Raw genomic sequence first — 288,358 nt, forward strand, 5'->3', positions numbered from 1 at the left:
ACTGGACCACTTGAGTTCCATAATTATAAATGTTTGTTGCTCTCAGCTTTCTATCTATTCATTCAAATTAATGTACCCCCCAAAAAATTAATGTACCCAAGAGTCATTCCACTAGCAGTTTCTAGGATAGCAAAAAAACTAAATTGCTTTATTAGCTAATGCTACAAAGTTCTAAAGCTCCCAAACAACACACACAAATATAATTTCTTTGTAATAACAGCCAAAAATTAAAGAGCTCTAACTTTGTGCCAGGCACTGTCATAGGTTATTTATATGTACTGTTTTCTTTAACCATAGCAATTTATGAAGCAAGGGCTATTTTATTTTATTTTATTTTTATTAAATATTTTTTATTTTATTTATTTGACAGACAGAGATCACAAGTAGGCAGAGAAGCAGGCAGGGAGAGAGGAGGAAGCAGACTCCCTGCTGAGCAGAGAGCCCGATGCGGGGCTGGATCCCAAGACCCTGAGATCATGACCTGAGCCAAAGGCAGAGGCCTAACCCACTGAGCCACCCAAGGGCCCTGCAAGTACTATTTTAAGCATGTTTGTAGATGAGGAAACTGAAACACAGGAAGTTGCCCAAGGCCACATTGCTAATTAATGAGCATATGAGAAAACCAAGCCATAAGAAATTTACTTCAGAAAGTATGAAACTTGTTTTTCACATATCAATAACACAGGTTCTTCAGTGGATCTTTCATATTTACATGTCATTAGTTATTTTGGAAATAACTCTTCTTATTTCTGAGTTTGTCAGTAGAATGTCAATAGGATGATTGCCATTTGTAATAGGGGAAAAAATACTCAATCAAACACTCTTTCTAATTTTAACCACATTTTTATATGTGAATCTATGCTTCTTCACCATAATCCCTAAAAAAAGTCTTTAAGAAATTAAGAAAAATATTGTTAATTAAATCTTAATTAGTATTAATATTATAATCATTTTTAAGCTCTACTTCTATTTATTGAGAATCTTTTGTTTAATCAATGTATATAATTAATTTATTATACTTTAATACATCTTGGAACTTAACTATTTCAAATTTTATAAATGTTAATAGTTATATTATTGTTACATATTATAATATATTTGTGACATACATCTGCAGCCCGGACTTGGTCCCTGGGCTTTCATCCTAAGTCTCCAACTGCCATCTGGTCCTCTCCACAGAACTTTAACAATTACCTAGTTTTTAGTTATTCAAAAACACATTCATTATCTTTTTCCAAATATAGTTCACATCTCAGATGGCTTTCTTTCTATCAGAGATATAATAATTCTCCCAAGGTCCTAGCTTGAAACCTTGGAGTCATGCCTGACTTCATTCTCAATCACTGTCTCTATAGACATTAAATCATCATGCCCTTTCTCTATTGACTTCAATGCCTTCCTTTCCCACTTGACCTACCTTGATCCAGAACCTTTCACAGCAGCAGAGAATATCCTTGGAAATGCACATTGGCCTTCCTGAAAACCGATTTTCACACATCTTTCCTTAAACATTTACAAGGAATATGGCCAATTAAATGATACCCCTTTTCTGTTTGTTTGTTTGCTGTTTAACATCCTTGGCTATTAGCACATTAACCATTTCTTATCTCTCTAAATACGTCCTCATCTGTACTCTCTCAACAATTATTCTTTTGTTCACCCTAAGCACATTTCCAGTTGTTCACTCCCCCCTACCCTTATTTTTGTTGTCTAACGTGTGCCTTTTCTTTATTGCCACACCTTGGGCATCATTTTGTCCTCAGGGCTTATCTCAAGTCCCACCTCCTGCATGAAGCTCTCACCACCATTCTATCACATCTCTTCTCAACTGCTTTCCCACTTCTTTTCCATGTTACTTCTTTGGACACTTAGCACATGTAGCTCTCATATTTATGGCTTTACCTGAATATCTTACCTCCTTCATGGGGCTACAGGTTTTTTAAAAACGTAATTGTTTAGCCTTATATCTTGCATTCCTATACAGAACAACTATGCAACACTGTTTATTGAAACACAGTGTCTGTTTATTGAATGTTATTGAGTGCACATGGCGAGTTTTTCTTTATATAATTATCAAAGTTACTTTTTCCTAAAATGTAAAGTTTGCTCATTTTATATCATGCTTAACCTCAAAAATCTTCAATAACTCTTGATTTTCAGTAGAAAATAGTCCTATTTTGGTATATATTGTCCTAACCGTGATTTCCCTTTATACCTTTAAACATTTGTAGTGGTCGGGTTGAAACACATAATGTGCTGACCCTGGTATACCAGATGCACTTTCATTACTTTTTCTGTTTTTGCCAATGAGAGTCCTTAATCTTAGAATTCTATACTCCTGTGAAATCCAAGTAAACTTTCTATTCTTCACTCAAAATTTACTCTGTTCAAAGAGTTTCCTTCCTCTTTGCTGTCAAAACACTTTGCTCGCCTTTCCATTATAAAATGTCATTCATATTTGTGCTCTAGTCATGCATGCATGCCTATTACTTTTCCTGTACTAAGTCATAAGCCTCTTGAGGTCAGCTGCTGTGTAAAATATGTCTCTTTATCCCTATCGATATTCTATCATTATAGTGTAGCAAGCATGCAATGAATTTATACCAAGTAATTTATTCTTCATAATTTAATATTGGGTTCTATTTTACAATTTGGGTTCTGATACTGAATATCTCGATCTTGTATTCACATAGAAAGGAGACAGGAATAGGTACTATTTTCAACTGAAGCATGCCTCAACGAACGAGCTCATTCTCATGTTGTCTCTCACTAATGGCTTTTTCTAAAGCAATGCAATTAGGTAATGTTTAGTTGGCATTCTGGCGTTTCTCCCTGGCAGTTGGAGGAGAGTCAGCTTGCGAGAATTTTTAAACTTGGTTCTTGGGAGACTTTGTATGCAATTCCATGATACTTTAGGGCCATCAAAGACTATTTCTAAGAGCAATAGGATTCTTCAAGTTTTAATGGGTTTCTATAAGAGGCAGAGGGTTTACATTTACTGCAAGGAATTTGCCATGCTCATTGGGGGTAATTCCATCAGTTTGATAGAGTACAGGTGAACAACATAGCTTTCTTCATGTGCCTTAGCTGAATCATTTAAGAACTCTGTAATCCATCTCTTTGTGGTGAGATGTGCCATCAAATTCAGTCCTGCCATCTTTGTGCTGAAGCACAACGCTGTAGCAAGCAAAAACAAAGAAATAGAAAGTATCTGGAGTAGCAGGGGATTAAGAGACTCACTTACAAAAGTAATTTCTGTGTTTTGGAATCAATTTAGAGACACTTGGCTCTTGATATCAGTCCCTTAAAACTGTTTATAATCACAAATACACAACCCAGTGTATGGGATATAATGTCCAACTAGGACAGAGTTTGCCATGAAATTCTGGGTTCTGTTGAAATTACTGTGTTAGGAGAAGACATCTCCATGGATAAATGGAGGGCCTCAGTAAACTTTATGTCAACATGATCTTTTTATGTTGGAGCATCAAGATTCATGGGCCCCATGCTGATTATGAAAAATCATAAAATTTGATTGAGGACTCTTTGTTGAATTAAAATAAAATTTAAGAAACTCAGATCTATATGAACATAGTAGTTATCTTTGTACTAGCAAAATGCTAGCTTACTATGTATATTTATACCCCATACATTATGATTTCAAATCTACTGTAGCAAAGAATTGCTCCTAATTTTAAAGGTCTGATCTGCCTAGAGTTAGTGTCAGACTCTACAGATTTAAGGACTCAGTCCCACAAGACTGCCCTCCCTTCAGAGGCCAGCAGCAAGTCAAGTACCATATCCCCAAAGTACCCACTTGTATTCAACTTGGCTACAAAGACAGGGTTACCCACTATACCCATTCAATAATTTGATATAATGGCCCATGGAACTCAGAAACATTTTACTTATGTTTGCCAAACTATTATAAAGGATAAAATGGATGACCAGATAAGATGTAGATAAAGTGAGGTCTGCAAGGGTACTGAGAACAAGAGCTTCTTTCCCTTTGATGCTAGGGTATGTCACCCTCCCAGCACATAGATGTGTTCACTAATATGGAAGCTCTCCAAACCACTATTTTAGGTTTTTTATGGAGATTCCATTATGTGGACACAACTGATTAAATTATTGACCATAGGTGATTAAATCAAACCTCAGCTTCTCTCCCATCCCTGGAAGTTAGAGGTGGGGTTGAAAGTTCCAACGCTGAAATCACTTGGTTTGTCCCTCTGGCAACCAGCCCTATCTTCTGAGAGTCACTTCATTAGTACAAACTCAGGTATGGTTGAAAGGAGCTCGTTATGAAAAATAAAAGATGTTCCTCTGACTTCTATTGTTTAGGACATTATAAGGGTTTTAGGAGCTCTGTACCAGGAAAAGAGGATGAAGACCTTCTCAAGTAAGTCAATGATCAAAAAGACCACCAAGAACAATGAAAAAAACAATAAAAGGATGAAGCAGAAAACATGAATATTCTTGCCATGCATGATTTCAAAGTCAAGTCTACTATTAACTGTTCACTTGCCACAGTTTTGTGAAGTTCATACAATTCCCCAGTAGCCTTTTAAAACTTTCTGATTGGGGGTGCCTGGGTGGCTCAGTTGGTTAAGCGTCTGCCTTCAGCTCAGGTCATGATCCCAGGGTCCTGGGTTTGAGTGCCGCATCTGGCTTCTTGCTCAGTGGGGTGCCTGCTTCTCCCTGGGCCTGCTCTGCCTGCCTCTCTCTCTGGTTGTGCTCTCTCTCCTTTTCTCTCTCTGACAACTAAATAAATAAATAAAATCTTTAAAAAAATGAAGTAAAATAAAATTTCTGATTAGGATGGGAAGTCCTTTCTTTAGCGCTTTAAATGGGGTGAAGATTGGGTATTGCCAATTTTTTTCTTCACTGGTATTGACAGAATTTTACTTCAATTTTCTTTTTTTTTTTTTTAAAGATTTTATTTATTTTTTTGACAGACAGAGATCACAAGTAGGCAGAGAGGCAGGCAGAGAGAGAGGCGGAAGCAGGCTCCCTGCTGAGCAGAGAGCCCAATGCGGGGCTCGATCCCAGGACCCTGAGACCATGACTCGAGTTGAAGGCAGAGGCTTTAACCCATTGAGCCACCCAGGCGCCCCTCTTTTGTTATTTAGCACAAGTGAATATTTTCTAAACATTTTTTCACTAAATAATTTTTAGATTTTTATGAACATCTGTTGTTTTCTAACTTTTGTGATATCTTCATAATGATAGTTTTTATAATGCTAATTTCTTTGTTTATTTCTGTCACCTACTCTATTGTTAAAGAAAGTTCAAAGAAAAGTCAAAAAAAAGGTCTTATCTTACAGATACATTTTTTTTACTGTAAATTTTTTTATTCTGCTTCTCTAGGATTGATTTTAAAGGAATTTCATAGTAAAAAAACAAAACAAAACAAAAAAACCCTGAAGATTGATTTGGAAAATAATTGTGAAATATTTTTATTTTGTAGGAAATTATCCTCTTTAATCATTTTCTTATTTTTTCCTATACATATTTTCACATGGCCAACCATCTCAAATAGTATTCTCTGGGCCCCTTAAGTTCCAGATCTTTTAAACTCTTATATGTGGGGTATGAATTATTTTTATTTTTTATTATTTTTATTATTTTTTTCAGTGTAACAGTATTCATTGTTTTTGCACCACACCCAGTGCTCCATGCAATCCGTGCCCTCTCCAATACCCACCACCTGGTTCCCCCAACCTCCCAAGCCCCGCCCCTTCAAAACCCTCAGATTGTTTTTCAGAGTCCATAGTCTCTCATGGTTCACCTCCCCTTCCAATTTCCCTCAACTCCCTTCTCCTCTCCATCTCCCCTTGTCCTCCATGCTATTTGCTATGCTCCACAAATAAGTGAAACCATAATTGACTCTCTCTGCTTGACTTATTTCACTCAGCATAATCTCTTCCAGTCCTGTCCATGTTGCTACAAAAGTTGGGTATTCATCCTTTCTGATGGAGGCATAATACAGATACATTTTTATTGAGCTTTAACCTTATGTCTTATTAAATTCAACAATATATCTCAAAATTTTGAAAATAAGCTTACCAAAAAACTACAAATGGTGATTTTAATACTTTTTATATTATAAATGATCTATTATGTACTAATATAGCAAAGAAATTGACAAAATATTCTGTTAAGTTTCCTCCTTTCTATACATCTTCTTAATTTTTTAATCAAATTCCTATAGAAAAAAGAAAACAATACAAAGTTAGAATTTCTATTGAACAATAGAATCATTTAGATGTTATTATTAGTTTTCATTATTATCAAATACAATGTACCTATCTGGAGTAAAATAATTCATATCTATATTCAAAAAATAAAAGAAAATAAAATAATGAAGAAAATTACACACAAAAAATTTATTTTACTTCTTCTTATATTCTTTTCTTTCCCTAAGTAAGAACAGAAACATGGTGAATACAAGATGGTGAAATTTAAATTTAAATTATTGATTACTATTCTTTTCATCTTCTCCTTTTGCAAAATTTTACTAATTTTTAAATTGTTTTATTTACATTTTTTAGATTTAAATGCCATCAAGTATAACTATTTCAGTTAAATAGTGTTATAATTTATCATTTTCACACTTTAGGAAATTATAACCATAAATTCCCAACATTGAATATAATATGGAATTTCTCAAGTATCAAATTTTTAAAAATCCATATACCAAGGTTTAATAAACATATGCCTCAAATTCTCCAAAATTCTAAATATTTATTCTAGAATATACAGACGTACTTCTAATTTATCTCCCAATTATTAGATAGAGACAACTCTGTATGTGTAATCTCCCAAATCTGGTAGCTAATGATTATACAACACCTCTCCAGTAAAACTCTATTGAGACTGGAATGGTAAAGAATAGTTGAAATATTTTTTTTTTTAAAGATTTTATTTATTTATTTGACAGACAGAGATCACAGGTAGGCAGAGAGGCAGGCAGAGAGAGGAAGGGAAGCAGGCTCCCTGCTGAGCAGAGAGCCTGATGTGGGGCTCAATCCCAGGACCCTGGGATCATGACCTGAGCCGAAGGCAGAGGCTTTAACCCGTTGAGCCACCCAGGCGCCCCTAGTTGAAATATTTTGAAGTCAGTATCATAGCCAGTGACTTGAACCTGGTCAGGTGGCTTTTCAGTGGCTGACTAAGTGGGAGAGAATTAAGAGCAGAGAATGATATCTGGATCTCCAGTGTGGACAATTAAGTAAAAAGTGATATTTCTTTCTGATATAAGGAATAGCAGAATATTTTATGGGGGAGGATAATGAGCTCATCTTTAACATAGGAAACCTGGTACTTATGGGTCACTCAAATGGAAATATCTAGTAGGATGTAAAATATATAGATTTGAGCTAGAGAGAAAAATCAAGAATTAACTTTATCAACATGTGTATATTGTAATTGAAGCCAAGGAAAAGGGTGAGATCACCTAGGGCTAATGGGAAAAGAATAATACAAAACGCTGGAGTCTATCAGAAAGAAAGAACATCTCATTGTAGATTTTGAGAAACTCTTGTTAGAGGAGGGGCAGAGATAAGAAACACTGCTATTGCACAGAAAAAATGAGAGTAATTTGCAGATGATATGATAGAAAGAAAATCCTAAATACTCCACCAAGTACTATTAGAAATAATAGATAAATTCAGTAAAGTTGCAGATACAAAACTAACATAGAGAAATCTGTTGTGTTTCTATACACTAATATCAGAGTGGCAGAAAGAGAAACTAAGAAAGTAATTCCATTTACAATTGCATCAAAAAGAATAAAATACCTCGTAATAAACTTAAACAAAGAGGTGAAAGATCTGTACTCTATATAAACTCTAAAATATTGATCAAAGAAATTTAAGATGATAAAAACAAATGGAAAGATACTCTGTGATCACAAATTAGAAGAGTTAACATTAAAATGTCCATACCACACAGAGTAACCTGCAGATTCAATGCATCCCCTATCAAAATACCAACAGTAATTTTCCCAGAACTAGAACAAATCATACTGAAATTTATGGAACCACAAAAGATCCTAAATAGCCAAGCAATCTTGAGAAAGAGCAAAACGGAGGCGTCACAATCACAAATTTCAAGGTATACTACAAAGCTGTAGTGATTAAAAAAAAAAAGTGTGATATTGGCACAAAATAGACACATAGATCCACAGAACAGAATGGAGACCTCAGACATAAAACCATGTTTTTATGGTCAATTAATCTATGAGAAAACAAGCAAGAATACACAATAGAGATTAGACCGTATCTTCAGTAAATGGTGCTGGGAAACCTAGACAGCTACATGTAAAAGAATGAGTCTGGACTACTTTTTTATACCACACACAAAATAAGCTCAGAATGGATTAAAGACCTAAATGTGAGAGCTGATACCATAAAACTTTTGGAAGAAAACATAGGCAGTAATTTCTTTTAAGGGGACTTAGCAACGTTTTTCTAGATATGTTTCTTGGGCAAGAAAAAGCAAAGCAAAGATAAAGTAGTGGGACTATACGAAAATAAAAAGCTTCTGCACAGTGGAGGAAACTATCCACAAAACAAAAAGGCAAATGATATGTCCAACAAGGGGTTAATATCCAAAATATATGAAGAACTTAGACAAGTCAACATGAAAATAATAATATAATCTGATTTAAAATGGGCAGAGAACCTGAAGAGACATTTTTTCAAAAAAGACATACAAATGCCCAACAGGTACATGAAAAGATGCTCCACATCATTAATCATCAGGGACAAGCAAAGCAAAACTATAATACCACCTTACACCTGTCAGAATAGCTAGAAAAAAAAGGCAAGAAATAATAACTGTTGGTGAGGATGCGGAGAAAAATCCACTCTCATATACTACTGGTGGGAATGCAAATTGGTGTAGCCACTATGGACAACAGTATAGGGATTCCTCAAAAAATTTAAAATATAATGATCATGTGATCCAGTAATTCCACTATGGGATATTTACTGAAAGAAAAAGGAAGCATTTATTTGAAAAGATATATGAGCCCCTATGTTTATTGTAGCATTCTTTCTTTTTTTTTTTTAAAGATTTTATTTATTTTTTTGACAGAGAGATCACAAGCAGGCAGAGAGGCAGGCAGAGAGAGAGGAGGAAGCAGGCTCCCCGCTGAGCAGAGAGCCCGATGAGGGGCTCGATCCCAGGACTCTGAGGTCATGACCCGAGCCGAAGGTAGTGGCTTAACCCACTGAGCCACCCAGGCGCCCCTGCAGCATTATTTCTAATAGCCAAGGTACAGAAGGAACCCAAGTGTCCACTGATAGATGAATGGATAAAGGAGGTATGGTGTACATATACATGGAATATTACTCAGCCATAAAAAGGATGAAATCTTACCATTTGCAATAACCTGGATTAGCCTAGAGGGTATTATGTTAAGTGAAATAAGTTAGAGAAAGAAAAATACCATATAACTTCAGCTGAATATAAAATTAAAACTCATTTGTGGAGCATAACAAATACCATGGAGGACAAGGGGAGTTAGAGAGGAGAAGAGAGTTGGGGGAAATTGGAAGGGGAGGTGAACCATGAGAGACTATGGACTCTGAAAAACAATCTGAGGGGTTTGAAGCGTCAGGGGGTGGGAGGTTGGGGGAACCAGGTGGTGGGTATTGGAGAGGGCACGGATTGCATGGAGCACTGGGTGTGGTGCAAAAACAAGGAATACTGTTATGCTGAAAATAAAAAAAAAATAAAAAAAAATACATGAAAATATATAGAAAAAAAATAAATAAAATATAAACAAAACAAAACAAAAAGCACAAAAAGCCCCATAAATAGAGAATAAAGTGATGGCTGCCCAACAGAAGGAAAGTGGGCAAAATGAGTGATGGAGAATGGAAGATAGAGGCTCCCAGTTACAGAATGAATTAAGTGGCAGGTACATCACAGGGAATATAGTCAACAGGATTATAAATGCACTATATAGTGATAGATGGTCTCTAGTTACACTTGTGGTGAGCATAGAATAACATAAAATTGTGGAATCACTATGTTGAAACCAATGTAATATTGTGTGCCAACAATACTTCAAAAAAATTTTTTTTAATTGGAAAGAAATTTGATCTATATTCAGGAGGCCAGCCACCTGGAGAGAAGGAGGACTCTTGTCCAAAAGCCAACTCCCTACTTTTTGCCTGGCACAGGGTAGTTAATCCGCAAAGGGAGTGTAGTTGGCCCATAATATTTATTTATTTAATTTAATTTTTTAATTATTATGTTCAGTTAGGCAACATACAGTACCTCACTGGTTTTTTGATGTAGTGTTCAAAGATTCACTAGTTGCATATAATGCCCTGTGTTCATCACTGAGCCATCAGAATGGACGGATACCTACCATTTGCATTGACATGGGTGGAACTGGAAGGGATTATGCTGAGTGCAACAGTACTTCAACTGATTTTTTTTTTTTTTAATAACAAGAATAAAGGTGCTTTTCCAATTGCAAAAGACAAAAAGAAAACTTATTTTCATCTCACCTCAAAATTAGATTTTGCATGATGTTCATTTGTCAACTGTGCAAAAAGATTTTTTAGGTCCAAGAAGAAAAGTATTTCAACTCTCCTTCTCAAGTAGTTCTTGCTTTTCACTTTTTTTCCAAGTACATAATTTCTCGACTCTTAGTTGAGATAGTCTACTTTTGGGTGGTTATTTCATCCTCAAAACTTTTACATGCATAATTGAATTAACATGCTCAAAGTCAAAGAAGACATTTAAATTCAGGTGCCTCCAAGGCAGCAAATAATTCATTGGCTTTCAGGTTCCTTTTTATTTTTGGGCCCTGGGGGAATTAGCTTGATTTCTCAAAAGCTAAGCTATACATTTAAAAGGATGTTTGCTGTATATTATCCAGAATTTCTTACTGTTGCAGGATTATGTTAATGGTATCTGCTATATTAGCAGAAGAAGCAGTCTTAATCAGTTGCTCTAATTCTAGCAGTACTTCCTTTTTACTGTATCCTGTGAATTGTATCTCCAAACTGTTCCTGAATTCTAATTTTAACATGGATACATCCAAGTCAGGGTTGAAACAAGTAAATTCTGGAAGGGGAAGGAGGGAATACTATTCTGAACTTCCAAATAGAAGTCTTTTGTCTTGCCTCTGTTGCTTTCTGAGGAAGTCCCACTTCCTTACACTATGCTTTACAGCTCTGTGAGACACACATGGGATGCATGACTCCATTCCTATTTGGACCACATGGTAATCTCGGTTCTCCCTGCTCTTGGATTCCAGCCTTAGCTGTTCTTCAGACTTCTCCCAAGCTTGTGACGTTCCACTTCACTGGGTGAGAGAGGGTGCAAATGGAGTAAATCCTATTTCTAGGACATACACTTTTCCTTTTGGAGTCTGAGCTGAAACTCAATATTCCATTTGAACAGTACTGTGACATTTTCCGTACAATACCACTAGTGTGCATAGTTCTACTCCCCCCTTTCTGCCTCATCATTCTCATCTGTAAATTATCTCTCTTCTCATACTAGATAATAGTGAATTTAACCAAAGCCACGATCATAATCACGTATATCAGCATTCATTACTGCCATGTCATGGGGTCTCTACAACTTAGCAAGAATCCTAGTTTTCAAATTGAGAAAAATGTTTTAATGAAAAAATTGATGTGATAGGCTAAATTATGGCACCCAAAGATGTCTGTGTCCTAATTGCTGTACTCTGTGAACAAAATTGCCTTACATGTTTAAAGTTAGGACTTTGCAGACATGATGATATTAATGATCTGGAGATGAAGAGGTTATCCTGATTATCCCCATATAATCATAAGGGTCCTTATGAGCAGGAAGAAGTAGAATTACAATCAGAGAGAAGGCACTCTGATGACAACAAGAAGCACACATTGGAGGGGCACCTGGGTGGCTCAGTCACTTAGGCATCCAACTCTCGATTTGGGCTACAGTCATCATCTCCATGTTGTGGGACAGAGCCTTGCATTGGGCTCCATGCTCAGTGGGGAGTCTGCCTGGGATTCTCTCTTTCCCTCTCCCTCTGCCCCTCCTCACCCCTGTGCGCTCGCTCTCTCTCTCTCTGTCAAGTAAATAAATAAATCTTCTTTTGTTGTTTGTTTAAAAAAGAAGAAGAAGAAGAAGAAGCACAAGTTGGAATGATGTGGGCACAAGGCAAAGAATGCCACAGTATCCAGAAGCTAGAAGAATCAAGAGCAGATTCTCCCTTGGAGTCTCCAGAAGGAACCAGGCCTGATTTTAGCCTCATGAGCTTCATTTTAGACTTCTGAATTCTAAAGCAGTAAGAGAATAGGTTTGTGTTGTTTTAAGCCACTAAGTTTGTGGTAGTTTATTGTAACAGCCAAAGGACACTAATATGATAGGCAATTTATACATACATAAGAACAAATATTGCCTTGTTTCCAAGAATAATAGTAAGTATAGACAATGTAGTAGCAACAATTGCAGTAGTAGTAGTAGTAATAGCAGTAGTAACTTCCACTTACCAAGATTCCAGTATTTATAAGAAATTCCTCTGGGTGACTTATTTTGTTGTTTGTGAAATAGCACTGCAAAAATTATATTACTATTTTCATTTTGCAGAAACACAACCAGAGAAACCAATTTATCCACTGAATGAGTTGCAGCAGAAGAATCTGAACACAGGACTGTGTGATGTCAATTTGAAAACTGGTACATAGTGTCAACAAAACACAAGTTAATGAAGAGAAGTGAAACAAGACCAAAAGAAGTGTTGAGACCGGCAATAAGCAGTGTTATAAATTGAAATGTCTCCCTCAAAAAAGCTATAATAGAGTCCTAACCCTCAGTCCCTCAGATGTGATCTTATTTGGAGAGAGAATTTTACAGAGGTAATAAAATTAAAATGAGGTCATTAGGGTAGACCCTAATCCACTATGACTGGTGCTCTTAGCAAAAGGGGTAATTTAGTTACAGAGAGAAACTTGAATGTAGGGAAACTCAAAGGCAAAGGCAGAGAAGCTTCTATAAGCCGAGGAACACCAAAGATTGCAGCAAATCTCCAGAAGCAAGGGGAAAGATATGGAACAGACTCTTCCTCACAGAGCTCAGAAGAAGCCAACCCTTTAGACCTCTTATTTTGGATTTCTGGCCTCCAGAACAGCCAGACAATAAATGTCTGCTGTCTAAGCCATCCAGTTGGCAGTACTTTGTTAGGGAGCCCTAGTAGACTAATATGAGCACCAATGATGATGGTGATGATGATGATAATGATGATAAAATCTGTGGCTGTTTTTAAAAATCAACATCCATGCATTATAATTACAAAGTTGAGAGATGTAGTCCTCAGAAATCCTTTTATTAAACATATTAGCCTAGCATATTTTAACAGTCACTTTGGGGGGGAATCTCTGAATAAAAATTGATCACATTTCCAATTTAATCAAACACATACAAACATTATAAACCATATTTATAAAGACAATATTTCCTAGCTCTTTTGTAAATATTTCACTGACTGACTTAAAATCTTCTTAAGTACTTAATAACAACTTCTATAAATTCACTTATAAATATGTTGAATCTTAAAGACTATTAAATGTTCCAACACTGTATATATACATGGTAAGATTTCAACTTAAAACCATTAGGCTAAATCAAGTACTGAGTTAGGTATTTAACTTTATTCTTATGGTTTACATTCTTTTTACCTTTCAAGCCACATAAAATACAAAACTCCTTAACCTAAATATATAAAAGTTATGGGGTAGTATATAACTATACTGAATTCTAAATCTTCCTGAGGTTGAAAGATCCTTATGAGGGAACAGAAACAATTTATTACCTCATACAATTCTGGGGTTACCTTCTCACTTCACTAAAGCTACCTAAAGAAGAGGAGATAGAAGCTGGGGCATGATGTCTATGTGCAGGTAGGAACTCTAAGCCTTATTTGTGGCCTGTAACAAGGACTTGAGGAATAAAAGAGTCTCATGCTCCTTGTGCCTGAGATTTGAGTCAAATTCTTACTTAGTTTTTAAGTCAAAATAAATTCTGTACCCTTACCCATGTGGTTATGCCAATTGAGGATTTTTGCTTTTCTTTAGCTCTTAAAAAGCACTACTATGGGGGCGCCTGGGTGGCTCAGTGGGTTAAGCCGCTGCCTTTGGCTCAGGTCATGATCTCAGGGTCCTGGGATCGAGTCCTGCATCGGGCTCTCTGCTCGGCAGGGAGCCTGCTTCCTCCTCTCTCTCTGCCTGCCTCTCTGTCTACTTGTGATCTCTCTCTGTCAAATCAATAAATAAAATCTTTAAAAAAAAAAAAAACACTACTATGATGCTTATATCTAAGTACTTATATAGTAACTCATCCCAACTGTGACTTGAGACTATGTTCCAGTGGTGGACTCCACATTTCATCAGCATCAACAAATGAGGCATGTCTACTTTGCATAACCAAAATGTCTTGTAGCTGTATGGGCAGGGGTAACAGAGAAAAATCTGCTCAATAATCAAATCTAGGAACAACACATTAGAGTTATTTAGTTTGACTAAATTTAGTTTGACTAGGGTGACAGATCAGTCAGGGAATAACAGGTTTTGGAGACTGTAATTCTATGCTATACCAACTGTGACAACTTAGAGCTCAAGGAGACTTGCTCCCCAAGCTGGGTTGCATTTTATCTATCTACTAACACTTGAAAGTCACTGGAGACTTGGGACCTGTCCCTGATGAGGCCTGGCACAAGACTGACACTCAGTAAGCCTAGGAATAATAAAAACATCCATGACGGCCAGGTAACTAATGGGCTTTCAAGCACATCCAACCTCAAGTTTGAGATACTGTGGCCTTGAATACCTACTCTAAAGTATGGGTGTGTGTTATACTTATTGATTAGAAAGTTTATTCTGAATAGATAAATTAATTTCATAATGAAAAATTTTATAGTAAATATTCAAAATAAGCATAACTGATTTTGAAAGTTTCTCTCTTATAGTGTCCTATTAAACATATAAGCCAGTGAACTGGACATGATTAATTGAATTTATTGTGGAATTCTATCACCATTAAGTTCAACAACATCTTCCATATACCTAGTGATATAATTTTTACAAAACCTCTGGGTTACCAGTTGAGTCTTATGGAAGTTAGTAAGAAGGCTGGTGAATAAGAAGCAAAGCTATGATCCAAACCCAGCGCTGTTTGCATCCCAAACTAGTGCTCTTGGATGTTCCACTGTTCTCCCTGCCCAGAGATTTCAATGGGCTTTTAGCCTCTTGCAACTGGTTTAGGAAGAAGGCCTTTGTTAGATCACTATATTCTGAAATTGTGGATTAAAAGGAAAAGAACCTGAGAACGTTATTAAACCTATTCCTTATTTCAGTTGATGATAAATGACAAAAAATAAAAATGAGAACCTTTTGGAGTTTGTGATGAATAGGAATTAACACATTGGACAACAGAGAAAAAGACAGAGACGGATCCTCACTATATTTTCTTTGGATTGGGAGGGAGGTTTATTTCAGGTGGAAGATAGGATTGGGAGGTATTTCAAATTTGGCATTTCAAGCCATCAAACTTGAAAAATGGCAACATTTCTAATCATTATCTCATAATGGCTACAAATCTTGGTGCAAATCTTTCCATTATTTCTGTGATTTAATACATACAGAACCCAGCAACTTACATTTTAATAAGATGACAATTTATGGCTGGAACTAATTTTGTTTAAGCTATTTTTATTTCTTTTCTCTCTCTTGTTAACCGTTGGAACTACTCCGATCAGCATATTCAGCCCTTTCCTTGTTATGGAAGTGTTACATGCTGCTGTGGTTTGTAGCTTTCTTTTTGTTTAAGGCCAGGGAAAATATTCTGGATAATTCATTTTTATTATTCCCTTCTTCCAAGAGTTTGTGTTCATTTTTAAAGCAGTAAGCTTTATTTTCCTTTCTGCCAGACATCTACAAATTATAAACATACCACAAAAATTCTTGAACATAATGAATCCATACCTTTTGCAAACTAAAACCAAAATTTCAGTTTACAACATTTTTTTCAAAACAGTGATCTCTGTGTTTATTCTTTTTAGTCTGTTTAATTTAAAACATGGTCAGAGTCAACATTTGGCGTATTTCAACACTATCCAGACTTAATTTTCTCCTCCTTGGCAGCCTCTCATCTTGTTCCAATCCTACCTTGAAGCAGGATCAGCATTTGGGTGGATCCTAACTCCATGAGATATTGGACTTTTTACTGGGGACTCCATGGGGAATGAAGACATTTAATAAATTTCCCCAGTCAATGTGTCTGTTTTGTCCCCAAAACCCCTTCCTGACTTCCATTAAACACTTTATCTCCCCTTTCTCAGACTTAATGGGATATGCAAAGAGCACATTAGGTAATTTTTGCAGTAAACAATTTTGAAAGAATTGTTACAACTTTGCTTTTGAAATTATTTAACAAGAATTGACTTACAAAAAAATGATAATGGGCCCTAATTGTACTGTATTAATCATGATAACTCATGGGCTCTTGTAAAGTGAGAAAATGTAACCTAAAATTGTTCTCGTATATCATGACTTCTTTTTAGAATTCAAATTTTAACAATTAATGAAGTTGACATAAGGTTATGCATTTGTAGACATTTAATTAAAATTTAATTAAATATTTATTTTTGACCATGTAGTTTTTTCCCTGTGTTTTGAAACCAATGCTTTTCTCAGGTCTGACATATTTTCAGAGGACCCTGTAGATGCTCAGCATAAAGCCTTCAAGTGCTAGTGGCAAAACATCCATAGCACTGGGAAAAATTCCTGCAACCTTCTCATCCTCTTAGCCTTAGCTCTCTGCTCAGATAATAATAATGCACTCGGCAAAACAAATGCTTGATAATTAGCACTCCTTAGCCCCTCTGAAACATTTATATAGGTTTTGTCCTCCTGCATGCCTTAGCATCATAAGAAAATACAAAGTTGATGAAAGCAAATCATTCACGTGAGAGTATATGAACTTTAAGAATAATGGTTTCCCTCCTATTAAATACCTCCTCCTCAACCAGTGTATATTTGCTACCCTCAGCAAATCTCCATAAGCTGCTTTCCAACTAGATATGGGTCAGACATTGGGCAAGAGTCTCCCTTTGGTGCAGGAGGAAGTGTGGCAGAGGCTGGGCCATCGTAGCCTGCGGTCTCTGCATCAAAAACATAGCCAGAATGGAACCCGCTCTCACCACTTCACCTACTAACACCCTAACACCTTGTCAAAACCACCAAGTCTCCGGCTGTGCTATTTCAGTGACCCCCTAACTGGTCTCCTGCTTTAGTCCTTGGTGGTCTTCAGTCAGTTCTCAACACAGCAGCCCAAGTGGTCTTGTTCAAGGTGTCACCCCATTGTCATTGCCCCATCTCACTACATGTAAAAGCCCAGGTGCTTGTGATGGGTGGCCTCACCACATCTAGGTCCCCTCTGCTTCCTGACCTCTCCTTGTACCAGGCTCTCTCTAGATCACCCTACTGCAGCTGCACTGGCCCCTGTGCTGTTCCTGGAATGTAAAACTTCTTTTGAGGGCCTTCGAACTTGCTCACTATGTTTGGGTCCCTCTTCTCCAGCTGTTGATCCATTTCCCTCCTTTATATAAATTCTTTAGACCACTTCACAGTTTTCTCTTTAGCACTTACCACCATTAAAATACACTCTATACCTGATTCATGGATCTTGTTTTTTTTTCTTTCTTCACCAGACTATTAGTGCCAGGAGGCAGGGATTTTTTTTTTTTCCCTCTGTATTATACAGTGCTGGACTCCTTGTGCCTACAATAGTGCTTAGCTTATTTTATATGATATATTAATATTTGTTCAATGACTGGGTACATAAAATGTTCCTTTCTTAAAGGAGTTAATGAGAAAACAACATGATATTTATGAATAGGATTTAGGTCTCTACCATTTTAAGACTCAAAGACTTCCCATAATCCAACCCTTAATTTCCTTTCCCAGAAGGGTGGTCCAACTCAACTGGGAGAACAATTTTAGGAGAGATTTTTCCATTTGTTTGTTTGTTTTACCTTGCACTGGTGATTTCTACCTGGAGAATATTCACATCTCCTGTCCCTTGCAGGCTCTACCCAGTAAGAGCTAGGTTATATCCGATCCCGTCTCTGTCAGTGAGTTCTATTATGATGAATATACTAGAAATAGGATTCCAAAAGGATGGGATCTAGGAGATGATACTCACTTTCTATCTGGATCTAGCACATTTTAAGACAAGACTAGAGTCTGTTATGAGGCCCATGATCAAATGTATCTGCTTATCTTCTCCATCTGAGATCCTTGCCTTGGAGGACTGAACTTCAAGGGTGACCATCACTTTCCTGCTCGCCATGTAAACCTCCCAACAAACCTGGCTTGTCTTATTCTGTGTAGAAAGCATCAGTTACCTCTTTACCTTCCTCCTCCTACTGTCTCAGAACTGTGACAGCTCAGGAAGTCCTTGGTGACATTTTTCCAGCCGTAGATCCATAGCCCACATAAATTTCTCACTTGGTGATCGAACCCTCAGGTCAGACTTCACAGAGCTCTCATTAGCACTTGCCACCAGTAGAATCCCTATAACACTACAACATTCCCTTATCTCAGAGCCATCCTTTCTCTCCTTCTTATGCCATCTCTGCTGCTCTTTTACAAGGGTGGTTATCCCTGTGGCTCCTCTGGTGAATGATTTAAGCACAACTCAACCATTTCCTCCAGTCCCTAGTATTTCAGTTCCCAACAAATGCTCTGTCTTTCCTGCTTCACTATCTGCATGAGAAAACATGAGCTCCTTCAGTCCTGGCTACTAGTCCAGGTGATACGGGAAACAAAAGCAAAAGACAAATTAAATTTCCTCACTATTTACAACCCTTTCACAAGTACTTGAAACAGGCAGAGTGACATCCTTCTAGGAACTCAGCTGCCTCGATGTTAATACTTTGCTAAAGGCAAAAGTCAATCTTAGCCCAACCCCCAGAATCCAGTTTAGTGTACTTTAACATATAAAAATACCTTTGGGAATTTCCTTTATCTCTACCTCCCAAAATATATGTTGGCAATCATCCCTCAAGCATATGACCCTCTTATATACATCTGAAGGGTGTCATGGCTAAGGTTTTAATGGACAGTACTAAATGACCTTTTCCCAACAATAGCTAGTCCCCTCAAAGTCCTGGAAACCTTGCTTCCAAAATTCCTTAGAGACTTAACGCCATCCCTAACCCTCTCCCAACTTGAGAGTATATAAGGCGCCACTCAATCATGACCCCTGTGCAGCTCTTTCTGCCCCCGGGTCCCGTCCCCATGTTTTAATAAAGCCACCTTTTTGCACCAAAGACATCTCAAGAATTCTTTTTTGCCATCAACTCTGAACCCCAACATCCTTCCTACATTATAGGCACAACCTGGCATACAGGATCTGAATTTCTCAAGATCTTTTTTTGACATGAAGAAAAGTCAAGAATGCCTCAAAATAGTTGCCATACTGTTAGTGGCCATGGAGTGATTGGAATAGAAAAATTGTGTGTGTGTGTGTGTGTGTGTGTGTGTGTGTGTGTATTTTATCTATAATTTGACTACAAAATCATTGATTTAATTAGATTAATTTGTTATAGTAAATGCATCAGAAGTCCCAATAAAAACATGGCATACTTTAAATAGGAACATTTGAGGTAAGTTTATTTGCAAAAAGGCAATTTATTTCAAAAGTGTGAGTGTAGGGGAACTACTAAGTTAGTGGAATAACACAGAGCTGTTGTCAAACTGTTATCACCCTTCAGCCTGAAAGAGGGCAGGGAGAGCAGTTCTAGGAACCTGGGAAGAGTGTAAGTTGGCTACCTTGCCAGGAGCAATGACTTCTGGTCCAATGTTATACGAGAGCCAAGGGGACAAATACCCTGAATACATTTTCCTCTCTTCTACCTTCTACTGGGATTTCCATCAGCCCAATATAACTGGAAGTCTGAGGGTTTAGGGGTCCTCCTATATAGTCCCCTTAGGTGGCCCTCCACCCCAAGAGAGGAAATGGATGCGGAGGAGCATGTACAGTGAGCTTGTCTCAATTCCCTACACTATCGTAATTCTGTGGCAGTTCTTCATTCCTCAGGCATTTGTGTCTCTCAGTGCTGTGCAAGACTCCACCTCAGAAAAGACTTCTTTTAGGCTGCAGGGATTCTCTGCCTTTAGTGCCCAAGGTTCTTGGTTACACTGCTTCGAAGAATAAAGAGATAGACCAGACTTGTTAGGGACCCTGGTCCTGACTACCTAACTGTCCTAACACCTACACTTTTGGCCATTTAATGAGATTTCAAAAAATAAATGGTCATGAGTAAATGGTAGTTATGAAAATATAAGGGAAATTCGAAGAGAACAAATAGAAAACACTCTACTGAACATTTCTTAGACCAAAGAATTAAAAAGATAGAAAATCCTACAGAGACTTTCTGAGGCTGAAATTTTCAAATGCATTAAAACCATCTGGAGGTTGATTTTGAAGTTTATATGTCTGAATTTTTTTTTTTCTTTTAAGACTTCCATTCAGGTTTTCAGATGTTGATGTATTGCCCACAGGGACTACCCTGCAATCCACAAGGAGGTAGGGTGGGCTGAAGAAACTCTGCAGCCTCGGGTTATATTACCAGATATCTAGACTTTGGATTTGTTAAGAGGATTCTTGTGGAGATTCTTACTGAATTATAGCGCTCTCTTTGCATATGGATACGGAGCACATAGGTAACAGATATATATTTTTTTAAGGCTGTACATATTTTTGGTGTGAAACAATATCATATTAAATAAGCTAAACTTATTTTAAAAACAGGAGAATATTTTTTCTCCTAGAACCACTTAGTAGAAACAAAAAAGAAGCACAACCCAGTTAGGATAATGACAGTTTTAACAAAAACTTGATAAGATTAAGGAGTTGTCGGAAATCATACAATGGGCATTTGGGAGGCTATTTTTAAAAGTCATTTCTAATTACTTTTTAATGGGAAGATTTCATATAGTGTGTGTGTGTGTGTGTGTGTGCGTGCGCGTGCGCGTGCATGCCATGTGCCTTAGATTAGCTCAGATGAACACCAACTAAAAAAAGCTGACTGCTTTGTTTTACAGATGCATTTTTAATTTGTCTCTATACAAATAAACAGATCTCTATCTTTAATTTCATAGCATTTCCATTTCATGTTTTGATGAAAAGACTCAATCCTTTGGCTTTCTTATTATCTGAAGTGCTTTTTTGTATTAACCTACTTGGAAAAGAAAAGAAGAAAAGAAAACAGAGTTCATATTCTAGGAAAGAAATTGTCCAGGCCAAACTTGAGAGTGATGCTTTGAGCTTGTAGTGGACAATTTCTATGATAATGTTGCCATTTGAATGCATTTGAGATTTTTCAAATAAATAGTGGCATTTTTCATTTGATTTTGGGTGTAAATTTGCCAAGATATCTTAGTCATATTCCTTTTCTGCTCAATCTGAAATTGTCTTTGGTATCTTCTGCCTATGTCCTATTGGAAGAGATTGCTGTCAGAATGCATTATTTATTTTTGTGGAGAATGCAGTTAATATAGGAAATGATTTGTTTTAACTCTTCCTAATTTTATATTTGCTTTTAATATTAAATTTTAACTTTCGCAATTTAGAATTCAAAGCAGTTATTGTGACACACTTATAATAATTTTCATGATTTAGCAACCAAGTGTTGATTCTATAGTTTGGTGTTATTTTTGTGGAAAAAAAAAATAATGACAATGGCTTAGGGCTTGGGCAGTATTTTTTTAAGATGCCACAAAGGGAAAGACTGATAAATTTTAGTGCATTCAAATTAAAAACTCTATACAATAAAAGACATGGTTAAATTAAAGTTAGGGATCAGTCTGAGGAGATATGTTTTCATCATATATAATATACTAAGAATCACTATCTAGAATATATAAAGTACCCTCAGGAAGCAAAATGAAAACTATCAACAACAAGAAAACAAGCAATGAATATGAGTAATTCAAAAAAGAGAAAACAGATTGGCTAAAAAACATAAAAAATACCAAATTTTAATGACAGTCAAGACAATGCAAATTCAGGGGTGCCTGGGTGGCTCAGTGATTAAGCATCTGCCTTCGGCTCAGGTCATGATCCCAGGGTCCTGGGATCAAGCCCCGCATCGGGCCCCCTGCTCAGCGGGAAGCCTGCTTCTCCCTCTCCCACTCCCCCTGCTTGTGTTCCCTCTCTCGCTGTCTCTGTCATATAAATTAAAAAAAAAAAAAAAGACAATGCAAATTCAAAGATCATGCTTTTCAATTATTGAACTGGCAAAAATAACTGATAATCGTAAGTTTCAGTGAAATTGTGGAGAAGCAGGAACCCTCATTTTCTCCTGCTAAAAATGTATGGTGCTACAGAATGAAGCAGAATCTATCAAAATTATAAATGCTATAGTAGGCAGAATTCCAAGATGGTCTCCATGATCCCTCCCTCCTCCTACTCTGGTATTACGCTGCATATAATTTCCCTTCCTTGACTGTGAGCAGGACCTATCACCTCTGTCTGACCAACAGAATATGGTAAAATGATAGACTTTCACTCTTATGATCAGGTGATAATGTACAGTCAGTCCTTGCTTGCACAGTTCTGAAATAGGCACAAATTTCACTTATTATAGTTTTAGTTCATTTATTATAGTTTATTATAGTTTAGGTAAATGACACTAGACCTTCAACTATACAATCCAAATAGTTTACTGTACATTCATTGTGATTAATTGCAAAAAATATCAAAATTTGCAGCTTGTTCTTCAGTCTACATATCTCTGTGTAAGTAGCAGATGCATTTCATGATCAGTGGCCATCACTGACTTTCTTTCAAAGTCTGTTGGTAATTGGATAGTCATTCCATGCACAGATAGCAAAGCATATAGTTTTATTATCTTCTGCTCCCCCTTCAATAAATCATGTAGCATTTTATAGAAATGGATCATTAATAGAGGGAGTTGACTAACAAAGATGAAAGTATAGTAAACAAATGAAAAGTGAAAACACTGGGAATAAAATTGGATTTGACCAAAATACTTGAATAAAGATGGTAGAATAAAAATAGGACAGAAATTACCCCTGAATGAAGGTACTTTAAAAAAATATATTTATTTATTTGAAATAGAGACAGTGAGAGAGAGCATGAGAGGGGAACGGGTCAGAGGGAGAAGCAGACTTCCTGTGGAGCTGGGAGCCCAATGCGGGACTTAATCCTGGGAGTCTGGGATCATGACCCAACCTGAAGGCAGACACTTAACCAAAAGAGCCACCCAGGTCCCCTGAAGGTACTTTTTCAATGATATGTCATTGACATTGAAAAAGTGCCATGAAAATATTTTTTAAAAGACAAAGTTCTTTCAATATCGTCAGTTAAAATTACACTAGAAATGAGACTGCTTACTTCTTTTTTGGATTAGACTATAATCATAATAGTAACAATCCCATTCAGTTTGTCTGGCATTCAGGCCAAAGTATTGAATTTGGTTGCCTCATTGGAAAGAAGAAGAAGGAGGAGGAGGAGGAGGAGAAGGAGGGGAAGGAGAAGGGGAAGAAGAAGGAGGGGAAAGGGGAGCGGGAGGGGAAGGAGAAAAGGATTACTGAGGCTGAAGGAGTAAGTTTTACTACCAGCAGCGGTTTGTTTCATTGTTTCAGAAGTCAAATACCATGATTAACATTAGCATTGGTGAAGCTCTTAGAGCTGATTAAGAATGCAAATGTAAAATTTGCAACCAGATTCTAAGTATTGGTTAAGGTGATTACAATGATTATCAAATATTTAATGTTGATGAGATGTCATTTTTCGAACACAACCCAATTAAAAACTTTTTTTTTAAGATTTTATTTATTTATTTGACAGAGAGAAATCACAAGTAGGCAGAGAGGCAGGCAGAGAGAGAGGAGGAAGCAGGCTCCCTGCTGAGCAGAAAGCCCGATGTGGGGCTCGAACCCAGGACCTGGGATCATGACCTGAGCCGAAGGCAGCGGCTTAACCCACTGAGCCACCCAGGCGCCCCAAATTAAAAACTTTTTGAAGGAAGATCCAGACTTGCAAAAGGACCATAAAGGAGAGACTCTACATACGCACAGTGAAGAACTTAGTGAAGGTGTACTAATTGACACCAGTGATGGAAGTGGTTGTGATTGAAAGCATGACGAGTTCCAGAAGTAGAGACTGGCAGAACACTTTATATTAAAGGAACTTTTAGAGACACCTCATGATATTGAAGCTACAGAGGTTAAAATTCTGGAAGCTGACTCAAACTTAGAAAAGACTATGACATTTCGCCAAGGTATAGAAAAGGACACTTGTTCCATACAATAGATTATATGATGAGAAGAACACAAGCACTGTTGAAACAACTCTTTTTTTTTTTTTTAAAGATTTTATTTATTATTTATTTGACAGAGAGAGATCACAAGTAGACGGAGAGGAAGGCAGAGAGAGAGAGAGGGAAGCAGGCTTCTTGCTGAGCAGAGAGCCCGACGTGGGACTCGATCCCAGGACCCTGAGATCATGACCTGAGCCGAAGGCAGCGGCTTAACCCACTGAGCCACCCAGGCGCCCCTTGAAACAACTCTTGATAAGTTTTCTTTTTGTTTTACAAAAAAAATCAAGCACTAATTCTGAGTATTTCTACTGTTTGAAATTACAGTTCTAACTATATTTTAGTTTTACTATTTTAAAATATTTTCTCTATATTTTTAATCTATTCTAAGAGAGTTTTTAATGTCTTGAAAAAAGTTTTGACAAAATCTTTAAAGTTATGGAAAAATATTAATGAAAATTGTAATTTATCATTCATAGTTAAGATCACTGCATGGTTTCAGCTTGGACTCTCATTTGTATATTCCTATAATACTGTGCAGAGAGAGGACTGCCTGTGTATATAACACTTAGCCATGAAGACAGACGTGCTGGCCTTGAAGGATTAAGCTGTCTTGTTGTGAACCGCCAGTGGACAGGGCCATGTGGAAGGGAACTGCTGTCCTCTACCCTCTAACTGCAAGGAGCTGAATTCTGCCAACAACTACATCAGCATGAAGAGAATCACAATCTCTAGATGCATCCATTGGCCCTCACTGGCCCCTTGATTACAGCTGGGCTCTGAACAGAGGAAGCACCAGGTTAGCCATGGCTGATTCATCACTCATAGAAATTGTGAGATAATAAATACACATTCTTTCAAGCTAGATTTACGTCAGTAGGTCATTTTAAGCTACATTTATTTTAAATGCATGTTTTTAATTGTATTTTATTTTAAATAAATTTATTTTAAATGCATTGAACTAGAGTTCTCTTTGCCAACATGAATAGATTAAAAATATTTTGACTGCCACAAATACTGGAATGAAATTTGAAATCACTTATATAAATAGGAAAAACACTCTAAATGATATATATTGTATATGAGAATATAGGTATACATAAAGGTAAAGAAAATGAACTAGAGAAGTATTTACAATGCATCCCAAGGAATGGTTGTCTCTTGGGGGATGGGAATGGGGTACTAGGAATGTGACCTGGAATGTCAAACAATAGGAATTTTAACTTTTTTTTTTTTAAGATTTTATTTATTTATTTGACATCGAGAGAGAGACATCAAGAGCAGGAACACAAGCAGGGGGAGTGGGAGAGAGAAAGCAGGCTCTATCCCGGGACCCCGGGATCATGACCAGAGCCAAAGGCCGACACTTAATGACTGAGCCACCCAGGTGCCTCCAGGAATTTTAACTTTAACAGAAAGAATTTTTTGATAAAAAAGAAACCAATCACAAAAATATCAATAACTTGAAGTTAAATGGCAGGTTCACAGGTATTTCTTATTTGCAATTTTCCCATATTTTTAATCACTAAAAAGGAAATGACTATAAATGCTTATCTTGTACACACTTTTAAACCCTCATTTATATCTAGCCACAGAAAGAAGATGATGAGGAATTAGTAAGGATAATGTTCAAAATGTTTTGTTTAGGGCAGAAGAAATTAATTGTTGAGTCCTAGAGAATAAAGCCAAATTAAATAGATTCTTCCTTTCTGGTCCAGAATGTCTGCTCTCTAGGTTTCAGAAAAAAACCTTTTTTCAGTCTCCTGCTAACTGCTTGTACTTATTCCTAGGCAAAAGCGAAACTCAGCTGCCTTCCACTGGGAGGAAGCTCAAAAGCACTTCAGCGTCTCTCTCCAGGTAGTTTGTGATGATGTGTTTCAGAATCGCCTGGAGTGAGTCCTTATTAATGATACAGATGCTTGTGCCCAGAGCACATTTACAGAGTCAAAATTTCTGGGGATTGTGGCTAGGAATGTTCATTTTTACAAACTCTCTGGGAAAGTCTTCTGCACTCTCATTTTTAAAGTAATTATTATTATTTTAAAAGTAAAATGGAGTTCAGGAAAATGACAAAATGTTTGAAAATTTTAATAACTATATACATGAGTAACATTTTATTGAAAACACATCTTTTAGGGAGATGGACAGGAGGCATTTATGGTGCCATGATTAAAAATGTATAATTTTCCCTTTGTTTGACAGACTCCACTCCCACCCTTGGGTAATATACCATAGTAAATTCAGGATGAATGAAAAGTACCTCATTCCTTTGTTCTTTCAATCTTTCTTTGAGCTTTTAGTTTTAAAAAAAATTATAATTGAATTAAAAAGTTGCAAGAATACTTTAATGAACTTCCTTATTTTCCTCACTCATATTCACCTGTTGTTAGCTTTTTTTTCACATTTCCTCTGTGTATATATATACATATTTTTGCTGAAAAATTTCAGAGTAAATTAGATACCATGAATGCTTACCTCTAGATATATCAGTTTGTATGTATTGTTCAAAAAGGACATTCTTTTATATACAGTACTATTATAAAATATTTTATATTGCTAAAATGTTATTATTTAATTTACTGTCCGTATTCAAATTTGGCCCATTGTCCCAATAAAATCCTATATAAAATTTTTCTTCTAATGCAGGCTTCATGTATCTTAAGTCTTATTTATTCTGGGATGATTCATCACCTTTTGTCATTCATGACATTGGCATTTTTTACAAGTTAATAGTCACTAGTTTTATTGAATGTTCCTTAATTTCATTTTTTTCTCAGTGTTGCCTCATGGATAGATGCAGGTTTTCTGTTTCTGTGAGAAATACACGAGCGATTTCTTGTCTGTCTCAGTGTATCACAGCAGGAAACACATGAGGTTAGTTTGTCATTATTTGGTAATGTTAACTTCGGTGATTTTTGGTAAGGTGTTATTTGTCAGGCTTCACTGAAAATTATCTGAATTCACTGAATTCACTGAAAAATTATCATTTTTTAATAATTAACAAATAACCAGTTATAACATACACTGAAACTATAAATATTCTATCCCCCATCACACTTTTCCTTTAAGTTTTAGCATACACTGATGGTTGTTTTTCCTGAATCAATTTATCTCTAGGATTACAAAACAGGATTTTGTGAGGATAATTTCCATTTTATTATAAGGAAAAACTTCCTTTTATTTATTTATTTATTTATTTATTTATTTAGTATCCATAGGGACACATATTTTTTTTCTCTTTTAATACAAAAATTGATTACCATCACTATTTTGATGTTCACACTATTCAAAATTTAGCTATTGAAAGCCCCTTATGTTTCTGACATGTTTCTGTTATTTTTTAAGCACTTTACAACTCTGCAGCACCACAAAATATTCCAGATTAGTTGCACTTTTCCTCTATGACCCTTCAATTCACCATTTCTCCTTGGTTTCTTGATTCTCTTTTGAACGACATATGTTAGAAATGACAATGTGTTCACATATGATCAGAGGTATGGGTGGCTTTCCCTCTCAGCTCTTTAGCCAGAAATACTTATGGCTTTCACTTTGTCCTGCAGGATTTTCCCCTTCTTTTCCCATTCCGTACCCATATCTTCTTTTTTTCATGTTGAGATTTCTGGATCTGAAGTTCACAGGTAATTTGAGAATGAATACAATGGCTCTGAAGGCACTGTGGGTGAATGCAGCACACACACAACCCAATACATGAGCCTTGGGAAGCTAATTGGAATATGTGGTCTCTCTTGGTTCTGAGCTCAGCCACACTGGACAATGCTATCTAATAACTAGAGAATATTCCTAAGACATTTTTCATCTAAACTGGAAAAGGAAATAAGACACCTCTGCCCTATGGATGAAGTATTCTGAACAATCAAGCTGATTTATCTAAGGCTTCTTTTTTAAACCCCAAGGAGTAGTTAGGTGGAGTAAAGACAGGTTGATAACTATACTGTATTCTATATTTGATTGCAATTTTGTAGATTTATATTTGGATGTTTAAATGATACTATATGAGAATAAGCTAAATATTCTTACTGTCTGATAAGATTTTAATAAAAATCAGAAAACAGATAAGAAACAAAAATGAATTCTATTCCATTAATGAAAATCTCCATACACAGTTGAATCAAGGGAACATTAACAGTGAAAGTGGGAAGGCATTGATTCTTTTGGAAAAATATTTCCCTATTTTAATTGCATATCAATAAAAATAATTTTAGATGCAGCTTATACTTTTCTGTTTCTCTTTTAATGTAATAATAATTACTACTATTTATATACTGAGTGGTATAATGAACACATCATATGCCTTATACTTACATCTTGAAACAATTATGGATGGAAGAAATTACTATCTCACTCTATAGACACAGAATTTGGTGTTTGGAGAGGTTGAATGACTTGTCTGTATCCACAATGCTAGTTACTAATCAAATCAATATTTATAAAAGTCCTGTCCAGTTGAAGCCAATACATGTTGATCTAATATACTAACTACTTTTAGACTTTTAGTTACTTTTAGACAACTTAATTCTTTTGAATTCAGTAGTTAAAAAGAGTAAAATACAATTTCCTATCTTTCATTGTCATATCACCATCTAAACTAGAAACATTATATTGCATTGGGTTCAAAGTACTCATCATCATTTGAAAGCATTTAACAAGATTCAAAAATTATTTGAATATAGTGTGTATTCTAGAAGTTCAGCATCAGTGTCAATCTAAAAATAGTTATTACTTAGATTAAATTAAGATATAATTTTCCTCTTTATTGAATTATTACTAAAATATTTCTTGCACTTGTGCTTTAAAGCTTAGTTCTTATATAAAACTATTATTACATATAACTCTTACAAATCCATCAAACTCTTGAATAATTGTTTTTCTAAAGAGCCTATGCTAACTGGAGTAAACTTGCTATTCTTGGTCCTATAGGTCACTTGATTAGTTACCTGGTCAAGAGAAAAGCAACCCTTGTTTATCAGTTTGGGCTGGGAAACAAACTTAGAACTCTTTGTCCAGGTGGTGAAATGATCACTCCGTGATGCTCCGACGATCTGGGGAGTCTTTTCCTCTGTACTTCCTGAGAAAAAAAATTCCTTATGCTCCATTCTAGTTTAAATGTAAAATATCACCTTTAGGAAACTTTCCAAGGCAAATTAAAAGGCTTCACTGTAAATTATCAAAAAAGGAAATGAGTCAGGATCCCTATTCAGTTATTTGGGTTTGTGCTTTACATTCTGTAAAGAGATTAGTACAAAAATGATAATACTTTTACATATTAAATTAGATATGTAGAAACAGTTTCCTTTTCATAAAAAACTATGGGGAACAGGCTCTTTTCTGTAAGAGTAGAAGTATGATAAAAATAGACATTATTTTTAAATTTTTGAATTAGAGATGAGGGAAATTCTTAAAGTGATATAATTTAGAAAATAACCAACACAAATGCTGGAGTCAATTCATATACTTATAAATCATGATGATGATGGTGGTGATAATGATGATGCTTACATAATGCTTATCATTTACATGTATGATTTTTAGCTTTTTACACACACACATATAAAACACTTTATGGGGGAGCCTGGGTGGCTCAGTGGGTTAAGCCTCTGCCTTCGGCTCAGGTCATGATCCCAGGGTCCTGGGATCGAGCCCCACATCGGGCTCTCTGCTCAAGAGGGAGCCTGCTTCCCCCTCTCTCTCTGCCTGCCTCTCTGCCTACTTGTGATCTCTGTCTGTCAAATAAATAAATAAAATCTTAAAAAAAAAAAATAAAACACTTTATGTGTATGTGTACATACATACATTTCCTATAACTACTCTATGAATTAGTACCATGCTTATCTTCATTTAACAGATGGGAAAAATAAGGCACATAGAGGTTTAGTAATACTCCCAATATCACTCATTAGTGAGTACCAACAATGTTAAATACCTAGGTATTTCTACAAGGATTTAATGACAGCTGAAGGAACCCAAACTACTTCAAAACTGGAAACTGGTCTTGGATATGGTAGATGTGAGAATCGTGGAACTTATCTTTATAGAACTAATATGGAAATGGGATTAGAAAAGAGTAGGGTATAATAGCACATGTCAACTCTATTTCAATTAAAGGAGTAGGACAAAGACCAATATGTGGAGAACAGAATTTAATAACTCAATGTAAAAACCTTCTCACATAGCTGGGGTCACTCTTCTGTTTGAAAATTGTTTTATTGTTCCTGAGGCAGGCAGAGAGGACAGTGATAGGACATGGCCTTAGAAGTAGATGGACGTGGGTTTGAAGCTCAGCTTTACAATATTTTTTTCTACCTAAATAACCAGAGACAAGTTACCCTCTTGTCTAACGTTCTGGTTACTCCTTAATGTGCTGTACACACTTCTTAGTGAAATGTGGAAGGATTTTATGAGAATCCTGTGCAACAGAACCTAGCACGAATGGTTGGTTCAACAAGGTTATTTTATTTCAGTTTTCCTTCTGGCACCATTGACTTCTCTTATGCCACATACACTTCCTAAATTTTACTCTCCAGTCCTTTACTCCTTTCCTTCTCACTCTCAGAAAACCATCCTGCCTCCTTCTACATCACAGAGAAGTATGTCAGGTGTAAACTTTATCAGTTTAACTTCCTCTAGTTGGGAGGACTGGCACTAAACTAGCACAGACTCAAATGTTCGTGAATTATAATCATGTATTCACAAGTGGAAGCACAGCTCTGAGGGTGTGTAACCTGTGACTGTTTCGAAGGTACAACACACCACTTGGTTAAGTGAGTCTTCATTTGTGACCCTAGACTACCTTAATCAAACCGAAGTAGTGTGTCGAGTAATACAAAAAATGATTGTTCCCATTCTAGAACTTCTGAATCATTACCTGTGGGGAAAGGACCTGTAAGATGAATTCATAGTAAGTTTCCCAGGTGCTGCTGCTGCTGGTTCTTCTTGTTCTTCTTTTTAAGATTTTATTGATTTATTTGACAGAGAGAGAGAGAGCCAGATAGCACAAGCGGGGGGGAGTGGCAGAGGGAGAAGGAGAAGCAGACTCCTTCTGAGCAGGGAGCCTGATGCGGGACTTGATCTTAGAACACTGGGATCATGACCTGAGCCAAAGGCAGACCCTTAACCCACTGAGCCACCCAGGAAGCCCTTCCCAGGTGCTTCTAATGACCTGAAATTTGAGTGTAACTGCATTTAAAGAGCCAGGATTTGCCAGGGGTTCTCAACCCACATTCCCTGGTTTATTCCTTTCCAAAGAACTTAATAGTTTTGAATATGAAAACTAATGTATTTATTTTTATTACATGTTTCTCCAGACTGGATTATAAACTCCATGATGGCAAGGCTATAGTTGTGTGTGTGTGTGTTTTTTTCCATTACTATAACTTGAATGTCTAGAGCAGTACCTAACATGTAAATGCTCAATAAGTGCTTTTTGACTAACCTAATATGTAAGTTTAATCTTCCATTATTCATCTTTGACATACTATAGAACTCACATAATTCCTTCCTCTTAGAATTTGAATTATTAGATGATAAATATTGTGTTTAATTCTTCAAATTCAGATAAGTCTACATGTAAATCAGAAAGTGTATTTTTGATAACTGTGGCTTACATAAACACCAATGGGGAAACATGATTAAAAATTAAATAGTGTAAACATGAAAACATTGGGACTTAATAGCAATTGAGCCATAAGAGTCGATAATTTCTTTTGTTTTTGTCATCCGCAGAAGAGTGTGCTATCTAAAGCTTGTAGATTTAAAAAAAAATTAAATCAGAAGAATAGCATTGAAGACAATCCTTCCAAAGTTCTTAAGAAATACAAGAAAATTTCCTTAAATGTTCTAATGATAAGAAGATGCTTATTCCTCCTGATAAAGTAGATTTTAATTCAAATATTTTTCAATCACTCAAAATATATGTAAATTTTGAAGAATTAGAAGGTGCGTTAAACTTTTTATTTAGATTTGTGGTAAAATGTTAGGTAATTTCCTCCCCTTGTCTATCCATTCTATTCTTCATTTCTCACTAATCCTCTGCTACCCTTATAGGGCAAACCACCTTCATCTTTCTTCTAAACTGCTTCTACAGATAATATAAACTGCATGTAATACTTCAGAAATTGTTAAAGAGCTTTTCTCTTTTGCCTTTCTGATGATATGATTTTCATCTTAGTGTTCTAGAAGCACTGGTGTCCTCAAGGTCTAGGGAGTGGGCTGTGTAGAAGGAATATATTACAAAATGAAGACTGAAGAATGAAAACTGAGAAATATGCAAAATATGCCCATCTTCCAATCTTCATTGGGGGATCTTGCAAGGAGTCTACCTCTTGGGAAGAAATTTTGTTGAGATAGAGTAACCTGAATTCTTTCATCTCTACTTTATTTTTACAAGAAGCAAGTGATTAGAACTCATTTTACAGTGTTTCTTATTGTTAAAAAAAGTTATCTTTCCACATATGGCACCAAGGGCTGCTTTCTGGTATTAGGAGAATTTTATAGAAGGGAAGTAACATGAAAACCTGGCCCTTTCTGATCTGGAGAATAGAGAGCAGAGAGTAAGGTAGAAGTAAGGATGGAGAAGGCTGGAAAAAGAAGAGAATCTGAAAACCACCAGACTCCCTTCTCCATTTCCTACCCCCATGAGATCACCTGGCTAGCCTGTGCTTTGGAAATATCCAAATGACATCTTTAGGGAGAGAAATGGCGAGTGGGGAGGGAAGCTGGATGGCAGATGTTTTTATCCCAGAGAGATTAAAAATCATAGGAACTGTAACTATCAGGTCTGATTAATCTTTATGCAGAATCAAGAACTTAGGTATGCCCCTCTTTGCTGACCAATGGGTAAGAGATGGGAGGAAGTTAAAGACAAATATGAAAACTTACAGATAAGCAACATAATCCACATATTATGATACACATCTGTAATGTTTTAATTAAGTTCTATTATTAATTAGATTCTGTGATCTAAATCAAATTATCTCAATCCCATGTTTAAAAACCTTAGTGTCTTTCCCTTAGTATAATGTACAGATATTTAATATGTTAGGCCTAAGGTCTATGGAATCTGGTCTTTGCCTATTTAAATAATATTGTCTTGCTCTAGCTTCTCTCTGGGTCACAGGCTCCAACAGATATTTCAGTTCCTTATATGTGCCAAACACTTTCTGCATAGGGTCTCCCTAGAGCATTCCACTTTCCATTTTTCACCTATTATAATGTATCCTCCAGTGCTTTCCTGAAATGTTATTTTCCATGAGTTTTTCTCAACCTATTGTGGTTCCCACATTATTATTATTATTATTATTGTTATTGTTATTGGCATTCTCTCCTTATCTTCCTTGTACAATAATATTCCTCAATTATATACTTATATGTGCATATCTGCATCTGTAATCTCTGTGTTTGGGGACAGCACGCATTTTATGTGTTCACCTCTACCTGTTCAGGGTCTGGCATATAGTAGACATTCCATATTGTTAGAGAATTAAAACTAAATTTTTTCCCATGAGAGGCAGGCATACATTGTTTTCAAGACAACTTTAGTATCTGTTCTATCTAGCTCCTGTAGTCATAACATCAACATTTCAGTTATTTATCTATATTTTTTTAACACCATTAATATGGTATGGTCTAATTTTAACCCAGGTGATTTTACCCTCTAAAAAAGTGTCTTCAGTGTACTGGATTTTTAAATTTGTATAATGTCTTTGGAATGGAAGTTAAAGAAAGAAAAGAAATTATGAACTGAAACTACCTGGGAGCCATGTCCGCTCTCATCCCTGACTCATTTTCTTCATTTAGTTTTTAAACACCAATAAGTTACTGCTTCAGAAGTGTTCTTATATCTCAGGGGGAAAAAAAAAAAAGTTTGTATAGATAAAATGGAGTGTAGTTAGCACTTTTCCCATTATATTAACATGATGATTTGTGTTTGAAGAAATGAAAAATAGTGCATTTTGATGTGTTGGAATATAATTGGTCAACTCTAAGTGTGGACGATTTATTGAGTATGTGATGAGATTACAAGTATAGATTCATGCAAGACTCTGATAGGGACTTTTTGTTTTTAACATAACAATGCTTTGGGTGGCTCTAGACTAGCAATAACATCACCTTGCAAGGTTACAGACATTCCCTGTTTGCCCCACTCCTTCATTAGCTGTGTAAGCTCTGGTAATTTGGTTAATGCTCTGAACTTTGGAGTCATCTGCTGTAAAATAAGGACACTTATAAATGGCCTCTACTAGTGCTAATATATATGAAGCACTAAACACTGGCTCTTCGCATAGTAGGCACTCAAATAATGGCCACAATCTTAAAGCACAGAATTTGGCCACCAACATTGTACAAATAAGAAGCATTAGGAGATCACTTTCTTTTAACTTTTCATGATCTGGAGCATCAAGTAAATAGTGATTTTACTTTTATATCTTCTCCATTGCACAGAATAACAATCAAATTCCTTATGCATTTATAAATGACTATATTTTGGGCACATCTACACAAAATGATAAGGAATTTATGATTGAACTGGGATCAGGCATGGTATTCTGCACACACCAGATGCAATATGTATTTGTTAGTCAGTTAGCTGTCACCTTTTTTAAAACATTTGTTTTTCAGATTTCGGCCTTTTAACATTTCTCTTGGGGTTCTCTGTCTTTCTTTTACACTTTAATATCATTTGTGGTCACTTTTTTTTTTCCCATTTAAAAACTTTGATGGTTTCTGGGGCACCTGGGTGGCTCAGTGGGTTAAAGACTGCCTTCGGCTCAGGTCATGATCCCAGGGTCCTGGGATCAAGCCCCACATCGGGCTCTCTGCTCAGCAGGGAGCCTGCTTCTCCCTCTCTCTCTGCCTACCTCTCTGCCTACTTGTGATCTCTGTCTGTCAAATAAATAAATAAAATCTTAAAAAAAACCCAACTATGATGGTTTCTGATTCAATTCTATTTCAGGATCGTTCCTGTTGTTAAGACTCATATTAAAGATAGTTCAATGTCCTTTCACTCAAATTACACCAAAGAAACAAGTTACAATGACTCTGTATATCAATACATATTAAGTAATCACGTTATATTTGAATAACTGAAGACATACTTAACTAGTTAGTAACTGATATTAAATTCCATTTGGAATTTGCAAAGACTCAGCAGTCTGACCTGGCCAATCACCTCAGCTGAGTTGAGCCATTGTGCACTTATGTGTATGAATGTAATAACATTGCTGACATTGGCACTTTGGAATTTAAAAATACAGACAAAATTTTAATCAAAAACTGTCAGTAATAATGGAAAATTTATATGTGTAACAGAGAAGTATTTGAGCTTTTTTCAATACAACTTTAAAATTTTCATGCTCACTTTTCACTTTATTAACAAGAGCCCTGTATAAAGTTCTGCACACTTACTCTGTTTTTTTGCGTTTTCATTCGGACATTAGAAAATGTTTGATCTCTAACAAATACATAAATTCTCTAGGAAAAAGGATTGTTAAATGGGAAATTTGTGTTAAAGAACCTGCTTTAAATATGGGCTCTCTGAATATGCAAGATACTGAATAAGGAGGAGGCAGAAAGATAGGTAGCTGGCAAGTGTAAACAGCTAGTAATCAGCAGCCAGGAATCATTAAATGTCCTTATCAACTTATGAAAATTATTTTCAGGATGTCCTTATTTTCTTTACTGTTCTCTTCAAGTCTGAATAATAGGTTCATGACATGTCATTTTACATTTATTTAAATTTTCAGTTCTGCTGTGATCCTTATTATTGGTTGTGAAAGTACATTAAATTTTAAAAAGGTAAAAGAAAGAAAGAAGAAAAAGAAAATTACCTCGACATGTGTTTCTTATGTGATATTTGGTAAAACATCAAGATAGACAGTAAACTTCTGCTTTTCCATACTTTCTTGGCTATTGGAAAAAGAAGCTACAAAATGAGACATTGGTAGGGTAAATACATAGACACTCTGCGGATCTTATGTAAACAGCAGATGGGAAGACTATATTGAGATGTTAGTGACATGAGTTTATCACAGATGAGACAGTGGTCATATTTCCCGAAAGCAAACCCTGAGAAATGACTTCTCAAAAATCAATTTAAGGATGAATTTCTGGAAGTATAGATTTCTCCAAGAAATCAAACAAAGCTACAAAGTAGAGGCCTTATGAAAGTCTATTTCAAAGTGAATATTAAGCATTTCCCTCAAATCACCTTGTGAAGTTCTAGGATTATCCTTTATCTTAAGAGGATATCTGAATTGGGAGTGGGGGGCTTACACACAAAGGAGACCCTTTGGAAAAGACTGTGTTATCTATAAGCTCCTGAATGTCTCTATTATGGGGCCTTGCAAGTTTTCATAGAGCTGCCCTAGAATTTCAGAATGTGAGTTCCAAAGTCTAGAGGCCATTTACAGTGGACACAAACAAATGATATTTAAGCACATGCCCGTTTTGACATGTCCATTTCATCAGTGAGATCTGGTTATCAGGCATTTCCAAGCTAATTTATATGATGAACCTCTAACAGTGCTAGTTATCAAAGCTGAGTGGAACAAATATGCAATCAAACTTTATTTATTTCACTCAAATATATGAATTAGTTCCTGCTGTTTTAACAAGTATCCAACTGGCATTCGTTAGAATTAAATGATGATCTCCAAGTGAGAAATATAGTATGTTGGTAATCATTAGCATTTTATTGACCAATTTGGAATCACTGAATAAAACCAAAATCAAACAAATGGCTGTTTGTATAGTAAGTAAGAATAAGAAAAAAAGAAAAGATCTTCCCCCTCTGGCACTATTAACTCTTCTCAAATGATTAAGGAGGAAATATTAACAGGAAGTCAAAAAAATAACCCACCTATCAGATTTAGCATTAGCCCCCAAAGGGCATCGAACATAAACTTAATTATCAAAATTCCTAGAGATTTCCAAGTCCTATTTATACTTGGGAAACAGTGTCCTTAAATTAAAAGAATTGAAATCTGAAATATTTATGATCACTAATAAAACTTGTTTTCACTTTGTTTACATAGCTAATGTTGTAAAATTTTGCATAAATATTTGAGTTATTGTTTTCCCAGGATGTTCACAATGCTTTATTAATACTTTCTATGATGATGTTTTCCCTGTTTGGTGACACAACAAGGACATACAATGGTGTCTCCAGCACTTTTATATTTTTTTTAAAGCAGGGAATGTAGAAGGTTTTGAATTTTTTAAATAAATGAGGAACTATAGTAGAATATTCTATGAAGTTACACTGAGGCAGGTAAAAGAAAAGAGAAGAAAGAAAATAAAGGAAAGGATGGAAAGGGGAGGGTTCAGGAATTCAGAAGGTACTACTTTTACTAGGAACATCACATGTGTCCTTTCGTTTACTCCTTACACTTTGCATGGACAAAAACCAGTGGTTGAATTCTAACAATAAAACAAATGAGGCCCAGATAGTTAAGTAACTAGTTAGACAACTAGCAACTCTAATAGAAGAAGGATTTGAACTCAAGTCTTTCTGAAACTATAGCACATATGTTTTTACCACATCCTGGATGGCCAATATATTTCAAAACTCTAATCAATATTGACCCTGTGTAAACAGGGATAAAGACTGATCGTGAAAGTTGCAGATTTGCAAAACTAAACTGCGCAGTCTCACAAGATCTCTTATAGCAAGTTAAGAGGAGTGTGGTTGGGGAAAAATGGGTCCTACAGATGTGCCTTTGGGTCATTTGGACACAGATCAGGCTGAGAATCTGAACCCTCAAATGCCTGAACATACCTTTGTGATAGAGTAGCCCCTCCCACCATCCTACCTCTCCAACTACTTATTCTTGCCTAAGAGAATCAGTCTTCTCTCACCTTAAGTAAAACCACAACAAAACAAAACTTTAAATGATGTTACCTGGTGCAGCTACTTCCCGAAGAGATGCTGATTCTCTTCAGTATATACTCCCAATGTCCCTCATTGGGACACTCCATGCCCCAAATGAGAATGAAGTCCAAGCATAGCACAGACAGATAAAAGGGCCTGCTCCAGGAGGGAATTGCTACTACACCAGGAGAGGTGTCATCTTGTTGGAAATTTTCTTCACTAAGGCATTCAGGAATACATCACTGGGGGAATCACCAGAATTCATGAGAAGAGGTTGTTCTCTGTAGGCTAGAGAAGACGATGAGCACTGCTGTGATGGAATTAGGGTCCCTAGTGGAAATGATGGGACCCCAGAGTGGTAGAGGTCAGGTGTTGGCAAGTAACCTTTAGAGACAGAGTGGGCACAATTACCATAATTAGCCACAGAGGTCTATAGTGGTGGCTAATTATTCCCAGAGCTCTGGGAACAAAGTTGCTCAGTAGCCTCCTAATTTGCTGTTTGACTTAGATAAGCAGAAAAATGCCAGGTCTGCCTAGCAAAAACAAGACTTGAAGTACTGTAGTGGGGTTCATGGCCTCTTATTCAATTCTAAATTTAAATTATGTCACAGACCAGAATGGCTTAATCGGCAGGGAGGCCAGCCCCTTTTGAGGAAAGACCCTTGAAAAGGGCCTCAACTCTCCATGAGTCTCCTTCCAACTTCTTTCTGGAGGCTTAACCCTTCATAATGTGACTGAAAAAAAGCAAATAACCAGACCATTTGTGATTATTAGATACTGACTCTGAATAGAACCATGGGTCCACTGGTCCAATCAGTCAGATGTTCTGGACATGGTATCTTCACTGGAGCAAATGACTAGATGCCCTTGGACCCTGGTATGCCATTTACCCTAAAAACACTGTCTTTAACTGCCAGCTAATCAGCACAGTCAGAAACCAGGTATCTTCATGTCTCAGGAACAGTAGCACCATTTACCTTTTTTTTTTTTTTTAAGTTATATGACAAATCTTTTGCTGTCTTAATCGAGTATAGCAGAAACTTCATTGTTTACTTGTGGCATTCCATAAACTACATGCTGATTCACAGCATTATGCTAATTGAAACAGGTAAGAAGGAAGTAACAAGCACCATAGTTGCTTTAGTGAGAAACACAACCCATGAAGCCTCTTGGGGTCCCAGGTTGGGTATGTCGGAGGGATACTCTCCTAAAGTGGAAGACAAGTTGCTACATTTTTTATTTCCTACCAAAAAGAAAAAAGGAATGCTTAGTTAACTTCTTTAGAATTTGGAGCAAATACATAAAATATATAAAATATTTGGCCATGTTATTTTAACATATTTTAATATATATTTAAATATATAATATATTATATATATTAAAATATATGTATTTTTATATGTATATAAAATATTTGGGCATGCTATTTTAATATATTTCCCGGGTAGCATTTATGGGTATAGTTTTGAATGGGGCCTAAAGCAAGACACCTACACAGCAGGTCTAGACCTTAGCACAAGTTCTCCTGACGTATGGACCTTATAACCCAACAGGCACAATGGTCCTGAGAGGGACTGTGGTACATATTCTTTGTGAGGTCTCTGCCACATCCAAACATGAGAATTACCTTTTTCACGCCTCCATAAATAGTTCCTTTATTTAACTCCCAGCCAATTATTCCTTTGAAAATTCAATCTCCCCACTGCCCCCCACCCCCAGAATAAATGACAGAACAAAAAGAGGATCCTGGGAAAATATCAGGTCATTTTTGTATTTTGTATTTATGGACTTTTTAGTAAAAGATAACTAAAATTTATCTTTTTTAGTGACATTATTATTTTGGGGTTTTCTATGATAGGCAGCCACACATAATCTTCAATGAAATAGCTCCTCACTTTGGTAACTCCTTCTCCCACTTATCTGAAAAATGCTATTTTTTTGGTCTGATCCCAGCATCTACTGCATCCCATAGATGTCTTTCCTTCCTCTGAGTGTCAACAGACTTGGTGCCTTTAGTGCTTATTTTGGGCTGAGAATATCTCAATATTTCTTTATCTGCCATCCCCGTATCATCCACTGTCCCTTAACCAAAATGTAGAAAACATGCCCTGAACTCAGTACGTAATCAAAGTATGTTGTGGATAAGAATGGTACTTTTCCCTTTTATTTCAGAGGAGTCAAATTTCACAGCCTTCTAAGTGCAGAAGACTGATAGTTTAAGTATTTTCTTCCTGTATTCTTGCCATAAGTCTGTCTTATGACAGCTGTTTTTTTTTGTTTTGTTTTGTTTTCCTGACTGCCGGAAAAGCAATGTGGAAGAATATCATTGGGGTCACTGAGGGATGCTTTAGTGAAGAGAGGAGAAGGGCTGTAACAGAGAGTCAGGCTCTGTTTCATCTGCTTCCTGGTCATGTGCTAGGAAGCCTTTGGAGTCAATGGCTCTCCAAGATCTTCTGCTGGGTCTGGTCCTGTCAATATCTGCTCATTTAACTCCTGTGAAAACTCCTCTTTCTTACCCACACCTATCCCTCCAAAAGCTGTAGATAAGACTGCCAGCCTCTCACAAAAGGGAGACTTCGTCTGCCTGTATCCAAATGGCACATATCTCATGAGATTAGAGGCACTGGAAGGGCAAAGATTTTTTTTCTGCGTTGAGTATTTTTGTATCCTAAGCTGCTAACACATGTCTGACTCATAGTAGAAAGTCAAAGAAGTAATTTCAAACAAAATAGTAAACACATCTCCAAGATCTCACTCAAAATCCAGCATAGACTCCTTTGTAAAACCTTCCTTCCCACTATTTTTTATCACCTTCGAAATGCTATGCCCTGATAGTTAGATTCTACTCCCTCTGTAATTCCATTGTAGCTCCTATATGTTAATCTTCCAGTGTTAGTCATGGTACCTCACAATTACATATGTCTTTCCCACTAGCCAGTGTCATTATCAAGCACAGTGGCTCTACAAATGAGTGTTTAAACCCTTGGGCTCTAAATTCCAACTCTGCTACTTCATACCTATGTCATCTTAAGTGACTTAACTGCTAAGATTCAGTTTCCTTATTTGTAAAATGGATATAATTCATTCATTATGTATTTAGCATTGATGTTTTTCTTATATGCCAGGTGCCAATATAGGTATTGGTGATAAAGAGAAAAGAAAAATAAAAAGGAAAGTAAAAAGGAGGAAAAGCAGATGAACAATGTTTTTGCCTTTATAGACAGTGCATTCTAGCTACAGCTGTATCCATATCTACCCATGCCCATATCTTCAAAATTTCATACATTTACAAGCAATAAAAAAAAAAAAATAGAGCAATGTAAGGGAATAGAACTTGATAAAGCTGGCAGAAAGTCCTAATGCTTGCTAGAGAAGCTGATTTGTGAATTAAAGAAGACCCTCAAATCCTTAGGGCTGTGCATGCATGTTCTGTTTCTTCCCCTTGATGCGTGGATAGGATTACACTTTTTACCATCTCTTGAGTTAGGCATGACCTTGTGACTTGCTTCAGCTCCTGAAAGGTAGACAAGGGATTCCCATGCAGAAGTTTTAAGAAGAGCCAATTAAGATTTAATATATCTTCTTTCTCCTGCTAGAATTATTATGGAAATATTTATTGAGAAGAGGTTTTCTTTAGCTTAGGCCTTCTCGATGACCTGCACTGGACATCAACCTATGATTCTGGAATGGGTTTTCTGTAGCAAAACCTATCCTATCCTTACTGATACATGCCTGATCACAATATATGGCACCTAGGAAGTACTTGGTAAGTTCTTATTATTATTAATTTTATTTTGGTAACATTTGTGTTGTCAATGTTGAAACATACTAGGGAGTCAATATCTTTCCCTTAATAAGCATGAGGTTAAGGCATTAAAGTCCAAGTCTTCTGATCCTAGTTTCACAAATAGAAAAAGTAAAGTCCAAGTAATTCAAATTACATTTCAGAGGGGGCAGAGTGGCAGCACTTAGATCCAAAGAGGTCCCCCTGTGGGGAAAATTAAACTTTATGTTTCTAATGCTATTTTTCTATTGATTAGTAATATAAAACTAGATACACACACTTTTGAAGTTATTTTATTCCATGACATAATAAATCTAATTATAAATTCAGAAAACCTTTAAAAATCAAGTATATAAATAAAAAATGTTAACTCTAGTAAAAGACTATTAGGAATAGTAATTTACTTTGTCTCAAAATGTCAATATAAACTAACAATGGATATTTATTTTGAGCCACAAAAATTAAATTTTAAAAGAAATAACTAAGTAGCTTAACTGGACAGAAATGTCAGTTTGAACTGAAATATAGCTCAGTTTCTTTTAAACCTTTGCAAGGGAGTCACAGAAAAAACACAACGACAGCATAACTTTCATTGGTGGCAGAAATTGCGAACAACACCAGAGTAAATCTGCTGGTTGTGAAACATGTAAGGACAGATCTGAAGAAGGGGAGAGAAATGCAAAACACATCAGATGCAATTTTTCAGTGGATAAAATTAAATCAAAGGAAAAAGCAAGTTTACTGGAACATAAATATAAATGATAAAATGAGAACTACGTTTTCTAAAATAAGAATGTGTCCCTTAAGTAAGTATTTCAGTAGTATCTATAAAATCAACTCCAGGATTTAAAATTCTATAAACAAAATTTTAAATATTCTATTTCTGATGTAGACTAAAAGCTAGTGACTTGATTATATTGTTTCTTTTTAGAGCTCACAACCCACCACAACAATCGCTGCAGCAAAAGAATTAAATTGAATTTGTATTATATCTTAATAACAAATATGGTACAATCACCATAGTAGCTTTAATAGATTTCACTTGAGATAATGTGCTTCAATAAGTTAGATTTGAGGGGTGTCTGGGTGGCTCAGTGGATTAACGCCTCTGCCTTTGGCTCAGGTCATGATCCCAGAGTCCTGGGATCGAGCCCCACATCAGGCTCTCTGCTCAGCGGGGAGCCTGCTTCCTCCTCTCTCTCTTCCTGCCTCTCTGCCTACTTGTGATCTCTGTCTGTCAAATGAATAAATAAAATCTTAAAAAAAAAGTTATATTTGAAAATATGCAGGTAATGCTTTTTCTAAGTCATTGAGATAACCGGTACAACTTTCTTCACTCTGGGAACAAAACAAGAAAAAATTACTCAATAGACTAGGACATAGGTTACATTACAAAAATTACAGTTTTAATTTTCCTGTTGTTTGTCAAGACATATTAACCTAAATAGAAGAGATTTGTAAGATGTGTTCAGGTTAGAATGAAAAATTTCCTTTCACTTTATTTTAGCTTTTTTTTTCTTTTTTATTTATTTATTTTTTTTAAATTTTTTTTTATTTTTTTTTTAAGATTTTATTTATTTATTTGACAGAGAGAGATCACAAGTAGATGGAGAGGCAGGCAGAGAGAGAGAGGGAAGCAGCAGGATCTCCGCCAGGCAGAGAACCCGATGCGGGACTCGATCCCAGGACCCTGAGATCATGACCTGAGCCGAAGGCAGTGGCTTAACCCACTGAGCCACCCAGGCGCCCTTTTTTTCTTTTTATTCCAAGCTCACAGTGCTGATTATGTGACTATCAAAAGAAACCTTAACCTATCAACCAGGTTTCCAGCAAGCAGTTTCTAGGAACTGTACAGTTCAATTTGTGTAGGTATAACAAACAAACAAACAAACAGACCTATACACAAATCACCACAATAATAAAAATGATGTAGTTCTTAAGTTTATATCAATAAAAACTTATTTTAATTGATCTATTTCAGTTGATAAGTAGCTTTGAGATTTGGAAAATTGAATATAAACATCTTTCCAGATAATAAATCATAAAGAAAAACAATTTAAATATATATATATATATATATATACATATATATATTCTATATTAAGTCATAAATATACTGTCCATGACTGAATATGTATAGAGAGACATAGTCTACATATACATATATCTACATATCTATATCTGTATTTGTGTGTACACACACATATATACACATACACAGAGACATATGTTTGTAACTTAAATTCTGTGATTGTGTACCATACTGAAAACAATATGAACAGAATTTGAACTAATTTAAGCAGAAAAAAAAATCATGTTTTCTTTTGTTCTAACTTGAAAATATAAATCCTGTCCTTTTCTTGAGTTCAATGAGTTTGCCTTAAATGGCTTGACACCACTGTGTTAGCAGGGATAGTCAGAACCCCCGGAATTTCTAAAATGTATTAAAATAAAAGACTCTTTCAATAACAAATTCCACTAGAATTATCAATTCTTCACCACTGAAGTTGAGTCATTAGGCAGATGGATGGGTTTTTACTCCTCCTATCATTTTTAATTGTCATGGAATTCCATTTATCCTCCCTAAACCAGTACAATGTATGCTGTTCTTGCTTCAGTTGAAAAGGATGCACCCTAGAAGAGATAAATTATTCCATTATCACCAAAACATTTATTAAGTGTCCATATTTTTAGGAGGCAGGGCTGAATGTTGTAGACAGGAATTAATTACATTCAATTCCTGCCTCATTGGAGGTGAGAGTGTGAGATGTCCAGGCAGCAATGATGCAGACGTCCAAAGACCATGCATCAAACACCGGGAAAGAGATGAGTTGAGTAAGTTGCTATCACGAACATTTGCACCCTTGAGCAAAGTATATCAGCGAACTGGGTGAAAAAGGAGACCCTCTGGATATGCATGTCACAGTGATTCACAACCACTCCACCAATCATGTAGGAAAGACCTCTGCCAAAAGAAATCCCAGGATTTAACTGAGCGCCCGTTAAAATGAGAATGTGATAAGAAAGAGTAGGTGCAGTGGGATTTTTTCCTAAATCTTCCATATCTCATTCCAGAAATTACCAAAGGGAAGGGATTGCCAACTGTATCTGCTGTACATATTTTTAAAATGCCTTTGCGCTGGGAGGAAGAGGGGTCAAATAGGAAATGAGCTGGTTATTGGCAAACGTCATGGACAACTACACTAGAGCAGCAGATACCTTTCATACTGGTTGAGTTTTAAGTGCATTCTTAGAGAATTATTCCCACTTTATACATCACACACCCCTAATACACCAACATACTACTACCTCTTCTTCACTCCCTGGCTCTAAGTGGTTACCGGATCTTACTAATTCTACCACATTTCTCTCAATTCACCTCTCCTTCAACTTTTGCAAAACAATCAAATTAACATAGATTGTTCATCTGTTCTTTCTGAATAATGGTAATAACTGCCTAACAATTTTTTTGATTTGTAGTCTACCTACCGATTCTTTCCATAATAGGTCCACATGGCCTACTAATTTGAGGATTTTTTTTTCAAAAATATACATCATATTATATAACTTTTCACTTTAAAAATTCAAGAATTTTCCATCAATTGGATAATGAACTTGACTCATCAAAATAATACATAAATAACTCTGATATATCATTTTTTTTCTTCAGGAACCTCTCGATCACTGCCTTCCTGTTTCCCCATCTCAGCCACAAGTTTGATGAACTCATTGTGAGTTTTCACGCTTATCTGTATGTATATATATTGTTTCCTCTGCTCGAAATATTGCCTTCTTTCTTCTCCACTTGAATAGCCCTTTCTTTACCACCCATATCAAGTCTAAATGTTGTCTCTCCTATATGGTTTTCTGACGTGTTCAAAGGTACTTCCTACTGTTTCACCCATGACATTTTATGGGTCTGATTCTTCCAGTGTATAAGACCTCTGAAAAGGCAGACACAGGGTCTTGCTCATATATCCTCACTTACCAACACTATCAGTGAGTTAATGTCATCTCATTACATATAAATTACATTTATTTTTATAGTGATTTCAGGCACATTGTTTCATTTTATGCTTTCAAAGATTTTTCAAAGTATTACACCACGGATGTTGTTTCCATATAACAGATGAGGAAATTGAGCATTAAAGCCAACAAATAAATGAGAGTTTTAGTTTTGTTTAAAATATTTGCTTTGTTTTGTTTAACTTATAGCCCATATATCTTTTCAGTATATCATAGCATTTATTATATAAACACTACATTCAATCACATGTGAGTGTGTGTGAGTTTCCCTCTGCTAGGGGGTAAAAAGAAATAATATCCCTTTATATGTACATGACTTTCTTTGAACATTCATTAAGGATCAGGATATTATAAACAATAAAATATCTCTTATCTTTTATTTCTTTCATTTTGACTCTAACCTCATCATGGCATAAACTATGGCTTGACAAATGATCCAACCAAGGTATTATAAAACATTTTTGATAGGTGCTTTAGGATAATGGTTTATGAAATAATAGTTGAGGTCAACTACTATGAACAGAGCATTCCAAAAGTCTTAGCACAAAAGTTCTAATAGATCATATTCTTTGTGCACTTTAGGGGAGGTAACCATAAATTTATTTTGATAATGTTTACATCAGTTGTTATGTTTTATTTTTCTTATATGCAAAACAATGAGTATTAATATAAGTGAAAAGCTGTGATAAATAGGGGCAAATGCAAAAGGAACTAGTTACTGTTGTTCCTACATTCCTATGTTGAAAATAAACCAGATTTAGTTTTCACCATACATGAGAGGAAGGGGGTGGGGAATAATATTAGCCAATATAACCAACTGATTTTTCTTTCCATCAAACAGCAAGATTTAAGTATGTAGATAGGGAAATAATGAGAGGAAGAATATTTAGGCATTTTTAGAACTCTAAAAGGTAAAACAAATGATTAGATGATGGTTTTTGTGGTTTATAATACTGTTGTTTTTCTATAAACAACAAAACAACGCAAGCAGCTTTCAGTGGGGCACATGGCTTCAATTGGTTCTATAGCAGTTGTGATGGTTCATTCACATTGGGTCACCTGATTGATCCCTATTTGTGTGCACAGCCCGGCATTTATAAGCAGATGCTGGGGATCTGTTAAGTGACTTTCTTCTAATGAACTGTATGTGCAAAAAGAGCTCTCTTTATCAGATATTTACAGCAAAATTTGGTAAATCATGTAAGATTCAGGAGAGAAGACATAAATCAAAACTAAAATCTTGATTTCAATGCTTGAACTCTTGCTGTGTGCTTTGTCACTCTCGGGCTTTACTCAAATGGTTAATGACACCCAAATTATTTGAAATGCAAGTCTATGAAATTTAAGTGGAATGCAACCACATTTGAGTACAGAGCTATTAAAATGATGAAATCATTATATCGTATCCAAGGATAAGAGACATTGTAAATATTTAGTCTTTCATGGTCACAAACCACTTAAATGGATGAATACAGTCTAGTCATTGGTTTATGGTTCTAATAACCTCCAGGAAATGTCAAATTCACATGTTGTCCCAGAACACAAGATTTAGCTTTTGGATTTTTAATTTAACTAAAAGATGTGTAAAAGCACACAGTCATCCAGCTCTCTATTGGCTCCACATCTGTGTAGGATTATATGCAAACAATATTTGAGCTAGCACTGGCAGTCACATAGCTTTGCTGGCTTGAATGTAATTAATTGTATTTTTTTTTAAAGATAGACACAAAAAGAATGGAGGAGGACAATTTGGAGAAGCACTGTTTTCAGCAATAATCTTACGTATGAGGTAAGGCTCCAAGTTGCCAAAATGGAATCTGGAAATAGAGATCCATCAGCCTCATGTCTAAAGTAAATCATAATTGTTCTGAAAATGATTAACGCTGGGTGACAGCCAAGGTTCCTTTGATAAAATAGTACTTAGTTTGATTCCATAACTGAACAGACAGGAAATGGCTCACCTTTTGGTAATGAATTAACTCTCTCATAGAGGGCTATAGTAATTCCAAAATATAAGCCCCCCAAATGTCCAGGATGCCAGGAAATTAAACAGAGTTTCCAAGAGTAGCAAACAGTTGCTCTTTTTCTATCATTGTCTTACATTCCTTACTTTTATTTTTATCTGCAGATATTGGTGGACAATGTAACAATTGCTTAAGGAACTTCTTAGAAATTCTCTCTGTGGATCCGGCTGCATCAAAGTAGAAATTAGTAGACAATGGCTTGACAGTACTCCTTGGTGACTTTTTCAGCTTGCAAAAGTTACACAAAGTATTTTTCAATACTTTGTTATAAGGAGAGACACAGAGCAAATTCCCACTTCCCATAATTTGTCAATGTAGTCATAAAATTGTAATAAGATCTTGAAATTTCCTGATCCCTGGAATGAAAAAAAAAAAAAAAAAAAAAAGCAAAACGAACAAAAACCAAAAAAAAAAACAAAAACAACCTCCTTGCCCCACAAACTATTAAGTTGGGTCTCTGTCATCATGTGGTATATCCAAATGCCTCTTTTAGAGACTCATCTCCCCATTCCACAACATAATCCCTATATACAACATTGCCAAGTCCAGGGTCTTCCTTCCCATGGGGATAACTTAAATCCATCTAGAAAATGATTTGATCTGCAGAATGCAGATCATTTTAAACTGGAATGAAGAATAAAGCTTTGGAGACAGCACAGAATGTGGTTATAGTAGTCCACGTTAAAAATGACCAGAGCATCAACATGGGATTTGGCTGCTAGACTAGTGTGGTTATTAATGGACAAATGTTCTTTCCTCAACAGGGGAACTGCTTCTACTCCTTGTGGTTATGGGAATAGGAAATGGAAGGAGACAACACTTTACTGGCAGACACATTACTGACCCTGCAGAGGCAGCAAGAATAATGAGCAGAGAAGACTTTAGAGAAGACTGTCCTGCCAAGCAGAATAATTGCTGCAGGAAGTACAGGATACATTGGACATGATGTTGACTGAGTTGGATCATCTTCTATCAGTGTAGGATGGATCAAGCAAATGGGTTGGTGAATCAAATTATCCTAGAATGTTGAAATCACTGGGTAGGAAGAAAGGGCATCCTAATTCCTGTCCATTTGTGAGTCATGGATATTGAAAGGAACCAACTTTTTACTTCACTTACAGACATGTATGGACAGTTACTTGCTACCCATATGTCCGGGATGGTCCTGAGTTTAGACATTCATTCTAAAATCAGAATATGTTCTGATTTCTTGTTAAATGAATATGACAATCAAATAATGTAGAAATGCAGTTTTAGACTAGCACAAATCTCCAAGTTAATGCTTAAAACAAACAACGAAAAGGGTCAGGATTTTTTTAAATTATAGATTTTAGCAGATATGTTTGGTTAGAAATGAACAAATAATAAATGTTTCTTTATTTGATATTTTGTTTATTTCATGTCTCTAAGTGGTTTACTTATGACAGAATCAAATCCTTATGAAAAACATATTTGGAACTAGAGTCAATATACTCTAATGTATAAAACAGATAAAGGAGAAATAAATAATGAAAGAACATAAATAAATAAAATTAAGTGAGAAAACAAGTCATGTTACTCTAGGCTAAATAATATCTAAACAGGCCCCTCCTTAAAAGCAGATATTCCATTTAGTGTTTTTTTTCTCTTTTTGCTAACACTTTGACTTAGGGAGCTCAGAGAATATCTTCCCCTGGGAACAAAAGCACAATTAAAGGAGTCAAGCAGAGGGACAAACCAGTACTTACCTCTGCTACTTAGAACTTGAGGCGTAAGTGGATAATTGCTGAAGCAAGACGGCTTTTGCAGGACTCTATTTTTGAGATGTTTAAAATTCTTCCACTAACAATGTATTTTTCCACTTGGCGATTTATTATTGAATTTTAGAGCAGGAATTTATCGAGTCTTTGTGGGCCTCTAAAAAACAATTTGTTTAAATGAAACTGCCCCTGGAGAGGGTCAGAACATTATGAGCAGACACTCAGGCCGTTTTCATTATAATCATGTTAGAAAACCTGGCTTGCTGGAAAGGGAAAATAAGATGACCCTCTAAGGAGCTATGGGAAAAGGAAAATGGGTGCCTCTCCTGGAAAGAAATGGAAGTGAAAAGGTATTAAAATGGACTTTCTCTGGATCTCTGCTTTTTCTGCAGTTTGCCCCACTCTGCATACAAAGGGGTCCAGCTCTGGCTGCTCTTCCTGATGATATGCTTGGCAGTCAGCTGAAAGTCTGCCCAGAGAATGCCACAGTCATGGCAGGATTGTTTCTGTATTGAAAAAGCAGAGACCAACTTCTTGGCACTCCATCAGAAGAGATGTGATTTCCTAACGAAAGTGGAATGCTCAATCAGAAGAGTTGGAGCTTTCCCCTCTGCCACGGAACCTGGTGAATGGTTTGAGATTTCCCAAAATTATTTCAAATTTAGCTGCTAGGAGGCTGGGCCGACCGTTCCAATTCTTCTTTCAATTTTGCATTTTGTTGGATGCTTCCCTCAAGTCTTCCAGGATAGTTCAGTCATTAGTCAGAGCTGGAAGGTTTATTATTTATTTTGACAGTCACCAGCCTATTTTGTCAAATAGTACACATTACGGCTCCATTTGACAGGTGTTACTCTGAAAATCCTTCAGTTTCTTTTTCCTCCTTTGAGTGAGGCTTCTATATCTGCTGTCTTGTTTGCCTTCCCAAAGGAAGCACAGTACATTTTCTGGTTGATAAAAGCTTTGCTTTGTTGCTACTTTTCAGTGATAGATTAGGCAGCCATTGGTCAAAAACTTTTTTCTTGATTTAATCTAAATTTTGGTGATGTGCTTAAGCTGGAATCCAATGGGAGATAAAGTAGAAAAATAAAAGAAAGGGTCGCTGGCCCAGTGTAACTAGAGGCAAGAAAGCACTGCCGTTTCACCTACAGGATGCATATTGTGAGGTTAGCCAGGTCAAAATGAGTTTTAAGTTTACTGGTATGAGATTAGGTTAAAGGAAAAAAAGAGCTGCCTCATGTTTTTGATTCTCTTACACAAGAAAATATAGGTGGCTGGGATGACATAGAAGAGAACAGTAGGCCAGATGAGAAAGTTAGGTAGGTCCTTCTGGAGAAGGTGGCTTCTGATTTATATTTATTTATTTATTTATTAAAAGATTTTACTTATGTATTTATTTTTGTTAACATATAATGTATTACTTGCCCCAGGGGTACAGGTCTGTGAATCATTAGTCTTATACAATTCACAGCACTCACCATAGCACATACCCTCCCCAATGTCCACAACCCAGCCACCAATGGTGATACAGACAAAAGTGGGAAGGGCCCTCTATAATGATACAAATATAAGTGGGATGGTGAATTTGATTTTGGATGTGTTGCTTAGAACATATTATCAAACATTTGGGAATTAAGTTTTCTCTGATATTCATGGTCAATCATTGTTATCCATTTCCTTCTCTAACTTCTTTAATCTAGTCGAATGCTGCCTCTTCAGAAAGCCTCTGACTACCCAATGAAGATGTTTCTCTGTCACTTCCTTGAGAGCTCTTTATCCTGTTAAGTCCTGTTTGTTACTTGTTTCTTTCTTTCTTTTTTTTTTTTTTAAGATTTTCTTTTTTAATTTATTTGAGACAGAGGAGGGAGGGGGAACACAAACAGAAGCAGGGGCAGAGGGAGAAGCAGTCTCCCCAATGAGCAGAGAGCCTGACGCAGGGCTCAATCCCAGGATCCTGGGATTAGGACCTGAGCTGAAGGCAGATGCTTAGCCGGCTGAGCCACCCAGGTGCCCCTCCTGTTTTATGTTTCTTAATAGAATGTTTTATTATGTGACAGGAAGAAAAAGCAAGTATTTGTTTAATTACCTATTGTTAGTCTCCTTCTGTGTTTCAGCAGTACCGTGCAGTGTAACATACTCCCTTAACGCTAAGTGGATAAAATGCAACATGTTTATTAATTACAATTCTGTGGTTCAGGAATTTAAGCAGGACCCATCAGAGATGATTAATCTCTGCTCTGTTCTGTCAGCAGGGTTTACTTATTCAGATGGTAGCTGAGTTGGAGGATCAAGAATGGCCTCATTCACTTGTCAGGGACCATACTGCTGGGCTATTGGCTGGGGCTCCTCTCTTCACATAGCTCCTTTCTCCAGATGGACAGCCTGGGCTTCTTTACCAGGAGCCTCAGGATAGCAAAAGAATGCCATATCTCATAAAGCTTACACCCTGAACTAGGACAACATCACTCTACCACATTCTATTGGTCTAATCAAGTCCAAAACCAACCCAGTTTCAAGGGGAGAAGAAATAGTTTCCATTTTTTAACATGAAGAGTTGCATGCATAACATATGGTTGCTCATTTATTACTATTTCTTTCATTATGTCATTGAAACACTGTTGAATACCATACCCACATATCCAATACTGATTTCTTTCCTTAACTAGAATCTTTTATCTCTATGTGCTCCTGGGTATTTCTTCTTATATGACCTAGTATCACTTCAGAAACAATATATTACAAATAAACTCATCTTTCCTCCCATGCCAATTTTTTTTTCTCCTCATAATTCTTCTATTCCATAAATGCTATTATCTCAGGCTTTTATTATCACCAAGGATTTATTTTTTTATTTTTTTTTAAAGATTTTATTTATTTATTTGACATAGAGAGATCACAAGCAGGTAGAGAGGCAGGCAGAGAGACAGGAGGAAGCAGGCTCCCTGCTGAGCAGAGAGCCCGATGCGGGACTCGATCCCAGGACTCCGAGATCATGACCTGAGCTGAAGGCAGCGGCTTAACCCACTGAGACACCCAGGCGCCCGATCACCAAGGATTTAAAACATGGAGGTACCTCTCTCTCTTCTTTTTGCAATCAGATGCAAGCAAAAGCACATTTGAAAATTGTTTTACACAAATTGCTGTACATTACTTTGGTAGTGTGGAATTGAGTGAGTGACTTAACCTTTCTGATCCTATTTATTTATCATTTCAAATTGATATGATACTTTCATCTCAGGGTGATTGTGGAGATTAGTTTTGGGGAAAAAAAAAAAAAAAAACTTTCTAGAGGACCTGAACAGGTTAAGTGCTCACTAAATGCAAATGTATGACTTCAAGAAATCTTTCTATGGTACTCATGTACACAGTATTGATTGGCAACATTTTACATACATACTATATCTTCACAATGACAGAGTAAACTACTTGAAAGCAGTGACTTCCCAAATCCTTGGCATGGGGCCATACACATTTAGAATTAGGAACATGATAAAGCCTGTTGATTAACACATTAATATTACTTTAAAAATATAAGCACTATTTTGAGGGGAAGGAGTAAATGTGAACTCACTGGATTTACTGACATTAAGGTAATGTATATTAGTTTGTTGTTGTTTTGCATTCTACATTACACTGTCTTCTCTATAAAGCTAACTTGAAAGAAATGTGTATAAGAAAATAAGAGGGCTGATGCAAAGAGACCACTGCTTTTGACAGTCAGAGGGTTTTCAAAACCTAATGCCAGATGTTGGGTCAATCTTGGGAATCATAATTCCTTTTAGTTTTACATTAAGAACCTTATATATCCTTTTAAGACATCCAGTAATATTGCAGCAATTACATTTTGAGGAAAAAAGCATTTTAGAGACCAAATGCTTCCCCCCACCTCTGAAATATGATTATTTCAGTTACTAGTAACAACAATTAATCACTAACTGATTCATCAGCCTGCAGCTGGGATTAGAGAGCTGACTTCCTTTCTTTATTCCTATTTTATGTTCTACTGTGCTCAGCAGGGATTGAGTAATAGCAAGCTAATAACCTTTCCCTACCCTCAATACCTTATTCTAATACCAGCAAAGAAGAAAATTTTGAATATTTTCCCAAGTACAACTTTCTTCCATACATTTCTGAAGGGAACTTTAGCATTACAAGTGTTGATCCATTTTGCTGTAAGAATAAGACATTATAGAAGGATATTTCCTTAAGGTTTGACCAACCATTCTTTGCTATGTTTCATTAAACAACTCATGCTAGAGGAATTGTATATGTAACTCATTCCAAATAGGTAATGCTTTTCTATTTCTTGGAATTTATCTGAGTCATATGATTGAGATTTATAATATATTAATATACCCATCTACCCAGCAATAGATCTTCAAACATTCTAGGGTTCTGACTATGAATATGTTGCATTTCTTAGAACTCAATAAGAAGATACCATAATCTATTTCAGTTGTTATGAGAAGGTGCCAGAAGCTTGACCTAGGAGAAGCATACTCATCCTTTACTTCAGAGGAGTAGGTTCTCCTATAGCAAGGATTCTCAATTAAAAATCCATCATAAACTTCTGGGCCACAGGGGTGGCACAGTTGGTTGGGTGTCTGACTTTTGATCCCAGCTCCAATCTTGATCTCAGGGTTGTGAGCTCAAGCCCTGTGTTGAGTTCCATACTAGGTGTGGGACTTCTTTTAAAAAAAGGAAAAAAAAATCCAGACTTCAAACTATCTGCAAACATCCAAGCACAATTTATGTCATTGGGCATTTTCTATATTTTTTATCAGTTTCTCCAAAATATTAAAACCAATCCCCTAAGTTCCTCTTAGGACATACCGAATAACCTTATATATAAAACCACATTAATTTAATCACTTAATTATTTTAAAGTCTAGTGTCCTATGAAAATGTTAGTTATAAGTTCTATAGACTAAAGTCTACTCTCCTTAATATAACTGAAATCATAATTAGTATGCATTAGTAATAGAGATGTCAAGAACTCAGTAAGATCTGAGACTTTACCCTACTAATGTGTCAAGTCAGCTTGCTATAGTTTTGTAGGTGTTGGGGGAAGACATGAGACTCCTGAATCAGAAACAAAAAGTTTACTACTTACAGCAATAGTAGTCATCAGAGTATCAGCATTTTATGCTGGTGTCCCACAAGTCAATGTTAAGTGGGGCAAGTGCCTGCTCACACATCATGATTTGAATTTTAAGAGTAGAATTCCAACTGTAGGAAAAATGAATCTTTTATAATGAACAGTAAACCTGACTAATCTTTGCCCCAAAGAGACAATATCTGAATAGTAAGATCCATGCAGAATTGTCTTCTAACTATATTCATTCCTTGATGCAACACTGTTTTGACTTCTGGAAAAATTTCCTATGAGTACACTACTCTGTCAGGCACATTGATCAATATGACTCATAGAGATTAGGACTAAATCTGTTAAATTTGTCTCATACTACATTTAATTAAGGTTACTATCAATAGGACTCTGAGCATTAGGATGAGGCAATATTCAGTAATAACACCAAGTGTCCTAGACCCAATCAGCTAGGTAAATTTCAACCATCTGGATCCACCTTAGAAATCCAGGTGTATTTCTCCTTAAGTTTCCACACTGACCTTTCTGCTTGGCTCAAGACATTAATCCAGATACAACTGGATATATTAGAGATCACACAGATTCTACCTTGCCCTGCAAGTAGAAAATCTATAGCCAATATCATCTATAACAACCCTGGCCACTGAGTTAAGGCTAACCTGAATGCATTCTAGGACTGAGGTGTTATCTTTGATCACCTCAACTAATATCAAAGACAATATCACCTTTTCTTCATGAATTTGTGTCATCCTTTGCACAGAGGCCACACCAATCTTCTCTGTATCATTCCAATTTTAGTGTATGTGCTCACGAAGCAAGTGCTTGTATCTCTTTTTCTAATAGAATTTTCTAATTCTTATTTTCCCTATAATGACTCATATTGTAGGGAAAACTGACTGTGAAGTTGGCGTTAAGTAGCAAATCAGCTACCCCTCTGGGAACACTCCCCAAACGACTAAGTATAGTTCATTTTGGAGACACAGAATAGTGATTCAAGGGCTACATTATCTACTGGGAGTGTTTCCTTAAAATCTTGGAGATCTCTTAGGATTACTCCTAAGAGGATAATCATCATCTCAGGGGGGGGAGAGAAATGAGCTAATACTTGGCTTCCACCCAAGACCTATAATCCCAAGAGTATACTTGGTATCCCCCAAAAAAGAACTATTTGCAATTATAGAAGCTCCTGGAGTGGAATCTACGTCACCCGGAAGCACAAGTTGATATTGTTCCTTTGTTGTCTCCTAACCATCTGGTAGGTCATAGGTTTCAGTTCAGTTGAATAATTGAGTCTACTCATTGTTTTTGAAGGTAATACTTAAGGACAGTAGTCCAGTCTGTCTGGTCCATGCCATCAACAAGGTAACCTTCATCCAATCCAGGAAATCACTATGCTACAGCAGTGGGAATGTGGATGAAGCAAATAACTAAAGGTGTTTACAGAAATTTACTGGGGAAAAACAGAAATTGCGCTGGGAAGTGTAGGGATGGGGGTTATGTATGACCTTACCTTTTGATAAGCTTTTTGGTAATTTTCAGTTGAATGGCAATCAAATGGTGGCCAGAGCTAGCTTATGGCAGCTTGATAGTTTAGGTGCTTAATAGTTTGGAACAGACACATAAGAGGATTTTTCTTGAGGAATGCTCCAGGTGTGGTCTAAAGGAAAAAAGAAATATTAATGTCCTTTTCCCATCTATGTCTCCCGGGATCTAAAATGATCCTTTCCCAGGCTCCAGCTTGTTGCTCTTCCTTCAGTGCCATAAAACACTTGTGTCTCATTACAGTAGCTTTAACTTTACCTTTTCTTAATCACCCCTGACTCACACTCCCAGTTTTAATACAGGTGCAAAAGTTACAAAAGCAATTTAATTAAACTTATAAAGCTCTGTTATTTTCCTCACTTTGGCCAGTTTGGGCTACTGTAGGGGAACTTAGCAATCAGTGTACTCGACCAGATGGTCACTATCTTTATGATATAACCATACCACTCTTCTAAAAAAATCCAAGTGGTTAAATAAGAATTAAACAAAGATTGTACAAACCAAGCCATCCTGGAGTTGATATTGGGGAAAAATAACAGGTACCATGCTCAGTTAAGATCAAGGCAGAATCCCAAAATTTCAAAGTAGATATCTATATCTATATCTATATCTATATCTATATCTATATCTATATCATCTATCTATCTATATTTACCTATGTCTATATCCATGTCTATATCTATATAAAATTTTATCCTTTTTTCATTTTTATCCTTTTTTATCATTTTATCCTTTTTTCAATAAGTGACTGAAAAGAGATGACCTTTTTCTGGAGAAAGCTTTATTTAGTGGTCAAACTGATTTACTACAGTGTGTAGAAGAGGAAGAGTTGAGGGAATTATAGCCAGAAACCTTTCTGGGTCAATTTTTGAGGTGATTCCAATGTTGTACAATACCAAATGGTTGTAGTCATTATAGGAAGTCCATTGAGTGACTTGATTATTAGCTCATTGTCATGTGACTTTCAGATAAAATATGCACTAGTGTTAGGCTGTACATGCTCCACAAAGCTGAACACATGGCATAGACTCGTTTAAAGAGCCACAGAGGTGTGTTCGACTATGTTGATCAGACAAGGAACAGCAACACTGTAATCTGAAAAATGTCAAGAGCTGTAAGCACTGCTGATCCTCCTGAGAGGGGTCCATAGTTTGGCTTAGTCACTATGCCGTGAGCAGGTGAGTGCAACCCTCAATGTGATGTGGTTTCTCATACCACAGGACAAACATCCACTTATGGTAAGATTCATATGTCTGGTGAGCAGTGGTAGAATGTATGTTATAAACCTATTGTCTTTTACTTTGTGCTTAATCTATGGTGATGGATGTGTTGCCTTATCTGGTGGGCGGTAAGTCTAGACAGGAATAGTGGCAGTCTAGACAGCCTAGAGCAGACAGATTCGACTTCGTTTCATCAAAGAACAGGCCCTCACTGTTCACTGTAAGCATCTCCATGACTGGCCCAGACGGCTCAATAGGCAGTATGATTTGTTTCCCCAGTTGGTAGTCTAAAGAGAGGTGTCGCTAATCTGCCAGGCTCTAGTTTACCAGGTGGCAGAATAAATAGTCTAGACTACTACGGGCAACGGCTCAAGAGGCAGTAAACAAAAAATGAGTTTCATCAAGGAGAGTATTGGTTTACTGAATTGAACAATTATGTCCATGTTGTGTTCTGCATGGCTGGTGTGGTTGCACAGCTGCAGCAGTCCAGTGGACACAGTTAAGTGTCAGTTTAGAGGAAATATCAGGAACCAAGCCTAGGCACTTAGGACAACCTCTGTGAATCAAGGATCTTTTTGTGCCAACAACTTTGCTTTGATTGGTGGAGAGAAAGATAAAGATTTCCCCAAAGAAATGATTACCATTTTTTTTTCTTTTCATGTAAAGGAGGGGCCTTATAGGGGCCTATAGGGGTCAGGTCAGCACCATTCTCTAATACACCATCTCTTCTTGACAAGAGAGGATCATTGAGCCTTTCCTTGTTAACCACTGTTAGTCACTGAATCCAAGTCAACCCAACCCCAGATGGTATTATTAGGCTGAAAAGTTATAGAGCCTTCAAGGTGAGGTATGCTGTTTTGACTAGTGTTTCATAGCAAGCTGATAGCTGATTTTCAAAACGGGTATACCTGGTAACTGTATCACAAAGGCAACAAATCCAAAACCTCTAAGAGCATCACTGAATGTAGGGTGCCTCCCTCTACCAGATACCCAAACAGCAAAATTATCAGTCAGAAAGACTTGCAGCTTAGAGAGGACAGTAGTTTCAAGAGTAGGCAGAGCTCACTGGAGAGCTTCCAAAACACACTTTTGGTCTGGATCCTATTCAAAGGATGCTTATTTGTGGACTAGCCAATATAATGTTCCAAGTAGAATGCCCACTTGTTTTCAATACTCAAAGAGTTCCATAAATTGTTGGATCTCTCTTTGGGGAATAGCAAAGTGACAGTAGTTTTTCTTGACTGCTAGAGGTTTGAGAGTTTTGATATAAACTTACATAGGCCCAAGACAGACTTTGGCTGCAGTCTTCTAAATTATGTTGGGATTTATCAACCACTCTTGATTATAGAAATGTAACAACAGTGCAGTCAAGGCCATTGACATGGAAGCTTCTGACTTGCCAATGTACAAGTCATCTATTTAGTGAAAACTTCAGACATTAGAAGGTAGAGGCATTAGTGTTACCCTGGCTCAACTCCTGGTAGCAAACAACAGGGGAACTGATGTACCACCACTGGGGAAGTACTGCAAATGTATATTAAAGGCCTTAGTATATGAAGCACATTGGTCTTGGTCCTTGGGTGCCAGTGGGACAAAAAAGAAGGTGTTTTCAGTGTTCAACACATCTAGTGTCATCAGTCTGTGAAATGGATTCATTTATAGGACTATAGCAGATAAAGTGGATCCAACTGGCAATAATCTACTGTAAATCCCCAACTTTATAATTTTTCATTGGCCATACCTAGTAGGGTTGGGGTTGTTGTGTTAATATTGCAACCTACTCTTGCTACCTTTAAGATTTAACCAAAGCTGTGATTTTCATTTGTCCTCCTTGGATTATATAATGTTTCTGTTGTACCACTCTGAGTAGGATAGGCAATATCAGATAGGCAGATATATTGGGAAGTGATTTATATATACTACTAGCAATTTCCTATATATTACTCCTCCTGACTGGGAGAATCCATTCTGGATTTCATAAGTATTCACAGCAAAGTATGTGTATAAAACATTAATTTACATTACTATACATTCATCAATAAAAATCACATTACATTGAATCTGTCCACAAAGCCCCATCATGAGGATATCTTAGCTCTCCTTCTCCAATGTGTACCTAGCCCAAATTTTATTACCTGAATCTGGATACCCCTATACTTGCAGAACCAGAGAGGTCTGTGAGTTGGGTACCTTTCTTCAACAGAATTATATAAGCTTTAGTTTCTTTATTATTCCAAATCTGCCAGCTTACTTAGATGGTTGCACATGGCCTTCAGTTTTCTTTGGGGTCAGGGACACCTAGACCTCATTCAAAATCATCTTTCTCAAAATGGCTTAAGTCAGGGCAGTGTATAAAGAGGAATCAGCATAGAGGAATTAGAGGGCAAGGCACACTTGCTTTCAAATTTGAATAGAGTGGTTGCGGAATGCTGCTCAACCTAATGAACCTTTTATGTTTTCAGTCCACCCAAAACCTTGTATGAGCAGACAGACCATTCTGATACCTTATATTTTAGATTTGGGGACCCCTTCATTCAACTGCCATTGTCACATTGCTTTCTGTTTGAGGTTGTGGGATTTACTTCCCTTTGACTTATTTGGATTTGACACACACAGTGGTGCCTTTTTTTTTTTTTTTTTTTCCCCTCTCACAGATTTTACCTTAACCTAGGGCATCTGCAGTCCCATTATCAAAACAGCAACTCTTAAATTCTTGCAGGGTTTCTACATAAGGCCTAAGGGAGTTTCCAAGGTGGTATGGCTTGTTAAACAAGTTTATCCAGATTTCTTTGGGTCCATTTCTCATTCATTAGTGGGTCATTTTCATTAGCATTGTGAAGCTCATCCAGGGCAGTCAGAGCCCCAATACTAGTCAATGCCTCATCTGTGGTTTCTCAAAGGAGTTCTTCTTTCCCATGGAAATCTCCCTTTAAGTTCCCTCATAGTAGCCAGGACTCACTGCAAAATCCTGATGCCATTTATTGTCATCTCTGAAAGGATCTAGGGTTGGCATGCTACACTGTAGAAGGAATTAAGACATAAGCAACCCATCTATGGTCATTCTTCCTTAGCAACTATATGTGCCTAAAGTCAAGCATTATACCCCACAGGTTTCTTCTCCCAAGTCAACTAACAAAAATTCTAATATTTTGCCTGATTTCAGCCCACAGTGGTCATAAATTTCTCTCTATTCTTCCTCAGAATATCTCTTTTGAATGAAAGGCAGGTAAAACTTTCTGCCATCAAACCCCAGGACAAATCTTAGTACCGGATTTTGGAAAGCCACAAAACCTGAGGATGATCACCAGATGGGAGCCCAATTTCACCTCTTACAAGAGAATTAGCAACACCAAGAGTGCCATATAAATAGTTGTCTTTATATTTATGTCCTAGTGCTTTGCCCGAAACCATCTCCTCAATTCCTCTTAATTAAAAGGTAATAGGAGAGGACTCTACTTACCTACTTGACCATACATGAACTTTCTTCTACTTCTATTAATTGGCCAATGAGATCCCAATCTTTCCTCTTGCAGAAAACTCCATCTCCATCATCATTCCATTTCTCAGAAGAAATGGAAAGGCTTGAGATTTCACCTAACAAATTATTCTGCCTCTGTTTCATGGATGCTCACAGAAGACAATAAATCAGCCAATCAATCTCTTAGATAAAAAACAAAGGACTTTATCTCCAGTGACTGTTCTAGCCCAAGTATCACTGTTTATGCTGGTTCCTCAAGTTCCAGTTCCCATAGGGTAACACGAAGAGCTTCACATGGTATCTATATATGTATTGGATTACAATACAAGGGAGAAAACATGAGTTAGAGAAACCAATGCCTTTCTAATAGGTAGAAAGCATGCCTGATTTTTACCCAAAGGGAAAGATATTTTTGATATCTGGACAATAGTATTAATGACAATAACAATAAAAATCAACAAAACCAACCAAGAAACAACAAAGCAAAAACAAACAAAAAAAAACTCCACCACAAAACAAACAACCAAACAACCAAACAAACAAACAACTGCTCTTGCTCCAGAGGAAAGAATTACCTCTAGATTCTGAGACTACTTGCTATGCTAACATACTTGAAATAAGAATCCAGAACAAAGTCCCAAGCCTCTGCTCAGAAGACATCCAGAAATGTCAGAGACCCATGAAGAATTGTCTCCCAACCTTACCTGGAAAATATATATTAAAGTGCATGCTGTCTCTATCTTTGTCTCTGTCTCCATCTCGCTCTCTCTTTTCCACACTCACACATACACAGCAAATGTTAAAGTAGTGTTTTTGAGGTGTCTTACAGCTTTAAAACAACTCCCTGAAATTTTATAATAAAAATATCAGGATGTTCATTTGAGGTTAACCTCAGAATTTCTTTAATAGCTGATATGATAAAAAAAAAACTCTGATTTTTTTTAGTAATAATTAATAAGAAATGGAATGAATTCTAGCCATATTCATAAACTAGATAAGAGGAACAACGGTGGAGAATAAATGGGAGATTGATATGTGGTAATGTTGAAAGTTACAGAATTAGGAGCATTATGTGTAGCTAAGCAGATATCAGGCTGAGGAAATAGACTGGAATGAGAAAGTTTGGCAAATATTTGAAAAAATAAAACAATTCGAGTTAAATTTATAAATGAAAAGAAATCCAGTCAGTTAAGGTGATGGAGGAGGAGTGAGGGTAAAGCAGTCTCGCTTCACTGAGCAAGATAATAGTCCGCTCAGAGTATTCTGGACCCTGGAATTTTAGAGACTAAAGATTTAAGGTGGCTATAAAAGAATGAATTGTAGTAGTTGACATAGGAAGGATGAATAAGGATATCAATTCAAGCCTACTCAATGTAAGAAAAATCTGGCAATGTTTCAGAGATGATGGTAGTCAAAAATATATATATGGAAGAAGAAAAAATTCCTCTCAGAATTTTTCAGTACAGAAGCCATTTAACTCAAATGGTAGTGAAGGTCTTTGGGACAGCCAGCTATTTCACAGGACATAAAGATCTTCTCCAGTGGGAGGTAACAGATATAGCCCTCCCAGCTCCTGTCTGAAGATATACACAGCACAAGTTTAGGAAATGCCTATTATTATATTATTTTTATTGTACCATAAATATTCATAGCATCATACCATGGAGGAAAATTGTGCCGAAGGAGAGATAGATTCCAGCATCAATGAGCTTATGGAGCAATGTAATATGCAGAAGGAACAGAAGGAGAAATGTAATATACTGTCTTTTAATTTTTATTTGAGACTGATGATCATGACTATCTAAAGCCAGGCTCATTAGCAGAGGAGCAAAATAAATTATATTAGTACAGGAGGGAAGCATACTACAAATCCTAAACTCTAGTTTTGACAGACTTATTTATTGCATAAATATGATGAAAATGTAATGATTACCATTTATAATTATGCTTTGCCGCCAGGTTTCATTTTCCCTTTTTAGAAATGCACACATGTAACGTGCAAGATATATTGAATAAAGCTAGTTTTTTTTTCTCAAGAACAAATATCTCTGTATGGTCAAGGGTCTCAAGCAGGGTATACACATAAGAATGGGCACTTCCTTTTTGATATTTTCATCTGGATCTGCTTTGAAACCGAGAACTCAAAGGAACAGTGCAGAAGTTTAATGTTATCAAGACTTAGTCTTCTTAAAATCTCTAGCATAACCCCATACTGAAATAGAGGTCACTTGTGCTTAGCTTTCTCAAAAGCCACCTACCACAATTACCTTGAATCATGCTGCCTGTGTAATTTATCTTGCAACAAAATCTAAGTTTATTTGTATCTGTATTACAGAAGCTAAACACATCTAGAGAGTAGGACTGTGGAAACACATTTGTATAGATATGTGTACATTGTCAAGTACACAACAAAGCAGATTTGTTTTGAATTGCAACTTTGGAATATAGTTCTATCAGTAGCTTTGTGTAAATGTGAGTATATGGAATTGACTTTGAATTCTAGTAATATGGGTCCAGTCTGATTTTAATTGCTACATCTCTAGGGAAACCACTGAAGAAAGTCACACTATCAAATAAATAATAGTTTTATGAGCTAACATTTATTCAGTGTTTTCCATGTATCATGCATAAGATAAACATTTATATGGAATTTTTTATTCAACTCTCACCACAATCCTATGAGGCAGGTACTATTAACTATTATCTCAGTTACATAAATGAGGAAATGCAGGTTTAAAAGTTTATGTAACTTTCCTGAACTCGCAAGCCATTTAAATGATATTATCAGGGCTTAGGCCAACTTCTCTTTGACCTTGGAGTCCAAGATCTTCATCAAGATCTCTGCACGTCCTTGAGAAACACCTAAACACAGTCTAGGATTCTGTAAAGAAATAAATCTAAAATTGATTTGAAAAAGAAAGATGAGGCATGCAATTCAGCTAACTCAATTTGTTAGAACATGTTATTTAAAAATGTTTTCTGTTACACTTTCCCACATTGGAAAGTTATCTTTATCAAGAATCCTGAGTCACAGAGTGCAAATCCAACCTGGGAAACTGTCCTGCAAATACAAGCTGTTTCTTTTGAAAGGGCCCTGCATCATTGTGGGTGGTTTAGCATGAAACATCACCTTTTTCAGAATCTCACATTCAGTCCATTATAATCCCAATGGTAAATTCCATATCTCAACATTTTTTTAAGATTTTATTTGTTTATTTGACAGAGAAAGAGAGGGAGAGCCCAAAAAGGGAGAGTGGCAAGCAGAGGGAGAGGGAGAAGCAGGTTCCCTGCAGAGCAGGGGGAGCTCGATGTGGGACTTGATCCCAGGACCCTGGGATCATGACCTGAGCTGAAGGAAGACACTCACCCAACTGAGTCACCCCGGTGCCCCAAGTATCTTAACTTTATAGCTAAGTCTCTCAATAATAGTTCATTATGAAAAATAATTTTAAAAAGTTAAAGAAATACATTAAAAAGGCTTCAAATTATGGAATCCATGTTTAGATGTATCATTGAGTACAGAGCAGTTATACTTAGCAGTCAATGTACATTGATCAGAAATCATAGTTCATTAATCTTGCAAAATGATTTACTCAATAAAATCTTTAAATGATCTATATAAAAATACAGGTGAAAACTGAACAGTTACATTATTTAATTGTGCTCAATTATTTTACTGTGAAAATAAAATAGACTCTGATTAAAATCTTGATGGAGTAAATTAATCACTACTTTGTATGATCATTAAAATCAAGACTATTAAAAACTATATAGCTGTAATAATTTGTTAATGGATACACAAGGTAAAAAGATGTAAATTATAACATCAAAAACTTTTATATATGTGTTCGGGGATGGGAGGGTTAAAATGTAGAGCTTTATTATGTATTCAAAGTTAAGCTGTTATCAGCTTAAACTAGACTGTTGTAAATACAAGATCTTTAAATACACAGAATGAACTAGTGGTTGCTGAGAGGAGGTAGGTAGAGGGATGGGTGAAATAGGTTGAAGTGGATTAAAAGGTAAAAATTTCCAATTACAAAATAAATAAGACATGGAAGGGTGCTTACATGGCATAGTCTGTTAAGCATTGGACTCTTGATTTTGGCTCAGGTCATGATCTCAGGGTCATGGGTTGGAGTCCCATGTCAGTGCAGAGTCTGCTTAAGATTCTCTCTCTCCCTCTCCCCCACTGTTTGCATGTTTTCTCTCTGTCTCTAAATAAATAAGTAAATCTCAAAAATAAACAAATAACTAAATCATAGGAAATACAGTCAATAATATCATAACTATGGGTGACAAAGAATAACTATACCTATTGTGGTTAACATTTTATAATGTATATAACTGTCAAGTCACTATGTTGTACACTTGAAATTAATACAGTATATGTCAGTTATACTGCAAATTATATTGCAAAAAAAAATAAGTAAAAGTTGTATTCTGTAAGTCTCTCAGTAACTACAAAGCAAAGGCTATGGTAGATTTGCAAAAGATAAACAGAAAGGAATCTAGGCATATGAGTATAGAGAATCAACACATCACAAAGGAAGAGAACAAGAAAAAAGGAAAGGAACAAAGGGATTACAGAACAGGCACAAAATAATTTTTAAAATGACAATAGTAAGTTCGTACTTATCAATAATTGCTTTATTTGACAGACAGAGATCACAAGTAGGCAGAGAGACAGGCAGAGAGAGAGGAGGAAGCAGGCTCCCCGCTGAGCAGAGAGCCAGATGCGGGGCTCGATCCCAAGACCCTGAGATCATGACCTGAGCTGAAGGCAGAGGCTTAACCCTCTGAGCCACCCAGGTGCCCCTTAATAATTGCTTTAAATGTAAATGGACTAGTTTCTCCAATCAAAAGACACAGAAAGGCTGAATGGATAAGTAAAATAACACCCAACTATATGCTGCCTAAAAGAAACCCATTTCAGGGCACCTGGGTGGCTCAGTGGGTTAAGCCGCTGCCTTCGGCTCAGGTCATGATCTCAGGGTCCTGGGATCGAGTCCCGCATCGGGCTCTCTGCTCAGCAGGGAGCCTGCTTCCCTCCCTCTCTCTGCCTGCCTCTCTGTCTACTTGTGATCTCTCTCTGTCAAATAAATAAATAAAATCTTAAAAAAAAAAAAAAAAGAAACCCATTCCAGGTTTATGGATACACAGACTGAAAGTGAAGGGATGAAAAAAGATATTCCATGCAAAAGGAAACTCAAAGAGGGTCGAAGGTGACAATGCTTAGACAAAATAGACTTTAAGATAAAGAGTGTAATAAGAAACAAAGGTCATTATATACTGATAAAGGGGTAAATCCAAGAAGAGGATATAACATTTGTAAATATTTATGCACCCAACATCAGATCACCTGAATATATAAAGCAAATAACAACAGATCTGGGGATAAATAAACAGCAATATAATAATAGTAGGGAACTTTGATATTCCACTTTCTTTTTTTTTTTTAATATTTATTTATTTATTTATTTATTTATTTATTTGAGAGAGAGAGAGAATGGGGGAGAGATACAGAGGGAGATGAGAGAGCATTTCAAGCAGACTCCCTGCTGAGTGTGGAACCTGGTATGGGACTTGATCCCAGGATCCTGTGATCATGACCCCAGCTGAAATCAAGAGTTGGCTTCTCAATGGACTGATCCATCCAGGTGTCCCTGATGTTCCACTTTCAACAACTGGTAGAATAACCAGACAGAAAATCAATAAGGAAACATTAAACTTTGAGCATTAGACCAGATGAACCTAAGACATACACAGAACATTCCTTCCAAAATCAATGAAACACACATTCTTCTCAAATGTGTGGAACATTACCCCGGATAGATCATATGTTGAGCCTTAAAGAGGCCTGGTAACCATGGAGACATGGTCAAGTGGGGCCAAGGAGACTCACCCTGGTTTGTGGAAGAGCAGGAGTTTGGACCAACATGAATATCTGGCACTGGACAGAATGGGCTTTCCCAGCCAGTCCAAGGGGAAGCTCTGTGAGATCCTGGTGGATGTTGTTGTAGAGAATGAAAGAAGCATAGAAGGCAAGTGTTCCAGCAGCTGCCACAAAGGAAAGCCAATTTTCTTCTGTCAGTGGAACACCAAACTTGGCTGGAAAGGTACAATTAAAGAATCTGGTGTGAAGCACAAAGGATAGATTGAAATAGCCAATTTTTCTGAAGAAAATGAAGTAGATGACACTGATGTGAATTTGAGCCAAAAGAAAGGTGATGAAGATGTAGTGAAGGATATTAAAAAACTTTTAGGCTCCACCAAGTCAGGGAAGTCCCTGGAGATTATCTGAAGCCATATTAAGACAGGATTTACAAGGGAAATGGTTTTGCCATTGTGAAAACTTTGGCAACCCAGGAATTGACTGCTAAAAGGGAACTGAGTGAGAATACCTCACAAACCTCATCTCCAGTGGCATTGGGAATAAGGATTCCCACTGTGGCACTACTCATGATGGAACTGTTTGGCACAGCTGTGAAACAGCTGTGCAGAATCTTCAATGGGAAAGATCTGGTGCAAAAATTTTCTGAAAAGGGAGGGAAATTCCAGATGTTTGATTGACACATCACCAGTGAATATATGAAATTGTTAACAAATAAAAAGATCATCATGAAATAGAGATGTAGGAACTAGCTAGAAGAACACTATGCAACAGTTGCACTGAGTTTTGTGTCTGCTTCAGGGCAAATGGAATTACAGTTGAAACATAAAGGAGTTTCTGTCTCTAAAGAAGGAACATGAAATTCTGTTAACAGAAGCCAGCATTTTGAAGAAATAAAAGGTTTGTTGCAGCTGACCACCTTAAACGCCTAATTGGAAGAATTTACAAGGGCATTACCTTGTGTAAGCAGAAAAGGCATCAAGTTTACTTGTTCCCCATTGTTATTTTTTAAAGAGAAAACAAATACAATTAATTTATATTGGATGAAATCCATGAACTTATAGGAAATTAAAAGCATTGTTGCAATCTTTACTGTAACTAGATTCTGCATTGAGTTAAAAGTAAAAAGAAACCTGAAATCAGGTATTAAACTTACCTCCCATAGATGCTCCTCTGGGAACAGGTTGAATCCCCGAGTACAGATAATTGAAGTTTCCCAAGCTAAAGTTTGTCTGAGCCAGTTTACTTTCACCTGTGATTTTGATTCAGGTAATAAATTGTATGGTGATTTTGTTTCTTTATTGAAAAATGACAATATGAAAAATGAAACAAAACAAAAAACTCAAAAACCAAAAATTAAACAAAACAAAAACTCAAGGTGAAAACCTTAAAACATATTTTTCATGGGGTGCCTGGGTGGCTCAGTGGGTTAAAGCCTTTGCCATGGGTCATGGTCTCAGGGTCCTGGGATCAAGCCCCACATTGGGCTCTCTGCTCAGCAGAGGGCCTGCTTTCCCCCCACTCTCGCCTGCCTCTCTGCCTACTTTTGATCTCTCCCTCTGTCAAATAAATAAATTAATTATTTTAAAAAGACACATTTTTCGTGGTTTTCCATTTTAGTAGAGAAGTTCTAATTGGCCTCTCCTTATGTTTTCTTGAAAAGAGCAATGTACCTATTATCTACTCAAATTGTTTTGCTAAAAAGACAGGAAAAAAAGTTAAGCAAAGTATTTACCAAATTATTAATACTTTAGAACTGTAATAGTCATTTTTGTTTACATTTTGAAATTAGACCCACAAAGGAATCAGACCATCCATTATAGAAAATCTTTAAAAGTTCGAACTATAATTTTAAAATAACCACTTCATTCTCCCTATTCTGTTAATACAGGGTGGATATAGATAATATATTAGCTTTGAAAAGGAAAGGATTCAAAAACAACAAAATGGACCAGCCTGGGAAAGGAGAGAGGCCCAAGTCATGCCCCTAGGTTTATTGCTAGTACTAGTGTGGGCTTCACTTGTAAGATCAACAGCAATCACTATCAAACTTCACTCTTGCCTTCCTGCAAGAGTGAAGAACCTTTACAAAAAGCATTTATGTATTTATTTATTTTTTTTACAAAAAGCTATGAAATGAAGCTGTTGGCTGTTCTTCAGAGTTTCAGCATGACCATAAAATCTCAGTCTGTGTAGAGCAGTTCTGGTGCTCCTTTGAGGGTTGGAAATAGTCATAGAAGAACCAGCCTTGGACCCAGTACAGTCAGAAGATTCTGTGTGAAATGAGGTAATGAGGTTTTGTTGAAGTGGGGATCAGTTTAGAATGCTCCCAAGGTCATGAACAAAACCAGATGGTCTCTGAGGTAAACTGCCAAAGTTCCCAGGAGTTCTTGGACTAGGAATAATCCATCCATGACTCTACTATAAACTTCTCTGGTCCCTTAATGAGAATAGTCCTTTCAGAATTTCTTAAATCTCCAAATTTACATCTGTGTAAAAATTCATGACTGGGATATTTTCTATGCTGTTGACTCCTGCCCTCAGATGTAGTCATCCCACACATTGGCACTCATCAGTTACCTCAAATTTATAGAACTCAGAGATCTGTTCTCACATAGGAAGTTCAAACACCCTAGGGGCTAGTGCAAAAGCAGCCAACAGAGAGGGGTTGTGTGTGAAAGAGTTCCATACATTGCCTTATGTCTTGCAACCTTGTTATAATCACTTATTAGCTCCAGGAGGGTTTTGGTTTTGTTTTGTTTGGTTTGGTCAATTCTTTGGATTTCCTACATAGATAATCTTGTCCTCTATGTCATCTATTTCTTCATTTTCAATCTGTATTTTTTTTTTTTTTTTTTAGTTTATCTTCTTTTTCCTGAGAGTTTTATCACAAATGGTTGCTGGATTTTGCCAAATGCTTTTTTTGTTTTTTGGGGGTTTTTTTTATATGATCATGTGATCTTTCTTTTCAGCCTATTGATGTGATGAATTACATCAATTAGTTTTTGAATGTTGGATCAACATTGCATACCTGGTGTAAATCTCACCTGGTCATGTTGCATAATGCTTTTTTGTACATTGTTGAATTCAATTTGCTAATATTTTAGTTGGGGATTTTAGCATCTGTGTTCATGAAAGATACTGATTTTAGTTTTCTTTTCTTGTAACAGCTTTGTTTGGTATTGGTATTAGGATAATAATGGTCTTATAGAATGAGTTAGGTTGTATTCCTTCTGCTTCTGTCTTCTGAAAAGAGTTTTCAAAGAATTGGTATAAATTATTCCTTAAATATTTGGTAGAATTCACTTTCTGTTTTCAGAGATTGTTAATTATTGGTTCAATTTAGTTAATAGATACAGGCATATTCAGATTGTATATTTCTTCTTGTGTGAATTTGGCAGATTATAATTTTTTAAGGAATTGATCCACTTCATCTAGGTTATAAATGTGTAGGCATTGAGTTTTTCATAGTATCTAATCTTACTTTATTATCCTTTTACTGCCCAATCTCTATCTAGTTTATAAGTTGAAAACATAGATTATTGACTTAGATCTCTCCTCTTTTCTAGTACATTTATTTAATAATATATATTTCCCTCTACTTACTGCTTTCACTGCATCTCACAACTTTTGATAAATTGTACTTTCATTTAGTTCAAGATATTTTGAAATGTGTCTTGAGATATTTTCTTTGACCCATGTGTTATTTATTTATTTTTAATTTTTTTAAGACTGTATTTTTTGGAAAGAGAGAGAGAGTAAACAAGAGAGAAAGCATAAGCGGTGAGGAGAGGCAGAGGGACAGCGAGAAGCACACTTCCTGCCATGCAGGGAGCCTGATGTGGGGCTTGATCCCAGAGGGATCCCTGAGATCATGACCTGAGCTAAAGGCAGATGATTACCTGACTGAGCAACCCTAGTACCCCACCCCATGTCTTATTTAGAAGTGGGTTTTGCTTCTGACCTTATTCTAGATTGTCCATTTTTTCCTCAATGATTTTAAAATCATGCTTACAACAAGCAAATTTGTATGCATACACAAATATATTTTATGCTTCTTATTTTGTTTTACGGATATATTTGTCTATTTCTGTGTACTACAGTGTTTTGCTTATTTGGTTCATAGTGCAATTTGATATTTTCCACATCACTAATTCTTAATTTCATGTTGCTTCATATGATTGGGGAATATTTGAAAGATATGGGAATAATTTAGGGTGTCACAATGACTGAAAGGGTGCCTTTGCTTATTTTTGCTTTTACTAAGTGAAGGTGAGAAATGTTAACGTATTCCAATAAATGAGACAGTGCTATTGAACAAAAAATTATTTTAATTAAAATGTCAACAATACCTTATTTGAGAAATCCTGTTCAAGGTAAAACAAAAATAAAACAAAGCAGAAAGCCAACACACAAAAATCAAATAAAAAAAAAAACATTTAGAATCATTTGATAAAGTTTAAATTTAAAAAATAAAGTTGACTGGGGCACCTGGATGGCTCAGTTGGTTAAGCAATTGCCTTCAGCTTAGATCATGATCCCAGGATCCTGGGATCGAGCCCCATGTCAGGCTCCTTACTCTGCAGGGAGCCTGCCTCTCCCTCTCCCTCTGCCTACTACTCCACCTGCTTGTGCTCACTCTCTCTCTGTTAAATAAATTAAAAAAAAAAAAAAAAGCGCTCTCATAAATAAAATTGACTTGGCATTCTTTTAAACCTACTAACTAATTTGGAGAATTAACAGTTAAGGAGAATTAAGAATGAAGATAAACCTGATCATCCAAGAAAACCAATGTATTCAAGAAAGTTTATTTTTTTCCCCTTTTCTTAATTAATTAACTAACAGTAATCCTTGTCAGATTAATCTGTAGGAGCCATATAGGTTTTGCTACTACCATGAATGAAATTTGTCTTCTATTTTGCGTGATATTTTCTATTATATATTTCCATTGGACTTACTAGTAGTTATAGCATATGTGTAAGAATGGAAATGCCATCAAGTTTTTGTTTTTTTTTTCTGATATACTCAATAATTTTTTAGAACTCTTTTGTTAGGGCTAATTTTTAAAATTTAGTTTATTAATTCTCTTATTATTTGGAGATAGACAACCATGTTTTTGCAAGAGAATTTTTTTTCTTACCATTCAAGTACCTCATGTATGTATTATTTTGTGTAATTACATTAACTAGGAGCTCAAATAGTAGTAAATACTGGCACCTTATTTCTCACTTTAATGGAGTGCCAATAATATTTTATCATCAAATATATTGTTGACCATCTTTTTATTAGATATGCTTAACCAATTTTTTATTCCCAGAATAGTAGTTATTTTTATAAATAAACTTTAATCTGAAGACAAATGTATAAATTCTGTTAAAAAAACACTTATTCAATTATTATGATTTAATTGTTCACTATAAGGTGAAAACCGGGAGACACCTAATTGACCAAGTTGTTTCAATGCCAGTTTTAAAATTAACTGTAGTAACAATTCCCCAATTGTTCTCTTCTCTTTGTATTTACATATTTGTTTTATTTTCTTCAAAGTTGAAGTGGCTCTAATATTGTTTTTACCTCAGTATTACTGCTACTAGTTAACTAACACCTGTAAGGTCCATACTATCTGCTGGTTACTATTCTAAGTGTTTTGTATATATTACTCATTTTTCCCTCATGACATCCTCATGCAGATATAATTACTTTCATTGCAGAGATAAAGGACCAATCACAGGAAAGATAAGTGACTCATATAACTGATTATTTACTATAATGGAAGATATTGAATGAAGATTGCATATTAATCAAATGTCTCAGTATTCTTCTCATTTAATCGCAAATATTGAATGCCTTTATTGCATTCCCATGTATCACTACAGAGATGACTTTTTGTTTCTCTTCTGTTTGTTTTGTATTCCTTCTGATACTTACCAGTGATCTGGATTTGGATTTACTTCCTTCAGATTCATAATCTATCATTTTCTGGTGTGTGTAACATTGGTTGTAGCCAGCAGCAGATCTGTACAATGGCACCAGTGATACCTATAGGGCATCCAAACAAGTACATTTCTTCAGCATAATCTTGGCTGTGGTTCCTCCTGCAAAGCTTCTGTTATTTTCTGCCCATTTCTAGCAGGTCTTCCATCCTGCCAGCTAGTTCTGTGAGCTATCCAACAATTTTTCAACAAATTTATTTTCTCTTTTTATTAGCTAGAGCTATTTTTGCTCCCTACAACCAAAATACCTAATTGAGAAAGTATTACCAGGGAATGGGGTGCGTTAGAAACCTGCAAGGAAATGTGGAGACTATCAATCATTTATTTTGCATAGCTGGGTCAGAAACTAGTCAAAATCTTACTTAAATGCCAGTATGGGAATTCAGCAGCAGTAAAAAAGCTAATCAAATCAGTGCCTGTGGTCACATGGCATCAACTGCTCATTGCAGGCATGACTTGTGGGGATTGAGTTGCTCCTACCATACAACAATAGGATGTACATGAAGAATTTATGGACTTAGTAAAGGGGGCAGCTGCTTTAAACATCAATGAGTAGCTTAAAGAAAGAGAATGACAAGTTAAAATCCTTGAATTCTAGGCTCATAGCACTGACTAAAATCCAGGGAGTTTCTAGGACCAAGATAAAACGAATCTCTTATCTTTTGTTGCTTCAGGGACTGAGCTGGGTAAAAAACAAAACGTGGTCTTGGAGATAATAAAATTAGACTTATTGCTTGAATCGAGAGCTTTTTCTTCTCTCTGTTATGTGAAAACTAGAGAATTGGTAGAAAAAGACTATGTTGGTATTCTGAATACTATGAGTGAACTTCCATTCATAGTGCACGGACACTGAAGAACATACTAAAAAACTTCCACATAGTTGTCCCTAATAGCTGCTTACCTAAGTAAAGATTTATTCCCTGGGGAAAGTGGAATACACAAATTTTGGGAGATGCTTATATATAAGCCTTAAGTGTATATTGGCCCATTTTACCTATTGGGAGGATTTTCTTTCTTTCTGACCTACAAGGCCACTTGTGGAGCTAATGGAGCCAAATAATGGCACAAGAAATCCAGTTTTCTCTGGTACTGATATGTAATGTAGAGCTTCACAATTGTTTCACTTTGCCAGAATCTACCAGAATTTATGGGAAGTGGCTACTAAAGTGTGTGAGGATAATTTCCCCAAAATGGTAAAAATGAATCTATAATATTGTGCCATATGTTTTGGGGTCAGCTGATTTTTTTTCCACTAATTTTGTCATGTAGAGTTCCTATAATATGGATTAGATACTCTGGATTTGGATTTAGATTTGATTTCTCCATCCATCATGCCTCAAGTAAGCATTACTATGAATGAGAAACCAGATGCCTTGTTCAACATCATGGTATCTTTCATAATTTCTTCGAAGCAAAGAATCTAACTTTCCATAAAAGAAGAAAGACAATTAGATAATGCCCTCAGGTAACTCTAGTCTTATCATATACCTTATCGAAGAATGAGTCATGGCACCAAATGAAAGGATGCAATTTATGATTTGAAATATTGATTAATGTATGTACCATTTTTTGCAGAATTGGTATGTATGAGTCCAAAAACTGAAGATTAGAGTTGGAATTAACACCTTTCCTAATTATACCTAATCAACCACATTTTTTTTTTCCTACTCCTGAAATTGCAGCAATTACTGGTTTAGAAGTTAGTAATAACCAAGGGAGGAAACACTCTACCAGAGAATTCAGCAACATTACATGGAGGTAACCAATGCCATTTAGACCATTTAGAGTCTGAAGACAATGAGTCAGTAAGTATTGGGGGTGATAGATCCTGGAAATCAAGAGAAAAAAAGGCTTGATTATGTCTCAAGGAGGATGAGTACCCAAATGTTCCCTGGGGAATTTTCATACAAGCTCTAGTTGTGAAAGACTGAGACTCTATGTATAGGCCCAGTAAGAGCTCAGAATCCCTAGGAAGAAAGTGTTGGTGACACTGCTGGCTAAAGATCTCTACAATAGCTCATAACAAAAGAAATATGAGAGAAAAAAAGAACTCACATATATAAAACTTTGTGACTATTGTAAAAATGATTATGGCTCCAATTATATATCTAATCTTCACACATGCACAATCTCTGCAAATCTGTTCATTTAAAATATATACCCATAATTGTAATCTATTTCCCCTTTTCCTTTCCTTTCTGTTCAGTTCCTTTCTTTTCCTTTCCTTTCCATCATTACTATGCTAAGAATAAGTGATAGTGTTATTTATACTTTGGGATATATTTTGCTGAGTATTAAGACAGATTCCAAGAAAACTGGAGTCAGAATGGACATTATTCAAGGATTCTGGTCTTGGAGTTAGACGAAGTGACTAAAGAGACTGTTTTTCTCCTATTTAGACACTGTTGAAAATGGATTTTCCTATGAGAGGAAATTGCATTGTGTTAGGAGGGTTTTTGTTTGTTTGTTTGTTTTTTCTGTCATAATAGGAAGAAGATTTTATATGAATGCTGGATTGCCAAAGGGACAATTTCTAGTGGGCCTATTTGGGGACCATCATACAAATATGCTTGCCTTATTTGGGAATGAAGTCCCCATTATGTGGCTCTTGGAAGGAGTCAGGGTTCAAGATCAAACAAATAGGATCAAATACACTTCTTTCTTTCTCCAGGCACCTGACCTAGGCTCCACCAACTGGATGCCCCAATTTTAGTTTTAAGGGAGGGAAAAAAATAAGAATTTGTTAAAAATTAGTTGACCATAGTTGGTTTCCATGATAGGAGTGCACAGTGAAAGCAGGTCTATTACCGAGGTATCCGGGACAGCAGAGCAAGTGACATATGTGTTCTAACCAGGGAATTCCTCTGATGGAACTTAGCTGTAGTGTTTGATGCTTGACATTCCTGTTTTCCAAAATATGATTCTCTAGCTTCAAGTCAATTCCAATCTCAACATCACCTCCAATGGAACACTCTGTCTGACCCTACATAGCTAATTTAAATGCCACCTCAAAAACTTTGCATTATTATCTCTGTCATTATATGTCTTATATAATTGTTCTATCATATTAACTGTCCAGTTAGAAACAGGACTAAAACTTTCCTGTGGTTAAGACAGTCTAGTCTCACACAAAGCCTGATATAAAGTAGGAACTCTGAAATACCAAAGTGTTTCCAGTAAAGGAATATGGCTGATTTCCTGGCCTTGACCCATTCCAGTTATTAAGTATTGCCTTTCAATCTGAACTCTTTTGTCTAGACTCTGTTCTGTGATGTTAGGGCTGGAAATTTACAAACTATGTTTGCTTTACCAACTGCCTCTCTGTTACTCTTGATCAGTAGAAAGCAGCAGAGGAAGCAGGAAGAAGAGGGACTCCCAGCATCTTTGCTTGCTGATGGCTTCCTATTGGCTTCCTGTGGCTTTCAACATCACCCTGGCCTCATCTCACTTCTTTTCCCTGGCAACAGCAGTTTGTTTCAGTAAAATGTTGAACTGAGTTTTCAGTGTTTTAACACTTGTTGAACCAGCCTTGTTGGGCTGCAGTTGCTCAGTATCCCTCTTTAGATGTCTGGGTCCTGGTCCCATGAGGCTTTTCCTCCAAGCAAAGAGACACCAGCACAGGTCAAGGAACATCCCCTCCTCCCAGGTCTTAGCTTTAGCTCTGTGGGGCCCCTGCTCCAAATTTGTGTATTTGTAACCTCCAGCCCTAGGATGGTAGCTGGAACCTGAAGACACTCCTATATAACTTAATTTTCCTTCTTAATTCCTTAATACCTAATTCTTAACTTTTTAAAGAAGATTTTATTTATTATTATTTGAAAGAGGGAGAGTGAGCACATGATGGTGTGGGGGTGGTGTGGGGAGCAGAAGCATACTCTGTGCTGAGGAGAGCCCAAGGCAAGGCTCAAGCCCAGGACCCGAGATCATGACCTGAACTGAAATCAAGAGTCAGACACTTAGCTCACTGAGCCACCCAGGTGCCCCCCGCATTGTCAAATTTTATATAAAACTGTTCCTGTTGAAATAATTGATTTGATTTTTTTTTTTCTTCTGACTGGACCCTGACTGAGATAAACTGCTTCCCAGGGTAGTGGATGCAAAGCATGCTGTATTGTACCCTGAACATCTGTTCTGGCCTATTTAAATCCTAACTAGCTCTGAAAAGTGCATCTTTCTGTTTGTGTGTCTGCATGCGATATATTGACTCAGAGAACTAAAGAAATCAAGGTGCTTAAGCCAGTTTGAATTGTATTTTCAGTATTCACAATCAAAATATATAATGAGGATGTTCATGTTTTCCTCTATTTTTGTATTGTTTGAATAATTTACAAGAAGAATCATGTATTAATCAAGGTCTTGCAGAAAACAGATTACATATTCAAATCAGGTAATTTGAGATGAATTTAATAAAAACACTATTTATGAAAGCTAGGGTAGGGGATAGGGAAAACAAGAGAGATGATGCAGTACCTCAGGGTGAGTTATATGGACAGACCCGTTACCACGCTTGGATCTGAAAGGACTAAAACACATAGGGAGACCTGTCAGCAAGAATCACCTGTCAGGACCTTTGGCTGAGGTACACAGTCAACTTGCAGCGAAGGAGCTAGGGGAATAAATTCCCCCACCCACGTCTGATCTGCCAGGGATCCCCATTAGCGGAGCTCAACTGGAAACCTGAGGGCAAGGAAATTGCTTCATGCAGTTCACGGAGATCAGTCTCCTGGGGTTCTATTTGGGTGGAGAAGGGGGAACAGAGGATCTAGAGGAGTAAATGAAGGATACCTTGCACAAATGGGTTGTCAGTGTAATTGAAATGCTTTTAATAACAGCAACATGTTTAGGATGAAATTGTTTTTGAATCAAAGAAGAAAATATACTGGGGGCAGTGAGGGAGTGGGGCAGGAAGAGAAGAGGAGCACATTCGCAAAACATTTCTGGAAGCACAGAAGTTAAATATCAAAAAGAAACACTTTATCATCTGAAAACATGAAAGGAATGGGAAACATAACCAATCGAAATAACATTTTTATTTTTAACAATAAATACAGATTTTTTTTAACAAACTTCCATCTTGATTCTAGAAAGCATTTTAGTGCTAAATAGCACAAAAAAACCACACTGGAACAGTTTGACAAATACCTCTACACACATATAACATGTGTATATATGTATGCCTTAACATTTCAAAATATAATATGTGATAAGTTGCAGAGCATTTATAATTAATTAAGTTGTTTTCACAGCCCTCTAGAAGAATTTTTTCCAAGATAGTTGACTGCATAATGTTGTGCATGATTTATTTATAGACTACTAATGAAGACATATCTAATCATCATAATTAATTGATATTTTTGTGCTTTGGGGCCTAATCACAAAATCTTTCATATGCTGGCTCAAAGTAAACCTGGCTATGGGGCAAACATTTAGTACAAACTCTGCCTTTTTTTTCTAATATACAGCTCCATTGTATTGATTTATTTACTCAACATTTCTGGCTGTTATTATATAATGCCAGGGCAAGGAGCCCATTTGGTCAATCCAGTTTTTAAAAGATTTTCTTGAATAAAACAACAAACAAAAAGAAACCAGAGGAGTCATCTATGGCATAGTAGATGAACACTTGAGTTGTTTATATTCCTTATTGTGTTGTGGTATTGTCAGATTATCATACTATTTATAAGAATTTTGATTATCTTGAAGTCAAAGCAGAATTTTGAAGGAGCTTTTACCACTGCAGAATCAAAAAATACATTTTTCCCTTCAGATTTACTTCTTAATTTTTTTCTTTTTTATGTATGTGAAAAATAATTTAAATTCATTGCTATGAAATAGATAGGATTTTTTTCATTCTATTATAATTATTGGCAGTTTCTGAGGAAGACCCTCAGAGTACTCTTTGATGTTTGGATATTGGAATACCAATGAACTACATGAGTAATGATGGATAGGGTCAGGTTTAGGGTGTGGATTATAATTGTAGAATTAGGCTGGTTCTTACCCTCCATCCCTCCAGAGGAAGCCCCATATGGAAGGCCTGTCCTGGGATAAGATAGCAGAACCTATGCTATCTTTGAGCAGCTTCCAAAGAAGAGAAAAGGCAGAGTGGAGCCCCAAATGGCAAGCTTTTCCTACCCAAATTTACAAATTCCTTAAATCACTCCACCTCTGAAAAATAGAATGAGTAAAGAGTTAGAGAAAGGATCAATGTTATGCTGGTTGATATCCTTTCAAAAGAGAGCTGGGGATAAAAGATTTGGTTCTGTGACAAAGAAACAGAAAACAATATTTTGTTTTTGCCAATAGCTTTATTCAATTTTAGTGATTCTTTGAATATTTTAGGATTAAAATATTCTAAGCATTTCATTTTTATATGTCTGCTGGTAATCAAGCAATCTATACCATGGTTGCTGTTCCAAAGGAGACAGTAGGCACTTGGGTATTAAGATTTCCAACCTGTTCTATTCACTCCAGGTAAAATGTGCGATAAAAAGGAATTAGCCATTTTGTGGGTCTAATGGAGCAAGAGTTGTGACCAGAACATGAGTAGATGGCCAGTGTGGTCTTCCATCATGAATCAGTTTCTTCAAAAGTAGCCAGCTGAACTAGGAGGGCTAGATGATTGGGTGTGGACATGGCAGAAAGTAGCCAAGGGCAACCCACCTACTTTAACAGTCAGTATATTGTATTTTTTCAAGATATTTTGACACAGAACATCATTTAGCATGTTCAGAACTTACTTTTATCCACACTGGAATGGTAGTGGGTTCATTTTAAATATCTAGATGTTGAAAAACTGGCATGTGCCAATCTGATCTCACTCAGCTGTAGGGAGTGGGCAGTGAGCAGACATCACCAGCAGTCAGCTCTTTCAGGATCCATCTCAGGTCCAGAGAGCTAACTGACCTTTCCAAAGTAGCCCCCATCCAGTTGCTAAGAGAAGTAAGAGTAAAAAGGCTAGCTCACTCAGGCCCCAAATAGGTCACTTTCACGGGCAACATTGGTGGAAACTCGATCAGGTCTGCTTCATAATCCTACTTTTCTCCCTTCCCAGAGGTGTTAATCCCTAATAAACATCTTGAATCCCAAACTCTACCTTAATGTTTGCTCAGAGAACTCAACCTGTGACAGGTGCCCCCAGCTTTTTTTTTTTTTTTTTTTTTAATGACTGTGAGCATGCTTTCAAAATGAGATATAAATTAAAATGCATTATCAGGCAGTGATCAAATATAACAATAATGGCAAGAAATTAGAATATACTCATATATTTAGCTTCTTATTTAGATTGATACAGTTTTTGACCACTCTTACTTTTTACCTAGAAACACTATTTGTTTGATATCCTGCAAATTATAGTGTATCTTCTGGACATTAATTTCCACTGAATTTTCCAGAATTGAAATAACTTTGATAATTAAATTAGTAAATCAGCTAATTTTTTTTATGATTCTTCTGTGTCTGTGCATTTCATTTAAGTCAACTCTTAATTGTTATTTACTTACTTCTATAAAACTTACATTAAATCATTCCTACCAAACACCTCTTGAGAAACCACTATAATGACCAAAAAACAAAAACAAAAACAAAAAAAGTGAATACTCTATCAGTAAGAAGGAATCAGACTAAAGGAGCAATAGGTTAACATAATTGGTATGAATTAATTGGGCATAATTTAAAAATTTAAGTATTAGGAAAATTTGTGGTAAAAAGAGGGTACATTTCCAAAGCAATGCATTTATGAAGATGTGATTTATCTATTTGTATTAGTCAGCTTGGGCTGTTAGAACACTGCAGACTGTATGACTTAAACAACAGACATTTATGTCTCACAGTTCTGGAAGCTGGAAAGTCCAGGATAAAGGTGACTGCCCATTGAGTTCCTGGTGAAAGCCTACTCCTGGATCACAAATGACCTTCTCTCTGGGTTCTTACACCACAGAGAAAGAATGTAATCTCTCTTTCTCTTCTTATAAAGTCACTAATCTCATCATGAGGACCCCACCCTCATGACTTTCCTTCAAGGCAGATTCTATCCCAAAGTCTTATCTCTCAAAACTGTTGCATTGAAAATTAAGGCTTTGGCATATGAATGTTGAGGGTACACAATTCAGTCTATACCACTATTCACATTTTGAGATGAGCAGAAAAATGAGTTTTCCAGATTGTAGAAAAACATTCAGGGTCCAGCGGGTATTGTTAGGAGAATGCTAAACTGAAAGTCAAGACACCTGCCACTGAGTTCCAATGACTTGGCCCAGGTTAGGAAACATTTAGGACTTTGACCTTCTCTGGGAGTAAGCTGGGGCTAACAAAAGATTTTTCCAAGGGGTTGTTATGTATTTCTAAATTAGATAAGAAATACAGTGTGTCAAAATGGAAATAATGGAAAATTACAGGTAAGGTATCATGGAGATGACTTCATCATTTTAGAGATTGACATGTGAGTTAAGTTTTTAAAGCATCCATGAGACTTAAAAACTGTTTAGAGAAAGAACAAATTGGAAAAAAGAAGAGTTGGTATGTAAGAAAGGTGTTTGGGGAACTCTATTTTTTTTTAAGATTTTATTTATGCATTTGTCAGAAAGAGAGAGGGAGGGAAAGAAAAAGCACAAGCAGGTGGAGTGGGAGGAGAGAAGCGTGCTCTCAGCTGAGCAGGGAGACCAATGCAAGACTCTTTCCTTGGACTCCAGGATTATGACCTGAGCAGGAGGTGGATGCTCAACCAACTAACCCACTCAGGAGTCCCTGGGAAACTCTATTTGAAGCTTTCTACCACTGACTGTCTTATTAACATTTCCATACTCCTTATTGGATGTTCTTCCTAGGAAGTTTTATTTCCTTTCTTTAAAATGGAACCTATCATATTTTAAACTGTATTTTTTGCATTTAGTTGCTCTCATCACTTAAACAGAGTTGAATGTTTCATAAGCAGTGCTGTCGGAACTGATGGGTAATTTGTTAAAAACAAAAAACAAAAACAAAAACAAAAAAAAATGAAACAAGAGAAAAAAAAAAAACCAATGTGAGATTGGGAAGAGAGACAGGGCATATCAAGAGACCCTTGCAACTATGTTAGAGCATTGGGTTATTACTTTCCAGAAGTTAATGACGAGAACTATTGGCTGAAATGTGAGAGTAAGGAAAAGAACACAAAGTCAATAGTTAATTGTTTTTCAAGTGTGAGAAAGTATTTCCTTAGAACATGGCTATCTAATTTTATGGGTACATAGTTAACCTTTAGGGACTGTGACCAACCAGCATTAGATATTAGTAATAGATGTGCTGCAATACCTTTCATTAGTACTACAAAGCAGATATTTTCCAAATGAATGTTTTGTGTAATTTTATTGAATATAATCAATCACACATTCTCTTCTTTCCTCCCAGTCTTCCTCTGCTTGTTAAACATGTGTCACCCATCTTTAAAAATTATGTAGAAGACATGAAAGCCCTTTACAGCTTGAACAATAAATTGTTCATAGGAGATATACAAGTTTAGCTAGCATAGGAACAGAGACCTGCTGTGTTTTATTCTAACTATAAAAATAGAAATGATCTCCGGTGTAGTTTGATAGATAATGATGGAGGTTGCAAAAATTATTGTGACTAATTGTGTTTACCCCTTTTGGTTAAGCTAATTGAAAATCAGAGTGGAATCTCCCTCTAGATAAATTCTGTATTTTATTACATTTATAAAATCATAAAACAGCATGTCATCCTCAATTTTAAAAAAATAATTATATTGTTCTTGAAACTGTCAGAACGTATTTTTTGATGGTGTATTACATAAAAAGGTAAGCAATCTGATATGGTGACCTAAATGTTCCCAGTTTAGCCATTTATAAGACTTGGTTCTCTGGCTTCTGTTTGGAAACAGTGGATCAATTGCATCTTATAACCTGTTTGCCTATGGTAAGGGGTCTATCATGACAGCAGACAAAATACTGGAGCTTTTTGTTCCATAATAGATCTCAGGATCTTAACTTCTTCATTAGGGTTCTACAGTAAACAAACATTGATGAAACTAGTATCTTTTTATCCTCCTAAGATAAAAGGAATAATTTAAATCCATTTTGAGAATCCAGACTTTGGTGGTCAGTTGTTTTCTTTTGTTCTCCAAGTTTGCAATTAATGGGGTTTAAATAAAACTTCAGTCTGGTAGATAAACTGGTTTGGGGTTTTGACTTAATCGATTGGTCAGTTTGAAAATTGTCAATCAATTAGTTTGCTTCTACCCTCCCCTTTCATCACCTCCAAGACCCCAGTTGAGCTGTTGTTTACCTGAGTAACTTATTAGCCTGGTTTTATGTATTAGTATAGTCTCAGGTGAAGAAGCTTATCCAAATGTATTTGTACTTTGATAAAACATTTGTTCAATAGAAAGGGCCATAAAAGTATTTATCATATTTCTGATGTGTATAAGTCAATAAGAAGCAGGATTCACTGAAATCTACCTGGGTGCAGTATTAGATGGGTGTCAGCTCCAACGGGAAAGTAGAGATCCTTTCCTGCTGGTGAGAAAGCTGCATCTACATCCAAGGATGCTGAGAAGCAGGCAGCTGGATGAAATCCTGAATCACCTCACACACAGCTGCTGCTTCACTTTCTGCGAGAGCAGGGTTATGCTGATGAAGCCATGAGTGTCTGAAGAGGTGTTGTTGTTGTTTCTTTTCCTTTTGTCTGGCCATCTGTGACGCATGGACAAAAGGAATGGGTAGCTCTCTCCCTGCAGTACCACGTTACCAATCCAAATACTCCTCTTGCACAAATAATTTTGCCTTGGCCAAACTATTTTTCATTATTTGATCGGGTTTTGCATTTTCTTATACCTTTCATCTTGTGTCTTCTGCCTAAAATAATTTTACTCCAATCTTGATTTATCAAAAGACACCAATGGCCACCTTTTCACCAAAACCTTTGCTTGTACCGTATACTTACAAATACTTTGACTTTACCCACCATTATGGGAGTTTTACACATAGTCTTGCATTTTTCTTTCTTTTTTTCTTCTTTCTTTCTTTCAAGATTTTATTTATTTATTTAACAGAGAGAGAGAGCCCTCAAGCAGAGAGAGGGGCAGGCAGAGAGAGAGGGAGAAGCCAGCTCCCTGTCAACCAAGGAGCCCAATGCAGGGCTCAATTCCAGGATCCTGGGATCCTGACCTGAGCAGAAGGAAGACACTTAACACTAACTGAACCATCCAGGTGCCCAGTCTTGCACGTCTTGCTGTTATTTTAAAGATATGTCCACAAATTCTTTGATACTCCCTGTTACAAAAGATGCAGCTTAATTCAACAGTCTCTTCAGTGGGGGCTGGGCTTGGTGACTCTTCTAGTAAATAGAATTTGGAAGAAGTAATCCAGTAATACTTTCAAGAATACATTATAAAGATCTGGGTTTCTTTCTGGGGTGTTATGTCTTGTTCTCTCCTGAATCACTCTCTCTGGGGGAAACTAATATTATGTGAAGACTCAGACGACCTTCAGAGAGACTCACATGGTGAGGAGGAACAGAAACCTGCCAAAAGCAGGGATCTTAGAAAGGAATCTTTCCTACTGAACCTTGAGATGCCTCCAATTACAGCTAACAGCCTGACTGAAACTTCATGAGAGACCCCAAGGCAGAATCATCCAGCTAAGCCACGTGGAACAAACCTTGATCTTCAGGAGCAGTGAGATAATGTTTGTCATTTATGCTGCTAAATTGGGGTAATTTGCTTTGCAGTAATAGATAACTAATACACTTTTATTTCCTTACTTTCTTTTTTGTTAAAGTATAAACTTTTTATGACTATTGATATATTTTTAATCAAGATAGTACATGCCTATGGCTGTAAAAATGAAATCTCAAAAATTTAATCCAATAAAAGTTTATTATTTACTAACACCAAATCCAATATGGGCATATTTTCTCCAAGTGGTGACTCAGATATTTAGGCTCCTGGTATCATTTAGCTCCATTGTTCACTAGAGTAACCTCAGAGGCATTCATTTCTTTCCCTGTATCTGTATGACTGAGAAACAAAAACAGAGTAAAAGAGGCATGCTGGCTCTTTAATGTCTTGGAATGGAAGAGATCCATTCCATTTTCATTCACATTTCATTCCATTTAGAACTTAACCACGTGGATCCACCTAATAACTTAGGAGGCTAGAAAACTCAGTTTTCTTTCATTCCTGAGGAGGAAGAGAATCAGATATGGGAGGAAACTAGCAATGTCTTCTATAGGTTTCTAACCTTTATAACATTTAAGTCAATGTTCTACAGAATTAGTGCTCTAAAGAATTTGTGGAATGAATGGATGAGTAAATTAATGAGTTATCATAGAATAAAGTATTATTTTAAAATTAGCTGTATAAATGTTATTTTCAATATTAATTCAAGTCAAATATGTATTGAGCAGTTACTATGTGACAGACTATGTGCTAACACATAGCACATAGCAGTAGTGATCAACACAGATAAAATATACTCTTGACACAGTGAGTGTGAGATAATAACAAGCAAATAAGTAAATAAGGTAATTTCCTATAGTAGTGAATGTTCTGAGAATTATAAAATGTTACTTTGACTGAATGACTAAGGAGGGGAAAGTGGAAGACACATTTAGATAGAGTATTTAGAAAGGCCACTAGAAGAAGTTGTTATTAGAACTGAAATCTGAACATGAAAAGGAAGAGTATTCCAGGGCAGCAGATGCCCTGAGGAAAGACTTTCCTCTTTAGCTCGTTGACAGGAAATGATGTCAGAGAGGTAGGAAGCCACCAGATAAAGAAGTATATTGTTGGCAGTAATAAAGAGTTGGAATTCATTGGAGAGTTTTACATAGAAATAACATATTTTTATATAGATTACTGAACTTTTACTATCTTGGGTTGGGTTTTCTAGAAGCAGAGCAGGAGACAATAAGCAGTATCAGGAAGGAAACAAGAATGTGGCCTCAGGAGAGACCAGCTTCTGTCTGATCAAATGAGAAGGCTCTAAAGCAAAAACTGCAGCACAGAGTTAGTCCCTGAGTCAGGAGCCAGTCTTTTTTAATCCCAACTGTCATTCACTGACCATTTTCTATCCTGGAACTATAAGAAGGTATATAGCTTCTGGAAAAGACAGCTCCTATATGATATAAGTCAATACTCCAGAGGAGACCAGGATCAGCTATGTATTATCAGCCAATCCTCACAATAGCTGGAAAAGGAGACCAACATGGGTCTCCAAGAATCGCTACTATAGGCACACTGACTGCTGAGTGGAGAATTGATTGTGGTGGTGGTGGTGGAGTGGAGCAGGTGGAGAGAAGGAAAACCAGTGAGAAGACTACAGTAATATTACAAATGAGAGGAGGGAGTGAATTAAACTGACACTCAACTTAGAAAAGTGGAGTTGAAGAAAAGTAGAGATAGAGGATGTATTCTAGAATAAGAGTAATGAGACTAGATGTGGACTGAGAGAATGGGGCTTTAAGGATGACTTTTTTCTTTCATGTATATGTGACTAGAAACTGCCAGTTACAGAGAAAATTTATGGAGGAATAAATAAGAAATATTACACATCTTTCCAAGATCCCCCAAGATAATTTATTTTTTAGAAAGACTTCATTTTCATATATCACCTGGGGAGTACAGGGGAGAGAGGTTTCAAGGGAGGAATGAAAAGTGGAGAAGGGAGGTACAGGTCCAAAAGGAAAGGGGTGATTAAAGAGATAATAAGATGGGGAAAATAAAGAAAGGAAAAAGAAATAAAACCATGTATGCAAGGGAAAAAGAAAGACCAGGGGTAATGAGTGTCAGGGGTTAAGGAAGAGAGAAGAGTGAAAGTACAAGGAATCTACAGAGCTGTGCTTCTCAAAGAGTGATCCGAGGAGACTTGGAGATCCTGGAGACCATTTTGGAGGTCTGTGAGGACCTTCTTTGCCCCACTTCGTATCTGTTTAAGGTCAGGCTTTCCTCATAAACATATATATGCAATACATTGGATACAGAAGCAAGTATGAGAATCCAGGTATTTTATATCAGCTGGGCACTAAGAAGATGTGAAAATGCAAAACAATGCCACTCATTTTTTTGGAAAACTATAGTTATTTTTTATAAATGTTTTATTTTAAGATGGAATGCATTTCTGTTATTTTTAAAAAGCTATTTTAAAAACTTCCCCCCCAAAAAAATAAAAATAAAAAAATAAAAACTTTCCATTATGTTTTCTGATAAGGAAAATGTCAAGATATAACACACAGAAACAAAAGCTCTTTAGGGTTCTCATTAATTTTGAAGAGAAAAAATGTTCCTGTGACCAAAATGTTTGAGAACCATTGCTATAATGATCATCTAGGTTTTGTGCCAAAACGGAATGAATATACTCTTCTACTGAGCTGCTGTTAACTTGGAAAAAAGTATGTTATCGTCTGGTTATTTAGTAATCATATTTCAGAGGCTCCATTCTGAAACAAATATCTGAAGTTACTAGAAAAGAAGTAAAATACTCTGCATGACAGCAATTTGCTCATAGCTATGTCAACTCAAAAGTCTTTTCACTGAATGGAATCAGGTCAATATCAGAATGGGCCCAACATAACAGAGCATTGTTTCTTCTACTTTTTTGGGGGTCTATCCTACCCAGTGTTCCATGATTAAACATGGTAGACATTTCATAATGTAAATAACAGAGAAATCGAGGCATCCAAAATTCATTAGTAATCCAAGAAATTCTCTGAACTGACAAATTGCTTTAGATGAAGTATGAAACACACTTAAGACATCTTATGCAAAAGAGATTTCAATATAGGTATAGTTGAGACCTAAAAATAGAGCAGTAGCATCACTATGGACAGAAGGCATTCTAGGTACAAGGTAAACACTGACTCTCAATCCTGGTCCATGCTGTTTTTCCTTAATGCCTTCACATTTCTCATTTTTTCTCTTTTCACGGCCTTGTATTTCCCAGGTCCAATTCTATGGAGGGTTACTCTTCAATCATCCCTGCCCTCAGGCAAGGCCTCTACCAGCACTATTGCAGCACTGTGCCCCCTCCCATCCCATCCTTGGCTGCTCCTCTTAAAATTCATCTGCAATTGGCAGCCAGAAAAGTTTCAGTGAGCAGGCAGCACAGGCCACAGAAGACGTATAGTACATGATTTATTTTGTATATCTATATAATAATTTTTAAAAGAAGCTACAACTTTTCAAAAACACAAAATTGCAAGTTATTTTGAAAACTCTCGTGGTTGGCAATCATTTATGCTATGGTCATTGTCGTTATTCAGGCCAAGGTTTTTTTTTTTTTTTTTTTTTTTGGTCTTATTTTGTTTTGTTTTTGTTTTCATTTTATGTTGTCTTAATTTGGACTTTCATACTTTGGCTTAAAATTAGAAGTGGAGAAATCCAAAGTTTTTCTTCCAGATCAACCCTTAAATATGTTAAAATTCTTCCTTTTCTTCAGTTAAAAATGACCTCTATTCATTCTATTAAGGATGATTTTTGAAGAATTAATCAGAGGAAAGAAGACAGATTTAAAAGATGATAGAAAAATCTGAAAGCAAGCAAACAAACAAACCTATTGACATAGATGTTGTCATAGTGTACAGTAGATATCCATCATAGTTGTAACAAGTTACTGAAAAAGTGCCATTTGGTGCTTGAAGGCAGTTTCTATGAAGAAAAATGTTTTGCCATACAATAGGTCCTGTGATAAATTTGGGCAAGAGAATACTTTGCTAGATATGAGAGGGAATCTTAGTCCCATGGTCATTATCACCATGATCCTTAAAAAATAAAAACACAATATATAAAGCATGAAGATACATTCACAGCCCCAAAAACGCGTGACTGATTCAGATTTGCAGAAACAGGCAGCTTCCTGTCCCATTGTACTAATGGGAGTGTTAGATCTCATCCACTGCAGATGTGTGCTGTGAGTGCACAATTAACTTCTACTGAGATCCATAATCAGGGATTGTTTCTAGTTTTAAATTTAGACTGTTTATCAGAAGAGGCTTTTCACAGGCAGCTTTAAGCCAAGAGAACTGATTTTTTTCCCCAGCTTTATTGAGATATAATTGACTTAATATTATGTAAGTATAAGGTGTACAGTAGGAGGACTTGCGAAATGATTAACACAATAAAGTTAGTTAACACATCTATGACTATCATTTTTTGTGTAATGAGAACGTTAAAACTCTACTCTCATAGTAACTTTCAAGTATACAGTACAGTACTTTTACACAGTCACCGTGCTGTATGGTACATCTCCCAGACTTATTCATCTTATAAAGGAAAGTTTATAGCCTTTGATAAAACCTTTCCATCCCGCTCACTTCGGGCCTCTTGCAACCACTAATCTATTCTGTTTCTATAAGTTCAACTTTTCTGAATTTTTTTTAATTTGGCAAAAGATTATTTAGAGATAGATTTTATTTTTACAAAAATTTCATAGACATTGTGATGTTTTGATATGTTCAAATACTTTTGATTTACTTTGGATAAAAATTCATTAATATGGCAAATCAATTATAGGGAGGAAATTTCAATTAGATTTATAAAAAGTTATCCTAATATAAGGATAACACAAATGCTCATGACAATATTCAATGAAAAATTGCTAGGTAAAGGTCTTTTAATCTATATAAGATTAGCTTATCATAAATAATGCATTATCACACCAAAATACATTTTAAAATATATTAAATATCTTCCAGATCTCTTCATTGCTCTATTAGTATTCTTAATGTATTGTTTTTCTCCTCTTTAGTTTCAGGTCTCATTCTATTTAAATTATCATAAATTCTCAATTAGTGAAAATTGCATTGCAAAGATTTTACTGAATTGCTGAGAGTATTGGTCCATTTTAATTTTGAAATTAAATTATAAACTGTTTTGCTACATGATAAAGAGAGCTAATGGAATTGGGACAATAATTAAGTAATTTTAAAATAAATATGTATTCAGTAGTCATTTTATAATTTTCACAATTTTAAATTATAATCTCTCTCTCCCCATCTCTCACATACCACCCCAAATGAGAAAATGTGGAAATAGATTCACATAGGTTAAGTAACAATGCTAAAAATCACAAAACTAATTTCCTTTAAATTCTCCTTGATAGTAAAACAAATTGGGTTTCTCCTTGCTTTGAAAAATTTAGTGAGAAAATGACAATTAGAGACAGACCCTTATACTCTAAGTAGAAGACTTAGTTGTATAGAAGCTATGTGTTTCTTTAAAAAGGAAAAAAAAAAAAAAAACAATCCTGAACCTCTAGCCATTTGGCTTTCTCTTTTGCAAAGCTGGTTAGTATTGTCTACTTTACAAAGGTGTGAGGATTATATTACAAAAGTCCTGTTTTACCCAGGTGTATTTTTCCCTGTGCTTTTTAATTTTTTTTTAATATTTTATTTTTCATTTGAGAGAAAGTGAGCAAGAGAACCTAAGCAGGGGCAGAGGGAGAAGGAGAAGCAGACTTCTCACTGAGCAGGGAGCCTGATGCAGGGCTGGATCCTAGGATCCCCAGGATTATTCTTGAGCCAAAAGCAGGTGCTTAACCAACTGAGGCACCCAGGTGCCCCTTTCCCTGTGCTTTTTAAATGGATTGGGGCATAAAATGAGAAGCCAAAGGGGAAAGACATCCATCTACCATGTTATGCAGGCGAGGAATCAACTGTACTAATGATCAGTTTTGGCTGCAGAAACTCAGCTAGACAGTAAAAGCTAATGTTGTCCCTCATAGGAGTGATCAATGAGGGTTCCATGACAAAGAAAAGGGGTTCCACACACCTGGAATCTATATAGACTACCAAATTTGTTTTCTACTGCTGTGTAACACTTTTCTACATATTTAGTGACAACAACACTTTTCTACATATTTAGTGAGCAACACCATATATTATCTCACAGTTTCTTTAGGCCAGAAGTTCGGCCATGGCGTAACTGAGTCCCTGCTCCAGGTCTCACAAGGTTGAAATCAAGGTGTCACCTGGGGCTGTAAACTTGTCTGAAGCTCAAAATCCACTTTCAAGCTCTGGTTGTTTGTACAATTTATTTTCTTATAGATACAGGCTAGAGGAACTTGGTTCCTTGAGTTCATTCATTGCTCTCTGCCATATAACCCTCTCCACAGCATGGAAATTTGATTTCTTTAAGGTCAACATGAGCACATCTACTGCTGCTCCCTATGTTTTACCTCTAGATCCTCTTTTACATGCTTCACCTGATTAGGAGAGACCACCCGAGGTAAGCTTTTTTGATTAACTAACACAAACTCAACTGAATAGAGATCTTAATTATATCTTCAAATTCCCTTGATCTTTTCCATATACAGTAACCTAATCACAGGAGTGCTCTCAGTGTATTTGTAAACCTTACCCACCCATAACCTAAGGGGAAGGATTATAAAATGGGGTCATGTTACAGTTTCATCATAGTTGATAGATATTACAGTTGTGATCTCATGATCTCCTGGACTAAGCCCTGATTAGAATAAGCAAGTGTTTTTAAACATTTTTAATGCAATTGATGAATGCATAACCATGACGTATTGCAATCTAATGCAGATACACACATATATACATAGGTATAAATCAAAACATCTAGAATTATGATGTATAATTCACTCTGTTATTTTCTAGTCCAGTTTAGCCTATTCCACTACACAGTTAAATGTTAGTTGTACTTTCTTCAGCAAATTGAGATCACAAACCATTTAATGTAAAGGATTTGTAAAGGAAGTAAAAAAAACACTGGACTAGGACAATCATTGTAGTTCTATTCCCTTGTCAGTGACTGTTTTAAGAAAGCTAAGCATTTAACCCCTCAAAATAGGAGGGACTAAAAATTCAGAAGGAATGAGCTCACCAGCAGGATAATTAGTAGGGAAATTGGGGCATTTAAAAGCACAGAATCCATAATACATGAGAATACATGCAGAAATATTTACAAGTATAAATGGAAGACACATTACTAATTAATATTTTGTTATCCCACTATGGCTGTCCTGGGTTTTTAGTAAGCTTTTTTAGTGTTGATGGTGTCCCTATTTGTTCTATATATTCTTCTCAATTGAGTAAGGCAATATTGTGGCTGAAGCTTTGTCTCGTTTCATTTATTTTATGTTCCCATGCTTAGGAATGTAATGGGAGACCTGGAAGCTGGTGTCGTGGTTTTATGCACACAATGGCAGTACCAGCTGTCTGAAATTCAGATTTAGAGGATCAGATTTGCGTACCACGTGAAGACTAATTGTATAAATGTCAATCTTTTGGGGGGCTCATTAAATTATGATACTTAATTAACATCAATGTCAGTTAAAGAAAAAAAAATATCCAAAGCTTTCCTAAAAGCTGTTCATATTCAAATATATGTTGATTGATAGAAGCCTATTGTTTCTCCGTGCCTGGTAATGTTCTTCACTGCATATATTACCTGGAGACTTCACCAAACACTGAGATATTTGGAACTCTAATGAAAAAATAACTTCTGTTGTTAGATAGAAAGTACAATTTTATGACTTAGATTTAGTGACTCTCTCTATCCATCTACCGAGCATGTATCTACAACATGATTGATTTCGACACATTCTTTACTAGCTGGTTATTGGTCACAGAATCCCATGAATAAAAATAAGAATCTATTTATTGGTTGGCATATCAGAACATGTTAGGAGGGCATGGTTTCAATTTATGAAGTATCGTCTTGACTCCATTCCTAGGTAATATGGAATAATAATAGACATGTAACTATGAGATTTCTTACTTTACATGGACTTATCCAATATAATTCAAATTAATTTTGTAAAATACTTAGTACGTTATTACTAAATAATGCAAACAGTTAGTCCAGGAATAAGGTTAGACTCTCAAGAAACCATGCTGCTTTTAAGTAAGAGTGTGAATGGAAACATGAATCTAGTCACATTTACTTGAGCCTTATTATTAACTACATAAAATGTATTAGTTCTATGATATTTGTAAACAAAAAAGTCACTCTAACTTCTTTTGCAGAATAGGAAGAAACATGAAATTATGAAGTTTATTAAACAATCCATATAGTAGGTAATCATGACCAGTTTCAATGCATATTTGTACAATTTGAGATGAATAGGTTATAGTGATCATAGTGATCCTATAGCAGGGTAGAGTATAAAGAACAAAGGGACAAGTTAAATAAAAATCAAATGTATTCATTAGGAAGCATAAAATATATGGCATGTTTTTATTTTGCTTATAAATACAGTGTTTATCAAAGCCTTTAGCATATGGCAAAAATGAATTCTTTCCCTGTACCCTTAAATGTCTTTAAAGTCATCAGAAAAAGAATAATGCAGCATCAGAGAATAGGCCTAGAAATAGAAAAAAGAAGTAGAGAAAAACACAAACAAGTGAATCTATAAACCAGCAATCTAAGTCCTAATGAGAAAGGAAAACTATAAGAATAGATTCAAATAAAAGCTACAGTTATAATATAATATTAACCTCCAAACAGAATGGAATTAAGTGTAGAGGCAAGACCTAGTTCCATAAATAGCTATCCATAATCATATACAATTGGCATGCCATTATTTTCTATTAGAAAAAAAAAGTAAATGAGAATAAAATATAATATTAAATGTCTGATAGAATTGAGCTCTTAATTAAGTCTTCAACTGAATTAAGTAAGCATTTCCTTTCACTTTTTCTTTATGTGTCATGTATAGGCTGTTAAAAATGCTTGGCATAATTACAGTCAAAATAGATGTATTTTTGCCTGTTCTGAACAACATGAAGTTTGGCAGGAAATGAAGCACCCAAACCACAGCCAAATTACTGAATCCTTGAATTTCTCATGCACACAAGAAAAACCTACGGTCTCTTAAGCTGGAAAAATAATTATACTTTTGTGACTTCTCTGTCCAGTACATAGTTTACAACAATAACTTCCTGTCACATCCAAAATAATCCTTTACTGGCATTCAGCTGTAAGCAGTAGTTTAATCTACTGAATATTTATTATAGGATCCTTGTTAATGTTTCCTATATTAATAAATGTTAAAGAAATGTTTAAGTCCTTCACTGTTTGTAAAAGGTGACTTTTTCCTCCAAACTGGTCACATTTCGTTAGACTGTTACACTTTGGCTTTTTAAAATAAACTTGAAATCTCTATATTTCAATTCCTAGAAAGGCTCCATTTTCTGGCTGAGGGAAAACATGAGGAGATATGTAGCCTTTCACCACTAAGTTTTACCTTACAAATCCAGTGTCCTTTGTGAGTAGCCAAGTAAGTATCCTTGCATCTCATGACCATTCTAGAGCTGCTTTGAAAGATTTAGTTGCCTCAATTTAATTTCTAGTGAATATGCTGTATTTATTCTTTCAAACTAAAACCATGCCTGGCTAAGTCTTAGCTAGGTCTACAATTAAATGATTTATCAAGAAATAAGCAGTTCTTTGAGTCTTAGTTGTGTGTGGATATTCTAGTTCATTTGGGAAGTTTTTGCTCTCTTCTTTATTTTCTAAGAACTTTAAAAAGAGACAAAATATTACAACTCAAAATTTTCCATTAATATGTCATGATTATAAAAAAGTCAGAAATTGACTAAGTTATGAAATTTTATAGTAAATTATGTTTTACCTATATTAAAAAACAAAAATATTTAGGACTTCTGATTCTGGCCATGATGAAGTAGCTTGTATTATTGCTATTATAGGAGCTTCTTCTTTTTGTCATAAACAACTATAAATACTGGAAATACATATAAAACAACTTTTTCAGATATTGGGTAGTAGGGTGCCACAATTCTTAAGAAAAGGACAACACATGAAGTGAGCCACACATTCACCTTGACTTTCTCTCAGAAATCATTTTCCAAGCTGTGTAATAAATTAGAGGTTAAGCTGAGAGCAACTTGAATGGGGAAGCAGAGTTTGCTATTCAGGCTTGGTAAATGAGGCTGAGTCAGGGGGCAGTGGATAGAAAAAAAAAAAGGAACCATAAGAGACTCTTAATCTTAGGAAACAAACTGAGGGTTGTTGAAGGGAAGAGAGGTGGGAGGATGGGATAACTGGGTGATGGACATTGGGGCGGGTATGTGTTATAATGAGCAGTGGGTATTATATAAGACTGACAAATCACAGACCCGTACCCCTGAAACAAGTAATACATTATATGTTGATTTAGAAAAAGGTAAAAGGAATAAAACAATGAACAGTCATAATTTTACAACCCTATTTAAGAAATAAAACTTTACCAGTGTAGTTGAAAGAAGAAGAAGAAGAAGAAGAAGAAGAAGAAGAAGAAGAAGAAGAAGAAGAAGAAGAAGAAGAAGAAGAGGAGGAGGAGGAGGAGAAGAAAAGAAGGGAACCACAAAGACTAAATCTCAAAATTCTGCTTTAAAACTCCCAACAGATCCCTGGCTAACTCATAAGTTATGCATACACAAGGCAAGACTTCAGGAGGCATAGCAGAGCTGAATAGAGATTTCAGAAGTTACAAACTACTTTGGATGCATTAGAGTCCAAGCCTGGCCAGAATGGAATGAACCTGATGAATAATCCAGCCATTGAGTCAAGACTTCAAAGGGCCAAACTCTTGTAGTCAGGGCTATACCTAAGAAGTAAGGACAAAATTAAGATAGACCTGCTCCAGAAGAAGATTAAAACCAGGACTTGAAGGGACTCAATTGCCTACTGGAAAATAAAATAACCTTCTTCAGAAGAATGTAACATAATCTAGAACCTCAGCAATAGCCAGCATCCAATACAGACTCACTAGGTATATGACTAAGAAACAAGCGACAGATATTCAAGAGATAAAATAGTCTGTAGTCACAGACCCAAGGAGGAATTAGATGTCAATGTTAACAGCAAAACTTCAAATATGATTAAATGTTAAGCTTTATATTAAGGAATATATAGAAAAAGGTGAATCCAAAGGACTAAAAGATGAAGTAATTAAAAAGAGAATAAGACCATTAAAAAATGATCAAAAGACACTTTAGAATTAAAAAAATACAACATCTGAAATAACTCTTTGATAGCTCTTGGTTTTAATCAGCAGTGTTATTACTGCAATTCAGTGGGGGAAAGGAAAGTACTTTAAATAAAAGGAGCTATAACAAGTGGATAGCTGCATGGTAAAAACATAGACCTTGACTCATTGCATTTAATTAACAAGAATCAAATCTGAAATGAATCAAAAACCGAAATGTGAAAGTTAGAATAATAAACTTCTATAAGCAAACATATGAAAACATCTTCATACTTTGGAGAATGCAAAGATTTTAATAATATACAAAAGGTCCTGACAATAAAAGGAAAAGTAAAAATTTGGCTTTATCAAAATTTGAAATTTTGCTCATTCAAGATACTATTAAAATTGTAAATTCAAGGTAAATACTGGTAGAAAATATCTCTAATATGTCTGACAAAGACTTTTATCCAAAGTATATAAATAACTCTTACCATAAGTTTGAAAAAGACAAACAAGTTTTTCTTTTTTAACACACACAACACTTGAATAAGCATACACACAAAAAATTAGAAGCAAAAAAGAATATGAATGGTCAACCAGATTGTTCCTCAACATCATTCATCATCAGGAAATGAAACTTAAATTTATAAGTTAAAGTATAAACTAAAACATACTTTCCAGATTTGGTCAACTAAGCAGACTGGCAACATCAAAAGTTGGCAATGATAAAGAGCCATACATCACTGGTAGTAGCTTGAAAAGCATAAGCAATTTGTAAAATGTTTGATAGTATTTTAGAAATTGACACAGTAATTCCATGACTAGATATATACCCCAGGGGGAAAAAAAAAGTATATATTTCTAATTCATGACCAGTTTCTTCAGAATAGGCCACTGCTAGAAATAACCAGGCCCAAACTAAAAAAAAAAAAAAAAACAGGAGAATGGATAAATAAATCATAGTACATTCACTCAGTGGAATACTACACAGAAATTTAAAAAAAAGATTAAGATATTGGTACACATAACAACATGGATAACCTTCAAAAAACATTGTTTATTGAAGTTATTGAAACCAGGCAACAAAAACATTGTGCGATTCAATTTATTTTAGGTAAATAAACGGAGAAGAAAAAAAATATATTTATGGAAATAGAAACTATAAAAAATGATTACCTCTCTGAGGAGCAAAGGGAAGGGAGATAATTGACACAAGGAAACATTCTAGGTAATGGAAATAACCATATCTTGATCTGAAGACGGTTACATGAGTATATATGCACATACAAAATTCATTAATCTATATACTTAAGATTTGTACATTTAGTGTATGTCAATTATATTTCAACTTTAAAAATTTATCCTATAGCTGTAACAGTTGTCCAGAAACTGCAAAACAACTGATTTGCGACTTCAAATACTAGCGAATAAGAAAGTATCTAATTTAACCACAAAAAAAAAAAAAAAAAAAGAATGGAAAAACAAAGTGAACACATGTGGGACATCATCAGATGATCTAATATATGCTTAATTGGAGTCTCAGGAGGAGAGTTGAGAGAGAATAGAACATAAGTGATACTTGAGGAAATAATAAGCCAAGAATTTTTTAAAACAAAGAAATTAATCCACAGTCTAAAAAACAACAGTGAACTTTTTCTAACCAGGAAAAAAAGAAATAAAGAAAAATAATTAACAAATATTATGGTCAAAAACTGCTAAAAACCATAAAATAGATTGTTAAAAATATCAAGAGGCTAAAAAGAGACATTACCTTCAGTGGAACAGGAGAAATAAGTCTGAGTTTTCTACAACACGGTGGAAGCCAAAAGACAGTGAATAGGTATCTTTAAAATGGCAAAAAAGGAAAAAAAAAAAAAAAGCTCACTTAGAATTCTATATTTATTTAAAATACTTTTTAAAACATCTTATTTATTTATTTGAGAGAGAAAGCAAGAGAGAGCACAAATGCAGGGGGAAGTGCAGAGGGAGTAGGAGAGTCAGGCTCCTCGATGAGCAGGGAGCCCCATGTGGGGCTCATTCCCAGGACCATGGCTGGGATCATGACCTGAGCTGAAGGCAGATGCTTAATTGACTGAGCCACCAGGCTATATTTTAAAGATAAAATATATCTTTAAAGTAAGGATTATATATAAAGATTTTTTTTAAAAGCTGAGTATCTGTCACCAAAAGACTTGCACTACAAGAAATCTTAAAGTTCTTTAGCCTAAAAAATTATCTCATATGGAAGCATGAAAGTGCAAGAATGAATTAGCAGCATAGAATGAATATATGTGAAAATGTGCAGGAAAATTGTTTAAAACACCATGAATTTTAATGTTTTATGGAGTTTATAATATATGAAGGAATAAAACATATGAGAAAAATAGAATAAAGATATGCATTATAGGTGAAATTAAACACTGGGTGTTGTATGAAAGTGTTGAATGACTATATTATACACCTGAAATTAGCATTACACTATGTGTTAACTACCTGAAATTCAAATAAAATCTTAAAAAATAAAGTAAACTCTTTTGAAGGATTTTACATTGCTTGGAATTTGGCAAGAATAACTATATACAGTAGACAATAAGGTAAGAATGTATGTAATAATTTTAGTGTAATTAGTAAAAAAACTAACAGAAGGTATAAAATGGATTAGTGTGAGATTCTTGATTCACACAAAAAGAAGGCAATAATAGAGAAATAAAATAACAAAAATACCCTTGGCACAAATAGAAAGGAAAATCAGTAGTGCTAAACCTTTTTCGTCAAAAATTACATTAAGCAATACTTAAGAACATCTGACATAAGTGCAAAACATACTTCTAAAGCATAACTGTGTATTGAATATTCAAAAGTCCAGCAGCTACAAATAATTCTTAAAAATTAAAGAAAAAATAGATTTTTAAAAGATTTATTTATTTATTTGAAGGGTGGCACTGGAGAGAATCCCCAAGCAGATTCCATCGAGCCCAATTTGGGGCTTCATCCGCAGCTACCATGACGGACTGGACATGGGGATTGATGGCCCACCCCATGAGATCATGACCCATGAGATCATGACCTGAGCCGAAACCAAGAGTTGGTCACTCAACCAACTAAGCCACCCAGGTGCCCCGAGAAGAGACAGATTTTAAAGTCTAGTTTCCATTCTCATGTTTAACTGTCATGTTCAATTTATTGTGTAAGTATGCTATATTATTATGAATAATAGGTGATATGCTGGATGGATATACTTGAGATCATAGGAAATGCAATCATTCATGGAGTATAAATATGACATAAATCTATGGTACATTAAAAATATTCTATATTTTTCACATTTTGCTTTAACATTTTTATCACAGTTCAACAATTTTGTTAAGTAAGCATTTGTCTATCAGTGAACATTTGTGTATCGGCAAATTGCTACTGATTAAGTGAGTCTGGTATCCCAGAAATATAGTGCCTTAATGTGATATTTATATGAATCAGAGTTCATGAATACAAACAATACTGTGTGAAATCAATTGATGTAGAGTTCCAGTCAATGGCCCTGTTACATTAAACCTATGAAACACACTTGAAAACTCTTCCATAGTCCTTAAGCAAAATGACCTTCATTGTTCAGTCAGTTCAAGCCTCCATCTGCCCAGACTTGATACCTCTCTAGGATTCTATGAATTTTTCTTCCTGATTCTTCTGTATTTTTGGGTAGAAACCTTTTTTCAAATCATCTCAGAAATACAAAGTTACAAAATTTTGATAATTATAAAATTATTGTTGTATAATACAGAACACTTAATTATTAAATTATGAATACAATTATCATTTTTCATCAGTTGAGAGATATTAAGAGAATTGAAAGATAATGTAAGCAAAATGCAAAAAATAAAATAAGGGAAGCAAGATTTTGCAGTGTTTAGAGACTAATTCTTTTATCAGCTTCTAAAATACAAACAGCTTGGTAAAATATGAACAGCTTCTATTCTGATAGTGTATTACTTCTCATTGCTTCAGCAAAACTATTTTTGAATCTACAAAGCTTTTGCCACTATCCTATTCATGGGAAATCTATCACAGTTCTGCAAATCACTCAAATTTTGTAGGAAATTATAATGCTGAAAATGATCACACAAGGCCTCATTTTAGCTTCAGCCTAGTTCTGTTCTTGGATATCAGAATATGATGCAGGTGTTTAATCCTGAAAGGACTCTACAAAATTTAGTTCTTACTACCAATGAGGTAGTCATTCTTTTTCAAAAGTCATCAATTTCATATTAATCATGATTGTATCTTATGCAATTTTTATAGTTACAATATATTAAAAAGTTCATCTTTCCAATTATTTAAAGTCAATATTTTTATATTTACTGCTAATATTTTAATAGCAAAATATTACATTTTGAACATATTCTATCTCTAAATCTGTCTGCCTTGAGGTTGAACGTTGTCACAATTTGCTAGAGAATAAAGTAGAATAAATTTCCTTCCTTCAAAGGAAGGAAAACTCTATTGAATGGAGTTAGGAAGTGGTTCGTAAAAAAAAGTAAATGAACCTGAGAAATGAGAACACACATACTTTGTGCAAGTAACAGCTACTCTTGTTGATCATGGCTTTACATCTAATTTTGTAATTACCTTAAAAAGAAAAGCTTACTTTTTCTGCTGATTGATTGATTGATTGGGAGCCAGTAATGACTTACTTCTATCAAAGTTAAAACTTATTTAAAGGTAACGTTTGTGGGCATGTACTTTTAAATTTTCTTTTCAGCTAAGGCAAATGAAAATTTTAAGATATTAGAAAAATACTTTTCGGGGCACCCGGGTGGCTCAGTGGATTAAGCCACTGCCTTCGGCTCAGGTCATGATCTCAGGGTCCTGGGATCGAGTCCCCAATCGGGCTCTCTGCTCGGCAGGGAGCCTGCTTCCTCCTCTCTTTCTGCCTGCCTCTCTGCCTACTTGTGATCTCTCTGTCAAATAAATAAATAAAATCTTTAAAAAAAAAAAGAAAAATACTTTTCAAATACTGCATGTTCCAATAACTTCATAAGATTGCATTAAAATGAGTAAATTGACCTAGTAGGCCATTAAAGTAAAATTAACAATTGAAAGTTGACATTTGAGATATTAGAAGATATTGAAATAGATTTATTTCATATGGAATATTTGATTCCCAAAATACTAATTAATTTCATGATTGCTATAAAAGTTTTAGATCAACTATGTATTAGAATTAGATTTAAGTCAGAAACTAATTAAGGTTTGTTATAATTATATGCATTCTTATATAGATTCTCACTTATCCACCATGACCAGATTTCTGTTTTTATAATCCAGAGAAAAAATTTGCTAAAATTCCCACATGAGATCAGGATAAAGTCAAGCAAATATAGGAAAACTTTGTTTCTTCCTCCTTCTCACTCTCTCTGTTGTGAAAAACGGACTGCTGAGAGAGTTCAACTTTAAAGAGCACAAAGTCTTGTCATTTTCTAGTAATTCCTGTCATTAGGATGATAATTATCAGGAACAGACCCATTTTGAAGGTCACACCTGTAGTAATTCTTACATTTTAAATTCTTACATTTTATGAATTAATCAACTATAAAAGGCCAAATGTATTTGAGCTATGGTTTCTCACAATTCTAAAATTTCCAACATAGCTACCTCTACTCATAAAGACACATTCAGAAGTGGTCACGTAACATTTTTTGAGAAGAAAATCTCGGTACCGACTTTAGCTGGATACAAGAGTCAAGATAATCCAGCATGTAGAAACAAGTTCTTGAGATCATGTAGGCAAATAGGCAGTATCTGAATTCTTAAAAGATTTTTATCAGGATTGTATAATTCTAAAGGGGGTGGGCTTGACAGTTCGACAATTAGTTCCAGCTGTGCTAGTGGTGGGGCTTACGATAGTTTCATAGTAGCCCAAATTCTTTGTTTTCTCAACATTAAAATGAGTTTATTAATTTAGAAAGGAATTGATTAATTTCAATTTAAAAAACATCATGCAATGAGTAAAAACAAAGAAAGTATGGTGGTACAGGAATATTAAAATAGGCAAATCGTAATACCCTAGGATGAGTAAAGCAATGGAGTCTCAGGACTATTGAGAAACAAGAACTTAGAAAGATATTAGTGATGCACCAAGGATATGGCCAGTGTTACCTGAGGATACAGGGGCTCACACTTGCACTTCTGTCTAGCTCTTCATTCTTTCTGTAGATCTTTTGTTCTGCCTCATCTATACAATGTGGATTTGCATCACTCTCTAAGTCTACCAATAGAAATATAGTATCTTAACAATCTGTAAAATAATTTCAAACTTAACTTAGTAGTTTACTGTCAACAGTGATATGATAATGTAATTTTTCAGCCATTTTATAAATGTCTGAGTCTATAAATGTGTAAGAATAAGTAGATAGATAGGTAAATAGGTAGGTAGGTAGATAGATTTATTATGAGGAATCAGCTTACATGGTTAAGGGAGCTGAGAACCCCCATAATCTGCCATCCTCAAACTGAACAAGCAGGGAAGCTGGTGGTGTTAATTCCACACTGAATCTGAAGGCCTGAGAGCCAGAGGAGCCGATGGTGTAAATTCCAGGTGAAACCCAGAAGACTGATGTCGCAGCTCAACAGGAGGCAGGAAGTAAAATGGCTGAATTCTTTCTTTCTCTTTCTTTCTCTTTCTCTTTTGTTCTACTTAGGCTCTCAAGAGATTGGGTGATGCCTCTAGTTGCTTAAAATCTACAGATTCAAATTCAAATGCTAATCTCATCTAGAATATCCTCCCTCACACAGTGGAAATAAGGTTTAATCCAGCCACCCCCATGCCAATGAAATCAGCACTCAAAACTAAATATCACACTACCACAATGAAGTGATCAGATCTGGCATCATTAATGGTGGGACAACCTAGCAATATGTGCCTTCTGCATAACACAATAAAAATGCATATGGCTTATAAAGTGTAATTTTTCTGCTACAACATGTATCTTCATAAGGCAAATTAACTTATACTTAATTGGTAAATTAGGGAGTAAGGTCAATGGAATATAAAATGTGTGATGGTTCATTTATGATTTTTCTTAGTCAAGAAGAGCAGAGTAGAATTGTTACCTGGCCTAACGTTGCCAAAGAAAATCCTGGCTCATAGAAGAGAAGATCCTCGGAGCTTAAGGCAGAAAGTTCTCAGCATGTATAAAACCAGTCAGGAAAAGTCAGTAACAGGTCCACGTGTATTCAGAGGTGGGCTGAGGAATAAGGATGGGACATTATCTGCAATCATAAATATATTCTCCCTTGATTTCTTCTAATAAAATCTTTATATAAATACTTTCCATATTTAGTACTGCGATTCATATAGAATAAGATTTTGCATATGGTCTGATAGAAATGTCAGTTTGTGATTTTGTAATATACGTATACCATTTAGGTGGCTTCGTTTATTAAAGAGACTGCGCTCTTTCCCTTGCTCTGCAGTGTCTCCTTTGTCATAAACTCTCTCTATTGGTGTGGGTTCATTTCTAAATCCCCTGTTATTTCATTGGCCTATTTTGTCAGTCCTTGTTCCTGGAAGATGTTTTCTTTTTCTTTTTTTTTTTTTTTAAAGATTTTATTTATTTACTTGACAGAGAGATCACAAGCAGGCAGAGAGGCAGGCAGAGAGAGAGGAGGAAGCAGGCTCCCTGCTGAGCAGAGAGCCCGATGCAGGGCTCGATCCCAGAACTCTGAGATCATGACCCGAGCCGAAGGCAGCGGCTTAACCCACTGAGCCACCCAGGCGCCCCTGGAAGATGTTTTCTTTAGTAGTTTAAGATTTCCAATTTGTACTTACTCAAGCTTCTCTTAAGTATTCCTGCCCCTTTACATTTCCAAATAGCACTTAGAATTAGTTTGTTATTTTCTAGGCCCTCCAAAATGAACAACAAAAACCACTAGGATTTTTACTGAGATCATATTACATCTCTGTAAAGTTTGAGAATTGTCTTCTAATCCATTGGACATAGTATAGCCAGTTATTTATAATCTTTCCTCATACCTCTCAATGTTTTGTTGTTTTCTACATATGGTTCCCACATAATCTGCATTGGACTGATGTGATTGTAAATGACATTATTTAAAAAATAACTCTTGTTAGTTGCTGGTATATGTAACAATTGATTTTTATAGTAACTTCATGTCCAGTCCAGTGATATAACTCAATTCACTAATTCTAGTAGTGTGAGTGTGTATTCTTTTGAACTTTCTATGGGAAAATCATGTTGTCTGAACATAGGAAGATTTTTATTTTGGATATCATCATTATCATCATTTTATTACTATTTGGTTTATTGCACTGGGTAGGACTTGCAGGAAAATGTGTAAACAGGTCATAGGAGCCATCCTTGTTTCACTCTAGAACTCAGAATCCTTCATTTTACCACTAAATTTGTTTGCCGTTTTTAAAAAATAGATGCTTTATACCAGAATGAGAAAATTCCATTTTATTTCTAGTTTTCTATTATTTAAAACTGTGAAAGGGTTTTGAGATTATTATTATAATACTTTTTATTATTTTGTGTTAAATTAGAAAATCACATTGATTTGCTTTAACATTTTAATCGATCCTTGAAGTCATGGAATAAATGTAACTTTGTACAAAATAATGTCTTTTTGAGGGGGGATGGAAGGGGCAGAGAGAGAGAGGGAGAGAGAGTATCTTAAGCAGGCTCCATGCCCAGTGCAGAACCTAATGAAGGGCTTGACCTTACAACCCTGAGATCATGACTTGAACTAAAACCAAGAGTCAGATGCTTACTGACATACTGCCTTTTTAATTAATTGATGAACTCCTTTTGATAATACTTTCCAGGATTTTTATATCTATTCAGGAGAGCTACTGGTCTTTCAAGGTTTGGGGTATCAAGCTGTGCTGGGGTCATAAAAAGAGATTGAAATATTCCTACTCTTGAATTTATGTAGGCAGTTTTCTAAGATTGGTATTTTTTATTTATTTGTTTGCTTAAAGATTTTCACTTGGAGTTTTATATAAAATGTTATTTTAATTAAATTCAACTATAAAAAGACTCATTAGATTTTTATGTCCTCTATCAATTTTGAGGAAACTATATTTTTCTAGGAATTTTAAGTTTTCATATTTATTGGCATAAAAGCAACTTACCTTTTTTTTTTTTTTAATTTTTGGCCCCATGATAACTCCATAAAACAAACTACCTTAAAGATTATTGGCTTAAAAAATACATTGCTTTTTGTGCATTAAATATGTATTCAGTGAATGACATATATTCATTAATTTTAGAAGTTTAAATGTAGATTTTTAATTATCTATGTAGAAATAAATCATCTTCAAATAAGAAGAATTTTGTTTCTGCTTCTCCAATCTTACACATCTATTATCTATCATCTCTCTATACTCTATCATCTATCATCTATCTATTTATCTATCTATCTATCTATCTATCTATCATCATCTATGTTGGCTTTGCTCTTTCTACTTCGTCAGCTTGACATAGTTCTTAAATCTAAGCTGTACTTGAAGGGGTCACATGCTTCATGGGCCAGCTGGGGCAGTTTTGATAATTTGGGCTGGATTCCTCTCTGCATATCTTGAGCCTCAGCTCTATCTTTTGGTCTTATTCACCTTTGCTCCACATCGTCTCTCATCTGTTCAGACTAGCTTGGGCTTGTTTATAAGGAGAAGGTGGGGGTTCCTGGGTGGCTTAGTTGGTTAAGCAACTACCAGGGGCTAAGGTCATGATCCTGGAGTTCCCATACCAGACTCCCTGCTGATCAGGGAGTCTGCTTCTCCCTCTGACCTCTTCCCTCTCATTCTCTTTTCTCTCTCTCAAAAAAACAAAACAAAAAAACCCAGAGAAGGTGGGGATCCAATAGAAAGAGAGTTGAATCATAGAAGTCATCCTAAGATCTGGGCTTAGAAGTTACATGGCATCATTTTCCACCACAGTTCATTAATGAAGCAAATTGTAAGACCCAATTCAAAGGATTTTGAAATAGATTCAACCTTTCCATAGGGAGTGCTAAAATGTCACACTGAAGAAAGCAAAGAAAGGCAGAGGGGAAAAATGGAGATAGAAGCCATTTTTGCAATCAATCAACTACACTCTTATTTTCATTGCCTTTATCACTGTAGTGTTTTCACTTTTTTCATTTTTGATATTGATTAATTGTGCCCCTTTTTTTCTGTTTATTGATAAATTTTTATGGGTTTCTTAGTTACTGATCTTTGCAAAAAAGCAAAATTTGACTTTGCTGCTTTTTTTCTTTTTCTTTTTTATTTCACCAATTTCTTCTCATTTCCTTCATTCAGCTTTTTAAGCATTGATTACCTGTTGCAACTTTTTACAGAAATTTTAAATAACTGACTTTTAAATGTTCTTAAATAATTGACTTAAATTTCTCTAATATATATGCATTTCAAATATTTTCTACTTTGCAAAGTGATCTCTTATTTGGAAAGAAAAAGCTACTTACATGAGTTTATTTCAAAATATTTGGGACTTGTTATCAATAAGTTTTTAGCATTTCTTAGTTTTATTCTTATCAATAACAAACTACACATTTTTAATATTGAGATGTTTTTTTTTTTTTTTTTTTTTTTTTTTTTTTGCCCAGCATCTGATTAATTTTTTTTGTTTGTTTCACGAGTACTTGAAAAGCATTTGTAGTTATCATTGTTGGCTACAGTTTCTTATATGTAGCATTAGGTCAAGTTCGTTCATCTTGCTACTCAAATATTCTATACTCATACTGATTTTGTATGCCTTTTTTCTTCTGGAAAAACTATGCTACGATTTCTACCATGATTGTGGATTCAGTTATTTCTCTTTTTTAATTCTTTCCATTTTCTTTTAAGTTGTTTGGTATAAGCAATTTTGAATAAGAACTGGTTATTAGGTGATTTTAGGAGATTATTAATAAGAACTGGATATTACCTGATATTTTTAGGTATGACAATGGCATATTTATGTTGGTTGATATTGTTTTTAGAAGATGTATAATGAATAATTTAGGGAAAAAGGCATCTGACACTGAAACCTATCATCAGTATTTTAGGAAATAAATTTTGCTTTTTATACACATGTATAATTGTGTAGCAAAAATTGATAATTACTGATGCTAGATGTTAGGTATATGTGTGTTATAGTATATAGTATATAGTGTTATAGTATAATTATTTCAATATTTCTATATGTTTAAAATTCTTATAATTAAAAATATTGGATAAATATTCAGTGTTCTGAAGTTGCTTTTTAGATGTCTCATCCCGCTGAATAGAGAGAAAAAAGAATTCTTACAGTAGGATGGGTGTATTTTCTTTTTGTGTGTTAAGTGCCAGCTCTTCAGTGCATATGTTAATCTTTTTCTCAAAATCTTGCCTAATATATTCAGAAGTAATCACCTAATACATTTGTCTCTGTATTACCAATCCATTTAGAATATTCTATGATGGAAAATACCTGGCTCTTGATATCACACCCCTAGTGAACATGTGTTGAGTGACTTCAGACAAAGATCTATGTTTCATAGAATGCTGATTTTCCAATTTAGGGCATTACAATTAGTTCCAATTTTATCCAATAGCAATTCTATGTACTCCACATTTTCTCTAAGGGTCTCACTGTTTGCAATTCCACTCAAGAAATAAATACCAGTATTGAGCCTTGTTTAATTGCAGGAGACATAAGCCTACTTAAGTTTGATCAAGTAAAAAGAGATTTATTATACAGCTATTAATGAAAAAGGGAATGCTGATCAAAGTCTCAGAAAGAGGAAATTTGAGCTGTCATAATTTGTTAATAAGACACTGCTTTTAGCTCCTTATCTGTCTTAGTTTTTTATCTTCTTATATCCTCAATATCTTGTGTCTCAGCTTCATCAGGAGAGATTATCTGATTCAATAAGTCCAAATGATGAATTGTTCTTTGGAGGAAGAGTCTTCCCATTCCATTCAGATGCAGTTAGGTGGGAGGGAGCTCATATGTCCCATATTCTAAATGGGAAAACCATAGGTGTTGGCCAGAAAGATTCTTTCGGAAGAGATTGTGGACTGGGAAATAGTGATCAACATCTTCAAGACATTTTGTCAACTCAAGCATTGTCAAGGTCATTAGCAAACTGAGCCAGTTTTCAGTAATGATTCTAACTTGGAAAAGTAAAAGTATTAGGTCTGCATGTGCATGAATTCAGCTAATATTTTATAATAAATGAGAAGAACATTTTAAGAATCTTATATGTGTCATGATCAGCTTTCTGGAAAAAAGAGACTGCCTTGGATACATTACTTCCTTAGTATTATACTAAATGACTTAGACCTTCATCAACGTGTAACACAATGTTTAGGTAAAATGGCCAACTTGTTGGGGAACCTGGGTGGCTCAGTGGGTTAAGCCTCTGCCTTTGCCTCACGTCATGATCTCAGGGTCCTGGGATCTAGCCCCGCATAAGGTTCTCTGCTCAGCAGGGAGCCTGCTTCCCCTCTCTCTCTGCCTGCCTCTCTACCTACTTGTGATCTCTCTCTCTGTGTCAAAAAAATAAATAAAATCTTAAAAAAAAAGAAAGATAAAATAGCCAACTTGTAATTACAGCACTGATAGAATCTGCTCTGTTATCTGATACATTGGTCTGCCACAAGAAACTTCTTGAATCTATGCAAAAGAGGGGAGAATAGATTTACATTTACATATGTTTTCCTAGAGAAATGTGAAAGAAAGGAATGTCATGCATTTTAAAGAGGTTTCCAATGGATGCCCTGTGGTAGGACCCACCTCTCTCATAGAGGTATTTAATTCAACTTGGTAAACATATATCTATTATAACTTAAGAATACTAAGTTTCATGGGGAAATTAATACAAAGTCAATATCCTTATAGAACTTAAAGCATTTTATGATTATAAAGTACACATTAGTTTGTGAGTAATACTGTTAATATATGATAAAGTGTTAATGTATCTGTTATAAACTATTTGAAAGAGTAGTCTGGAACAAGAGTTAAGACGTTTTCAGGCATGGTGTGTAATGACCTTGACAAATGGGTAAATTCTGGATAAATGGAGATGAAAAGGGAGACACAAGCAGAATGGAGGAATATTACAAATAGAGTGTAATGAATTAAAATCAGGGTACTAAAGACCACAGGCTTAAACCATTTATAATTCTATGAGAAATTTTGAAAGGCAAGGGGAATATAGCCTCTCCACTATGATTTTCTGGAGGGAGTTGTGCTTTGTGGAATTAGGACTGGAAAATTATGCTGAACAAGTCTGGTGAATTTGAAAAAGATGTTTCATTTATTTGTTAACCTAACTCAATATTTAATGATTCAGGAAGATGCAAGTGTCATTTTTGTGATTCAATATTACCTATTTTCACAAATACCTTCCAAATACTGAAACAAACACAAAGACAAACCATGGATTGTCTGCTGTTTCTTGGCAGTAGTATAGTAAATGGTTTTACTAAATTATATGTTGCTTTTCAAATATTGTAATGAAAGTCTGACAAAAATTCTATTAATTTTTTCATTAAAGATACACATTTTTTAGGGGTCTTTTAATTTGAAGTACCAAGAATATTTCAGACTATTTTTCCTGAGATATCTCAAAATCCTGAAAATTCTTTTTCATGTAGATTAAAAGTTCATGTTAAGTAATAAAATGTGTAATTTATTGTTACAGCTTATCACTGCAAAATAATTCTTATCTTTTTCTCCCACTAGTTCTTTAGAACTTGCACATTTGAAAAAAACTGTCTTCCACATTTTTATTTATCATATGTAGTTAGTGATATCTCTCTGTAGGGTTACAGTGGGAATTAAATGAGATACTTGAGTGATTTAAATGTACAAACCTGAGTAGGAGCAGCTATAATAATCTAAGCAATAATCTAACAACAAAGTATATCCATAAAGAGCCATTTTTAACACTATTAAAATCATGTCAAACCTAGCAGCATGTAGTATCACTACATTGTAAACACGCTACCTTTTTACTCCTCTCTTTAGACATTGTTTCAACATTATCCTTTATTTCTTAACCAATATTAATACTTTTCCTTGAAATATCCCTTTTTCTACCAGCCAAACTATTATTCATCAAGAAACACTCCTTCGACATTTAGGATGTGAGTATTTAGATGCCAAGTTTTATATAATTCATAATATACCTGGATTATCTGTTGTGACTTGAAGATGTGAACTGGTCTTGAAGAATTCTAAACAGGGTCGCCTGGGTGGCTCAGTCAGTTAAGTGTCTGCCTTTGGCTCAGGCCATGATCCTAGGTTCCTGGGATTGGGCTTCTCCCTTTCCTTCTGCCCCTCCTCTCTACTCAAGTACTCACTTGCTCTGCTCTTTCTCTCTCTCTTTCAAATAAATAAATAAATAAATAAATAAATAAATAAAATCCTAAAAAAATAAAAGAATTCTGAACAAATTGAGGAGTAAATGCAGCTTCAGAAATGGCCCAAAATACTAACTTCTTTTTTGGATTGGAGGAGAGATAAATCACTCCTGCTACCATGAGGAAGGTTAAAGCTCAAGAGCTAGAGGAAAAGTGGGAATGTTTTATCCATATTCCCCTGTAACAGCTGAGGATATTGAAAGAAATTTCTTTTTCATGGACCAAGGAAAGAAAACAGAAATCAAAAAGACACATCCTTCTACCATGCTACCTATTCAGAGTTGGGAAATAGGACCTATATGCAATTTCTTAGTGATCAAGAGAATATTTATACTAAAGGAGATGTTAACAGATATTACTCTGAGGTTTCAAAATGCATGATTCCCATACCTACTTGTGATAATTCTGCTCTGACTTTCTGTCTCATGCCAATATTAATGTTTTCAGCAAAACTTCAATCTCTATACTATTTTAATAGATTGATGTTTCTGAAATGCTAAGAGACTACTGTTTTAAGGGAATGTATAAATTTGTTCTTTTATTCCAAGACCTGACAATTCTCTCCTTGAGAATAATCTAAGGAGACCCATTACAGCAAAACTTGTTGTGAATGTCCTCGGATCTTACCTAGTAGTCCTTAAATCAGAACACCTTCATGATTAGTTAAACAAAGCTATTCTTTTTATTCAAATTTTTGGGCCTTTTAGCATAGAGGTTTTATTAAGGAATAGGCCTATAATTATTTGAAACCTCTGTGAATACATTCACAAGGCTAATATTTCACAAAATAAATTCCTTCTCTATTCCACTCTCCTACTTTCTAGTTAATGTGACTTAAACATTTTTTTTCTTTAGATATCAATCACTCATCATCCATTTAGGTTTTATTCTTTATACACTGAAGATATAGCTCCTAACAGCATAACATACTTAATTTACTGTTGGTGATTATATCTGATAAAATGACTTCAGCTACATGTCGTGGAAACTGATCCAAAGTGACTTCAAAAATCAAGAAATTTGCTGTCTCATAAATGGTTGTCCAAAGATAAGATAAATTTCAGGGCCAATTGATTTCAGTTTTGTAAGGGCCTCTTTAGCCAGAGTGGCCCCACCTTGGTTGAACAGCCATTTTGTTGTTTATGCAGTAAAACTTAAATTGATCTGCCCCCCCCCCCCAGGGGAACTTATTTAAAAGCAAGTCCGGGAAACCAGTCCCAGGTAACAAAGCCCAAATATAAGGGCGGGTCAGGTCAGGTGGAGATAAGGGCCTGAATGCAGGGATGAGTCGGATCAGATGGAGACATCTAATCAGTGGGGCACGCATACTGTCTCCCTAGCTACCAAGGAGTGTGGGCCCCGCCTTTTAGGTGCCAATTCTGACCAAGGTGATAGACTAGTTCAAATAACTACTATGGGGTGAATTGTAATTCAATTGGCCACCTGTGTGGGACCTAGCATGACCGTGCAGCTTTCTCTGTGTGTTACAATCTCATTGCCCACCTGTGTGTGGCAGGCCCAACCACAAAATGGCCCAAGCGTCAGTTACAGCGTCAGTTACAGGAAAAAAACTGCAGAGTCAAGACGCCTAGTAAGATAGGAGGAACTGGGCCTTGAGACACCGGGTCCAGGCCCTTTATTGGAAATCCCCTAAATTAACACATAAATACCCTGCTGTAACCAGACTCAGGGTCCAAGTCCCTACTCCACTGCGTCGGGTATATTTGGACCCAAGCTTAAACTTGCTGAATAAACCCTTGTGTGATTGCATGGGTGTTGGCTCCTTGGTGGTCTCTTCCGTATGAAACTTGGGCACAACAAGTTTCCCAGTTCCACTTTTGTGCATGTGTGCGTGTGTGTGTGCATCTTAATTGTATGGGGGCTGGGGTGGCTCAGTCAGTTAAGTGTTCGTCTTTGGCTCGGGTCATGTAGAGATCCAGTCCCACATCAGGATGAGTCTGCTTTTCCCTCTGCTTCTTCTCCCTCTGTCTCTGCCCTTCCTCACACTCTCTCTCTTCCTCTCTCTCTCAAGTAAATAAATAAAATATTTAAAAAAATACATCTTAATTGTGTATATTGGATTATACTTCAGGCAGCATTTCTCAAGGTGGCCCCAGTTTTCACACCAGCATCCTTCAACATGCAAAGAAAGGGATGAATGCTTTTGTCCTGATATTGCCAGGAAAATTCTAAGATTCACTATAACTGGAATGTTTAGCTCATATATGTACCCTGATGTTTGTCATAGAAATAGAATACTCTGATTAATTTAATCCAAACTTAGGAATTAGGGATATAATTGGTTATACCCAAGGTCCAGGTATGGCTATCTTAACCAGATTAGGATTTGTATTACTAAATAGAAAGAAGCCGTGTAAATGATCAACCTGCTCACTATAATGATCCTCCTTTGAAACAGAACCTTTTGTCCAGTGTCCTTTTTTCATGATCAAAAGCAGTTTTATTCCACATTGTGCAAAGGATAAGAGTTGCTATGTGTTGGTATAGAGAATTTTTTCCCCTTTATAAATTTTACAAGTACATATTCAGTTAAATATCATGATCCTTAGCATCCCATTTAAACCCTTGGGCTAATTATCTCAAAGGTGATCCATTACATGATTAAGGACAACATTTACATTACTAAGATCTATTGATTATTTGTCTAATTTATTCACAGTGATCGTGTTTCTAATCATTTCAATCAAAATGTGCCATCTACTCATACTTGCTAAAACTTTGTTTTAAAAGTAGCATTTTATAATCATCCTTCAAATATTCTGAGGTTTGCATTCCTGTAAAAATCAGTGTATGTTAAAATTAGGAATATCAGATCCAATGTTTCCGTAGAAACAATTTTATAATGGAAGGCTATGTTACAGACCAAGAGATTGATGCATTTTTAGTTTAGTTTTGTTTTGTTTTAGAAATGGTTACTTACAAATAAACTGCTTTATCAACTCTTAAATTAAATATAAAAAATATATTTGTAACACAAATAGTATATTTTTCAGTGGTTTTATTGAATTGGGCAACATGGTGCTCAAGTACATAAAATGTTATGAATTCTGATAGAATTCTGGAATAATTTTTCTTTACTTTAAGAAATTAGAGGTATAAAAAGCATGAGTCAGGGGGCACCTGGGTGGCTCAGTTGGTTAAGTGGCTGCCTTCAGCTCATGTCATGATCCTCTAGTCCCTGGATGGAGTCCTGCATCAGACTCCTTGCTGGTTAGAGAGTCCTGCTTCTCCCTATGACCCTCTCCCTTGTCATGCTCTCCCTCTCTCTCTCTCTCACAAATAAAAAAATAAGACCTTAAAAAAAATTAAAAAAGCACGAGTCAGGAACATAGAATATAAGTGGCTCCCTTGAAACAATTTTAGTGGGAAAATTTAGGCTATTTTTAGGGATACAGAGAATGACTGCTGGATTTTGTTTGAATATTTATTTAGTTGTCTGTTTTTTGTTGTTGTTTGGAAGTTGGCTCATGAATGCTTATTTTGATAATTTCTATTGATCATTGTAATATTCTTTATAGCAAAAATAAACTTTGAGTCCTCTGTATTTGACATTGTATCTATTTCTTTATGACCAGGTAATATAATTGTGTTATATCTAAATTGTTTCAGATAATGTATATGACCTTAAAGTACAGTGTTAGAACTGTCATTGCCAATCCTTAACGATCTGTTTTTATTTTTCCAGATTTATTTATTTATTTATTTATTTATTTATTTATTTATTGTTTTATTGTTTTATTGCATTTGGAAGAAAGACACTGTAAAAGGAGGGAACACAGATCTTCCTGTCTAAATGTTTATTCATTGGGTATTCCTTTTGGGGGGAGATAGGAATGGAATTCTTTCTACTGCAGGATTATCAGTGTTGTCCATGAGAGATGTTAGGGAGATATTCAGTTCAAGTTAGCTTAGGCCAACACAGGGGTTTTACTCAGCTCACAGAAGAAAGCTGGGAATGGAGCTAGGCTGATCCAACAGCAGACATCAGAAACATTCTCTTTCTGTTCAGATTCTCCTCTAAATATGCTCCCTCTCTGTATTACTGCCAGCTTTAATATTTAAACTGTTTAGCTCCAGATTCCAGATAAAGAGGGTTTTTCTGTCTCCATATATAAAATACCAGGCAGTGAAGTCCAAATAGTCAGACTAGCCTAATGAAATGACCTATCACATCAATACAAGCCAAAGCCCGTGTGTGTTCTCCTGTGTTCAAGGAGAAGTAGAGAGCTGTGATTAGACTCCCTCCATCAAATTTATATGCAGCAGGGGAGAAGTACTTTATGAAATGAGAGTGACCATAACAAGTAGAAATTATGAAAAGATGATGGGCAAATAGAAGCAGTAGGTATCCAAATGTCTCTTTGTAATGGCCCTAAAAGCTAGCCATACATTCCTAATCCTTGGAATGTATGAGTGTTACCTTATGTGACAAAAAAAGGACTTCGCAGATATGATTAAGTTGATAATTTTGACAAAGGGAGATTATCTTGGTGGGCTCTAAATAAAATCTCATATATTCTTTTTTTTTTTTTAAGATTTTATTTATTTATTTGACAGAAAGAGAACAAGCACAAGCAGGGAGGGTAGCAGGCAGAAAGAGTGGGAGAAGCAGACTCCCTGATGAGCAGGAAGCCTGATGCAGGGCTCCATCCCAGGACTCTGGGATCATAACCTGAAATGGAGGCAGATGCTTAACCCACTGAGCCACACAAGCACCCCCAATCTCACGTATTCTTATATGAGGATGCCAGAGAGCAATTTGACACATGACAGAAGTATTTTCACAACGAAGGTAGAGATTAGAGTGATGTGACCACAAGCCAGGGAACACTGACAGCACTTGAACTTGGCAGAGGCAGGGAGTGGATTCTACCCTAGGTCCTCAAGCCTGTACACCTTGATTTGGGGCCAGGGATAGTGATTTAGGATCTGGCCTCCAGAACTGTGTGATAATAATATTGTGTGTGTGTGTTTTCACCACGTTTATGGCAATTATCCCAGCAGCCACAGGAAACTAAGACAATTCCCAGCTGAATGGTATTTGCCTCATTGTAATTGTTCTTTGATGAATCCTGGCTGGATGTCTCAACAACCAAAAATGGTGCATCTGTTTTTCTTTCTCCTTGGTCCTTCTACAAGTTTTTCAGAATAACTCTCATGGATTTTCTTGTTAAGGTTACATGTAGATAGTTTTGTATATTGTATACCCCTCAGCTTCCTTCCACTATACTATATTGTCTCAAATCCTCTTAGGAAGAAAAAATGGATGAGAAGAAAGACCATGCCTATTTTAATGAAGATAAATAGGTACAGTGCTCTTTTCAACCTTCTCAATTATTTGATTTTGTACATATTAACTGACTTCTTTGATGTAAACATCTGCACACATTAACGGCACACTTATATCAGAAATTTGGCATACTGTAGGTACTAAAATACTTTTAGTTACATTATTCAATTCGCCATCACCTTCCTGTCCATACACATGTAGAGATAATCCTTTTTGTAAATGGTCAACATATCTCTTAAAATATTGCATGAAAATCAGTGTAATTATTAACATACTAAACAATATGTAGACAAGTTAGCACATAATTAATTCATATTTCCCATTATCTGGAATACATACACACAAATTTTTGATTACAAAGTATTTCAACTGATCATAAAATAACATTACTGGTACCAGTTGCAAGATTGTGATTTATTAAAATTATACATATTTGGTCAATCAAATGACCAAAATATATTTCTTATATACATTTGTTTTCATCCATGGCTCCTGGCTCATAGCTCCCAAACTCTTGGAATTTTCCTAAGTGTCGAAAGTGATAAAGGTATCTTTTGTCATGTCAGTAAAGTAACTTTTGGAAAGCACCTAAGGATGGAAGCTGGTTGTCAGTGGAGATAAACTGTGATTAGAGGTTTGGAATTTTAGTCCCACTCCTTGGACTTTAGGTAGGGGAGGATGCTGGAAATTAAGTTCAATCACCCACTGTCGCTGATTTAATCAGTCATGAAACCTCCATCAAAAACCAAAAACATGGGGTTCAGAGAACTTCCAGGTTGGTGAACACAGTGGAGGGCCTGGGAGAGTGGTATACCCATGGAGCATGAAAGCTCTGTGCCCTTTCCCTATACCTTGCCCTATTTGTATCTTCCACCTAGCTGTTTCTGAGTTATATTCTTTTATTATAAACCAGTATAATCTAGTAAGTAAAATGTTTCCCTGAGTTCTGTGAACCACTTGAGGAAAATAATTGAACCCAAGGAGGAAACTTTGATTTATAGATAGTTGGTTAGAAGTCCAGGTTAACATCCTAGACTTGTGAGTGACATCTGAATGTCAAGGAGGAGGTCATGGAAACCTCTGATCTACAGCCAGTTGGTCAGAAGTACAGGTAACAACCTGAGTTTGTGACTGGCATCTGAATGTGTGTGTGTGAATCTTGTGGGACTGAACCTTTAACCAGTAGGATCTGATGCTATCTCTGGGAAACAGTGCCAGAATTAAGTTGAATTCTCAGACACCCTGCTGGTGTTTGAGAATTGTCTGTTGGTGTGGGAAGATTACACACACACACACACACACACACACAGACATCGAAATCAGGTCCAGGAAACTTTTTACCAAAATACTCCAAACCATAATAAAACAGATATTAACATTGGTCATTATTGCTTCATGAAAAGAAATAAAATTTGACAGGTTTATTAAAGTCCATCTTCACCACCCCTACTCACTTTCTCAATCTACTCAGGGAAAGACTCACCTAAAATTGGCATATTTCATTCTGATATATGTTTTGGTAACTTGGCAGATACAAATGCATTTATAACCATTGTGTTATTGCTTTCTATGGTTTAAAAATACAAAATAGTGTAATGTATATAGTACCTCATAATTTCCTTTTGCTAAAGATTTATTCATGCTAAATAGCGCAGGATTTGTTCATCTACCTTAATTAGTTTTTATTATTCATCTGTTAAATGTGTATATTAAAATCATTTCATTTATACATTTCCTTGGAATGTGTCGGGAATAGTTATGTTGCTTCCACCTTTGCCTTATTACAAGCAGTTGTGCAATTAACATGCTTGAATATGTCTTCTTGTGCAATGTTGCCTGTGAACCCATGAGTGCAAATTATTAAATAATAAAGGATATGAAAATTTATAATTCTATTACATATTTTCAGATTGTTTTCCAAATGAATTGTATCTCATTGTTCTTCTGATAGTTATGTAAGAGAAATTCTATTTCCCCACAGTTTCATCAACACTTAGTGTTTTCAACTTCCTATTTGTGATCATATCATTTAATAATATCTTATAATTTTGATTTACATTTTCTGGTTTTTAGTGAAATTAAATTGACAATATGCTTAATATTGTCAATTTAATTTTCCTGTTTCCTAAATTTCCTTTTTATAACTTTGCTAATTTTTTTTGATGGGGAGTGTTTTTCTTTCTCACTCAATAGATATATGAGAGTTTCTTATTCCCTAAATTTCGAACTTTTATTAATTAGGTGTGTTGCAAATATTTTCTGCAAGACTTTTCCTTGTTTTTTATTTGGTTGATGGTTGTTTTTGTTTTTAAGATTGTTTATTAAAGTAAAAATTTAAATGTCAATGTTATCAAATTTAGTGACCTTATCTGATGTCATAAAGATATCTTCTTCATTATATTTTAATAACATTCATATTTACATCTTTAACACATTTGGAATTTAATGTATAGGTATGAGTTAGGATCCAATTTAAATGTTTCCATATAGATTGCCAGTTATTCCATTCTTTCTCCAGTGTTTGCTATGTCATTTCCCATATAAATACATATATTTGTCTGTTTCCAGATTCTCTCATTTGTTACGTTGCCTCAGTTTTTTTAATAACATTCTTAAAATTAGTCTAATTTTATTGTGAGTTTTATATGTTGTTGGATAACTCTTCAAAGTTAACTAGGTTGTTCTTGGACCATAAGTCTCACATAGACATTTTAGCACAGCTTTACAAGTTCATAAAATATCATGTTGGGATTTTAATTGAAACTGCTTCATATTTAATTTCATATTTAACTTGGGCATATGACATCTTTATAATTTTGAGTCTTCTGATCCTGAATATGTTATAATCTCTCCATTTATTTGCCCTCTTTTATGCCCTCCAATAAAGTTTTATATTTTTTTCCATAGAGAATTTGCACTAATCTTTGGTTGGATTAATTCCCAGAAATCTTATGATTTGGGTTGATTTCATGAATGTTATATTTATTAAGCTGCATTTCTTAATTATTTTATTGTGGCAAAGTAGTGCTATTGATTTCAGAAATTATTCTCGGATCCATCAAGCATAATTAACTATATAGTCTATCAATTATGAATAATTATAGCTTTTTTTCTCATTCACTTTCAGTTTTTTTATTCTTGTCTTGCACTGAATAGGATCTCTAGTGCAATGTGTATAGATACAAAGATCATGAACTTTCTTTCCTTTCTTCTGATTTTAAAGATAATGCCTCCAGAAAAACAGTAAGAATATTTTCTATATTTTATTTTTAGTTATAAATGCCAGGTTAAAAAGTTTATTCTAGTAGTTTGCTGTGAGTTTTCTTTATAAATGGATGTTATGTTTTTTTCTGAATTTAGTGAAATTATCTCTGGTTTTCTCCTTTAATCTGTTAATATGGTGGCTAATATTAATAGATTATCTAATATTCAATACAAAAATTGAGGAGATAAATCCAGAAGTCTGGAAATGATTCTTAAATCTTCCAAATGCATGGAAATCAGAAGCTAGTTTTTCTTTGTTTCTACTACTGGGCACAGTTTTGCATCATGGGCAGCTAAGCTAACCACCATCCCAGTTTTCCTGGGGCTATCTTGATTTAGTGCCAAAAGTCCTCCATCCTCGGAAACTACTCTCTGGAACTCATGCAGTCCCATTTTTCACTGATACATGTGCAAGTTTGGGAGAAAAGTACAAAAGTCATATAGCAACCAAAAATACGTACTGGAAGCAAATCATTTTTAGTATTAAATGGACACAGCAAGGATGGGTTGCCTTCCATTGTCTGTGTTGCTAGTTTTCCCTGACCGCTGATGTTGGCAGTCATGATTTGTATTTCCTGATAACGGATCATTCAATGTTGCCATCACTTGATTGACACAAGGTAATTGTGTAACTTAAGTGTGCTGTGTTTGTGAATGTTAACAATTTACCTTTTGCCTATGCAATAACTATTGTCCTTGTATCAAGATACCACTAGTTTAGTTTCAAGCATTGTGAATATTGTGACCAGCTTTTCCAAGGGTTTAGATGATGAAAAATGAGAAAAATACAATATTAACATCAGCATTATCTAGAACTCAATGGAAAAGAAGATTAAACAACTGTGTAATTTTAATGACAAATAAAAAAAGACTCAGGAGCTATGTAACCAAACAAATCATATACCATAAAATATGAAGAAAATAATTTGAGGGTTGGCATGGGGGAGAAAGCCCATATGAAAACTGAATCCATAAGTCAAAACCAGCTACGTACTTCTAAGTCAATCATGGCTTTTTTTTTTTTTAAATCTCCCAAAATATCACTACTCAGTCAAAAATTATGGTTGCCGAATTAGTTTGAACAGATCACATGCATAAACATCTATGACCATATCTATCCCTTAACTGCTCAATGGCAATGAGTAATGTTACATTTCCTGATATAGAGATTATAACTAAACTGTGTTGTGTTTAAAACAAATAATAAAATGTCTACTGTTTTTCGTTATCATGTAGAACTGCTTCTGTCAGATCTTACTAATTATCATGCTTTTTTATAGTGTATCAAGTGAATAGGTCAAATCACTGCAACAAAAACAACAATGACAAAACATGTTCCCCTTAGCTTCTACATACTTTAATTTCTGAAATGAAGATTCAAATACTCTAGTTAATTTTATGAAAATTGTAATGAAATCATAGGAACTACAAAAGAATAAATTGCTGATATCTCATCTAAATACAAACCAGTTCATGCTCACCTATCTGCATATTCAGCAGAAAGTGTAAATATAAAATTTAGCAAATTCTATTCATCTATAAAGTTCTTGTCAAGAAAATGAACAACTTTAATATTCTAAAATATCCTGCATATCCTGTATACTAAAAAGAGGTATATAATTTGTTTACCTAAGATATTGATGCTGTTATAATGAGATTTTGTTACTTTTCATTTCATCAAAATATAATGAAATCTCTGACTTGTAGAAGCCTTTATAAAATAGGGGCTCCTGGGTGGCTCAGTGGGTTAAAGCCTCTACCTTTGGCTCAGGTCATTGATCCCAGGGTCCTGGGGTCCAGCCCCTCATCGGGCTCTCTGCTCAGCAGGGAGCCTGCTCCCCGCCCCCTCTGCCTGCCTCTCTGCCTACTTGTGATCTCTGTCAAATAAATAAATAAAATCTTTAAAAAATACATAAAATAAAATAAAATATATATCATTATTGTCTCCCATAGAAATATTTTTATTTTCCTGATGCCGAGTGATGTTGAGCATTTTTTCATGTGTCTGTTGGCCATTTGAATGTCATCTTTGTAGAATTGTCCTTTCATGTCTTCTGCCCATTTCTTGATTGGATTATTTGTTCTTTGGGTGTTGAGTTTGATAAGTTCTTTATAGATTTTGGATACTAGCCCTTTATCTGATAGGTCATTTGCAATTATCTTCTCCTCTGTTGGCTGTCTTTGGTTTTGTTGACTGTTTCCTTTGCTGTGCAAAAGCTTTTGATCTTGATGAAATCCCATTAGTTCATTTTTGCCCTTGCTTCCTTGCCTTTGGCGATGTTTCTAGGAAGAAGTTGCTGCTGCTGAGGGCTGAGGTGGGGGGGTGGGGTTGCTGCCTGTGTTCTCCTCAAGGATTTTCATGGATTCCTGTCTCACTTTGAGGCATCAGGGAAATACAAATCAAAACCACAGTGAGATACCACCTCATACCAGTCAGGATGACAAAATTAACAAGTCAAGAAATGACAGTTGTTGGCAAGGATGTGGAGAAAGAAGAACCCTCCTACACTGTTGGTGGGAATGCAAGCTGGTGCAGCCACTCTGGAAAACAGTATGGAGGTTCCTCAAAAAGTTGAGCTACCCTATGACTCAGAAATTGCACTACTTGGTATTTACCCTAAAGATACAAATGTAATGATCTGAAGGGGCACATGCACCTGAATGTTTATAGCAGCAATGTCTACAATAACCAAACTATGGAAAGAGCCAAGATGTCCATCAACAGATGAATGGATAAAGAAGATGTGAGATAGATCTATCTATCTATCTATCTATCTATCCCATGAAGGAAAAATGAAGGGAAAAATGAAATATATATATATATATATATATATATATATATATATATATATGTAAAATTTGTTTTTCCCTTCATTTTTCCCTCCCTTCTCCTAATATCCTCCATGCTATTCCTTACATTCCACAAATAAGTGAAACCGTCTGGTGATCGACTTTCTCTGCTTGATTTATTTAGCATAATCTTCTCCAATGTCTTCCATGTTGATGCAAAAGCTGGGTATTCATCCTTTCTGATGGAGGTGTAATATTCCATTGTATATATGGACCACATCTTATATATTCATCATCTGTTGAAGGGCATCTCTGCTTTTTCCACAGTTTGGGTATTGTGGACATTGCACCCAATAAACACTGGGGTGCATGTAGTCCTTCTTTTCACTACATCTGTATCTTTGGGGTAAATACTCAGTAGTGCAATTGCTGGGTCATAGCGTAGCTCTATTTTTAATTTTTTGAGGAACTTCCACACTGTTTTCCCAAGTGGCTGTACCAACTTGCATTTATTCAGTTTTATCCTCTAAAAGAAAAGGATAATGTCCTAAAGGCAGTTCAGGGAAGAATTATTGGAAAAATAAACTGAAGGATAAAAACACACTACTGAAGGAAATATGTCATTATTATTTCATATAAGTAAGATATGTTAATTAGTCCTATTGTATTATGTTTTTATTTTAAAGGTATTACATTTATAAATTTTAAACACAGCATATTTTATATAATTTAATGACCAATAAAAGTAAAAAAGAAAATAACTTACTGTATCAGAACACAGAAACAAAAGTTCAAGTGAGTACTAACTCTTCATATTTTTTAAAAGAATAACAGGTAAGTGTATAACTATTCTATAGTATCTACTCTAACTTATTATTGTTGTTGTCATTACTATTATTGTCTGGTGTGGCTGTGTCTTCAGTTTACTCTGTAAAATATTGACTATCCAGGGTTCCTGGGTGGCTCAGTTGGTTAAATGTCTCTTCTGGGATGGAGCCCCACAGCAGGTTCCCTGATCAGCAGAAAGTCTGGTTTTCCCTCTCCCTCAGCCCCCTCCACCCCACTTGTGCTCTCTCTGTCGTTCTCTCTCTCTCAAACAAATAAATAAGTCTTTAAAAAATAAAAATAAAATATTGACTATGCTAGGTGCAGTCTACATTATGTGATCTTTGATATTTGTTGTTTTGTTGTTTAATACATGCTTAATTTTTGCTTGAAAAGAATATAATGATTAGAGGTGCCTGGGTGGTTCAGTCCTTAAACATCTGCCTTCCACTTGGGTTGCGATCTCAGGGTCTTGGGATAGAGCCCCACATCAGCCTCCTTGCTCAGTGAGGAGCCTGCTTCTCACTCTCCCACTCCCCCAGCTTGTGTTCCCTCTCTCTGTCAAATAAATAAAAATAAAATCTTTAAAAAAAAGGAATATAATAATTAATTGTAAGGGTTAAGAGTTTAACGTACATTTCAATGTATAGAGATTAATACTTGTTTGTTTAAATCATTTATATTCTTACACTTGTTCCGATTGATCAATTAGTTTCTGGTGGGAGGGGGAAGTATTATTGTCCACCACACTAACTAAAGATATGTCCAGGTTTTCCTCACAATATGGACAGATTTTGAATTATTTATTTTGAAAATGTTTTAAGCTCATACCTGTTTTGAATTATAGCATCTAGTCAAATTATTACTTCAATCATTGTGTAGAGTAATGACTTTATCTCCAATAATCATTCTGCCTTAAATTCAAACCTATCTGATTAGTATCATTATATCAGCTTAGCTCTCCTTAGTATTTGCCTATGTCATTTCATATCTTTTCACATGACATCTTTTTCTGTTATTTTGTTTTACGTGTGCTACTTGTGTACATAACATAAGAGATTTCTTTTTAAATACATTTTAAGAATTTCTGTCAACTAATGATATTGACATGTCAATTTATTGTGATTACTGATATATTTGGATTTATTTCTGCTATCATATTTTGTACTTTCTATTTACCATGCTTTTAGGTTTTTTTTCCTTCCTTTTTAGAAATTTTTTAAATTGTATTTTTAGAGCAGTTTTAGATTCACAGCAAAATTGAGTGCAAAGTGCAAAGAGTTCCCATCTACCCCCACTTCCAACACATGCACAACCTTCTCCACTATCAATATTCCCACAGTAGCACATTTGTTACAACTGATGGACCTATATTGACACATGATTATCACTCATAGTTTACATTAGGTGACATAGTCCCTTCAGGCTTCTATAATAGAATGTCATAAACTGAGGGGCTTATAAACAACAGAAATTCATTTCTCCTACTTCTGTAGTTTGCAAAATCCAAGAAAAAGTTCTGGAAAATTCAGTGTCTGGTGAGAGCCAGCTTCCTGGTTCATAGATGGCTGTCTTCTTGTTGTATTCTCATAAAGTGGAAGGGGTAAAGGATCTCTCTAGGGCCTTTTTATAAGGGAGCTAATTCCATTCATGAGGGTATCACAGTTATGATTTAATCACCCTCTACAGGCCCTATCTCCAAATGTTATTACATTAGGAAGTTCAACATATGAATTTTGAGGGGACATAAACTTTCAGTCTATAGCATTAAGGTTCAGATCTGGTGTTATACATTTTTTGATTTGGACAAATGTATAAAAGTATTCGTTCATGGGGCCCCTGGGTGGCTCAGTGGGTTAAAGCCTCTGCCTTTGGCTCAGGTCATGATCCCAGGGTCCTGGGATCGAGCCCCGCATCGGGCTCCCTGCTCAGCGGGGAGCCTGCTTCCTCCTCTCTCTCTGCCTGCCTCTCTGCCTACTTGTGATCTCTGTCTGTCAAATAAATAAACAAAAAATTAAAAAAAAAAAAGTATTCGTTCACCATTATGGTATCATACAAAATAGTTTCACTGCCTGAAAATCCTCTGTGCTTTGATTCATCTCTCCTTCTCCCCAACCACTGGCAACCACTGATTATTTTTACTGTCTCCATGGTTTTGTCTTTACCGAAATGTTAAATAGTTGGAATCCTGTAGTCTGTAGCTGTTTCAGATTGCCTTAGTAATATGCATTTAAGTCTCCCCTACCCCTTGTCCTTTCAAAGCTTGATAGCCCATTTCTTTTTAGCAGTGTATAATATTCTATTGTCTGGATATACTACAGTTTAATTATCCATTCACCTACTGAAAAAGTAGGAAAAGTAACTTGGTTACTTCCAAGTTTTTTCAATTATAAATAAACTTGCAGTTTTTGTGTGGGTATGTTTTCAGTTCATTTAGGTAAATGCCAAAGAGTATGATAGCAGGATCATATGGTAAGAGTACTTTTAGTTTATAAGAACTAACAAACTGCCTTCTGAACTTGCTGCCCCATTTTGCGTTTTCACCAGTAATGAATGGGAATTCCTGTTGCTGTTGCTCTACATTGCAACCAGCCTTTGGTATTTTTAGCATTTTGGATTTTGGCTATTCTGATAGGTGTGTAATGGTATCTCATTGTTGTCTTAATTTGCAATTCCCTAATGATATATGATGTTGAACATTTTTTCATATGGTTATTTACCATCTGTTTATATTCTTTGCTGAGGTGTCTGTTAAGATCTTTGGTTCATTTTTTAAACTGGGGTTTTGTTGTTGTTGTTGTTGAGTTTTAGGAATTCTTTGTATATTTTGGGTAACCGTCTTTCATCAGATGTCTTTTACAAATATTTTTTCCTGGTAGAGGCTTTTCTTCTAATTTTATTGGAAGAGTCTTTCTCAGTGCAGAAGTTTTTAATTTTTATGAGTCCAGATTATCAATTATTTCTTACACAGATCATGCCTGTGGTGTTGAACCCAAAAAGATTTCACCATAGCCAAGATAATTTATGGTTTCTTCTATGTTATGTACTAGGAGTTTTGTAGCTTTGCATTCTACAGTTAGGTTTATAATCCATTTTGAGTTAATTTTTGTAAAGAGATTAACTTTTTTCATGTGGATGTTCAATTGTTCCCGCATCATTTTGTTAAAAAGACTATCTTTTCGGGTATGTGCTATGGTGAGTGTTGTGAAGTGTGTAAACCTGGCGATTCGCAGACCTGTACCCCTGGGGATAAAAATATATGTTTATAAAGCTGTAAAAAAAAAAAAGAAAGAAAGAAAGGATGAATACCCAAGTTTTGTAGCAACATGGACGGGACTGGAAGAGATTATGCTGAGTGAAATAAGTCAAGCAGAGAGAGTCAATTATCATATGGTTTCACTTATTTGTGGAGCATAACAAATAGCATGGAGGACAAGGGGAGATGGAGAGGAGAGGGGAGTTGAGGGAAATTGGAAGGGGAGGTGAACCATGAGAGACTATGGACTCTGAAAAACGATCTGGGAATTTTGAAGGGGTGGGGGGTGGGAGGTTGGGGGCACCAGGTGGTGGGTATTGTGGAGGGCACAGATTGCATGGAGCACTGGGTGTGGTGCAAAAATAATGAATACTGTTATGCTGAAAAAATAAAAATTAAAAAAAAAAAAGTAAAAAAAAAAAAAGACTATCTTTTCTCTGTCACATTGTCTTTGTTCCTCTCAAAAGTCAGCTATATTAATGGGGATCAATTTCTGGCCTCTCAGTTCTGTTCCATTGATCTATTTGTCTGTTCTTTCACCAATACCACAATGGCTATTACTACTTTATGGTAAATCTTGAAGTTGTATAGTATCAGTATTCTGTTCTTCTTCAATATTGGGATGATTATTCTGAGTTTTTGGCTTATCCATACGTACTTTAGAATCAGTTTGTTGATATTCACAAAATAACTTAACTGGGATTTTGATTAGGATTGTGTTGAATCTATAGGTCATTAGGAAGAACTGTTATTCTTATAATATTGAGTCTTTTGTCCATGAATATGGACTATGTCTTCATATATTTAATTCTTCTTTGATTTCATTTATCAAGGTTTTGTAGCTTCCCTCATATAGTAGGTCTTGCACTCATTTTGTGAGATTTATATCTAAGTATTTCAGGCTTTTTGCAAACGTAAATGGTATTGTGATCTAGATATAGTTATAGTTATACATAATTTCAAGTTCTACTGCTTTATTGCTAATTTGTAGGAAAACAATTAACTTTTTACATACTAACCTTGTATCCTGCAATCTTGCTATAATTGTTAATTAGTTCCAGGAGTTTTTGTCTAATCTTTTGAATTTCCTAAATAGATGATTATGTCATCTGCGAACAAAGACAGTTTTAGTTCTTTCTTCCTAATCTATAATATGGGATGTTTGGGATCTTCAATGTATTTCCCACTATCTGGAGGAATGCAATGGGTGAGGAGAAAAGCTGATATACAGGGAAGAGTTCATAAAAGTGGCAGAAAGTTTCCTGGAATGATTTTGAGTGCCTGGTAGTTTTTGAGGCTGAGCAAGAACACCCCTCCTTTCAGAACTGGAAGGTTAAAATTCCCTTCATTTTTTTTTTTTTAATGTAAGCTACTATCTTTTCAACAATAGCTTTTTCCCCCAACCCAGTTTGAATTGCTTTTTCGTCAATTAGATACAAATATGTCTTGATATAATCACATTAGAATGTTAGGATTAAAAAACTGGAAATAGAACTGAATTTATATATAAAAGGATAACAACAACCTAAAATATGGCAATATTTTTAATTGTACAAAAATCAGAATTCTTTAATTCATTCACTTAAAAATATTATCGAGCACATACTCTCTATTAGCCATGTCTTTTTAGGTCCTGGGGTTACAAGTAATTTTTGTCTTTTGATGTTTGGATTACTGTTAAATTTATTTCTTGTTTTTCTTTTCACAATGTTATAAAATAAACTGGTAATTTTAAAGAAAACATAGGAAGTGTAGAGGGGAAAAAATATATATATTTTTTTACTATCAAAGCAATTAGAGACAAAGACTAGTTGTAACAAGTGTGCTGAGATTATATTGTTAAAATGATAAAAAATGGAGATAGCAAACATTATTCTTACTTATCAAAGTTTACTAACCTGTGTGCTGAGGAACATAGTATGCTTACAAATAGGCTAGAGAGGTGCTGATTTATGATCTTAGTTTTCCTTGGAGCTGAGCGGAGGCTGGGGTGGCCAGGTCCCTAGGTTGGTTTCCACAAGCCAAAAGAAGACTTGCGCAGTCTACTTCTATTATTACTTTCTAAGTGGACCATAACAGAGGTTTGGAGACATTGTTTTAGGTGATCACTTATGTGATGTCTATGAATTTTGAATGTAACATTCAGTTCCATTAAGATGACAGAGGAACAACATATAAAACCCTTCTGCCACAAATAGCTAAAAATCTTTGAAACAAAATAATTAATCAAGATAACATGAATGCACATATGAGATCCTAAAAAATGGAAATGAAATCTGAAATTTCTAAAATTGGAGTGAAAGGCAAAAAAATAAATATCTGATAAAGTTATCACATGAGGATGGCTCTCTGGACCTCCATTTTGACCTGAATTCCCTGCCTGCCTTTCCTGGCTGCTAGAGCCATGTAGGGCTGCTTACAGGTGCAAAATGAAAAAAAAAAAAAAAAAAAAAAAATATATATATATATATATATATATATATATATATATATGTATATATATATTCTGGAGTGCCTGGGTGGCTCAGTCAGTTACATGTCTGACTCCTGGTCTCTCAGGTTTTGATATCAAGGTTGTGAGTTCAAGCCCCATATAGAGCCTACTTTAAAAAAAATGTGGTGTGTATATATACCAGATTCATAGTTCAGTCCCAGGCAAACTGTTAAGGGCTGGGTTAGAGAGAATCTGTGTGGCTGCTTTGATCTGTTCAGAAGTCCATGCCTTCATTTGTTCTCCCATAATCCTACCCCATGCTAATATGCTGTGTAGCTCCCAAGACTGAAAGTAAGGGGAAGAGTGAAGGGATGTGAGGAGAACAAGAAATCCCTCCACTTCCAGGAATTTGTCATGCTCCCCCAATCTTATCAGAGGCCCATATACCTTTTGAACTGGCTTTTGTTTCTGTTTTTTTGTCAATTAACATTTTTTAAAGGTTTTATTTATTCATTATTTTAAAAGGATAGATTTTTTTTAAGATTTTATTTATTTATTTGACAGACAGAGATCACAAGTAGGCAGAGAGGCAGGCAGGGAGAGAGGTGGGGGAAACAGGCTCCAGTTGAGCAGAGAACCTGATGCGGATATCAATTCCAGAACCCCAAGATCATGACTGAGCCACCCAGGGGCCCCAAGATTTTATATATTCATTTGAGAGAGAGAGAGAGAGAGAGACTGAGCACACAAGTAGAGGGAGAGGAAGAAGCAGACTCCACGCTAAGCAGGGAGCCCCATGTGGGACTCCATCCCAGGACTCTGGAATCACTACCTGAGCTGAAGGCAGATGCTTAACTGACTGAGCCTCACAGACACCCCTGTCATTTAACATTCTTGTTAGTCTTTGGTTTATAACATAAATGTTAAGAGTCCTTCAACGTGATGAGCTTTAGCTTTTAACACTCATCAATATCATCTTCAATCTGTTGTTGGGACCAAGAGGTCCAAAAACCTAATTTTAATTTCAAGGCTGGGAATTTTTTGTTTTCTTTTCTAATGTGACCACCTTTTCTTGCAGCCCCAGATGAATCTGCTCACATCTAATTTAAGGAGAGAGTCCACAGATTAATAAGGGAATTACAGTAAAAAAAAAAAAAAAAAGAATACAAGTACATGATCTGATATCACAAAAGGTTATTCTGTCAGTTTTTTATAGCTTTACTCTCCTCTCTCCTGTGGAGCCGGCCCACCTTCCTGGGTCATTGCCTGTACAAGAGGATCCAAGAGAAGCAAAAGACTGACCACAAGGCTGAAGTCTGGTCAACCCAGACAGGGCTCCAAGGCCACAGACTTCCAGTTTTTCTGAAATCAATGGTTGCCTTCTATAGCGGAAATGCCTGGAGAGTAGAACAGATTAGGCCATGAGGAATTTGACCATGGGCTTAATTAGAGTCAGCAGAAAGATCAACAAAAGATTTTATTTGCCCCATTTTTCCGTGAGACAAAACTCAAACTTTACATACGGAACTCACTGACATTATGGCAATGACAGACAAGCATCCTATTTCATTAATTTTCTGTTACTGCCTTTATAAATTACTCCATATTTAGTGTTTTAAAAACAGTACGTATTTTCTTTTTTAATTGTTATCATTTATTATCTTATAGTTTCTACAGGTTGGAAATCCAGGTAGGCTGAGCTAGGTACTCAGCATGGTATCTAACAGGGCATAAACCAAGGTGAAAGTCTGCTGAGTGCTTAGCTAATGACTCTAAGATGCATTTACAAGTTTATTTAGGTTTTATGGTATAATTTGGTTCTTTGTGGTTATGGTACTGATGTCTCATTTCTTTGACATGATGTCCCCACCATCTTCAAGGCAGAAACACTGCTTCAAGTATTTCTAGTCCTTTAAATCTCTCTGACTTCTGTCAAATCTCTCCGATGTCCTCCTGTGCTTTAAAGGGCCCACATGATTACACTGGGCCCTCCAGATAATTCAGAATAATCTCACTATCTTGAGGTCAACAGATGTCACTTTAATTATATTTATAATGTCTCTTTGTCATGTAACATAATAAATTCACAGGTGTTACATAAGGGGACAAAGACCATGGGGGCCAAAGTTCTGCCTATCGCACATATATGCAATATAACAATTTTAAAGATGACACAGATTAACATAGAGCATAGTTAGGTTCTACATTTTCAACATTCATGCACAAGAAGCATGCCCTGCACCTGTTATCTGACCACTTACAGAAGCAGAAGAGCCTCTTGTAGCCTTTGCTTAGACAGTATATCACTTGAGATCCGTCACTAACTTCTCTGTGCATCTGTATTTTTATCTTAATACGTATTACCACACCTAACCTGAACTGATGTAAGCATCACAAGAAAGAAGTAAATCATGTTAAACACAGTATTTTAAGAATTTAATGCCTATTTCTTATTCTCATCACTGAGACTAGACCATCAGTAGAACCACTGCCTTTGGTGTAAAAAGAAAAAAAAAAAAGGAAATAAGAAAAGTCAACGTTTAGAAGAACATATATTTAGTATTATTTAACTCTAATGAGCTTTGAAAATCCTATGGAAAAATCCATATGGTATGTATAAGTGCAAATAGAAAGAAAAAAATCAGATGAGAAATCTATTTCTTTTCATGTTTCATTTTGCCAAGAGATAATGCAATCCTTGCTCTGGAAACTCATCTGTCACACTGTGCTCTATAAAGTGACAGGACACGATGTGACATGTTGATGAGACCCATCGTGACACAGAGCATGGTTTGTGGTCTGTGTTGGCATAGATAATTAGGAAAACCCTGGAAACGGGTAGTTTGAGAAGGATTTAATGAAGAACCGTATGACAGATAAATAAAAGGTAAGAATGAGCATACCTTTTTAAATAAAATAAAACATGCAGAATATTAGGTGGTCTTCCCCTGACCCCCAAATTTTATAATCATCTGTTTGGCATTTAACCTTCTTATGTGATTAAGATAGCAAACCTCATACCACAGCATTCCCCTGTAAGAGGAGAATATAGTGATATGAGGTAATTGAATTTTGTTCTGACCCTCTTTGGCCTCTGTGCAGAAGCAATTTGTGAATTATTTAGGAAAAAAAGGAAAAGGGTATTTGCCTCAAGAGAGAAATGCTGGGTGCAAGGAAGAATTTAGTTCAGCAGCACTGTCTCTTAGAATACATCTGCTTTCCCAGCTTGAAATGAAAATCGAAATGGAAATTTCTATTCATCCTTATGCATTAACAAGATCCCTTCCTTTCACTGCCATGCTTCATATGTCCTAAACTAGACCAATGGCACATCTAAAACTTTACAAATCATGCTGAAGCCTTTGTTATTAAAATGACAATCTATGACTGAACCAATAAAAGAAAGTAACCCCATTGTAAATAAATACGGCATGAACATTTTAGCTTCTAAAGCCAAAACTAAGAGCAGTGTGGATGTCATTTGTAGCATTTCTGTTCCATTATACCTCTTTATATTTATATACTTTAAAAAAAGAATTGCAGCTTATAGGCAAAAGAATTGGGGTGAAATGAATCAAAAATTCTTTTTTTCTTATCCCTTTCTTCAGTGTTAAAGTACTTTTTTTAGGTTGTGATTACATAACTTTCCATCTGAAAGAATTAAAAAAATGTCAATATTATCATCGAGCTTTAAAATAAATCACAAATATATCTCAAGAACACCGTTCTCCAGAGATTACGGATACACTCTTTTTATAGCCATCGACAGTATTGGCAGGTATGTGACAGCAAAGGGGGCAGAATGAACATGATTTAATAAAGAAATTCCAAACTAACACACAAAAAATGAAATTGCAACCCGACTGTCAGAGCCTTAGAGGGTCGAGAGGCCAGTATGAAACATTTTGTTTTATTTCTAAAGCTTTGATTGGCCTGCCAACATGCATTTGGGCTGTCGCTCTGAGGACACTTCTAGGAGCACTGAGTGGCAGGAAGCTCTTGATTGATGAGTGTTTGCATCCATTTTATTATTTGTTGCGTATTTCTTCCCTGATGTATTTAACTAGAACAAAAATTCATACGAGAACTTTTACAACCTGCACCAGAATTCCATTTCACTGTGGTTCTCAAACTGCAGCAAAGACACTCCCGCAAACACACGTTTCTCAGAGATAAGGACTAGGATATCAGTTCCATAACGTTACGAATAGATTCCTGTTGAAGAAAGGAGGAACAAAGAATCTCATACCAAAAAGAAAATGTTGTAAAGAAATCAGACGTGGCTAAGAACTTCCTACAGTTGTTTCAAACAATTTCTTGGCTACCTTGCTGCTTTTTCATTGCAATTTTTTTTTCAAATGCTAAAAAAAAACCCTCAAGATTGAGACTTTAAATTACAGCATCTGATTGTCTAAATATTAGCAAACAGTGTTTAGAGACTACAGTGGCCTTGTAATTGAGGACTTAGCATTCTCATTTCATAAGCTTCTGTGGGTTCGTGTTAGTGCGGGAAGCCGGAGGTTGGCTCAGGGTGCAGGTTGGAGCACACATACTGGCTTCTACTTGGTCTTTTATTGTGCTACCTGGCTGCATAAAATGCGTGCAAAATATATTCTCCTCTTGATTATTCTCCCCTTGATTTCTCTTCGCTATTATAATGGAGTAGTTTGTGTGTGTTAGGGCTTTTTATGTTTTGGTTAAAAAGAAAGTAACTTAAACTGGCTTAAAGGATACGTAATAGGGGGTGGGTTTTGCTTGTTTGTTCTGACTTTTACCACTAGAGGATCCGGGGCTGGGCATCAATCAGGATTGACTCAATTTAGCTGCTCAGGGCATTGCCACTCTGCATGCCTTGTTCAGGGGCAGTCACATCTTGGGACCAGCTTCTCTCCGAGCTGCAAAATGATTGCCAAGGATTTAGGTCTCGCGCTCACCCGCCTCGCAGTCAGGAGTGAGAAACCAGGCTAGCTTCGTAGAATCCGCAGAAAGCTCCATTGTCCGAGTCTAGTTAGAGGTTCTTTCCTTAGCCAATATAAAAAGCTTGGTGGGATAATCCAAATATCAAATCCAAATACCAAACACAAAACAAAATGAAGAGAATTTTAAGGCTCATGAGTTAAGGATTAATGTGTTGATGGATGTGGTGAAGAAATTTTTGTGGAAGTTGAATTAATTAATATGAAAAGTTTACCTGAAAGAAATTATAATTTTAAGAGAGACCAGAAATACAGGAAATAAGTGTGATGAACTGGGGGAGGGGTGTGTGTGTACTCACTACTTCAATACCTGTGTTTAAGCATGTGTGATGCACTTAAAAACAGCTTCCTTATCAAGCACTATTGTAAGCAGTATGCTAAGCTCTTTATAAATATTATTTCATACCATATAGTCACTCTACTTAGAATTAAATATTATTATCTTTATTTTGCAGATGAAGAGACTGGATTTCAGAGAGATTAAATAACTTTTCCAAGATCATTGATAAAAAGTGATGGAGGATAATTTGAATTCGTATCTTCCTTAATTTTTTTTTTTTGAGTATAGTTGACACATAATGTTACATTAGTTTCAGATGTAGGAAATAGTGATTCAGCATCTCTCTACATTATGCAATGTTCACCACAAGTGTAGCTACCATCTGTTAGCATACAATGCTATTGCAATACCATTGACCCCTAGTCCTTATGTTGTACCTTTTATTCCCTGAATTCATCCCATAACCGGGAACCTGTATCTCCCACTCCCCTTCACCCATTTACCCACATTCCACCTGCTCCCCTCTAGCGACCATCAACTTGAGCTCTATATTTATAGGTCTATTTTTTGTTCCTTTGCTTATTCATTTGTTTTGTTTTTAAATTCCAACTGTGAGTGAAATCAAATGGTATTGTCTTTCTCAGTCTGACTTATTTCACTTAGCATAATACCATTCAAGTCCATCCTTGTTGCTGCAAATGGCAAGAGCTCATCCTTTCTTGTGGCTGAGTAATATTTCATTGTGCATGCATGCAGGAAAGTTTCTGTGTATATACATATATACATATACCACGTCTTCCTTATCCACTCATCTGTTGATGGGTATTTAGGTTGTTTCCATAGTTCGGCTGTTGTAAATAATGCTGCAATAAACATAGGGGTGCATATATCTTTATGAATTAGTGTTTTCATTTTTTTTTATAAATATCTAGTAGTAGAATTATTGGATCATATGGTATTTCTATTTTTATCTTGGAATTTCAAAGTTCATGATCATAACTACTACATTATTGTTATACCTTTTTTTATTTTTTTCTGGTTTATAGGTCAATCTCTTACTATGTGAGAATGTCCTAAGGGCAGGGATTTTTTTTTTTTTCTACTTCATTCACTACCATATCTTCAGTCCCTAAAATCAAGCCTGACTTTTAGTAGATGGTTAGTTAACCTTTAAACATTGTTGAATAAAGGACTGATTATATCTCTTTGGCTAGAAAAAAAATGATATTTAATGATTGGTTTTGGGGCAATCCTGAAGTTCATTTCTCTATAAGACTGAAGGGATAGAATTTACCATAGGAAACGAAAATAACTACGATGTCTAAAATGTCTATGGATAATCCTTGAGAAAAAATTCTGGATTTGAAATCTGGCACCAGTTTCTATTAGGTTACATAACTTAAATATAATTTTCTGTGCCTCTGTTTCCTCATTTTAAGAATTATGGTAATTTACAATATACATAACGTTGTTTTATTGTGTGTTACTGAAATGATTAGAGAAAGTTACATATTAAGAGAGTCATCATGCTTTCTACTAAAAGTAAGCACTCACTGACTATTAAATAGTATTTTTATTATTATTACCCTCTTCTCCTAATTCAACATCCTCCTCATCATCATCTTTATCACCATCATCATCAGGTCTCAAAGTGGCTTATTTATATATATCCTGAGGGATGCCATCTTTATAATCTGTTTTACAGTGTAAGATGGTCCTTAATCATATCAAAAAATCTGTTTCAATTGGATAAGTATGTCTGAGAAGAATATTTGGACTTATTTGTCCTAAATCAGAAACTCCCTAGAGACTGTCCTCATCAGAAGTCATTTAAAATTCTATCTAATGAGGGCTTTGCCAGTAGCAACACAAAGAACTTAAAGGATACCTTTGATATTGAAACAGAATATTTTTAATTCTGACTTGGTAGACCCAGGTAGCTGAAATAAATTACCCAATTTTTCAGTTTCTGGAAAGGTAGAATTTAGGAATTCTGTAAAATACATTTGGTTCTGAAAACTTAATTAAATTTTATTCCTACTCTGTAAGACTGATCTTAAATTCACCTCTACTTTAGAAAACTGTTTTTAATCATTTTTTATCCACTGAAATGTTAATGCTCACACCTGACATTTGTAGCTATTTATCACATAGAATCTGACAGTATTAGTTGTTGTTTAATGTGTGTTAGACTTGCTTTTCTTAAAGTTTTTGATCATAACATATTCTCATGGTGACAGCATCTTCCAACCCAAAAAACTCACAATATAATTAATATGTATACACACACATACACACAGAGTACTTAGGAATTCTTTTATAATGCCAACCACCTATAACATAGTTAGAGCAAGTCATTTTATTTTGTCATTGAGAAAAGTCTAAATTTCAGAACATTAAATCATTTATTCAAGGTCACTCATCTAGTAGGTGACAGACCCCAGATTTCCACTCAGGTAGGTCTTTACATTTCAAATCTGGTATCTTGGGCTCATCTCTAATATAAATATTGCTGCTGCATGTGTATATTCTTGTATTAGATTGGCAGATTTATGAAAGCAGGTACTTTTTCTGGATTTCTTTATACTTTTCAGAATGTCCAATGTATTTCTCAGAATACACAAAGTGACTATAAAAAATTATGCTTAATTGGTAAGATGGGAAAGCAGAAGCATGTATAGAGGCTATATGTTGGAAAGATCTAGTCCTATCTTCTGTGGATGCTTTCAGGTAATAGCTTTAAACAAGATTGAAATGCAGCTTCTTAGTTCATAAAACAGTAAAAAATTTGTAAATCAAAGTTGGATAACTTGGTCCCAGTTTATTTAAAAACACAGTGACCACAATAATGTGTGGGGTGAACGAGAACTGCGAGGAATAGTGTAGGAATCTGGGGGTTGTCTCCATCCTTAGGCTTGAAGAACCTGGAAAGAGAAAAAGTCTGTAAAGTAGAGCCCCAACCAACTGGAGGCAACCTTATAAGAGGGAATTATGGAAAGAAGGAATCTGACTCCACTCTCCTTCCTTTCTTCCACCAATCTTCCGACATGGCAGAGCATTCTATTTTTATGGTATATAGAGGCTGGTCTAGAGGAGTAGAGCAGGGGAGTGGGAGGGGTGCAAGGCAGATCTGAAGGTACAATAAAGGTATTGAAAACACGCTGATCTTTCTATATACTTGTGAGAAATAATAAAATCATGTGCATACATGTGCCTGGTAAACTGAAAAGGATAAAAATATTCTTTATTTTATGTCATTTAAGGGTTTATTAAATAATTGTTAGTTAATTGAATTACAGTATAATTCTTTTTGTTAAAAAATACGGCTCTAGAACTTGTCCAGGTAAAGAACAAAATTTTAGTTCTAATTCTATTACATTTTCTAGGGAAATATGGCGGTTCAGAATATCTCAACTATTTTTTCTTAATTGCTGAGTGAACTAGCCTTATAGCTAATAAAAAAAAATCACAAAAAAATCAAAAATTGCACTTGGGCTGCAAATGTCAGCAACTCTTTCTGTCTTCAAGTCTATCACATATACTTTAACAATCCTTTGAGCAAACTCATTCCTCTAAAACTCAAATAAATAAGAAAAGTAAGTTAAATTACTCAGAATTTTACACTTAGAAGAAAAATCAAAGATGACTAGCCCTCCATTTTCTATCTACACATGATGGAAATAAAGCTCAGAAGCATAAAGTAACTTGTCCAGGGTCATGGAACTCTCAGATGGGATTGACTATGAAGACTGACTTCCTGCATGGAGCTCTTTGCATTACTCTATCCTCACTTACCTATACCCACTGAAGTGTGCTAATTTTTTTAGGCAATCTCTGTTTGTTGTTGCTGTTGTATTTTGTTTTATTTTGTTTTATTAACTTTTACCCCAGTGTTTTTATTTTCTGAACACTTATTATAACCTACATATAGAATATGAGAGCAGTGTGTCACTACAGTGACCCTCAGAACTGGTTCAACTTCTTTGACAGTATAAATAGGGGTTCTGCTTTCTCCTATACTCCTACAATCCTTTCTAATATTGTATCCTCAGACAAAGATGACAGTTCCATAGAGATGAGGATGCAGAACTTGCTAGACCCTCTAAATAACTAAATATTATTTAACCAACAGCTTATCAAACATCCATCCATCTCTTTATTTGTTTATTCATTTAATAAATGTTTATTCAACTCCTATTGGATCAGTGGGGATATAACAATGAATAAGATAAAGTCTTTGACCTCAAGAGGTTTATAGCCTAGTGTATAGTGCCAAGAAGGACATGATAAAAACACAAGGATACATTTGATCTTTGGCATAACCATTGGGTGTATTACATACCAGTCTTTGTTCTAAATAGTTCACATGTATTGGCTCAATTAATATTCACACATATTTGAGAGGTATTATTTACTTCATCATACAGACAATATAATAGAGGCACAAATAAATTAAGTAAATTTCTCAAGGTGGTGATAATTACAGAGTGACAAAAAGAAGGCTTAAAACTACACCGTCGGACTGAAAAATTCAAGTTCCATACTACTTCCTTGCAATCCAAGTACTTTGTGGATACCACTACGTCACTCAGAAGATTCTACACTATATGCTTGTTGGTGTGCCTGTGCCATTTTTCCTGCTAGATTTTTAGCCCCTCAGAGAAAGAAACTATATTTCATGTATCTGGGACTTATCCACAGTATCTATCATCATGTTTTGGAAAAAATTACTTTAGAAACAAATTAAGGAGTATATGACCTTTTCTTTGCCTAAATTTGTGATTAAAGAAAGTATACGAGTAATATCAAATATATGGAATGAGCCAAATACACGGAGTAAAATTTGCAAATACATTCTGTATTAGCAAAATGTAGGCTCTTATAGTGATGCACGATGAGCTTCATGCTCAAAGAATAATCCTGTTCTATTGTTAAATCAAATAGGACGTCTAATTAGCTAAGCATAGATTTTTCTTTCTTTTTTCCTCCCCCAGAAACCCATTCAATTTTTAAAATATTCAAAATTCCTAAACGAAACAATTTTAATCATCTATCTGTAAGTTGGTAGCACTATAGGAAATTGACAGCCTGGCATCAGAGTTAAACACCCTTTTAATTCTTCTTGCTCCTAATTTGTATCATTAGCGTATCTTAGTCTGTCAAAGTAATCAAAGCCATCAGTGGGGGAGAAAAGGTGACTTGTACGTACGGATATCATGTATTTATTAATATGATTATTTAAATCATTAAGTTGGAGAGAGCTTATTTGTAATGAGTACAGTTGCTGACCATGTATTTATTAGCGTCTTTCCACAATGGCAAAGGTCCTATCCACAAGTAAGCAAGCTGTGACTAGCATCAAGGATTGGTAATACAGCTCTGAGTAATGTGTGCTCATGCACCTATGAGAGCATACACGTGTGGCCTTTGTGTAAGGCACAAGCAAACCGGTAAAATCAAATTAAAGTCATCTGGGATAACATCTCTTATTTCATTACTCTCCAATTAGAATAATATGAGATCTTGTGGGCATGTTATGTGATATAAAACACCAAATCACACCCTGCGTGTTCACACATGGTGCACCTTAATTGCTGACAAGAAATGTGTCTCTCTTGTCCAATAAGTGTCTTTCTCAGCCCGTTACCTGCGAGGAGCTGCTATGTGGGGCTGCAGAAGAGCTTTCCCTGGAGTTTCAGGTGGATAATTGGGAAGGTCTACCTGCCCTACTCTTCCTGGCTTCTCACAGCCCACGTGTGATCTTATGCGACAACGGTACATCTTCTGACACACCGGACTGAGTTCGGTTGGGGCCAGCCACTAGACTTACTAGCTCCATCTGAGGAAACTAATATTTGCTTTTGGTCTTCAGTATGGACTCCTGACCATTGCCTGATCCTCAGCAAAAGAAAATACACAGGAGCAAGCATGTGTGCATGAGCTCTACGTATGAAAATATATAGTCGAATTCGTAGATGAGAAACACACACTTACTCATTCAGAATTCCCTAGGAGGAAGAGCATAACTTAATAGAATGCAGTGTTTTATTTTTAGTTTTGAGAAAGTATTCATTAAGGGTAAAACAGGAAAGACGATCAAAGCACATGAAAGAGAAACTGCATTCTTTGTACTTTCCTTGTTGTCTTGACTGAAATTTAGTACTCTTCACCTCTTGCCCCACTGGATTCACTAACCTCCAGTTTTCTTCTCCCTATTGTGTTAAACTCAAAAAAGTGCCTAGAAACCAAAGAATAAGGTTGCCTGTGACTTATGTATGTTTGGAATAGGCAATTACCATACCTAAGCTTTCTCAGATACTTTTGAATTATTTTTACCCCCTCAAGGAAATAGAATCCTTTTTTTTTTTTTTTTTCCTTGTTTCTTCCCTGTCCCACTCTCACCTGCCTTTGCGGGTTTCGAGGCTGTCTAAAACAGGCACTGTGGAAACACTGGGTGGCAGTCCCTCTCCCTTCCAGCCACCAACACCGGAACAGACTGTCATCCCCAGTGCTCCAGCTATCCAGCACTGGATTATTTCCCTGTGTTTGCTGGCTGCACTGAAACTCTAAATCCTGCCGAAACAGAGTTCAGTAGAAACAGGGCAGTGCAGAGCAGCAGAAATAACAGCTTTTCCGAAAAGCGTGTGTCACAAAGCAAAACCATGAGATTTCCTAGGTCAGCCAAAACACGAAAACTGGAAGTGAAAAATGTCCTGCTCACTGATCCAGTCAATGGGATTAAATCACAAAAATCCCAACAGTTGTTTTCAGTAATCTCACCCGTGATGTTCTGAGTACAGATGCATATCTCATGATTGGTATCCTTTTCTGCTTTCCACGTCTATTCTGTGAACTGTCATCATTTATATGAGTTTCCTGTAATGAAAGCATCTGTAAGCTCTAGCATCTGGAGTCTTCTGCCATAGTCTGTTTCTTTCTTTTTACTCTCTAAACACTCGCTCCCCTCACCCCATCCAAGACATGAATTTGTGTCACGGAACTCCAAAGCACGCACAGGACAGCTTGCCCGCTGGGACTTGGGTCATCCCTGCACAGGACTCACCAGTCAGCTTCTTCTGAACAACTGAGCGCTGCTGGATGGAAAATGATTTTTTTTTCCGATTAACTTTTAAGATTTATAAATATGACAATGCAAGACATTCAGAAAGTAATTGCATATTGTGTGACGGTATAAAAATTGTAAGCAAAAAAATTCCCATATGGCATATCTGATATAAGATATTTAACTAAAATGACCAAAACCACTTAAAGATTCTGAGCTTCCATGAGGAAGAAGTAGATGGTTTAACCAAATGTCATGACAATCAGACCTAAATGGAAGTTATCAGTATCTGTATCTTTATCTACATGGAGTCTTTGTTATTGTTGATACTCTGCCTCTAATAATCTAAAACTCAAAATAAGTAAACAAACAGATAAACAAAGCAAATAAATACATTAAAAAACGCAAAGGCAAATTTGGGCAACACATTCACCACAAAGTGTTCCATGTCCCTTAAAAGCACTTGTTCTTTATTATCAACTGCCCATGAACAGTTAATAGGAGTAAGATTTCATCAATGTTAATTATTGCCCAGTTAAATAAAACAAGTTAATTAGTAAGTTAAGGTATAGCCTTCAAAATCATGCCTAACAGTCAGAAAATGGTGGTAATAATTTATTATTAAAGTAATTTTTCATACAGTAAGAGTTTATTAATAATTCCTTCTTTTAACAAATACTGCTTGAGTTTCTTCTATGTGGTAGAATTTGCTGTGGGTTCTGGAGCTTTAGCAGTGCACAAAATAGATGAAGCCATGCTCATAGGGCATAGCATATACTTCATATCAAGCATCTGTCTCCAATGCTACATTAAAAGGTGATGTAACCATTTCTTATAGATCAATAAATTACCTAGTACCTTACCTTAGTCATTGGAACTGCTCAAATTTTGTTTTAAAAGTAAATTAACTACTATTGCCTTTGAGAATGGGATGCTTGCTTGTAAAAAGCAGTGTGCCTGCATGGAAAATGATCAGCCAGAAGATTTTTTTTTAAATGCATACTTAATTATAAAGAAAATTATATTAAAGTCTGTATTGTGATGTTAATTATAATGTGTAGCATTTTGATAGCACATTTCTAGAGGCATGAATGCTTTGCTTATTCCACTGCCTACAATTTAATTTAAGTATTTATAATAATATACGCAGAAATGGTAACATTTTACTTTTATCAGAAACTCAATATTGAAGTTCTTATATATAAAGTGGAAAATCTTGCCCATGTGACTCATGCACTGTGCCTGTGACTTTAATGCCTTTAACAAGACAGCCTAATGGCCCATTATTGTTTTTAACATGCCACCTTAAAATAACCTTTCGGCAAATTTTCTGACATATTTTATCTTAGCCTCCATTTATTTCATTTATATTGACCCTGGTCCCTTTAAAATAGCTGGTTTTTGAGAAACATTGGAGTAAGCACAGCATTTCTGCAAAGACTTTCGGATTCTTCCAGTAATTCCACGTTGACGTTGCTTGGTTTTATGGGTAGCAATCTGCTCTTCTTTGGGAATCTGTCAGGATCAGAAAAACACACATTAATCATTTACTATAGGAGCCCGTACAGCTCCAAATGTCCCCTATTTCAAGATGACAATTGGACACTTATCAGGAATTACCCACATCCTTACAAGTGAGTAGTTGGCTGCGCAGCGCAAACCGTGGACTGCAACTCCTCATCAGATGGTATTTGTAGAGACCCTAGGATGGACCTCTATAGATTGTCATGTGAATTAAGGGCTGCCATAAAAATGTTCTTTGTTTACGGATGTACTATATTTATTGATGTACTATCGTGACTGTTTCACTTCCAAACTGAATCTGAACCTTGATGCAGCTCCAAAGGAGCAAGGCAGCTTTTAAAGGACTTTTGGGTCAGGAGCCACACCACCTGCAAAAACCTTCTTCAGATTGGAGCCGGGCCTAATCGTAGAGGAGGCCAGGAAGATCATGCTTCTAAACTGGACAAGCAGTTTGGGAATTGTTGTGGGAATTCAGGGAAAGATTTTGTTAGTTTCTCCCTCAAAGATGTGAAAACACGTCTTTGACTGTTTGACATTGTGTGAAGATGTGTGGTCCCCAGAAATCATTAAACAAAAGCCTTGTAGGATAATTTTCACCAACGGAATGTCTTCACATTTTTGTTATCTTTGAGATTCTTACCTTCTCTAACATTCGGCCTAAGTTCATAGCCTTTTAATTATTTTTCCCATCTCTAGCAGGTAGTATGCTCAGTCAGGGGTTGGGGGCAACCCTCCCAGGTAGCTTTTGGAAATGCAAAACCCAGAGTCAGCTAGAATGCAAATATTACTTTCCAAAATACATGATAACTGAATCACTCTTTTTTAGCATTTAAGCTGGACAAAGCACTCAAGAGAAATACATATGTTATTTCTTACTTAATTCTAGATCATTCTGTCTCTGAACATATACAGTTTTTTATTCTTCATATTTTGACTCTCATTATCTCCAAGATTACTAGGTCATTTATAGCGTAACTCTTACCCACATGTCCAGACATATTTTCAGTTTGAAAGAGAGAGAAAAAAGAGATTTCATACATCTATTCATTTCTTTGTATCTTACACATTTTATTCACATCTATTTAATTCTATTCAATATCAAGAGTTTAAAACTGGAAAGTGAAAATTTAACATGTAGTTAAATATAAATTACAATATGAGTGGAAATCAAGTGTTGGATTAAAATATTAAATTAAAAAATTTCAAACACATGAATGTTTTTGTAATGCAAATTCAATATTGTCAGATATGCACATAGATAAGGTGTGAAAGATAAAATGAAAAAAGGTTATGAAAGACATTAGAACTTGTGTCTTTAAAAATTTCTTTGGATAATTTTCACATAACCTTTTCAATAAAAATGATCAAAGAGTGGTTTAAATGTTATAGCCAATGAATATATATAATTCCAATATACTCTAGCTCCCCCTATTCGATTTTGTTGAATAAATGAATGAATGGGTGAGTGAGTGAGTCAATGAATGAATGAATAAATACATACATACATATAGGAATAGTTCAAGAAAGGTTGCTGGATTTCATGAAAAATCACATCTGGTCCTTGAATGACAGAAATCTGAAAAATAGATAGGAAGGGCAGGGTGCTATATTAACATTCAGCATGTGGAGCTGAGAATACGGAAGGCATCTTTAGCTACTGAGGTTAGAAAAAGAGGGGAACATTTTTCAAAAATTATGTAAGTAATATATTGAAAGAGATTTTCAGGGAAGATTAATATGGCAAAGTAGGAATACAAATTAGTAGAAACTTTCTACCAAATGACTTGATAAAACATATTAAAAACCCCTTTATGTGAATGTTTAGTATTTATCTGGCCATCCATATTTAAAAATTTATCTTGAGATAACTGAAGATATATAAGAGTGTATGAGGGGTGCCTGGGTGACTCAGTTGGTTAAGAGACTGCCTTCAGGTTAGGTCATGATCCTGGGGTCCTGGTATCGAGATACACATTGGGCTCCCCCTACACTGTGGGGAGCCTGCTTTTCTCTCTCCCTCTGCCTGCTACTCCCCCTGCTTGTGTGCACGCTCTCTCTCTCTCTCAAAAAAATAAATAAAATCTTAAAAAAAATAAAAGTATGTGAGTATAGAGGTGCCTGTCTGGCTCAGTCAGTAGAGCATGTGACTCTTGGTCATTAGTTGAAGCCCCATGTTGGGCATAGAGCTTGCTTGCTTTAAAAAAAAAAAAAAAAGAGTACATGATTATAGAAACTCATTTTAGTATTGGTTTTAATGATAAAAGAAAGAGACAGAAAATGGAACAAACCAAACAGCTAAAACAGACTTATAGGTTAAATAAATTAATCTATAAAGTGTGTGAATGATTTCTGATGTGGAGAAAGTGGCCAAACTATACTTACTGAAGAAAAAATAAGTTATGAAAGGATTTTCTTATATAATCCATATATTAAAAATACATATTTCTGCGTTTGTTTTTCTGAATCCTTTTATAATATGCAATATGACTTTTTATGGCATTCCATGGTTTCTTTGCTTTGAACATACATTTTTAAGATTCTTTCTCTCATCAGTGTGTATCTATGTGTATATATCCATCTAAATTTGCCTATTAATTCCAGTTAAGAAGAACTTGTACTTAAATACAGATTTCTCAGGACACCTAGATAGCTCAGTTGGTTAAGCATCTGACTCCTGATTATGGCTAAGATCATCATCTCAGGCTCTGTGTGAAGCCTGCTTGGGATTCACTTTCTTCCTCGCCCTCTACCCCTCCCTACTATGCGTGCTCTCTCTCTCTCAAAAAACAAAAAACAAAAAGCAAAACAAAACAAAAAAGCAAACAAACAAACAAAAAACAAATTTCTCTTTCTTGATTTGGCAATGTTGCTCTTTTGCCTTGGTTATGATGACCTACTCACTATGATCTATCTGTCAAGATACTGTTAAAGCCATCCTTGATGTTCCAGAACACACATTACATCTCAAAACTTCCAAGGCACTTTGACCATAAGAAAATCCTGATGTCCACATCAGTAACACATGAATTTGATTCTCAATCCCCTTCCTTATTAGCTAAGGAATTAAATTATCCTATCTGAACCCCAAGTTCTTCATCCTTAAAATGGGACCATGAAGTGTGAATTCACAAGACTGTTGTTTAGATGACATGTATAAAGTCCCTGGAAGAGTGTGCCCAGCTCAGGTGAAGGGCATGAGACACGTGAGTTCTTCTTCTAGGCTTTCTGTTTATATGATATTTCTCTAACTATACTGAATAGCGTTTAAGGGTAAATAAATTGAAATCCGTTTGTCCCTGGTAATATGATAGAGCACCAGGTATCTAGCCATTGTTCAATAAATATTTGTTGACGGTGTGAATATAAATTCACCATAATGGAAATTTGAAACAACTTTTTAAAATATCTTTTTGGGAGACATACATAAAACGGACATATTTCCAAGAATATACACTGTTTTCTCTTTCCAGATATCTTTACCTCTAGGAGAAAAGTGCTAATTCAATGGGAAACACAAAGCAGTAATCTTGGTAAAGTGTACATGCATGATTTTCTAGTTGGTCACCTACTCACTTGGTCAGGTGATAGTAAGAACCATGAAAGTGGTGGAAACAAACTCAGAAAATATGACAGAACTCAGCAAGGGAGGTTATGGAGTTTATCAAAATTATAAAAATATCTTACTTTTTTTATAAATGTGATTCTTTAAAAGGAAGGTTTTTTTTTTTTTTCTTATTAATGAACTGTGTTGGCTTTGTTAATTTGCTAAAAACTACCTTCTTGTCATGGCAAGATATTGTTGGGGAAGTTACCATGGAGGCTTTTTTTGGCTCAGGTATTTCCTTTAAGGCAACCAAGCAGTCAAAGGAGCAAACAAAAAAATCCCTGAGAGAAAGCAAGATTTGTCTAGTGAATTTCCTATTAATTACGCCAGAGAGAGGGACATTTTAGATCAAAGCAGACAACTGTAACCTTGTAAATTTATTTTTTTAGATTAAGAGTCAATATGGTGTAATACTCTGATCACCTCCAAGTAAAAAATACTGTTACTTGTTTTAGGCATTTACTTGGCATAATCAAAGACACTTACCTGGCTAAAATGGGCTAACAGGTTTAGAGAATAGAACATGTTTTGTTGAAATAAATATAAGCATATTCAAAATTTTTTTTTTGCTCAAGTCATTTGAGAAAAACACTACAAACCAAATTGGAAAATAATTGCAAGGCCTGGCTTCCACATTTAATCAGGTGGCAGCTACTGGGCTCTCAGCTAACAGACTATAAATGAATTCTGTAACATTATTAGTAATTGTAGCATCACATTTCACAAAACAAGCTAAAAATAATAGCAATGTGTAAATTTCATTGCCATAAGGCCCCCACTGCTGAGGCATTTATTTTGCATCATATCCTCACCAAAAGGGAAAAAAAAAAAAGATCAATAGAACTGTCACTGAGTCATCGACACTTCTTAACTTTGTTCCCTACCAACAGATGCAGCACCTGCTGTATGTAGTTCCTGGTTTTGCACTCCCGCTTGCCAGGAGAGTGATGGTCTTTACTAGCAATCATAGGAACCGAGCTGGTTCGACTCAATGTCACAGAGGCCAATGTATCATGCCCCCTGTAGGTAAGGAGAACTGCCAACAACATGTTCTTAGTTCACAATGGACAGATTGTGAAATTGAAACACGAACACAGAAGCTGTGTAGGATGGGGAGGAAGAAGAAATGAGAAGTAGGAGAAAGTGGCGGATGTAAATTTGTTTTGTTTTTCCCAGAGGTACTGGGTCCTAATAAAAGACTAATGATTAGAGCATCTTAGCCATGCTTTTTAAAAGATGATGTTTAAAGACCCATCTCTGACTAGAAGGTTGAAAGAGACTGCTTTAAATTCTGAAATAAGGAAGGTGTCATTATTTTCCACCTGTCTTTTTTCTTTTTCCCACTCTGTCCCTCCGATTTTCCTTCCCCCCAATCTCCTACCCTCCTTCCTTCCTTTTTTCAAAGTTTATAATTACTGAAACAACTTTTAGCTAAATATTTCTGAAGGAAGAGAATGTTTCAGTGTGAGTATGTGTGTGTGTGTGTGTGTGTAAGGGTGCCATTAAAGTAACATGTGCTAAACTGTGTCTTTGCATATTTTAAATCCTTTCCCTGTTTTTTTTTTATCAGAAATGTATTTGTTTTGCTTTACTTAGATAAAATAATTTAAATTCTCAAAACTTAAGTGACCACATCAGCTTACAGTACATTTTTATCTTACTACAAGATATTTAACTCAAATGTTCTTATATACAACTAGAAAAAAATGAAAATAGTGACTACACCAACTCTTTCTTGGAATAATTAAAATAACTTGAATTCAGTGGAAATAGCACAAATTTAGCTTTTTAACAATGGGAGAGAAATTGCTCCACCCTTATTTTACTAAAGCAAAATCATGTTACAACATACCATTTGTAAAATAACAGCAAAGCCTGAATCTCTAATATAAATTCTGGCAAAAATTGTTTTGTTTCTTGGGTCTGGATTACATAAATCTAAATTATAAAATGATTTGATGCATAAAATATTTAGCAAGTTATTGTGCCTTGGAAAGAAATAATCTAAAGTAGTGCTATTTTCAAATAATCTTTCAGTCTATAATATATCAAGGATGTGAAAATTACTTTATGTGTTAGAAAATTGGCCTTTAACGAGAAAAAATATTAGACAATTTTAAGTGCAAAGCTATTAACTGGCTGATTTCTGATCCCTGACACAGGATGTCATCCTCAACCCAGTGCCTGGCTGCTCAGCATCCTGTGGGAACCACAGGCTTCCGAAGATTTCTCTTTACAAATAACAATCAGTTCAGATAGAGGAGACACAAGGAGAGCCAGTTAAATCTTTCACATCATTACCAGCCTCATTGTTTTGCAAATCAGTAGCATAAAGTAGAATACGTGCATGAATCCTCTTATGGGTTCCTGAATGTTAGGGATTTCAAATATGTGAATCCTGTTGATTAGCAATAAACAAGTACGCTGCATCATAAATCATTACCCTTATAGGCTAGGTAGGTAGTTTAAAGATTACAGGTTATAGTTTGAATTCATCAAGACTTGTCCATCTGCAATGATGAGGCTTTCCCCTATTCATATGTCAGTCCATCATTATTGTGAAGTCTGCCACATCTGATCACTAGCTCACTTGAAGAGCTCAAAACAGCATTTTGGAAGCCTCCTATTTATAGTAGAGATATGTAGAGTAATCCAAAACACTGTCTGCTTTAACATGCTAACCCTCTCTTGGCAAGAAATTCTTCTCAGGAGACTCCAATTTCTGAAATGATCAGGTCCCAAAGCTAAGTGCCACAATAATGGGATAAAAAGTGATATATCTGTATTTTAACTGGTTGCCCCTCCACCATAGTAATTTGCTTTTACAAATGCAATTATTCATTTTCTTCAGTAGGTGACTAAGTTGATCATATTGCACTTATAGGTATTTAATATTCATTTTCTTGTAATGATTTTTCAGTACTATTTCCCACAAATGTCAAAATCCCGAGTTGTTTATTTGAATCCTACTTTATCGCTCTAACAATGAGAAGCTCTAATTACAGAGTGCAGTGAACTAGGCAGTGGAGAGAGCTTGCATCCCAAATACTACTGCTAATATCGAGACATATGATGAATACTAGTAATTTCTTTACAATACATTCACTACTTTCTGGTGTTTGGACACAGACTGTTGTCTTACTTTTAGAGGGGTAGTGGCAAGCTCTGGAGTCAGAAACTCCTTAACCTTGTTTGTACTCTCTATTCAAATTGAACTTCATCTCCTGAAGCAGAGAACTCACCTAAAGCTTATTGCCCTGGAGTGCTTGAAGACAACACCTTCTCTTACTCAACTAAAATAGCAACATAGAAAACAGACTTGGCATCGGTCCTCATCCTCAATCATTCATGTGGGTGGTACAATGCCACTCCACTCTCAAACACTTGTTTGTTACACATATCTAAATAATATTGGTTATAGGGAGCACACAAGGAAAAAAAAAAAAAAGTTTTCCCCTCCTACTCCCCATCTGTTGTAGAAAACACACAGGTTTTTCCACCACAGGTTTAGAACAACCTCATGTCCTTGGAGCACAGACTCAGACTGCGTTGCAATAACAGTGTGAACCTTCCTCCCACTCCTCAACCCACAAACCAATTTTTAAGGCTGCATTCTGAGAATAGCCTTCACCATGATGCTGTTGGAACATAAGCTACCATGTTAAACAGCAGTGGCATGAGACTGACTAATCTTGATGAAATGACCAGCTGGCTCACTAGCTCCTCTGTAGAGTGGTAGTAACTACAAGCCTTGCCCTGCATCTATGTGCTGAAATACCTTCACTGTTCTCTCAAACGTAAATGGTACAAAACCACTCTTCATCAAGGCAAAGCCCAATTTTATTATTTTTTTATTTAACACATGTAACGTCTTCACAAAATATTTGCAGATATTTTATTAAAAAAATTAAATGCAATTTCTACATCAGTTGTTGACTTACTGCCTCATCCGTGAACTCAATGATCAGAAAATACACATGAGGGATAAAAATGACTTAAAAGATGCAGAGATAACAAAGGAAGAACATTGAGGAAGTAGCTGATTCAGCAATAAAGCTGAATTCAATCTCAGAATAACTCTCTCTTCTGAATAGCACAAGTGATTTAAACACAATGTGCCATGGAAGACCAATTAGATGGGGGCATCTGATTACAGAGCTAGGAATCCAAAGTTCTACATTCTATTCTTGTCTTCATCACAGGTTATTGGTAGAATCTTTCCCAGATTACTTTTAACCATGTCTCCATATTAAAAAAGACTCAACATTAATTTATCTGCCCTTCTTCTAATTAAAAAAAAAAGATTTATTAGCAACCGACTCTCTGGAAAGTTCCAGAAAACAAGATGCCTATAGTCTTTATAGATTTTATAACTAATTTTGTTTTAAGGCACTTTTAGTATCACTCAAGAATTAAAAAAAAAAAAAAAATGCCTGAACTAAAACAAGGGAACCTAAGGTATAATAGCCAGTAATGTGTAGCTTGTGTTATTATCAATAATTTTACCTCAAAACTTAATTAATAATAATTTTTAGATAGTCAAAAGTGATAAGGGACGCCTGGGTGGCTCAGTTGGTTAAGCAGCTGCCTTCGGCTCAGGTCATGATCCCAGCATCCTGGGATCGAGTCCCACATCGGGCTCCTTGCTTGGCGGGGAGCCTGCTTCTCCCTCTGCCTCTGCCTGCCATTCTGTCTGCCTGTGCTCGCTCGCTCTCCTCTCTCTCTGACAAAATCTTTTAAAAAAAAAAAAGTGATAAGATTCTACATATAATGTTTTTTACAGTTAACTTTTTAAGATTTTAATTATTTATTTGAGAGAGAAACAGAGAGGACATGAGTGAGGAATGAAGGGAGGGGCAAAGGGAGAAACAGACTCCTAGCTAAGTTCAGAGTCCAACACAAACATGGGGCTCAATCCCAGGACCCCAAATCATGACCTGACTAAATCAGATGCTTAACCAACTGAGCCACCCAGCTGCCCCTACATTTTTTTTTTTTTTAACTAAACAAGAATGAGAACTTCCCACTGATTTCCCTAGAGATGAAGACTTGAAAAGAGTGGAGTCTCGATTTTGTAGTACATAATATCAGCTTATTTAAATATTCAGTGGAAAGTAAATACACTTCATTCTTCCATAGGCTGACCTAGTAGTGAAATCTAAGTTCTGAAGAAAGAATGAGAATAACTACTTTATTTTTTTTAAGGTGGTTGTTATCTGAAAAATTAACTCTTCATAGTTAAATTTTTTACTTCTAATTAAGCTTCTTAAATCTTTGAAAACTAGCTTTTCATAAATAAGCCTTTATAATTAATTTCTCATAACCAACCCCTCATACCTGAAATATATGATCATTACTTTTTTTTTTTAAAGATTTATTTATTTATTTATTTTAGAGAGACAGAGAGTATAGGAGCAGGGGAGGAGGAGAGGGACCCAGAAAAAAGGAGAGAACCTGAAACAGACTCTCTGCTGAACATAGAAGCCAACTTGGGGCTCAATCTCATGACCCTGAGATCATGAGGCATCCCAAATCAAGAGTTGGATGCTCAACTGACTGAGCCACACAGGCACCCCAGTCATTACCTTTTATTTAATTTGCTAATATCCTTCTACTGATTGGGATCTCTACACAGTGCTCATTGGTGAATACTGCTGACTGGTTGATGCTTTCCTTCTGCTACTCTAAAATCTGAATGGGATCCTCTCTTTGTAGCTGTGTCTCTAAATCATATTTGAATTCTTACTTTACATGTCTTCTGAGATATTATTAATTAAAGAAGGTAGTGAGAACAATAGACCCAACTCAATTAAACAAAAATCAGTTTATATAGTAATATAGCAATTAATTATATATGTCAGAATGACTTGAGAATCTTTTATTTGTATTTACAGAGAATCTAAATTTATTTGAAATAAAGAAAGATATTAGTTGTGGAATATTAAATGGAGAAATAAATGGAAATCAGTATGAACTGAAGTGGTAGACCTGACATAAAATTTTTTAAAAAGTAATAAGAAAATAATGGCATTTTTCAATGATGAGCTTTCTTTTATCCAAAGTTAGAATGGGGATAACTTATATCTCAGTGTCATTCATCTCTTTTTTTCTTTTACCATATTAGTGAGGAATAGGGGCCAATTCTCATAATACTTTGGATACTTAGAAGCCCTAGTGGTTTATTTGAGTTTACACTATATAAATTTATGTACTCCCAAAGAACTTGTAATGCCAATGGCATTTATCAGGTATTGTTTGTAAAGGATATGAATAATAATAGTCCATCTGCTATATTCCCTTTTCAGCAGAGGAATCTTACAAATTAATGTCGGCCTGGATGTAATCCATTTAGGATGACTCCTGAGAGTCATAAAAATGAGATATATCTCTTTTAAAAAAATTCCCTAGCAAATATTTGTCCACTAATTATTTTTCCTGCTTCTTTTTGTAAAGTCCATTTTAAAGTTCTTTAACTCTGTCAAGTACTTTATGACTATCTGGGAAAAATACCCAACTACCCAACATTGACAGGACCACCACTGTCAACAATGATGTTAAACTTATATTTGTAAAGACCTAAGCTTATGCTGTGATATATTTGAGAGAGAGAGAAAAGAATACGTGAAGATATATCAAGTATTTTAATATAAGAAAAATGAACACTAATATTTATTGAGTGTTCACCACCTACTTTAGAAATATCTTTTTGATTTTCATCGTATCTCTTTGGGACAGAAACACAAATTAAACTCATTTTTCAATTGGGGAAACAGAACCTTAGAAAACATAGAACATCACCCTTAGGTCCCACATTGAGGACATGACAGAGCCAGCACTGAAAACGCCAGTTTATTTTCTGACCAATGTATGCTCTTACTTACTATGAAAAGTAGTCTCAGGGTGCCTGGGTGGCTCAGTGGGTTAAAGCCTCTGCCTTCAGCTCAGGTCATGATCCCAGGACCCTGGGATCAGACCCCACATCCAGCTCTCTGCTCAGCAGGAAGCCTGCTTGCTCCTCTCTCTCTCTCTCTGCCTGCCTCTCTGCCTATTTGTGATCTCTGTCTGTCAAATGAATAAATAAAATCTTTCAAAAAAAAAAATAGTCTCTGTTTATGGGCTGAGAGAAAGCAAACCTAGATACTAAAGTGGTCTGGAATGACAAAATTTTATGACTAAATTGATTTTATTAATTAAGAATATACACAAAACTGTTTAATATTGGTAAACCTTGTACACCAGGTACAATTTATGTCAGTCATCATTCATAAGCCAATAGAATTTCCCATTTAATTTTTATGGGGAAAGGAGCAAACAAGTTCTATATAATCATATCTCTGCATTTTCTGGACCATGACAAAATGGAAGATTGATAATAGCATAGACATAATAAGAAAAAATAATACATGGACAACTCATGAGTGGGAACTATTCTATGTCTTACAAAGATTAGAACATACACATTTTGGGGGATTACTTCCTTTCATAGACATTCTGGCTTTTCTTCATTTGTTTTTCTATGGTAAACATTTTTTATCCTGTCCCATCCTTCCTTTTTCCCCCCAAGTTGATCTATTCTTTTCCATGTTCCATCACAAACTCCTCTCTTTAATTTATTCACTACTAATATTATCACAGTGTAAACAGTTGAAGCAAAGGGGAAAAGACTACAGTATGGAATGTTTTATGCCAAAATATAAGATCTATTGTTTGAACGATTTCCTTTTGGGCAATAAAGGATCCCCTCTTTTGCTTCCTTACTAGATAGAAAAGCGACATAGTAGAAAAAACAAAAACTAAAGGCTCACACACATTGGGATTTAAATTTAAGCTCAGCTACCTACTAGGTATAAACAATTGACCAAGTAATTCTTGTGTTCTAAATCTATCTAGGCATTAGAATTAATAACGCTTATGTTTATTTTTAGTAAGTTAAGGATAATTTATATATTTAATTCAACTTAAAAAATGTATTGGGTGCTTACCAAGAGCCTAGTAATTTTTTGGGTTCTTGGAATCTACCAGGAACAAAATAGATAATTATTTCACTACTTACAGAATTTACATTTTAAAGAGGGGAGATAGTGAGTGAATAATCGACATAACAAATAAGTTATTCCTATGTTAAAAAGTGATTTCCTTAAAAAGTGGGGCAGGATAAGAGATTTGTGAGTTCTGGATGTGGACCACACGGCAATTTTGACTATGCAACGTTGGGTAAATATTATTGAGGAGGTGTCAGAACTGAATAAAGGAAGAAAGACTACATGAACCTTTCAGAGGAAAGGGTATAGCCAGTGCAGAGTCTACAGAGGGAACGCCCTGTATTAAACAAGAAGCTGTATGGCATGGAGGCTAGCAGGAAATCATTCATAGACATTACAGGGATATAGATGATGTAGGGTCTTGCCTCCAGAAAACAAGACATGCAACTCTTATGGTGTTTGGATGAGAAATGTTAAGTTACCAACAGAAAAAATACATATTGCTCTATAACTGAAAAAAATAAACATAACCTTGTATATATTTATTTAATATTGCCTGTGTTGAGCATTGTACTGATCAATAAAAAACTCATTTGTTCCCCATGAAAGCCATATGTGGAAAATGCCATTTCTATATTCACTATACAGAAAAGAAAACAGTCTCTAATAGGTTAAGTAACCTGTTCAGGATCATGTTCTTATTAAATGACAGAGGTATTATCCAATACCTTAATGTAATTCCGTTTTGTTTAATGTTGAATACATGTATTCCTTTGCTTCTGTCCCAAAAATACTTGTGTTATCCTTTTCATTTCCAGATTTGCCCTCTACTTTCTTTTACTTCTTAGATGGGTTCTTTTGAGCTCTTTACCATTATATCCTTTCCGTAAAAGGCATTCAGTGTGCTAGTTGTGAAAAATAAATTACTTTTCACCAGCTTTCTTCTGTATTCCCCTTTCACTAGGGACTGAATTTGATCGTCCTTTAGCTATCGTTAGCTCATTGTGCAGGGATTTTATTTTAAATGTGGCCCAGCAACAATTTCATGATTTCATTTCCTCAATCATATATTTTAGATATCCTTCTTTTTTATTGTTGATCTATAAAGAATACTTTCAAGGTATTCCTCCTTGCATTAGCATTGATTTACTCACTCATTCGATTTTGGATATTTTTTTCTTTCTCTGAATGATTTTACTCTGTTAAAAAAAGAGAATTATCATTAGACTTTTGTTTTAAATTTTTATATAACACCATGCAAATCATTTGATCAGATATTACTGTTGGCAATATGTCAAAAAGCCTGCTGCTGGACCCCTATGAAGTAAAGGTATTAAATATTATGTGTTCTTTCTTTTCAAATATTATCATCTATTCATGATTATCAGTTTGATATTTTCAAAATTCACCAAGGAAAGGAACATAAATTCTAATATATCTTCTAAATCTACAATGGGATTTGTTGATTAAAACATATTATTACAAGGGTGCTTTGGTGGCTTAGTTACTGAAGTGACCCACTCTTGATTTCAGCTCAGGTCACCGTCTCAGGGTTGTGAGATCAAGACTGCCTCCCCAAGCACAGAGTTCATTTAAGATTCTCTCTCTCCCTCTCCCATGCCTCTCACCCTACTCTCTCTCTAAAATAAATTTTTAAAAAATCTTAAAAATATATCTTTATAAGGTTAATATGTATAAACCATAATGTCTCCTTGTTTTTATATTTTTATATAATTTTTAATACCAGGGCTTAATATTTATATTCCTCCTAAATTGAATCTGTCTTGTTTCTATTTGCTTGTGACAAAGAACTAAAAATTTATTATCAGAAGACTCAAACTTCAAGAAAGTATAAAAGCCCAAAATTATAAAATAGTTTAATTATCAGAAGTATAGGGCACCTGGGTGGCTCAGTTGATTATGCGACTGCCTTCAGCTCAGGTCATGATCCTGGAGTCCCAGAATCTAGTCCCAGGATGGCGTACTGCATCCAGCTCTCTGCTCAGCAGGGAGTCTGCTTCTCCCTCTGACCGTCTCCCCTCTCATGCTCTCTCTCACTCTCTCTCTCTCAAGTAAATAAATAAAATCTTAAAAAAAAAAAAGTATGCAAGTGGTTGTTTGATTCTGAGAGCTTTTAGATAATTAGGTTTTCTACGCTCAGTCTGATTCTTTTAGCATTGTATGGACAAACCCAAATTTTTATTTTTTTAGGCAAGGGTGACACAATGTTTCAGTAACCTGAGGGTTATACCCAGTGCAGTGTAAGAATCTACAGTTTTCAAAACAGAAATCTGTTATGCTCCCTTCCTTATATCAGGGTACAAAACCTACTAGCCCAAATGAGATTAGCTGCAAAATCGTGATTTCCACTCAATCAGTCATAAAACCTTTGGTTATGGCAATCAGCTACTAGAATCATCGACAAATACAACTTCATGGTTTAAGAAAATTAAGAGTTTACATGATACAGTACTCTTATTGGAAACTTGGAATTCTCATAAAAAGAGGCAACTGGTCAAATATATCCGTGACCTTAATCTTGAAACAGTTTGAAAATTGATGTCGCATAAATGTGTCAAGAAGCAACATTTATCGAATACTTAGCATGTGCGAGGAACTGAAGTATTTAATTAAACCATGGCAAATACTGATGACTTAATATTGAAAGATAATGTGATTTTCTTTTAAAAATTCTCTGAGACCACTTACAGTTCTCAATAATACCATAGACAAAGTGACTTTTATGGTTTTGTTCCCTATAATGCTGGGGTATATTAACGCTAAAGGCGGTGAGAGGTGAAAAAGCCAACGCATTATTGAGATGAATCAGTGAAAATTGAAGATCTGAAAAAGTAACTTAAATGTTCAATCAAATACTTTACCCAAAGGACAGAAATATCTATCATGTTACAAATGAGGAAAAAAAAAATGTCATGTTGAATCAGGAAGAGAGGAATTTTTTTTTTTAAAGAGAATTTTAACCGTTTCATGCCATTCTAACTCTTCAATCCTAGTAGACTATTGAGGATAAAACTTGCTGCATGAAGAAACTAAGGTGATTATACAAATAAGCAGCGATAAATTAGGACCAGCTGATTATCTTTGTAAAATTTTCTTCATGTAGATTATCCTATTATGACATACATTCTGTAATCGATCACTGTTTTGTTCTACGATTTTTCAGCATCTTACATTCAATAAGGGATGTTCATGAGAGGTATTTGTTAGTCAATATGCCAGTTAGGTTTTAATGTGTTTTGGGAAAAACAAACAAACAAATGAACATAAAAACCAGTAAAGCTACTAGTAAAAATCCTACTTGATTTAGAATAAGTCACATGATTACATATTACCTTATATCTGTACTAGCCATGTTATTACAAAATATAGCTAGTAGATTTGAATTCTTTTTTCCAACTAAAATGAAGAGTTTTATTGTGTTTCTGGTATAACAATAAGCTTTGTTTTACTTTGTTGCATTTCCTTTGTTTTACATTTTTACATGTCAGGAACTTCATCTAACAAACCAGAAAATTAAAAAAAATTAAATCTCATCTGATTTTACTTTTACTATATATAGAAATTCATATATTATTACTGCATTTTATAGATTAGGAAGTAGATGCTCATAAATTAACTGATTTATTCCATACTGAGTTCGTACATAGAATTCAAGAAATTTAAACTCCAGACACCATGAGATTTTTACAATATAAACTTTATAATTGTCATATATCTTATGAATAATGTCTGTAGAGTAAAAATATGTAGTCAATTGATAATGACTTCAACTTTATTTTTAGGCAAGGTCTTCAAGAAAGATGATCTTTTATATTTTCTTTTAAAAAAAGCCTTGGAAAGGAATGGGCTTGTATTCTTAATTCTCTGACCCACAGCGATCACAGGTTCCATTAAGAGCCTCTTGTCTTATAGAAGCAGATATACAATCAATGTAGGTTACTGATCATTCTCCCAAAAGATTAAAAGGGTAGCTTAGAGTTAGGAAACACAATTAAACTGCTAAAATGAAACTTTCTTCACTGTTGTATACAGTATGTGTCTGGCATGAAAGCAAAAATGGATGAGATGAACATTTTACATGTATCAGAAATTTAGTGCATTTAGCTTTTATTTGACTTAAATGATTTCTCTTTTGCACAACACTGTGCTGTTTTTCTTTGGCCACTTTCAATTTGAGAATGTTTTTATCTGTGTGTATGACTCTTAAAATATTTGAAAACTAAATCACTTTTATTTTTTTATCTAAGTTAATATTTTTATTTATTCAGTTTTTTCATTTAATATTCTCATTTATTGAGTTTTATGCAGCAATTGATCCCATAAGGCACTGTTCTAGGTTCTAGGAACACAGCTGTGAAACAGACTAATATTCCTTGTCATCAAGGAACTTGGGTTTTAGCGATAGGTACAGACAAGGAAGTGATTGGGTACAACATAGGATAAGATTATGAAAAGGAATATATGAATTCAATAGAGGTTGGGAACTTAGAAGGATCTACTAATCTGGACTTGGCACATTCAGCATTTGTTTTTTTCAGCATCAAAAGTGGAATCTGACAGGTGTAGCAAAGTTAGTCAAATAATGGGGAAAGGAGAAAGGATAGACTAGGCAGACAGAAGAGAGGAAGCCAAAGAACTTGATCAGTAGTGAGATATGGGGAGTGATAGAAAGGAGTCAAGCAACTGGGGAAAAAGCAGAGCCATCCAGCATAAAACAGGGGAGAGGGAAGAGAAAAAATTTAGAGGCAGATATATTGACTTTAGTTTTTTGGACACAGTTTTTGATGAGCATGAATTAATCGCTAGTAACACGTGTGTGTGTGTGTGTGTGTGTTGTGTGTGTGTGTCTATACACACACATATATTTTATTCTATTGTTTTTAAGAAGCATATATTTTCACATTTTAATTTTCTAAAATCCAAATACACAGCACAAGCAAAAGTGTCTTACAATTATAATTGCCGGTGGGCTTTCTTTCTTGCTTGTACGTAAAGTATTGGTGCGTATTATAGTGAATAGTGTCTCAAATTGAGTGAAATATGATATGCCATGGATTTCAGTCTCATCCTGCAATATTTAACTTGAGCCTAAATCATTCATAGCCAACTTCCAGCCATTATATATCATTTTTGATATCTTTAGTGAACTTCAAACTCTCTTCACTCTGAAACCAATTCCAAATCCAGGCAGCACAGCGCTTTCTAAGTCATGACTAGAATCCCAAAACAGGTATGCTCCCATCATGCTGTTTAAAAGAGTGATTTAGAGCCATATTATCATTTTACAATTCTCTATCTCTCAGTTCCCACAATGTATCTGGGAAACAAGAGAACATTCTTACCTGAGAAATTGTCCAGGTACCTTGCCATGAATACAATGTATCTCACTGGCAGAGCCAGGATAAGCATCCACATTTTCCTGACTGCCTCAGTTCCAATTGGCAGTACTCTGACACCGTGTGCACACTTGTCAAACCTGCTGGGACTTCGGGCAAACATCTCCTGGATTTCTTTTCTATCACCTCTTTTCCATTTATTTTTTGCAAGAACCATGCAGTAACTCTGAGTAATTCTTAAAATGACCTTCTCATCTAGTCACTCAGTGAGACCTCATGCTAATTAAGGGCTTAGGGGTGATAAACTAACATAAAATATATCTCAGACTTAGTCTCTCATGAGATTCCAGGGAATGTGCTTAGTTGAAGATTAAAGCTTTGGCTGGAATGTTATGCTCAATTTTTTTTGTGAGTCTTCTTGTGGTAATCAGAATGAGTGTTTATTTCAATGAACAAAAGGTTACTTAATAACTAAGCCATTTTCAATTTTAAGTTATTATTTCTAATTTTTATTTCTTTAACTTTTTTGAAGTTTTTAACCATAATTCCACTATAGCTAACATACAGTTTTAACTTACTTTTTAAACTGTAAATTAAATAAAGTGTGTGTGTATGTGTGTACATGTCACTAGGGATACAAATAATGAAAAGATGCAAGGCACTTTTCCTTTCATCAAGGGGTAGGCACACATATAAACATGCTCTTTCAATAGAATGAAGGAAAGCAGAAAAACTGAGAGAACAAAGGCACTAAAGATTAAATCTTGAGGTGAGGCAGCTTTAAAGCAGTAGGTAAATTGAGATATTCTTGATTGGTGGGGGATTAGAGGAGGCCATTAAAGGCTGGGGAGTTATGTGTAGATGCCTAGAAGCATACTATATGTACAGGGAACGACAACAGTCCTCTGTGGTCAGGGAACAACGTTCGTAGAATGCTGACGTGGGAAATGAAGCTTCAAAGGCATTTTATACAGTTAGGGTCTGACCACTGGGCTGTACTAAGCTGTTTGTTTATTATTTTGAGGGGATGGGGATGGGGAAACTATTGAAGGCTTCTGAGGACAGGAGGGCCATTACTGAACGTTTGCAAAGCTCCAGTTTCGAATGTACGCAGTCTTACACCACTAAACAAGTGAGGAAACAAAGGTCCAGAGAGAAAGCTGGTCAGCATTGGTCTTGTTCAGCCTACTGTCCTACTTTATGAGATAAAACAAATTAGACTTAACAAGACTATTCTTACTGAGCAAAATTTATAGGGATTCTAAATGAATAAGAAATGTTTCATGGACCTCATATTTAGCTACACAGATAAGATATTTTTAAATTGGAGTCACAAAGGTATCCCTAAAACAGAAGAACCCCCCTCCAAGTACAATCTAGAAATGTCATGATATGCAGGGATAATGGAAAGCCATTCTGGGTAGTAGGAGGGATCCTTACCTACCAGCTCACATTCCAATGAGAGTCAGAATATAGATATAAGATCACAATAACTTATCTGAGGGGGGAAAAGGTGAATATGTAACTATCCAAGCCTTTATCAAAGAAAAAGTGCATATGTGTAAATTTGGGGTAAGAGGTGGAAGAATTGAGAAGGAAGCATTGATGTTGAGTTTTACTTCTGCTTTGACTACTTGTTATAACAATCTTTGCATTATCTTAAATCCTCAGTAATCCTCAACTTAAGACTTTTTTTTCGTATTGTATCAAATCATCTGGGGGAAAAAAAGCACAGTAAAGTGTGAACATTTAGTAATATAATACCATTAGGTCTGATATAAAAATGATTTCGTCCCAATGTAAAAGAAATATAGGATAATGTTAGTCAACTTAGGCTGTCAGGGCCAAATACCATAGACTGGGTAACTTAAACAACAAAAATTGATTTTCTCACAGTTCTGGAGGCTGGAAGTCTGACATTAAGGTGGCTGCATGATCCGTGAGGACCCGTTGGCTTGCATCATTGGCAAGGACACTTCTTGGCTTCCAGATGGTCACCTTCTTGTGCTGACATGGCCTTTCCTCAGTGAGTTTACATGGAGAGAGAGGGAGAGAGAGAGAACAAAGAGAGAGGCAGAGAGAGTGAGAGAGAGAAAGACAAAGATTTCTTCCACTTGCAAGGCCACCAGTCTTAATCAAATTAGGACTGCACTCTTATGTCATCATTTAACCATAATTACCTCCAAAAAACCCTATCTCTAAATATAGTCACATTACGGGATAGGGGCTCAACACGTGAATTTGGGGAAGGGAAAAACTCAGTCCATAGCAGGTCATTATGGAAAATTTGGGATGTGTAGCGTGACATACCAAAGAAAAACCATTGTTGTTCATTTCTTCTCTCAAAGATAGCCACTCTAAACCTTATGAAATAATAGTTATTAATATTTTAAAAATACTTGACATGCATTTTCCCTTTAACTCTCAGAGAAGTTGATGAAGCTCCTTAGTACTGTAGTCAAAGAAACCCTGGAAATAAAAATGAGGAAGTCAGATATGTGATGGATGATATGTGTTCATTCATTCATTCATTCATTCATTTACTTAGGATTTACTATGTGTCTGATCTTTCTGCCAATTTAACAATGAAGTGGAGATAGGAATTAAACAATCACAGGTTAATGTAAAATTGATAAAAGCAATGAAGAAAAAGTGTCGAGTACATGGTAAATAGACTAAATTTGGCCCACATGTGAGGATACGGAGATTAGAAATTTCTCTTTTATGAGAAATGCTATTAATATTGTAGAGAATTTCTTGCATGTGGTGCATTATTTTACTCTTGATGCCTTTAAGATTTTCTTTTTGTCTTCGGCTTTTGACAGGTTAGCTATGACATACCTTGTTGTGGATTTATTTGAAATTATCCTACTGGAGTTTGTTGAGCTTCTTGGATGTACAGATTAATGTGTTTCACCAAATTTGGGAAGCTTCTGGCCATATTTTTTTCAGATATGCATTGTATCCCTTTCTCTTTTTCTCTTTTCCTGGGACTCCCATTATGCACGTGTTGGAACACTTGATGGTATCCCACAGGTTTGGAGGCTTTGTTCATTTTTCTTCATTATTTTTTCTTTCTCTTCCTCACACTGGATAATCTCTATTGACCTATTGTCAAGTTCACTGATTCATTCTTCTGCAAGTTTAGATGTAGTGCTGTGCCTGTCTAGTAAATATTTCATTTCAGTTATTATACTTTTTAACTGCAGAATTTGTTTTTTTCTAATTTCATTAATTTTTATCTAAATAAATTTAAAATTTAGATAACTTATAGATTATGTTATTTATTAATAGATAGATGCTAGATAGATAGATGGACTATTGATATTCTCAATAAAAGACTGATTTAATATCTTTGTCTACCAGGTCCAATTGAGCCTCTACAAGAATAGTTTCTATTTTTCCCCTGTATATGGTTTATATTTTCCCTTTTCTTTAAAGTCATTTATCTTTCTGCTGAAAACTGGATATTATAGGTAATATGTGGTGGCACTACAAAAATCATATCCTTCCCTATCCAGTGTTCGTTGTCATTATTATTTTTGTTTGGTTAGTGACTTTCTTGGACTAATTATGAAATTTGTATTCACAGAAAGTTCTGCTCAATTGGTTTAGTGGTCAGCTAATTCTTTAGTCAGAGATTTCCCTAAATGCCTTAATCTGGTAAGTCTTTTTACCTATCTTTAGTTGAGGAATATTGCATGTATGGGGAGGAGGAAAGCTTACATACTTTATTACATTTCCAGATCAGACTTTAATTCCTGCTTGTGCAGGGTCTCAAGTTCATCCAGAAATGAGTAATTGGGACCTCTTAGTTATTTTCTGGGCATTTTTCACATCCCTGTGTGTGTATATTTAGCCCTCTAGATCACCAGGATTATGTCAGAGCTTTTTAGAGCCCCCGTGGTCATCTCTTTCTACAAGTCTTCTTTTTATATTATTTTGTAAGTTCTTGTTTATCCCAACTTGTATCTCAGTTTCAGGCAACTGTGATAATAAATAATTTCAGCTGATTGTTTATCAGTAAACACGTTGGGAAAAGGACTTTTTCTAAGAAGGAACTCAAAGTTATATAGTCAAATTATAGCAATGCACTATGAATGATGATTTTTCGGGAAGCTGCGAGACAATTCAAATAGTAACAGTACTCAGGGTAGGAAGTTTTGAGGAACTCCAGTACTGGTCTACTCTCTCTGGTGGCTGTAAGGTGGCTAATTTTCAAGGCTACCATGATTATAATGCTGTCTGTTTTCAAAACTACTGCAGGGCTCAGAAGGGGAGGCAGGAATAGGCTAAGGTAAAAAGTCATGAATCCCACTGATACCAGTGTTCAGCAGTTTGTTTTCTGAATAAACTGCTCTTATTGTTGTTTTAACCCTTTAACTTCCAGAATTCTGAAAAAATTGATTTGAATAATTTTTCCCATGCTATGGGGCCTTCATGCAACTGTATATTTATGGTGGTCCTTACTCTGCTATTCTGGAAATCTCACCAAGAAATCCTCTTTGAAAAACTAAATTAGTTTGAAAAATGAAAGTCCAGCAGAGGTTTATTAGATGATGACAAGTGAGCATGGGCAAAATCCCTGGGACAGGGAAGAGTCTACCATCTAAGAGAAACAAGGAAGATTAGTAAAGTTGGAGTACAAAAAGTGGAAGGATAAGATAACAAACATGACTTTGTACATTGCAACAAGGCATTAGGGATAACAAATTAGAGGGTAGTAAGGAACTAACATGGTTAGATTTTACTAGAAAGATTACTTAGGTTATTCTGTGGAGAATTAAGTGAAATACTGTAAGAGAAATATTTGTTATCCAGTTGAAAAGGCTCTGCTAGGAAACAGACCAGAAATGATCCTGACTTAGAAAATAATAATAAGAGTTTATCTTTGTGTATGGTGTAAGAAAATGGTTGAGTTTCATTCTTCCACATATAGCTGTCCAATTTTCCCAGCACCATTTATTGAAGAGACTGTCTTTTTTCCACTGTATATTTTTCCTGCTTTGTCAAAGATTATTTGACCATAGAGTTGAGGGTCCATATCTGGGCTCTCTACTCTCTACTCTGATCCACCGGTCTATGTGTCTGTTTTTGTGCCAGTACCATGCTGTCTCAGTGATCACAGCATTGTAGTATAGCTTGAAATCAGGCAACGTGATGCCCTCAGTTTTGTTTTTCTTTTTCAACATCTTCTTAACAATTCATGGTCTCTTCTGGTTCCATACAAATTTTAGGATTTTTTGTTCCAGCTCTTTGAAAAATACCAGTGGAATTTTAATCAGGATGGCACTGAAAGTATAGATGGCTCTAGGCAGTATAGACATTTTAACAGTGTTTATTCTTCCAATCCATGAGCATGGAATGCTGTCCCATCTTTTTGTGTCTTCTTCAATTTCTTTCATGAGTGTTCTGTAGTTCTTTGAGTACAGATTCTTTACTTCTTTGGATAGGTTTATTCCCAAGTATCTTATGGTTCCTGGTGCTATAGTAAATGGAATTGGTTCTCTCATTTCCCTTTCTATTTTTTCATTATTAGTGTATAAGAAAGCAACTGATTTCTTTACATTGATTTTATATCCTGCCACATTACTGAATTGTTGTGAGTTCTAGTAGTTTGGGGGTGGAGTCTTTTGGGTTTTCCATGTAAAGTATCATGTCATCTGCGATGAGAGAGAGTTTGACTTCTTCTTTGCCAATTTGAATACATTTTACTTCTTTTTGTTGTCTGATTGCTGTTGCTAGGACTTCTAGTACTCTGCTGAGCAACCGTGGCAAGAGTGGACATCCTTGTCGTGTTCATGATCTCAAAAGGAAGGCTGTCAGCTTTTCCCCATTGAGGATGATACTCACTGTGGGTTTTTCATAGATAGATTATATGAAGTTGAAGAATGTTCTCTCAATCTCTATATTTTGAATCGTTTTAATCAGGAACAGATGCTTTATCTCATCAAATGCCTTTTCTGCATCAGTTGAGAGGACCATGTGGTTCTTCTCTCTTCTCTTATTGACTTGTTCTATAGCACTGATTGATTTGTGAATGTTGAACGAACCACACTTGCATCCCAGGGATAAATCCCACCTCATCATGGTGGATAATATTTTTAATGCACTATAGGATCCTATTAGCTAGGATCTTGTTGAGAATGTTGGTATCCATATTCATCAGGGATATTGGTCTGAAATTCTCCTTTTTGGTGGGGTCTTTGCCTGGTTTGGGGATCAGGATAATGGTGGGCTTCATAGAAAGAGTCTGGAAGTTTTCCTTCTATCTTTTGAAACAGCTTCAGGTGAATAGGTATTATTTCTTCTTTGAATGTTTGGTAGAATTCTCCATGGAATCCGTCAGGTCCTGGGCTCTTGTTTTTTGGGAGGTTTTTGATCATTGCTTCAATCTCATTACTAGATATTGGTCTATTCAGGATGTCAGTTTCTTCCTAATTCAGTTTTAGAAATGCATCCATTTCATCTCAAAATGCATCCGGGAATGCATCCATTTCATCTCAAAATGGATAAAAGACTTCAATGTGAGGCAGGAATCTAACAAAATCCTAGAGGAGAACATGGGCAGCAACCTCTTCAACATTGGCCACAGCAACTTCTTTCAAGATATATCTCCAAAGTCAAAGGAAACAAAAGTGAAAAGGAACTTTTGGGACTTCATCAAGATCAAAAGCTTCTGCACAGCAAAGGAAACAGTCAACAAAACAAAGAAGCAACCCACGGAATGGGAGAAGATATTCACAATTGACACTACAGACAAAGGGCTGATAACCAAGATCTATAAAGAACTCCTCAAACAACACACACAAAACAGATAATCACATCAAAAAATGGGCAGAAGACATGAACAAACACTTTTCCAAAGAAGACATACAAATGGCTAACAGACACATGAAAAAATGTTCATCATCATTAGCCATCAGGGAGATTCAAATCAAAACCACATTGAGATATCACCTTACTCTAGTTAGAATGGCCAAAATTGACAAGACAGTAAACAAGTGTTGGAGAGGATGTGGAGAAAGAAGAACCCTCTTAAACTGTTGGTGGTAATGCAAGTTGGTGTAGCCACTTTGGGAAACAATGTGGAGATTCCTTAAGAAATTAAAAATAGAACTACCCTTTGACCCTGCAATTGCACTACTGGGTATTTACCCCAAAGATACTGATGTAGTGAAAAGAAAGGCCATCTGTACCCCAATGTTCATAGCAGCAATGGCCATGGTTGCCAAACTGTGGGAAGAGCCAAGATGACCTTCAATGGGTGAATGGATAAAGAAGATATGGTCCATATATACAATGGAGTATTATGCCTCCAGCAGAAACAATGAATACCCAAATTTTGTATCAACATGGACAATACTGGAAGAGATTATGCTGAGCGAAATAAGTCAAGCAGAGAGAGTTAAGTATCATACGGTTTCACTTACTTGTGGGACATAAGGAATAACACAGAGGACATTGGGAGATGGAGAGGAGAAGTGAGTTGGGGGAAATTGGAGGGGGAGACAAACCATGAGATACTCTGGACTCTGAGAAACTGAGAGTTTTGGAGGGGTGGGGGGGTGGGCAAGCCGGGTGGTGGGTATTATGGAGGGCATGTATTGCATGAAGCACTGGGTGTGTTGCATAAACAATGAAGTTTGGAACAATGAAAAAAATAAAATTAAATTAAAATTTAAAAAAGAAAATAATAATAAGAAAAAGCTGAACTGAACATTGTCAAAGTATTAATTTATGTGATGCTTTTCACTATATCCCGTAAGATCAACACTATTATTCGCCTTGTTTTGAAGATAAGAAACAGAGTCGCAGATGCAATAAATGTTTTTCTAGGTAATATAGCTATTAGATGGAAGAGAAGGAATTGAAACAAAGGCACTTTGGCTCTGGAGTCTCGGTATTAACTACTGTACTATGCTACCTACAATTTAAGGCTAAATTAACTTAAGAAAGCTGGACAATTTGTAAGGTTCAAAGGTTCAAAGATAATTTGTAAGGTTCAAAGGAATATTTTGGAGTAAAGATTGTTAGGAGTTAGTGACATACAAGATTGGAAGTGTAAAGGGGAGGAAATTATCATTCTGAATTTCTGGAATAAACTACTTACATAAATGAAGGTCCCATTTATTAAATAGGGAATACTGTAAAATAACAAATATGGGGAAAAGAGGAAATCTGGAATACAGTTTGAGATACATTAGATACCTACATAAAACATGTGTATTCACCTGTACAGAAATATCAATGGTTAATTAGAATTTTGGTTCTAAAGTTCAGAGGAACAATCTGGATTGCAGATATAAATGTGTGATTCTGGGGATATATGTGTCATCTGAAATCATAACAGTAGGTAAGATGGCTTAGGGATAAAGAAGGGACAAGAAAAATGATGCTGAGGTGTGTCAGTTTAAAGTTTGGGTAATGGCTTCTGTAAGGCAAACAGAAAAATTATTTTTTCTCAGTAAATAATATTGGCACAGTACTGTATAGGCTCTCAGTGCTTAGACATTTTTATTTATTTATTTATTTATTTATTTATTTATTTATTTATTTTTATTTTTATTTTTTTAATATTTTATTTATTTATTTGACAGACAGAGATCACAAGCAGGCAGAGAGAGAGGAGAAAGCAGGCTCCCCGCTGAGCAGAGAGCCCGATGTGGGGCTCGATCCCAGGACCCTGAGATCATGACCAGAGCCGAAGGCAGAGGCTTAACCCACTAAGCCGCCCAGGCGACCCCATTTTTATTTATTTTTTTATTAAATAGTTATTTTATTTATTTATTTTTTGCTTTATTAAATAGTTATTTTCAGTTTTTATTTAAATTAGTTAACATACAATGTACGATTAGTTTTAGGTGTAGAAGTTAGTGTTTCATCACTTATATACAATACCCAGTGCTTATCACAATAACTGCCCTTCTTAATATCCACCACCTTTTAACCCATTCCCCCTGCCCACCACCCCTCTTGTAACCATCAGTTTGTTCTCTATAGTTAAGAATCTGTTTCCTGGTTTGCCTCTTTCTTTTCTCTCTCTATGTTTATCTGTTTTGTTTCTTAAATTCCACATATGAGTGAAATCATATGGTATCTTTCTTTCTCTGACTGACTGACTTTGCTTAGGCTAATACACTTTAGCCCTATACCTATCATTACAAATGGCAAGATTTCATTTGTTTTTAAGGCTGAGTAACATTCCATTATGTATATTATACATACATATGTATATGTATATATATATATATATATATATACACTAAATATATATATATATACACTAAATATATATATATATATATATATATATATATATATATACTAAAAACATATATGATGGAAATTTGGGATCTTTCCATAATTTGGCTATTTTTGATAATGCTGCTATAAACACTGGTGTGCATGTATCCCTTTGAGTCAATATTTTATATCCTTTGAGGTAAGGCTGCATTGTTCTATAGTTTTTATGACTACTTTTGCTGCATCACAAAGGTTTTAGACCATGATATTTTCATTTTCATTTATTTCTATGAGTATCTATCCTGGAGAATGCCCCATGTGCACTTGAAACAAATGTGTATTATGCTGCTTTAGGATGAAATGTTCTGAATATGTCTGCTAAGTCCATCTGTTCCAGTGCGTCATTCAAAACCATTGTTTTGGGGTGCCTGGGTGGCTCAGTGGGTTAAAGCCTCTGCCTTTGGCTCAGGTCATGGTCCCAGGGTCCTAGGATCGAACCCCACAACAGGCTCTCTGCTCAACGGGGAGCCTGCTTCCTCCTCTCTCTCTGCCTATCTCCTCTGCCTACTTGTAATCTCTGTCAAATAAATAAATAAAAATCTTTAAAAAAACAAAAAATAAAAAAAATTGTTTCCTTAATTTTCTGCTTGGATGATCTGTACATTGATGTAAGTGGGGTGTTGAAATCCCTTAATATCACTGTACTATTATCAATAAGTTCTTTTATGTTTGTTCTTATTTTATATATTTGGTTACTCCCATGTTGGAGGCATAAATATTTACAGTTGTTAGGTCTTGTTGGATAGTCCTCTTTATTATGATACAGTGCCCTTCTTCATCTCTTATTACAGTCTTTAGTTTAAAATCTAGTTTGTCTGATAAAAGTATTACTACTCAATCTTTCTTTTGATTTCCATTTGCAAGGTAAATACTTCTTCATTCCCTACTTACTAACTGAGGGTGCCTTTACCTTTAGTTCTAAAATGAATCTCTTGTCAGCAGCACATAATTGGATCTTGTTTTTTCTTTTATCTATTCTGACACCCTGTCTTCTCATTGTAGCATTTAGTCCATTACATTCACAATATTTATTGATAGTTATGTATTTAGTGCTATTTTATTACTTGTTTTTTCAGTGTTTCTGGAGATTTTCTCTGTTCCATTCTACTCTTTGTCACTTTTTGTCTTCCCTTCCTACTCAAAGAGTTCCCTTTAACATTTCTTGCAGGGCTGGTTTAGTGGTCATGAACTCCTTTAGTTTGTGTTTGTCTGTTAAACTCTTTATCTCTCCTATCCTGAGTTAGTCTTGCTGAACAGAGTATTCTTTGCTACAGATTTTCCCTATTGAACACTTGACTATATCCTGCTACTCTCTTCTGGCTTGCTAAGTTTCTATAGAGACATTTAGCACTATATATTGCAAACAACTACAATATGTCTTGGTGTTGGCCTGCTTTCATTGATTTTGATAGGAGTTCTCTGTGCCTTCTGGATTTGGACGTCTAATTCCTTCCCCAGATTAGGGAACTTTTAAGCTATTATTTCTTGAAATAAAATTTCTGTCTCCATTTCCCTCTCTTCTTCTTCTTCTGGGACTCTTCTGATATGTTATTATGTTTGATGGAGTCACTGAGTTCCCTAAATCTACTCTTGTGATTTTTCTTTCTCTCTTTTGTTCAGCTTCATTATTTTCCATTATTCTATCTTCTATATTACTTATTTATTCTTCTACTTCTTCCATCCTTGTAGTCATTACCTCCAGTCCATTTCAAATCTCAGTTATAGTATTTTTCATATCTGACTGTTTTTTAACTCTTTTATCTCTATGGTAAGGGTTTCCCTGATGTCTTCCACGCTTTTCACAAGACTAATGAGTATCCTTATGATTGTTGCTTTAAAGTCTCCATTAGGCATTTACTTATATCTGTTTCAATTAGATCTTTGGCTGTGGACTTTCCTTGTTCTTTTGGGGGGATAAATTCCTCAATCTTGACATTTTATCTAGATCTCTGTCTTCTTATGTGTGTTAGAGACTCTTGTTATGTTCCTGTTCCTGAGATTAATGGCTTTATGAAGAAGAGGTCATATAGTGTCCAGGGCCTGATGCTTTAGAGAATGTATCTGATGTGTGCTGCATGCACTCTGCTGCTGTGTTTTGGCTGCTTTATCTCTCAGGTCAGTCATCTATAGAGGCTTTCCTTGTCTGCAGTATACAGTGTTTGGACCTTAGCCAGAGTGTGGTGAGTTTTAATTAGGTGTGCTCTGGTCGGCTTGCTCAAAGAGACCTGATGCTATGTCCTTAGAATTGAAGCTTTGCACAGATCTGTGGGCAGTAAACATGGTGTGTATAGGGCTTTGTGCTGGTTTTCTGAGGTAGGGGCCCACTGTGGTGGTCCTTAGGTACATTTGCCCAAGAAAAGCAGTACCAACAAAGCACCAGGCAGGGGGTAGGAAGTGGTGGGGGGTCTTGGTGTAAGCAGGTTAGGCAGCCAATATTGGCATTCTGCTATTACGGAAGTTGGAAGGTGGTTTATGTGAAGAGTGGTTGAGGGGAATGGTGCCAGCCAGCTTCTTTGTCCCTTGAGAGGAGTCTCTGCTTGTTGGTCTTAGGCAAGCACCCCCCAGAAGAGCAAATCATTTCCCCTTATGCATCTCAGGCATTTTTCAGATGGCTGTTTTCATACTGTCTGTAACCAGGTTGCTTCCCTTCCTGGAGCAATGCAGTGCACCCTGGGCCTTATCCCAGCTGTGCCTGCTGACTTTTAAAACTCTAAACTTTAGGAATGTACTATGGAGGGTGGCCTGCACTGGCTTCTGTGGGAGAATGTCACCACATTGGAACAGATACAGGTTTGACCAAGAAGAGCAGCTGTGCCAGAGTGCAGGGATGTGGGATTTGGGGCAAAGCAGGCTAAGCAGCCTGTATCTGGGTTATCTGTTCTCCCTAGGTGTCTGTGTGTCTATGCTGAGGAGTGAGGGAAGAAAATAGTGCTCACCATTCTTTCTGTTCCCAGAGAAGTATCTGTGTGAATGCCACTACTCATAGATGTGATCCAAGAAGAGTGAATAATTTCCCCCCATGAGTCTTAGGTGATCTTCAGATGACACTGTCTGCCCCGGGATGCTTGTTTGCCTTTTCTTCAGGAGTAAGGCAGTGCCCTGAGGTCTCTATCCCAGCCAAGCCTGCTTACCCCTAAACCTCCAGTCTCTGATATCGCTAGTTGCAAAAACTCATGAAAATCAGCCTCTCTTATTTTTCCCAGACAATGGCTTTGGGGAAGTATTATCCTTGTGCATATACCTATGTACTCTTCTCTCTCTGTCTGTCTTTCTGTCTCTCTCTCTCTCTTTCCGCCTTTCTCTGACACCAGGGTTCATTCCCCTCCACAGCAACCATGATCTATTTCTCCCCAAACCATATCTCTGCATTTCTACCTTCTTTGATGTGGCCTCTGTTCTCCTTCTAGTTGTACAGTTTGTTCTGTCAGTCCTAAGGTTCATTTCTTGGGTATTCAGAATGATTTTAAAGTTATCTAGCTGTGTTTGAGAGACAGGCAAGCCTAGGATCCTCCTACTACACCACCATCTTAGCATCTGCCTCTCTTAGTATATATTTTTAGAAAAAACATTGGAATTTAGAATCATTAATGGATTTATATTGCATATGTAATTTTAGTCACTTTTATGTAACTTGTAAACAAGATTAGAGGTTCCTTAGATGGTTTCTGAGATAACCAATTAAAGCAAGTATGCAGGGTCAAAATTAACAATGGAGATTCACATCTATAAAGGAGAAGTTGGTTTTATTGCAATTGTGAAATATCAAAATCCAAACTGAGATTGCTATTTGTTGTCATTTTGCCTTATTTTTTAGGAGGAAAAATAGAGCCCATATTGATAATAAAGGATATTTAGTTGTTCAAGTGGATTAATTTATAGTTTAGTGATATAAAGTATTGATGATGGGAATTATGAGGCAAGGTTGAGATCATCATGGTTTAGAGGAGCATGCCTATATGTTAGAAAGTGAATTTCCCTCTTGTTAACAATAATAGCAAAAACTGCTATTTATTGACTACTTACTCTGCTAGGAAATGTTCTAAGGTCTTTACATGAATTGACTCAATTAATCCTCAGAACAACCTTATGAGGTAGGTATTACAATTATCCACAAAAGAGGAAAGAGAGTCGACAGAACATGTCTAAGGTCAAAGTTTTTAAATGGCAGAGCCAAACTTCCAATCAGCCAGTCTGGCTTTTGTGTCTGTTATCTGAACTACCACCAGGCTTGTCATGAAATTAAGGAATTATCTTGTAAAGCCAGATACTAGTTTTATAATATGAAAAGTCATAAAAATTCCTGTAATTAAGAAAGATATTCTTCATATTGTATAAACAAACATCTAATAAAAGCTACTAAAAAGATATTAAGGTTAAAGTTGTTAGTAACTTTTATTTAAGTATATGAGTTGTTGGAAATATAATACATTACTGCTGTTTGTCTGTTTGATATACAATCAGAAATTTTGTCTGTTAAAAAATTAAACAAGACCATCAGAATTTCAAAAAATAGTAAATTTATTTACTTGTCAATTCAGAGATGTACCAATGAAAATGTTCACTGAGTAGTTCACTAGGATGGAAAATCAACATTTTCATTAATGAGGAAAATCAGGATTTTAAGTGCTAGAAATGTGAGGATTCATGAAGGTTATACTATTTTGTTTCTCCTATCATGATTATACTACCATGAAGTTATGCTATATAATTTTTAAAACTGGAGTGCTTGCAGAAGTATTGATTTATAGACATTCTTTTTATATTTTAAATATATATTTTGAAATATTTGAAAATATTTTCTCCTAGTCTGTAGCTTGCCTTTTCCTTTCCTTTTTTTTTTTTTTTTAAGATTTTATTTATTTATTTGACAGAGAGAGATCACAAGTAGGCAGAGAGGCAGGCAGAGAGACAGGAAGGGAAGCAGGCTCCCTGCTGAGCAGAGAGCCTGATGTGGGACTCGATCCCAGGACCCTGAGATCATGACCTGAGCTGAAGGCAGCGGCTTAACCCACTGAGCCACCCAGGCGCCCCGCCTTTTCCTTTTCTTAATAGAACATCTTGATAAGCAGATTTTAATATTGATAAAGTCCAATTTGTCAATTTAATTTTTAAATTTACTACTTTTTGTATTTTATCTAAGCAATTTTTCTTATTCCAAGAGAAATAGGAAGATCTACTAAGATCTAATCCTATTTTTTTGAGAAGTTTCATAGTTTTACCTTTGATACTTAAGAGTATGATCCATCTCAAATTATTTTTCTATGTGGTATGAGGTAGAGGTTGAGATTCTTTTATCCCCATATGAACATCCAATAACTCCTACATCACTTGTTTAAAAACTTTCTTTCCCTATTGAATTAGCTTTGTGGCTTTCTAGAAAATCAATTAAGTATATATGTGTAAGTCCTTTTCTAGACTCTCACTGTCTCTTTCAAAGCTCCAAATGTCTTTTTTTTTTTTTTTAATTGACTCCACACTCAGGGTGGAGTCCAGTGCAGAACCTCATCTCACAAGCCTGAGATCAAGATCTGAGCTGAGATCAAGGGTTGGAAGCTCAACCAACTGAGCTACCCAGACGCCCCTCAGATGTCTATTCTTACACCAATCTTACTCTTTCTTAATTGTTGTAGCTTTATGAGTCCAGAATCATGTATTGCCTTCTCCATATTAGTTTTCCTTTTTTCTAAGATTTTATTTATTTGGTTATTTATTTGAGAGAGAAAGAGCAGGAGGAGGAAGAGAGAGAGAGAAAACCTCCAGAGGACTCCCATGTTGAGCATGGACCCAGCTATGGGTCTGGTCCCATGACCCTGAGAGCATAACTTGAGCTGAAATCAGGAGTCAGGCACTCCATTGATTGAGCTGCCCAGGCACCTGTTAGTTTCCTTTTTTATTTCTTTCCTTGCTATTCAACACTGCATTTACTCTATAAATTTTTAAATCAACTTCATTTATGCAAAAGAAAAAAAAGTCCTGTTTAAATTTTGATTGGGATAGCATTTAATCTACAAATCAGTTTTAAGAGAACTGGCATCTTAAAAATATTGAGCTTTCTCTTCTATAAATGAGGTGTGTATTTCCATTTACGGAAGTCTTCACTTCTACGTAGTTTATATTGTTATTTTTGCTATGTAAATAGATTTTCCTTTTTTCTAATTTTTTGTAACATATAGAATTACAATTGATTTTTGTAAAAAATCTTTTATATGAAATTTTGATCATTTCTGTAATTAATTATAATGCTTTTTGGGGTAAATCCATATCACTTGGGAATGAGAGTGTTACCTTATGTTTCCAATCTTTATGTAATTTGTTTCTTTTTCTTGCCTTCGTAATGGCTAGCTTTCCAATAAATACTGCATAGGAGGGATGAAAATAGATATCCTTGACTGACATACAAAAAAGTGTTTAATATTTAAAAATTTAAAAATGTGTCTAATATTTTACCATTAAGTATGATGTTAACCAATGTGTAGAATATATTTTTCTACTTTTAGTTTGCTGAGCTGTTATCATGAATAGATATTAAATTTCGTGCAACGTTTTTTTTTCAAACCTAATGGAGGCAATCATGTCTTTTATTTCCCTACTTCATTAGTGTGATGATTTACATGGTTTTCTTTTTTAATTTATTTATTTGACAGAGAGAGATCACAAGTAGGCAGAGAGGCAGGCAGAGAGAGAGAGGAAGGGAAGCAGGCTCCCTGCTGAGCAGAGAGCCCGATGCGGGACTCAATCCCAGGACCCCGAGATCATGACCTGAGCCGAAGGCAGCGGCTTAACCCACTGAGCCACCCAGGCGCCCCTTTACATGGTTTTCAAATGCAAAAATCAATCTATGATCATAATGTATTGATTATAATGTATTATTGGTCATAATGTATATTTTTTGTGTGTCATTGGATTCAGTTTACTAATTTTTTAATGATTATAATGTTCTCTTTAGGTAAGATATTGGTGTGTAGTGTCTGTTAGGTTTTGGTAGCAGGGCAATGTTAGCCTCATAGAATAAATTGTAAAGTGTTCCTCATTCTTCTACTTTTTAAACAATCAATATAGAATTGATTGTTTTTATTCCCTAACTGTTTGATATAATTCACCAGTGAAACCTTCTGAGAGTGAAGTTTTCTCGTGGGCAGATTATTTTTGACATTATTTAATTATAATTGACATCTAAAAATGTGTACATATTTAAAGTGTATGAATTGATAAATGTTGTAATACACAATGCCCGTAAGTCCACTGCTATACATGTCTCTCCTTATTATGCTCCTTTTTAATATTTATAACTGAATTCTCTAGCTGTGATAAATCCAAATCTTAATATTTTTGGTATGTTTAACTTGTTTCATTAACCTCTTAATAAGTAACCAACTTCTTATTACTACCATTACTGTACCTCACCCCCACTCAGGTGGATGTCCTCCATATCCTACTCAAAGTCTAACACCCTGCCCTGTGCCATCATATCTGTTCCCCTATTTAGATGCCCTCTTTTCCTTGCCGATGTTCCAACTTCTGTCTTCCATTTCATGTATGTTGCTATTATGAATTGAATTATGTTCCCCTAAATTTAATAACTTGAAGCCCTAACCTTCAATGACTGTATTTGAAAAAGAGACCCCAAAAAAGGTAAGTAAGATTAGATAAATCATAAAAAATGACGTCTTAAGCCAGTAAGTCTTTTCTTATAAGAAGAGCCTCCAGGGATGTAGATGCACAAAGAAAATGCCACATGAGAAGACAGGGAGAAGGTGGTGTCAGCAAGCAAAGGAGAGAGGTCTCAGGAAAAACCAAACCTGCAAACATCTTGATCTTGAAATTTCGGCCTCCAGAATTATAAGAAAATAAATTTCTGTTGATTAAGCCACCTAGTCTTTGGCATTTTGTTATGGAAGTCCCACTATACTAATATAGTTGCCTCCTCACACTACTCAAATACCAACACTTCAAGCTCAGTCATCCTACTAGGGAGAAATCTTACCTCAGGTTTCAACAACTGGTGACAGACCAACTCACCCTACTGGCTCCCTTCGGTCCTTCCAGGTTGCACTCTCATGTGGAAGTCCTATTAATACCATCTGTGCTCCAACTCTCCATTGTAGGTTATCTTCCCTAGTGGTAGGCTTCTTCTTACATCATAGTAGACTACCTTTCCATAGCTTCAAATCCTCATACTCTGATACTATATTTTTGCAGTCATGTGTGGATGCTGTTATCACAACATTTGGATTTTCACAATGTACACCAGGCTGGTCCTTTGTAGCTACATTAGGTCATCCTTCTGCTTGAATATCATTCTCATTGTGTTTGGACTTGAACAACTTGTATCAAACTTCCCCTGCCTCTTGGATGCCTTTTTCATGTTAAACTTTAATACCTCACACCAAGAGCCCTTCACATGGACTCATTTCTTATCCTTCTCAGGTTCCAACTCTGTGTTCTTTGTAACTGTAAATCCCCCTTTACCACTCTCCCGAATATGTATGTTTTATTTGCCTGGCTCTCTGCTGTACCCAATAACTTTTCACTAATTATTTTATTTTATTGATTTTATTTAGTTTATTTATTTAATTTTAGGAAAAGAAAGGAAGAGAAATAAAAAGGAGAAAAATGAGGGTTGTCTAGAAGCATTTTACTCCATACTGGATATTGCGCATATTATGTTGTAGAAACTAGATTTATTTTTCTTGGACACCTGGATGGCTCAGTCAGAAGAGCATGCAACTTGATCTTGGGTGGTAATTTTGAGCCCCCTGTTGGGCACAGAGATTACTAAAAAAATAAATTAACTTTAAAAAAATGTATTAGTTTTCTTCCTTCAGGAGTATTGATTTTTGTTGTGCCAGAAAGTTAATTCAGGCTCATCATTTTGAAATCATGTAGACTTAGGTTGATGCATTTTATAGGGTGGTCTCTTAAAGTTTTGCCTTTACTATTGATTCTATCTTTTTCATCTGTAAATATAGCCATACCCCTAAAGCAAGAACTTTATGGTGATTTAATTGAAAACTACAAAATATTTATCAAACTCCTCTAATTTTCTGGGATTCAAAATTCCATACTATATCCTTTGTAGTAGGCACAGGCTGAAAATCTCTGCTCAGTCTTTTCAAATTTGTTGCTTTTCTTTGGACCACTTGAAGTGTCACTCCTGTTCACCTATTCACTTGGATTTAATGGCAATTTATACATAGATTTTGTGTTCTCTTTCTTTTGGCTTCTTTCTATGATCGTCTTCCTCAACTTACATCTGCACTAATGGCCTGATACTGATCTGATAATGATCTGATACTGATAATGATAATGATACTGATCTGATAATGGTCTGATACTACTTTTATGACTTCAACTCTATCAAATAAGCTTTCTCCTTAAATTCCAGACAATATCTACAGTGTAGCAGGAGCTGTGTTCTTAGAAGAAAAACTATACTAATGTGGATATCATGTAAGTTTCATTCCATGTTTTCAAAAGTCATGTGCCTCCAGTTTCTACCTGCAATTATTGTAATCAGTATCTTCAAATATTTGTATGTATGTTTTTAAAGTTGTGTTCCAACTTTATAGTTGGTAATAGCAGGAGGCTCAGTTCAATATAAGTAATTTCACCATCAGCAGTTTTGGAACCATGCCTTGTATTGTTTTAATATCTCTTAGGCATGTTATAAGTGGTGGAAAATTTTAGTTTCTTTCTGTCATAAAGTGTTAAACAAATATTTTGGAGAAAGAATACAAATGTTAATCTTATAAATAAAGATACAAATGTAACATTTACACATTTGGTATGGTATATGAAGGAAAAATGTGCATATATTCTAGAAAACTCCTTGTATGTTTAGTAGTTGTGATTTAAATATGTTTTCTACAACTTTCTTTGAATAATTAAGCAAAGTTATATTGATGACAAGCTTATGAATAAAACATGACACTAAAAAAAGTATTTTGAAGTCAGACTAATATGTGACATTTCAAACCACATTTTATGCAAAATATTAGATATTTTATATCATGCTTATGTATTTGTAAAAATTCAATTCTACTTATATAAAAATTTAATTCAACTCAAATACACTGAAAATTAAAAAGAAAAATACTTGACACAATTGAGAATTAATGATTTTGATGGATTTTTCTAGCTTATAAAACCAACATTCAAACCTAAGCATTACCAACTAGATTTAACTATCTATCTATCCACACATACCTATATATATACTCAAAAATATATACACATACATATGTATATATATACACATACAAATACACACTTCTTTTAAATTATATGTCTTTATTATTTATTTATTTATTTTTAAATTATATGTCTTTTTAATGGACACAAATTATTTATAGTTTTTGTTAGTGTGTAGTAAGTATTCAAATTAGTATTAGGAGGAGAATTACTGGATCAAAGAATTTTTATAAATTGCATTTTACTAATATAGTCAAATAGATTTCAATTCAGGGTCAAATAGTTTCCTCATACATTTCAAAGACTAAATAATTTAAAATATGTGGTTTCATTCGATTTGGCTTAATTTTGCTAAATAGGTTGGATAAAAAAAGTATCATGTTGTTATTGTAAGTTGTATTTGCCTGATATTCACCTTAACCTCCATGTCAGGTTGACATTCTGTTCATTTCTTCAGATTGCCTCATCACATACTTTATTTACTTCTCTATTAGACTGTTTTTTGGTAGATATATGGGGTTCCCTTTGTATTATTAATAATTAAGCTATTTTTGTTATATTCATCTTAAATAGTTTTTGTTCAGTCTATTGCTTGTTTTCAAATTCATTATGGATGATTTGCCATGCAGAGTTTTCATTCTTTTTTTTTTTTTAAAGATTTTATTTATTTATTTGACAGATAGAGATCATAGGCAGGCAGAGAGGCAGGCAGAGAGAGAGAGAGAGAGGAGGAAGCAGGCTCCCCGCTGAGCAGAGAGCCCGATGCGGGGCTCGATCCCAGGATCCTGGGATCATGACCTGAGCCGAAGGCAGAGGCTTTAACCCACTGAGCCACCCAGGCGCCCCAGAGTTTTCATTCTTCTTAATCAAATCTATCAGACTTTCTTTTTTGTCTGAAGTTTTGATACTTTAAAAAGACTTCCCATTCTAAAATTATGCATATGAAAAGATTCTGCTTGTCTTCATAGGTATATGGATATTAAATTATTATCTTTTACTTTTAGTAATTTAATCTAAATTTCTTTTGTGTAATGTGAATTGAGGTAGTTATAACATCATATCCCCTCAATGGCTCATCAGATGATTCAATAAAATTTATATGTTATTTATCCTTTTGTAACTGTTATTTTCTATGAAACCACTAGTCTCTTTTAAAACTTCACCTTTTAATTACTGTGTTTTAATATTATTACTTTAAATAAATGAAGCTTCTTACCTCCATTGTGATCAAAATTATCTTAGTCATGTATAAAATTTTAATGTAAATATTTGGTCAATTATTTTCTCTATGTGTTTACCATCTCTTTGAGAAAATGTTTTCTTGCTAAATTATCTGTTTACATTTTAGGTGTATTTATGTCTATATTTATGAATGTATTTGTACCCTGTCTCATAAAGAAAGAAATTTAAGTCAGCTTCAAGGGTTATAAGGTATAAAGATATAACTATAAATGAAATGCATTTGTGGGAAAAGAAAGAAAAATATTTGGGATATAAAAATTGTTCCATAAGTGAGATGAGACATGAAATACACTAGCCAACCTACATGCTAAACTGAGGCCGGCCATGAGGGAGGAACGAAGACAGGACTTACCCTACATCTTAAGTTACTGACAACTTAGGAAAATTATATGAAACATTGGTATTGTAGTGTTAATTAATAAGTATTGCCAGGAATAATCCATGAAAAAAGGAGAATAAATAAATTGAACCCTGTAAGAGTCTTACCTTAGTTGTCTGGAGAGAATTTCCACACTGTGGGCTAAGTAGGGGGGACCAAACAAAGCACTGTGGTCTTAAGCATAGAGAATATATAGTTTGGCATTTAGGAAGGCCAAGAAAGATAGAATTTGCAGAGGAAAGTATCAGAGTTTAAAAGGAGCTGCAAAAACAAAGAGTGTTCCAGGGATCTGTGAAGGGTTTACCTCAATCTTTGGCAGAATACTTACCTGAACATTTAAAGTACTCAAGGAGGGTGGTGATAAAATAATCACTTAATAAAAGTAAACAGAACAATCCCTGAAGCTCTCACACTGCTGGAAATAATTTTTGTTTCTTCTAGTCAAAGTTAAATGTCCTTCTCATACTGCCATCATGTAGAATTTTCCAACACTGATCACCTCAGTAATGGGGACAACTAATTAGACTGTGACTTAGATGAAAGACTGCCCTGGACACAGGATACCAAGCTTAAAACAAGTCATGGTGGATCGGGATGATCCAAATGAACATCACAGTACCCCAGAACAAATAAATAAAATGTAAGGGAATGCAGCCCTCATTAGCATAAAAGTCCTGGAGCTCAGCATTGAGTAAAAGGAGGGACTTTGACCCATAACTAGAAAAAATAATTGACAAAAATAGACCTATGATACAGGTGATATAGATATAATTATATAGATTATAGAATTAGGAGATTAAGATGTTAAAAGCATTATCATAAATAGATTGCATATTTCTAAGAAGGTAAAGCAGAAACATGATGAGAGAAATGGAAGGTATAACAAGGCACAAACCATCTTTCTAGGGATGAAAAATATATCTCAAATGAAATATACTTTGGATAAAATTAATAGAGCATTAGATGTTTCAGAAGAAACTTTAGAAAGAAGAAATAGTGAGTGAGAAAATATAGCAATATAAAGTCTTCAAAAGAAAACACACAGAGAAATAAAACATAAAAAAATGAACTCAGAATCAGTAACCATTCAGGAAAGTACAAAAAGGAAGGCAGAATGTAAAAATTATTGGCCAGAACTTTTCTAATTTATGAAATTTATAAACTTACAGCACTAAGAATATCAATGAATTCTAAACAGAAATAATTATGAAAAAAATCAAAGACATAATCAAATAAAATGTCTAAAAACTGATAAAAAATAAACCTTAGAGATGCCCTGGTGGCTCAGTCTGTTAAGTGTCTGCCCCTGCTCAGGTCATGATCACAGTGTCCTCAGGTCAAGTCCCACATAGAGCTCCTTGCTCAGCTGGGAAGTCTGCTTCTCCCTCTGCCTGCCCCTCCTGAAGACAGCCCCCCTCCCCCAGTTGTACTCTCAGGAGCACTCTCTTCTCCCTCTGGCAATGAATAAATAAAAATATTTTTAAAAAAAACTTAAAAGTATTGGATTGGGTAGGGGAGAAGAGACAAATTTTATATATATATATATATATATATATATATATATATATGAATGATATGTATGGTATTTTAATATCATACTTGTTTGCTTGTCATAAAAAATATGCTTTATTGAAGAAAATGGAGTAAAATCTTTAGATTGTTGAAAGAAACTAAAACCACCAACTTAGAGTACTATACCTATAAAATTACCTTTCAAAAATGTAAGTAAAACAAAGCTTTATATAGACAATCAAACTGAAAGAACTTACTGCCAGCATATCTGTCCTTCAAGAAGTGTTAAAGGACATTATTAAAAAAGGCAGAAAGAAATCTGGGTCTGAACAAAGGAATGCAGAGTAGCTCAAATAATAAATCCGTGGGTTAGTATATTTTTTAAAATCCTCTCTTTTTCTTTGTATCAAATCATTTAAAATATCATTGATAATTTAAAGCAGAGTAATAATGTTTTATGGAATCTATAAGTATAAGAAAATTATATGCCATTAATAGAACAAAGGCCAAAATGTGAGAAATATAATTGTACATTTTAAACTTCTTACAATAAATATTAAGTAGGATCCTTAAAGATGAAAAGTTCCATGTTTTTCCCATAAGATGGGGAATAGAGATAAAATGTCCATTTCACCATGCCTGTTCAACATACTTCAAGTCCTAGCCAGTTTAATAAAGCCCCCCCCCAAAAATACATAAGAGGATTGAAGGTTGTAAAAGTAATAAAGCTATCTATGTATACATGCTCCATTTGGGTATATAGAAAGCCCTAAAAAGTATATAATAAAGATAGTAGAAATAGTAGGTGAGTTTAGCAATGTTGCAAGTTAAAAGTCAATATATGAAAAAAAGTCTCTTTAATACACTAGCTATAAGTAATGAGAAATGAAAATATATAATTTATAATGCCATCAAAAATGATATATTTTAAGATAATTTATCACATACATGCAGGAATTATACAACAAAAATTAAAAGTGTTGTTAATAGGAAAAAGAAGATAATTAAATTAAAAGTATAATGTGTTTTGGGCACCTGGGTGGCTCAGTCGTTAAGCGTCTGCCTTCCGCTCAGGGCATGATCCCAGGGTCCTGAGTTCGAGGGCCATATCAAGCTCCCCGCTCTGTGGGAAGCCTGCTTCTCCCTCTGCCACTTCCCCATGCTTGTATTCCCTCTCTCATTGTCTCTCTCTCTGTGACAAATAAATATATAAAATCTTTAAAAAAAAAAGTATATTGTGTTTATCAATTGGAAGATACAGATAGTTAAGGTATAAATTCTTCCAGTTTTGCTCTTTATATTTACACACCACAAACAAAATTCCTGAAAGATTTTTTATAGAAATTAACAACCTGATCTTAAGTTTATATGAAAGAACAAAGAACCTAAAATGGTAAAAGCAATTTTTAAATATAAGGACAAGGTTAAGAAAACTTACACTATCTGATTTTAAGACTTACCATAAAGTATAGTAAGCAAGACACTATAGTTTTGGCTTAAAGAAAAGCTAGCTCAGCTCAACAGAAGAGAGAAAGTCCAGAAATAGACATATCCATATAAAAATGAATGGTTTTTACTAATATTTCCAAGGGAAATTTAACATAGAAATGTAATAGAATTTAATAAAGAAATAATAGTTTTAAAGAAATAATGTTTAAAGAAATGTATATTCATAGGTAAAAGAAAAGAACATTGACTCATATAATACCATACACAAATTTTAACTCTGAATAGATTATAGTCTAACACAAAGCATACATAATAGGAAACATAGAGGAAAAATCTTTATTTCCTCAAGATAGGGAAAAATTTTTTAGATTAAAAAGATAAATTGATTAATTAGCCTCCATGAAAATTAAATAATTCTGCTCTACAAGACACACTCTTCAAAAAATAAGAAGGCAAGCCACCAACTGGGAGAAAATATTTGGAATAAATATATCTGATTACTGTCTATATGTAGAATAGGTAAGTATCATTTAAAACCCATTTAAAAATCAATTATTATCAATCCAATAAAAATGGACAAAATATTTTAACAGACATTTCACAAAATGAGTTATAAGAATGGTCAAAAAGCACATGGAAGATCTCTCCAGTGTCAATCATCAGGGAAGGTAAAACATAACACCAGAATGAGAAATTTCTATACACATTTTAGAATGTCTGAAACAAATTGACTGGCAAAACCCAAATGCTGGCAAGATCTCAGAGCAACTGAAACTCTTTTACATTTCTGTTGGGATTGAAAAATTATACAAGCATTTTGGAAAACAGTTTGGCAATTTTTATGGAGTTAAACATATACTTACCATGAGACCCAGTCAGTCCACTTCTAGTTGAAATGAAAACATTTTCCGTAAAAACATTTGAACATGAATGTTTACTACAGCTTTATTCATAAGAGGTCCAAACTGGAAATGACATAAATATAATAGTTGCATGGATTAAAAAAAAAAAAAAAACAATGGTATGTTCATAAATGGAATAATACTCAGCAGTGGAAGGAAAGATCTATTGATGCCATACAACAACATGGATGAATCTTAGCAATATTACCCTGAGCGAAAGAAGCCTGGAACAAATGAGTGCATACTGCAGGATTTCATTTATTTTAAAAATCTAGTGGAGACACATAGAATCACTGTGACAAATGGAAGTTTGGTAGTTGCTCTAGTGGGGGTAGAATGGACTAGCAAGCGTATATAAAGAAACACTTTGGGATGATGATAATCTTCTGAATTTTAATTGTAGTAAAGGTTACACACACATACCTATTTATCAAAACTCATTAGTACATTGTGTTGCAGCTTGTAAATACTCATAGAATTCATAAAATAGACAAAGAACTTTCCTCATACAGCACAGCGATGCAGTGAATTGATCAAAGCGTGAAATAGTCCTCTCGAAACATCAGTATCATAGAGTAAAAAAGTCAAAGTTTCAAAGCTTAATCAAGAAAAAGAAAGATATTTGAAAAGTTTGCAGAAAAAAAGATTATTCTTAATATATGGAAATGCTTATATCAGTAGTTCTCTGCTATGCCGAGCAAAAAGTTAATCAGTAACACTTGATTATATTTTGAACATTGTGAGACCAAAGAACAATTTAGATATTAAGCATTTATTCTGAAACAAAATATTTTTATTAGAAGACACTGTGGGCAAAATGATGGGAACACATCCAATGTTTAAATAGCTTGAAAGTTGGCAGATGCTGGGGTTTTCTTTTTGTCACTCTTCCATGGCACTATCGTGTAAATCAGAATATCTTTAGAGAAAAGAATATACCAATTCCTCTATTTATGTTAACAGGTTAATTCCACTGTCATTGCCATAATCTCTTTCTGAAAATCCCTAGCTCTGACATTCTTCGGTGGTTTAGAAATAGAATCTCAAAGTTAAAAACAGTGCCATGAAAATCTCATTCCTATAATTCTATAATTCTATTTCAGTTAAAAAAAAAAGTGAAGCCATAGTGAAATAACTGTCTCAGAAAAGTCAAGAACAGACAAAGATCTGGCTTACTTTAGAAGAAATGAACAATTAATCAGAAAAACAGGGGTGCCTGGGTGGCTTAGTGGTTAAGCCTCTGCCTTCCGCTCGGGTCATGATCTCAGGGTCCTGGGATTGAGTCCCATATCGGGTTCCCTGCTGAGCAGGGAGCCTGCTTCCCCCTCTCCCTCTGCTGCTCCCCCTGATTGTGCTCTCTCTCCTTCTCTCACTCTCTGTCAGATAAATAAGTTCTTTAATTAAATAAATAAATAAATAAATAAATAAATTTTGAAAAATCAGAAAAACAAAACAAACATTGTAGAAACAGATGGTCTTTATTACCTGGGTATCATTGGACTATTCAAATCTAAGTACCTAAATCAAGTTACTATCAATTATTTTTTTTTAACTTTTTAAAAATTAAAAAAAATGTGAATGTGGTTGACATGAAACATTACATTAGTTACAGGTACACAAGGTAGTGATTCAGCATCTCTGTACATGATGCTTTGCTCACCACAAAGTGTAGCTACCATCAGTTACCATATAACTATCGCAATGTTACTGAATATATTCCCATGACTCATTCATTCCATGACTGGAAGCTTGTATCTCCCATTTTCCTTCACCCATTTTGCCCATTCCCCAACTCCCTTCCCTCAGACAACCATCAGTTTGTGGGGCTCCGTCTCACGACCCTGAGATCACAACCTAAACTGAAACCAAGGGTCAAACGCTTCACCAACTGTACCACCCAGGCGCCTCAACATCTATTTGAGTTAGTGTTTTCAATTTCTCTGGGTAAACACCAAACAGTGGAATTATTGGATCATCTGGCATTTCTATGTTTAATTTTTTTTAAGTACTTCCATACTACTTTCCACAATGGCTGCAACAATTTCATTCCCACCAAGAGTGCATGAGAGTTCCCCTTTTTCACATCCTCACCAACGCTTCTTACTTCTTCTCGTCTTTTGATTTTAGCCATTCTGACAAGTGTAAGGTGTGGCTTTGATGTGTGTTGCCCTGATGATCAGTGATGCTGAGCATGTTTTCCTGTGTCTGTTGGTCACTGTGTACCTCCTTTGGAAAAATGTCTATTCATTTTCATGGGCCTTCTGTCCATTTCTTTTTAATTAAAAAAAAATTTTTTTTAAAGATTTTATTTCTTTATTTGATGGAGAGAGACACAGCAAGAGAGGGAACACAAGCAGGGGGAGTGGAAAGGGAGAAGCAGGCTTCCTGGCAAGTAGGAAGACCACTGCAGGGCTCGATCCCAGGACCCTGGGAACATGACCTGAGCTGAAGGCAGACGCTTAATGACTAAGCCACCCAGGGACCCCTTTACTGCCCATTTTTTAAATGGATTATTTGTTTTGTGTGTGTGGGGGGGTTGGTTGGTTTTTGTGTGTGTGGTTTTGCTTTTTTTTTTTTTTTTTTTTGGTGTTGAGTTGTATAAGCTTTTTATATATTTTGGATATTAGTCCCTTATTGGAGATATCATTTGCCAATATCTTCTCCCATTCATAGGTTGCCTTTTTGTTTTGTCAATGGCTTCCTTTGCTATGCAAGAGCTTTTTATTTTAATGTAATCCCAATAATTCATTTTTCCTTTTGTTTCCCTTGCCTGAGGAGACATATCTAGAAAGATGGTACTAAGGCCAATGTCAGAAAAAAGTCCTGCTTTGTTTTCTTTTAGGAGTTTTACAGTTTCAGGCCTCCATTTAGGTCTTTAATCCATTTTGGTTAATTTTTGTGTATGGTGAGAGAGTGATCCAGTTTCTTTCTTTTGCATATAGCTGTTCAGTTTCCCTAGCACTATGTATTGAAATGACTGCCTTTTTCTCATTGTATGTTCTTGCTTCCTTTGTCATACATTAATTGACCATATAAGCATAGGTTTATTTCTGTTTTTTTTTTTCTTTTCCATTAATGCATGTGTCTATTTTTGTGCTAGTTCCATACCATTTTGATTGTTACAGTTTTGTAGTATTATCAACTCTAAAATTATTTTTATGTCTCTATATCTATCCTGGTCCATTTTGTTAGTATCTACTTAATAAAATATTTTCATTTCCAATTATTTAAATATAATTTTGTTCCTCTAGATGACTTTCTTGCCTGCCTCTGATTTTGTCTATCTTGTCTTTCTACACCTCATCCTTAAGACCAAGTGTTTTGGGACTTCCCTGGTCTTTTTCTTTTTCTCTTTTTTTCTTTCTTTCTTTTCTTTTTTTCTTTCTTTCTTTCTTTCTCTCTTTCTTTTTCTTTTTTTTTTTTTTTTAGTTTAAACACTACCTCTTTACACATTTAATTGCTCTTTCATTGCTTTAGGTGTACAAATAATTTCTTTTTTTTTTTTTTTAAAGATTTTATTTATTTATTTGACAGAGAGAGATCACAAGTAGACGGAGAGGAAGGCAGAGAGAGAGAGAGAGAGGGAAGCAGGCTTCTCGCTGAGCAGAGAGCCCGATGTGGGACTCGATCCCAGGACCCTGAGATCATGACCTGAGCCGAAGGCAGCGGCTTAACCCACTGAGCCACCCAGGCGCCCAAGGTGTACAAATAATTTCACATAAACCTAGCCTCTATTTACTATAGGATATAAGCTACACATTCTCCTTATACATTTTCAAAGTGGTCTGGACTATCTGGATACAGCAAATATTTGGTTATACCTAGTTATTGATAAACTGCCATTATAAAAAATTGCCAAAATTTGAAATAATTTCAACACTAAATAATAATTAATTACTGCTTAACAAAGGTAAACCTTTTCTTTTTGGGGGTATTTTCAGTTACGTAGAAAAGAAAACCCTATTCTCATGGAGGGGACTCTGAAATCCTTCCTGGGGAAGGATGCATCTGAGCCTAAGTTTGGCAACTTAGATTACTAAGAATCTGTCATGGGAGAATTTTTATTTATTTATTTGTTTAAAGTAAGCTCCTCATCCAATGTGGGGATTGAACTCAGGACTGCAAGATCAAGAGTTGCATGTTCAGGGTGCCTCTGTGGCTCAGATGGTTGAGCTCAGGCCTTCGGCTCAGGTTGTGATCTCCAGGTCCTGCCCATATCAGGCTCCCACCTCAGCAGGGAGTTTGCTTCTCCCTGTCCCTCTGCCTCTTCTTCTGCTTGTGCTCTTTCTGTGTCTCTTTCTCTCTCAAATGAATAAATAAAATCTTAAAAAAAAAAAAAAAAGGAGTTGCATGCCTTACCAACTGAGCCAGGTGACCTCAGAAGTTTTAAATTTTTTACGTGCAAAATTCCTTTGTACATTTACATTTTACATATTATGAATCACTGACAGTTTTCCATGTTGCAAAGTGTGCATCTTTCACCTCTTTTTGCATCACATTTAAATTAATATGTTATATATTTAATATAATAATTTCTAAATATCGATTATTGGAAAAGTAGCTTTTTTCACATTGTTTATTCCACTTTCTATTCAACAATTATTTATGTTATTGGTGATGTTCTTGGCAATATGAGTATAGTGGTGAGTAAGACAAAAATCTCGGGGCGCCTGGGTGGCTCAGTGGGTTAAGCCGCTGCCTTCGGCTCAGGTCATGATCCCAGGTCCTGGGTTCAAGCCCCGCATCGGGCTTTCTGCTCAGCGGGGAGCCTGCTTCCTCCTCTCTCTCTGCCTGCCTCTCTGCCTACTTGTGATTTCTCTCTGTCAAATAAATAAATAAAATCTTTAAAAAAAAAAAAAAAGACAAAAATCTCTACTTTCACTGATCAGGGCTGCATAAGATTTTTGTACTTGTAGGGAATTAGAGCTTTTTTATCTGATTTTTTGGGTTGTAATTTTACTTAATGCTTCTTACTTGAGCAAGATATTTCACATGACAAAACATGAGTTTTCCCTTCCATAAGATGGGGATAATAACCTAAACTTCATGTGTTTCCTATGAGGATTCCTTCATAGAGCACTTAGTATGCAACAAATAGTAAAAAATTGTTAAAAGAATTATTGGGTCCAAAGGAACTTCCATTATCTACTACCACTGTACTATCGTGTCCACTGGTTACCAGCATAAACTATGACTTTCCTTCCACTGGACCTTCAATGGGTTCTCTTTGGTCTATCATCTTAAAGACTTTATTTATTTATTTATTTGAGAGAGAAAGAAAACCCCAGCAGGGGGAGGGGCAGAGGGAGAGTGAGAAGCAGGCTCTCCATTGAGCAGAGAGCTCCATGAAGAGCTCCATCCCAGGACCCTGAGATTATGACCTGAGCAGAAGGCAGGGGCTGAACTGAATGAGCCACCAGGCACCCCAACCTGATCTATCATCTTAATCCATCCTTAGTGTCTTGGGATCCCAGTGAATTCATATTTTTTTTTAAATGGGGGCAGTCAGGGCACCTGGATGGCTCAGTGGGTTAAAGCCTCTGCCTTCAGCTCCGGTCATGATCCCAGGGTCCTGGGATAGAGCCCCACATCGGGTTCTCTGCTCAGCGGGGAGCCTGCTTCCTTCTCTCTCTCTGCCTGCCTCTGTCTACTTGCGATCTCTATCTGTCAAATAAATAAATAAAATCTTTAAAAAAATTAAAAAACAAAATAAAATAAAATGGGGCAGTTTCTGGTACAAGGTGTTACTTCACCCTATATTTACATAAGTAATGATATTCCTCAACCTTTCTAATAGAGTTCAGTTGATAAACTTCCAACGTAAAGTTTCCTGAACCAATTTATGATAAGAAATATTTAGCCATTTAGCCACACAGAAAAAAAATACGTGTGTGTATGTCTTAGTAGATACATTGTTGAATAATAGCAAATGATTTGCTATGATTTTAATATTATCCCCTTTCCTGGATCTATATAATTACTTATACAGTCTCTCTTATGTTTAAATACATTGGTTCCTATGATTTATGGGAAAATATTATAAACTATAATGAAGAATTTACCTGAATCTCTCTCTCTCTTCTCCCCCCCACATGCCCATCTCTCATATATATGCCATCCTTTCAGTAATAGTATTTCTTCTAATTATTTGCTATCAATTGCCCATTTTAACATTTTCTTCAGATACTATTTAATATCAAACACAATACTTAAGCTTTATGTTTCATTTTTTCCTTTTATTTTTATTTTTAGAGCAAGGGCTTAAGTACCATTTAGTTTCCATTCCATATAAATTCCATATAATAAAAATGCTAAAAGACATTTTAGACTAAAACAACTTTTTCATTTTCCTTACATTTATTATTATAGGTTCTCTTAAACTCAGCAGTTTTAAAGCTTTATTTTTAGAGGAAAGTCACTCTAGATGACAAGAGACTATTATTTGGTACTGAAACAAGGAACTGTGTCCCATTCTTCTTCGCAACTTTTTTTTTTTTTTTTGGTCAGCAAATAGCCAATTGTGAAGAGTCTATTTTTCTCAGTTTTTAGTTCCAAAGTCCCATCAATCATACCAGATCTGAGGGGAGACAGCATCATGTGTTCACTACATTTTCAAGCCCAAAGCCATGTTGCTGCTCCCCCTAGCAGTACCATCTGCTCTGAGCCAATTTTAAAGCCAAGGGACTCCAGAATACCAATACGTCAAAAACTTCCCACTATGCAAGGAAATCATTCTAAAGTATCTGTGTGAAATGTGAACCATGCACTTCAAAAGAAGGAAATAATATTTAGGATAACACCATAGAATTCAGAGTGCCTGTTACAGAGCTCGCAAAGAGGTAGCTACACCAGGAGGTGGCACACTCTAAAGAAAAATTTAAAAATTAAAGTGATATAAAAAAGAAAAAAAATGCTGAACCAAATATTATCATTAAATAAAATAAGTATATTTTAGAGACACTGAGGAGAAAAGAAGACTTTCTAAAGCTTTTAAAGTACTTGAAAAATCTTTTTGTGAAAAAAGTTATTTCCTTTTTTTTTTACTTAAAATAGTATTGTAAAATAATCTTTAGTGACGCTCAATATTTAAAGTATTTGAAACCATAAGATTATATTAATTTAAAAAACTAATGAGACATTCAAAGATGTTTAAAAATCCTAAAACTATAAGATGATCACATTGTAGATAAAGAATTTTTAAATGAAATAATAAAAATCTTATTTTTATGCAGTTATTTAGAGCTAAGAATGTTTTTATTTTAATGATTTAAGTGGATTTAAATTCATTATGTTTAAATCTATTTTCCTCTAGAAAAGATGAAATAACAGAATTTATATTCCTAATCAGAGCTTAATACATACCAAATTATATAAATGAATATATACATCATATATACATCATATTTAATTTTGATGTATGTTTTTCTCCTGGAAGTTTAACATGGTAATGCAACGGCCAGGAAAAAAAGTACACTTCTTAATTTTTTTACAATTGTTCAGTTTTGTTTTCATTTATGGAGTATTACATTATGTAGAAAGCCTGTAGTACAAGTTGGGCTAAAAAAGGATAATAGAGTTTTTGGTAGAGAAGAGAAGAAGAAGAATTCTTGAAGAAAATGGCAATGTGGAAATTATGAGCTTGAAAGACTTCTAGGAAAGGAAAATTTGAAGGCAGGAAAGTCTCCTAAGTGTCAAGAATGAAGGGATATTTTATTATATACAAATATATTGACTAGGGATGCCAGGTTTTGTTTTTGTTTTTATTTTTGTTTTCTGTTATGAATGTTAAACATTGCCTCAGTTACCATTTTGCAGTAAACGAAATAACTCCAAAATTTAGTGGCTTAAGGCAACACTTATGATTATCTCACAGCTCTAGGTGTTGACCAGTATTGGCAAGGAGATTTTCACTCAGTTGTCTTTCATACAGATGTAGTTCAGATGGCTAAAATATTCATTTGATAGTGTCACTACTCTAAAAAATATATAGGTGCTTTATTTTCTATGAAACAAAGTTTAATTTTCTTAAAGAAACATAAAAGATTTTTTTTTGAATTATGTCTTTACCTTCTGCTCTAAACTGCTTAGCAAAATGGTTTCTCCATTCATTAGCACCTACACACTTGCAACATTTTAACATCTGCTCTTGAAGTTATTCACAGAGATGTACATCTTTCTAAAACCAGTCATCAGTTCAATCAAATTTTCTGCAAATATGACAAAAATTAGTCATTCCTTTATTCTTGAAATACTTTAATGTCTTAGTTGGTTTCTTTCCTAATTCTTTGGGGAGTTTCCTCTTAATCTTTTTTTTTTAAACACTTCCCCTTTTTCCAAGATCCCTTTCTTAAATTTCATGTAATATCTAGGCACTTACCAGTTTCCATTGTCAGACCGGAACTCTCACTTAACTCCAGGCTTGATAGTCCACAGAAAACCAGAACCATTCCATGGCCAAAGTGGAATGAATGGCCATCACATGTACTCACCAAATCAGCTGAAATCTTTCCTTTTGCATAATCTCTAATTTTTCTCATTTTATACATTTCATTTCTAATTCATCAGCAATTTTTACCAGCACTATCTTCAAAATTACATGAGTCTAACCACTTCTCACTATTCCCATTATCAAAACTCTAGTCCGAATTCCTTCATCTCCCTTCCAAACTTGTGCAATAATCTCACTGGTCCCCTTGCCTCCACTTACGCTTGTCTACAAGTTCATCTCCCCCACAGGAACAAAGTGACCCTTCTAAAACATAAATCAGATCACATCAGTCCCCTGCTTAAACTACACAAGAGGCTACCATTTATACATGTAATAAAAGCCAATGTTGTTAATGTAGTTTATAAAACTTTATGTATGTAAAAACTTTATGTAATGTAGTTTATAAAACTTTATGTAACCTACATATTTGATGTAATCTACTCTCTACCATGTTCCATGTATTCTAGTCAATCAAGCTTTCTCATTACACTTCAGACATACAGAGTATGTTCCTGTCTCAGTGTCTCAGTGTTAGAAAAGCTCTTCTCCTATATATTCTTTTTTATTTTTTTAGTACAGTGTGAGATAGAGATTAAGGTTTAATTTTGTTTCATAATGGTATTGAGTTGTTCCACCAATGTTTGTTGAAAACACTACACTTTCCTACTGCATATCCTAATATCATTGTCCAAAATCCCCTGTACACGTATAGGTCTATTTCCAGATTCCATTCTTTTCCATTAATTTATGCACCATCTCTACACTGTCGTGATTTCTGTAGCTTTATAGATAGCATAAGTCCTCTCATTTTATCCCTCCTTTTTTTTTTAAGATTTTATTTATTTGACAGAGGGAGAGAGAGATCACAAGTAGGCAGAGAGGCAGGCAGAGAGAGAGGGGGAAGCAGGCTCCCCGCCAAGCAGAGAGCCCGATGTGGGGCTCGATCCCAGGACCCTGAGATCATGACCCGAGCTGAAGGCAAAGGCTTAACCCACTGAGCCACCCAGGTGCCCCTATCCCTCTTTCTTAAGATTGTTTTGCTCCTGTAGGTCACTTATTCATAAGCAATATATCTTTTTTTTTTTCCTCTGGGAGTATTGAATATCACTTTGATGTTTGCAATTTTGGTACAGTCTGCCTAGTTTTTAAACATTATTAATATTTTGTTCTACTTGGAACTCAGCTTGGATAAAATTCAAAGACCTATTATATCGGTCATATTTTTAAGGGTCTAATATTCCGCAGAATGGTAGGATATCCCATACAAAGTAAGGAATAAATTATGTTGTCTTACAAGTGTCATTACCTGAAGAAGATGTAGGCCTGTGATCTGGGACATACTTGGAATACTTTTCCAACTCTTTTATTGAGTAACTTGGATAGCTGTCATGTTTGTACAGGGTCAAGAGCAAGAAAGAGTTCTGTAGTAGGTCTAGGTCTCACTAGAAGTAGTACCAAGTTTTGGGCAAAAAACCTTGAACTACCCTATGGGGGAATCTCTGTGGAAAACACACCATGTGTAGTTTATGGGAAGTCCTGGTGGAAGAATGTCACTGTAGACACCTAGGTTTCTGGAGCAAAGCAAAATTCCCTAAAGCAGAAAATCATACATCATTTAAAAAATAGTCCCCAAACCACAATGAGATATCACCTCACACCAGTCAGAATAGCCAAAATTAACAAGTCAGGAAATGACAGATGCTGGCGAGGATGCGGAGAAAGGGGAACCCTCCTACACTGTTGGTGGGAATGCAAGCTGGTGCAACCACTCTGGAAAACAGCATGGAGGTTCCTCAAAATGTTGAAAATAGAACTACCCTATGACCCAGCAATTGCACTGCTGGGTATTTACCCTAAAGATACAAACGTAGTGATCCGAAGGGGCACGTGCACCTGAATGTTTATAGCAGCAATGTCTACAATAGCCAAACTATGGAAAGAACCTAGATATCCATCAATGGACGAATGGATAAAGAAGATGTGGTATATATACACAATGGAATACTATGCAGCCATCAAAAGAAATGAAATTTTGGCATTTGCGACAATGTGGATGGAACTAGAGGATATCATGCTTAGCGAAATAAGTCAATTGGAGAAAGACAACTATCATATGATTTCCCTGATATGAGGGAGAGGAGATGCAACATGGGGGGTTAAGGGGGAAGGAGAAGAGTAAATGAAACAAGATGGGATTGGGAGGGAGACAAACCATAAGTGACTCTCAATCTCACAAAACAAGCTGAGGGTTGATGGGGGAGGGGGGCTGGGGGGGTGGGGTTATGGACATTGGGGAGGGTATGCACTATGGTGAGTGCTGTGAAGTGTGTAAACCTGGCGATTCACAGACCTGTACCCCTGGGGATAAAAATATATTATATATTTATTAAAAAAAAATAGTACCCAACATGTTAGTAAGTCCTGGTAGAGACTGAGGCTCTTGTCATGGAACATAAATGATTCTGAATCTAAATTTTAACAAGTTATAAATTTAAGCAGATGAAGGAACATTTATCGTATGAAGGAAGTGACAATTATAGGACTAGGCTTCAGCAGAAGGCACATATATGTTTTAAGTGCACATAGGCCAATATATCTCCCTTAGCTTACATCTAAGACCACATGAAGAAGTTTCCTCTGTCCAACTGGCTGGAAGAAAAAAGTCAAACTTGGATAATGAATGAGTCACATTGGTGAGTACAATCTGAAAAGGAACTGCTACTATTCTGCAATCCCAACCATTGGTCATCCACTTGGGTGCAAGGTAAAATTTGGCCCAAGGTTACATTTACATATAGATTCATGGGTAGTGGCACATGGCTTGGCTAGTCAGTCAGAGACTTGGGAAGAGAAAATATAAAAGATCATGAGCAGCAGTATGGGAGAAAATATTTATAAATAATATATCTGATAAAGGGTTAATGTCTAGAATACATAAAGAACTCTTACAACTCAATAGCAGCAACAGAATAAATAACATTTTAAAAAATGGGCAAAGGATTTGAACAGACATTTCTCCAAAGAGGATATACAAATAGCCAACAAGAATGAAAAGATATTCAATATCACTAATCATTAAAGAAATGTAAATCAAAACCACAATAAGATACTTTGCGTACCCATTGGAAAGGATACTATATGTGTTCTCTAGAGTGTCCTTAACAAATACCACAGCCTTGGTGGCTTAAACAATAATAATTTATTTTCTCAGTTTTTTGGGTGATAGAAGTACAAAATCAAAGAATTGATCAGTCTGGTTTCTCTTGAGGCTTCTATCTTTGGTTTACAGATAGCAGCCTTCTCCCTGTATCCTCATGTGGACTTTCCTCTGTGCAAGCACACCTCAGGTATTCTTTTTTTGGTGCAAATGTCCTCATTTGATAAAGACACCAATCAGGGTGGATGAGGGCCCACCAAAAGGCCTCATTTCTACATATCAATTGGCTGCAACACAATTACCTCCATGTTTGCCCTCATCCATGGTCCAACATCAGTCTGTGGCTTATTTTCTGCAGTGATATTGCATATCTAGGCTTCACAACAATGAGAGGCTTGATTTTGTCTTAGTATCAAGGTTATACATACCAGCAAGGTAGAGTCACAGTATGCTAAAAGCAATACCATCAGCCATATGACCAACAGCACTACCACTTTTTTTTTAGAAAAAGGTTTCACTCATGAACAGAAAGCATACATTGCCAATACCTGAATTTCAGAAGTAAGCTAGACTCTGAGCCTGTTGTCTAGCCTTGAACAGACTTACGCCCTTTACCCACAGCAGTCAAACTCCTGGCCACCAGGAAACCAGAACCTGCAATAGAATGGCTTTAGCTTTATATCTGTGTTCTCTTTCTGCTCTACAGTACTATCTCTGTTTTTGAGACCAGTTTTTATTTTATTTTGTTTTCTTATTGGATATATCATTGTCATGCACATGGGACAGAAGCTATGGCAACACTGGGAAATCTTCAGCACTGTCTACCAACTCTTCCTGCCACAGTTTCTGATTCTGTATTTTAGTATATATAATTCTCCTTCAATAGTGCAAATATATACCCTCTTCAGTTTCCATGCATTAGAAACATTTAGTATGGTCAACATCTTACGTCCTTCATAATTTTTAACACAATGACTTTTATAGAATAGACTAAATTAAATATTTGTTAATAATGATGAGTTTAAGGAAAGTCCCATACAGAGAAATAAAACAGCAGAAAAATGTAACTTGTAGGATCCCAAAAAGGTGAAACCAACCTTTAAGGTCCACTTTGCTTTAACTGTTTATATCTAAAAGTGCTCAATTAAATTCCATTACATTGTTGTAGTGTAGTAATAAAATTATGGCACCCAAAAATACAGAATAGGAATTTGCTAGATTTTCTAAATAGCTCTTAATAAAGAGAAAAGCTAGGACAAGAGACACATACAGCATTTGGAAGAGAGGGTGCTAAAAAATATCTAAGCATGGAATGTTACCTAAAAATAGAGTTTCCAGTGGTTTTCTTCTTCATATATATTTGTGTGTATTGGCTTTAGGAGAGAAGGGCTTTCTTGGCTATCAATAGCCAGTACAAAAGTTCTAGGCACCTAGGGGAAAACAGCAAATAGTACTTCAAATTATCAACACTGACAATTTCTCAATTTTTCTGAAAGTTACCTCTAGTTGATTGAAATACTTATTTATTGGTTTATTTCCTTTGAATATCACAATCATAATTTTTCCAAAAATTGCATATATATTTATCTCCTTTAAGGATTATGGAGCACTTTAGATTCAATAAGGGGAGAAGAAAGATAATATAACAAAACAGTGGAGAACAAGAAAAAAGATACTATCTAAACATTGCTTCTAATTTTTATAGCACATAAAGCATTTTTGGCAAGAAATCTCAGCATACGACGCTTATCATTTTGATTTTGTTTCCATAGCCTAAAGATTATATTCCAGTATCAGAATGTGAGCTGATTAAAACCATGGTTCTTCAGGAGACAAAGCGCTCATCCTGTTTTTTTTCTTTGAAATTTGGCTCAGTTATTTATGTATTATGGCTAAACAAAAAATTGTTTATTTAAATATCATTGCATATCTAAAAATGAAGGTTTTATAATACTGCAACTGCATTTTCATGCTTAATTTTTTTATTGCCACCAATTTTCAGCAGATCAATTATCTCACTGTGTTTTTTACCTTGAGATAAAAGAACTAAAAAGACAACCTTTGCAGCCCACTGCTTACCAGGGTAAGTTCTGCCCCACTCCCAAGCTGAGATTCCTACACTCACAAGACCTAAAAATTATTTTGAGCTTTAAAAAAGTCATGACACTGAGATGAAAACAGAATCAATATGGAACAATATTTGAAAATACAATACTGGATTAAAATGTAGAGTATTTCTCTAAGGTAACAAATCAGACATACTCATTTCTATAAACCAAATTCAATTTATTTAAAGTTAAGTTTTAAAGATTTATAACATTTAATGTATCAGCCACCTGTCTAAACTGATATTAATTCAATTAATATGGAAAGACTTGTTTCATAATGCTTTTTCAAGAGGGAAATTAAAGAAAACATGTTGAAAATTTTGTTAAACCTTAAGTTTGCTAGTATAAACTTAAAGGTACAGTGGTCACAGGATATTTTGAGGGAAAGCTCACCTAATCTTAAATGTGTTATATGTCAATTTTGGCCTATATACTGAGTAAAGTGCCTTTTGAAAGCATTCGTCAGAAAAATCTGGTACCAGTGCCAGTGGCTTTGAGGCAGAAACCACCAAAAGAGATGGGAAAGACATCAGAGCATGGCTACACTGAATCTTGGCTCTGTTGCTAGTAACTAGCTTCAGGAATTTGGATAAATTATTGAATTCAGTTCCTCAGTTTCTATACCTGTAAAGTCAGGATGATGATAATAATAGTACTCAGTTCATAAAGGACTCATGAGCATTAAAAAAGTCAGTATGTTAATATGTATAAAATATTTATAATAGTCCCTGAAATATTATGCACTCCCAATGAATGTTAGATATTAAAATTAATGTTTGTATAAATTATTAAAACTCAAAGTGTTAAAAAAAAAAAGAACATGTTTGTAGTAAGTGCTTTGGAAGACTTTATACTGTTCCACTGATACCATCATTGTTCATAACCTATTTACAGGCATTTCCTTGAAACTGCTTTCCAAGCCTCCAGAACAAAAACATTCAGCTCACATTGAATGCTTGGATATACTGTATGCAAAATATTATTCTTGGTGCTGGGGACAAAAAATGAGTGAGACACAATTTCTACCCTCAATTGGTTTATACTCCACTGGGAGAGCTAAAATACACAAATAAGCACCACAGCACAGCATCCTCTCAGTGTTTTAATACAGAATTTTTGACATTGAGCCATAGTTGAGGATTTACATACATTCTTGATTCTTATGGGACTGAAATGTATACAAAGTAGGGACTGCCCAGAACCAGCACTGGGACTAACACCACATAAGTGTCCAAGAAACGGTTGCTGAAGGAATAGAAACACTAACAAATATACATAAGAAAATGGTAGTGAGGGTGGGAACTATCAAAGATTCATAGGAATGAGTAATGGTTTCATTAGGTTTTGAATGCTAAATAAGAGTTTATGAGGTAGGGAATCACAACATCATCCCATGTGTCCAGAGGATTGTAAAGCGTTGGGTATTGCTATGGGGTTTAAAAAATATCAAACTTTTCTAAGCCATCTCAGGGAGCAGAGCCCCCCTGAAGGGAGATTATACAGAATGAAGAGTATATGTGAGACTGGAATCAAGGCTGCAACAATTGAGAAGGAAAAGACTGATTCTGAGCAAATTTAGAAATTAATATCAGCAAGATTTGGAGATGAATTGATGGGGAGTGGTGTGAGAAAGAGTGCAAGGGGTGTTTTTAGATTTCAGTCTAAGGTGAAACTGTGAATGATCATAGTGGTGACAACTCTGTATTTTGATGGCCAGTTTTAGAAACATCTAACATTTTTAGAGCCATTATTTTTGAATAAAGGAATTTTTAAATTAAAATTCAGCAAAAAGATACTGTTTTTTCCCTCACCTCTGGCATATGCAATGGTTATGTAGATATCATTAGAAGAGTTTCCAAACTTTTTAATTAATGAAAACCTATGAGAGTTTCTGGAAAACCTGTATGGAGTTAATTTTATTTTTTAAATTTTTTTTCCATTTTATTTTATTTTATTTCTTTTCAGTGTTCCAGCGTTCATTGTTTATGCACCACACCCAGTACTCCATGCAACACCTGCCCTCCATAATACTCACCACCGAGCTCACCCAATCCCCCACCCCTCTCCTCTCCAAAACCCTCAGTTTGTTTCTCAGAATTATGGAACTAATTTTAAAGATGGAATTAGATGAATAAATAAGTTCTTTATTTATCTGTCTTAGGATTGTATTATCGTATCTTATATTTGTTATTGCTCTATGGCACTAGGAACTCATGACCGTGTTATAGGACATCTCACTAACAGAGAATTACTCTTTATCTTCCTTGATCCAGAGTTGCAAAATGCTGATAGAAATTAAGAGGGGGCAATATTTGTTGTTTGTGTTGGGGTATCCAGTTAGTCATTTAGATAATTTTGCCTGAGGAATTTAAGAATACTACAACCTAGGCAATCTCTCTGCTTACCTAATCTATTTCAGAAGTAATAATAAGACATTTGTGAAGAACTTGATTTTCTAACATCATTCTAAGTGTTCATAAGTCCCCATTTCCTTTTTCAAGCTTATTTCTTGTGAAGCTTAAACTGAAGAAAATGTCTTTAGAATATTTTTGTACTAAAGTTTTTACCAGGTTTGTGCAACTTCCATTGCTTGAATCGAACATCACAGCAGACTTTCTTGGGGTGATGAAAGTGCTCCTAAAATTCAGGACAAGTCCAGAGGCTTATATTTTTAAATTTTTGAGGTGGCAAAAATTACATTATTATATATTTACTATATGTATAAGAAGATCATTTCAGGTTAGAATCTAAGTTAAAGGCTTCGACTATTGACATTTTTATTCTAAATTTACATGTACTGCCTTTTTAAAAAAAGAATACCTCTGGGTTCACCCAGTTACCACAGATATTTCTTCAAATCTCTTAATGCATGCAAGGTATTTATATGCAGACCCTAGCAAAGCTACATATCAATGCCCACTGTGGTACCACTATATGCAATACAATTGTCACAGACATACAGGTATGTTCAGTCTACTTAAAAATTCTGTATATACTTTGCATAAGCAAGATACTTTCTGATAATTTTGGGTAGTGGATTAATTGCTCTCAAGTCACTTTTAACCCAAACCACATAACACATCCCTAAATTGGACCATGAATGACTCAGTCTGTTTCATATCCTTTTTACTTAAATTCCAGTGATTTTTTTTTTTTTTACCATATTTTATGGAGCAGCTGCAGGGCCTGAGCTTCTTTTTGTCTTGAAAAAAAGAATAAAGGCCTCATTTAGCTCCTGGTGGAGCTATGAGCTGCAATGTGTTTGTTAGTCTAATGCATCCGTCCTTTGTATAGCCACTAACTCCAGACAGCATCGTGACTCCCTTCCCTGCTCAACTATGTGAGGAGACAGTAGGTCATTGCTGCAGTCTGCCATCCAACAAAAGAAAGAGAGGTGTGAAGAAAATGTTTGTGTACATTTGAGATGCAGTGACTATCGCGAAGTAATTAGCATAAGACAGAGGCTGCCCCATAACCACAGGAAGGATAAGAAATTTTACTGACAGCTAAATTGGAACTATGCTAATCTGGCAAAGGTTGTGTAGAAAGGATGCTTGTATTTAGTTACCGGTGCCATACTACGCACAGTTTTCTTTATCGTTAGGCGATATTCAAAATTCTTGGTGAAAGCAGTCAGTGTCCTAATTTGTGCGGTGTGAAACCATGGTCAGTTGTAACCATGACTACCCTGTCACTGAGAAGTCTGACAGACAATGGAATTCACTAATTATAACATTATAACCCTCCCCTATCTCTAGTTTACCAAATTCTTCACAAGATGATTGCATTTAATTTGTCTCTTAGTGAACGACCTGGAAACCCCAAAGTTCTCTTACAAATCTTATCAGAGGAGCTGTTTACCATTTCCAGAAACCTCCCTGTGCTCTAGCTGCAAGGCAACCTTTAGACTTTCTTCTTCCCCAGATGTCTTTTCAAGCAGTACAAACTTTTTTCTATTTGGAAGATTTACTTCACCCATTAATCATGTGTAATTGTTTCCATGTTATGGAGTTTTTAGTACATACTCAATGATGTGATTTATTAAATTTTATGTTTTAAATGACTTAGTTATGTTCAGAAGAAGTAAAAGACATGCACGGTGCATTCAGGAAACACTACTCTGAGATACAGGTGGTAATTACCTTAACATACTCGACTGATTTCTCCCATTTCAGAGTCATAATTCATAACCACTTCTATGACCTAATTTTTGGATACTTAGAATAAAAGAGATGAACTTTTATTAATCTTTATACTTTCCAAATGCCTATACCTACATGTTTGTTGGTACTAAAAACAGTAGTGAGAGATTTAACATTCTTAAATGATAGAAAGTTCACACTATTATTTCACATCATGACTTTTGCTTAGGTAGTTGGCAACTTCAATATCTCTAAAAGGAAGATTAATATTATGTCTGCATTATGAAGTAGTCATGAAACAAACTATGTCTGAAGTGTTTTTAAATACAAAATTATATGTTTGGAATGTTAGCAACAGACAGCAGTTGAGGTAGTTAAACCATGAAATATCATTACAGCTACAATGAAAATAATTGTAGCAGTGAAAGTACATACCACATAGAGACAAATTTAACTAAAAGTCACACAGAAAAGTATATGCTCTAAAATTCTACCTAAAAGAATGAAAATATAAAATAAAAATATTCACTATGTTATGTCAGAAATCATAAGCCATAAATAAGTCATAATTTTTCATCTTTTGACCTAAAGTTCCATATGGTTTGCTATAGATGTAAGGTAAATTTCATTTTAATTATATATATATATATATATATATGTAGATATATAGATATATAGATATATATAGCATTTATAATCCTTACACTCTAATAGTTTGATGTTAATTAAGAATTATACCTTACAGATTTTTAGGAAGAGGATTATGTTAGATATAATTAATATAGATCAGTGGAGATAATTAAATACCTGAAAGTAAATACTGAAACAAAAGGGAAATGACAACCTCAAAAAGAAGCTTCTAAGGGTTGAATTTTATGCTCCCCAAATTCATACATTGAAGCCCTAAACTCCAATATGACTATTTTCAGATAGGGCTTTTAGGTAATAAAGTTTAAATGAAGTCATGATGCTCCAGTCTTAATGCTGTAAAATTGATGGCCTTGTAAAAAGAGGAATAGAGAGAGATCTCTCTCACCCCGCACATGCACAGAGGAAAGGCCATGTGAGCACACAGTGAGAAGATGGACATATGCCAGCTAAGAGGAAAGCTCTTACCACTACCCGACCCTTGCAGCACCCTGATCTCAGAGTTCTAGCCTCCAGAACTGTGAGAAAATAATTCTCTGTTGTTTGAGCCATCCCATCTATGATACTCTCTTATGGCAGCCCAAGCTGACTAACACAGAAGCACAATTTATAAATTACTCATTTCTGTCTGAATAGTTCTTATGTCATGAAAATTGTAAATCTCATCTATTGCATACTTAATTAAAGATGCTAATTTCAGCCACCTGGGTGGCTCAGCGGTTAAGCCTCTGCCTTCGACTCAGGTCATGATCTCAGGGTCCTGGGATCGAGTCCCACATCGGGCTCTCTGCTCTGTGGGAAGCCTGCTTCCTCCTCTCTCTCTCTCTCTCTCTCTGCTTGCCTCTCTGCCCACTTGTGATCTCTCTCTGTCAAATAAATAAAATCTTAAAAAAAAAAAGATGCTAATTTCATTAATGAGCATAGAGCATAAATGTAAAGCTTTGTCACTAGAGTGTCACTAGAATTCGTAAGTATTTCAATATCAACTGTCTTGAGATACAAGAAGTAAGATCTTTATCCACCATCTTTTCTATCTTGTTCAGCCTTACTTTTACACAACTGAAAATGAAATGGACATATATTGTACTTTAAACATTCTCAGTTATATGATCCTTCTTATTGAGGATGACATTTATTGAAACTACGTTTTTGAAGATCATTGATAATTATTTTCCTTCTTCCTCCTTAAATATACATAAAATCATGAGGTCTAAAAAGAAATAAGCACCATTCTACATAAGTGACAAGTAAGGAAAATAACAGTGCCATATCACTAGTTTTTCACAAAGGAAAAGGGTGTGTGTTTTGAGGACATTTTCAAATAATACTCTTAATTAAAATTTACTATTGTGGACGATGTGCAGAGTCACCTTCTCAAAGGAAGGAACTCCTTCCCACAGCTTCCTGCAATGCTTGTTGCTGACAAAATTCACCTCAGGAATTGCTGAGAATCTCCTTGCCTGAAGGGAATTGCCTCCCCTGAGGTTTTTGTCCTCCTAAAGGACAGTTCACATATAATGACTAACTCGTGAATGGTAGAAGTCTTGCTCTGCTGCTTTAACTGGGACCCCTCTGAAGGGCAATTGCAGCTCCAGATCCCCTCTGGGGTCATCAGCATTGGAATTCATATACCCAATTCTACCTTCCTCAGGTGTGATTCTCCAGTAAATGGCATCTGGGCAAATCTTCTAGTGTCAAATTTTCAATTTCTTATTGAAAAACTTGTTTTTAATAAAAAATCACTTAAGGGGACATTTGATACATATCAAATAAGAATTTATGAAAAGTCACCTGGGAATGGTCCAATTATTTAAGGGTAACTCACTATCATGTTTTCCTCATGGGTGGGTGATGGTCCCATGCACTTCCTGAATCGTCTTACAGCAATGTACCTACTATTTCCCAAGTTGTTGGGAGCATCATCAGATTATTCTTAGCTTTCAGTCATCTTTGTGGATTTCCTCAGATGATAAAAACTGCCTCACCCAAGGCCATGCCTCTTTCAGGGGTAGACTGCATCTAGTGGCCTGTTAAAATGAAGTTAAAGCCAGCTCTGAAAGGCCATCCCAGCTCAGGAATTACTGATGGGTTTGGCTAAGGGGTGAAAATGCTCCCTTAAAGCAAGGGTAATTCTCAGAAAAGGAAAGCACTCTAAACTGTTGGAAGCCAGTACTCTAAGCAGCTGTGGGAATTAATTCCTGGTTCTGAAGGGGGAATCCAGGCAGGACATCACAACGTCCACTTTTCTCTGTCTAGTTTTCCTCCCTCCCCTTCCTTTTGCATTGGTCCATGAGCACTCACTAATACATTTTACAAGCTAAAATTTGCCTAAACTTCTTTCAAGGGAATCCAACCAGTGATGATATATATCTGTGTGTGTGTGAGTGGATACATGCACATTTTATCAGGTGACTTCTCATTCTGTTACACATTTAATAGCTTAATTCAGAAGTCATCTTTATTTGCTTTATGTCTGCTCTACTAGAATTGTATTTTGCAGAAGTCTAGGTGGTATTTTGTATACTTTATATTGGTATAAATACTACTTCTTCCTTTTCTGTCCATCATGCACTTAGTTAACAAATAAAATCAATGCACCCCAGTAAGAAGTATACTTGTAGAACGAATTATAATTCTGTGCTCAGTTTTGATATAAATAACTGACTAGTCTCTTCTCCCGTAATTATGATGAACAGTATGGATTTAGTGAAATATTTCCCTCTTATTGGATCATTTAGTAAAGGTTTATTGTTAGTTTTTATGATGGTAATGGTAATGCAAACAAAAAAGACATCTGCAGTTTATAAAACTTTCTTCTCTTGCTAGCTTTGAAGGAGGAGTACCAGTGAAGATGTTATATAATGTGCTTGGCATTTGTTATGTTTTCTTTAACTGTACTACCTAACTGATGGTAGTTCCATGTGGTGAATTGCTTTTGCAACTTATTTTTCAGTTACCCAAGCAGCCAATTTTGGAAAATTCTGTCTTGAATAAAAAGAAATATAATTCATATGTCAGGTTGTCAAGTACAGTTCAATGTTATATAGATATATAGGCTTACAGTGGATATAGTCGAAATGTAACTTAGTTTTGATGCAGTTATTAGAGATATCAGATTATAGCTGGGTCCTCATACTTGGAACAGTGATTCTGATAGAAAGGGTCATGATGTGCATACGTGTAACATAAAATGTGGATGTTCTTGTCTAGTGAAGTGACCAGAAAGCCTTCCTTGAGATGGACAGGTTCATCACTTGAGCATAATTAGGAAAAGTAGAATGGCCTTTGATAAAAATAATAGTGTATACAGCAAGTTGATAAGTAGCTAGTTTGTTGATGCATAATATGGGAAAAGTATAAAATTATAAATACAGGTGTCAATAAACTACAAAGTGAAGAAGTGGTGGAAAAATATGATCACTCTTACACAATGGAACAAAGAACAGGTGAACGCTACCTATAGTTGTTGATCTACGGTTCCAGATTCACAACTGATTTAATGATAACTTCAGAAGAAAAAATAATACCTTGTTATTTTATGGAATTTAGTAATTATAGGTATAATTTTTAAATAATTTTATCATGGAAGCAAAATATGTAGGAAAACAATAGTAAAAAGGACACCAGAAAGAGTAAAACTCTTAGAAATAAACTTAATCAAGGACATGAGAGACTTGTACTCTGAAAACTATAAAACACTGATGAAAGAAATTGAAAATGAAATAAACAAATGGAAAGATATTCCATGGTCATGGATTAAAATATCAATACTGTTAAATTGTCCATATTACCCAAAACAATCACGTAACTTATGCAATCCCTACCAAAAGACCAGCAGCATTTTCATAGAATTAGAAAAATAATACTAAAATATGTATGGAACCACAAAGGACTCTGAATAGCCAAAGCAATCTAGAGAAAGAAGAACAAAGCTTGAGGTATTAAAATCTCATATTTTAAGATATACTACAAACCTGTAATAATCAAAACACTATAGTAGTGGCACAAAAAGAAACACATAAACCAATGCAATAGAATAAAGTGTCCAGAAATAAATAAATAAACCCACACTTATGTTGTCAATCTATGACAAAGGAGGCAAGAATATGTAATGGGGAAAGACATTCTCTTCAATAAATGGTACTGGGAAAACTGGACAGCTATATGCTAAAGAAGAAAACTGGATTGCTTCTTTAACACCATACTGGAAAATTATCTCAAAATGGATTAAAAACCTAATTGTGAGGCCTAAAACCACAAAACACCTCAAGAAAACAAGGCAGGAATTTCTCTGACATTGGCCTTAGTACCATCTTTCTAGATATGTCTCCTTGGGCATGGGAAACAAAAGCAAAATGAACTATTGGGACTACACCACAATAAAAAGCCCTTGCACAGCAAAGGAAACCATCAACAAAACAAAAAGGCAACCTATGAATGGGAGAAGATATCTGCAAATGATATATCCAATAAGGGGCTAATATCCAAAAATATATAAAGAACTTATACAACTCAACATCAAAAGAACAAACACAAAAAACAAATAATCCATTTAAAAATGTGCAGAAGGTCCATGAAAATGAATAGACACTTTTCCAAAGAAGGTACACAGATGACCGACAGACACAGGAAAACATGCTCCATGTCACTGCTTCTCAGGGCAATGCACATCAAAACCACACCTTACACTTGTCAGCATGGGTAGAATCAAAAGACAAGAAATATGAAATGTTGGTGAAGATGTGAAAAAAGGGAATGCTCATGCACTGCTGGTGGGAATGTAAATTGTTGCAGCCATTGTGGGAAATAGTATGGAGGGTCCTAAAGAAATAAAAATAGAAATATTACATGATCCAGTCATTCTACCACTGGGTATTTATCCAAAGAAAGTGAAAATACTGGGAGCACCTGGGTGGCTCAGTGGGTTAGGCCACTGCCTTCGGCTCAGGTCATGATCTCAGGGTCCTGGGATCAAGTCCCACGTCGGGCTCTCTGCTCAGCGGGGAGCCTGCTTCCCTTCCTCTCTCTCTGCCTGCCTCTCTGCCTACTTGTGATCTCTCTCTGTCAAATAAATAAATAAAATCTTTAAAAAAAAAAAAGAAAGTGAAAATACTAATTTTAAAGAAATACACACTTGTATGTTTATTGCAGCATCCTTTATATTAGTTGCGTAAGTTGTGGAAGCAAGCCAAGTGCCCATGGATAGATGAATGAGAAAAAAAAGATATATATGAACGTACATATACATATGGGAAGGATGGTGAGGGGATGGACAAAATGGGGGAAGGAGAGTGGGAGATACAGGATTCCAGTTATGGACATGAATAAATCATAGGGATAAAAGGTAAAACATAAGGAATATAGTCAATGTTTTTTTAATAGCATTATATGGTGACACATGGTAACCACACTTGTGATGAACATAGCATGATGTATAAAAGTTGTGGAATCACTAGGTTATACACCTGACTCTTACAAAACAATGTTTTTCAAGTATACTTGATTTAAAAAAAAGAAATTGCCGGGGCGCCTGGATGGCTCAGTGGCTTAAAGCCTCTGCCTTCAGCTCAGGTTGTGATCTCAGAGTCCTGGGATTGAGCCCCACATGGGGCTCTCTGCTCAGTGGGAAGCCTCCTTCTTCCTCTCTCTCTGCCTGCCTGTCTGCCTGCTTGTGATCTCTCTGTGTCAAATAAATAAATTAAAAAAAAATTTTTTGCCAAAAGGGCAGGATAAAATGTAAGGCTGTTTTTAATGGGGAGACAAAAATTTAGGAAAACATATAAAGCAAGGGAATATTAATTGGACTTTATTAACACTAGGAAAATTAAATAGGAAAAATTTAATTTATGGAGAAAGGGAATGCTATGATGTTACAAAATAGAAAAAAGTAATGTAAGATGCATAAAATTAAGGATGTCATGTTTGGCATTTAAACTATTGATCAAATATAAATAGTATCAAGGGAGTAAATTATTAATATTTACATTTTTGTAACCAAATAATTTAAGAGGAGGCAAGAACCCAATAGGAACTTAACCAAGTAGAATCCAATAACATGCAAAGAACCTGAGACTGAACTACCCACCCTATAATGACAAACACCTCGTGCAAATGAAGTAACCAGAAACTAGATGCTAAGTTATAGTTGGTCCAGCTAGCTCTACTCAGAGGGCAGTAGGGAGAAAGAATCCGGCTTTGTGAGATGATCAAAGCATCAGGTAAAAAGAAGAGAATCTGGGTAATGCTTAGAGCATTGAATTTAATGTGCAAACTTGAGAGTGCTTTTGGATGCATTGAAAACTGGTTTCATCCTAGTGAACCTGGTCAAGTCGATGTAGTTACATATACAATTAATCACAAGTTCTGTTTCCTGACAAGTAAGATGTCAAGAAAGAAATTTCAGGGAATCAAGACTGGGGAAATACTGATGCTCCTTCTTCTGGTCCCTTGTGAGTTAACTTAGGGACCCGTGGCAGTCAGTACTGAGTCTCACTGTCATTCACATTTGCCCAGGTGCACTCTAGCGGGAGAACAACAGGGAGCAAAGACATTAAAGACCCAGATTTCTAAGCTTTATATGGTATGAAATCTTCCTTCAAGGATTTTGTTGAGGCAATTCCTGATTAATTCTTTCAGGATTCTGGACTTTCATGTTTTTAAATTAAAACTTCATGTTTTTAAATTTTTTAAAAATGTATTAAACTGTGTTGTTTTATTTTCCTTGTATGAAGTCATATGATAATTTGGTAACAAATGTCTTCTTAAACTTTTCATATTATTTCGCATAGTATGTATAACACATAGAATCATCTATTGCAGTCATTTTCTGTATGCCTTATTTTTACAATGAGTATAGGAGATTCCTGAAAGCAGGATCTAGGGTACTATTGAGCAGTTTGTCTTTAAATTATATATATGCAATTAATGTATATTCAGGGATTGCATTTGACACATCAACAGTAAGAGGATAAAGATGTGGCTACTCAAGCCTGTAAGAAATAAACCCTTTTAACTCTTTGACAACTCCTGAATTTACAGGCCAACTCCTGAGGGCTGTATTGGTCATAATGTCAAGTTGAATATACTGTTAATATACTTTACTGGATAACTCTGAATGTTTCATTTTTTATCATAAGTGTGAAGGGCCCATAACTCAAAACCACAAAGCCAGCTGAGTTATTAAAAAAAAAAAAGTTCTCTTATGGGAAAAAAAATAAAAAAGCTTGGATCATGATAGGATCTTTGTTGGTGAATGGCTCTGTTTAAAAATAAAAAGCATAAATGAACCTAGCCTTAAAAAAACAATGGAACATTAAGAAAGTAGAATAGAAGTTCAAATAGAATTAGGCATAAAGCATTCACAAATTTTTACCAAGCCCACTGAGAAAGGCAGTGAATGATTTCATGAGGGTTCGCTCTTAAAATAGACTAGAAATTTATTTATCATTGTGCAGTTTATTATTTTATCATGACATACATGTTCAGTTGTGTCTGACATGATTAATGGGGGCAACTGCTAAAGAGATGTTGAATGATGACCCAGAGAGAAACTAACTAATCTCCGTGAAATTTGGTCCGTCATAGTGATCCAGTCTCTCTCAGCTAACGTACACAACAGTATCAGGATTAGCGTATTTGTCTTAGGAACCTATACAGAAAGAAGGCTCTGACTTGTCTTTACATTAGGTAGAAGGCCTAATATCATGAAGAAATTTTAAAGCACCAAATATGAAGGGTTTTAAGATTAAAAATAAACCACTTTTTGTAAAATATCTTTTAAATTTAAAGCAAAAGTTTTTCATGTGTAACAATTTATCCCAAATCTCACCAGTTGGAGCTGGTGACATTTCTACTTTGGTGTGATTTCTTATAATATTTTATCTACACGTGTTTTGTTTTATTTTGTTTTTTCACTAAGTTGAAATCCTAGTATATAATTACTATTTGTATGATTATTTATTTAACAAACATTTACTGTTTTCCCACATCTCAAACTGGACATTTAAAAAATAAATGAATCATCTATCTTTTACCCCCAATCCCCTGCTGGTTTTCCCCAACACATAAGTGACACCACCCTTTCACTCTGTTGCTTATGACAGACACTTGGGAGTCATCCTTCACACTGCTTCTCCCTCTAACCCACTCTTGCCTTGGCATAGTCACTCCTGGCCCTGCCAATATCATTTTCACACAAGAGTCAGAACGAGTTTCTCAAAATTGAAATATGGTCTTGCTACTTCTCTGCTTAAAACGTTTTGATGATGTTGGCTTGCTCTTAGTAAATTCCTTAATGTAGGCCCTTATGATCTGCTTCTTGTGTCTGTTCAGCCTCCTCTTTCTCACACTGGTCTTCTTGCCCTAATTCAGATATTTGAAACTCCCTTTCTGGACATTTCATAGTCTGCTCCCTCTGCCTGGAATGTCTCCCTTTGCCCCTTTCACTGATGTTCTCTAGGGCTCACCTGAAACATGTCACTTATTCACTAAAATCTTTCCTGTTGCGTATTCTTAAAATATTTCTTTTTAGTAGTGCTCATCAAACTTTATCTTATACAACTACATGTGTAATATTTATTTACCTTGTCTCGAAAACTACGATTCATGAGTATAGGAGAACATTTTTTTTCAACACTATGTGTTCACCATGTCAACACTGTATCTAGGCCAGCAACTGACACATCTGGGCACTCAATAAATGGTTGTTATTAGTTTGAATAAATAAAAGGGGACACCCACTCCAGTAAAGTTTTTCTGATCTATTTGTTATGAAAATTCTTCCACTTTAGTTTTGACTTATCACTACATAGTCCTATCTATAAAACATTTTCAGTGTGATATATTCTGTAGGTTTTAAGCTTGAGTGTCCTCATCACCTAGATATTTTATAGTCATTTCTATTTCCATCTGATTGTTGTTTTAAATTCCAAATGAAATTAAATGAATCTATCTTGAGTTATTTGGTATTCATTATATGTTTTAAAATTATCCTGAAACCATTTATTACAGTGTGTTTCAATTTCTGCTCTTGTCTCTGATGTCACTTGTTGTTATCTTCCTATCTAGACCACAGTCTGATTCATTGACACAGGATCAGTTCTACACCTCAGAGGTTTTAGAATTTATGCAAAGTTTTTGTTCTTATTTTATTGTTTAGTTACAGTGTAATTTTCTTCAGAAATGATAGATCCTCAATTTGGGTGGAAACTACTGTCCCCCAACACATACTTTGTGAGTTTTCAATATTATATGCATGCGTGTGCATCAGTATTATGTGCATTGGGAAATGCTTATCTTAAAGAAGACTTACCAGAGAATTTAATAGAGACTGCAGGGTGTTTCCATTTGAACTTGAGAACTTATGGGTTTATTATTTATTATAATGAAATGGAAAGCTACCTTGAACCTAGTTGAGTTTTCCACTCAAACTTTCCTTTGAAGTTTGTGTTCAAGCAACTTTTCTTGACTCCTTTTGTGCAGTCCTCTTATTGGGATGAGATATGAGATATCTTATATGATGTAGCATCATTTCTATTCCTTGGCTTTGCCCAGACAGAATTAGAATGGTCTAGGACAACTGATAAGCCCATCTAACCTCTCCCCTGAAGAAAATGCATCTAACCTCTCCTCTGAGTTTTGAATTTTTTATTACATGTAGATGCTAGATGATTAAAGTATGGTATGAAAATATTAAAAATGAATTCCATTACCACACACCACAAAACATATAATATTGAGCCTACTATATTCCATGATCAGTGTTAGACAGTTATTTTTAATTAAAAAATGCAGCATTATTATTCATAGATATAATGCAAAATTTAGAATTGGAGGCGTTAAACAATTTTCTAAAGCCTAATAAGTTCTCAGGCCAGAATTTAACCTAAATTTAATTTCAAATTATAATTTCTTTTTACTTAATCATATAGCAGTCACTTAATTATCTATACACTGTGGCACAAAATGATAAATGACATTCTTTTGCCGATAAGGTAAATTAAGAACACATTCTTTTGTATTTGATATTGAGTTTTGTTAGAATTAGAAAGGATTATGAAAATCATGTAATACATAATGGTTGGTATATCAGAAAATATGGAACTTTATATTGACTCTCATACTGTTCCATAGATATAGTATTCAAATAAAGATGAAAAAAATGAATACAAGAAAACTTGGAAGCAAAAAAAGGATATGCTTGTGCTCAGTGATAGAATGAATAAAGTATATCCTTCACTATTTATAATATTTCATAGGTAGTAATCAACAAGTATATTGGATTATAATCTTATCCAATTTGATAAGTGTTAACTGTTACAAATAAATGTATTTTCCACTAACATTTCAGAGGAGAAGGAATATATTATTTAATATATCACAACCAAATGACTGCTTTGTAAATTGTAAAGAAAAATCAATACACTGATTACTTCACACCCTACATCAAAACAAACATCAAGTATATTGAATATTTACATATTTCTAAAACTAGGAGAAAATAAAAGTGAATATTTATTAAGTCTGGGTACAAGTATCAGGAAGCAGACGTTCTAAGTTCAGATGTAATGGAAAAAAACACAAAGACAAGATCGATAAATTTAAGCACACTGCAATAGAAAACATTTGGGTATTTTAATATACAATAAAATTAACATATACAAAAATTATTTGGTATGAAAATACTTAAAACATAAATCATTCAAATTTATAATCAAACCCAAAACCTTAAAATGTAAATGGTTAAAAAAATAAAGTCATCATAACTAATAAATAACTAACTTGAAAAATCATAATACTTATCAGTAAGTAAAGAAACACCAACTAAGCCATCAGTGAGACATTTATTTTCCCTTTCAATTTAGGAAATCTAAGAAAACACTTTAGGTTGATAAAACAGGAGTAAAATTTTATTTTCTTTGGGAGTACAATTTGTATAAACAATCTTAAAAATAATTTTGCAGTATTTGTTATGTGACTTATGCAATTCCATTTCCTGGGTTCTAGTATAAAGAAATTATCCTGGGCCAGGGTGGAAAAGCATTACGCAAATATATGTTCAGTGGATATTACTCACAATGTTAATGTTTGGAAATAATTTGAGTATCTAACAATTAGGAGTATGTATATACTGTGGAATATCCATTCAATATTACCCAGTTCTCAAAATGATATGTTTATAAACATAAACTGTCATCTTAATGTGCATGCAATTTTCCTTTATAATTTTAAGGAATCTAGTGCAATGCAAAATAACCTTGGCCTCCTTTAGGGTTTTACTAGAAAGATGTGTTGCCCTTTTTAATCAATGAAATTGATGGAAAATTTCAAGGAATTATACTTTTGGTTGTTTCAATGTTGAAATGTTGATTGTCTTCCTAGTTCCTACCTGTTTGTGGATGTAAATCACTGCCATTAGCATAGCTTAAAACTTCTTGGATTGCGCTGCTACCTGCAACTGTGGGAACTCTGTGTCCACTGCCCAACACATTGCCCGCCAAGATGTCAAGAATTTTTAAGTCCTCGGATTTCTGCATGTGCTTATGATTAAGCTCACTTTTGCTGAGGCTGGTCTTCTCTCCTGAAGCCATTTTCTAAGAGGTGATGTTTGTGCGTGTTGTTCCATAGTGTATGTAATAGGTTACTAATCTAGCCATCTACACTGAGAGCAGTTTTTACCACTTCTTTAGATTCAAATGCTTTTTTTCCTTCCTGAGTCCACTTCTATTCTGCTGACATTACAGTTTCTACTGTTTTGCTTTACGGTCTTCAAGACTGCCTTGATTAAGCCTGCTGCTTTCTGCTCTCAAGGGCATTCACATGCACTTGGAACACCCTGATGCACTGCCAGAGAGTTTGACTTCTTCACCAGGCACGAAGACGCTATCACTACTCCTCCAGATATATCCATCTGTGTCTTGTGCCCCTGATTCTGTCTTATACTTGTCCCTGCTACCACGCACTCATGGTGCCAAAACAGTGCGACAACTCTTATCAAAAAGAATGTAGCAAGGAAAAGAAGAAAGTTTTTTTCCCGTAACGTCACATTTCACTAGAGTATCCCAAAGCAGTGCGGCTGGTGATCCAAGCTTTCACAAAATGTGCTTTCCATTTTTTTTTCCTTACAACCATTTTCATTTCAAAGATCTAAATTCAAGTGACAGCCACTCTGATTTATCCATAATTGCCAGTCTTTTTTGATGACTGGTCTTTTTACTGGATTAAGATTCTCACATCTGGCTTTTTGCCTTCCACATCTTCCTAGGAATTCAGCTGTCCACTTCCAGTCCTTTACACCAATACCGAGCAACTTTCTTGAATAGAATCTAAATGCAAACCCTCTTTCCTGCACCTCCCACATGTACTCCATGAGATGCATACACACATTCTTTACTCTGAAAACCTCTGGAGCCCAGGTCAAATCTGATACAGCAATAACTTCTGGAGGGCAGCATCGGAATATTCATTCGGTTTATTGTTCACTTTATAAATTTTGCAGCTGGGATTCAGGTGAGAGATTTAAAAACTAGACAAATGGTCCTCAGAACTCACTTTGGAAATGTACACCTTTATATCCCTTGTAGCTCCTATGTATCATTTCGGGTTTCAGCAAAATCTCCCCTTTACTTTAAATTCTAAGTGTTTGTCAACAAAATCGCAACCCTAGAATTCAGGCAGATCATGGGCTTTCTGTATGTATTAGTAATAGCTGATTTGATGTGTTTGATCTTTGTTTATATTACATTAATGGGGCTGTGCCTGAACAGTATCCAAATAACTTACATGTCTTCTTGACACTTTCATAACTGTCCCCTGAAGTACATTACGAAATATACATGTTGATTTATGATGAGTTCTAAATTAAGCAATTGAACTTCAGCCTTTCACAAGTGTTGCAGCAAAAAGACAAAATTACCAGAAGAGTTCTTGAAAAAATAGATTTCCAAAATTATCACAATATCATAAGTTCAAATTTAGAATGTCATATTATTTTTTCTTGAGTGCCATTTTTATACTTTACTTGAATTTACATTTAGAATCCTTTATAAATAATAACAAAATGTTAATAATACATGAAGAGTGTTTCTATTAGCAGTTATCACTATATAAAGTTTATTATGAAAAGCCTTATGGATCAAAGTGATATTGAGGTGCTGCTGAACTTTCAAATATAGATCTAAAATAAATCAAATCTCCAATTTTTCCCTCTGGAACCATGCATATTGATTTGTCTTTCACATAACATGATTTAGCTCTCTACAACAACATGTTTAGAGAAAGCACTTCACCTTTCCTCCCTAACAATTTTAAAGGCAATAGCTATGGATTTCCACTCCATCTTTATATGCATATATATATACACACACATATATGGAATATAGAATATATGTATATACATGTGTGTATATATGTGTGTGTATGGAATGAATACGTATAAATGAAATAGATATGTGTGTTGCATCATGTATTTATGTACATAAGGAATGCATATTTTATATATGGATTACATACACATACCTATATAATGCATATGTGTACGTATATAAATACATACTCTTTAAATAAATGTATGCAAGCTAAATAATGAATTCATTTTAAATGTTTAAACATCCTTAAATTTCTGCCTATTGGTTTCTTAGCTAATTATTCCCTAGTTTCTCACCTGCATTCCTTAAAATGGTAAGTAAATTTCTGTTGCTATGGTTTAGAATTTTGAACAGAAGACTGACAATTACATGATTCAAAGTAGATGACAGTTTGCCTTTTTGGAGGTAGTATTTATAGTCTAAAATAATAATTATCTGTAAGATTGTCAAGGAGTTACAAAGTTATTACAATTATTAAACACTTTTATTCATCATAGTAATTTGGAATGCAGCATTAAATGGTTAGTCTCTACCTTTGTAGTAGAAATTATACATTTTTCATATAATGAGTGAGGTAAAAGATTGAAAAGAGAAAATCCAAATAAATTAGGCACTGACAATCAGATAATAGATATCTTAGTATAGAAGACTTGGCATACTGATCAGACTGATGGTACAATCCTTTCAATTTCTTAGTAATTTTGGCCAGTTAATATAATGGCAAAGCTAGGATGGCGGCACAAGTATACTTTTAAGGACCTGTTTTTGCCCTTCGACTAGGAATTTAACTTAATCCTTTATTCTATATAATATTTGGTGGTATAGAAACCTGTAACCCTCCTATCTACTGTATAAAGAATCTTTCACTCAACTTACTTTTAAATAGCCTCTTTCATGATTCATAAGAAAACAAATCTTTAGTGGATTCTGTGATTCTATCTCTAAGTCCAGGTAAATAATGTCAATATCCTTCATAATTTTATGAACTTAACCCATCAGTCATTCCGTCTTCATATTTTTTTTAAAGATTTTATTTATTTATCTGTCAGAGAGAGAGAGCGAGAGAGAGCGAGCACAGGCAGACAGAATGGCAGGCAGAGGCAGAGGGAGAAGCAGGCTCCCTGACAAGCAAGGAGCCCGATGTGGGACTCCATCCCAGGACGCTGGGATCATGACCTAAGCCGAAGGCAGCTGCTTAACCAACTGAGCCACCCAGGCGTCCCTCAGTCTTCATATTTCTTAAATAAAGATCTTCTATGATCTTGTTTAATAGAAGAATATAGTTATTATCCTTTTGATGGTCTTGTCTTATAAATATCTTTCCTCTGTTTTTTATTTTGTATTTTATTTTTTAACTGTTTCTTTTTTAATATTCAATTTTACATAAGGAGGTATGACTATATAAATATAAAACAAAAATTTAAACATTGCTTTAATTTAAAAAAAGTGGAAGCTCTCAAAACCACAATTGTTTCCATGATCAATGTGTGGTGATTTTAACTCTTAAGAAGCAGAAAGTATTTTTTAATTTAATTTAATTTAATTTTTTTCAGTGATCCAAAATTCATCATTTATGTTTTATATTTTAATAAATGGTGATTCCCATAGTATATTCAGGTATTCTTACTTTGAGGCTTTAGTGTGGGAGGAGCCTAAGTCAGTGTGATTTAATGAAAAAAAAAATGTGTTCTTGGTCAAAATCTTGGCTCTCCTCATCACCAGTCATGACCTCATGCGATTTACTTTGTTTTTTGGACCCTTACTTTTGTCATTTATAAAATATAATAATACTTTCTTCATTGAATTGTTTTCATATATATATAACTGAGACATCATATAAATAATATTTAGACATTGCCTGACATGTTGCATAGATGCTCAATAAACAACAACTATTATTATAACCATTATTATTAGACCCAATCAAGGGCAAAGCATAGCTCCTCAACCTCCTGACCTCAGGGGGATGAAATACTGTATTTGTTTGTTCTGTTCATCTTCTACTCGGCTCCCAAGGAGAAATGCTGATACGAGAGCCAGGGCCACAATCTAGATGCACATTCTTTGTTCCTGGAAATCCATTTCTTTGAATGTTTCTATCTCTGCCACTTGTGAATATAGAGTAATTGCTTACTTGGAAGATGACTAGGCCTAGAAAGACCAAGATTTCACTAATTCTTAGGGAAAACGCTTTTGTTTTTACCCATGTGGATATAGTTTTTTGGATTAACTTTCTCTTACCATTGAAGTATTAGAACAGAAGTAGACCAGGAAAAAGTGGAAATACGGTCTTTAAGTTTGTCTTTAACCTAGACAAAAGAGTGCCTCACCAGTACAGCTTAAAAAAAAAAAAAAAAAAAAAAAAGGAATTACATTGGACTTTCGTGGCAAAGTATAATAGTAGGAATAGTGTGTAGATTTGGACTTAACTCTGCTTATATATTTCTTTGGGAGACCTTAAAAGGACTTGACAGTAATTGAACAAGACTATGTTTTTGTGAGACTTATAAAAATCCATGGTCAAATATTTAATTGAGCCCATATGATAGAGCATTTCATTTATTGTTTATTTTTCACTATGTGTCTAAGCTAGGCTGGCCAATTCTCAAACAGTGTGGTTGATCAGTGGTTAGTAAAAATACACATAGAGCTACTTTCAGAGTTAACTCTCACTTTCTGCTTCTTTCCATCATCAGCTTCTCTAATGTTGTGTTTGTCTCAATGACTGAATTTGTCTTCCTTAGCTTTGATCTTTGATACACACCCTAGGGTATAAATTCCATTTATTCATTTAGTATTATAAACAAACAAAAGCTACAATATGATTAAAAGTTTGACCTTCTGGGTAACCACTGCCAGATCTCTGGGCTGCAACTCCCTTGGTCAGTAATCCAGATGGACATAGAGTGGGCGTTCTCACAAAATGACCTAAATCCTGTTGCATTTTATAACCCATATTTTGTAAAATGCAACATACAGAAAAGTACAAAAAACAAAAATGTAAGCTTATGAACTATCATAAAGTGAGCAAATTTACTAAAATGAAGATACAGAGTATAGTTATCACCCTTGAAGCTCTCTTTTTGTCCATTCTTCCAAAGATAACCAATACCTTGGCTTTTATGATAATCCTTGTCTGATCTTATTTATGCCATTGTTACATAATTATGCATTCTTGAATATTAGAATTAAGTTTTCCAGGTTTTTCAACTTTATTACAAAGGAAGCACACAATATATAAGTATTTTCATTTAGCGTCTTTCACTAAATATTTTGTGTCTCATCTGTTCTTGTCTGTGGCATTTGTTGATTGTTTAATCCATTGTGTGAATATTTCATAATTTATGTCCTCATTCTAGTTTCTTTGACATTCAAGTTACTTGCTAGTATTGACTAATATGAAAATCGCTGCTCTAAGTATTCATATTCATATCCTTTCATGCATATAATTCCAAAATCCTTTCAGATATATTCTTAGGTGTGGACTTATTAGATCAATAGGATAAAAGTATGTTCAGCATTAGCAGACAATGACAAAAGTTTTCCGAAGAATTATGTCAATTTACATTCCAACCAACAATGTCAGATTTTCTATTACTCTACCTCTTCTTCAACTTTCGGAATTTACTTTCTATTTTGCTATTGTAGTGGATATATTAAAATGATTTGTCTTAGTTTTAATTGGCATTTCTATGATAATAATATTGAGTATCTTTTTATATATTTTTGGCCATGTAAAATTGGCCAATTTTGTGAAATGTTTAAGTGTTTTGTCCAGACCTAATTGGATTCTTTATCTTTTCTTTTTGGTATGAGGAATTCTTTATATACTTTGGATATTTTAGATTATAAGGTAGATGTTTAAAAATAAAGTGTTGCTATTTGATGGGCGCCTGGGTGGCTCAGTGGGTTAAAGCCTCTGCCACTGGCTCAGGTCATGATCCCAGGGTCCTGGAATCGAGCCCTGCATTGGGCTCTCTGCTCAGCAGGGAGCCTGCTTCCTCCTCTCTTTACCTACCTGTGTTCTCTGTCTGTCAAATAAATAAATAAAATCTTTAAAAAAATGATAAAAATAAAAAATAAATAAAAAATAAAAATAAAATGTTGCTATTTGATTTTTTGAGTATCCAAAAATTTCATTTATAAAATTTTGATCTGGGACGCCTGGGTGGCTCAGTGGGTTAAGCCGCTGCCTTCGGCTCAGGTCATGATCCCAGCGTCCTGGGATCGAGTCCCACATCGGGCTCCTTGTTCTGTAGCGAGCCTGCTTCTCCCTCTGCCTCTGCCTGCCACTCTGTCTGCCTGTGCTCGCTCTCTCTCTCTCTGACAAATAAATAAATAAAATCTTTAAAAAAAAATTTTTGATCTCATTAAAAGTTTCATAGATTAAATTAATAATAAATAAATGGAATAAATCTTAATTTAAAATAAACATATACCAATAAAAATATTAAATTTATATTTTATGGCTATGATTGCTACTTAACATTTGAGTTAAATACAGAATACCACTGCAAAAAAAAATGAAAACCAGTGCATCTAGAAAAGTGAACAAATAAAAGCTTGAATTTATCAGGCAGATCTAAGCTTTTTCTAAATTGATGCTAAGAAATGCCAGTTCCCTCCTAAAGATACAAACTTTATACCTTTTTGGAATGTCTTTTGGAATCTTGGAATCTGAGGGTATCCTCAGAATGGCTTTATGGTGTTCTGGATCCCCTGTACCTTTCTGCAAAATTGTCTATCTCTATTGCTGGGGGGAATTGCTAGAAGAATGTAGCCTTAATTACATTTCCACTAGAAGTAGCCAGATAAAAATATGTTACAGAATTAAAGGAGTTTGGATTTCCCCAGTCCCAAGCAAAATAAAACTCACTGGAAGAGGGGTTATGATTTTTCTAACTTTGCAGGGTGTGTAAAGATTACAGGAACACACTCATTCTGTTATGGTGTTTTCAGATTTTGATCACTTTATTATCAATAAAGGAGTCCATTCTGGTTGTCCTTCTGAGTTCTGTGTGGAACATTAAACTTCTATCTTCAGGGACTGCAAAAACTCAAATAAGTGTTTAATACTTCAGAGCCCACTATCTTTTCAGGTTGGTTAGGATAAATTACTCTAACTATGCAACCTTATACAAATGGACTTTGAAGGTTTGCATTCTTTTTTAAAGATTTATCTATTTATTTGAGTAAGAAAAAGAGAGAGAGCTCAGGAGGGAGGGGCAGAGGGAGAAGGACAGAGAGAATCTCAAGCAGACTCCCTACAGAGCATGAAGCTCATGGGATGGGGGCAGGGGCTCTATCTTGTGACCTGAGCCGAAATCAAGAGTCAGAAGCTCAACTGACTGAGCCACCCAGGCGCCCCTGAAGGTTTGCATTTTACTTTTTAAAGGCAATTATAGGACTTATTAATGAATTTCTAACATGTTCACACTTCTGTGTTAGTCTTTCTTCTTAATGGAAACAACAATTAGTTATTCTTTTAAAATTTTGTTTTAGGTAGAACAACATGTATATGTTTATGTTCCAGTTTTAATAAAAGTGTTTACTTACCTCCTATCTGCATTTTTATATAGTTTCTTAGATATCTTTTAGTTTAGTCAGTCATAATTCCCTCAAACTATAGAACCGTTTTTTCCCATATACATTGTACTAGATGAGTAGTTTGTCATGCTGCAAATTTTATATATTTTATAAGCTTGGAATGAATATCACTAGCTTTTTAAAATAGGATTGCTCAATAGAACATTCTGCCAGGAATGCAATGGCCACCACATATAGCTATTGGGCATTTGAAACCTGACTGCTACATATGAAGAAATGATTTTTTATTGTATTTAATTAATTTAAATCTAAATAACTACATGTAACCAATGTGTACCACTTTGAACAGTGCAGATCTAGAAAATTATCTGCCTAGAAGAATTTCTGAAGCATTTCTTATACTTGTAAGAATCATGTTGACAAGCTGTCATTCTTCGAGCATAATGGCGTTTTCTGAAAATCCCAAATTCTATACAACTTTTTGAAACTTTATATTGATATTTCTCAAAATATCCTGGTCTTTTGATTTATTTATATCAGTTATGTTAATATTTTGTTTCCTCATTAAGGGTAAGGGAATCCTACACATTTCATGAGCTTATGTCATTTTAATTTTCTTATTTATTGCCATTTTCAAAACAATTGCTAAAAAGAATTAACCAAAAGATCTGGTGAAAATAATTCTTTGGGCTTTACTCCTATATTATGTCATTCTTTTTGCACAGTGTTTAACAAGTGGTCACAATTAAACATTTTTTTTTTTTAAAAGCAAGCTTGCTTTGGAGTTTGAATGGTTATATTTAAATATGTATTCTACTTTTGCAAAGAAGAGAAAATTTTCTACAGCATTTTCTATAGCATTTAGCCCATGACAGTTTGCGGTCTTATTTTTTTCATTCTCCCACTTTTCAAAAGTATGATATCTAAAAAATATTAATGACACTCTATCTTGATAGCTGACAATTTGATCTATAAACAGTGATTTTTCTCTTTCAAGATTTGACCTTTTGGTACAAATAACATAAAAAATGTTTTTTAAAATAATGTACTCAATGGTTTTCATTTCAAAAATAATAATGTTTTTCTTATTGCCTGTATTTTACTGTAGTCTGCTTTTCAAAAATTGGTAAACACATACATGGTTCTATTTTTTTTTAAGATTTTATTTATTTATTTGACACAGAGAGAGAGAAATCACAAGTAGGCAGAGAGGCTGGAAGACAGAGAGAGGGGGAAGCAGGCTCCCTCCTGAGCAGCAGGCCCGCTGCTGGGCTCAATCCCAGGACCCTGAGATCATGGCCTGAGCCAAAGGCATAGGCTTAACCCATTAAGCCACTCAGGAACCCCAACATGGTTCTTTATTTTCATTTATTCTTCTGAATTTTGGCTTGTGTTCTGATCAATATTTTTAGATCTAAATTTTCTGTACTTATTTCTGCACTTTACTCAAAGTTAAATTCAATGTCCTGGCTTGCTTTGGGGGTCTAAATAAATTTGTTTAAAGAAGCAGCCCTAACTCTAATTTAAAACCTTATCTCAGCATTGCATCATAGTATTCTATGAATACTTGTATGGAAAAGGTAATAGAAGTTTCCTAGTACTTTAACTACAATTTCCCAAATCTCATTAACTTGTTGACATAGTTCATCTAGAGAATAACTACTTCTGCTGTTAGTACGAAAGACCAAATAGTTCATAATTATTAAATTTTTGGAGTGTTTAAAATATCTTCAGAAATGGTCAGCTTGAATCTTTGTAGGGTTAAAATTATTCTCAAGCATGAATTTTGAGAAAGAACAGAATACAACTGATTACTGAAGAACATAGTGCTGAAAACAACAAGAAAATAAGATTGGGAAGTAAGTACAGAGAGATGAGGGTGTGACTTCCAAAGTATCACAATGTCACAGAGGAGTAAGAACAAGGTATACACATTTTCTTTGTGAATGTTGATATTTCCCCAAGGTTTTTGTTTTGTTTTGCCTGTGTATTCATGTCTCCTTTTTCTGACAACTCATCCATATTCAAAAAGTCAATATCTATTTATTAGTAAACTTTGCTATCCCATGTCTAAGATTTTGATGGTCAGCAACTGCTTATCAAACCAATCAAACCACTAAAAACCAATCATCTGCCCTAATTTTGAAAGCACCTTTTAATTTACAAATTTTTCATATTTACTCATTTAGTTAAGATGCTTGGAATAAGAGAAATCATAACCACAGCTATTTCAGAGTAGAATACTTCAAAACTTCGAGGATGTACATCTCAAGTCATACAACTGAAAAACCTAACTATAGATAATTTCACTTCTCTGTGTTCATTCAGGAGCCTGATAAATCTTAGAATGTAGGTTTTCAAGATTCTATGTCATGTTGACAAATGAGCCATGTTTATGCTTAATGCACATCATTCACTGAAACTCCAACATGAATTTTAAAACTGTGATCTGGTTTGCTGCCTAATTTTAATGATAAACCTTTGCATATCTACTGTTAACAGGAAAAAAGAAAGCAATGATTTCTATTGATCCTAAAGTAGTTTTGTGTTTTTAACATTTCTCTTTAATCCTGAGATGGCAGTATGGACTTTTTGCCCCCTCATTTTGCCTCATTTTTTCCTCCTGTTCTCTGTTTGACATACATTCTCAAGACATTAGTGAAATTGATAACAGAAACAAAATTATTGAAAGTCATTATGTGAGACAAAAGACTAACATACCACAGCAGTGATCTCACGTGAATACTTTAAAAAATATTCTCATTGACATCGCGACCTTTTTTCCCTAATCATCAGAACACAGTGGTAAAATTATTTAAAAATTAAGTACGTTTTCAAAAACTGTACTATGATTTTTTTTTAAGGGGTAGAACTTTTTAATAGATCTCAGAGAACTTAGGTAAATAAAACTGCCCATAACTTTACATCAACATTCTTTTTGTTGTTAAAGGCAACAATCAGTGATAATGCTGGCAGCTAATAGCATAGCAGTGAAGATTTGACATCGACCTCTGACAGCACATTTGAGCTTCCATTTATTACTGAGACATCAGCTAACAAAGATCGGAAGGGACAGTCTGCCCCTCCCACCCCTACTTTGGTGTGTTATAGCAGAAGAAAATTGATTTAAGTGACAAAGTCTCAATTACCACTGTTCTTTTCACACAGTATTTAATGGATTCTAAATCTGTGGAGAGAATCATACTCACATGGTGTCTAATTCTAAATAGCATACTAACCATAAAAATGTGACTCCTCTGTCAGCACAACATAGACCTCCTATGGAAGATTTGAAAAGAACCATGCACAGAGCTGCAAATATTTCATTTTAACTTCCATACCATCCCATGCTGTGATGTTTTCCTTGTTCCTCACGTGCAGGTCAGTCTGCATATTTCCCACAGAATCCCCGCAGAGGACCTTTGACTTGTACACGAAGTTATAAAAACATTTAGTGGAGCTAGGCTACAAAATAAGAAGACACATTCCAAAACTTTACCCTGTAAAATCCAATGAAAATAGTTACAAAGGGAAAGCTAATCACCCGAGTGTAACTTGCCTTTACTCAGTTTCTTTATTATCACTTTTCAAATGATGTTTCCACAAATACCCATAGAAAACTACAATCAGTAACTTAAAATGAAAATACACATATTAAAATACATTTTCTTTGTCTCCTTTGGTGGCCTGAAGATGGTAACAGGGGAAAAACTTGTGTTTTGGGTGACCTCTAATATCAAGAATAGTACTACATCATTACATGTGCAGTCAGGAGTATTCTTCTTACTTTCCAAAATGTACTTTTCAAGTACGTAGAATTAGGTTTGAACACAGGTCAAAAGAGCAACAGTTGGTGTTTGTCACATGCCTATTTCATTGGTTTACAATCTTGAAACCAGCACCACCTATAAGTGAAGATATCAATTAATTAATTAAAACAAGGTAAGTCAATGCCACCGTTGCAATCCATGAAAACACAAGGACTTGAAAAAATACTTTACAAGTGGAAGAGACACAGAGTTGTTTAGGAATCTCAGTGACGGGCCTGGAAGTAAGATATTTGGATTACAACTGATTCTGCTAATTTACTGTCATCACTTTAACAAGAACATTATTTGTAAACCATGTGAATGATTCATTTTATCTATGTTTATGATGAATGTAAATATTTTACAAAATAATCTTTATATTTTAACATGGTTTAAAACTTACAAAAATCTGCAGAGACAATACAGAGTTCCATTTATCCAACATTCATTTCCCCCTGTATTTTGTATCTCACACCAAGATGGTACATGTGTAGACTAACCAATATTCTTACAATATTACTACAACTAAAGTCCATACTTTATTCAGATACAAATGCTATGTTTAGTGGAGAAGAACTGAAGGTCTTATGGAGAGGAAAAAGCTGTAGGATTATAGAGTTGAACTCTGATTAGTGTCCGGTTACTAGTATGTTTGTGGTCTTCATTTTCTGGCCCCAAATTCCCCATCTCTTAATTAAAAGGTTGAATACTATAAACTACAATCTCTTTCCTCTCTCTAAATTATCTGATGATATTATGACATATCTACATAATAGACATTTAGTAATATACTCATTAATAAGAATAATAGATAAAACTTTGCTTGTTTTTCAAAAGAAGGAGCATTAGGATCTCATTAAACCTTTTCGCCAACCCACTTACCTTCTTTAAAAAAGAAAAAGATATTATTTATTTGTGACAAAGAGAGACGGCGAGAGAGGCAACACAAGCATGGGGGAGCTGGATAGGAAGAAGCAGGTTCCTCGCTAAGCAGGAAGCCCGATATGGGGCTCCATCCCAGGACTCTGGAATCATGACTTGAGTCAAAAGCTAACACTTAGTGACTGAGCCACCAAGGCATCCAACCCCTTACCTTCAATCAAATTATCTCATTCAACAACTATCTACTGAGTTCTTACTATATGCCAACTATTTCCAAAGTACCATGAATAAAGTTATCAATAAAAGAGGCATAAATTCCTGCCTTAAGGGAATGTTATGTTTCACTAGAATAAATTAGAATTATACCCGATAACTCTAAGTGAGTTCATATCTGTTCATATTATATATTTAGAATTTGAAAAACATAAATTTTAAAACAAAGACTTTCAAATGATGAAACTGATTATTTTAGGTTATAAATAAATAATTTGTGACAAAATGTGATGAAGAAAAACTAAAAGCAATATACTCCCTGCACATTTCATACACAAAAAAGAGGGGGAAAACCACAAAAAACAAGGAATATCTTTTATCTGTTCGGACAGACTAGTTCGACTTAGACTAGTTGTTTAGTTAAAGTTCTTAAGAGGCCTCATTTTCATTATTAGAGTGTCTAAGTTCGGGCAATAAATTATACATTTAACCTACCCAAATTTAGCAAAATATAAGAGGAAATCAAATCTAAAAGTATCTTGTACTTCATGTTAGGGAATTTTGACTACAGGTGAAAACAATCCTGGGCCAGCAGATAGTGACAGCCATGGGCCTGATGAGATTTAATAGACAAATAATTTACTTGTAATAGTAATATTTGTCTCTATTAAAACAATTTGTCATTATTTTAGAAACATACAATATATGAGAAAAGTAGAAGGAAGATAGCACACATTGCATGAATCCTATCATTCAAATAGTATTTTAATATATATCATTCCAGTGTTTTTTTTTAATTTTTATTTCTTTTATTCTATATACCCATGTACAGACACAACCATTTGATTGCTGGCCCAGGATGGGTATGGGCTAATATTAGAAATAGCAAGACCAGAAAATGTACTGCAGTAATACTTTTTTTTTTTTAAAGATTTTATTTATTTATTTGACAGAGAGAAATCACAAGTAGGCAGAGAGGCAGGCAGAGAGAGAGGAGGAAGCAGGCTCCCTGCTGAGCAGAAAGCCCAATGTGGGGCTCGAACCCAGGACCTGGGATCATGACCTGAGCCGAAGGCAGCGGCTTAACCCACTGAGCCACCCAGGCGCCCCTGCAGTAATACTTTTGATTAAAAAAAAAAAAATCATGGATTGAAGCACTAGCAATAAATATGGAAAAATATAAATTCCAGAGACAATAAGAGACCCAATAGAACTTAATGGGCTGGCTTAGTATAAAAGCTGAAGGAAGAAGAGAAATCCGGAAAGACTCCCATGTTTCAGGATCAAGTATTAGGCCTCCTCTGGGAGAAAATGACAGTAAATGCTGCACAAAACAGGAAGTATTCATTGATTCATTTATTCATTCAAACTGAGTCAACTAGTGATGCTTTTGTTTGTGATTTAACACAATATTTCCTTTTACATATTCTCAGAGTACAGATCCTGTGGCCTGCGGGTACCGAAGGGCACAAATCATGCATAACAAACTCATGTTTTATGGCAATTTATTATTTTTTAAAACTATTTAAAAACATGTTCCTATACCTTGATTTAGAAACTGGATATAGCCTATTTTTAAATAGAAACCTATGAGTAAAATTAACAAATCATGTTTTAACTTAAGCCAATTAAAAACCACGTATCACACAGTGATTTCCAGTCTTCTCAAGGCCTCCTCATTTAAATCTATTCTTAATCGCTTTAACACATATCCCTAACTTGAAAGGCACTTTTGGAATTTTGGCATTACCACATGGGATATTGCAATCTTTTTGTTTTCTAAATAGGATGATTAGGAATAATAATAATGCTAAATTAACTGAATTAATATTAATATTACACTGGAAGCAGTTCACCCTGTGTACAACAGTGTGTGCTGAGGGGAGGAGATGGAACCTTTGTTGCCTCGCTTCCTAAACTAATTGGCTTCCTTATGTCTTACCTTTCGAAAGGGATGCCTAGTTAAGAGTAAGTTTAATATGGTAGCATACACTCTGGGTTGAAAGAATTTGTGAATGCTGAGTTTTATGGGAGAGTAGCAGGCTTCTCTGATGTTGAGCACACCTGTCCAGTGTTCTTTCACATATAACTTTTTTTTTCAAGAAGTTTGATGAAACGTTTTCCAGATGAAAAACAAAACTTCTATGCCATGATTCTTTGCAAAACATCAACAACTTCCTTCCTGCCTTCCTTCCTGTAGCACTTCTTATAGTTTTGAAAGCCTCTGATAGGCATCCTGTAAGGCTTAATTTCCAGATGGTCTGAAAATTCCAGAAGACTTGAAAGTGGAGAACACCTAGTCTTAGACCTAGGACATAGACCAGAATAATCCATATTCCTCCTATCGACTGCTTGTCCCATTTAGTTTTTCTCTAACTTCAATCTTTCTCTTTCCTTATGCTTATTCTGTTTCCTTTGAATTTCTATCCAGTTCTAAAGTTTTCCAAAGTGTGTTTATAACATACTCCTAATTTCTTAAAATTTCCTAAAATTAAGAAGAAGAAATAATATGTGTAATGCCTTTCAATGTTTTCTTATCAAAAAGGACAAACATGAATGTATAGACTCATTTTTATTTTATTTTTCTTCCTGTGAAAGAAATCTAGTTGAATAAAATGGCTCATGGCCAAATGAGAATTTTTTTCTTTTTACAAATAATGACCTGCATTTGCCTTTTCCTGGAGCTTAAGCATGGGAGACATAAATGAAACAGTTTTTGAAAATTTGTATCTTTATTTTTAAAGCATAGAGAGGTGCAATTATTCAGGTGATCAGAGCCCCAGACATTCAAGACATTTTTTTTTTTTTTTAACAGAGAGGAAGAGAGAGAACTTGTGTAGGAGTGGTGGGAGGGGGAGTGGGGTACTCGATCTCATGACCCCTAGATCATGACTTGAGCTGAAATCAAGGGTCAGACACTAAACTGACCGAGCCACCCAGGCACCGTGGTAACATCTTTTAATGCCAGGAAGACCCTAATATTCATACATACATTCATTCAATAATAAAAATATATATATTAATTAACCAAACAATGCCTGAGGTATATTGCACAAGAACACTTTAGTGATAAAATTGTATAGGTACTGGGCCTGGTTCCAAAGAGCTTACGCTTAAGAAAAAATAAATCCCCAAATAATTATGAACTAAAGTAGACAATAGTGTTATAAATGAGATTCAAGAAAGTCTATGAGACTGAGTGGAGCCCGGATGGCTCAATTGGGTAAGTGGCTGCCTTTGGCTTAGGTCATGATCTCAGGGTCCTGGAATCTAATCCAGCGGGGCCCCCTGCTCTGCAGGGAGTCTGCTTCTCCTTCTCCCTCTGCCCACCACCGTGCCCCCCAGCTCATTCTCTCTCAAATAAATAAATAAATAAAATCTTAAAAAAAAAAAAAAAAAAAAAGGCTTGTGAGACTGAAAACTCAGAATTGACTTCTGGTTAAGAAATAATCAAATTTGTCAAAGGGAATAATGTGAGCTAGACATAGAAGAACATATAGAAGCTCAACAGGGGTAGGACATTAGAAGGGGGTTCTCATGAGCAAAGGCAAAGCAATTAAAACATTTGTTCAGCAACAAAACAACTCTTGGCAAGAGAAATGTTCTACATGGAGCAGTGGTGAATTTCAGCTAAAAAGATTGACTTTGGTATTAAAAAACCTGGAATTTCGAAACCTCATATCTCTACATCTTTTTAGTGAGCAATGAGGAAAAATTAGTTACTTCTAAGTTTGAACGTGAGTGTCCTTTAAAAAAAAATTACACAATGACTTCAAATCCTGATTTTAATTTAGAAATAGGTGATTATACATCATGGGGGAGGATACAAGTGAATTAAAGATCTTATCTTTCATATTAGAAAATCAATGCATACTATCTTAAGTAGATGAATCAAGAAAAGAAGAAAACCCCTAATATTTAGAATTATGGACCTAACTACTAGAAGAACAAAAAAAATAGAAACCTAAAGAGATCTTATAAATAATAATTTAACAAAAGAAGAACACAAAGTCTTTCAACTAAAAAATGTATTTTATCTTAAAAATTGTTTCCTTTTTTAAAAGTGCCCATTTATACTTCAAGGTTAATGCCTGTTTGGCTTTTCATTTTCTTTTGTTTATATTTATTTGTCTATCTATTTATATATACATTGAAACTTATTATCATTATCAATAGAATCTCAGTAGCTATGGTTCTTTGTTTTATGTCTTAATAAATGAAAGGAGCATAAAGAAGAAAAGAAGAGAAAAATGTGGTATATTTAACAATAATTTTCTGACAGCCAGAATATTAAAAAAAAGTAAAAGAAAAAGAAAAAGAAACCAATTCTGGTAACAGAATTACTATTTTCCTCTAAAAAAGAACAGTTTTCATAGTTTTCCATAGTTAAGTGGAATTGACAAAACCCCTTATTTTAAGGATGGGGATATAGCAAAAAAATCATTTTAAAATATTTCTCTACCCTAGCACTGGAGAGATATATAATAACCCATCTATAACCTCTGAAATGCGACAAGATATTTGCAAAGATTTGGAAGGCTGGAGGGAGATAATGAGGGTGGAGGAGGAGAAAATGCAGAAATGTAGTAATAAAAATTGTAGTGGATGTGAGTGATATTATTTTACTCCTGGATTAGGCAAGAATTGAAACTTTGACAAAATGAGAGGTGGCCTCCCTTCCTTGACCTACTCCTCCTTCAGGCTCAACCACCACCTCTCCTTCATGAGCTGCACTTCCTCATGTTTCAGACTCTCCTCCAGCCCCTCTTACGAGCAGTGTTCATGGGGGAGGTGGCCTCTACTACCTCTTCTTTCTTCTCTTTCTTTCACCACCTTTCCCACTCTGCTTTAGACTTCTTGATTGTCAATTCGTCACATCCAATGATTGGTTTTGTTTCTGATCTCTTTCTAACTGCCCAAGGGGCTCAGAACCCCAACATTCCTTCCCTTTCACCACCTTCTTTTTGGAGATAAATGGAAGGGACTGAAATTGTGGGTGGAAGGTAGGAGACACATCAATAAAGAGAAAGCCCCCAAGCTGGGGGAAAAAAAAGAATTTAAGCTTTATGCCTTTCAGTTTTAAGAATCATTACATTATTGTTTGGATTCAAGCAAATAGTTTGAAAGTTGAGTTTTCTGCAACTCTAATCATCCTAAATATTCTGACATTCATCCCTGCCTTAGTTGAGAGCTATTTATTTTTTAGCTAAATTATGGAGAGAAGAAGAAAAAAAAAACTAGGATATTAACATCCTATTTCATTATTTTTCAGTAATATGTTTATTTTTGGCCTTCTTAGAGAATTATATAATAAGCAAGTGAGTTGCTGTTAATCTATTAGAAATTGAGAAGGATAATTGGAAAATAATTATGATATTTCAATTGCTGAACATCAATATGCTGAGCTTATTTTTCTATATGTATAAAAAATGAGTAAAACAGATCTTGAACTATGAAAAGGTCTAGTCTAATAAGCAGAAATATAAAACACATAATTAAAACTTGATGGAGGCAAGTAATGAGAGAAATGTGCACATTTGGGACTTGAAATATTATAGGAAAGCCTCTTGAACTCAATTTTAATGGAAAAAAAGAGCAGTTATTTGGGTGAAATAATCAAATGGAAAGGAAAGACAACTTTCAAGGAAAGGGGATAGACGAAGCAAAGTCATGATGGGAATGAGTGGCACGGTGTGTACAGCTTCGCAGTTGCTTGTGTTTAAAACATTTTCTCTCAAGTTTTTCGTGATTACTGTTTGATTTCATGCGCCCATTTTTTTTTGCTATAGGCATTAAGCTCCTTCATGGCAACAAAGTATATGCCAAAAATTAAGAATGAATACATACACACATACATTCAATTCCATTGCGCTAATACTTAAAATAATTTCTTCCCTACTCATGTTTTTGGTTTATAACATATTTAAAGAATGACTGAAGAGGTGATCAATAAATCCAGCACCAGGAAAATTAATAATCAGCGAGAAGAAATTAAGTATATGATGTTTTTTACTTACTCAGTTACAAGATAATGATATTCCTGAGGATTGCTTAGAAGACCCTGAAATTATTATAAAATATTATTAAAATTAAGGCAAAACTTCCCTAAATTTCATTTTTATTGGTAACCTTTTTTAAAAAAAGTTTTAAAGCAAAGAAATTTAATTTCTTGGGGATAAAATAAAATTTCAGTTCTTAAGAGTAATATAGCTACAGCTTATTAAGAAACTATCAATAATTTTTAGGATTCTACTAACATAGTTTCAGAACAAAGTAGCATGTTCAAGAACAAATTTTCACTTTGCCTTCTACTCACTTTTCCTGAAAATTCACAGGAGGAGTCACAAACATGAGGTCTCCAAAACATTCAAAATGTTAAAATTAGATAAAACTGATGTTCTGCCAGCCTCTTTTGAGAAAACAAAATGTTGCATTGATAAGCCATAGCATGCCTATTGCACATCTATGTGGCTGACACTTAGCAAAATATTGAAATGGGCAACAGCTTAAGAGTTCTCTCATTTGGGGCATCAGGGTGGCTCAGTCGTTAAGGGTCTGCCTTTAGCTTAGGTCACGAACCCAGGATCATGGGATGGAGCCCCGCATAGGGCTCCCTGCTGGGTGGGAAGCCTGCATCTCCCTTTCCCACCCCTCCTGCTTGTGTTCCCTCTCTCGCTGTGTCTCTCTCTGTCAAATAAATAAATAAAATCTTTAAAAAAAAAAAACATCTTTTCAGATGCTTTATGGATCCTTATGTCTCTGTTTGGGGAGCATTATCCCTGTTGCCTTGATGTGGCCCCACTGGCCTGTGCTTCGAAGACTCTGTGCTCTTAAAGTGGGCTGTATGTGGAGCTCTCATCTTTCCTCTCCTATCTAGCAGATCTTATATCTCCATCAGACCGCTCTCCTCAAACTTTGTGATTGTTGGTGCCTGCGGGAACAGTGAAGGTACATTTTTAATCATGAAGAGAATGATGTATGTCAAACTCATAGCTAGCTAAAATACTTGAGACATCTTAGATAACCCCATCCTTTGGCTCACTTAAAATATAAAATCTTATTGAGAAATAAGTGCCTGGAGGTATGATATTAATGGTGAAGAATTTCAACATAAGGGTAAGCCAGCAGGATAACATAGAGTAGATATTTTTAGGTACTTTCTGGTGTCACTTAAATCATATCAGTGAAATGATTTATTCCATTTCCACATAAAGCTAAGTCTTCCCATGTGGTCAGAATTGAGCAGTGGAAGAGAACATGAAAAGTATTAATCAGATAATGCATACATCAAAATAAAGATTAGATTTGAGAGATAAATTTCAATATATCTTTTTCTGTGTGGACAACTAACTGGTTATTCTTTGTAAATTAATAGTAATATTTTTAATACTCTGTTTGTTCTTATCAACTCTTACTGTAAAACTCAGAGAAAAAAATAACGACACGGTCCCTAACAAAATATATACATATACAAATGAAATCTAAACTTTGTATCAAGTAGGGTTGGGTTGAGGGAAGAAAGGGGATTGGGAGTAGTTGTTATTCAGGCTTGACTATCTATAAGACTAAATCCACACCTAACGCTCAGGGAGTGAGATTGAAAAATAAGCCTTTCTAGTCCATGCCACTTTACAGTCTTTCTTTAAGGCTGTGTTTTGTTTTGTTTTGTTTTGTTTTGTTTTTACCCACAAATTTATGTCATCCTTGTTGAAATTTTAACAAGAATTCGAACACAAAGAAGCTCAAGAGCATCTGGTCAACAATTCATAAAATTACCACTTGTATACTTCAAAGCAGTTATAAACCATTCCTCATGCTTCTCCTTTATAATCACACATTTCAAATAATGTTATTGCTTCTTTGAAATTCCAATTTTCCAATCACTTAATCTACTTCTGAATTTTGGGCCCTCTACAAATTCTCCAGCTTTCAGCTGTCCAAAATTTGACACACTGTTTTAACTTTAAACTGATCGATGTAAAAAGTAGATCAAGTTTTACCCTCTATTTTTTTTTAAAGATTTTATTTATTTATCCGACAGAGAGAGATCACAAGCAGACAAAGAGGCAGGCAGAGAGGAAGAGAGGGAAGCAGGCTCCCTGCTGAGCAAAGAGCCCGATGCGGGACTCGATCCCAGGACCCTGAGATCATGACCCGAGCCGAAGGCAGCGGCTTAACCCACTGAGCCACCCAGGCGCCCTACCCTCTATTTTTTTTTTATCAGAACTGTTCTATTTTTTATAGTCCATTTCAGTATTATATGTTCAAGCCTCTAAAATAATGTTGCTGAGCTGAATTATGTTCAATTCATGTCCCCTGTGATCTCTAGGTTCTTTTCTGCCATGATCATGCCTAATTAGTCATTCCCCATCTTGCATGGATCATGTTTTTTCTTACAGTGGTTCCTGCTTTGTATCTGACCTCGGGATTTTTATTATTTCCAACTACTCTTCCAAGTTGTCAAGGTCAATTTGAATTATAATCTTCTCCTCTAAAGTGTTAGCCAACATACACATTTATTCTTCTAGGTCACTGACAAAATATATAAAACTGTACTCAACTCAGAACCTATCCAATAGCCTTTACTACTTCCATGTAGTAGTATGAACAGTACAGTGTTAATTGAATATGTATCTGGTTGCAGGCAATTAGGTAAAGAATGCCAAGGTTATAACTCTAATCTTAAACCAACCTATCGGCTTTCCTATCCTTCATAATCACAGACAATACTTCTGACCCTTGTCACAAGTGACACAAAGACATGCATATTCAACACTTGAAAGATAAAATGAATGTCAAAGAACATTTAATATCATATTGTTATTTAAAGGCTATAACCCATTATAAGTTGATATACCTACCAGTATTGAGATGTAAACTGTGATGGCAAAATGTCGACAACCAAGACTAGCAATTCAGGCTGATCATAGTCAACCAATAGTAAGTAAGAGAACTGCAATAAGAAGCATGAATTGAATAGTTAAAAGGTAGAGATGATGCAATAATTTATTCATTTTATTCCCCTTATGATTCTCACTGTACATAGAGAGTGATCTTTATAAAGCTATGTTAAATATTTGTCTTGAATCTTTTAAGGTGATGATAAAATAATTTTATGAACCAAAGGTTTTTGAAAACAGAAGTAATATGTATTATAAGAAGCCGCCGTTTTCTCCTTATAATAATTCTGAATAAAATTGTATATGCGTAGAGTAAAAATACAAAGTCTAAGTAGAAATTTTTATACAAAGATTATTCATACATATGTTGAGTTGCCATTTCCCTTGACATATAAGACTAGCTTGTGGAAGAATAAACTTGTCTTCCCGATCAACACACCCGAGGGATTTTCTACTCATTGAATGGCAGCTAGTCTATTCTCTAGTCTCCTTTGTGAGGCTTTCGTCATCTCCCTGGCCTTTTAAAGTTAGAGGAGTTCAGAGCTCAGCCTGTGGCTCATTTCTATTTTCTGTCAACCTTTACTTGCATAAACTTATCTGGTCTCATAGGTTTATATCCTGTCTTCATATTAAACCCTACATATCAATCTATGCATTGCATTCACCTGGGTTAAATGTTTTCCTTTAACTCCTCCTTAACCACAACTCTTACTATTCATTATATTCCACTCCACCCAGAGTGGTGTTCTTATAATTCTTCAAATACTCAGGAATACAATACCTTAACATTTGCATTGGTTTTTCTCTTCATCTCTCTTACCCCACATATGAACATAGGCATTTTTTCTCCTTTTTCAGTACTTCACTCAAAAGTCATGTGAAGAGATCTTCCCTGATCACCCAATTAGAATTCTCTACTCCCCCTATTTTTTAATTTTCTCTTTAACAACATTTATATCTAAAATAACACATATTTTTCTTAATTATTTTGACTACCCCACTAGACCAAAATGCAGGTTGCTTTTCTCAGTTTTGTTTACTATTGGATTTCTAATGCTTAGAATGGTGCTTGGCATATAATGGCATTTCAATAAATATTGACTACAAAACAGGTATTAGGGCAATGTATCAGCAGACAAAGAATACAAAGTAGTTAAAATGTAAGCTCTTAGGTCAAATTGCCTCAGACTAGAAGCCCAGCTTCATCACTCTAATTGTGTGACTTCCAGAAAGTCATTAACTCCATTGGGCTGTGGATTCTTTATCTTTAAATGCAATGATAATAGCTGCTACTGGTACTCCTAGAGCTTCTGTAACAGAGATTACAGCAAACTGCTTGGTTTAAAACAACAGAAATGTATTCAGGAGGCAGGGCCAAGCTCCCTCTCCAGGATCTAGGAGATAATTCATCTCATGCTTCACCCATCCTTAGTGTTCTTTGGCTTCTAATTGCATCACTCTACTTTTCGCCCCCTACCCCCACCCATTGCCAGATGGGCTGAGATCTCGGTTGTGTCTCTCTATATCTCCAATCTCTTTTTCTTTATGAGGATATCTGCCATGGATTTAGAGCAAACTCACTTAATACAGTCTGACCTCACCTTATCTCTACTCTATCTGCAAGGACCCTATTTCTAAATAAAATCCCTCTAAGTCACTGTAATAAAAATGATAATGATGAAAAATTAAAATAGGTATCTCATACTACATGCTCTATGCTATGCACTATTCAGTAATCTGCACGTATTAAGTACTTTGAACCTTGTAACAACTCAGTTGGTTAAGAGTATTATTTTCTCTTGATTACTGACTGAAAATGAAGACACAGGTTAAATAAATTGCCTGAAGTCAAACGGTTAATAAGTGGTAGAGCCAGGGTTAGAGCCAAGGATGTCTGGCCCTAGAGCTTTGGTTCAGGTCTTACACTGCCTCTTGCTAATATAATCCCCTTTATGTTCTACATTTCTCTTAAACTGTGAATTCCATCAGTGCTGAGCACCTGCTGTCCTTCTCACAGTGTGCACTCAGGGTCTGACATAACTTTATGGAGTCAAATAGGTACCTTTTCTTTTAAGATTTTATTTATTTATTTGACAGAGATCACAAATAGGCAGAGAGGTGGGCAGAGAGAGAGGGGGAAGCAGGCTCCCTGCTGAGCAGAGAGCCTGATGCGGGGCTCCATCCCAGGACCCCAAGATCATGCCCCGAGCCGAAGACAGAGGCTTAACCCAGTGAGCCACCCAGGTGCCCCAAGGTATTTTAATTCATTTAATAAATGACTGGCTATGCTATTAATAGGGTGGGAGTTGATATGCTATGTTTATAAAAAAATATTGAGCAGAAACTTTGATCCTGATTTCTCTTTAAATTACAAAAGCAGAAGCGTGAAAACAGTGGTCCTTGTCTAAATATTATGTGGATGTATTACCAATTGATTAGCTCTGAAACCATTTAAGTCTTCTTATAATCAATAATCCATTTAGTAAGTGGTGTGAAAACATTTCTCGAATAATGATTTCAGAAGAATTACTATCACAAATGCAATATGCCTGTTTGATCAACTCTCCTCTCCTAAGAGATTTCAGATTCCTTCACTTAGCATTCCTTTACAGTAGAAATAATATGATTCTGATCATTAGGTGGTATCACATATTTAAAGTGCTCAGATATGTTTAGGTGATTCTCAAAAGACAAATGCATAATATGCACTTGCTATGGACTGTAAGCAAAATGATTATTCATTATACCATTGTGTACTTTCTCTTATTTTACATCTAAGAGAATAAATATGTGTAAAATATCCTCAGTTTAAAGAACACTCAAATGACTAGAATGTTACCACTAGATAAGAAGTAAATTGCTTGCTAAAAATATTAAGTTGATAATTTATAATATTAGTATTGTGAGTTATATTTAAATATTATGTATGTATATAAGTATATATATGTATATATGCATATGTATATGTGTGTGTGTATATATACACACACATATATGCCCTGCAGCCACAAAATAACATGAAAACACTCAAGATTTAATAGGGGCTGATACATAAATATAGGAAGGGAAAAAGTGAATATGTTATAATATGTAGAGAACATGATTACATTGCAGAAAAACAGACACATGGGACAGAATAAAGAGGTGAGACTCAAACCCTTACATATATGGAAACTAACATATGATAGAGGTGGAAAGAATTCAGTGGAGAAAGGATGGATTCTTCAACTCTGCTAGCAAAATTTGGTCATATAAAAAATGGATCCATTGCCATGCATTAAAATGGATTATATATACATGAAATAATTAAATGTTGAAAAAACCCTTTGAAATGTTAAGAGAGGATATATGAAATCTGTTTTTAAAGCATAAGTACAGTGGCAGATTTCTGAAACAGGATATAAAAACACAAATCCTTAAAAATTTTGATTTATTGAACTACGTTAATATAAAAAACTTCCATACCACAGGGGCACCTGGGTGCTCATTCGGTTAAGTTTCTGCTTACTGATTTTGGCTCAGGTCATGATCTCAGCGTCATGAGATCGAGCACCATGTCAGGCACTGCGCAGGACTTGGAGGCTGCTTAAGATTCTTTCTCCCTCTGCCCACACCCCCCACCCCTGCTCATGCACACTCTCTCTTTCTCAAAAAAACAAAATAAGATAAAAAACAACTTTCACACTACAAAAGGGACCATGAACAAAGTTAAACATGCCAAAGAGTGCATAGAGGAGTTTACAACACATGCAAAAGGCAAAAGATAGCACCCAGATACATGATTAAGTCTTTAATTCATTTCTTATTTTAAAGCTTACATATTAAGTACCTGTTTTATGTTAGGCACTTTTGTAGGCTCTTGGTATATATTGGCGAACAAAGGAAAAAGAGATCTGAACCTTTGGGGAATTTACATTTTAGCTAAGAGATACTAGAGATAATAAATAAGTAATAAATGTTACGTGGGCGAATATAAAAGCAAACTGATAATGAAAATTGAGAGTATGGTCAGGGAAATGAATTGCAATTGAAACTTTCAGTCTAATGTTTAGGATAGGCTATGTGGAGAGCTTTACATTTAAGTGAAAACCTACCAAAGTGTAGAGTTAGCTTTTTATGTACCCATTCTTTTAGCAGAAGAAGATTTCAAAAGCTCTAATGTTGTGTCCAAGCTAGTGTGGCTTGGAGTGAAATGGGGAAAGAGGTGAGTAAAGCAGTAGAGGATGTAAGAGAAATAAGAAAATCTAAGTCATGTAGAGTATCATAGGCCATTGTGAGGATGAGGGCTTTTACTCTGAGTGAATTCCTTTACAGGAATTTGCTCAGTGTGGTGATAAGATATGAGTTGTGTTTTAAAAAGAACACAGTTGGAGCACCTGGGTGGCTCAGTCAGTTAAACATCTGACTTTGGTTCAGGTCATGATCCAAGGGTCCTGGGATGGAGCCCTGCATCAGGCTCCCTGCTCAACAGGGGGTCTACTTCTCCCTCTGCCTCTGCTTGTGCTCTCTAGCTCTCTGTCAAAGAAATACATAAAATCTTTAAAAATAAATGAATAATGTGTAGAATTGTTGAATCACTATGTTGTATAACTGAAATTAATATACCATGTATGATAATGCCATTGGAATTAAAATTTTAAAAAAATTAAAAGAGCACAATTTTAAATCAAAAAAGAAATTACAAAAACAATTGTGATGTGGGTAAAAAATATAAATAGGTAACTCACAAAATAGAAAATCAGGTTAATACAAACAGGAAATATGTTCAAACTCACTGGTAATCAGAATCATACAAATTAAAAATGAATAAAGTATTATTCCATAGTCATATAATTGTCAAAAATTCTGATGCCTGGATACCACCATTTGTTGGGAATAAGGGCCTCTCCTGTACACAGATTGTGGGAGTGTATAAATTGGTCCAAATAACTTGGGAAAACAAATAAAAAAGATGAAGATATATACTGATGAACAACTCTCTTACATATTCTGGTTATATAAGCTAGATGCTATCTAGATACTGTAATTCTTTGGAATTTTTGCCCACATAAGAGACAAAAAGTAGTATTGCTTAATTTGCACATCCTTAACCATCAGTGAAGCTGAGCAATTTTCACAAGCTGGTCTCCAATTATCCTTGCTTTAAAAAAAAATCATACTGTCTTTTTCTAAGAATCTTATAGGTGCTTCTTATATGTTGAGATAAATAATATATTTGTAGGATATGAGACCTGTATCTCAACATATTAAAAAATATTGCCGGGGTACCTGGGTGGCTCAGTGGTTAAGCCGCTGCCTTCCGCTCAGGTCATGATCTCAGGGTCCTGGGATCGAGTCCCGCATCGGGCTCTCTGCTCGGCAGGGAGCCTGCTTCCCCCTCTCTCTCTCTCTGCCTGCCTCTCTGCCTACTTGTGTTCTCTCTGTCAAATAGATAAATAGAATCTTTAAAAATAAATAAATAAATAATAAATTAAAAAAAATATTGCCAATGTGAAGGAGTCCTTTCCGTGCTTTCTTCTGTGAGTATTGTAGTTGAGGTTTCACTTTTTAAGTTTTTAATCCACTTTGGGTTGATTTTTATATATGATGTAAGGTAAAGGTCTAATTTCATTCTTTTGCATATTGTTATCCAGTTTCCCAAGAAGATTTATTGCATAGATTTCCTTTCCACAGTTTGTATTCTTGGCATTCTTGTTGAAAATTAGTTAACTCGTATGCAAAGTTTAGTTCTGAACTCTTTTTTTGTTCTATTGTCTATTCGTCTATTTTCATGTTATACTGTTTTGGTTACTATATCTTGGTAACAGAGTTTGAAATGAAAAGTGTGATGCCTCCAAGCATGTCCTTTCTCAAGACTGCTTTGTGATACCATAACATCTTAAATTTTTTCCTATTTCTATGAAAAATGCCATTAAAATTTTGGTAGGGATGGCATTGAATCCCTTACAGTAATTGAATTGCATATTACTTTGGATAATAAGGACATTTTAACATATTAACACTTCCAACCCATGAATGTAAGATATCTATTCATTTATTTGTGTCTTCAATTTATTTCAACAAGGTTTTATAGGTTTTATGTACAAGCATTTTACCCCTTTGGTTAAATTTATTCCTAGTATTTTTTTTATGCTGTCATAAATAAGATTGTTTTCTTGATTTCATTTTTGGATGATTGTTGTTAATATAAAGAAATGCAAATGATTTTTATTTTTATTTTATTTTTACTTTTTAAAGTAAGCTCTATACCCACTGTGGGGCTTGAACTCATGACCCCAAAATAAGAGTCACATGCTCAACCAACTGAGCCAGCCAGGTGCCCCTTGATTTTTAATTTTGATTTTGTCTCCTGAAACTTAACTGGATTTATTTATTAGTTGTAGCACTTTTTAATGTAGTATTTATGGTTTCCTACATAGGGGATGACGTCGTCTGTAAACAGAGACAACTTCGCTTTTTTCCTTTTGATTTGTATTTCTTCTACTTCCTTCTTTTGTGCGAATGCTCTTGCCAGAACTTCCAGCATTATGTCGAATAGAAGTGATGAAAGTGGCATCCCTAAATTGTACCAGATCTTAGAGAAAAAGATTTCAGCTCTTCCCCATTGATTATGTAGGCTGTGAGATTTTCAGAAATGGTCTTTATTGTGTTAAGGACATTTCTTTTAAACATATTATATTGCGAGCGTTTATCACAAATGGACGTTGAGTTTTGTCAGTTGCCAGCATCTATTGAGATGATCATGTGGTTTTTATCTTTCACACTGGTAATGTAATGTATCACATTGATTGATTTGTGTATGTTAAACTCACCTTGCATCCCAGAGGTAAATCACATTCAGTCATGGTATGTAATCACTTTATGTGTTGTTGAATTCGGTTTGCTACTAAATCATTGAGAATTTTTGCATTTCTGTTTATTTGGCCTTAGTTTTCTTTTACTATATTTATCTGACTTTGGTGTTAGAGTGTTGATGGTCTTTTAAGATGAGTCTGAAATTACTTCCTCTACTTCTATTTTTTGGAAAGTTAAAGTTAAAAAGTTAAAAGTTAAAAAAGGATTGATAGCAATTCTTTTAATGTTTCTTAGAATTCAACCATGAAGGCATCCACTCCTAGGCTTTTCTTTGTTGGGACGTTTGGATTACTACTTAAATCTCTATTTGTTATTAGTTTGTTTGGGTTTTTTATTTCTTCTTGATTCAGTCTTGCTTGGCTGTTTATTTCTAGGAATTTATCCATTTCTTCTATGTTTACCTAATTTGTTTGTATATTCTTGTTCATAATTGTTCCTTAGGATCCTTTTCATTTCTGAGGTATGTGCTGTAATGTCTTCTTTTCCATTTCTGATTTTTTTATTTGAGTCTTCTCTCTTTTTTCATAGTTTATTAAGGGTTTGTTGATTTTGTTTATTTCCACAAAAAACCTACCATGCTTAGCTTATTGATTTTTTCTATTGTGTTCTATTTTCTATTTCTGCTCTGATCTTTACCATTTCCTTCCTCTTATTAATCTGGCTTTAGTTTTTTTTTCTTCTTTTTTGAATTCCTTGAAGTGAAAAGTTAGATTATTTATTGGACATCTTATGTTTTAAGGTAAGCATTTACTGCTATAAACTTCCCTATCATTACTATTTTCACTGCATTTTGTAAGTTTGGGTAGGTTGTGTTTTCATTTTCATTTGTCTTGAGATATTTTTACAATTCTCTTTTCATTTCTTTATTGATCTAGTGGTTATTCAAGAGTATATTAATTTGTTTCTACATATTTGTGAATTTTCCCATTTTTTTACTGTTATCAATTTCTAGTTTCATCCCATTGTAGTCAGAAAAAATAACTTGTATAACTTTGATATTAAATTTGTAGAGACTTATTCTATGACTTAATATATGATTTTTTTTTCTAACATATGATTTTTACTGGAGTTTGTTTTGTATGTACTTGAGAATAATGTGCATTCTTTGGGTGTTAGGTGAGTGTGTCTTTTAAATGGCATCTAACAGGGTTTTTTGTTCAGTGCTATTTTAAATATACTTTCCTTATATTTTAATAGACATGTTATAACAAATGTTTTTTTAATCCATATATAAGAATTTAATATTAATTAATCCCTTTCCTATGATTCTAGGGCACTTTTAACTATTTCTCATTATGATAATACTATGTCCAAACATAAACAGGATTAAAAATATTGTAGTATGTAAAAGGAGAAACAAAATAAAGGAAAAAGAAAAAAATAAAAGAAAAATAAAAATACAAAAAGAAAAATAATCTTGTAAGTCATTGGTAATAACTGTTATCATCGTTTTTCTATGCAATTTGTGACTATTTATTGTCAATAGTTTCCTAGTTTGTAAAATAATTTTCTATACAATGTGGTAACATTTGGGTTTTATAAGTAAATTTGATTGATATCCTTATTAATAAAGTCTGGCACACACTTTTAGTATTTTTAGGTATTTTTAGATATTCAGTATTTGGGTTAAGGTTTGATCATATCTAAATTCTTAAACATATTGCAAATTGTTCTCTTGAAATATATCAATTTATTCCCACCTCAAATATGTGAAAGGATTCATTTAAAGCCTCATTGCAAACAGTGGGTATTGTAGTTCAACCTTTTACCAATTTATGGGTCAAAAACAGCATTTCATCAATCTAATTTGGATATATGCAAAATTTGAACTATTTTTGAATATGCTTCATGAATATTTCAGCTTTACCTTTTCAGTTTCTTCTATTCTATCAATTTTTTCTTTATTATCATAAGTCAAATAGTCTTAACTGCAATAATCAGTGCATCTCATTTTGTTTCCAATTTGATTTTATCTCTGGTCTTATGCCAAATCAGACTAGGATCTTTCCACCTTTTTTCTCTCCATCGAATAAGAAGATATGCAACTCCACCTCCACCCCTAGCTGCTGATTATCTTTATGTTCTCTACAATCATTAATTCATTTTCCTTTATTATTCAATTTCATGAAAGGAACTATAGGCTGTGTTAATATAAGGTGAGGACTAGAGTAATCCCTTATTCTCTGCATTCTTTTTCTACTTAGATACTTCATAACATGCAAGTGCTACTTGAAATTTTGCAATGCACTTTTTGAAACTGATTTCATCTCCTTCCAGTTGGCTTTTCCGGTATTTCTAATACAATTGTCATCATACTGTAGTAGGATCTCCAGTCCATTACTTTTTATGAGTACTCTCAATTTAATAGCTCTTTTTTTTTTCCTTCTTACTTCCTTTCTCTTCCATTTTAAAACCCTACTTAATTATTGTAACATTTTTGCAACACACAAATTGCATTGACCCTCTCCTTTTGTTGCTTCAACAGCCAAAGATCTAGCCCTGGTTGAATATAATTCTCCCTTTTGTTTTAGTTTTTATATTTGTATCAAGGACAGTCAAACACAACTGAAAAAAATGTCACAGAGCAAGGAAGCATACACCGTAACCCTAAAAAGTCTCATCAGCCTCCGTTCACATCACCATTCCCCCCGCAAACTTACCATGATCTCCTGCATAATTCACAGACTTACCATCAATCATACCATTTTGAACCATTTCCTTAAACATCTGAAATTCCTTGCATGTTCTCTCATCTGCTTTATACTTCTCAATGAAAACAGAAGCCATTAGATCTGACAACATGCAAATTTATCCCTGTCTGCACCTATCCTGCTCTTTTTTGCTAAAATAAAGAAACTGTCTTCCCCTACTGAGGACCAATCTCTCCTTTGGAGCTAATCCATTAACCACTTATTCGAAAATAGATCCTTTTTTTAACTTTTAAACTGGCTTAGGCCTTTTTTTTTTTTTTTTTTTGAAAAATCTCATCCCTTTTTCTTCTATCTACTACCTGATGTTTTACCACTCAGTCAATTTGTCTCTATTTCTGTACTGTTCACTGTGTCTTCATTCCCTCAAGTCTAATAACTGTAAGGTCACCAGGAACCTCTACATTGCTAAATACAATGGATATTCCTTAACGCATATAGTGAAACCTGGTTTTCATCTGTTCAGTAACTTTCAGTTACTTCTTCTCACAAAAGAAACTCTATTTACTATAAAGAATTTTTGCTGGGAGATTTGGTTGGAGTTGACATTATTTTTGAAATTGTAATTGAGTAGGCCTACCAAATCAGAATGCTTTATTCGTATAGCTCAATGACAGGGCAAAGAGCAAACACCTGATTCAAGCAAAGTCAGACGCAGAAACTATCACTGCCCGGCTCATCTGTGAGATTATTTTCCACATCACTCCTTAGGAAAATCATAAGAACAATACCAAAGGTTGTTAAAAATTTCACTCCTAAACTTGGGTGTTGAATAGCCTGTCTCTTCCACTTCATAGATAGGATTAAATACGGAATCTATGTATTTTTACATTGACATAATAAGGGTCTTACTGAGAGAAGAGAAGGAACACAATCCTGGTTACTTCAGAAAACATGCTGCTTGTGGTGAAAGGGCGCTCATTCACATAGGTTGTTGTATCTTATATAGACCAATCCTTGCTCTGAAAGTAGAAGTGAGTCTGATCTTGATAACATTGTTTTATGAACTTCACATTAGCCATGACTTTATTAGTTCATCTGTTTCTCTGTTTATCACAGATTGTAAAGTTCTTCATTGATTCCAGTAATATGGTTAACTTTTATCCTTTATTCCTGTTCTCACTGAAATTCTTTTACTTTCTGTATGTCTTTATATCTATTCAAATAAGAGAAGACCCCAGGCTCTGTTAACTCTCTGCCAACTCAATCTATATTTCTTTGTTACATGTGTTATTTTTCATTTGTATTAATAATTGTAACTATTATTATTATCTGTAATTGATCCCAAATATGAGGGAAACATGGTGTTAAGCACTTTGTACACCTTTTATATTTTTATCCTGTCAGGTCTTCAAGATTACAGTTGTTTTAGCCATTCTACTAATGAAAACAACTGAACTTCAGCAAGGTTGTATGAATGATAATGATAATAGAGCTGGTTAGTGGTGAAGAGGAAATTGAACTCAGATTCTTTGCTCCAAAGTTTACGTAATTTGTCACTATGCAATGCTAATTCCTTTCTAATCATTTTAATACATATGCCCTAATGTGTAGATATCACATTGTCTTTTCAGAACCTATATTTTTTAGGCAAATCACTCTTACCCTTATTCATGGATACTAGCAAATCAATATATTTAAATTCATACTATGGAAGTATTTACTTTTTGCTGAAAAATTAAGAATTAGTATTGTTTTAATTTATTTAGTAGTATTTATTTTAATTTTATTTATTATATTTATTTATTTGCTACTCATTTTCAGTAACAAAGAAAAAAATGCCATTTTCTTAGTTTTAAATCATTGCAATAAATACTTGTATATCAATGTTTTTCTTCTCACAGCTAAATTTAAAATATCACTAATTAATGTTTATTTCTAGGCATTTGTTTCATTTTTATTGAAGTAAGTTTTCAATATAGCACATTTTATTTCCAGAAAAATGACTGGAACCTAGTCACATTTCCAGAGACAGATAGATTCATGTTGTATTGGTTGAGAATGAATGGGATATTTGATTACAAAGCGATAAGTGACCTTTTGGAAAGAGCAATCAACGTTAACTTGATATGGTTAACAAGCCAAACAGAGGAGGACAAATTGAGTGTAAATTACTCCTTTCCTAGTGATCGAACACAGGAATTATTAGGAGTGATATTTATTAATTCTTAGAACTGAAATTACATATATATGAGATAGTCAAAATCTCTTAAATAAGCATTATATGATCCTTTTTATTTATATGGGAAGTTTGGTTATTTTTCACACAAATAAAAATTCAAAAATAAATAACTACTTTTTCACACAATGCACTTATATTAGAATGGACTAGAGAGATGCTGTTTACAGAAACTAAAATTCAAATATTAGCTTGTATTCTGTTTATTAATTGGATCTGGGAATAAGGAAGACTTAGTTGATAAAGAACTTGTAATACATATCAAAAATGATGTCTCTTTATTAGGTATCTGTCCTTTTTGGTATGTAGATAATTTGATAACCCTGTTTGTTTATTTGCTTATTTTAGATTGACAGATTTAAAGGATTTTGGGTAGGAAAATCTCTGACTGAAAATAGAAGAAAAAACAGTATCTGGAGGAAAGGAATCTTTCCCCTCCAGTTATGCAGATGCTAATTATAATAGCCCCATTAAACTTTAGAAGGCCAAAAAAAAAAAAAAATCTGGTGTCAATCATGTTAGGCAATCATTAAAAGAAGCTCAACATGTGGGTGGAGTTGAGAACAGTAAGTCATATCCTTCCTGTTTTATAACTTAACTGTTTGGCACTTGAATTTGCTGAGAGAAGATCTAATTGCTTTCTTGTGTTATGCAAAAATGAAGCCATGATTACATAACATCTTAGTAAAACAAAATGCTGAAGGCATTTTTTACAAATTTATGGTCAGTGCTAATTTCCATAAGCTGCTTAAGTCACAGACCACAAGGCAAATTTTTAGCCAAAGAGAATCAAGTTAGATATTACACTCAAAAACTGAGACAGAATATGAAGTTCCTATGTGCATTTGGCTAATACACTTGTTAATTTGTATGTATTGAGTTTAATAATACAACATAGTGAAGTCTGGATAAAATTTATTTTGAAGTAGATAGAATCAATTATCCCTAAACTTTTGCTGTTTGGAAGATGTTTAATGATATGATACCGGATGTGCCAAGTGACTTCCCAACAGAAGGTCATCTTTCTTGGAAATGCGATGAGAAAATTTTTTTTCCCAACAAAGGGAGCAGACAATGGACAATGTCTGTCACTGCTACATGGAGATGATGTCAATTTCAATACAAAGCAAAGATTCCCGAGAAGTCCTCCATTAGAGAAGGCATGCTTTTGCAAAAACAAAACACAAAACATAAAGATCTTCCACAGAGCATAAACAAAGGAAGAGGACTTTATTAAGACGGTAAAAGTTTCACTTAAACTTAACTCTTAACTCTTAACACTATGACTAGAATAGTAGCAGCTCTGAGACAAAATACACACTCACATGAGATAAAAAATAGGGAGCAAGAAACTTTTTAAAATATTGACAGCAGAGCAGGGCAAAACTTGGGTAGTAAAGGGAACTAAACCAACTAGACCACAAAGATGACAACTCAACAACTGAGTTGTTGGAAATGGATAGTATTTATGGTTCTTGCTACTACAAAATATAAAATATATACTTCTCACTGTAAAGTTCTGGCTTATTCCTTTTCCAGAAATCATATTTTCCCTTAAATATCTCAAGTTATTCATCCCAAGTATTACTGCCTATAGATCATTGGACAAGTGGAATGAAGAATAAAAAGTAAAAGGGAATCAACTAGGTGCTGGTGATGATGTGTGAGAATGGGCACTCACTCACCCTGCCAGAGGTAATTTGAGAATATGTTTTTAAAAATTAGGTTTTAAGATCCTAGGATAGAAGAATTTTTCTTCTGGACTTGATCCTAAGAAATAATGAGACTAAGACTAAATATTTATATATTGTGATATTAATTGCAATGGTCAATTATGAAAAAAAATAGGTGTGATGGTTAACTTTATGTCCACTTGACTGGACCAAGGGATGCTCAGAGATTTAGTTAAGCATATGTAGAGTGTGTCCATTTTGGTTCTTCTGGATGAGATTAATGTTTAAATCAGTGGACTTGAGTAAAGCCGATTGTTTTCTACGAGCTGGGACATCAATTTTCTAGTGCCCTTGAATTTAGACGCCAACTCAGATTAAAACTTACACCATTGGCTCTGTTGCTTCTCAGGTCGTCAGACAGAGACAGAACTATAACATCAGTGCTCTTGGGTTCCCAGTTTGCCTTATGCAGATCTTGGAACTTCTCAGCCTCCATAATTACATGAACCAATTCCTCATCATATATATTGAGGAAGACCATGCAGCCACATGGAAGGGCCCATGTGGCAGACAACTGGGGCCTCCAATATGAGCATCGCTCTTCACTGAAGCCAGAATCAGCTTCCTAGCCATGAGCACGAGCCATCTTAGTTGACCCTCCAGTTTCAGCTGAGCATCGCCAACTGAGGTTGTATCAGGCAGGGAGAAACTAAGTTACAAAACAAAGATGATGAGCATATTAGTGATGCTTATTTTATTTATTATTGTTTATTTATTATTTATTTACTTATTTAGAGAGTGTGAGCAGGGTGGGTGGGGAGAGGGAGAGAGAAAATCTCAAGCAAACTTCACACCCAGCACAAAGTCCAACATGGAGCTCAATCTTACAACCCTGAGATCACGACCTGAGCCAAAATCAAGAGTCAGGTGCTTAAACAACTGAGCCACCCAGGCACCCCTAGTGATGGTTATTTCAACATAAGTGTGCAGTCTCCAAGAGACATACCGAGGTGCTTTAGTGAACCCCCAGGGTTTCCATGGGTCAATATAAACTTTAGAAAGAAACACAATATTTGACGCCTATAGGATAATATATGATTCACTAGTTTCATGTAATTCAGTTTCAACATCTTAAGATCGACTATAATTTTTTTCAGTGATGATGTGCCTTTACAAAGCTGGGTTTTTGGTAGCTCTAGGGAGAAAGACAAGTACTGTGTGAAAATCAATGTGGAAAAAAAATGAGACTGGTAATGTCCAATATAATTCCAAAGTTTGAAGAACAGGCATGCTCAAAGGTGCAGACATCCCATCTGTGACTGTGGTTATTTAGGAATGGTGTTCTTTTCTGTATTTTATGTGCATCATTTTTCAAAGAACATTAAGATATAAATTCCTCTTAAGGACAATAATGCTATATATTAAGGAAATAAATGTTAAATTATTAAGGATAATATTATTAGGTTATTAATGCTTATTAAAGTGTTTGCCATTAACTTTATAATAAATAGAACTACTTTTTTTCCTAGAGGGGCTATGAAGAACAAATACTCAGATACCAGGAAGCCTATGAACTGAGAAAATTTGGGAAACTCTGCTATAAATCTTTACAGAATACTATTTGATCCATAAAATAAATAATTAATTTCTTATGAAAATGTTCCTGATAAAACCTTTGAGTGAAAATAGTTTGTAAAATAATATATATATAACATATAGCATGTAGTACAATTTTTATTTTATATGTGTGTGTGTGTATGTGTTTAATGTTTGTTTTAAATAAAGATTGAAAATAGATATGCTCAAATGTTGATAGTGTTTATTTTGGTCAATGGATTATGAACTGTTGAGAGTTAAAGTTTCAGGTCCTGATATCAGACTCTATCTGTGCATTCTATTAATTACGACTTGTAAGACCCTAAGACCTTGGGTACATTACTGTTCTGTCTCAGTTTTTTCATCTGTAAAATGGATGTAGTTATAGGATCAAAATCATGAATTCTTGTGAAAATAAATTAATTTTTTAGCAATAGGTAGCATAGAATTCAATAAATGTTAACAATAACTATTATGATGATATTTCTAATTCTTTATGCTTCACAAAATGAACTACTTTCTAATGCTAAATATTATTAGAGTTGTTATTAAAGCAGAGGCATTTATGTTACTCTTCTCTGGGTTACATGTAAATACTTTCTCCAGTCTGTTCACTTTCTCCTTCTCATCCCCATTATTCAGCATTGTGGTTGTGATCTTGCTCACAGAATCTGACAGAAATAATAGTGGGAATATCACAGCGTGGACTCGACTGAAATGCATACTCTAATAGCAATGCTGAACCAAAACTGTTTTAGTGAGGGATTTTCTAGGATAGCAAATCAAGGAAGAAATTGAATAGGCATTCAAGACTGAGCCTGGAACGTAGGTAGGAACATTTAGTCCAAAGTACCATTTCTAACTGTACACAGGAAAATTTACCAGGAAAGTTTCAAAAGTAAGGCAGGCTGTGGTGCCACGAACAAGTCACAGCAAGGGGTCTAGGACTGAGAGTGGCTAGAGAGCAGGCACAGGTGTCTGGCTGACATTGATTTCATTTGTGTTTAAGTGTGTGTACATGTATATGTACACATATGTGTGGGTTTGTGTGTGTTCACATGTGCTCATGTATGTAATGAAGAAAATGTCCAATTTAAGTAAGCTGAGCAAGTCTTCCTTTCCTACTGTCATTATGTTGTGGGGTTCCTGTACCTGTGAATAAGAATAGGTATAAGTAGAGTGAGATTATAAGGTTAGTGAATTTGAGAAAATGTATTTTAATATTGCCCCCAAATAAATAAATGCCTCTCTGCCTTATTACCGGGCCTAAGAGTAACAACTTTCGAAGTGTGGCATGTGAGATTTCTTCAGACTCTACATGTTGAACATACCTTTTTTAAAAATTCATGATATTTATTAATATATTTGAAAAAATAAACTATTGGCCTTACTCTAACATGAAGTGATACTACAATTTTACTTATTATAGGTAAAAAAATATACATATATATGCACACATATGCTTATATGTATAAGTTCATATACTTATCATTATTATAATGATATCAATTTTAAAACAATTATTTAAGTAAAAATGTGACTTGATTTAAAACTATATGTAGAGCTTAAGTATGACATAAATCATGAAGCTGATACATGACTAACCCAAATTTGGGAAACATTGCAAAAAGAGACTGGATTTGACAACTTAGAGAAATGGGAACAGCAAAGTGATGAAAAACACTGTTCTGCATATCTTGATAGAAGAATAAAATAGCTTTGTTCTTCTCCCTGTAACTTTGCTTCCCTAATTTACCGAAAATACCATTGTTCCTTGCCTTTGATGCATGGTATTGTGAATGTGTCACAGTAAAGGGCAGTTCTTGATTGGTGATCTTTTCCAGATGACTGGCAAGGGCGCCAGGGGGTTCCACCACAGCTTGCATCAGTCACCCAAGAGGGCACACATTTCTGCCATTCATATGATGAACGTTCCACAAGCTGATAAATATGCTCCCTTTCCGTGAAGGATACATTTTCCAGCCCGAACTTTTAATCGTCCTAGGAAGGGCAGCACTCAATACATATAATTTCTATCATTGTAGATCTAGAGTCATATAGGGAAAATTAGAGTCCTTCCCAAACCAAGAGTTAATTTCAGTAAACATCTGTCCTATTATTCTTGACAATGTTAATAGTATATATTTTTTGAAACAGGAAGTTATTTCATGCATAACTAAAAGTTCTGAATTTTATATAAGTAAAAGTAATAATGAAAATGTAGAGATAACTTTTATCTAAATTATTTGTAATTAATACAAATACTTGTGGACATGTCTGAAAATCAGAAGAGTTCACCTTTCTAGAATAGGATCATGACATTCCAGTGTCAGAATATTAGACATTTCTAATAGGTCTAATGTTTATTGCAAACTCAAATGCTATTACCTATCAAGTAGCATTAGCATCTGTTTAACAGGCACTCATAAAACTCTCAAGGTAATTGGAGAACTATATATATCTCATAAGTTCTTAAGAGTAAATATGAAACAGTCAAGATAATAGGAAACTATACCATAAGGTCTATGTCTGTGTTGGCTAAAATAAAATAGTGCATGCCATACTTCTTTAGATGTTTCTTAATAATATGTTAGTATCTACAGGGGGAATGGTCACAGTAAAGTTTTTCCACAGGTAGATGTTCTTCCCTAAGTGTATTTCATAACATCTTCATGTTAATAAGAGGGATAATGTATTTCAATAATGATTGTCTTTTATCATCTTTTCCTCTCCCCTACTGTATAAGAGTAATATGCCTGTAAAAAAGAACAGATAGAAATTACGATAGTGAACACAACTTTTTTCCTTAGTATTACTTATGATAATCATAAAATATTTTCATGCTGTTTGTGAAGACTTAAAGACAGCAAAAGAAAATCATGTATCTTTTTTCATTCTGTTAATTTAATAATTTTCCTAATAATGACCATCTTAGTAAAGAAAAATGAAAGCATTCATACTGACAAATATTTACATGTTGATTCAAAAGCAGAAACATCTTTTAGTGTCTGATCGATACGGTAAGACACAGTCTACAGTAACGGTCTTGCATAAGCCTAGTTCACATCTTCAAACTGCTTTATCAAGTAGTTTTGAAGTGTCATGAAATCATACATGTTTTTGGGAAATAATGTACTTTTTATATCAGAAATACTTGTAGTAGAAATAGGAGAAATTTCATAAAAGACTGAAGCGACATTGGTATTTTGTTGTGTGATAGAAGAACTGTTTTAAATATAGAGATGTCATCAATTTGTATAATCTTTTAAGCTCCACCCCCACTCTACCCAATGCTACTGGTTTCTTCAAAGGAATGAAATGCTTTATCTTCTTGACAGAACAAATTGACTGGAAAATTACATAAACCCCTCAGCAGATGTTCTTTTCCACTTTGTTTGGGAATTTGCACTGCTATACAGTGTTTCCAAGACCCATGTGGAGATGGGCTTGCAGGATGCAATGGACATATGCAGACTACCACTACAATGAATGCAAAGGCTACTAGTTATTCTTTGGTTGTATGGTCAAGTGTGATTTGGGCAATAACCCATAATACTATTCCCTAAGTTTTTTTTTTTTTTTTTAGATTTTATTTATTTGTCAGAGAGAGAGGAGAGCGAGCGAGCACAGGCAGACAGAATGGCAGGCAGAGGCAGAGGGAGAAGCAGGCTCCCCGCCAAGCAAGGAGCCCAATGCGGGACTCGATCCCAGGACGCTGGGATCATGACCTGAGCCAAAGGCAGCTGCTTAACCAACTGAGCCACCCAGGCGTCCCACTATTCCCTAAGTTTTAACAAAATTACTAAACATCCAAAAGATTTGAGCTATTCAAATTAGCCCTACAAACACTAAGCATTTTCCAACCCAAGTGAAATTCCAAGCTCTGAATTGCTAGAAATGTGTTTGCCATAATGACTGAGCCTTGGAGTCAAGGATGTCAGACAGCAAAGAATAGGAAAAAGAAACCAATTTTGACTTCCAATCCCCTGCATCATATCTCTATCAGCATGGCATACTAATCTGTGCAAATTGGATGGCATCTTCAAAATTGTAATGCACACCATTGAGTTAAGCATCTGTATAACAATCTGAATTGCCATCCATCTTTCTGTGAACAGTATACTGCAACTTAGCATCACTTAATGCTAAATGACATCTGTCTACATAGTCTGCTTCCCTGTGTAGCATGGTAAACTTGTATTTCATCCCTTTATTTTTCAGACTTTGCAAAAATGCCTTTTTCCATGCAGTTAAAAATAAGAGAAACTAATGCAACTAGTTCTCAGTAAAAGGTTATCAAGCTATTTAATAAGTGGTATATTGGAAACATCTCAAAGTAGATGTTTACATTCCCAAACCATTGCAAATTCTTAGCAACTCTATGGAATACACTGATATTTTCAGCTAAAGAGATTATTTTTAGAGGGAAAGGGACATGAGCCATCCAGAAGTGGAATAAATGTTTTAATGAAAATTCCAAAAGTCACAGTAAGTCAGAAAAAAAAATCAAGATAATATTGGTGTAAACTATTGATTGCTATATTAACATGATTTGGAGATGGGCAACTGTTCTATGCCTGAGCCTTCATTATGTAAGTTAGGTTTCTACTGAGGTATTGATTATGGATCATAACAAGTCATACTTCATAGAAATTACCACCTTCTAAAAGAAAACGTTTAGTTTGAATTCACTAAGCTCAATTCAAATAGCTAATAACTAATTAAGATTTAGTTGATAACTAATATACTTTCATATGCCAAAATTCTCAAAAAGAAATCTTTCAGTTGAATTTTGTATGATAGTCAGTGCTTCTATCATTTAAGTATGTTAAATTGTCCTTTTTATATTAAAAATAGTTGAATCTAAAGAATTTCTAAGAATATTCAATTATAATACCAACTCAACACTTAGTAGTAGTTTATTTTAGGAGTTAAAGCCTCTGTGACTCACAAAATTAGAAAGCCTTTAGATTAGAGGCTAAACTACTGTTAATAGCCTAATTAATTCCCTCCTCCTCCTCCTCCCCTTCCTCCTTATTCTTCTTCTTGTTCTTCCTCTTCGTCCTCTTCTTCTTCTTCTTTATTTTTGTTAAATACACTCTCAGTAAATAAAAATATAGTATATAACTGTCTGAATAAAGAGTATATCTGGCAGGGCTGTTCTCTATTTTTTTCTTTGGATACACTGAAAAATTATAATATGTAAATACAAAGTTCTAAGTTTTCTATGTTTACTATGTTTACTATGCACCACCATTATTATCCATCACTGCAAATGCTTCAAAACTTAGAAATGTTTAAAGCAAGCATGGTTGCGATGAGTATTCAAACCCTTCATTGTTTTGGAAAATACTATGTGAACAAAACCAAATACAAGTGAACAAAAAAAATTCCCTCCCCCACCCCCCCAAAAACAAATAACATTGTTTCAAGATGATAATACAATGACAGAAAATATCTATAAATACCTCCATGAAGTCATAGTTTCTTATAAATCAAATAGGCAGATGCTCCATTTTTTCCTTATTCTTAAAATACTGTTTCTTTGCTACCATCAGGTAAAAATTATGGAATCTAACTTTATATATCTATAATCTGTCATATCAGGAATATCATCATTGTATGAGATAATCATTTGACTTTTTTTTTTACAATTTATTTAGAGTAGTAATTCTAAATTTCTAATTATTTAAAAAATGACAAGTAGGGGGCACTTGGATCGCCCAGTTGGTTCAGTGACTGATTCTTGATCTCAGTGCCGGTCTTGATCTCAAGGTCGTGAGCTCAGGCACCACATGGGGATCTATGCTGGGCATGGAGAGTACTTTAAAAAAAAAAAAGATAAAATGACAGTGGGAGCGAGAGGTACTTTTATTTTCTCTAAAAGTCACACATTCTTAGCTGAGTAATAAAAGTTCCAGGCAAAGGACACAAAATCACCATGAAGAGAAATTTACAATCATGGTAAAAACAAATCTTGCCTGAGTCTATCATGAGATAAAAATGCATATTTCTAGTCAAATGGTTCTTCAAGGCTCCGTTTACTGCATGTGTATCAGCAAAAGAAGTCCAGCTGATTTAGGGCTGCATTCACTCAGACCCTGTATCTCTGATTTCGATTGCCTTATATGACTCTTTGGCTTGAAATACATTATCCATCAAATCCTTTTCAAATCATCTGACTAGAATGAATATTATCTATTTTGTTATGTGCTCTCTCTGTTTTAATCCACCTCTATTTCCGCACTCCTGTTTATATGTTTGTTTAGCAAGGCTTGGTTTTGTCTGATCATCAGTCCAATTATTTACACATCATTTAAATTTTAATAACTTAAATCATAGGAATTTAAAGAATAATGGGGCTCAATCGAGGTTGGTAAATATTCTCTTGTTAGAAATGTTCACACATAATATAAATTAACTCTCCATGGGCCAAAGCTTGTGTGATTATGGTATATTTTGGAAAATTCTGGAGTTGACTGCTTCCTGCGTGTAGTTCATGGGCACCCGGAAAGTTAAGGTTGGACGGTGGGCAGAATGGTTTCTTAGGAAAAACTATGACCAAAATGTAAGCAGGGATTCAACTCCTTATATAATAATCAAAATAAATAAATCAAAACTAAGCACTCAAAATAAGCCAGTACTATTGTCATTCCAGATTTTGCCCCCATCCAAATCCATTCAACACTTGTGAAATATATAAAAATTCCTAAGAATTGACTAGATCATGTTTTTTTTTATCCTTTGGTTCTCTACTATGTATAAAGTTCTCAATTTCAAAATTCCAGTTCCAGGAATATCCTTGGGGTTTCTTCAAACACAGTCAGAAGGGATAGAGTGAATAATAATTTTAAAATTTTGAATGGTGACAAATGGTGACTATACTTATCCTGGTAAGCTTTTCATAATATATATAAATGTCAAATCACCATATTGTACACCTGAAACTAATATATTGTTTGTAAGCTGTACTCAATTAATAATGAAGTCAAAATTACTCCACAAATCACTACAGAAAATCCTTTTATTTCCTTTTACTGCCTCCTTTTCCCTGCAAATCATTTCACATGATAAGGGTCTGTGAGAAGTGGGGGGGTTTAGGGTTTAAGAACGGATTTCAGGGAGGCCTGGGTGGCTCAGTGGCTTAAGGATCTGACTCTTAATTTTGGTTCAGGTAATGATCTCTGGGTTGTGAGATCAAATCCCATGTGAGGCTCCACACTGGGCATAGAGACTGCTTAAGATTCTCTCTCCCTCTCCCTCTGTCCTCCTTCTGCTTTCTCTCTCTCAAAAAAAATAAAAAGCATTTCAGGAAAAGTGTGTTCTGAGTATTGTATGATCTTTAATAACCTGTAGGAGTAAAGAAGCCAATTGGAAATTTTTCTTGCTCTCAAGTGTATTAAGTGCCATCATTCTTTTTTATTTAAATAGGAAGACAAATGGGCACTGCACATTCAGAGCACACCAAACTGGTGTTCTAAGTGGGTGGTCAAATGTATCACAACTCTCTAAAGTAATAAAAACCTCATTTGGTTATAAGAATGATAGAGAAATTCTGATTATTTTATTTTAGGTCATATAGAAATATTGTGGAGAAAAACAATTTTTTTAATCTTATGATAGACTCAGGCAAGTTTTGTTTTATTTTACCATGACTGTAAATTCCAGTAATAATAGAAAATGCAGGTGGTATTTTTTGAAATTTATAAAAATTTACAAATGAGTATTAAATTGGCACAGAAAATACACAAGAGGGTCTAGTGTGTGTCTGTGTGTGTGACTATGTTTAAGGGACAATGGAATATAATGATAACAGGATATATGATAAAGATGACAAAGGTAAAATACCAGACAGAAAAAGAAATTATATCCTGGAAAGTAATAGATATATCAAATGATTGTTCAGAAAAAAAAAACAGTTAAAAGTGCTATCTATGATTCTAAGTCATATTGTTGAGGGTGTTCTATGGCCCATGGTTTAATATATATATATTTTTTTTCTCCCTCTTAAGTAAACATTTAATAATTATGCTTAAAATTATTCCACCATGCAAAATATAAGCTCACAGGTGCATAAATAAATGGACAATGAATGGTCTTCTACAGATGAATACACTTTGGTAGTTTTATTCTCTAAAGACATTTTTTTCTCTCTGAACATAACCATTGTAAAAGCTCATTACTGTGAAAAATATAATATTTTGAAAAAAATCATTTGATTGAGTTATTATTATCTAAAATCCACACTTTGTATTAACTAAGAAAGCTAGTTTTCTTTTTTTTTCATAAATAGAAATCATACTATAAGTTACAATTTCCATTTCAAATAGATAAAAGTATAAAAAGGAATACTGTCATTTTAAATGTTACATGACTGTAATTGCCATTAATGTTATCGATTTCAGGTAGGTATTATTTCAGTAGAGTAATTTTAATGGACTTAGCAAGCACTAGTGGATTATACTACAGATGCTAACATTTCTTTTTAATATTTATCTTTAGTAGTATAATTTATTCTTCTGGATGTATATTATAGATTCTGTAAAACAAGTTAATATTTACATAGGAGAAGTTGGCTGTCTATTAGGGAGAGAAAAATCTCTTTTTCCTTACATCTGTATATCTGGATTTACACACACACACACACACACACACATACACACACGCACACATTTTGTGGAGCATTTTAATCTAGGAAACTATGAAATTTAGATATTACATATAAGATAGCAAATGTCAAATATTAGGTCACTAAGAATTTCTCTGGCTTCTATATTTTCTGGGTAATAACTTTCTCCATGATAAAAGAAAAGTCTTAGGTAATGTGAATTCACAGCTTCTTCTTGCTCTTAAGCATAGATTTGCACTAAATTTTTCCAAATTTCTTAGACTTGACATTCTAGCACTTTCAAAAAAAGTCTACAGATACAAATAAAAAATTTTTATGAGTTAAAGTTCTTTAACTATTCAACATTCTCAGCACTGAATACCATGACTTAAAAGATGAAAATAGTATTTTAATAGAATCATATTTTTCATATCACAAAAACAGGAAGAATTTTAGATTCTCAAATTTATGAACTGGAAGGATCCTCGTTGTTTCCAATCTCCTAAATGTATCCAGCAGATACATTTAAGCACAATCTCTAAAGTTAACTCTAGAGAGAAAAGTTAACTAATGTTACTCTACAAGAGTAACCTAGTACTCTTATGTTTTATTCTTTGAACCAGAAAATGGATGGGTGATTCTAAAATAGATGGGAAAGGACTGAAATATCCCCACACTAGGAACTAAAAATCTAAGAATGAAATGAAGGGAAAGCATGGTAGTATATCCATGACTATGACATATAGCCTTGACTTTTTACTTAACTTACATAGACTAATAAGATTTTAGCAATTTTCTGTGTATGCCAGATCCTTAAATTCTTTTCAGTCTTTGTTCATTTGCTTGTGTGGTAATAATAAACTGTATTAAAGGGGCTGATAGAGGCTCCTGGGTGGCTTGGTCTGTGAAGCATTTGCCTTCATCTCAGGTCATGATCTCAGGGTCCTGGGATGGAGCCCGGCGTTGGGTTCCTTGCTCAGTGGGGAGCCTGCTTCTCCTTCTGCCTGTCACTTACCCTATTCATGCTCCCTCTCTCTCTCTCAAAACAAATAAAATCTAAAAAAAGGAGGCTTGATAAAGAAAGTTATCATTTACCAAATCATGTTCTGCATAACACCAATACGTACATTTTTCTAGGAGAGGGGGAATCTGGGTGGCTCAGATGGTTAAGCTTCTGGCTTCCGCTCAGGTATGATCTCCAGGTCCTAGGATCAAACCCAGGTCATCAGGCTCCTGTCTCAGTGGGGAGGCTGTTTGCTTCTCGGTTCTATCTCTCCCCCTACTCCTGCTCTCTCTCTGTCTCTCTCAAATGAATAAATGAAACATAAAACATAAAAAATGAATGAATAAATAAATCTTTTAAAAATACATAAAATATTTCTAGGAGAAAAGGAGTTTTGTATTAAGGTAAGTTCATGTAAATCTGCACATTATATCCCGCTCTTAGAGATCGCTAATGAGGAAATGTCATTTGATATTGCATCATGACTATATTCACTCACCTTTTAAAACACTTTTTAATGGCTGCATAATAAACCAATATATATTGTTATATAATTTATCCATATCTCTACTGTAACATAAGGCTTTTCAATAGTCTGATTTTATTAACAATACTGTACATAAAGTTTCATCCATATATCCAATAGTTTTTATGAAATAAAACACTAGAATTAGGAATAATAATGGAATGAGTATTATAATGGTCCTAATTAATATTGTCATGTTGCCTTCCAGAAAGTTATACCAATATGAGCGTATTATTGCATATATCCCCCAAGTTACACACATGAGAGCTTTTACAAATCAATATAAAAATCCCAAAAGAACAATGAGCAAAGCCCTTAAAAATGGGAAATTCAAATAGTTATGAGTGGAAAAATGATGTGCAAATTCTTGAATAATTAAAATAATGCAAATTAAATCAGTGACTAAATATGTTTAATCTGTTAGATTAGCCAAATTATTCTGAGAATTAAAATAATATTGTAATCATTCTTACTGCTAATAGGATGTCAAAGTGGACCAAAATTTCAGAAAAACAATTTAGTAATACTTATCTAAAATAAATAAGTGCCTATAATAACTCATTTCCTCGATATGTTTTAGAAAATTAGAAATGTGGATAGAAATATTCTGTTTTAGGGTGATCAACACAGCATCATTTATAGCAACTACTTTTTTTTAAAACAGCCAAAAGAAGATAGAAATATTTATGTTGATACTACTAATATTGCCTAATGATCCATTCTCTCCTACTTCCTTTATTAAAGCAACACTCAGATGTTAATTAATATATGGCCACCTAGAAAAATACTGTAACTCTAAGCCCTTCTCTTTGCTAGGGTGTTTACATGACTATATTCAGGATAATTGGATATCAACAAAACATGAATGTGCAACATCTGTGGTCTTAAAATGAAGGATAGTTTTCTACTACTTCTCTTTTCTCACTATAATGTGAACTTGGTAGAATGAGCTGGAACAACAATATTCATTCATGAGACAAGAGCATGGATGGCAGGAAACAAAGTAAATGATCTTGGATCTGATGATTTGGTGCTGCAGGAAATTACTGGCCCACCTGACTCTGAGGCTTATATATGAAGGATAAATAAAGGTTTATCTTTAAACTATCATTGTTTGGACTTCTTTCGTTACAGTAGTTCAGACTACTTCTTAGGTACATGATTCATACATGTAGAAATGTTATGCAGCAACTAAAAGCCTCCTAATAGCATGGAAGAAACCAGTAAAATAATGGTACAGAAGGAAAGCAAAATGTATTATGTTAGTTTTTCAATTATGATATTAAAGAGAAGTGATCTCCAAAATGCTAATGGGAGTAAAGTCTTGGTGGTTAAGATTAATGATGATTTTAAGATGTGTCTCTATTTCTAATCTAATTATGAGGAAAATACCAGACAAATCCTGACTGACATTTTACAAAATACCTCACCAGTACTTTTCAATACTGTCAAGTCATTAAAAACAAGGCAAGTTGAGAAAGTGTTAGAGCCAAGAAGAGTCTAAGGAGTCATTATGACTAAATGTGATATGGTGTCCTGGATAAGATCTTGAAATAGAAAAAAAAAAAAGTAGGTAAAAACTAAGAAAATCTAAAAATGGATTTTAGTTAGTAATATTTTAATATTATTAGTTCATTGATTGTGACAAATGTACTATGGTAACACAAGGTGTTAACAACAGAGGAGGCTGGGTGTGGGCTATATGGGAAGTGCTAAGTAGCACACAGTCCATGGGAACGAATGCCAAGGAAAGAATCCAACTACACGGAGGATAGCAAAGATCAACACAGTTCCAGACGCCAGGAATGGAACTCCAAAGACTTCTGCCCACTGAGTCTTGGTATCTGAGTCATGAAGAAAAGCATGGCATGACCAAGCACTGGATGATAAGATGATTTTACTCCCATAGAGAAGAGACAGTGCAAGATCAGTTCCAACAGTGGTTGTCAGTCCCTCATAGCCAGTAGGTCCCTGGTGGCCAATGCAGGGCAATTGGCCTATGTGCTCTCCACTGATGCCCCACATAATTACCCTGACCTCTCCCCTGCCAAATACTGAATGCCCTCAGCAAGACTCAAGGCAATTCTCTTGGTAAGGAAGGCTTAAAGCCCAAGGCCTACTTTTGTGTGGCTGAGCAAGACTCCAAAAACCATGTGCATAAGACTGTCTTTCCCAACAGGAAGTCTTGTACTAGCTTCACAAGTTTTCTATAAACATAAATCTATTTTAAAAATTAAATATATATAGAATGTTCCAAGCACTATTGTAGGCCTCAGATTTTGCTACTGATCTCTTGCTCACTTTGTCTGTGTGGGCAGAAGCCAGGCCTGCATTATCTCAAGCTTCTTCCAAGTTCTCCTTTTAGCATCTCTGACTTCCTAAAGTTCATGCATGTTTAGATCCATGGGCAAAGACCTCAGCTTCCCTTCAAGTTACCAACATCATTGAACTTGGAGGTTTGGATGTGGTGATGAATCAGTCTGGGCTTCAGCCTCTTTTCAGGGATTCCAGTTTTCTTTTACTCTCCAATACCATCATGTCCCTCTTACCTTCCCAGCTGCCTGCCCTGCCGACCTCAGATCCAGAGGCTGAGTCAACAGATGGACATAAAACTTTTAAATAGTTTCCAAACAAAGTAACAACCATATAATAGATACCATATATTATAAGTTCCCTCATGGTTATGATTCTCTGATCAAATCTTATCTGCTATAGCAATGTCATCTATTAGGACCACATATTAAAAATCTTATGTATGGAGTCTTATTTCAAAGGCTAAGAGTCACAGAATCAATCAATCAATCACAAGAAGGCTGAAAATTAAAAGACCGCATGTCCTTGAATTCTGATACAGTATATTGGAACCTCCTCAAATGCTGTCATTTTCCAAAACGAATCAAGATAAACAACTGTTTTGTTGAGCTCTCCATTGAATAATTAATAATATTAATGAAATCTACTATCTAATCACTATATTTTCCAGCTCTTTCCTAATTTCAAATTCATTACATCTATAATGAAAATAAAAGATATTCTTAGTGGTCAAAAGACATAAAATGATTAATCACATATCTACTAATGACATTTTAAAAGTACCTCAGCCCAGAAATGTGACACTACAATCATTAAAAATCAGATTCAATTTTCAAAGATACTAATCTTAAACTTTATACTGCTGGCAGAAACATAAAATTATATCCAGTAAGCTCAGATGCTCTGGATAATGGGAAGGCTCAGTTCTATGGTGCTGCCAGAAAATAATATGCTTTTAGAAATTCTGCAAGTTGAGTAGGGAGATAACTGATCAGAATATGACAAAGTGATGTTACAAATTGTTCAGAACAGAAAAATTCCAGATCCAAAGAGATTTTTTTTTTGAGACACTGATTGAGGTCCAAGAGCAGCATAATGGTACCAAATGGATAAAAACAACAATAAAGTCACTTCTCATGCATAATGCATAGGCATTCTCTATTGGAGTTGATATCACCATCTGGTGTCTAATTATTCCCGCCTCATACCACACGGTGGTATGCACCTAATGGAATGACTGTACATTATAATAAGTCAGTACACAGACTCTTTGCTGCTAATTATAAGGTGCTAGTTGTTGTTGTTGCTGTTTTAAAGATCATGGAAATCCCAAGGAATTTGGTGTTCATGCCTTAAAATAAGTATTTTGTAGGATGTCACTAGGAAAAGAGAACCCCAGTTAACTTTTATTTTTCCAAAAGATCTATTGTTCCTTTATGTTTAGTTCGTTTCTTTCAACATCTGTACCAAGAAATTAATTAAGGCCCTGATTCCCTATTCTCTTCACAAGATCCTTTTTTCAAACGGCATCTTTCTTCAAACTGAATACTTTTTTTTTTAAAGATTTTTATTTATTTATTTTGAGAGAAAGAAAGAGAGACAGGGTGAGAGGGAGCATGAGAGGGGAGGCCAGAGGGAGAAGCAGACTCCCCATGGAGCTGGGAGCCCAATGTGGGACTTGATCCCAGGACTCTGGGACCATGACCTGAGCTGAAGGCAGTTGATTAACCAACTGAGCCACCCTGGCGCCCCCAAACTGAATACTTTTATTTATTCACACAAACCTTCAAGTTGTAGGAATCAGGGTTAACTGTTATTTTTTCTCTCTGGAAATAACAAAAAAGACAACAATCCTAATGAAACCAGACATTTATTCATCATTCATTCTTTCATTCCATAAGCATTTGTTGCGTATTTACTAAAAATTAGAAAGTTTGGGGTCTGAGGGACTAATGTATTACCACCTGAGAAGGATGAAGCCTAGTTAATGAAAAACAGATATAGGGAAATGGTAACAATGAAGCTCTCTAAATTTGTTGTGATTGAAGTATTTGTGATAGAAGTTTTTACAGGTTCTTCATAGAGAGGAGAGAGTCTTCAGGACATCTTTTAACCCCTGCAGATACTGCTTCTTTTCCTGGTTGCAGTTTTAGTTATTTCCTGCTGTACAATAAACTTCCCCCGAAGGTAGTGATTTAAAATGACAATTATTTACTGATGATCTTATAATTTAGTCAGGGCTTGGGAGCAACAGCTCATGTTTATTCCACAGGGTATTTTTAGAAAGGCTTTACTGGAAAAACTAGAGGATCAACATGAAGGTGGCTCAGTCACGTGGAATAAAAGTTGGTCTGGCTTTAGCTGGTAGCTCAAGTAGGATGGTTGGTTGGGGATCTCAATCAACTGTCAATCGTGGTTCCTTGGGCTTCCTCACAGAATGACAGCCAAGATACAAAAGAGTTGGAGAAGCTGCCAGCCTTTTTAGAGTGTGGGCCCAGAAATGGCCAGAGTTATCAATCTTCCACCACATTCTACGTAAGAAGACAGAGGTTCAGTCTGGAGTCAATGGATTGAAAAATCAGACTGCACTTCTCAGAGCTCTACTTCTGGCTATCTTTAATTCACTAGTTGGTTTAAAATTTGCCAAGTAAATAAAATCTGGAAAGTACTTTAGGGAGAAACGTAAAGGCTTACTTCTCTTAAAATCCAGACTACCTAAATGTAAACTTCCATTTTAATACTGTGGTTCTAAGAAGGAAACTATACTCCATGGAATATTGGAAAGATAGGATTTAATTCTAGGTTTCCTGAAATAGTTGTGCTAATCAAGAGAAAATTTTATCTATATCAATACATGTTAGATACATTTGATTTCAAATCAAATTCTATGTACATGACAAACATTTAGAAAATACTTGTTATGTATCATAAGGTGACAAATATTTTATATGCTATTTCATTCAATCACCAGAACAAAAGTTTCAGGCAAAATTAGTATTCCCTTAAGAAAACCGAGGCTAAGGGAAATGAGTAGTTTATCTCAGCTTCTACGGCTAATATGTGGAAGGTCTTGGAATCAAGCCCAGGATGACTTTCCCCAAAGTTTAAGTGTTATATCATATTGCTTAAGCACTGACAAATTGAATGTTAACTTTTACAAGATGTATTTTTACCTATTTTCCCTTCTGATATATTCAGTGTCCTTGCAAATAAAATTTATTATTACTTACTACACACTCTATAGAAAAATTTTGACTTATAAAACCATTTGAAATGAAAGTATATATTACCAGATATATGTGTATATCATAAATTAACATTTAGAATAGAATAGGTAAAACTGGGAGATAAAATTATTTATGCTCAGATATCAGATTTAGGTACCAGATTCTATGTTGACTCATCTAGTTGCTTAAGTATTTACCTTTTCTAATTCCTTTTTTTTTTTATTCCATTAACTCCATGATGGACAGTAATAGGCCTCTTACTTTATACACAAGGCTGACAGCCTAGTATCTGTTGAATGTGGGGAATAAGTTATAAAAGTCCTATGAAAAATTTGTGAAAACAATTAATTGGGTGAAAAGTCAATCAGAAAACCCAAATCCATAATACTAGGTCAACTGTAATCATATTACAAAATTTCCCTGGGAGTCCTTTGATCTACATTTTTCTGTTATGCTAAGAGAAAATTACATGAAAGTAGATTATAGTTATACTTTGAGACAATTATTTCAAGACCATTTGAGAGCAAAAAAGAAGTACTGAAGAGCTTTTTGAAAAATTACAGTTGTATTTTTTTAGAAGGTTTCTCCATTAACGTTAATTATGTTCTCCCTAGTGTCATGAGCTTAGGAGCCTTATGAGAAGGAAAATTTATTCACCAACAGGTGAATAAATTTAAGTTTTCAATTCATTACCATTTGACCTGAAGCATTTAGAGTTGCTTCTTTTTCTTAAAAAAAAAAAAAGGCAGCTTTATTGAGATATAATTCATGTACCAGAAAGTTCACCCAATTAACGTTATAATTCATTGGTTTTTCGTTTGTCTACTGAATTTTGTGATCATTATCACACTTTGAATATTTTCCTCACTCCAAAAGGAAATTAGAGTTTTTCATCACTCTAAAAAGAAACTTTTCGCTGAATAGCAATTGCTCCCCATAGCCACACCTCCCACCCTCTATGTTGCCATAGGCAACATCATCTATTTTGATTTGTCTTTCAGTTTAAATAGATAAGTGGGAAAAGGAAAGTATTCTCAGATTATGGGTAATATAATCTGTAATTCATAGATCTAGATTGCCTATATGTCAATTTCCTGTTAATAACCTTAAAGACCAGGCAATATAACATTAAGTGCATCCTATGAAGCAATCAAAATGATTTTAATGAAATACAGAATTACAGCAATCTTTCATCTCAAAAATCTTGAATTACAGCCACTTTCAGAGATCCCATTAGGAGTAAGCGGAAAGAAGAGCACATATTTAAAACGTACAGGCTTCCTGCACACTTGTTTTGCGCCCTGATTTTTTTTTTTCATGTCCTTCATTCCTAAAATATGTTTATGTATCTACACTCCTTTCCGCTTCTTTTTTTTTTTTAATGATTCATCTATTTATTTTAGAAAGAGAGAGAGGCAGAGAGAGAGTGCATACTAAGGAGGGCAGAGGGAGAGATTTTTCAAGCAGACTCTCCGCTCAGTGCAAGGGTCCTGGAGGCAGGGTTCCATCTCATAATGCCGAGGTCAAGACCCAAGCCCCAAACCAAGAGTTGGTTGCTTAACCCACCAGTTCACCAGGCACTCCTCCACTTCTTTTTTTAGAACTCTTTCCACAATAGTCTCTGACAGTCACCACTTTAATTTCACTCACTCAGCATTCCTGTAAGTTTCCTTTTTCTAATCCTGCCCCACCAAAAATACACATGTATTTCTTTAAAGTTTTGTTTTCTTCTTTCTTTTTGTTTTCTTTTTTGCTTTCACAAACAATCTCTGTTCAGACCCCTGGTCTACTTTTCTGAGACTCTTTTTTTTACTTTGCACCTTGGAGAATTTTCCTTTTTCTCTCTTCTCACTGTTTCAAGAAATGATACCTTATTCCCTTAACTTAATCCTCCAGAGGGTACTTGCTTTTTCAGTGAAGTCTATTAAACATGTCTTGTATAACCTAATGTAAGTGATGTCCTTAACAAATTTATCAGCAGTGAATCTGTGCCTCTACTACCAGGTTTTTGTTGTTGAAATAAATAGGTGCATGTGCATTTTTCTGACATTCTTAATATAACCATGCAACACAATATAATAAAATGATTAAAGACATGGATTTGGAGTCACATAAATTCCCAATTCTGACTCTAAGTCCCAAGTCATTTGAATTATCTAAACTATAATCTTCTCACCTGTAAAATAGAAATGATAATATTGCTCTCACAGAATAGCAAAGAGAATATAATAATGTATTCAAGCAGCAGAATGCCAAAACTAACCAGTGATATTAGCCATCATATTATTGTTATTACTACTCTTCATACACATTAAGCCTTCACTAGATTTCTTTTAGGTGAATCTGGATAAAATACATTTAAAATATGATTTTTTTAATTTAATTTTTTTTCAGTGTTCCAAAATACGATTTCTATGGGAAAGTAAATTCCAAATAACAAACTAACTTAAAACCAATTTTTTCATGGCACAGTCTTGCTTGCTGAAGACTTGCTGTGTAAAAATAACATAACTGTTAAAAGATGATCTAGTTGAGTCTCTGCTCTGTAGTCAGGAATATGTACAAATTCATCTGCTTCTTAAATTTCTCCCATGAATATAATGTCATTTAATTGTTTTTTGATAAGCTAAATGGAACCAAAACATTTTTCTAAGACATATGTTTACCATCAAAACTTGATAGGTATAAGAGAAAAAAAAAAAAGAAATACAATCTTGTCATGCCATTATGGAAATATTTCTTATAAATCTGGGAAAATAATATACACTTCTATCTCTCATTATAAATCCAATTTTATTAAATATTTTTTCATAAAACGTTTGCTGTCAGTTAACCTGATAATTAAGAAATAAGGAAATAAGACATAAGGCAAAATCTGAAATCCATTTCTTAAGTCGATTAACACCCCTCGTCCCTTTGATTGATTTCCCTAAACAAATTTTCTCTTTGTTGTAATCTCTCTATATATGTTCTGTCTCAAATAAAACAATAAATACTCTTTTTTAAAGATTTTATTTATCTACTAGAGAGAGAAAGAGAGAACATGAACAGGGAGGTGGGCTGAGGGAGAGCGAGAAACAGGCTCCCCGCCCAGCAGGGAGCTGGACTCCAGGCTCCATCCCAGGACTTTGGGATCATGACCTGAACTGAAGGCAGACATTTAACTGACTGAGCCACGCAGGCGCTCCAATAAATTCTTAATTGTCCATCCCCTCAATTTTTAAGTTTCCCAAAAACAGGCACTTTGTCTCTATGTATTGTTAATCTCTGTAATAAATTGCAGTTGAATGAATAGAATAAAAGAGTGAATTAAGAAGGATTTTTTAGACCTATTCAACCTGTTCAATTGGGAAATAATGACCCATTCCAAAAAGGTTCCTTTGAGAAGAATAATAAGAAATTGGTATCTAAAATCACAAACTATCTTTTACTCAATATGTATATGTGCATATTGAGCCATATATATTTTGCCATATATTGAAGCCATATATATTTTCTGTGATCTTGTTAAATCTGGTCACTTATATACATATAGCGAGGTTAAGTAGAGTGCAATTGATGGTTAAACTTTTTTTTTAATTACTGAGAATCGTAACTAGCTAAGTGGCACCCCTTGTAGTATGTGTCTAAATAAGGTTTACCTCAGTCTTGTAATTCTCTAGGGAACATAAGCATTATTTCTGTGATCCACTCCAGAAATAAAAGCATAAAATACATTCTGAATATTCACTGAAAACTTTAGTTAAACACAAAATACCAGGAATCGTGGTTAATATGATTTAAAGTTTAATTGGAAATGTTGGAAAACAATTTTCTAATATAATATTAAAGGTATAAAATGACTAAGAAATAATTTTAAAAATTCTGCTAGTTTGACCAAGGCAAATTAGATTATAAAATAACCTTCCAGATTGTTAAAAAAAAAAAAAAGGAAGGAAGAAAAAAATGAATTAATAAATTTTTCTCAATTTCGGGATTTTTATCTCAGCTTTTCTTAAACTTTTGGCACCTGCCAGAAAGTATGAGCAGTTAAGAAAATATCTAATGCATAGTAAATGGATACTAACAGAAGAACTTGGAAATAATATGATCATGGTAAGTGTGACAGCTCCTTTTCTTCTACTCATAGAATGATTTAATTTGCATCCAAAATATTATAATTATGTTGATTTTCTAGCAGCAAAATTAGTTTTAAATTTACATTATGAAATTCCTATGCCAATATTTCATGGGGTAATGCAAGAAAAGGAAAGAAAAGGAAGGGAAGGGAAAGGAAAGGAAAGGAAAGGAAAGGAAAGGAAAGGAAAGGAAAGGAAAGGAAAGGAAAGGAAAAGAAAGGAAGGAAGAGAGGAGAGGAGAAAGGAGAGAGAAGAGAGGAGAGGAGAGAAAGGAAGAGAAGAGAAGAGAAGAGAAGAGAAGAGAAGAGAAGAGAAGAGAAGAGAAGAGAGGAGAAGAGAGGAGAGGAGAGGAGAGGAGAGGAGAGGAGAGGAGAGGAGAGGAGAGGAGAGAAGAGAAGAGAAGAGAAGAGAAGAGAAGAGAAGAGAAGAGAAGAGAAGAGAAGAGAAGAGAAGAGAAGAGAAGAGATGAGAACAACAAGCTGACATTCATGATTCATGTATTCTACTACCTGGCCCTACCTGAGATTCACTGGGGTATAAAATGAAACCACATATGTACTAATCCAGCCAATTGTCTTGAGAGTAGGGCCAACATTTCTAGCTTCTTTGTGCCTCCTGCCATCACCACTTAACCTGCTCATAGTCATTTCTGTTGTTGTTGTTGTTGTTGTTGTTTTAATAAATAAATAAAACACCACCTGATGTGCCCTGGAGAATATCTAAATAACCTAGAAAGTGGAAAAGTATGCATGTTCGTGTGCATCTGTGTGTCTGTGTATGTCTGTATGTCTGTGTGTGAGTGAGAGGAAGAGAGAAAAAGAGAGATTAAATAATCTGAACAGAAATGTGAAGTATCGTTATTGTCTTCCTTGCCTAAAATATGTAAAAGATATAAAAATCAGTCTTGACTATTTTGGTCAGTATGTTTTTAGCAGGGAAAATTTGATAGAAGACTATAATTTTTATTTTAAGAGTGTGCCTCTATTTCTCTATCAGCAGTTTAAGAATGTGGGTGTTTGCAGCAGTTGGCAAGAAACCCAAAGGAGATTTATCTATAGGCACCAGCTGATGCCCACGCAAGCTCTCACAGAATGTTGTTCTGCTGGTGGCCAGGATAGTTTAGGGCGTGAATTATTGCTTTTAAATTCAAAAACATGATTGGGTTGCTATACCAAATGCATAAGTTACTCAGACTGAACATGTTTATTAAATCATAAGAGACCCTCCAGGAAAAGTCAAATATTTGTAGTTTCTGCTAACTCAGGCATTCATTTCTCTTTTGCAAAGTCTTTTCTCTAACTGAAATACCTTCTCCCCAGTGTTCTGACAAACTGTTCAATCCTTCCAGGTTCAGCTCAAACACTAGCTCAAGCACAAATGAACTTGGGCTTTGGCGTTCTTCCTCTATGCCAAACGGCATTCTCAATAAAACTCCCTTATGTCATCACTTATTTTGTTATTTGTCTGTCTGTTCATTATCCTGCCTGCCTCTTCTATAATGAAATTCTCCTTGGTGTGTGAGGACCCTGTATCTGTGACCCTGCATCTCAGAGTCATGGACATAGGACAGATTTCCTCAAAAGTCAAAGGGCAAAAAAATATTTTTTCAAGGAATCAAAGAAAGAATGGAAAGATGAATGTATAGTGTCTAATTAAACATATTTGCTTGCATAGGAATCAATTTGTATACAAATTATGTGACAGCATTTGCATTTATTAAACAGATCACTCTCTCTATAGCTGTTTGCATGAAGAGTATGGACTCAGAACTTAGGGAGGTGAATTTGGTCATCTTAACAAATAACAGGAACAATTGGGATAATGGGATAGCCTAATAAATAATTACATACCAGCACTGTAGAGCCATACCCTCTCACCAGACAGAACATTCCTACTGGTCCATACTAGGATGCATTTAATAAGGCAGAAGACCAATATATTCATTTTGTGGGTAGAGAGGAAGAGGTCAACTCTTCTCTAGATTTTACCCACCTTTCACCTATCTTCTATCTCCAACTTATATTTTTAGTCAGAGTAAAACTACTGTTTAACTAAAAAAAAAAAACAAAACAAACTACTGTTTAACATACAAATTTATTATATTTGAAATCACATTTTTATATTTTTAAACCTAATTTGGCATTCAATTTTATTGTAAGTTTAATGTGATATTTTTAAAGTGCCAAGCACTGTGTCTGGCACCTAAGAAATACTGGATGTTGCTTAATAAACAAAATGGAGTCATGTTAATTTTCAAGTGATTTCTTCATCTAATGTATTATTTATATAATGTGTTCATTTTTCCTAGGGTCACTGAGTCACACCACTAGTAACCATTACCTCTTTGTTTCATTGCAAGTTTATGTTATCAGAAATGTAAATATAAAGTATATAAGAGAAAACATCAACATGTTCAGAATTAATCTTATATGATATATTTTAGCTCATTTAATTAGCCTACAAACTCAAAAAAAGAACAGTATTCATATTCAGGTATTCAGTAAAAGTAGAATCAACTTATACAAAAGAACTATGATGCCATGCCTTTAATCTTGCGAATTCATTCATTTTTATATCTATTTATAATTATTTAGTCTTTCAGAAATATTGTGTGATATAAATTATAGTTGATTTTGTGTGTGAAGAAGACCCTACTTAGCTGTGCCACCAAGAAGTTCTGTAATCATGTCCAGCAAATACAACCTCCGAATCTAATTTTTCTCTTCTGTGAAATAAGGGAATTGCATTAATTAATCTCTGAATTTCTTTCCAGGTATGAGAGTTTATTCTTTTATTTGGTGACAGAATACTACCAGGAATCCAGAAGACTTCAGAGTAACCATAAAATGTCCATAACAAAATGGCAACATTGTTTCAGGTTAATTTCCCCCTTGATGGATACTCCCCACTGCAGCAACATTCAATCATTTAAATTGACACCTGCAAGCTCAAAGCTCAATTAAAAGTGATTAGTAGCACATTAGAAAAAATTATAAGGCTGTATGTAGACATATCTGAAAAAAATAATCCTCCAAGACTGGATTAAGTCTGCATTGTGAAAGTCTGTTTACTTTTCTAGATCTACCACAAGAATTAAAATATTTTGAGGAAAGGGAGCACTTATTAGTCATTTTTCTTTCTTCATTCCTCATAAGAAGTACGAATATAATACTTGTTAAATGAATGAGTGAATAAGCAAAAAGAAAGTAGGGGTGCCTGGATGGCTCAGTCAGTTAAGTGCCCAACTCTTGGTTTTGGTTTAGGTCCTGATCTCACAGGTCCTGAGATCCAGCCCTGTGTGGGACTCCACACTCAGTGGAAGTCCGCTTAGATACTCTCTACCTCTACCCCTTTCCCTCTGCTTGTGCGTATGCATGTGCTCTCTCTCTCTCTGAAATAAATAATCTTTAAAAAATAAAAAGGAAGTTTACATAATTTACATATCTCATATTTTTTCTCACTATCACTTGGAAATATATAAGCAGGTTACATTATTATAATATTCTATATATAAGTACTTAAAGTCTAAATGACTCTGGTAACAGTTGTAAAGTAGGCCAAAACTGTATTTAGTATCTCCAGGAATCTTTTTGTCCTTAATTATTTGGCTTGTTTCCCAGATACCAGTGGTGTATCTTCTATCTTCCTTCCTCCCATTCATGGTTAACTTCACATAAAAATGTGTGTGTGTGTGTGTGTGTGTGTGTGTCTGTGCACTATGCGGAGGATGATGCGTGGATATGAACTTAACCAATAAAGAATGTGTTGATACATTTGATTCAGTTACTTACTTATATTTGAGTGTTCCAAGCTTCACATAATAATATGGTAGGTACTGTAAGGATTAAAAAATAACGATCCACTGTCCCTCAGATTCAGATCTGATGTTTAAATAGGAAAACTACCAGATGAACTAAGACTCTCCTTTATTGTAACAACTTTCAAAAAAATGAAAATTTTAAAAAGTTTAAAAATAAATAATAAGTAGAAAAATTTCTGTAACAGTAAACATATAGACATGTGACTGATAATTCTCACCACATCGATGTTTGCCTATTCCGCTTTTACCAATAACTAGATCTCACCTTGTTGTCTAATTTCTACCTCCTTAGATGAATGCAGGTTGCCTTGCCACAATTCTTCCCCTGGGTTCTTCACAGCAGAATCCACAGAAGCCTACCAGTTATGCTGCTTCTGTCAGTTCTTGTAGACATCAGAAAGAATTCAGACAGTAAAAGAGCCTTTGCTATCAAAATGTTTGAATCAGAACAGCTAGGCAAATGCTAATTTCTTTGGAGAATTATCCATTCTGTTTTCAAGTGCTAATTTATTTTGAATTAGACAAAAATGATAGATATTTATAAATTTCATCATACAAGTGAAATAATCTATATACCATTGTGGAGGTTTCTAATGTGAGAGTGTTATAAAACCATCCTTAGGCATCAATTTGATTTGGAATTTGAAAAATAATAGAGACCCCTTTAAGAAAGAATTTCAACCATGCTTGTAATTTCAACTTAAAAAGAACTGTGGAGTTTCTCAGACTAGGAGAAACCCCGATTATTTTAGTATGGGTATTGTCCCACTAGGGCTCTGCACGTTTATAAAATCAAAATAGGGACCAACCTGCTCCTAGACACAATCCACTTTCTCTTCCTCTCCTCTCCCCCAAAAAAGTATTTCATTGAATGTGATTGTCCTGAGAATTAGACCTACTGTTATATAAAGAAACTAATTTAGGAATAACATAAAAATCCTACGGCCTCTAGCAATTGCTTTTGATGTAGAGTAGTTTGTTCTCTAACTCCTCCTTTGCCAATCCAGAAGAACCTGAGGTGCCAAATTTCTGTTCTTTTTTTTTTTTTTTTCCTTTTGCTGTGGGACTACCTATAACCCTCCTAAGGCTGAGGTCAGACCTGGGGAACATCTGTAAAAATGCAGATCAGGTTTGCCGTACTCAGAGAAATGAGTGGTTTTAAAATAAGCATTTTCTCATCAGTATTCTGTGCCACCATCTTAGCATAAAGGAGAAAAATACAACAATGAACCTAAGAAGAGAAGATAAAAGGCAATGACTCAGAGGGGGGAAAAAGTTTCTTCTTAATTGAGTTTAAAAGTAAGAAAAGAGAGGAAAATAGTCCCACAGCTTTCTCTTAGTGAAATATCTTCGGATCATTTTGAAGTATATGTATTTGTATGACATCCACATTTAGTGCACCAGATGGAATACAGTTAGAAAAAAGACCCTTGGGTATTGTGGACACAGAAGCTGAGCGCCACCTGAGGGACAGAGCGGGCAAAGCTCCTCAGAGAAACAGAGGCTTAGACTTCCTAGTGATAATCAAATTCATCAGCTGGTGCCCCATGAAAGTCCAAAAATACTGAAGTTATTTTGAGTTCTCTTTTCCTTGTCTCCATATAGAATTATTTTTATTTTCTTTTATTTTTCATATGGATATAATTTTAAATGTGGAAGTTCTTTTTTTTTTTAAGATTATTTTGTTATGGACTACCTCTTCAAGTTGAATTCTCTCTAACATGTACTCAAACCCAAACTTAGTAATTTCACTTAACCAAGATGTACTTAACCTGCAGTTACAGTTTTCTAATATTCTGTCCTCCCTGCAGTTGCAATCGATCAATGACACCTTCATGACACTATCAAGGTCTTTCTTGTCTTTTCCAAACATTATTTTCTTCATTCCATTTTCCAATTTAAGACATTTCAAAAGTTTTGTATGGCATATCTAATCATGAAAAGGACAAATGTTATATCATAAACACCTATGGTTTCTTCATTCTGCTCCTTTTGAAAATAGTCATCCTGAGGAAAATCTTCAAACTTTTCCCAGAGATGATCACTTCTGTAATTGAGGCAGATAGGAGAAGCATGAAGGGAATTAAAGCACCTTATAAGAGATTGTCCAGGGGGGCCTGGGTGGCTCAGTGGGTTAAGCCGCTGCCTTCGGCTCAGGTCATGATCCCAGGTTCTGGGTTCAAGCCCCACATCAGGCTTTCTGCTCAGCAGGGAGTCTGCTTCCTCCTCTCTCTCTGCCTGCCTCTCTGCCTACTTGTGATTTCTCTCTGTCAAATAAATAAATAAAATCTTAAAAAAAAAAAAAAGAGATTGTCCATTAATCATCCAGAGCCCTAAAATCCTACAGATCTTTTTCCCCCCTCAAATCCCACCATCTGATTCATCCTTTGCTTCTGGACAACCCATTTTCCAAAGAGCTTTGGACAGAGGGTAGAAAGTTGTAATCTGATGGTGGGTGAGTGCCGTGATCAGCTGGACATTTTCTTATGAGCTGAAGCAGGTTTGGATCCATCACCACTGTTTTAGATACCTAAAGCTTAATTTCAAAAGCTTTGTTATAAGGTATATTATGTATTGTACTTCCTCTCACACTCCATTTGGGGACTCTTTTTCCTGTCTTCCCAAGAAACTATATGTAAAACTCTACATTATTCTTCACACATTTTCGACAGTCTTATTTTTTTATTTTTTTTTAAGATTTTATTTATTTATTTGACAGAGATCACAAGTAGGCAGAGAGGCAGGCAGAGAGAGAGAGGAGGAAGCAGGCTCCCTGCTGAGCAGAGAGCCCGATTCGGGGCTCGATCCCAGGACTCTGGGATCATGACCTGAGCCGAAGGCAGAGGCTTTAACCCACTGAGCCACCCAGGCGCCCCTCGACAGTCTTATTATTTTTTTTTTTTTAAGATTTTACTTGATTATTTGAGAGAGTGAGTGAGCGAAAGAGGGAGAGAGAACATTAGCCAGAGGAGGGGCAGAGAAGCAGACTCCCTGCTGAGCAGAGAGCCACACGTCGGATCTATCCCAGGACTCTGGGATCATGACCTGAGCCAAAGGCAGACGCTTAACCAACTGAGCCGCCCAGGCATCCTGCACAGTCTTCTCTGTGGTCTTCCCCAAGCCAGGTCAGAAACGGGTCTCCAGGCAAGGCTTGGGTAATAGCACAGCTGGCCCAAGGGGATCTAGTAACACTCATGTAACACTCATATTAGATTTTGAGATCTATCATCAAGGACTTTTGAACCTCGGGTGCAGTATTTAGCTGCTCCTTTGATGCATCATCCAGGAAATCCAACAGCACAATTCATTGTATTGGGTAAGTTGTTAGACTTATGATGCAAGCAATAGGAGAATGTCCTGACAGCCGACTTCATGATTCTTGATAAACAATTCAAAAGTCATAGGTAAATTATCTCAACTACTGTTGAGATAATAACTGAGGAGAGACACTATTCTAAATGAATGGAATGCCTATCATAAAAAGCTAGGTGTATATAATATTATATATTTTCAATAGATTAAGGAAGTTTAAGAAACACCATTCCGTATTCCCATATAAATTCTTAAGACAAGAAGATCTTTCCTCAATGGAGAAAGATATATGGAAAATATTGTGATTTGAGATACTTGCTAGTCTTCCCAGTCTGGTGCTGGTCCTCAAAGTTCTGAGCTCAAGCCAGTAGGCACCAGATTTAGCCTACATGTTCCCAGAAGAAACTTGCAGAGTGTAGGAGCAAAGCTAGAAAGTATATACTTGATTGTTAGTATATACTTGAATGTTAGGTTTAAATGCTGCTAAAATGTCATTAGAGTTAATAAGGAGTAGGGAGGCAGGGTTGAAGATACCTTGAAGGTAGAGAAACAAAGGGGAATAAAATACAGTATAAAAGCCTTCATGTCTCTATTTCTCAATTGGAAGCTCAGATTCCGTGATTCTCAATTCTAGTTGTATATTATTAACTCTTGGGTGATCAACTTTAAATTAAAAAAACAAACAGGGGCTCCTGGGTGACTCAGTGGGTTAAAGCCTCTGCCTGTGGCTCGGGTCATGATCCCAGGTTGTGGGATCGAGCCCCACATTGGGCTCTCTGCTCAGCAGGGAGCCTGCTTCCTCCTCCTCTCTCTCTCTGCCTGCTTCTCTGCCTATTTGTGATCTCTGTCTGTCAAATAAATAAATAAAATCTTAAAAAAAAAAATCAATGCCTGCCCCGAACCCAACTCAAACCTAAATCAAGGGGGATGATGCTTAGACATCTTCACCAATTTTTGAAAGTTCCCCTGGTCTTTTTAATGTGCAATCAGGGCTGAGAATCACTGACTGAACTTGAAAGAGCACAGGCAGTTTTAAGCGTTGCCTTAATTTGAATGAAGCACTTAACTACAAGTTCCTGTAGAGAAAAGAGGTCCTCTGCCAACATATGCAGATACCAAAAAACCTTTACTGCCATTGGGCAACAAGTTGAGAATGGGCAACAAGGAACAGGGGAAGCTTAGCACTGGCTACGCAATTTTTACACAAATGTTACTGAACATACTTAGACTTCACCAGAATTCTCCATGTTGATGAATTTGAGGAGAAAAAAAGTGAAGGATTTTTCCTCACTGTACTGAAAAGCCAATTTTTCGAGACATTAGAAGAGAGTCCTTATGGCAGGTTTGAGAAGCTAGGAGCCAAGCAAATATGACCCATCCTTGAGGTTAAGTTTCTAGTAACTTAGAGGTTGGCATAGGCAGATTCCAGGCTCCAAATCAGAGAGCCATCCTGAAACCTGCCAGGGCCTATCGGAGGCTATTCTCCCACAGGTGTGTGATGTTCTAGTTACATCGCTGAATTGAAACCCTCACTCTAAAATGAAAGCCGCCATCAATATGTTCTTACCATTTACCAAACTACATGCTAGTTAGATCACAAAATCACTTCAGCTGAACCTGGCTCCTTTTCTGGTTTATCAATTTCTGTTATTTTGAATTATTATTATTTTTTTTACCATTTTGATAATGTGATTCTTCCCTTTTCCCAACCTGTCTTGCCATGACAAATTCATTAGGTATTTTTAATCCTGGCTTGTTATCCGTCTCTATCCATTAATTGACTTCCTCATACGCCAGCTTTTCACCTTAGTGTTCATTCATTATTTATATTGTCAATTTATGCATTTCTCATGCATATTCCTGGGTAAATGAGTTCTTTATTTTCAAATGCCTTGCCTCATCATCTTTTTTTTTTTTTTAAAGATTTTATTTATTTATTTATTTGACAGAGAGAGATCACAAGTAGACGGAGAGGCAGGCAGAGAGAGAGGGAAGCAGGCTCCCCGCTGAGCAGAGAGCCCGATGCGGGACTCGATCCCAGTACCCCGAGATCATGACCTTAGCCGAAGGCAGAGGCTTAACCCACTGAGCCACCCAGGCACCCCATTGCCTCATCATCTTTAAAATGAATATACTGGCTCCATCATTGCCTTTTTCTAGCTCTCTCCAGCTGCTGAGCATTGTGACAAAAGATCTAGGAATAATACCAATTGATACTAATTGAAAGTCATGGTTTCCATTCAGCACCCAGATTCTCCTTCGCTGCCCCCAGCATTCATTATTCTAATCCTTAATCATTTCTTCTAAATCTCTATCCCTCTCTTTTAATCGTTAGCTGTAACAGTTTCTCAGATTTTCCCTTCTTTTTGATAACTTTGACAGTTTTGAGGCATTTTTCTCATTTCAACAGAGATCATGAATTTTGGGGAAGATGTCCTGTAAAGTGAGATGCCACTCTCATTACATCATATAAAGGGGTGCATCCTATCCAGAAGGCTTATCACTGTCAATGTTAACCCTGATCCTCTGGTTTAGGTAGTCTTTGCCAAGTACCTCCACTGTAAATTGACTCATTTTCCCCTCCCTATATTTTAACCTAGGAAGTCACTGAGCATAATCTATACATAAGGGATAGCCAGTTAAACTCCACCTCTTTGAAGGCAGAATATCGACATAAACTATTTAAAATTCTTCTTTATGAAAAAAAATGTGCAATAGCTTTTTAGATGGTATTCCTAATCTTCTCATCTCCTTGTCATCTGTCCTTCCTTCCATACACAGGGGTCATTTTATTTTTTTTTTAAGATTTATTTATTTATTTATTTGACAGAGAGAGATCACAAGTAGACGGAGAGGCAGGCAGAGAGAGACAGAGGGAAGCAGGCTCCCTGCTGAGCAGAGAGCCCGATGAGGGACTCGATCCCAGGACCCTGAGATCATGACCTGAGTCGAAGGCAGCGGCTTAACCCACTGAGCCACCCAGGCGCCCCACAGGGGTCATTTTAAAATAGACATCTGTCTTCTGTTTAAAACCTTCCAATAGCAGCCGATTAATAGAAATATAAGATGCTAAGTCCTAAACTCAAGTCATAAAGCACTGCATAACCTCCATACTACAAGCCAGTGGATCTCGACCTTGGTTCATCTGGGAATCATCAAGTTTCCTGGGAGCATGCAGATGCCTGGCCCCCACTCTGAAGCTCTCCAATTTATTAGTGAAACATGTCTTTGAAATACTTTAGTACATATTATGCTTTTATTATTGTAAAATATGTATTCTCACACAATTATTTTATAAAAGCCATCATTCTAATAATTATATTTACTCATTATTTTAATCATAAATATTCTAGGTGGTTTTTTTTCAGTTGATTATTTGTAGCCAGTGATTGCCTTTTGATCTTTCAAGTACTTGGGTACATGTTATAAGCATTTCAATTCCCTCTCATTTCTACATTTTTAGTAAAGTGTTTCCATGGTGCTGAAAAAATGTAATTACTTTATAATCAAGAAATGTATTTTAATGCTGTTACAGACCTCTAGAGCAATGAAAACTTCTAATCTAAGATATTCCCCAGATAAACTATGTTATGAAGTATCATCTGCACATAAGTTATTAATTTTCTCTTCATAATCTCTGACCTCATTTACCTATACTAAATTATAGTTATCATTTATTTAATAATTATTATAGAAAAGTCTCAAATTAGTTTATTAAAACAAAATATAGATTATTCACAATGTACTTATATGTAAAGAAACAATGAAATTAGAGGACATTTATTAAATATTAGAAAAATATATTTAACCATATCACCCTTTGATATTAAAAGATTCTATTTCCAAATTAATACTTTAAAATTTAAATCTGAAAAGTGCAGTGTTCTGAAATCAATGTTTCATACCCCAAAAACCTCTATTTTACACTATAAAAAAGGATATTTTTTTGAGCCAAACCTAACTCTTACAAATTTAAGGTATATCAGGAATGAGAGTTGTTATTTTGGAAATGGTTTGATAACTCCTTCTTTTCTTTCTTTTTCTGGAAATAATGTAATATGTAATAATGTAATGTATGTATGTGTGTATATATGTATGCGTGTATGTATATAGTAATAGAGTATAGTGTGTGTGTATACATATATACACACATATATACCCATATACATAATAAAGGTAGGAAAAATTCCAGAAGTCACACACGAGAAGAAAGCACAATAAGTGATCCCAGAGCACAGAGAATAGTCATGGCTTCCATGCATCATCTCAGGTCAGACCTAGGTACAACAGAAGTATGCTGATCAGAAGGCTGTGCTGTTGCCAGCTCTTTACTCCAGAAAGGTTCAGACAGTCAGAGGCTGGGGAGATTAGGTGAAAACAGAGGTCTGTGACAGGGTCATAGATTGACTATTTAAAATATATGATGAAATTTCTATTTTATACTGCTAAAAAGAAGGCAGAACTCTGGTACTTCAAAACTGTTTCAAAATACATGAAGCAAATATTGACAGGTTATGAAGAAAATGTATAAATCTATCATCATAGGTTGCAATTTTACAAACTTCTATCAGTAAGATAGGTCAAGTGGACAAATATTTCAATTGTTCAAGTAAGACTTGTTCAAATTGTTCAAGTAAGACTTGTTCAAATTGTTCAAGTAAGACTTGTTCAAATTGTTCAAGTAAGACTTGAACAACACAAAACCACAAACTTGATGTGCTGGATATATACCTCCAACAAAAACAGGCATCACATTTGAAGCCCCTCACCTTCCTCCTACTATATAGCTACATGTTGATCTCCATCGACAGTCAAACTCTGTATTCCCTCTTTTATATGAGAGTTCTTTCTGTTGTACCTAAAATCAATGCTCCAAATATACCCTTTCCCCCAGCCCCTTCCCATACCTTTCTCAATAATGTAAGGGAAGTCTTTTAAAAGAAAAATCCCAACATTTTTTTTAAAGACAGAGAATAGGGAAAGTACATACATTTTATGTACTCACATTAACTTTTTATATCCACTGCTCATTATTTCTTTTAGATCTTTTCTGAAGCAATACTTATCATGCTGGAACTAAATTTCCCACCTCAAATAGTGAATATACTTGACTGAGCAAACTTCTTCTGAGATTTCTTTCTAGTCTATTGCACTCTAGCCAAAAGTTATCTAAAAAGAATAATTCGCATGTTCCCAAAGAGAGCTATAGAAAACTAAACAGATATAGACATATCAGTTTTAATTCACTGACTTTTCATTTTAATACAATTATAATTAGAAAAGGTAAACAAATATCCGTAGTTTTCTCACCTTCAGAAGACCATTCTGTTTTCTCACTCTTTAAACAGAAAATTTTCTATTTTTTTAACTATTCAAATGAGGTAATAGATGAAGCAAAAGACATTTCTAATTGGCTTAAAGCCATAGATGAATTAATTAAGTCAACCTCTATTAAATACTTACTATGTGTCAGGCTTTGTGATAAGTTTTGGGAATACAAATTTAAATGAGAGACAGTATGAATCTGTTATGTTTCAAGTTTGGAGATCTGATTCATAGAGTTTAAACAGACACAAATGTTTGTTCTCTCATATATAAGAAGGCCAGAGGAAGGTCCTGCAGTGCTGATACTATAGCTATACAAAATTTTCACGTTTCTTGGTTCCTTCTGCTTCTCTCCCTGTCTCATGTGATTGTCATTCTCAAGGTTACCTCATGGATCAAGATGGCTTCTGAAGCTTCAGCTATTGTAAACTTGGCCCAGGGGGCAGGAAGATAGAAGGAGAAATAAGGTTTAAAAGTAACCTGTCCTTTTAACATGCTTTTCCAGCAGTTCCATACAATGTTTCTCAGAATATAGTCACATGGCACAGTATAGCTTCAGAAGGCTCTGTACTCTGTAGGCTTCCAGTGGGGCTCATTATCTCAATGGATAACATCAGGATTTTATTAATAAGCAGGAAAGGAAAAACGTGTATTTTGGTAGGCAATCATCTGTCATCATCTCACAGTTTCTTCTTGCCTTCAAGATATATAGGCTCTAGCAAAACAGATTGATACATCAAAAAAGAAAGAGCAATGAAAACTTAGGTAAGAACAAGGCCTTTTCTTTGGTATGATGATTCATGAAAGTTAGGTAGTATTCGAGTCTACTTTGGAAGGTCACGAACATAATAATTTGCATATTTTTGTTTATCAATGAAATTAGTTTTGAAGTGTTTCCAATATATAGCAAAAATTTTCCAAAAGGGATAGAAATTGGAGTTTGGTGTCAAATGTTTTACTTGTACTTTTTCATTTAATCCTAATATAACCCTGTGATGTAAGTATTATTTCTATTTCCCTGATAGAGACATTCTTTTTTGAACAGTAACAAGGAGTTACCCAGGACTACTAGCAATGAATGAGAGTAGTATTGAAATCTAGGTCTTTCTCCCACATTTGATTAGTTTTTCAATAGTACCATAAATTACCAAAATCATTCCAACCCAAGAGGCAAAACTGGAAAATAAATCCCTTGGTCTTTTATTGAAGTGTGTGGTTAAAAATCATTTTAAGAGAGGCTCCTAATTGCATCATCTTCATCTTACTAATTAATATTCCAAGATTTCAAATGTCTGCCTGCATGAAAGTCATCCTTTCCTAATCCCTTTATGAACTCCCCATATTTTTCTGGTTTCCTAATTTCTTTTAAACATACTTGCCATTTTTTTGCTTATTTTAGGAATCCCACCTCCTCGTTGTAGAAGCCAGAAAATGCAAATTCTTGCTCTCCTTGGCAGTGCCTCTCAAGATCATGATTTAGGATTCCAACAATCGCACTTGCCCAAATGAAGTTTCATACAATTGGGGGGTAAGTACACCCTGTGTGCACTTCATTTAATTGACATTGGATTTCCAGGAGTGGTAGTGGTTATAGTTCTAACTTCTGGTCCTAGAACTGTTATCAGTGCTGGTGGAGTTTTGGTTGAAGTCAGGATGAGTTCTTGGCAGCTTGTCTAAGCCATTTTGCCTCAGGCCGGTTTGGGGAGGGTTTGGGGCCATTGTTCCTGGAACTTGAGCGTTGGGCTACCTTCTGAGCAGTTCTATGAGCTTCTTACTATTTTTTCAATCAATTTTTTTTGCCTCATAGAACTAAAATTTACTTCTGTTGCTTTCAACTAATAATTATGAACATGCAGTCCTTATACTAAATATAATTAGAGGAAAGCAAAATTACTATGACTGAAGGCAATGTTTCTTGAGAAAGAATGCTGAATCGAGAGTAGCATATTAGGTCTCCCACTATTTATTTGACTAGACAAAAAGACATTTAACTTCTCAGAAGTTTTTTCTTCTTTAATATGTGAATAAATGTAGTATTAAAATTCCATCTCCCTAAAATATTTCTTTTCTTCCCTCATGAAGAGAGGTAGTGAGACTGAGTAAAAAACATAGAGTCACTTAAGACTGCAGAACTCAATAATAGCAGTGGTTAATTCTAGCTTCTCCACTCTCTAGCAATATGACTTGGTAACAACCCCCTAAACTCTGTTTCAGTTTTCTTATCTGAAAATTGCATATAGCACCTGAATTATGATATGTTCTGAGGAAAAAACAAGTTAATATGTTTAAAGGATTTCAACAATGATTGACACTTTATTTGAAAGTTTTATTAAATAATTATGTGTTAGCTATCATTAGTGTTATTATTATTGTGTTTTTGACATTACTTGGCACAATTCATTAAAATGCAGATTCCACGGCCTCAGCCTACACCAACTAATTCAGGAGATTCAAAGGTGATATTTAACCATGTATATTAGAATAATTATATATAATGATTGAGTTTTTTAGCACAACTAAGGTTGAGAACCACTGAGCCATAAATATTTGGGGTCATTATTAAAGGCAGCCAAATGGTAAAAGCTTTGTATTTTCACACCTCAGTAAAAACACACAAAAACGTTTTAAATTGAATGGCAAAAATGTATGGTAAAGATACAGAAACAACATGATATAATGGGAAGTACCCTCAAGAAAGATCAGGAGACGTGTCCGAGATTTCGGCTCTCAGACCTACTCACTCATTGACCTTGGACTTGGGACCACTCACATCACCACAGAAAAAGTCACTGCAGAATCTTTATCATTTCTAGCCAGCACCAATATTGGATTTTGCAGTCCTCTGGACTTTCTTCATTCTGTTCTTGCATTCCTTTCGCTGTTTTCTTGATGGTTGTTTCTTCTCATACAGACCATGTGTTGCAAGTCTATGTTTGGGTTCATCTTTTTTTTTTTTTTTTTCGTTTTTCATAATCCAAAGAATCCTAAATCATGCCAGCCAGTTGTCTTGTCACCACCAAAATGGGTTCTGAATCCAAATACAAAGATGACATCTGGTGTGGTCTTGTATATTTTGGCTAGTTTTCCCCCAAAATTCTGTCTTAGGAAGTGTTGTCTTTCCGGTAAAGAATATCAATGACCGTTTGTTTCTGCTGAAGTAGTTGGTTGGTCATGAAGTTCCTGGTCCATATAATTACTGTGTTGTTCATGATGGCAGCAGAGCTTCAAGCAGCCAGAGGGAAAGAGAACTACTATTCACCAACCAATCATATATTTAAAATCTTGACATAATGAAAGCTTTAACCTAAAATACATTGTAGTTGATGATTTGCGTGTTTGCCCTTTCTGTTCTATCTTGGGTTTTACTGAGTGCTTTCATCCTATACCCAGTATCTTAGTTTATTTTATGCCACTTTGGAAGTGATTATTTTTATAGAATTGGATGATGTGATGGGTAACCACAAGAAAACACTGAAAGGTCAAAGGCAGTAAAGTACTTTTTTTCCAAACAGAAGTAAAAATGACTTTACGCCTCTGTAATGTTTCACTTTCATGCTTTTTATATTGGCTCAGTCAGGAAATACGTCTCATTCACATTGATCATTATAGCACATGCCGTCAGGATAGACAGAGCAGAATGTTAGAAAATAAATCAGCTAGACACCAATGAACATCAAGAAGTAATACTTTCGAGTTCCCTACAGTCTGTAACCCATACATTTATGTCATCTTGCAGGGAAATATACAGACAGTAAGTCAACATTAATATGACAATATTAGAGAAAAGAACATAAGCATAGTTATTATATAAGAATTTCAGGTGTTGACTTTTAAAATTAGATCATTTTACCACCTTAGATTTTTAAATTAGATCATTTTACTTAATAATTGTTTATATACTCTCTTTCCTTTGAGTATGCAATTCTCATCTTTCATCTCTCTATATAAATATTCTTACCTATTGTATTTACTTTCAGTGTTTTACAGAACATAATACTGAGCATTGTTATCAAAAAGTCTTTAATTGCATTAGCCTGAGTCCTTACATTTTTCCAAATAGCTATTCGTGACTCTTGAGATTTTCTTATCATTTAAAAAATATTCTGTGCCCCATTAATTTAGCTTTCTTTTTTCAACCTTTCTTTCTTATTATTCATTATTCTTTGTTTAATTTCAAAAAGTTAAGAAAGAAAAGAATCAGTTATTTTGGAATTAAGTGTTATTTATTAGAATTATCTTTCTTTTTTCTGTAGACATCTATTCTTGAGATTATCTGCTTCCTGTAATTGATAACATAAACTTCTAAAACATGAAAAGTCTGCAATAGTCAGGGCTCATTTGATTTTTCACATGGATTCAAACAACATGTGAAATCATTACTTGACAAAAAACAAGTATTTGTCCATTATAACCTCACAGAATGAATTAGAAAAATAAGATAATAATAATTCCCACACAAATAAATTACTCTTTTTTGAATGTCTATTTTTAGCTTATGACATCCAGGGGTGTATGATTCTACATAAAATTTTCATGATAGTCCCAATGGAAATGCATCTCTTTTTTTTGTTTTTTTTTCCAGATTTGTTGAAAAGCAGGGGGAAAAGGTGATCTTCTTTTCAAGTTTAAAAAAATGTGTCTTGAAGAATATAAATAACAGAAAAGGCAAAAATATTCAAATTTTACCTGGTTTCTCTTTTTTCCCCCAGGATATTTAATTTTCAGTTGGAAAAGGAAAAAAGAAATGATTATGATTAAGAACTAAAATGCAACAAATAGATAAGAAATCATTTTACCCAGCCCTTGAAGAGTGAAAATAAATTTATGTCTTCAAATCACTATATCGAATACTGAATTTCTGTTTTTAGAATGTCTATTCCCCACCTATATCCCCTGTCCTTCTGACTCATGTTATTTCTTCAAAAGTCAGTTTACATATTATGTCTTCTGTGAAGCCTTTCCTCTTCTTCCTTTGTGTACTTCCCTGTACTCCATACTTTTATCATGTAGAGCATTTAAGCACCGAATTTCTATATTAATAATGTGGGATACTTTTAAAAATATTTCACCTAAATTTTGAGTTGCCTGAGGACAAGTTCTGTGTTTTATTTTTATTTTTTAATAATTTATTTTGATTAGAGGTACCGTCTTTCTTTTTTCTTTTTGGTGGTTGGGGGGAGAGTGTGCACATATCCATGGGGTTAAGGTGGGGAGTGGCAAAGGGAGAAGAGAGAATCCTAAGCAGGTTCCATGCCCAGTGCAGGAGCCTGACCTGGGGCTTGATCCCATGACCCTGAAACAATGACTGGAGCCAAAATCAAGAGTCAGTCACCTAACCGACTGAACTACCCTGGTGTCCCAAGATTTGTGTTTTATTAATGTTGGTATCATTGTTAATAGCACATTGGTAAGCACCTGATGAGAGTTTTTAAATGATAATCATAAAATCAATTTATAAATACTGAAGAAATCATAAAATATTACAGAGGCACTATAATATTCTAATCAATTACTTTCAAATGACATTCTACAGTATCTCACTAGTAGTAATCCCTTATAGGACTGGCATGGAGTATAAGCAAAAAAGAAAAGTGAACTGCTGCCATCCACGCTTACTATAAAATCCAGGTTTTCCCATCCTTTGTCCTTTGACAAAGGCAGCTTCACTTTTTTTATTTCTATATTAATGTTTTATTTAATGTCTTATTTTAAGAAATGATTTTTCTACTAGAAAAACAAGATCTGAAATTCCAATTTTAGGTGTTCAAATTACTCCATTTGAAAAAGAAAAAAAAAAAGT

General features: G+C 35.1%; 1 non-coding gene and 1 pseudogene across 1 annotated transcript; one reads left to right on the plus strand and one right to left on the minus strand.

Moving 5' to 3' along the window:
• Window positions 1-55,642: 55,642 nt before the first annotated feature.
• LOC125103404 (U6 spliceosomal RNA) lies at window positions 55,643-55,747 on the minus strand. The gene has a single exon (XR_007128402.1). It is a non-coding gene; the product is annotated as a U6 spliceosomal RNA (small nuclear RNA).
• Window positions 55,748-67,046: 11,299 nt separating this feature from the next.
• Window positions 67,047-67,994, plus strand: LOC125102124 (activator of 90 kDa heat shock protein ATPase homolog 2-like; annotated as a pseudogene).
• Window positions 67,995-288,358: the final 220,364 nt, after the last annotated feature.

This window comes from Lutra lutra, chromosome 6 (assembly GCF_902655055.1).
Source record: "Lutra lutra chromosome 6, mLutLut1.2, whole genome shotgun sequence".
In the NCBI taxonomy this organism is placed as follows: Eukaryota; Metazoa; Chordata; class Mammalia; order Carnivora; family Mustelidae; genus Lutra; species Lutra lutra.